At 33.8% G+C, this 288,358-nt stretch overlaps 1 long non-coding RNA gene across 4 annotated transcripts; it reads left to right on the top strand.

The window, feature by feature from the left end:
• Positions 1–94,248: 94,248 nt before the first annotated feature.
• On the top strand, positions 94,249–215,669 carry LOC105718388 (uncharacterized). Of its 4 annotated transcripts, XR_010341360.1 has the most exons (10): positions 94,249–94,358; positions 167,344–167,486; positions 181,153–181,291; positions 196,897–197,454; positions 201,045–201,158; positions 201,978–202,496; positions 204,367–204,559; positions 209,690–209,852; positions 210,978–211,112; positions 213,823–215,669. It is a non-coding gene; the product is annotated as an uncharacterized LOC105718388 (long non-coding RNA). The 4 variants fall into 4 exon arrangements; XR_010341362.1 differs by lacking the exon at positions 181,153–181,291; XR_010341361.1 differs by lacking the exon at positions 201,045–201,158.
• Positions 215,670–288,358: the final 72,689 nt, after the last annotated feature.

The following is a 288,358-nucleotide window of genomic DNA, read 5'->3' as shown; positions in this document are numbered from 1 at the left end:
AATATTATTTTAAATTGAATTCTACTAGCAAAACCATTTGTTTAAGTAATATGATTTAAAAGAAAACTTTCTTATTTCCAGGTCACCATTTTATCTTTTTATAGGAGTTTCATATCATATTAATATAACTTTGAGGCTTTAACTAAGTGATTTTAGTATAATATAATACTTGTGTAAAAAGATAAAATACTTCACAAAGACCCTTTTTCCTCTATTCTTATTGATCATAAATATATTTATAAACTATACCATAACTAGAAGGGAAGAATTTTGCCTTTCTGGCATATTATTAAAATTATCATTACCATTTAGAAAATGGAGTTGTACATATCTCTTAAAAGATTTTTGCAGCACTTCAAGTCAATAAAAATAATATTTGAACATTTGTGTCAATGTAATGCATTGGACAAAACACTATTATCCTTTGATAATAGCACTGAAGTGCTAAACATACAGTGTTAATAACTGTGTAATTATTAAAAGACTAAAAAGGAAAAGAAAATTTATTTAAAAAAAACCCCTTGCTCTTGAAAAGTAATTTTGATTAAATGTTAGGTATCACAATTTGTTTTGACAACACACAAAAGTCTACCAACAGTCAACACACATTTCAGGAGAAATATGTAGATAATTATAATGACTTTCCTAATAATTAGCCCTGAAGTCCAGAGTGTCATTCTTTGTCATGGGTTCTAATTGTAAATGAAAAGTGATGGAAGGTGAAATTATTCAATAAGATGACTTAAAAAGTTTCTTAATGATAATTAATCGATTGGTGACCTTAATTACAGCGTTTGCGATTTTGTCATGTATCTTTATAATTCAGTCAAAATCATGTGGATGATCTGTTTCTGTGGTCAGAATATTTATTCAGGAAACACCAAAAAGATTACTATGTAAAGATACACTTCTAAGTGTAAATGTGAAAAAGAAAATGATTGACTGTCTTAAGGAAGCTTAAAATCTATTTTAAGCTTCCTTAAAATAGTGGAGAACATACAACAATACACATTATTCCTAACAGAAATAATGTAGCAAGTGGCATACAAATGATAGACATTTTAGAATTATTGATATGAGTAGATAGTTACATCCTGCTGAGGAAAAAGGGACATTTAGGGGTAGCATATGCTTGTGATTATTAAAAATGTGAAGATGTGAATAAATTAAAGAAAGGTAAATCTAAGTGAAAGTAATAGAACCAAGAAGACCTGAGTCCTTTCTAGAAATTGTCTTTGTAGATGGATGCATTATAATAAGAGAAAGACAAGAACAATACTTTGCTGTGAAGACTGGTAGATCTTGAATGTTGGGATTATCTCTCACAATATTGTTTAATAGACAATGTAAGAAAATAAGGAGGAAGAAAAGTTGTGGCTTTATATTTAATTTAAACAATTAGTTTTTTGTCATTATCCTCATATAATTAGCGTCTCTGTGAATTATACACAACAACTAATTATTTAGTGTTTACTTGCAGGATGACTTCTGCCTACAGCTTTTAAAATCTGCCGTTAGCCAACAATTGAGTAATGTTTCCAAGCATAATCATTTGTGGGTAATATTTGAAAGATGTTGTTAGACAATTTACAAAGAGCCATGGAGAATTTCTACTTACTGTTTTTTAAACCTTCATGTTTTTAAATGCAATTTTAATAGTAGCTACATTTTAGCCTTTACCAGAGATTTTTCAGCCAATGGAGAGAGCCAGAAGCAACTTTGAATTACATTTTTTCTATTCCTTTTTACACTTGGTAATTTTAATAAATACTTTTGAACTTTAAAATACTTTTCAAAATCATGTCTAGGTTCTTATATTTCTAATACACTTTTATTCTGAAATATATATAATTTCTTTTGAGCTTCTGATGAATCTCACATTTTGCATAGATAATGCTTTAGGAAAGATACTTCCTTTTTTGCTTTAGGTTTAATCAACTTAAGATTATGACACGTAACTTGAATTTTGAAGTTGTATGAGACCTCATATAAAATGTAGCAAAGCTATAATTCTGAGAAATATTGGTTGAGAATATATTCCTACAATTGAACAGATAAGAGATCAAGTAGGATTGCATATAGGAACGATTCTACATATTTTCTGTTGATGTTTACTTTATCAACCCTCTTACCTTTCATACACCTATGTTATATCTCAAACAACATAACATCACAAGGGCCTTTTATTTGTCAGTGACACCCTACCTGCTTTTAATGCTTTCTCTTCCTAAACATTTTTTTTTTTTGAGACAGAATCTTGTTCTGTCACCCACACTGGAGTGCAGTGGCATGATTTCAGCTCACTGCAACCTCCACCTGGTTCAAGCAATTCTCCTGTCTCAGCCTCCCAAGTAGCTGGGACTACAGGTGCATGCCACCACACACGGCTAATTTTTGTATTTTTAGTAGAGACGCGGTTTCACCATATTGGTCAGGCTGGTCTCAAACTCCTGGCCTCAGGTTATCTGCCTGCCTTGGCCTTCCAAAGTGCTAGGATAACAGGCATGACCTGGCTGCATTAATTTTATTTATTTATTTATTTATACTATTATTATTTTTATAAATTATACTTTAGGTTCTGGGATACATGTGCAGAACATGCAGGTTTGTTACATAGGTATACGTGTGCCATGGTGGTTTACTGCCTCCATCAACCCGTCGTCTACATTAGGTATTTCTCCTAATGCTATCCTTCCCCTAGCCAACCACCTCCCATTAGGCCCTGGTGTGTGATGTTCCCCACCCTGTCTCCATGTGTTCTCATTTTTCTACTCCTACTTATGAGTGAGAACATGCAGTGTTTGGTTTTCTGTTCCTGTGTTAGTTTACTGAGAATGATGGTTTCCAGCTTTATCTATGTCCCTTCAAAGGACATGAACTCATCCCCTTTTATGGCTGCATAGTATTCCATGGTGTATATGTGCCACATTTTCTTTATCTAGTCTATCATTGATGAGCATTGTGTTCATTCCTAGTCATTGCTATTGTGAAAAGTGCCACAATAAACATACGTGTGCATGTGTCTTTATAGTAGAATGATTTATAATCCTTTGGGTATATACCCAGTAATGGGATTGCTGGGTCAAAAGGTATTTCTGGTTCTAGATCCTTCAGGAATCGCAACACTGTCTTCCACAATGGTTGAACTAATTTACCACTCCCACCAACAGTGTAAAAGCATTCCTATTCCTCCACATTCTTTCCAGCATCTGTAATTTCCAGACTTTTTAATGATTGCTATTCTAACTGGTGTAAAATGGTATCTCATTGTGGTTTTGATTTGCACTTCTCTAATGACCAGTGATGATGAGCTTTGTTTCATATGTTTGTTAGCTAAATAAGTGTCTTCTTTTGAGAAGTGTCTGTTCCTATCCTTCACCCCCTTTTTGATGGGGTTGTTTTTTTCTTGAAAATTTATTTAAGTTCTTTATAGATTCTGGATATTAGCCCTATTTCAGATGTATGAATTGCAAAAATTTTTTCCGGTTCTTTAGGTTCCCTGTTCACTCTGATGATAAGTTGTTTTGCTGTGCAGAAGCTCTTTAGTCTACTTAGATCCCATTTGTCAATTTTGGCTTTTCTTGCCATGGCTTTTGGTGTTTTAGTCATGAAGTCTTTGCCCATGCCTATGTCCTGAATGATATTGCCTAGGTTTTCTTCTAGGGTTTTTATGGTTTTAGAATTTACATTTAAGTCTTTAATCCATCTTGAGTTAATTTTTGTATAAGGTGTAGGGAAAGGGTCCAGTTTCAGTTTTCTACATATGGCTAGCCAATTTTCCTAACACCATTTGTTAAATAGGGAATCATTTCCCCAGGCTTCATCTCTTAATAGCATCGCTATTCTTATCTCTGTTTAAAAAATTAGCATAGTTGCTTTACTCTGTAAAGCTTTCAGGTATGAAATTTGAGTTTACAGGGGGAAATGAGGATATAAATTTAGCATGGAGAGAAAGAGCAGGAACATTGTTCCATATTTTGGGGAACAACTAGAGTTGCCAAGATGTATAGAACTGAAATCTAGGAAACAATTTTTCTTCATATTCTAGCCACTCAGCAATTACCTGAAGCACAAAATATTCAGATCCAGAGGGTCTTCATTGCATGTCATTCATATATGAATGGCCCACTTGCTGTGGATGTTTGGTTTTTCAAGACTTTTAAATTGTTGGAAAATAAATTCTACTGCTATTTTTACAAACAGTTATTTGATTCATGAAAAAGAAGAGCCCACCTTGATATAGCTTAAATATTCACCTGCTACTAGTGTAAGGTTTTGAGAGGACGTACTATCTCTAAATGTTGATTTATAACTCTCTAAACCTGGGAATTAGTGATTTTTTAAAAAGACAATACAATTAGAAGTATAACCATTAGTTATCACACATATATATGACATTATAGGCAAATTTTTACTTGTTTGTGGCAATTGAAATTTATTATTGATCAAAATGAAGTCCCAGCTATTATCAAGGAGATTACATTCTACTAGAATATATTAAATTCAAGATAGATTAATATGAATGCTATTCAATCACTTAGTGCTGGTCTGCTTGTTTCTTGAGCTAAAATGATTGTACAACTCTATCTAGAAAAATGCATTTTCTATTTTCATGGATTTTCCTTATGCACAGCACTTCCAGTGAATATTGTTCTGATAATTGCTTCCATTAAACCAATTTAGAAACCATATATTTTATGCACGAATAAGAAAGGAACCAAATAAGATTCAAACACATACTGTGCTAAATTATTTAGCTACATAGGGAAATTAGGAGAATTGAGAAATGTTATTTTCTTTTTGGATGTTATTGTCAATTGCATGACTGTGCTAACAAAGTGACAGTAGGAAAGAGATCTAGCTTCACATCTTGAGCAACAGCAACACAGTAGTCCTTTATTGAACAAAACGGTAGGAGCAACATTGTACTATAAATATTTTCTGAAACCAAAATTCAGTTTTTTTCTCTGAAAGATATTTGCAGCTTTTTTTGCAAGCTGATTTATACCATCAGAGAGAAAATGAAGTTCAAACTTTGTAATATAATAGGGCTAACATAGGACACTGGTTGAATTGCTTAAGTCTTTACAGATTTGGGATTAAAGTCAAGCTTAGTAAGTTGGTAGTTATTTCTTTTTCTGTTATTCCTTTGCTTTGGTGGTAATTTCTCTCCTTTATTTTTAAAGGGTGAGTACAGTGTGAGAGAGAATCTTGCTAATCTTTAAAGAAACTTAGAGAACAAAGGAGAGAATATCTCAATGGTATTTGAGTCATTGTGTTCTGTTCAGTCATATACGATGTATACAGTTATCTTTGTCTTTCCTGTGGTTGACTCCTTCCTTAGATTCTATGAACCAATACATTCTTTTTCTTCACTTAACTTCATTTGAATTTGTTTTTTTTTAACTTGTGACCAAAAATATTAAGGAATAGAAAGACCTTTACAATTTATGTTAAAGACAAGTGAATATTTACTGATAAAATATTTAATTCAAGAAAGTTTCATCATAAACTTAAAAAAATACTGTTTTTTTTTAAGTAAAAAAGGTCATGTAACATGAGACCTACACTCTTAAGAGATTTTGAAGAGTAAAATATTATTGTTATCTATAGGCAATATGTTATACATCAGATATCTAGTATTTAACTTGCATAACTGAAATTTCATACAATACCCACTCTCTGTTTCACCTTGCCTTATCCCCTGGCAACTATTATTCTATTCTTTGCTTCTGTTTGTTTTACTTTTTTAGATACTTCATTTAAATAGAACCATGTAGTATTCATCCTCGTATGACTGACTTATTTCACTTAGCATAATGTTCTCAAAGTTCATCCATGCCGTTTCATAATGACCTTCAAAAAGAAAAACAAAAAATCCATCCTAATAAACATTTAGTTTATAAAAGAATTTGGATGTACTAGGAAGTGTGGTTTAAGGAGGACATAATTAGCTACAGTTTCACCAATTGATGCAATAATCCATCTGAGAGATATGCAGCAACAGATAATTGCAGTGGCAGTGGTAATAGAGAGGAGGGGGCAGATCTAGAAATATTTAAGTGATAAAGTTCACAGAGAATTATGAAAAATTGACTGTGATGAGGCAGGGAGTAAACATGACAGAGAAGAATGAGATGCTTTTCATTGTCCAGTGTTTGGTATGTGTTAAAGGAAAGTATTATGCCTTAAGTCTCATATTGGAGATGATGACAGCCATTTTGGAGACAGATAACTATTATTATTTTTTTAGGGTGTTATGAGCTTTCCAGCTAGCAATGTCTAGTAGATGGGCTACTCAGTTTAGAAAGACAAAGCCTTGGGATTTAAATTTTGGATCAATTATCATATATATGGTAGTGGAAGGATTTGAAGTGTGTGGATTCCTCCTGAAATTGATGGCAGAAGCAGCCCATCTAGAGTGGCTGCCATGAAGATGCTGGCTGCAGCCGGGGAGGTACAGCAGGGGCTGTATACTCCATAAGCCAGCAGGAGCCAGGCAAAGATGGAAGCCCTGCCCACTTCCATGTTGGTAGGGAGAAAGCCCCACCCTCTCAGGTGCAGCTACAGCCACCCAGGTGTGGCTATGGAGCCAGACATCCCTGTACTCTTGGGGGCCTGGGAAGCCCCCTCCTCCCACAGACTCAAAAGTGCTTCCTTCTGCTGCCTGGCCTCTCCTCACTCCTGGCACCCACTTCAATTTCAGAGCAAAGTTGAGGCCACGCCCAGGTGTTTATGTGACCCTGCCAGTTGTGTGTGCATTTGGAGCAGCAGTGACATTCCAGACCGCTGCTGCCTCGGCCCCCTCAGTACTTTCAGCACCAACAAGCACAGGAGGAAGTCTGAGGGTGGCAGAGGGAAGCTCAGCATGGGCCTGCAGGCACCCCTTAAAATGAACAGTCTTGGCACCATGGGCACCATAGGCACCATAGATGGCAGCAGGAGGCAGACAAGCTCCTGAGCAGAAAGGGGTGGGTTCCTAGTGAAGCCCTAACTTCAAGCCAGAGATGGCCTGAAGCCTGAGGCTGGCTGCCAGTTCCTCAGACCTGAGTGAGAACTTATGGTGCTTTTTCCGGGCCCACCCATGGCTGCACAAGGACCAATCCACATGCACATCCTCCTATCTGAAGCCTATAAAAACCCTGGACCCAGGTGGATGATGGGATGTCTTTTCTGTGGATAGGAGCTGATGTCCACTTCAGTTGGGTAGCACCTGACAGTAACATAGATGGTAAGATATGTGTGGTAATAATGATGTAACAGAACCCTCTCTGCTGAGGGCTGCACAGACGATGGGATGAGCTGCCTGCAGAAAGGAGCTACCCACTCCAGATTTTCCTCTCTGCTGAGAGCTGCACTCATTGGGATTACCTGCATGCAGAAAGAAAGACCAACTTTGGGTCTCCTGGGAGCTTTTTTGTCGCTCAATAAACCACCGCTTCACTTTGCTCATCCTCCAGTTTTCCACATACCTCATTCTTCCTGGACATGGGACAAAACTTGGTACCTGCTGAATGGCAGGACTAAAAGAGCTGTAACAGAAATGGTGCTGAAACATGCCCCTCCCTTGCCACATTGTGGGCGATAAGAAGGAGAAACAAGAGAAAGAGAGAAGGATAGAAGAGATGGAGCCCTTTGAGGAGTCCAGACCTAGGAGATCTCCAACCAGGCAGTGACACCCTCTTTGGGATTCTGCAGTTCCCAGTGTCCTCAAGCTTCCAGGCACCGTGACCTTCCCTGGTGCCAGCAGTGGAAGCCACTGGCAGTATGCCTGGTCCAGCTGTAGCTTTGCAGAGAGCCAGTGCCCATGCAGGTCCCTGGATCTGCCCTCCCTGATGCAGCCGGTGTACCTGGCTGTGTGCAGTGGCTGGACACTGTGTTCACTTGTTCATGCACTCCTCTCCACTCTGCACCTGGCACACCTTTGGCAGTTGTGGAATCCAGGCTGGTAGTGCAAGGTGAGCACAGCTTGCCAGGCTGAGTGGACAGAATGAGCCCAGTGGGCCTGAACAAAACTTGGGCAAAGGCACCACCAGCCACAAACGTTTCAGGCTGGCAAAGCAACACCCCAAGGATCTCATGACAAAATGCTACAGAATATGAAATGTAGGGGAGAATAAGAACAGAATTTTGAGTAACAGCTACGTTAAAAAACCAAGCGTAATGTTCTTCAGGTTCATCCAGGGGAATAAACCAGACACAGAAAGACAAATACTATATGGTTTAATTTATACATGGAATCTAAAATAGTCAAATACAGAGAAGCAGAGAGTAGAATGGTGGTTGCCAGAGGTTGCTAGAAATGGGGAGATGATAGTCAAAGGGTATAAACCTTCAGGTATAAATTGAGTGAGCATTTGGAATTTAATGCACAGCATAGTGACTATAGCTAACGTGTATACTTACAATTTGCTAAAATGATAGGTCTTACACTATGTTTTCTTGCCACTAATGGTAATAATAGGGTTGTGAGGAAACTGGGAGGTGATAGATATGTTAATGGCTTGATGGTGGTGATGGTTTCATAGGCTTATCCCCAAACACATTGAGTTGCACATTTTAAATATCTACAGCTTTTTACATGTTAATAATACCTCAATAAAATATATTTTTTAAAGCAAGTAAAATAAATAAATAAATAGATAAAAGCAGATTGGTCAGAGAGGTAGAAAAATGAGACTTGGTGGTATTTTGGAAAGCAAACACTAGTTTCCCACAGAAATAAACAATTAACTGTAAAGGGCCATAGATACAAAAGTGATACCCACATTATTTTTTGAAAAATGCTAAAGAAATGTGCACCGTCATGGTAATAAGATAGGAAGCATCAGTGCACAGTACTGGACTGGAAAACACAAGAGTTCATTTTTTTGTCCTTGCCTTGTCTTTAACTAGTTGTATGATATCTACTAAACTTCTAATCATCTCTGAAGTGTCGTTGGTAAGAAAAGAAAGATGACCTAGGTAACTTAAAAGATTTATTACAACTTTAAATTCCCATAGTTCTATTTTTTTTCCAAAATTTACTATGCTAGAGAATAGCAAAATTTACTTGAATATTGTATCTTTATATAATATATGCCAATGTTTAGCCTCTTACTAATTTATCCAACAATTTTCTTTGCTTATTATAAACTAACTCGGTTCCAGATACTGAGGATATAGCCAGGAACAAAATAAACTTTTTGGGTTTATTTGACATAAAAGCTGGTAGAAGATAACAGTAAGCTAATAATCACACAAAATACTAAAATAAAAATCATTTAATGAAATGTAATTATAAGCATGTGATATGCAAAGACATAACAGGAAACAATCTATAATAGGTTGAAGAGTAAAGTGACATTTGATCAAATACCAGAACATGAGTAAGAATATACCAAGTGAAAAGGCTGGGAAGAGAGAAGGTCCTAGGTAGTAAGATATGTGTGGCAATAATGGTGTGACAGAAGCAGTGTGATCAAAAAGGACATGGTTTGAAAAGCCTGGGGACATTCCAGGACAAGAACATGTTGAAGTCTGTCAGTTGTATTTAAAATTACAAACATAATCTTTAGTTTATTAAAAACAACAACAACAAAAAATTTGTAGGCTTTTACATCCAAGAATAATGTGATTCCATTTGTATTTTTTGAAACTACTCTGGTTACTTTAAAAAGGAAGGTCTGAGGAAAAGGAGAGTAGATGTTTAAAGAGGTTTTGTTAGGTTAGTGAAGTAAAAGAGACAGGAAATGAAGGCAGTTTAGGCTAAAGTGATAGCAGTGACAATGAGGAAAAGAGGGACTGCCTGAGATACAAGCAGAATAAAAAAAGTAGCAGGACTTAGTAGTGATAGATTAGGTGTGAACAGAGTGTGAGACTGAGGTGTAAATAATGATGCCCAGATTTCTACTCATGAAAAATGAAAATGTCATTTACTTGGATTGAAAGTGTTGGGGAGAGGATTGCATTCAGAGGAGTAGATCATAAATTCACTTTTAAATGCTGTAAATTTGAATTGTTAATTGCCACTTGTCAATTTTTCTTGCTTGTCTATTTTTCCCAAATATGTTGTTTTTGCAGTTAGCATTGTTGCACTTTATTTTTTTCATTTATTTAATATTCCAAACTTTGGAAAATTAACTTTATACAACCACTAAGTTAATATGCATTCTCTTTAACTAAATCAACTTACTCTTAATTTCACAGATCAAAAAGATATACATTTAAATAGTCTTCACAAATAAAAATCCAAACAGCATAGATGGAAATTCTATATGATGATCATAGTGATAAGTATTTTGGATTTATGCGAATTTATAACAGACTTCAAGAGTTTTAATTAACATAGTGAGAATATTAATGAAAAATACTGTGAAATACTGCATATATGCCTAAATTATGACAAAAGTCAAATAATGACAGTTTTACCACCAACTATTATCTAAAAATCGTTTCATATAACTCCATTTAAACAGTTAAATTAATTTTTAAAAGGCATTCTTCCAGTTCATACAATTTATTAGTAAGTAAAACCTTATATATAAATCTTAGTATATTTTGGATTTACCTTCACAAACAAAAGTAGCTTCGTATTTTTATCTATCTGATTATCAGTTTAAGTTTTCATTTTGTTGTTTTTCTTTCTAGACTATCAAAATTTGTAAGTCAAATTTGGACAGAATTTGTTTAGAGTTTTTGCCTTATTTTCTCCATCAGGCAAAAAAGCTGTTTACTCATATAATACTGCAAGTTGCTGCTTTGTTGTGTACATCAGATACTTCATGTACAAGCCTTAGGGTTTGTTTTGATTTCAACACTTGGTCTCTTGGTTGAAAGTCAAATAAAAATAAAATTAGATTTTTTTTATTGTTGTCAAGGTTTCTCATTCTTTTTTATCCCAACCTCTTTTCTACCTCATCTATGTGTGAATTTGTATTAGTTGAGTGCCAGAAGCTAAATTTCAAAAGGAAATAAAAATTTAATTGTTTTATTCTATCTGTTTCAACTATCTTGAATCTCTACTACCTGTTGCTAGTTGAAGTAAAATGCTATCATTTTTTCTGTTCTTTTTCTCACCTCTGTAGCTCACATGAGTACTGAAAAAGAAATAAACACCAACTAAAGAGAACAGTTAATACAAATTCTGAAACTCATGGTGTGCCCTGCTTTATTCAAAAAAATTGCTAATGCGTGATACTGCTACACTGAAACAGTAAGAGTGAACATACATAGGGAACACAAAGCACTGAAGTGAAAGGGCAGAAGAGGGAAGAAATAATTTTCAAATAAAGAATGCCAAAGCAAATGAGTATGTTGCCTGATTTATTTTGTTGAACTTAGCATGGTGAAATAAATTAAAGTGATGCCAGTTAGAAATTGATAATATGTAGGAAAACATAGCATTCTGAAAATATGCCATTAAATATCTGCATAAGCCACAAACTCCTGTTATTTTTCATTGTCAAACAACTCGTTGTATTTTATTGATGACCTAATTTTGTGGACAAGTAATAATAGGTACTATTAAGTCTAGAAAATAGTAAACATTTAGACCTCCATTTTTCTCAATAATTTATTTGGTAAATAAGACTTTGCTTTTATTTTTCCAGCAAACAGAATGTCACAGAATATCTCTAGTATATTAGCCTTCATGGAACAAAACAAAATATCTTTAAAATTTGACAACAATTGACTCTTTTTTGTTAAATGGTTAGGAGGGGATTGAGATAGTTTAGAGCTAATATGCTGTGAAAATATTTTTACTATAGAATATCTGGTTTCCTTCTACCAACATTCTATATTCACTTCTCTCCAAGTTACAGAAAGGAGGCTGGAGGCTGTTTTAATATTATGAGGGTATGGCACCAGCACAACAAGGTGATCCTCAGTGAGTGACTTCTTATAAAATTCCCTCTTTTTGAGTGTAGGTGGTTCTGTAACTTACTTATAGCCAATAGAATGTAGAAAAAAATGATTGGATTCCATGGTCTTGATTTTGTTACACTAAATGGCAAAGATAATGCTGTTAGGTACAAAACACATTAGAGATACTCTCCTGCTAGCCTTGAAAATGCAAACTGCCATCTTTTAAACTTCCTAGGAAGAGAGCCACATGGCAGGGAAGTATAACTGCAGGAGGTATCTAGGCCCTCAGGGTGGCCTCCAGACAGCAGTTAGTAAGAAAGCAGACCCTCTGTCATACAGCCATGAGGAAATAAATTCTGTTAATGGAGTGAACTTGGAAGTGGATTTTTCTCCAGTATAACATTCAAAGAAGACCACAATCTGACCAACCCCTTGATTTTAGACTTGAAGACATTGAGTGGAAAACATACCTAAAGATAGTTAAATTCATAGAAGCAAAGAACAGAATTGTGGCTGCCAGGGGCTGAAGGGTAAGGGAAATGGGGAGTTGCTAATTGGTGGGGTATAAAATTTCATTAATGAAAGATGAGTAAGTTCTAGAGATCTGCTGTCCAGCATAATGCTCATAGATAACAATGCTGCAATTTATTCTTAAAAATCTATTAAAGGAGTAGATCTCATGGTAAGAGTTCTTAAGATGATTAAAAAAGGACTTACCTACAGCTTGACTAAAATTCTTAACACAGAAAATGTCAGATAATAAATATGTGTTGTTTTAACCTGCTAAATCTGTAATAATGTGTTATATAACAATAAAACATGAATTCACAAATTCCAAGAACATATAAAAACATAGTTCTTGTAAATAATCATATGCTTTTAAAATTCTTTATATAATGGAGAGTTTTTCTGTATCTTACATAGACAGCTACAAATCCTTCTTTTAGTGTAAATTAACATTGATTAATAAAGTCTTTGGTTTGCGTTTCCCACAAAGATCTCATTAAGCAGATTAGTGAGTTCCTTTCGATGGCCTTTTCACAGCATTGATTTTCAGTTCTCTTCAAGGTCGTGTGTGTGTATTTCTTTTCTTCAGAAATTGTGATATTGTTTATTTAGATGTTACTGTGATATTTGGCTAACTGACCTAAGAATAATGGAATCCTGCCATAGAATACATGCATTACTATTCACAAAGTGTGAGTGGAAGCAAAGATTATGCTTTGCTATTAACTTCAGCTTTGGTTGAAGAACTGTACACTAAGAATCCTGATAAGTGGGCTGTGATATTTTAAGTATGGAGTTTCATTTTCAAATAAAGCTATGCATCATATTTCATAAATAACTCTTCATAATACATATGGTGATTGTGACCAACAATTTTTCAAAGGTTGGATTTTAAAATTCTTTTGGCATATACCTTGCTGAGTGGTTTAAATGGAAGCACAGCAAGAGTAGGAGTGGGTACTTCTTTCACTTAGTCTTCCTTTATGTTTTGTTAATGAGTAACCACCTCTAACTCTTACGGGGAGAATTATCTATCTCTCCAACTTGCTGTAGAGCTGTGCATCAAAATTTACTATTCACTAGTAAAACATAAGGCTATAAAAAGTTATGCTCTCTTATGAAAAGAAAGAAACAATTGGTTTCATTTCTTTTTAAGAGTTAAATTTTCACTTCATTTGGAAACCACTAAAATATTAAGGGCCAATAAATTAAGGAAATATTTTTAAATTCCTTTACATATTGGGCATTCTACTACCTGAAAACATTGATAAACCAAATAGTTATTTAAGTATTTAGAAAAAGACATGTTAATTTGGTGGAAACTATAAAATTCAAATTACTATTGAGTTTGACTTACACTGTTAGACATTTGCTAGGCAGATGAGGAAGGGACATGAAAATGGCAAATTGACAATGAATTGAGCACATGTAATCAGCTGGTCGAGTAAATTGGCAGCAAACAGGGTGAAACATATAGGTTGGGGCTAGATTTTAGAAGCATTTAAAGGCTACACATCCTAATGTCTGTTAATGAGTATCTATTGGATGGATGAAACATAGATTTAACGTGCTGGAGCTAGTTCAAGTCAACTTGCACTGAATCCAAAGAAATGATTGGGTACATACCTTCCTAACTCCAAGTTCTGTGATATCACATCAGTAGCTCGAATAGTAAAAGTATTACCTCATGGAAATTAGCAAGGTCTATAAAACACGGACCTTTTATTTCTCAAGGAGCCAGTTCTTAAACACCTATCAGCACATCATTGCCTACACACACACACACATAGACACACACACACACACACTCTCTCTCTCTCATTCATTCACTCAAGAAATCAGTAATTGTTTATTGCACATCTGTATGTAAGGCACTATCCAACAGTAATGTGTAGATAAAAAAGAAAATGTCTTCTCTCTAGTGAAGTAATAATCGAATATTTAACTAAAATAATGTTTAGGTATTGAAAATGAGATGAGAAAATAGAACTAAGTAATAGGTTAACTAGAGCAACAAGGTGTTGGCAAGGGATAGCTGCTGTAAACAGGCTGAAAGGGAAGTCCTCTTTAATGAAGTGACATTTTAACCGAGGCCTAAATATTAAGAAGGTATCAGGATGTAAAAATTTGGGGATAATGCATTTCAAGCAGAAGAAATAGGAAGTGTAAAGATTCTAGCAGACAATAATATTTTTTTTTCTAGGAGGCTAATGCGGATAATAAGCAGTGAATAATGGTGAGAAAAATAGAAATTGAAGACTGAGACCTGAAAGGTAAGAGGTCATCACTTCAAATCTGGTCTTATAGGTCAAATATCCATGCAAAAATGCTTAAATTAGATGTATGTTGATACATCCATTCATTAATTTATTTGGCATCCATTAGACACTAGCTACCATGCTAGACTGATTAAGCTAAGAAAAAACTATTGATGTATAGTCTGTCATCAGGAATCCATATTCTTTTTGAGAGGGCATGACAAAGGATCAGGTCACTTGCCTGTCTTGGCTTCAAGTACCCTTCTTCACATTTCCCCACCTAATCCCCAACCACCATGGCTAATTTAGAATGTTCATTTAATTATTCTAGTTAAGTGTTCAAATTCTATAATAGGTTCTAGTAAAATAAATTCATTTTTTGACCAGTTGTACTTAAATTTGACTTAAATTTAACCCTAAGAAGTCTGAGAGTCAATATATGCTTGGGCTGAGGACTAGCAAATCAAACTTAAAAAACACACTTTATTAATAAATTAGGTTTTACTGAAGTCCATGTGTAGAACTGTAACAAGGCAATTTTGTTTTATAGTTTATTTCCCAAGGCAAAGTCAAAATTCTGGCTTCTGTTATTCAATTATGAAAAGTGATCTATGCTAAAGGAGAAGAAATAAGTGAAAAATCGAGAAACTATGTCCAATTCACTAAGTGTGGCCAATAAAATGTTCTTAAATCTAGCCAATCCAGAGAAATGTCTCCTTCTTACATACGAAGGAAAGGCAATGGAGCAAACCCTTAGTACTACCAAGAGTCAAACAAAACAAGTCATTAAAAGGGCTGCTATAGAGATGTATACAGGTATCAAGTGAAAATAAATCTATGAGTAAAGCGAAGCATAGGAAGAAGAGAAAGAAAAGTGTTCCAAAAGTAGTTGTGTATTTATATATGACAGTATACTTGCATCAATTTGCTTTTGGCTAACTGAATATTAGAAGAAGAAAAAAAGTAATTTTTAGTATTCAAAACCAAAGTTTAGCCATTTCAGAATATGATGATTAATAGAGTTGTAGTGGCTGATCTTGGAATGAATGAGATAGAGGAATTTTTCAGATTCTTGCCAAGCTGTTACTTGCAAATAATGGCTAAGCCCCTTTTTGGTATGCAATTATTTAGTAACTTTGCATGTTTCCTTCCCTGATTATAAATTTATTATTATAACAGCGTCAGTTGAGAGGCTAAAAAGTAAATAGTCAAAACAGGCTGTAGCTCTAGGATTCCAACTATCATTTTATTGATCACAGCTCTACTCTGCAGGGCTGATAAGTGTGTTTGTAGCAGCTTCTAATTCTCTGATAACCTGTTTTGAACCAGTATGCTAGTTATGGATGGCAGTAGTTGCTGCCATCATACCGGCACCAGCAGGGAGGTGCGGCTGGGGCTGCACACTCGGCGGAGCGGGTGGGAGCTCTGCCCCTTCTGAGTTGGGACAGGATCTCCCCGTGCCCAAACCGCAGCTACAGACCCAGGCCTCCTGCTCTATGGAGCCACTCTTGGGCAGGCTACAGCTTCCCAAAGTGCAGCTGTGGATATCATCCTCCCTGTGCTCTTGGGGTAGGGCTGGGAGCAGCAGGCAGGATCTGCCTTCCTGGGTGTGGCCACAGTCCTAAGCACTGCAGCCACCCTTCTATGGGCAGGTCCCAGGCGTCTCTGCAGCCTGCACCCTCAGGGGCCCCAGGAAGGAGCCCCCTGTTGTACCCTAGTCCTTGCAGGCTAAGGGGTGTCTGGTCCCACTGCCTGGCCTCTCTCCACTCTGGGTACCTGCTCTGATCTTGGATCAGGGTTGGGGATGAGCCCTGGGGCCATGAATGGCAGCAGGAGGCAGAGTCCTGGGCAGAAAGGAGTGGGTCCCCATTGAAGGCCCCACCTTCAGGCCAGTCCCTCCCACTGCAGTGGTGACTCATGGTGCCTCTTCTAGGCTGCCCCTGGTCACCCATGGACCAATCAGCATGCACTTCCTCCCCTCTGAGGTCCATAAAAGCCCTGGGCTCAGCCAGTACAGTGCAGAAGAGAAGAGGGCAGAGATACAATGGGATGACCAGCTGCAGAGAGGAATACCCTCTCTGCTGAGAGATACAGAGCTGACCTTCCCTCAGAGTGGAGCTACCCTCTCTGCTGAGAGCTTCAGAGACCTGCAGAAACTAGCTACTCTCTTTACTGAGAGCTTCAAAGATCTGCAGAGATGTCTGAATGACCTGCCTGCAGAAAGGAACCACTGTCTTCAGGGCCTCCTCTCTGCTGACAGCTGAACACTCCACAAGATGACTTTCCCACACAGTGGATCTACCCACTGTAAGTCTCCTCTGAGCTGTTCTAACACTAAATACATCTCTTTTCTTCTTCACCCTTCACTTGTCTGACTAACTTATTCTTCCTGGACACAGGACAAGAACTCAGGCAAAGGCACTGTGGCCACAGGGGTTATCCGCCAGAAAAAGCATTTCCCCCAGAGATCCCCTAACTTTACTATAACTATCTGGAGGAATTGCATGCCTAGGTCAAAAGGCAGATGCAAAAATAAGCAAAATATAGTGTCTTTTTTTTTTTGGCTTGAATAGAAACTCCATGTGGGCAACCATTTTGTTGCTGTTTTCCTCTAGGATGTTCTGTAATAAGGGACAGAAAGGTATTAAATAACTAACATCAGGAAAAAAGAGGCCTAATGTTTTTATGGAAAACAAAATGCTAAAACACATTATAAATGTGTTTATAAATTATATGATGTATATAATAAAGGCAGAATATAAAATTTCGAAGGTGAATATGATATCATTTTAAGATCAATGATCAACTTATGAATGGATTTAAAGCACATCAAGACTAAATTGTCATCTTTAAAATTGGGAGTATTAGAAGGAAGAGCAAAAAGTCCCTATAATTTTTGTAATGAAAGCAAGCACATTACCAATTCTTATTCAAAATGTTTTTATTCAATGAAACAGAGAATATATGTATGCATATTTGTGTATGTACATCTATCTATTTCAAATGATATTAATGTTGTTGTTATTCAGGGTTCCCTGAAAAAAAGGAAAAAACTTCTGCTTATAACAATCAAAAGGAGATAGTTCTTTTTAATTACACTGATTACTAATTACTAAACTAATTATTTTATTAACTAAAATGTATTTAATTACACTGTACATATTTACATATCCAAATAACATTATGTAGCCTTTTCTAGCCCTACCTGAGGGAACTTAAATTTCAAATATTTCTTATATCTTGACCCAAATTGTGTCATATAACTATTATTATTTCCAATTGAAAGATAAGTTAATTGAGGCTTACATATATTACATGACTTGTCCAAGGTCATAAATTTAACTGGAAAATTTAAAAGTCAAATCCACCTGGTCTGTTGTAAGCTGAATATTGTTTTATTCTTGTATTATTTGCTTGCATTTTCTTCCTGGTTCTGCCACTTACCTTGGGAAATGTAGTTAACTGTGCCTTATTTACTCATCTCAGAATTGTACCATATAAATTATTCTGAAGCATAAATGAAGAGACTAGATAGATAATAACATAAAATACATGTTACACTTATTTCTGTGTGCAAAGCACATTGTTCTAGACTAATTTCAGCACACAATATATATTCAATAAATGATAGTTATCATCATTATTACCAACCACCTGCATTACATTTTATTGCTTCAGACTTAAAGTTGTAATACAATAAATAGTATGTTCCAGACGAACTTATCTAATTTGTTTAAAACATTCAATTTTAAAGTTTAATTTATATATAAATAATTTTCTATGTTGACAAAATTTTATTAGCATAATTACACAAAAATAAATGTAACGTGTATATTGAAGGGCAGAATTTTACCTAAATTTTGTTACACAGTTAAGAAAACATGGCAGAACAAATGTTATTTTATTATAAATTAATTATAACAATCTATAAATGTTTGATAAAAATGTGACAGAAAAACATCTATCACAAAATGTCTTTATCTTATATTTTTAACTTTAAAAAGTCACCTATTTTGCTTTAAATAAAGTAAACATAATGTGTACTTTATCATTAAAAAAATCTTGTAGCAACCTTGAAGATGGGTTACCATGTTTTCAAAGAAGAAAATGTATTCTATTAATTTCTAATGTAGCTAAATCTTTTAACATTGCTATATTGCTGATTTTAAAAGTTAGTTTACATTTTCATATATATTTGGAATTCTTCAAAATAATCTGTTAAGAAAGGAATATATAGCTCAGTCACCATATCATGCACAGAAAACTAACTAAAGATGATTCTAAATGATTTGAATTATAACATATCATCAATATGTGTTTTAGTAATAAACAAAGTGCTATGAATTTTTGATTATCCTAGTACCTTCTTAAAAAAATGAAACAAAAACTGACCTTTAAAATTTGGTGATTACTGCATTAGAAAATCTAGGATCACACACTTAGATTGTATCCAAATGTGTATAATTTTCCTTTCCAATTTTTAGAAAGCCTCTATAAAAATAGATGCATGTTATATTGTTGTAATAATTGTTCACTAAACAAAGCTTCCAATTATTATCAAAGTGAACCTCTTAATATATTAAATTATATTCTCTCTGCTCGTTAATAGGCCACCTTTATATACATAATGCTACAATTTATTTTCTATATAAATTAATTAAAGGTTAACTTTTACCCTAAATATAAATGCATGTGTATATACACATACATAAATATTTATATAAAGATGTATTTGTATATAAATATATGTATGCATATATACATGCATTTCAATATACATACATGTATATATTTAAATAATAAAATGATAAAATTATATATAAATCTGATAGAAGATTTCAATGTAATAAAAATGTTTTCTTTTATATTTGATTTGTTATGTAAATTCTAAATATGTCTAACTGTCATCAGAATCTACTTCTATTTCATAGGGTGCCATTGTCAAGAACGGAATTCTATTCAAATTGTTGTATAGACTATTGAATTATTGGGTGGTGATCTTGTGCATGCTTGTGTGTGTGTACACATGTGCATGTCTGTGTCTACTTTAGGTGAAATAGTCCTTCAATGGCTCATTCTTTTTCAACATCAATACTGAGAACCAAATTTATACTAACCACTTTACTAGGTTATTTTAATTAATAAATGAATGAGAGAAAATAATTGCCACCAGTTACCTCAACATAAACTTAAATAGTTGAAATATAAAAATCTAAAGGTCATTAGATCATACTATACATAAAGTCCTATGGAGTTGCAGCTGGGCATTGTGAAGGAGAAAAACTGATTTCTTGGAAGTAATTATGGAGAAAAAAATATGCCTCAAAATGCATAGCTCAGAACTCTAAAATTTAAATAAACCTAAAACAAAACCTTCTCATAATTTATGACTGGATTCACAAAAAGTAAGGAAAATCCTCAAAAAGCCCAACCAAATAAACATTAATTATAAAACACATGCTGTCTTAAATGTTCTGAAAATTCATGCCTTCTCAACCTGCAAATCTAATGGCATATTGGGTAATTAGAAGCAAACTTAGGAATGTGCCAGGATAATCAGAAGAGAGACACCTGCATAAACGCATGTACATCAAAGGACTACACACTCAGTGAACAAGCAATCTATAAAGATCAACTCAACAATAATGGACAGTAAGGAAATCTCTTTGCTCAGATGTTTGCTCTGAATAAAGAAGGAAAATGTCTCCATTGAGAAACATAACCATCCCTCACATGGACTCATGGCCTGAATCCTTGCATGGCACAAAATCTTTTCAAGAAGAGATTTTGATTAAAGTAGCTCTAGGTTGTTAGTATTCCTAAGCAACTTGTAAAATAAATTCAATTTCTCTGTAGAAAAAGAAAAATAGAACTCAACTCAAGACTTAAAATCTTCCATTAACAATGTTCCAATGCACACAAAAATCACAAATTACAATCCTTCAATATTAGTCCTGTAAAGGCTTCAGATATTGGAAATAAAGAAAAAAATTAAGATGTGAATTTTAATATACTAATATAAACCTGTAAAAATACTTATACAAATATATGATATATTTTAACTGAGTATGTATACATGAATATAAAGTTGAAAATGTGAGGAAAAGTCAAGGGATTATCCAAAGCTGTCAAACATATTTTAACAAGCACTAAGTAGATTTTTGAGAATTAAAAAAAATGCATATTTATAATTGAATGGCAAAAGTTCAACAGATGAGTTAGGCAGTAAATATAACATGTCCAAAAAGAACTGGCAATCTACGTGATAAATTTAAACATCTGAAGAATTTTGTACAATGAATCACATAGAGATTAAGCAATGAAATTGGTGGTGGGTAGAATTTTAAGGGCTAGTGTACATCTATTTATAATGCCATAATTAGAAAAAAGGAAAGATAAGCATTTGAAAGAAGAAAATTTCTTGGCTGGAGGCTTGAAGCATAGAAAGGGATAAATAATTGTTGGATATGCCAGGATAATAGGCTTGGAAGAAGAAACATCTTCTAGGTCAGGGAGCAAAGGAAACTGAAACTCCAGGGCCTGCTGCACAAAGCTTAAAGAAAGCAAATTGGTTTGTTCTAGGATAAATTTTCTTCAGAGAAGCGGAAGCATCTTTCTGATAGCTGCTGGTGAAAGAAGGAAACAGTGGACACATAAAATGGTGACCAATAGACTATTGAAATCTTGGGTGGTGATCTTGTGCATGCCTGTATGTGCACATGTGCATGTCTGTGTCTGCTTTAGGTGAAATAGTCCTTCCACATTGCTCCATTAATTTCAATAACAATTTTTTAAAAAGTCGTTTAATACTCTATGTGAGCATAGAACCCTAAACATATAAATAATAGATCCTTGAAATCTAGATTAAACTACAAGATTCTTATTTTGAAATTACTCCTAGTAACTTACAAAATCTAGCTGTCTCTTGCATTTTGACATTAATTAAGGGAAGTAAGACATCAGATTTTGGTTTATGAATTTTTGTATCAGGGTAATTATTACAAAACCCTTTTCCATAACCTTAGAAAATCTCTAGTGCCATTCTCAGTCATCATAGTAATGATTACAAATGAGGGCATAATTTCTTGAAATTTAAAAAAAAAAAGAAAAAAACGATTCTGAGCCAAATAAATTGGTGAAGTTCAGAGGAAAACCTAGACATAATGGGGGAATTACTGGACAACGGGGCAGCATTTTGAAATTTATCTGTTATATTTTAATTACTCTGCTACACTTTGAGTAAAATATTCACTCCAGTGCTAAACCAGAAGGAAAAAATGTATTTGTAATCAGAAAGCAAAAACTGACCTGACATGAATGTTGATATTCCTGGAAATATCATATCAAATTTAAATAAAATATTAGAAAAATTATGAAATCTGCATTATAAATATTGAGGGGGTACAGTGTTTTTATTAGTATATTTAACGTGGACAGTAATATGTGAGATTGCTAGAATAAATATGTCTAAGCAATTCCCTTGTAAAGTAGTATGCTGGAAAATGTTATTTATTTTTGCCTAAGGGGCATCCAATTTCTCAAGAAGTTAGGTTATTTCCTTGAAGGGGGTTGGGAGGTTCCTAACAGATATCCTTTGGCTTCTACTGTGCTTTACTCACTGAGTTGAAATTGCCTTTAGCAATTACTTTAGAATATGGGCTATGGACCAAGTAAATGAAAATCACCCAGGATGGTTTTTAAAAATGCATACCCCTGTGCCCTATTCCAGGCTCAAGGATGTAAATTCTTAATAATATTTCCACATGAAAGTTTGAGAAATTGGACCATGCTGTGTGGCTGCTCTTCAGTAAGATTTAGAAAAGCTAATAAATGTTATTTTCATTATAAACTATAGACATTTATAGGAAGTGAAGTACTGAGACTGGAGAAGAGAATTTAAATGTTGTTTAGAAAGTCTATCTAGTTTCAAGCAAGGGGCACAATTACAATCATTTAAAAGTTGCCTTCAGGCAGAATGTCATAAGAGAAAGAGCTGCTGGCTCCTGACAACTCTAACCCTTAGAGATGGAATGGAAATGAGAGGGATGGTGATAGAGCCAACTAACAGCTAGAAAACACATGCACAGCCAACAACAATAACTAAAACTTGGAAAATGCTCAGGAAGACATAATATGGCAAGACCTTGATGTGTGTGGGGTAAATGACAGTCTAGTGAGGCAAAAGACCAGGAACCATAAATGTATAGCAGGTAGCATGATGGCTTTCTAGCTGTGTTCTTGTCTTTCACTCACATTGTCCTACGGGCATTATCATCCACTCACTGCCAACAGTGTAAGAGAAATATAAGCTTCTGACCCTGAAGACACTGCAACATTACACAGAGATGAGACGTCCCTGGGTTGAGAAGAATTTTGACAAGTAGAGTTCAACTTACCCATTTCTACCGCTGTAGGATAGGCTAGCTCAACATTAGAAGGTAATTCTTGGAAAAGGGCAGTGAGTGCCTGGGTGAAGTACAGGGTGGTTTCCTGGGGTCAAAGAGGAGTAACTCATCTAACAACATCAAAGTTTATCTGACCTAACGGCTTCACCATACTTAACTAATCTGATTGATCAAAAGTCTCTTCAGTCACCAAAGCCAGGAAAAAAAAAAGCCATTATGAGGCAAAAGGATTGCTTGAGCCCAGAAATTCGAGGCTGCAGTGAGCAGTGTTCATGCCAGTGCACTCCAGTGGCATGAACACTGCTCAAAAAAAATAAATGTGAACATTGGATATGAGAAAAACTTCAGCTGAGTTAAATTTAAAGGAGTTTAATTGAGCAATAAACAATCAGTGAATTGGGCAGCCTCTTGAGCCCAAGTATTCTCAGAGACTCCAGCTTTACCACATGGTTGAAGATTTATAGACAGAAAAGGGAAAGTGATATACAGAAAACAGAAGTGAGGTGCAGAAACAGCTGGATTGGTTACTGCTCGACATTTGCCTTATTTGAACGCAGTTCTAACATCTGGCTACATTTGACTGGCTAGAACTTAGTGATTGGCACAAGTGTATGCTATGAGCTGTTTACACCTCCACTTGTTATAGTTCATGATGTACAGAGAAACCTTTAGGGCAAACTTAAAATATGTAAGGAGGCAGCTTTAAGCTAAATTTGATTTAACAGCTATAAAAAATATGAAAGTTGAAATATGGAATTCAATGTTTGAATTAAACAATAAACTGGTAAAACAGGGTAAATTAGAAGATTAAAAGATTAGCAAATGTCCTGTTTTAAAAGCCACCAGAGACTGATAATCTTATGCGAAACATAAAGAAAAAGTAAGAGCCTGCTGGGCGCGGTGGTTTACGCCTGTAATCCCAGCACTCTGAGAGGTCGAGGGGGACGGATAACCGGAGGTCAGGAATTCGACACCAGCCTGTCCAACATAGTGAAACCCTAACTCTACTAAAAATATAAAAATTAGCTGGGTGTGGTGGCGCGTGCCTGTAATCCCAGCTACTCGGGAGGCTGAGGCAGGAGAATCGCTTAAACCTGAGAGGCGGAGGTTGCAGTGAGCCGAGATCGTGCCACTGCACTCTTCACTCCAGCTGGGGCAACAGAGTGAAACTCTGTCTCAAAACAAACAAAAATAAAGAAATAAATAGTAAGATCTGTGGAGTGTAGAGGCAGTGTACAGTACCTATGTAATACAGTTATAAGTGGAGAGGAATAAATCAAGTGGAAAATAGAAGCCTTGGATGAATAATGACTGGATGACAAGTAGAATATGTAAATTATCAGATCGATCTGTCACAGAGAGTCAAGAAGAGATAAATATGTGAAAAACAACAAGCAAATTCCCACAACTAAGTGTGACAAAAAGAAATCTGAGAACATTAGAAACAAAGACAAAATGTGAAATACAGATGAGAAGAGCAGATCAAACACAAATGAACAAATTTCAGATTGAAGACAGACTTAACAGAGATGCCATACCATTGGAAACAAAGGACACATTTTCAAAATGTTCAAAAATATTTTTAAAATCTTTTAAACTTAAGTAAAATAGTATCTGGAACACAAACTTTGTAAAATTGACCTCACAAAAACTCTCTTTAATTGCCTTCTTGAATTCTGCCAAGAAAAGCTTTTTAATCTAAAAGAAATCGATAAAATATGGAAAGTAAAGTGAGTAAATAATCTACTGAAATATACTATCTGACATACATGTTAAATTGATTTAATAGAAATGTCTTTCTATTCTTTACCCCTTCTTGAAGTAATGGTCTTTTCAATGTGACTTCATAGATTCACCTAATATGCTTTTTTTTACCTCTCCTGGACTAGCCCCTGACCTGCTCTAACCAGCAGAATGCTGCAGAAGCAGCAGTGTGCTCTTTCGGAGCCTCGGTTCATCATGAACTTCTGCTTGCTTTCTTAAATCTTGATGCCAGCCTGCTGCATGATAAAAGCCATGTAGTTTAGCCTTGAAGAACCCACCCACTGGTTGTGACCTGAACTTTTTTGTTTTTTTTATATCCTATTATTTTTCACAAATGGATGGCTCCAATTTCCTTGAACAGTCCATGACAGGATGGTCTGCCGTAGTGTATTCTCAACCCTTCTTCCAGTTGTAGACACTTGGAACTGAAAAGAAAACCTAAGGGTCAAGCTCCTGTCTAAACTTTTAGATGGTTCTCTTAATTCAGGCAATCTGTCAGTCTGTCTGAGACAGATCCCTGTGTTTCTCAGGTCAGACCTTGGTTACTATTTGTTCAGAACTCTTTAGTTCCAGTCAATCCATTCTATTCTTTATTTGGAAGCATGGACAGAGGCTTTCACTCACACACAAACACACACACACACACACACGCACACGCACTCACACACGCTTTGGTTTATCTTTCTCTAATATAATCTACATTAAATTTATTGAGTGCTTTTCAACAATGTTTGCGGTGAAAAAAGTCACAGAACAACAGAAAACACAAAATGATGGTCTTTTTAATGTGCTATAGGGAAATAATAGGAAATTAGTATGAAATGTCTGTATTTCTCATAATTTGGTATTATGAATATTTATGTTTAGGAATAGAAAGGTAGTACAAGTTTCCTTAGGCAGTAAAATTAAAAATACCGTCATCTTAAAAAACCAAACTCCAGGAGGAACAAAAATGATACCAGCTTGCTAGTTGTCACTTTCTTTTTCTTTTTTCTTTTTTTTTTTTTTTATTGCATTTTAGGTTTGGGGGTACATGTGAAAAACATGCAAAGTTGTTGCATAGGTGCATTCATGGCAGTGTGATTTGCTGCCTCCCTCCCCCTCACCCATATCTGGCATTTCTCCCCATGCTATCCCTCCCCAACTGCCCCCCCGCTGTCCCCCCCACTCCCCCGCAACAGACCCCCGTGTATAGTGCTCCCCTCCCTGTGTCCATGTGTTCTCCTTGTTCAACACCCTCCTATGAGTGAGAACATGTGGTGTTTGGTTTTGTGTTCTTGTGTCAGTTTGCTGAGAATGATGGTTTCCAGGTTCATCCATGTCCCTACAAAGGACGCGAACTCCTCATTTTTAATGGCTGCATAATATTCCATGGTGTATATGTGCCACATTTTTCCTGTCCAGTCTATCGTCGATGGGCATTTGGGTTGGTTCCAGGTCTTTGCTATTGTAAACTGTGCTGCAATGAACATTCGTGTGCATGTGTCCTTATAGTAGAACGATTTATAATCCTTTGGATATATACCCAGTAATGGGATTGCTGGGTCAAATGGAATTTCTATTTCTAGGTCCTTGAGGAATCGCCACACTGTTTTTCTTTATTTTTTCTTTTCTTTTTTTTTTTTTTGAGGCTGAGTCTTGCTCTGTTGCCAGGCTGGAGTGCAGTGGCAGGATCTCGACTCACTGCAATCTCCATTTCCCAGGTTCAAGCGATTCTCATGCCTCAGCCTCCAGAGTAGCTGATACTACACTCGCGCACCACCACACTTAGCTAATTTTTGTATTTTTAGTAGAGACGGGTTTCACCATGTTGTCCAGGATGGTCTTGATCTCTTGACCTTGTGATCTGACCGCCTCGGCCTCCCAAAGTGCTGGGATTACAGGTATGAGCTTACATGCCCGGCCTAGTTGCCACTTTTTAATAATCAATTGACTGTTTCCTTTTCATTAAAAACTAATTTATTCATTCATAAACACCAACATAATAGGGTTACCACTAAGTCAAAGCTACCATAAATCAATCCCAGAAGGTAGAATTTTTTGATAGACTTCGCATGAGTGAAAAGCAAGTTATATACTTCCTTAGGGTTCAACTTGTGAGTAATCATAGGACATCAAGGGAAATCACTTTGCAGTAGGCTGGTAGGGGTTTGTTCTTTGGATAGCATTTTCCAAATCACATTAAACAAGCCTAATGCACTCTGATGGGCCTTTTGTTACTGTCTTACTGTGTGTAATTGCCTTTAAAGCAAACAGAATAAAATCCCGGAAAATCACTGTTATTCATATATTTACGAAAAAAAAATCTATGCAGCTCTAAGTAAGTGGAAGTTACTGGTATAGCAAATCTGACATGTTAAGGTATGACAGCTCTGAGAATTTCCATAGGAAAGAATCATTTTAAATTAATATAGATTGTAAATCTTTGTACTGCTTGTATTTTTTTTGTTTTTAGGCCTGAGCACTTTAAGTATTTAAGTCTAAATTGATTTGTTAGTCCTGAGTGTTGCTGGCAGAAAATGCAATGAAAATTGCCAATATTTAAACATGAATTCTCACAGGAACAGATAATATATTTCTTTACATTATAGGCAGAAGAAAGAAAAAAAGTAGGTAAAATGAAGCTCTTTTGAATAAAATATTGTTAACATAAAAACAGAGTACTTAATTTACAATGGAACCATACCATGATATAAACAATAAAAATAATATTTCTAGATGCAAAGTTTACATAGCAAAGTCTTTCAATTATCTTTTATAATTATTTATCTATAAAATTAATTAATTTAGATATATTTTAAGTATTAAGAAGATGAGTTGTATAATTAACATGTAGGTGTTGTGATTTTTGATGTTTCAATTTTGAGCAAAGAGGATCGAAAAGTTTAGCTATCTCTCCATACCATAGTAACTAAACTGTATGTGGTCTTTAGAGATTTAAAATACTTATAAAAATAATTCAAAATTTTACCAAAAAATATAATCTTAAACTTTTAATTATAGCTTTTCAAGGAAAAAATTCCTAAATCAGTGATTAATTCATTAAGAATAGAAGGAAAAATGTAGCATGAAAATTTTAATTGATAAAGAGAGTGTGAATGTGTTCATTTTTGTGGGACTGAATGCATACTATTCTAGGAGAAAACTCCAAAAGGAGAGAAATAGCAAAACATGCATATGATGATGGTAGCAAGATAAATTATGCATCTAGTGTGGCTTATCTTATTTTTATGCAGATATAGGTTTTGCGCACATACATGCACACACAGACACAGACATTTTATGTTTCCTTTACAGAAGCTAACAACATTTTATTAATATTGGTTAATAAAGCCATCATATCTCAAATATTTGAAAAAATAAAGGTGCTCTAATTCAGAGACAAATCTCTAAGTCAGTATTACCTCTTGAGAATATTCAAGACCAAATCAATGAATCCTAAATCCCCTGATTTCCCTTTGTGCTGTGCACATATATAAGTAATAAATAGAAAACTAAAAACCCTTTTAGGTGTGTTCATAATTGTATAGGGAATTTTATAGTTGTAAACAGCTTGTGTTAATAGAAACAGCATTTTTAAGAGATAAACCAAAAAAAACGCATGCTGTTTCCAAGAGTAATCATATTGGAAGCTAATGCGTTACATCACACATTTGGGCCATTGATATTATATTTAATTTATATTATATTTAATTCAACTTTATAATACCCTGTGAGTCCTGATAAAGTTTATTTATTTATTTTTTGAGATGGAGTTTCGCTCTTGTTGCCCAGGCTGGAGTGCAATGGCGCAATTTCAGCTCATTGCAACCTCCAACTCCCAGGTTCAAGCAATTCTCCTGCCTTAGCCTCACAAGTAGCTGGGATCACAGGCGCCCATCACCACACCCAGCTAATTTTTTGTATTTTTAGTAGAGATTGGGTTTCTTCATGTTGGCCGGGCTGCTCTCAAACTCCTGACCTCAGGTGATCTTCCCAGCTCAGCCCCCAAAGTACTGGGATTACAAGCATGAGCCACCACACCCGGCTGATAAACTTTGATAAATTATTATGCATCTGACTCAATAAGGCAGTATCTAAATGCTACTGAAAAATAAGGATGAATAAAATAATATTGTTGCATACTACACCCATGACAGTGAAATAATTCATGGACTCTTTTTTAACCAACCTCTATTAACTAAGGTAAGAGTTGAAGATGACTATTTTTTTTGTCCCCTCTAAGCACTGAAACCTGATGTGGGATTTAATCTTCCACACATTTAGAGAGAAGTCAGCTAAATTTCAGATAATTTCCCTCATTTGTTTATTGTAATCAATTCATCATTGATGGTAAAACAACCAAGCAAATATGGTTGTTTTTTATTTTATTAATGTAACTGTGCAGTGCAGGTTCATAATAAGATTGAAATTATATCTAATTTGGATTTCCATTCCAGTACATTTTAGGCCTATCCCATGGAGAAGTCACATTTTGTGGGCCCTTCCTGATCAGGAACTATGGGACAGGGGTTTTCAAAAAGATCAAGTCACTGCTCTGAGAATGTTTAACCTAAATATTAATAATATGATGAAATGTATTACAGTAGTATATCCAGCTCAACTTTTGTTTCAAATTATTTATTTTTATTAAATAAGGAGCAACTGTTAATGTAATTTTGATCCAGTAGTCTCATCTGATTGCTGATGAAGTCCTTGAGAAAAACAATGTCACCATCAAATAAAAGTTATCATGTCTGGTTAATTTTATTAGATTATTCTTTCTTTAAGAGACATTATACCCTTAAAGTTATTTTAAGTATATTAAAATGTTAAAAGTACACAGAAAACCAAATACAGTAAGCCTGTATCAGTGATTAGAAACTCATTTTAAAATATGTACGTAGAATATTATAAATATCTTGAATTCATTCAGTGGAAATTTACACAAGCATTTAATCTATTAAAACTTTACAATATAATGATGTTTTTCTATGACAATGCCTTCCAAACAAATGACAAATGAAAACTTTAATTTTTTTGACATTATAGTTAATGCACGTTTTTCATTTACTTTTAAAAGAAGTTTAAGGAAAATTTTCATTTTGTGTGTATTTGTATGTGTGTGTGTGACCACATGTGCATGTGGCATATATATATTTCTTGCTATGCTAATTATATATTTTGTTTGTGAAAATTTATGTATATTTTTTCAAAATTTCTTCAAAATTAATGACTTTTGTTTGGGGAGTATAAGCAAAAGATTCTAAAATATTTCAAACACTAAAAAGCAACATGCCTTTTGCTTCTGAGAGGTAGAACTTAACATGAGGGGTACAGGATTCACGTTCAAGTCATAAGAAAATGTGTCTCTTCTGTCCTGTTCAGAGTCGCCTACATTTACTTCTTGCTGCAGTTGCCTAAATCTCCCTGCTTCTATCTTTTTGCCTAATGTTTTATTCTCAACTCGGTATCCAGCGTAATTCTTTAAATGTTTAAATCAGTCACCCTTAATTCCCCAGATCTCGCTCAACTTTTTCTGAGTATTTGACCTTCATAACTTTAAAATTATTTACTAAATCTTGATACTGGATTAAATCTCTGATTCATATGAGTCTGATTTGACAATGTGATCTTATATGTTAAGTGAGCTTTGTTTTAAACTATTGCAACTTCATAAACGTGTCAAAACGGAAGTTTGAGTACTATCATTCTTGGATGATTTTATTAAGAATTTCCAACTGATATTGAAAATAGTGGAAGTAGATTGGGAGATAATATTTAGGACCTATAATGTCTTTTAAAGACAAAAGCTGATGTATAATGTGATTCTTGAAAGGATTAAATATTTCAAAATCCCAATCGATCATGGATAGATTTTTATCAAGGAGAAAGCCCTTATACCCCTGTTGATAGACATGTGTGCATCTTCAACATGAACTCTTTTACAGAAAACGTCTAAAAATCTAATTATCCTATGTATGTGTAACAATATTTGTACATTTTGATAATTATATGTTGAATTTAGATGGGTAAATTTTGCTTTTTTTTAGCTGCAATTTTAAATTATGCCTGCACCACAAATAGTTTCTGTCATATTTCCGTTCCAAAGGTTTCATAGTTTAGAAAGAAGACTGCTTTTAATATGAAATTCTACTCCATCATATGTTCTAGCTGTAGTAACAAAAATATAATTTTATCTTCAATATTGAACATTTATAACAGTCTCACCAATTTCAGATGTTTCAATTATTACAGAATGAATTTCTATAAGCTTTACTCTCATCCCATGAGTTATAGGAGACAATGAAATTCTTATTGGGATTCTCTAATTTTCTATTTGAACCATCCAACAAAATCCCTTTAAAACTGCCATCTTTTAACTCTTTGTTAATGAAGAAAGAATGTCAGTAGTTCATATCTTGTGGCAAACAGTCTGAATGCAACACAAAACTTGGATTAAAAATGAACTAAATTAGAACTATTATTTAATCTAAGTGAAAAGCCGTGTTTCATTCATTAACATAGCAGCCTCATTGCTAATGCCACATATTAAATAGTTATCTATAGTTCCAATCTTTTTAAAATAATGATAGAAGATGTTGTTTTTTCTTCAGTTGAGTTGTGTTTTCTGATTTGTGCTTTTTTTAAATGTGGTAAAATATATGTCTTCTGATTTCTTATGGTAGTAATATAACTATAGTTCCTATGGTGGGTGTTAAATGTCTACAAACATTTTGTCTAACTCACACAGGAATCACAAGTGTCTTAAAAATAGAAAATCACTAAACATGGTATTGTTGTTGAGTCAGGTCTCACTCTGTTGCCCAGGCTGGAGTGCAATGGAGTGATGACATCTCACTGTAGCATTGACCTCCTGGGCTCAAATGATCCTCCTGCCTCGGCCTCCTGAGTAGATGGGATTACAGGTGTCTCACTATGTTGCTTATTCTGGCCTCAAACTCCTAGGCTCGAGTAATTCACCCACCTCAGCATCCCAAAGTGCTACAGTCATGAGACACTGCATCCAGTGAACATGCTTTATTTTCTGAGCTCATTTCTGTTAGATGATTTATTGCAAAACTTAAAGGCATTATCTAATAATAACATGGATAGTTGCAGATTTATACCAAAATATGACTGCAAAACCAATAAGACAGATTTCAGACAACTTTCTACATGCCATGTAGCTTGAATAATCAGCCTCGATTTCCTGCATATATTTCACATATGCCTAACTTCCCATATTTCCGACTGGCTCCACCAATTTGATGGCCTATTGTCGCCTATAAAACTGTCTAGTATTTCTAGTGACCCAACTGACAGCAGCATCAAATACTTCTCTCATCACCATCCAAACTCAAAGTAAATTAGCTTTTCACAATTGTTCATATCTGAGGCATATCCCATTTTATCATCCAGCCCTATACATGCTCTCCTGGAAAATATAAATATGTCAGAGAAGAGTTACAAATGAAATTTTAAAAGATGTAATCATATTTTTAATTAACATAAACTGAAAGTTCAAAGTTGACATCTACCTAATCTATTGTTGCACATAATAGTCTGTTTAAAAAAATGAAAGGAAAAAAAATCCAAGACAAAATCTAAACCAGGGTAAGTGTGGATCTCAACTTGACTAAACACTGGGACAGCAGGATTGAGTAAGCAAATATGAATAAATGGTCATGAAGACTGCATTCTCACTTTTCTCTAATGCAAGAAAGAATTCCCAAAGTTCATGAGTGGAGAGCATAAGAAGTTACCATACTTGTGGCTCTGTATGCCTGAAAGGCATGGAAAACTTTTCATGCCTCCTGACAAGTGCTAGTATTTCCAAGCCTTCCTTCAAGTTAGGTTGGGACCATGTGAATATTCTGGCCAAAGGGCAAAGAGTACGTGTGTTACTTATTGTCTGAAGTATTGAAGTTGAACTATGCCTACTCCTTTGCTCTCTTCTACCTCAAATGACTTTTTGAGGCCACAAAATATAAACAACCCGAACTTCTGTTGTAACATGAAGAGTAACTTGTATCATGTCCAGCGTATCATAAGAATTTAAGTAAAAATATTTTGGGTAAAATTCTGAGATTTTGATTTTTTTAATCACCATACCCTCTTCTAGACTAGCATCTCCTGACAAATATGCTTCTTCCAACATTCCCATTGTCTGATCACTCACATTTTTAGGTTGTGTTTAAATATTCTCTCTTGGGGGAGATCTTCCTTGATCATTCTACCATGCTATTTAAAATACTGCTTACTGATGACACTTTTATCTTCTTTAAATTTCTTAACAATATGTTTCACAATCCTGACTTGGATTACATAAGTGATGTGTGTACTTGTTTATTACATGAAGAGTCTGATGGAACCTAAGCTCTTTGAGGACTTTCTATGGTCTTATAACAAAATAGAATTGCATACTTAGTAACAAAAATAGAATCCCCTGTAACAAAAATAGAATTTCATACTTAGTCGATGTTGGCAGCACACTTTTAGTAACTTCTAAATACATGAAGAAATTCTCATTCTTTGGGAGGATGGAAGTTAGCCTTCCAGGGAACATTTTTGTCATCTCAGAGACCTTCTTACCTAAAGTTGTGGCTGCCATCAAAATCAGAAAATATGAAGAAGACTTAAATTGGCATCAGAGTTGGGCATGACATGGGCATTGGATGAAGGCACATGAAGCCTGAATGGCAAAAAGACACAACCAATCTAGGGGTATAGAGGTGGGCACCAAGAGACAAGCAAGGAAATTAAACAGGTGAAGAAGTAATGAGGAAACGCCTAGAAATCCGTCTGAAGAAATTTTATTTTTCATAGATATTTTTGTCATTGCTGTTGCTATTGCTCCTGCTATCTTATGGGGCAATTAGAAGAGTGATTTTTACTCAGATTTTAATATGTCTACTAGTAATAATGCTAGTACAGATATTACTGTATTAGATATCTAATAACACAAGATTAGAAATTTATACAGAAAAGCCATGATAAAATTTTAAAACATTGCCAAGTTGAGACAATATGATTTTCTGTGCATTTTTTATTTTGCTAAATGAAAGATTTTCTGTGAACTAGATTTAGCATTTATTTTGAGCACTGTGACAGGTTTACATTTTAGAGGGGGTAAAAAAGTTGTTCAAAGTCACCAATATCAAACAATCAGGTATTAAAGCATGAAAACAAAAATGATTAAGGGAAGCCTTGGTAAATACTTAAGTTATTATAGATAAAATTACAGGCTGGCTTTCCTTTTACAACCTGCAAACTAAACGTAATTGGTTAACAAATCTAGAAGATCATCCTTATTTAAAATATTAAAAATAAAACAATGTAAAATATTAAACATTTAATATAATTATATTTTATAGTCACGTAGACTTTTACCCTCACAGAAATCTTTCTTATCTTTTAGTCAAATCAAAATTTAAATGGGATTTAAATTTTATAATAAATAAATTATAAATACTTTCAATTGGTTTACTTGGTAGCTTAAAGGAGCAAAAACATTATCTCAATTTCATTTTACTGTTGATTTCCTGTTAATAATTACATTTTACTGTTTTGATTTCCTGTTGATAATTATAAGATCAAATTGAAACTTCTCACATTAATTCTTCAAAGGCATCCCAAAGAGTGTGCTGACAATTCTCAATCATGAAATTTTACAATGCTATGATATAATAAAAGTTTTTCTTAATTGCATTTTACTGTTAAAAGACATTTGGGCATTCTGTAAGCTTTTAAAAGGCAGCATTCTGCTTCTTTATTGATATAAATTGACACATCATTTTTTCTCAGAACGTTGTATTTCCCAAAATAACAAGATAATAGACTAGGTAATTATTATCCAGCATGCTGGAATGCATATGTGTAACTGTACCAACAACCATAGGCATTTTAATCAAGAAAGAATAAATTAAAACTGCTACATTATTACCTTCTTTTTATAATAGAGATTGAAAACTACTTCAATTAACAGATTAAATTTGTTAAAGAAATTTTGTATGTTTGGCAGTATACAGTTATATTATCTGCTTATATTCAAGCTAAAATATTAAAAATGTCATAAAATTTGTAAAATAGAAATATTTCTATATATTTTAAGTTTTCTTTTTCCTGTCAAATGTTATACATTTTCTTACAAGAATTTTAAATCAGAAATATTACGGCTCAAATAAGATAATCAGACGCACAATTCCTGAGCCAAAGACAATTCACACATACATTCTCTGAATCTAATTTTGATCCTTTCGAGATGCTTGTAGCATATGTACTTGTTCTTAAACACACTTATAAATTATTGTATCTGCATAATTTTGTAAATATCTTTGCATTTTTATTAAAATAATGCAAAATGTCTACCTAAATATTTCTGGGACTATGAACACTCAGAAACATTGTTTCTTGCAGACACGTTTATTCCTCACATATTTCATAAAGCAGTTTTGAAATTAGAAACTAGAACAATGAATTTGTAAGCTAAGGCTTAATTTGTGCTTCAACATAGAGAAAAAAAAAATGGGCAAAGGGAAGCAGTGAAGTTCTTACGTTTTACTAGGAAAATAACCAACGAAATTTGCCTCTTTTTAATTTGGTTCCATAGTACAGGAAAATTGCAAGTCCCCCCCACAATTTTTTTGTTCCATTTTCATAACAATTATGGTAAACCTACTAGGAAAAAATGTACCCTCCCCACGTAAGCTGAAAATACCTGAAAGTCTTTTTAACTGGAAGCATTTATGAACACTTGGGTAATGTTTCAGAACTCATCTTTCACTAGGCTAACCAATGTTTTTGTTGCATAATTAATACGTTTGTCCAAAAGTGATGCCAGATGTGCAATCTGGATTTCCTGGAAAGTTCCCTGAAAATGGAACTTTCTCTTTCTTCCAGCAGGAGGAAGTTGCAATTGAACTCAGCTTCCCAGAGCCCAGAGTGGCTTTCTCACTCCCTTAAGAGGTAGCTGCTATTTAGCAAAGGTTCCAGTTCTCTAGATATTACAAACACTAAATTATTCCAATAATACATATCTAAACCAGACTGCAAGGCTAACAACAACAAAAAAATATTTCCTAGGTTTTCTTTTATGATTTTTATATTATGAGTTCTTAACATCTTTAATCCATTTTGAGTTAATTTTTGTGTATTGTGATAGATAGGGGTCCAGTTTCATTCTTCTGTATATGGACAGCCAGTTATCCCAGTACCACTTATTGAATAAGGAATCTTCTCCTCATTGCTTATTTTTGTTGGCTTTGTTGAAAATCAGATGATTGCAGATGTGTGGCTTTATTTCTGGGTGTTTTTATTCTGTTCCATTGGTCTGTGTGTCTGTTTTCTACCAGTAGCATGATGTTTTGGTTATTGCATCCTTGTAGCACAGTCTCAAGTTGGGTAATGTGATGCCTTCAGCTTTGTTCTTTTTGCTTAGAATTGTTTTGGCTATTCCGGCTTTTTGTTATTATTATTCTGTATGAATTTCAGAATAGTGTTCTTTACTTCTCTGAAAAATGACTTGGTAGTTTGATAGGAGTAGCATTGAATCTGTAAGTTGCTTGGGGCAGTGTGGCACATGTACCCCTTGATTCTGAAATAAAAGTTGACAGAAGAAGTTAAAAAAAAAAAAAACCAAACTGCATGGTCCTCAAATAGTTCTCCTAGCAACAAGATATATTTACATTTCAACATAAATGGGAGAAACATATGGTAATTGTATTTCTCATTTTTTCAGGAACCTCCATAATGTTTTTCACAATGGCTGTACTAACCTATATTTGCACCAACAGTGCACTAGCATTCTCTTTTTCCCACATCCTTTCCAAACTTGTTAACATTTGTCATTTTGATAATAGCCATGCTAACATGGGCAAGGCAGTGTCTCAGTGTGGTTTTAATTTGCATTTTTTGATAATTAGTAACTTTGAACATTTTTTTATATACCTGTTGGCCATTTGTATGTTTTATTTTAAGAAATATCTTTTTAGATGATTTGTCTATTTTCTTCACCAGGTTATTTGTTTCTTGCTGTTGAGTTATTTGAGCTTCTTATATATTTTGGCTCTTAACCCCTTATCAGATGTATGGCTGCCAAATACATTCTGTCATTCTATGGGTTTTCTCTTCATTCTGTTGATTGTTTTCTTCTCTGGACAGAACCTTTTCAGTGTGATGCAATTCCATTTGTTTATTTTGCTTTTGTTGCCAGTGCTTTGGGCTAATATCTAAAAAGTCAATACCCAGACCACTTTCAAAGAGCTTTCCCCCAATGTTTTCCTCTCATAGTTTTACATTTTTGGGTCTTGCCCTTGTCTTTAATTCATTCCACTTCTGGGTATATATTCAAAAGAAATAAAATCAGTGTGTTGAAGAGATACTTGCACTTCCATGTTTATTACAACATTATTGACAATAACCAAGATACGAAATCAGGCCAGGTGCAATGGCTTACACCTATAATCCCAGTATGTTGGGAGGCCGAGGCAAGCAGATTGTCTGAGGTCAGGAGTTCAAGAACAGCCTGGCCAACACAGTGAAACCCCATCTCTACCAAAAATACAAAAATTAGCCAGGAATGGTGGTGCATGCCTGTAATCTCAGCTACTGGGGAGACAGCATGAGAATCACTTGAACCCCGGAGTGGAGATTCCAGTGAGCTGAGATCATGCCATTGAACTCCAGCCTAGGCAATAGAGCGAGACTCAGTCTCAAAAAAAAAAAAAAAAAAAAAGATATGAAATCAACCTAACTGTCCATCAACAAAGAAAATGTGGTATATGTATACACAATGGAACACTATCCAGCTTTTAAAAATAAGGAAATCCTGTCATTTGTGACAACATGGATGAACCTGTAGAACAATGTGTTAAGTGAAATACATGAGGCACAGAAAGACAAATACTGCATTGCCTCACTCATGTGGAATCTAAAAATGTTGAACTCACAGAGGCTGAGAACAGACTAGTTGGGAACAAAGTTGGGGAGATATTGATTAAAAGATTCAAAACCTGATAGAAGAAATAAGTTCAAGAGGTCTATTGTAAGCACCGTGACTATAATAAATAACAGTGTGCTGTATGTTTGAAAATTGCTAAGAGAATAGATTCTAAGTGTTTCACTATAGAAAACATAAGTATGTGAGGTAACAGATATGTTAATTAGCTTGATGTAGCCATTACATAGTGTCTACATATATCAAAACACCGTTTTATACACTATCCTTATGTAAAATTTTAATTTGTCAATTAACAAGTAAATAAATTAAAAAATGGAAGAAACAGCATTACAGTCTCTTCTGTGGAGTATGAGCCAATTGAATGTTTGGCCACAGCACATGTCCTGCAAGCTGATGAAAGGACTAGGGCATCTGTGTCCTCTCTTCATTATCTGTGGCTTGTAAAGTCTTAAAGTCTACAAGAATATTTATTAAACTATATCGTTAACATTTGGATTTTGCACCAAGTTATATGCCATTTTGTTGAATGCATGACTATTTAAAGAAATGTATAAAAATATTTTTAAAAGCCTGTAAGTTTTTACAAAGATTAGTAATTTGTAATTAAAAAAAAAAAAAAGATTTTCACCACAATTTCACCAACATTTGCTGTTTTTTTTTCTTTTTACTTTTTTTTTTTTTTTATTTTACTAACACATTTTATTTAACCCAATATATTCAAAATATTATCATGTTTAACATGGGCCTTAGCCACATCCATTCTGTCTTGTGTGAGATGGTACCTCATTGTGGTTTGGATTTGCATTTCTCTAATGATAGTGATGTTGAGCTTTTTCTTTATATGATTGTTGGCCATAGTTAGGTCTTCTTTGGAAAATCATCTGTTCATGTCCTTTGCCCACATTTTAAAGAGGCTGTTTGTTTTTTTCTTGTAAATTTGTTTATGTTCCTTATAGATGCCGGATAATAGACCTTTGTCAGATGCAGAGCTGCAAAAATTTTTGCCTATTATATAAGTTGTCTGCTTACTCTGTTGATAGTTTAATGGTGAGGGAACAATATTCATGCCATATTTAGTTAATAAAAATATAATTAAAGTTTTAAAAACCAAAAACTAAAAGTTTTCATGCCAACCATTTAATAATCTGTAAAAATAAAATTCCTCTAATTCTAAATATGCTTGACCTTTTATTATTGTATAAAAGATAAAGTGCTTATCAGATTTTATTTGGTATAAAGTTAAATAATCTAACGATTGCAGATAATAAAAAGTCATTTGTCTTAATATGTTTCATTTATTTTTTCTTTTGTAACTTTCTAATTTATTTACTATAATCCATTTTTGTTTTGCATATCATTTTTTAAATGGTAGATTTGTGGCTTTTACCTTTTCTTTTTTGAAGTAAAGTTTTGTTTTGAATAAAATCATATGCAAAATCAGAATATATAAGGCATAAACACAGTTTGAAATTTATTTTATAGAAATAATTCCCAATTTTAGACTGTATATGTATCTTGATCTATAATTTCTAAATAGACTGTCTGTAATATCATTATTTTTCCTTATTGGTTCTTATCTTTATAGAAAAGCATTGTTACCATATTTCAAATAAATTACCAATGTTTTTGAATTGTGATAAACTTCTTTTATGCTAACACTAACGTTTAACCTTCCTCATGTCTTTTGGGGCAATGAGAACCATATATTGTGTATTTGGTTAAGAGTGTAATCTCTTTGGCCAGAACACGGGTGTTTAGATAATAGATAAAATACTGGTTATCATCTAGTCAAGATACTAAGTCAATTGTCTCTCAGTATCCTAACTGATAGGATGGGAATAACTATTCTACTCACCTCATGGATTTGTAATAAGTGTTCTACTTATATGACCACTAAGAAAGATGCTTGGGGTTCAAAAAATGTTCTTCAAGCATCACTATTACTAGGTCAAGTATGCAATAGAATATCCAAATTACAACACTTCTGAGATGAAAGTGTGCTCCATTAATATATGTAAAGCAAGACTTTCCCAGGAAAACTGGCAAATATGATCCACTTAGCTATTATAAATGAGCAGTGTCTACATGAGTGTGTCTAAAATGCCTCACAAAAATAGAAATAAAATATTAACCAATCACAGAGCTATGAAGTGAAAAAATGGTGAAGCATATGAATTCGTGATAAATTTTGATAATATTAGTCTTAGGGAAATCCTAAAAATAAAAGTAACATTAAGTAATTGAAAATGAAGGTCTGGTGGAGTTGAACATATTACAATGAAAAAAGAAAACCTACAAAAAGTCAGAAAATATACAAGGATGTATCCTTCAAAAAGAATGGCTTTTGTCAAAGTTGAAAATAGTTCTTAAATAATTGTTACAAAAAATATTATTTTTGGTGATCATACTCTGAGAATAAAATGGAAAGGATTGGATGTCATATTTTATTGTCATATACTTCTCTCAAGAGTTATGTCAAACTTTATTCAGTCTAGGAATTGGTATATATTGATAACTAGAACAAAAATTTTATTGAGTGAATGAAAAAATAAAGTTTATTGCATTCATTTTTATTTTGTAGCTGAATTCTCAATATATTTTTAACATTGAACATGAAATCCTGATTTCAATTTTATATAATCTACTTTAATTTTTCATTTTTTCATACCAAATACCCTCGACATTGGACAACCTGGCCCTTCCTCAATAAGGTGACTATGGAGATTAAACGGGGAGGCCCATCCATCAGCAGTGAGAAGAGTGCTTGGTGCATGCCAGGAGCTTCATGCAATTTAAATTTATTTATATCACTCCTGTGCCAAACACTGAGTCTATAAAACTGGATGAAATATAGATACTGACCTCTGAATGCTTACTCTGTTATTAGAGATCCTGATATTCTAAATACATAATGCAAACTGACTTAATACATGATAGTAGATATTAGCCCAAAATTCTTGTTAGGGATGTGGTTAGAGACAACTTGCAGAATGATTTCAAGCCATTTAAATCAATGAAGTGTAGTTACCAGATAGCCTGTGAAACCTTCGCAACTCCCAGTACATAAAGACTCTATCCAAATCTGCACTGAGACCTGATCAAACTCTACTATGGCTTTTAGTAGATTAAGGAGTCATCTCTAGAATGACCCTAGCACCCCTTAATATGCCTTACTGGAGAATTGACTATTCCAGCCACTGAACCAGCTCTTAAAGCAGTTATTTTAGAAAACTTTCAATTATAAACACTTTCTCTGCCTTTTGAGATGCAAATCTACCACACACACAAAAAAACTGTTCTCCAGGAGTTGGAGGCTATCTCTTTGAAATGCAAGTGTTCTGGAAGGTACCTCTCCCTCTTGTTTCCAATCCCCATGGGAATATAAGGACCTAAATTCCATGGGCACCTTTCTCTAATTTGTATCATTGCCTCCTGTCATAAAGATAGAAATTTGTTTCTCCTGCGATAACAACGAATTAACAAGCTCAGATGGCCTAGTCATAGGGACTAATTTCCCTTCACACAAGTTAGTGCCTTTCCCTTAAAACACCCCGGACTTTAAAAAGTCTCCGGCCTTTTGTTTCATGAAGGGAAGTTCAATTCAGGCTGGACCCTCTTCCCCACTGAAATAGTTATTGAATCAAATCTATCCTTTCACTTTAAATAGTTTCCAGCCTTATTTGACCCTGAAGTTTTAAACAGAATTTCAGAATACTTCAGGCATATTCCCTAATTTTATTTGATTCACCTTAAGAGAAAGTATCCTTCTTTTTTACTTATTAACCTTAAACAACAGAACAGAAATATCTTCTGAGTATTATTAGATCATGTGAGCTTTTGTGTTTAAGTCACCTAATGTTTCTGCTCACTGTTTTGTTGACACTGATTATTTAGTTCCTATGTATTTCTTAGAAAAGTATTGTCACCAAAGTGGAAACAGCTGTACTTTTTGTCACTCCAAACTTGATGGTTTAAAAAGCAATCTGAGCAGAATCAGAGGCGTGTGTGCTGAAGGAAAGTGTGGGTGAGCTGAAACCTTGTGCCTGTCCTTGGTCTTCGTGTCCTTAGATTCAGTCTTTTTCCTCCTTACTCTTCCCTGTATCTCAGGGTAGCTTGTCCCTCACTCAGCTGCTCTAGTTACTTTCAATAAAGACATTTGGTGCATTATTAGAGAAGTAATTTAGGAAAAAGCCAGGATTTTTTTCCTTACAACCCTCTGCTGTGGTCTGGCTTTCAAAAGAGCCCTCCTGGTTCCATTTTCCCTAGGGGACCCAGGTGCTGGCCTCCAGGAGTAGTGGGTCTCCCTTTGTTATCTGCACTTACTAATCTCGTATGGTCTCACCATATCCAGCATCGCTTGTCAGCTTTTCCATGACATGTGTAAGCAATTCTATGCCTTACATTTTATCCCTTATAAAAATGTAAAGCTATGTCTGTTTTCCTGGTTAAACCCTGACAGATACAAACCTCCTGAAGAAAAAATCAAGGTAATGATGTAAGCAAGCAGTAGGAGATGGTTAGAAGTGCTTTAAACTTTAAAATAAGTCAATTCTTGTAAAATAGAGACTTGTGTCTTATACTTTCCCTACAATGATGATAGGTTGTCCTTTATGTGTAATTTTAATAAAATAAACACATTTAATTTAGGAGAGAATAATGTAGAGTGAGTCTGTTTCTGGGATCGTGGTTTAGCCTATCATAGATACTGTGTCATCTTAAACACACTATGATATACTAAAAATAACCATAACAATATGCAGTTTTTAGGTCCACATTTGAGATTTTAGAAATTCAAAAACAGCAACAATAATAACAGCAATAAAGCTGTATATAGCCTAAACTATCATTCTCCCACCTACATCAGTTCCTAATTCAGCTTCTAACTAGTTGAAACCAATTGTTTTTAATTTTTCCCTCAGCAAAAGCACATTTATACAACCATTATTCATTCATAAATATGTAATAGTGACCAAAAGCAGTGTGGAAGAGTTACTTATCAATTAATAAACAAAACACTACAATTATTTCAGTCCTATAAATGATCAAGCATAAAACATTTTATTTTATAAGAAATTATTATCTTTATTTGTCTTGTTTTATAATTTGCCAGTCTTATATAATAGTATCTTTAAAAAATCAAAACGACAATTAAAAAAACTACATTTCTTACCAAAATATCGTTGTCTATAATATGTAAATTAGTATTTATTGAAGTTTGGCCTGAGAATTACCATATAAAGCAGAATCACTTAAGTGTCTGATAAAATTACAGATACCCAGTGCTGATCCTATCACTAACATATCAAAGTATCTCAAAGTGGGCCTTAGAATGTATGTTTTTAGTTCGAGAGATTCTACATTAACATACAATAAAATCTGAGAAGCACTGATTTAGAAAATTGAAGTCAACTTGTCCAGTTCAAGTTATATCCAATTTTATATAATAAGCTATAAAATGTTCTGAAAATATCAATATGCTTATATCAATAGAGGTTTAATATTACAATAGTGAGTAGTAAAGAACTTGCAAATGTAACAAGCACTTTGCACTGAAATGTAAAAACCCATCAATGTGCTACCTGCCGCTAAAATTCAGATAAGAAATGTAAAAGATAAAAAACAAAGTAGAAATGCAGGACACAAGACGGGCACAGAAACATCTATCTTCAAAATGAAGCACAGTATATCAGTGTACACTTAGTAATCTAAAATGGGCAGTAATCAGAGAGAAGATTCTAACCTAAGTGATTACATTAGCAGAGGCAGTTGTAAAATATACTGCTGGTTTTATTTAGTACTACATAAGGACTCCACAAAATGAGTTTCAACAGAAATAGCTCCTGCTTTATGTCAGCTTTCAGATTTAGACTATTTCTGATAACTTGACCCATTCAACTGATGTTGAAAGTTTAGTTTGACCATTTAGTTCAATATGAGGTAAAGCAAAATTTTAAATAAATTGTAAATTAGGCACACTGCGGTTTGAAACTCAAACTAAGGTTCACCCTATTTGCTGATGGTTTTAAAAATGAAGATTACCATTACAACCTTCTCATGAACACTTTATCTTTGTCTGTTGCACCCACCTTTCAATTGTTGTACTAAACTCCAGTAATAAGGAACTAATTGCAAGTTCTGAAATGAAGACTACCCTTTCAAGTTTCCATTCATTTCCCTTGGCATTTTATTTTTTTTGGTCGTGAGGGGGTGAGTAGTGAAATTATTTTCTCCCCTCTACCTGGAGTACTCAAAACTGCTACCTTCTCCAAGATGGATATACTAAGACACAGACCACAAGTAACGTTGTTGTATTTTATCATTTTCCTTGGGGTACTCAGATTACCTTTGGATAAAAGGAATATATAAAATGCGATTTAGCACACTATAATGTATTTTTTTTTACTCCACTTGTTAAAAGGTAACTCTATTTTGCTTCTGTTTCATGGTACTCACTAGACCTTGAAATCTGAAGATGTCTTCATATTAAAAAAACTATAATGGAGGAGAATTCCAATTTGATCATGCTGCCCAAAGTAATATTTCATGATACACAAAGATATTCTCTATACTGTAATAAGTAAATAATTTGATTTCTTATTTAATGAAGAAAGGATACATGCATTTCATTAAATGAAGAATGTAAAGGATATCATAGAATTTGCATGTCATGCCAAGTTTTATTGCTTTTTTGTAAGATTTCCTGGTAAAAGAGAAATTAAAATAGTGTTTAATATATTTAAATGAAATAGACTTGCTAAACATAACAGAGACTAATAGTTATGTATCAGTTTGAGTGACGTATGTAATATGTGAGCTAAGTTGACTTGGTTAAACCCATATAGATAATAAAGCTAATTTTATTATGAAAGCATAGCAAAAGGCATACTGCTGTTGACTTGTTGAGAGAGAGACAGATAAATTATGTGTCAATATTTTAAAATACATCAAAACTGGTAATCAGATTGAATTGAATTTGCTGATGAAGCACCATTATTATTATTACTATTATTATTGTTTGTCCTAGAGCATGGTCCAAATGCAATAAGTATGGGAAACTAGACAGAGAATTTTAGCCTGGAGGCAAATAATTTTATAATCCATGAGACTTTATAGTATATTAACTTTATTTAGAAGTTTTTGGTTGACTTCTAATTATAAAATGTACCTATATAATCCATTTTACTCTTAATGCTCTCAAGCACTATTTAGCTACAATATTGAAATAAACCAATTTTTAAAAGCAAGAATATACCATTAAGTATAATGTGCAAATTTGTAAGAAAATGATTTTGCCAATATTTACATTTAATAAGATATATAATTACACACACACACACAATATATATGTATGTGTATATATATGTGTGTGTATATATATCTCCACACTATTAATCTTAAGAATTATTTTAAATAATAATGTATATATAGGTTATGATCACTGACTTCCCAAAACATCTACCATGTATAAATGAACCATACTTCACTGATTTTAACTACACCAGTCAAATGTTCTCTTATAATAGATACCTTTTGTTTGCAAGAACAGGACATTCTTAGAGTGTAAATGATTATTCAACCCATTTGTGCTGATTTCTAAGTGCCTAATGTCACTCAGACATAGTGAGCTAAACTGAAGAATGTCAAAACATGTTGGGATCATATGAACAGTTCTGTCTAAGTAGTATTTTAAATCACTTACTTTTTCTTATTCTTGCAGAGAACCTGTCAAATATATATTCTATAAGAAATTAAGAAACTTAAAGTATATTAAAAGGTATCAAATTCAAGTTTTATCAATGTGACTTTTAATACTTAAATTGTACTTCAGTGAATATGAAGTGAAGCAATTTTTTCTTTTTTTTTTTTTTGAGACGGAGTTTCGCTCTTGTTACCCAGGCTGGAGTGCAATAGCGCGATCTCGGCTCACCGCAACCTCCGCCTCCTGGGTTCAAGCAATTCTTCTGCCTCAGCCTCCCGAGTAGCTGGGACTACAGGCACGCGCCACCATGCCCAGCTAATTTTTGTATTTTTAGTAGAGACAGGGTTTCACCATGTTGACCAGGATGGTCTCGATCTCTTGACCTTGTGATCCACCCACCTTGGCCTCCCAAAGTGCTGAGATTATAGGCGTGAGCCACCGCGAATGCTCTTTTCTATAGCTTTTTTTCTAAAAGTCAAGGACTTTTATTATTTGAGTTTATTTAAGCAATTTTACTAAAAAGTGAGTAGGAAACCTTACATCTTTAAAAATAGCAAAAAAAAAAAAACAAAAAAAAAAACAAAAAAACAAATTCTTACTCAAACCCAGTAAAATTGATGTTAGTTTTTACATGTTACACTTAGATTAAAAATTTCATTTTATTGCTTTTCTTTTGTACACTGAACTTAATATTCCATATTTCTACGGTGTCTAAACTATTTTAACTAATGCATAATGTGATGTTTACAGAGTTACTGAATATTTTTGTTCTATATTTTAAACTTGAATATCCCAGTAGTTAAATGGGAAAGGATATTATCAGAGAATGTACGTAAAACATAACTTTTATGTTTATTTAATGGCTTGGGCTGTACTTGATAGATATTAACCAGTGAATGATTATAATTTTTATTCCTAGTGTGACTTTTTCCTTTTTGTCACATTTTCCTACCATGAGTGTGGTAAACATTTGAAACATAACCCATAAAGTTTTTAAACATCTTAAGTATGAACAGTCCCATTTTAATCACTGAAATTGAAATTGAAGATCTAAATTTAAAATATTAACCTGTAATTTGTTTCAGTGACTTCACCACCACAACCAGCAGTTTAGCTCCCTGAAGAATGAGCAAGACCAGCAGAGGTTTAGTGAATTGAGGTCTGTTTCCATTCCATTGCTCCAACTTCCTCTCTTGTGTACTATGGGCTCCAGTGTTTGCTTTATCCTACTCTTCCCTCTCCTCCTTTACTCAAATCTGATGAAAGGAAATATGCTAAGGCCCTTTTTCTTATGTTATTTAGTGTTTCATATTAGCTTTTGAGTGCCTGTTCTCATCCCAAAGTTATTCTTGCACATTCTTTAGTGGACTTCTCTAGGCATCTTAAATAATTTCCTGTGATTCTGTTTCAAGAAGCTTTATATGGAAGAAAACAGTTATGATTGCATAAATTTAAATATTACCCTCATTAAAAAACAAGTTATCATTAACTATGATTGTTAGTTTACCACTGGGGATAGAGAATTTTACCCCTCTTGTATGACGTTACCCAGCTTCATGTTCTGACTGAATGCACAGACTTTCTTCTGTTTCTTAGATAAGTGAAGATTGATTTATCTGAACTGTGTATATAGTTTGCATTGCAGTCAGTTTTTAACTACTGCTAACATTTTTTCACACTGTGGATGTACCCATTTATTACAGAAATGGAATTGAGAAAAATTACCTGTTCCCTTTATGGCTAAGTCTTTCTCGCAAAGTGCAGAAGACATAAACGTTATGATGACTCATTGGTCTTCTAAGCACCTATAATTTGAAAGGGCTAAATCTAGACATATGATTGTACTAAAACTTAGATATTAAAATGTTGCCAAAAATATAGAAGAATATATCAAACTTGTAGATTGGTGGTAACACTGGGTCTATGTAAAAAGGTCTATGTCCACTCCACACTCTTACAGAAGAAGTCAACGATTAGTCTTTTAAATGGAGTAAGTTATTCACATAGTATCTGTCCTTACATTCGGAAATTATGTACCATGCATCCTCAAAGTCCAATCCCAATTCATGGACACTTTAACCAATAAAAATCCAATGATAAGAGACAAGGGGTATTATCTAATTTCAATTAAGAGTTTCCATTTGTACTATAGACAGTAATGCTAAATGCAGTAATAGGTAATCTAGTAAATCTCATAGGCTTATTACAATAAGAATAAATACAGCACCATGGAATAACAAAATAGGAAATAGAAAAAATTTATTTCTTAACAGATGTGACGGTACAATCCAAGGGTTTGATGGGTTGCATTTTATGCTGTGATGTAGGATTCCTTATTTCTCTCATTTTTCATCTCTGTGATGTGAGGGGGCCTTGGAGTTCTCTGCTTCTATTTAGGTCATAGTAAAAGATGAGTTGGAAAAGGTGTGTCTCACTACTATGGCTCTGAAGGAAGATTAGTAAAAATACATTTTTTATTCCATTGATAATAACTAATCATATGGCTCCTCCTAAATGCTAAATGTTCTGGAATATATAGTCCTTGGATGGACATCTGCTTCCTAAGCATCAAATCTGCACTACAGAAGGAAGCATGATTCTGCGAATATTTTGGCGCTCTGTCCACAATCCCTAATAAACATGTACTTAGCATTATATAAAACATACAAATAAAAATGTGCGTTAAAAAAAAGCTCAAATATATTTTAATTTTTCAGTTTTTGACCTAAACCGGTGAGAAATTAGTTTTTTCATGAGGAATTTGAATAATCTTTTACATATGAATAAATATATATAAATACGTTTTGCCCAGCAGATTTTCTTGTCAGATGTTCATAAAATATGTCTTTTAATAGATTTCTAAAGCAAGGTTTTTAGGTTATGTTTTCAGATGGAAATTCAAAGAGTAATATGTGACATTTATAATATTTTATGTACTATATATAGAGAGAGTGTGTGTGTGTATACACACACTCTCTATTTTTTTATGTACTATATATAGAGTACACACACACACACTCTATGTATTTCATAAAATGCAAAATGTATTATTGCTAATAATAATTAGTGTAATGAAATGTATTATTACTAATAATAATTATTAGTAATAAAATGTATTATTACTAATCTTCCTTCAGAGCCATAGTAGTAAGATACACCTTTTCCAACTCATCTTTTGCTATGATGCACAGATGACTCCAGGCAAATACTCTCAAGAAAGGACATCAAATGCTAGCTTTCTATATGCTGGGGTGTACTATTCACCTGGCAGGAAGCTACAGTGCAGGAAGCTGCACTGGAGATTATAGACCCCATACTGAAGGACTTTGTGACCTTGAACTGCCCTTTGACTCATATAAAAAGGTATATATACATATACACACATATACATATAAAGCTGCATACATACACACACACATATATATATACACACACATCTACACACATAATACTCAATAATTTTTGTTATTTCAACATGAAAACAATCTTTGCTCGAATTTCTTTACTAAACAATTCAGCCATTATATTGCTGGAATATTGGTCCTCTTTGAAATACACATTGAAGGGATAATGGTCCTCTCTGAAACATACTTTCTTCTCTCCCATACCCCATACCCCTATCCATTTCAATGTCAGAATACGCTATTGCATGTAGCGAATCTAACTAAATCTAAGCCTCATAAGACCAGTAGGCTAGTTCTTTCCTCTATGGTGCCATCTGTCAGAAAAGTGGAGGCAGTCTCTGCCTAGAGACCTACTGGCTTCTGGCATTGCTACCTGTCTCTCCACTTGAAGCTATAAATAGCAATTTCCTGTCCTGCATGCCCTGTGGTGCTGCCATATGTTGTTACACTCAGAGAAGGCCAAAATAACTGCAGTCCAGCTATTGTTTATCAACACCCAACTGGCAGAGATGAAATCGAACCAGCAGTTACTGTGCAACAACACAATAGATTTTCAGGACACCTCATTTGTCTATGCAGTTTTTTTTTTGCTACAGATGCCATTTATTTTTGTAAACTACTTTTGGAGTTGAATAGTATAACACCACTGCTAGTTGCCTATTAAATATCTACTCTCTCTTTCTGTCTAGTTAATTAAACTACAAAATTTTACAGGTACTCAGCTTTGAATGACTCTATTTCCAGCTCAGAGGTAAATTCTCATTAGTTGACATCCATCCTAGCCATTCATTCCCTTTGCCTATGATTGATTTAGCAATTGTTAAGTGACACATTTCTGATCAATTAGGTAAAAGAGAAAGTCTTCTGGGGGCTTCTAGAAAAGTTTCTGGACTTATCTAAAGGGACACACACAGGGAAGATATAGTCCCTTTTCCAACAATTTGTGGAGGCTATGGTCTCCACAAATGATGCTCAAAGTTGTGGCAGAATTGTAGTACTTACTGTGAGAGGAACTGGCCTCAAGTCAAAGCTGAGAATGGCAGTACTGAAAGATTCTGGATTCATGACAAAATAGTTTAGCCATTAAATTAATCATCCTTCCTCTGAACTTTTTGAGGAAGATAATAATGCATTTTCCATTATTATCTTCCTTAAGAAGGAAAAGGAGGAGGTATCTACTAAAAGGAGAAGGTAATGAAGTTTCTGTTGTGTTTGTGGAATTTTTTTTATGTTATTGTTGGTTTATCTCCCTCTCCTTTTCGTGATTGCCTAATTGGGAGATGAAACTATTGCTCTTGCTACCTAGGCATTCTGAGGTCTGAAAGCCTTCTTTTATGAGAGTTAGAAGGTAGTACAAATTCTTATTTTAAATATTTGAAACTCTACCGACAGTCTAACACCACAGTTCATTGACTAGAGCAGGGATCAGGCTTGTTATATATTCCCAACCTTCTTATATGAAAGTTAAGTGGAAAGAAACATCAATATCTGAAAATATTGAAAATATCTCAGGAGGCTATTCTTTATAAAATGATCAAGGATTTCAATTTCTTTACCCTCTGGGAACATTTAGAATTCTGACAATAATCAGAATCAATACATATCCGCTTATATCTCATCATCCTAACAAGAGTGAAACTTAAGCTATTGCCATTGATTATTAATATTTATTGGTTCCTTGAATGGAACAGATAACTCAATTTGTTTGGAAGTCTCAGATTAGGTGAAGGCCAAAGTTCACCTTAATTTGCACTTGCAAATGAGTATAATTGAGTGGATACAGATTCTGTTTTCCATAATGTCAATAATCCCCTGTCAATAATCTTCACTCTGTCAATCCCCTCTCCACCAAAAAAGAAGCTTCTGTAGCTATTGCTCTATTTTTGCAATTATTTATTGTGGCAAATAAATCTTAAATTTATTTGTATCAGAAGTATTTTAGGGTGTGTTGGTGGTGGGTGGAGGGGTGTATGTATTAGGTTTTTTTTTAACTATTTTTTATGAAATGTAACCATTTTTAAACTTATATAACCCCTTCTATTAATTTTTATCTGAAACATATCTGAAAGCTCAGGTCTTCCTTTAAATCGTGATAGCTTCATTCTGTTATTGCTTTTATCAGCATTTAAAATCTTCAGCTGCTTTCTATCATTTGTATACTTCCTTTTATGTATAGATAGGATTTCCTGGATATGTTCTTCACTTACACAAGTTTATCTTCCAGTACTTTTTTTTTTTTTGAGTCCTAGGCAAGTGTGTTCTACTTTAGTTGTTCACTTTTCTGTACTAATCAGTCTACTGTTTACTGCTTCAATCAAGGACTTGCATTTACCAATCATGTTTTTCATTTACATGTAATTATGCTTTATCTGAAATGGATTTTCTCTGTAACTACTTTCTCTAATTTTATGAATACAGCATCTTCCTATATCTTTTAGGGAATATAAAAGAGACATTTTCTATGATTCCTTCCTGAGAAAGAAAGAGGATGAAGGAGAGCAAGAGAACAAGAGACTGGGTTCTCTGAAATTTAAATGTTTACCTGAGATCCATAGTAATCTTTCATAGCTTAAATACGTCTTGTGCAATTTTGCTGTTTGCTCATTTGCAAAGTAATTCATTTTCTTGTTCTTAGAGGAAGCTAAAATGTGCTGGCTTTTACTTAACAATCTATTTGACAAATACTGATATGATACATGCTGGGTGCCTGGAACTCTTCTAGTCTGTGGACATATGGCAGTGAAAAAAATCAGCAAAGATCTTAACTCTTGAAGCTGACATGATAAAACAGCACTATCTATTAGAACTTCCTTTAGTAACAGACATAGTCTGTATTGTTCAATATGGTACCTGCTAACCACATGTGTAGACTGAGGCAGAAGAGTCTTAAATTTCCATTTAATATAGCTAGTGTGACTGAATATTATATTTAAAGTTTTATTTAATTTACATTTCAATAGCCACATGGAGCTGGTGTCAACATACAAGACTACTCAGGTTTACACTGTGAAAAACAGATGATAAATAAGTAAAGGAAAAAGATATTTTCTGTGTTTTTTTTTTTTTTTTTGAGACGAAGTCTCACTCTGTCGCCCAGGCTGGAGTGCAGTGGAATGATCTTGGCTCACTACAACCTCCGCCTCCCAGGTTCAGGCAATTCTCCTGCCTCAGGCTCCTGAGTAGCTGGGATTACAGGCATGTGCCACCACACCCAGCTAATTTTTGTATTTTTAGTAGAGAGGAGGTTTCACCATGTTGGTCAGGCTGGTCTCGAACTCCTGACCTCATGATCCACCCTCCTTGGCCTCCCAAAGTGCTGGGATTATAGGTGTGAGCCACTGCGCCAGGCCAATATTTTCTTATAGGAAGGAGTTCTGAGAGTAAACTGAGGTAATGAAAGGAGATAGACAATGATAGGTAGAAGACACTGTCTTTAGATTGTGTCATAAGAAAAATCTCTCTGCAGAGCTAAGAAGTGAATTAACACCTGAATGATCCAGAGTTACCTGTTCACAAATTTACTATAGAAATATTCAAGCGGAGCAGAAGCAAGAGCAGAAGCCCTAAGGTAGAAACATGGGGGACTGAAGAGTAGTGAGGTGGAAGGAGAATAAAGTTTGAAGCAGCAGCTAGTACATACAGAGCCTGGTAGACACTTCGTTTTATACCATGTACCATTCTTCATGCAGATCAATTTGATGAGTTTCTAAAAGGGAACAGACATCTCAGAGTCAGAAGTAGGAAGAAAATGGTGAGGTTTCTAACAATTCACTTGTGAAAGAGTCTTTTGAAGTTCACAAATGATAGGTGTTTGTATGAGCTCTCAGAGATGAAGGTAAGATTAAAAATATTTAGAAATTTGACAAATTTATTCAGAGAACCTGTGAATCTGTAGTCAATCAATGTTCTCATCATATTATTGTAGAAGATAATCTTGGATTTTTTTTGCATTAGTTTTCTTATCTTCTTTTAAAACATTAATGCAAAGATATCAAATAGAAGAGGTTGAAAATACAATGTATTGTTTATGAATATATATTAATAATAAAATTTCAAAAAAGAGAGGGACAAATTATTTATTTAATCTAACATCCTTATTTTTATAGATAAATAAAAGGTTCATTGGTTGATAACTTACAGATTTTAATGCTAAATGCTAAAAGTGGGACTTAAATCTGGATTTAGTCACTCTCTGGTCACTTCACTTTTTCCTGAAACAATAATGCAACAACACCTTCCCTGTGTTATCACTTAACCTTAAAAGATACTTTCCATAAAGAAGCATAAATAGATGGGTGTTTAATACAAAAATACTACTGATTTAATTAGAAATAGATTGTTTTTTATATTAAAAGTAAAGTTAAAATACAGTGGAACATTTTCCTGGTATTTTATTATAGTTTAAAACCTAGTCTTTAGAGTTAACCCAGTCTATGATTACTATATTGAGCTTTAAATAGTTGTATATCTATATCATGTGTGTATATATATATATACACATATGTATATATGTTTATATACATACATCAGTATGTGTATGTGTAAGTATGTATGTGTATGAGTTTATAAATGATTGTATATGTATATGTATTTGTGTGTGTGTACAATAAGTTTCTTCCAAAATTTATAAACCATGGCTGCAGGAAAAGTAGCCTGACACTTGGCTTTCGTTGCAACCACATTCAAGGGTATGCTTATCATAAACACACTCCACCATACAACAGTACGCCTTATCTTGAACAAGTTTGCTACATAATTATACAAGTATTTGAAAAATTCTGTATTTCCTTGTCTAAGACAGCCATTAAGGTCTCTGATACTTGTGTAGAGTTACTGCTCTCGCCTAGCATCTGCGGAAAACACAACTACTATTGGGTGTAAGCTATTCCAAGTGAGGCCCCTACGGCTAAAGCTTCACCAGCTGCATAACTCTTGTGCTGTTTACTTTTTCTAGTCATCACAGTCATGTTCCCAATGTCTTGAAAGACAGTTTGGTCACTTCCTTGATTCTGGTTTCATCATCTTTTTCAGCACACTTTTATTCCTCAGACTATTGAAGACAATATTTTTCAAAGTTCATCAATATAAGAATCATGGAATTCCATGCTAGCATTGTAGGCAATGGTTGCACCTAAGTCTTGTTAAAAGTTTGTATAATTTGTCTTAATATCTGGTAACAAGAATAATAACATGCATGATAAAAGGGGTAATTTGGGGATTAGAAAGAATATGGGTGTGTTGGTGAAGAACTAAGAGGCAGGAACAATATCATTGATAGATTCTATTATGGTCTTATGTTGACTCCCTCTGAACATGGTTAGTGTACCAGGCTAGCACTTGCTCATGTGAAGTGCTTTCATAATTTTTCAAAAAGATTCCCAACTACAGTACGCCTGAGACTCTGTTTTTCATCTGGCTGCCTACCTCAAACAATTTCCACCTTGGGTTCTACAATAATAATTTCCAGCTTATTTTTGCTGATGTCACCTCTCCCACTTAGGTGGGATACCTTTAAAGCAACTCAGTCTGGTTCTTAACTTCAGGACCTTCTTCTATTCTACAGAGTGAAGCAACACACTCTTAGCTCAGCTCTTATTCCACTACTGAGGGCACTTCAGCCATGTTCCTTCCTGACGATTTTTTAGACAAGAATTGGATTAGAAAGCTGTGTCACTCAAATTCCCTGGACTCTGTATCAAGGTCTTTCTGGGGTGCTTGAAAAACTAAGTGCCATACTACTGAATGGCCTTTTTACAAACGACAATGACAACAACAAAAGAAAACCTAGCACTTTGTATGTTCAGCCCTGGCTGAGTCTCTGTTATTTAGGAGCAAGGTATTCTTCTAAGAATCACACACAAAAAAAGTTTATTTAATAGAAAAGCTGTTTGATAGTGTTATGCAAGTCTTATGTCCTTATTGATTTTTTGTCCACTTGCACCAATTGTGAAGTTAGGGATGTTGACATCTTTGAATATTACTGAATTTGCCTACTGGAGAAAGGTTTTGCTCCTTGGATTTTGAAACTCTAGTATTCAGTGCAAAGGACTACTCAGGATTATTGTTTCTGCTATATTAAAATTTTCCTTTATAAATAAGAAATGAGCTCTTAACCTTGGGTAATATTATTTGATCTAATAGCTTGTGTCTCATAATAATGTACCCCAAATATCTATCTTCATCAAAATAAACATTTTATCTTGGAATAATTTTATATTTACAAAAACATTACACAATATTCCTCTATACTCTTCATTTAGCATCTCCTAATGTTAAGATCTTATATTACCTTGGTACATTTCTCAAACCTAAGAGATAATATTGGTTCATTACTACTAATGAAGCACCAAACACTTTTGAGTTTCGCTAGTTTCACAAGTAATGCCTCTTTTGTGTTCCAGGAGTCAGTCCAGGATACCACATTGCATTTACTCATCTTGTCTCTTTGGTCTCCTTTGATCTGTGACAATTTCTTCATCTTTCTGTTTTCCATAATCTTTATTGTTCTGAAGACAGTTTGGTGAGTTATTTTGTAAAATATCCTTTCTTTTTAGTATCTTTAGTGATCTCTTTATTTTTAGACAGTGGTTATAGGTTTTGGGGAAGAAGATCACGGAGGTAAAACACTCTTTTCATCATATCAAGTTAGAAATACAAAAACATCAACATGATATTCCCAGTGATGTCAGCCTTTATCATTTAGTTAAGGTAGTGTTAAGGTAGGTCTGCCTAGTCTCTTAACTCTAAAGTTATTATTTTTCTCTTCCCATAATCCATTATTTGGAAATGAATTATTAGGTCCAGTCTACACTCAAGGTGGGGGTGCAGGTAAGGTGTTCTTAAATCCATCTCTTGAAGAGAAGAATATCTACATATTTTATTTGGAACTCTCTAAGGAAAACTGGTTTCATTCTCTCTCTTTATTCATGTAGTCACTCCTTTATTTACATTACAATGAACTAATGTGTATTTGCTTTATAGTTTGTTTTACATTCGATACTACGTTGTTTATTCTTTTGCTCACTTAATTCTTTTACCCGTGTTTATAAGAGAAAATGCAAGTAATTGATTTCATGACTTTCTTCTCTTTTAATATAAGCAGTTGATGTTGCATTTATTATTTTATCTTTTTAAGTAATGCTTTAGTTGTGTTTCACAAATGTTGATTTTTTAAAATATTAATCTAATTATCTCTAATTTCTCTTGTGATTTATTCTTGATCCATGCATCATTTAAAAGTGCAACTTTTAAATATTTGGAGAACTTTCCAAATAAATACTCATTATTGATTTATAATTTAATTCCATTGTGATCAGAAATAATACTTCTTATACTTTCATCCTTTAAATATATTGAGGCTTCTTTTATGGCCAAGAATATGGCCCATCTTAGTGAAAAATCCGCATACACTTGAAAAGAATGTCAAGTCGGGGACAGGACAAGTATCCTAAATGTCAATCAAGTAAAGTTGGTCTTCACTATCAAGTCTTTCACTGCCTTAGTGATTATTTTTTCTATTTGTTCTAATAAGTCTGTTTTTTTGCTGTAAAAGGCTTGCATATTTATAACATAAAACAATATGAAGTGAAAAAAGTAATGTGCAAAGAAAGATACATAGATATTTGCTTTTAAAAAGGCAAAATAGTAATATATGTGTGTGTGTGTGATGGTTTTTAAAAAATTCTGTCGGGTTTTGCTTCATACACTTTGAGCTGTTATTTTATTTTATTTTATGGTCAGTGTTTGTTCTAGGTTTTAGAATACACATATACAGTTTTTCACAGTCTATGCACAACTTCATGTATAGGTAGTATAAGAAACACAGTAATGTACTTACATTGTCCCCTCCTGATATTTTGCAAGAGTGTTTGTGCATTTTCATTTTGGGTATATAACAAAGCCAATACTGTATTATTATATACTCAATTATCTTTATTTCTAATATTCCAGTTATACATATGCTTTACTGCTTAATATCCCACTGGTCGTGGAGGTTATGTTAATTTGGATTTAGTCTTTTTTCTCATCATGCCTTATTTTTTGTAAAATCTGTTGCTGTATCTCTGAGGTTACTGATCTTTTTTTCTTCATTGTCTAAATTTCTTTTAATACAACATAATGTATTTTTCAAATTTCAGCTATTATTTTTTCATCTTTAAGGCTTCCATTTTGTCTTCTGAATATCATCTATCTCTCTCTCCTTATCATGTATACATTTTCCTTTGTATCTTTGAATATATTAATGATATTTATTATATATGTTTTAAAATCTTGTCTAATCATCTCCCTATCCTCACTATTTTCTGGTTATTTCTATTGATAGCTACTATTTTTACTCCTCGTTATGGATTATAGATCTCTATTTCTTTGCATATTGACAATTTTTTAATTGGATGCCAGGTATTGAAATTTTACATTGTTAGCTGCAGAAATTTGTTGTATCCCTTTTAAAAGCACTGTGTTTTGTCCCAGTACATGGTTTAACTACCTGCAGATGTGTTTGATTTTTTTCAAGGCTCTCCTTTAAGTTTTGTTTGTTCATTTTTGTTTCTAATAGTGGCTATAGAGAAGCCTTTATTCTGGGTGTAATTAAACCCCTTTTTGAAGGCATATTGTTGAGGACTCTACCCAGTGCCCCATTTAATTCAAGATCTTTACACTGTAGGAAAACAAATTGTTCCCAAACTTGTCTGATCTCTGGGAACTGTTCACTGTACTGCTTCCTGGTTGTTCTTTGCTCATTTGTGAAGGTTTCCTCCGTCATATGTGCCCATCAGCACCAAGAGAGCATCTTTAGCAAACCCCATGAAGGATTTCAGGAGCTCCTGCAGTGAAGCACTATTCTTTTTGTTATTTTACCCTGAAAATTGTCAGTATTCCTAAATTCTGGTCTCTTTCACTTCAATACAGGTAAGATTGCAGGGCTGTGTTTCCATTCTTCCTACCAGTGCTGTGGCCTGGAAACGACTTCTAGGTAGTTAGGTGAGCAACGATAGTGTCTATTTTATATCCCTTCCTCAGGAATCACATTTGCGTGGTGCCTTTGTGTAAAATTGAAAAATTGTAGTTTTATATACTTTATTTAGCTTGCTAGTTGTTTACAGTAAGGGGCTAATTCCTGTAGCAATTAGTCATAAAAACAGAAGTTATATGCAGTTCATCATCTAATATAGTTTATTTAGAAGTAAAGAACAAAAATGTTAATTATAAATTCATCTAATAAGCCAAATCACCCAGACAACACAAAACTAAACATTGTAAAAATATTTGAATAGAATTAAATATTGTGTCATATTGTACCAAAGTGTTTCATCACTTTTATTTATATTAAAGATTTTAATTAACGCCTTTTCATTATAATTTGCTTAAAGCAAGCTAACCATAATAAATGAATAGCAGAACCCATTGACACAGTTTTTTTTTCATTATTTCAGTTTGCTTATTTTCTCACAAAATTATTTTTATGCATCGAAACATGAGAATTACAACGGTATGCATTTCTAGAAAATGTTCTAATACTATTATATTTTTATTTATTTCTGGACGCCATAATATTTTAGAAATGGGAGATTTTTAAAAATCATCCACTGATGTTGAAAAATATATTTGTGATTGTGCATGTTATATGTTTTTTAACATGTCTAAGGTTTTAATAAGAAGTTTTGGTCAGGGATGGTGGCTCATGCTTGTAATCCCAGCACTTTGTAAGGCCAGGTCAGGAGGATTGCTTGAGACCAGGTATTTGAGACCAGCCTGAGCAACGTAGTGAGATCTTTTCTCTACAAAAAAATAAATGGTTGAGCGAAGTGGTACGAATCTGTAGTCCTAGCTACTTGAGGTTTGAAGTGGGAGAATCACTTAAGACCAGAAAGCTGAGGCTGCAGTGAGTCTTAATCATACCACTGCACTACACTCTCGTTTAGGCAACAGAGCAGACTCTGTCTCAAATAAATAAATAGATATAATAAAATAATAATAAGGGAAGTTTTGTTTTCCACAGGTTTTTAACAGATTTTGAAACTCCTTTTGTCCTAAACAATTATTTTGCCCTTAAGAATATAACTCAAATGTAGTTATTTTTTAAAAAAAATCATTAATAGAGTCTCCATTTATACTTTCTTTAAAGTAATATTTTTTTAAATTTTTAAAAATTTAAAAAATATCCAATGTCATGGAGATATTGCAAGATTTAATGTAGTCTATTGCATCCTGGCAGATATAAAAGCTTGTGTCCCCTTGTTTTTAAGAAAGACATATATTGCCAAGCCATGAGGCATTTCAACATGATCTCTAAAAATTTCTGGGCAAGAAGTTTGCAATAAAAGATTTTCTTAAAACATATTCTCCATAGTACAACACTGTTGTATCAGAGTAAAGAGCAAAGTTAATTTGGAATTTATTCTAACCATTGTTGTCTTTACCCTCAAAATGAGGGAAATAGGATCTTCTTACATCTCAGATTTTAATGGAAATGTCCTTGTGACATCCTGCCCAGAACATTAAATATGACAAGTTACAAAGGTGAAATTTATAACATCTACCAATACACTGTGCTCCAGGAAGGAATACCATCTCTGATCCTTAAACAAGGATGACTATTTCCACCACTGTGTTTCCAAAATTTCATTTCTATGATTAGTTTTCTCATTCTCACTATGTTTTACCTTCCTAGTAGTAATGAAGATGCAATGTATTACAGTGGTGATTTCCAGATAATTTACTTTCCTGAGATTCAAGATAAAAATAAACTGTACCTTATTATCCTCCCTCCTAGCAGCAGGGTAAAGAAATATATCCACAATGCCATAGTGTGTAGTAATGAAACACTGTATTATTTCAAAAGTGGTTTTCAAAGTTTTGCAAGGGAAATATATGTAATAAAATTATAGTCTGTGAAGACACAAAAAAAAGCATATACAAAACCATCTCAGTCACAATCCTTTGTGTGGTCTCTGTATTTTTATGGAATAGGTATATATGCCTGTCATAGTGGTTTTCTTTGGAGCTTCACCAAGCAACATATAAGCGAAGCACTCAAAATCTGTTTCTTCATTCACTGTCAAGTAGGATAAAGGGCTGAAGTTTGAAATACACTTATAGACATATAAGTCTGGATCAAAACCTGACAAATATTATGAAAATTAATAATGGAAGATTTTTAAAAATCTATTTAACCAGTAATTTTGGTCAATATTATTATAGCTCGGAAGTAGAAAACCCTAGGTGTTTAGGACTCAGATTATCCAAAACTTGTCCTATAAACACACATTTGAAAGGACACATATGGGAGAGGATATCTGGGATAAATTATCACTCTGCTTCTTGTATGGCTCTATATCAACTTTGAAGTAAAACTCATAATCCCGGTTTCCTGAGCTCACTTGTGTGAGTTCACAGTACTGTATTGCCTGAGCAAGAAAATTCTGAGTAAAAGTAAGCTGAGATACTCTTTGGTCTACTTCTTTTGGAAGCCAGTATATGTAAGTAATATAATTTTTTCTGTTGTATATAAAGTAAAAATTGAAGAAACAAAATAAAATTGTGACAACTCTGAAACCGGGCACCTAGGATATAGTATCATTAATTTTATTTGCTTTTTAGCTTGCTCATTGCAAAATAGATGTTCTTATGGAAAAAGAAATACTCTCTGCAAAGTCAGTTGATGAAAATGAATTACTGTATTTCACAGATGTTTTCACTTTAAAATGGAATATTATGATGGTTCTAAAACTTTTTACCACCATTACTGTAATTTGCATGCCATTACTGATGATGTTTATATTCCGAAAGTTGAAATGTTTTTGAGCTCATCATAACCTAGTACTAATGATTCTCAGTACATCTGTGGAAAACCAACATCTAGGCAGTTTTCTCCAGCTCAGTCATCTTTGATGAGTTTGTACTGTCTACCAAAATATTCAGCTAGGATTTTGTACGTACTTAAAGATTCTGCTTTATGTATAAACAATCTGAAACTTAAACGGAAGGTAACAAATCAAAATTATGTGGCAACGTATGAATAAACTTGTATTCTGGCATTTGTTTTAATAAAAGCATTTTAGTGAACTTATGCTATATTTTCAGGATAGCCGATCATTTTAATGCTGGATTCAAGAGGAAACTGATGTTTTGTGTGCAAACAATGAAGTAAATTACTCTTAATTCAGACTCTGAGGTTTAGAAAAGATAAAAATGCTGCAGGTGCCAATAAAAGAAGACTCTAAAGGAAATAATTTCAAATGCAAAATATTTCAGAAAAGACATCATCAGTAAAATTGATGTATAAATTAAAAAGCGAAAAACCGAAGGTAACAAACAATTAACAGATGTATTTTTCATGTAAATTACCATAAAGTGGAAAACTGAGGACTCAGTGCATGGTTTCATTATCCATTACCTTAAAAGTAAGGATAATTTTCAAATGCCTCTGAACTGTTCTGAGTACAACTACATTTTTCAATTTCCTATTTTCCACATGATCATGATAATACCTTACCATTAACCACACACATAATGATAATGCTAAAATTATCCAAGTAATATATCCGATTATGGTGCATTTCCTGTATAAACAAAGTTTCAATTGCATAAACCTTCTACACCAGTACCATGAGTGTCTGTTTATTTAGCTGCTAGCAAAATACAATTTCTAGTTTAAACACGTTATATAGGAATTAACTTTTTGTAAAAGAAGTTCAAAGGAAGTCAGAAAAAAGCGAGTGTGTCAGCTTCCCAGTAAAGTGAGGAATCCAACTTCACATCGATGTGCTTTATTCCCAGTATATTGTTTCCATTGTTACCTATTTTATTACTTTATTTCATTGTAGTTAGAACACTATATTACTTTCTCAACAAATGTTTAAATGTACAATGAATTATTGTTGACTATAGATACAATGTTTACAGCATATATCTAGAATTTACTTATCTTGCCCAACTGAAACTTTGTGCCCATTAATTAACACGTCCCCGCAGCCCCTGAAGACCATAATTTCACAATTTGAGTCTCTGAGTTTGAGTATTTTAGATATCTCATATAAGTAGAATTATGCAATTTTTTTTTTCTGTGACTGACCTATTTCTCTTAGTATAATATTCTCAAGGTTAATCTGTTATCACACACCTTTTCTCTTAAAAGGCTGCATAGTATTCCATTGTGTGGTTTCAGGGGGGTGTGTATGACATTTTATCCATTCATCTGTGGGTGTATATTTACATTGATACCACAGCTTGGCTATTATAAATAGTGTTGCAATGACCATAGGAATACTATTATTTCTTTGAGGTCCTGATTTCAATTCTTTTGAACTAATTCCCAAAAGTGGGATTGCTGGATAATATGTAGTTCTATTCTTAATGCTCAGAGAAATCTCCATGTTGGCTGTAACATTTTGCATTTCCACCAAGAGTGTGCGAGGGTGTCAGTTTTTCCACATCCTTGCCTACACTTATCATCTTGTTTTTAATAACTATCCTGACAGGTATGACCTGATAGTTCACTGTGGTATTAATTTACATTTTACCTCATGATTAGTGATGTTGAACATTTTCATTTATCTGTAAGTCATTTGTATATCTTCTTTGGACAAATGTCTATTGAAGTCATTAAACTGTTTTTTAATCAGGTTATTTGTTGTTTGTTTGCTATTCAATTGTAAGAGTTTCTTATATATTCTGAAGATTAACTCCTTGTCAAATAAGTGGTTTGCAAATATTTTCTCCCAATCTGTAGTTTCTTTTGTCACTCTGTTTCTTTTGCTGTGCAGAACTTTTTTGTTTCATATAGTTTCACTTGTTCATTTTTGGTTTTGTTGCTTGTGCTTTTGGTGTCATAGACATAAAATCATTGTCAATGCAAATGTCATGAAGGTTTTCCTCTATATTTTCTTCTAGTCGTTTTACAGGTGCAAGTTTTGTGTTTAAGTTTAATCCAACTTGAATTAAGATTTGCATATGCTATAAGATACAGGTCTAATTTCATTGTTTTACATGGAGATATGCAGTTTTGCCATAACCATTTGTTGAAGAAATGATCATTTTTCCGTTGTGTATTCCATTGGTCCTGTTAAAAATCATTGGTCATATATGCATGGATTTATTTCTGTGTTTTCTATTTTGTTTCATTGGTCTATATATTTGTTCTTTGCCAGTCCCATATTGTTTTTATTATTATAGCTTTGTTATATATTTTAAAATAAGGAAGTGTTATGCCTTCACCTTTATTATTTCTCAATATTTATTTGATTATTCATGCTTTCTTGTGATTCTATCTGATTTAGAATTTTTTTTCTATTTCTGTAAAAGTGCCATTGTGATTTTAATAGATGTTGCATTGCATCTGTAGATTACTTTGGCATACGTGGACATTTTAACAATATCTAGTATTTCAATCTATGAACCTGGGATGTCTTTCCAATTCTTGGTGGTTTTTCTTGTTTAGTTTCTTTCATCAGTGTTTTTAGGTTTTAGTACAAAAATATTTCACCTCCTTAATAAGTTTATTCCTATTTTATTATTTTTGCTAAACTATAAAGGCATTTTTAAAAAATTATTTTTCAAATAGTTTGTTATTAGTGTATAGAAATTCAGCTAATTATTTATGTTGATTTTGTATCCTGTGACTTTGCTGAATTTGTTGAATGTTTTGATGTATTTTTTCTTTATGATGTCTTTAGAGTAGTGTAAGCATATATGTATATGTGTGTGTGTGTGTATATATATATATATATATATTCATGCTTTCTACATTCAGGTTTTATTCATGTTTTCTACATTTCTACATTCAGGGGCTTCCTACATTCAAGTTTTTGTCTTTCTGATTTGGAAGCCTTTTATTTCTTTTTCTTGCCTGATTGCTCTGTCTATGATTTCCAGTACTATGATTGAATAGAAGTGACAAGAGTCACTTGGTCTCATTTCTGATATTAGAGAAAAAACTTTCAGCCTTTTAACTATTTAATATAATGTTAGCTCTAGAATTTTCATATATGCCCTTTTTAATGTTGAAGTACATGCCTTACATAACTAATGTGTTGAGAATTTTTATCATGAATGAATGTTTAATATTGTCAAACTCTTTATCTATTGAGATAATCATATGACTTTTAGTCTTCATTCTGGTAATGTGATATATTTCTTTAGGTTTACATATTCTTGTATCCCAGGGATAAATCCCTCTTAATTATAGTTATAATATTTTGATGTGCTGTTGGATTCATTTTGCTAGTATTTTGTTGATGATTTTTATATCTGCAGTCATCAAGGATATTTTCTTGCAGTTTAATTTTCTTGTGGGTTTGTCTGGCCTTAAATTAGTAAAATGCTTGCCTCATTTAATGAATTTGAAAGTGTTCTCCTCCAACTTTTTTGTATGAGTTTGAGAAAGACTAGTGTTAGCTCTTCTTTAAATATTTGGTAGAATTCACTAGTGAAACCATCTGGTCTTGGGCTTTTCTCTGTTAGGAGGTTTGTCATTAACAACTCAATCTTCTTACTAGTTATACATCTGTTCAGACTTTCTATTTCTTCATACTTTAGTTTTGTCATACATTTCTAGGAATTTATTCATTTTTTTCTAGGTTAATAAGTTGGTAGGTGAATACTTGTATGTAGTAAAATATTACTATGATCCTTTTTTATTTCTGTGGCATCAATTGTAATATTTCTTATTTCATTTCTGATTTTATTTATTTTTCACAAGAGTAGGTGTCTTTGTCTCATTCCTCATTTCTTTTTTTGTTCTTAGTCTAGCTAAAAGTTTGTCAACTTTATGTGTTTGCAAAAAGCAAACTATTATGCTAATTTTTTTTCAGTTGCTTTCTATTTTCTATTTTGTTGACTTCTAATATTTCTTATTTCCTTCTTCCTGCTAACTTGGGCTTAGACGTTTTGTTTAGCTCCTTGCAAATCTAACTTGATTGTTCATTGGCAATCTTTCATCTTTTTTAATGTAGGCATTTATTGCTACTAACTTTCCTTTTTTTGCTGAAGCCTATAATTTTACTGTATGTTTTCATTTTCATTTGTCTCAATGTAATTAATTTCAAATTTCTTTTTTGATTATTTTTTCTTTTTTTGACACAATGGCTGTTTACAGGGTCCTTATTCTTTGTTAAGGTTACCTCATGCTTGAAGAAGATGTGAGTGCCACATTAAACCTACCTGCATTGTAGAAAATAGAAAAAGAAAGAGCATGTGCCTTCTACTCTTTAACAAGATTTTCTAAAGTTCAACATAACGTTTTCTCTTATGTTTAAAGAGTTATAATGTAATCTCATCATTGTACCCAGTTGCAAAGTATTTGGAGAATGTGCAAGAATTAAAAATGGAATTCCGATACTAAATTTTAATGGAAGACTCAATATGGGGATTGCAACTAATAGTCTCTGCCACAGACCAAATTTTATTTTTATTTTTCCGGGTCAAAATTTGGGGACTAGAATGTTTTATCTCAACTCTTTCCAGTCACATCATAGAATCAAAATGTAGAGTTTTATGACAAAAATATAGTATTGACTTTAGACTTTGTAAAGTACCAAAGATACTTTACTGAATGATACAATTCCCTTCAGATATGAGAAATCTAAAAAACAGAGACATGGAAGAGCTTAATCACATGAAATTCAGTATTTTCTAGTTTAAATATGCTACTTTCTAAGTTAACAGAGTCAGTTACTCTAAAACTACTACGTGGACTTTCTGTTGTATTCAAACCTGACTTCTTTAACCAGTTGTTCATAATATCACTTCATCTTATTCACAATGTTTTTTTTTCTTTTTTAATGCTTGTCATTTTTAAAAAAAATAAATAAATAGCTCTCCTCTTGCTTATCATTATTTACAATTTTCAGGTTGAGCACACGTGTCACTTTAAAGCCTTCTAGGAGAATATTAAACAGTAGTAGTTAACAACAACTCTTGGAAATCAGGCACTCTGGGTTCAAATTCTACTTCTCTCCCATTATAGTTATATTTCATCAAAACTTCAAGCTTCATTTTCTGCATCTATAAATTGCAGTAATCATAGTGCCTACTATTTAAGGTGATTCCACATTTTAACCAAAATAATGGTTAACAGTACTTGGTACTGTTAAGATTTCTATTGTGATTTCTTTTTAATTTGGTCTTAAGTTTGCTATCTTGAGAGCTCTAGCTCTGCTCTGCTCAGAAATTCTTAGATGTATATTACGTGAATACAGTGTACTTTTAACGGGATACTTCCTTATCTTGGAAAATGTCCTAATACCTAAGTGTCCAACCTGTGACTGACCTGGTATGCTTCTCACAGGAATCCAGTAGATAGCCTTGTGACTCTTGCCAGAACTATGTCTAGATATTCCTACTAAGATATCCACTCATTAAGAAAAAGCGTTCACCAAAAAGATTAAGTTCAGGTGTGTGCATATCAGGTGAGACATAATCAAATGCATAAAACAGAAAAAATTTATTACTTATAGGTCCAGAGAGCTTAGAGGTGCCCATGGGAAGCCAGTGGAACATCTGGAGGTGTCAGTGAGCCATCGGTGCTAGCTAACTGGTAAGGGCATCATAATTAATTATCCATCCCACCTCTGGTTGCCAGTGAATACTAGTGGGAGGTAGAGAAGGAGTCACAACTGAAAATTTGGAAACATAAGGTGAGGACTTGTCTTTATCAATATTTATGTATAATTGCTCTCTAAAATACTTTAAATAAATTCATGTTACCTGAGACCACCAATAGAGTCAGTGTAGGAAGTCTGGCATAGTTGGTGTGCAGTGTGTGAAATCTGGCAGGTGGACAATTCAATCAGATGAGAACCTGGGGTATTATGACAATTATGAGAGAACCTGCAGTAAGATGGCAGTTAGGGTACAACATTACTAATTTAAACAATTGATGTTTTAATAGGTCACATTGTCATTTAATAAGCTTGGCCATCTGAGGGAAGTAAGATAGATTGATGGTCCACAGTGTGCCTTGTTCTAGTGCACACTATTGGACTGTTTGTGCTCTAAAGTGGGGCCACTGATCAAAATCAACAACTTTGGGGGCTCCAACAGAAATTAGAATAGATTTTGTCAGTCCAGCAATGATGGATGTGACTGTGACACGGTGTGTGGGAAGACAGTAGGAGGCCCGTGAAGAGTCACTCATAGTAAAGTGATACCCGATAGCTCCAGTGGTGACTAGTAGGGGCTTAGGTAATTACCACCTTAATGGAGGCTGGCAACTGTAGTGAGTCCCATTTGTATTTTCCCACCAGCAGTGCTATGGATTTAAATTTGTTCCAGCTGAAGTGGCCATGAGCCAAGGCATCAATCCTTATAACGAGAAAAGAAAGAGCCAGTGAAGCCACCATCACTAACGGAATTAATGAAAGCATTGCTGACAGATGCAAAAATTAAGATTTGTTTCCCTTAAATAACCTTTCTGGCCATGCCCTGCAAATTGTATGCGACATCTTTTGGATGTAAGTCAAGATTTCCTAGGGTAACAAGAGACCTAGACACCAAGTGTCCAGCAGGACTAAGAACCTTTGGGAGTTACCCATATTTCAATAAACCACCTTGTAAAAGGGTGATTGTCCTGAGTGGCAGGACAAGGCCCAGGGAGGAGCCAAACCCCTAAGGCAGGAAGTCGGGGATCATCAATCCTGAGGGTTGGGGAAGAGGGTTGGCTCCCCTTACTGTTTGGGAAGATTATCCCCTTGGGATCCCTCAATGGACATTTAGGGAGGACACCCCCAAGCTATAGTTGTGTTAAGTACCCTTTTTATCCTTCATAATTTAAAGTCAGGTCAGCTTGTGATTAAAAATGACAATATAGTGGCCATTCAGAGGGTCTTTGTGAGAGCATTTCTAGATGAGGAGGTTTTGGTGCCATATTGTTCTGTATGGGGGGCCTCCCTCAGTATTCAATAATTTGGAATCAGGGTGAGAGCTCCCCTCAGGATGTGCCAATAAAGCTCTACCGGCTAATGCTTCTGGTTGGTGTGTATAGTACCTATCAAATTTAACAATAAGGTCTTATAGTTAGGAGGAGCATATTGATAAAGAAAGATCTATGAGAATATATGCTTTAGCATCTACTATATGCATGAAATGTTTTATTTTGAAATTTATATACATATATAGTACATGATTTCTGATATCAGTGAGCTCATAATATATAAAGTTAATGATAAACACATATACTATATAAGGAACTGTGAAAGTGATAATAGAGTTATAAAAATTGCTATGAAATATTGAAGAAAATAGTTTATTACACCTTAGAGAACAGTTCAGAAAAAGTTTATTGATATTTTATCTATTAGTATAATTGTGCTGTTCTTCATAATCAATAGTGTGTCTTTATTTTTCACTTTTTTCCATAGAGTTGGATTTATATTGTGTAAACTACAATGACCATAAAAGTAATTAACCCATTTAGTGACTAAATACATGATTCTGATTTCACTCATCACAGTATTGCTCTACACACTGAAGCCTGCATTGTTTCATTATTTTCCCTTGAGCTCATACTGCTGTTAAGCTTTTCATGCTTTCTCTTAAAGTCTCACCCAGTAATTTTGTAGGACTATACTGAATCTGCAGGGTCTTTATTTTATTTAACCCGAATATGCAAAACGATCCCTCCTTTGACTCTTTTTTTTTGTTTGTTTTTCTGTTTGTTTTCTTATATTAAAGATCCTATGGAATTTAGAAAAATCAAAGGATGAAGCTGTCATCAGTTCATACATAAAGTAGAGATTGTAAGAATGTCAGAGTGGGTGTTAGGAAATTAATTTTGCATTTTTATGTGCTTAGCAAATCACTTGTCTCACACTAGACTCATGTGTTTGTTTATTATGGATAAAATAATGGAGAAAATCCTATCTCTTATAATGGCAGTGTGCACTTTTTAACATATATTGAATGAAAGTCAATAGAGATGGTCTACAACTCAGGGCTACAACTTGAGGTAAGAATATTAACAGATATTTTGATGCTTAAAGTTGACAGGTCCTACTAAAATAGAAAGATGTTATTTCACTAAAACACCTTCTTAAATTAATAAAATTTTTTATGTAAAGATATTAATAAATGTTAGCGAATGCAGACAGGAAATAAAAGTTCCTTAATATTTATGGATTGTATTTTCATGAAATGTATGTGCAGTCAATGTCACAGCATTCATTTGTCATTATTTGAACTTTTTCATTAAAAAAGGCATCAATATATGCACTTTCTGTATTATTATATAAGAGTAATAAGATATATTTATTATTATTATTTATTAATATATTTCTATATTATTATAACGACAGTTATAAGAACTTCCAGGTACTGTTATATCAATGTTTTTTGGTAATTGGATTAATTACACAGAGACTGGTCTCAGTTGCTTATTACCTACTTTCATACAAGTTTATATTATTTGTTCTTAAGCTGAGTAAATTTCAAAAGTCATACACAACATTTGCTGCAAGTATTTGAAAAATACAATAACAACAGTTGAAATAATGGTCATGCTATAATTTTGTATTATGAAAGGGAAGTATATCTAATTGTAACATATTTTCCTCCAAACTATATGTGCCTCAACTGTCAATCAGATGGATTCCTTACCACTGAATCTAATGAAATATATAAAGCTTTTTTTATTTTAAAAAAGCATTTGATTGACAGGAAAGTTTGTCATACATAAATCTGATACTAGAGTTGAGTATAACAAGAGTTTTGACTGACAGGTTAACAACTGAACTATCCACCTTTATTTTGTGTTGCTCTATAACATTTCCAAAATTGAATGAAGGATTCCAGGATTCTAATCTCTACAGAAGATATAGAGTTTTTTTTTTCTTTTTTTTTTTAAGCAGGGATTTTTATTTTTATTTTTTTAAGGAAGTCAATAGATTAAAGAATAGATTAATGGTAAGGCTAAGATGGAACTACTTGTATTGTAAAAGTCTTGGATAATTTTTCATTGTTTGACATGCTTTAATGTCAGAATAACAGAAAAAGAGAAGGCTCTCTTAAGACAACAAAAATAACTGCCAGATTAATAAGAAAAATAGTTACAATAGTACATAGATTGCTTAATAATTTACTTTTTTGATTTATTAGGTAGTCAACTCATTTTAGTTACAGTTCAGATTTTAGTTATAAGAAAACAGTGAAAGTTTACAAGGAAAATATATAGCAACTGCAAATATACTTTTTCTGATATTGTAAATTCAGTTTTATTGCAGGTGTTTTCATTTTAGATTTAGCTTTATTACATATAGAATGAGACTATGTTTTATTTTATATTCAACTATGTTCCAAAACAAGAATAAATGTTATATATTATATATGAAAGTAAACTGTATAATAATCACATACTGTTTGTGTAAAACAACTTTCAAATGTATTAATTACATTTTAACCAACAATTGTGTTTTTGCTTGGGATAACCGAATTGACTGATTTAAATTACTTATAATCATGAATAATCCATTTATGGCAAAACAACAACAAAGGAAAATGATGCCAGATGAGATACCAAAGATAAAATTACTTTTAAAAGTCCTAGCATAATCTTTGAAGTTGTATTTTAATTAAAAAATATTGTTTTGTTTTTCTTCATATAGCATTCATATTTTCTATTGTTGTAATAGTGGAATTTATTGGAAAAGGATTGGAGAGTCTCAGACCCACTGTGTCACTGAAAATTAAATTCATCTTCGAGTAGTGGTAAGGTAAGTAACAGTGGTTTACAGAAACTAATCAAGCTGAGCTCTGCCTCTGTGAAACTACAATCATTGGTCTACCTAGAAACTCTTCAAGTGTTTAAATAAGTTATAAACTACTAATAATGGCTCAAATTTTGCTTTACCCTGGACTCAACATGCTCACTTCCAACAACCATATGCTCCTCAACCATCCCCATTCTTTTACACTGACGGACACACTTTTATAACTGTTTACATTAAAATTTGGTACTCACAACTAGCAAAGACAGCCTTCACTTAAGTGTAATCCTACAATATAAGCTATATCTATATAGATAAATATCTATATAGATATAGCTACTCACTTTAATTTAGGATTTTATCTGGAATTATAGGATTAAAATATTTTAATAGGAAGGAGCAAGATGAAAACACGTGTGAGTAATCATATTCCAACACCCAAGGGAACATTGTAGATCAACATGAACTTCTAGGGAATACTGACCAGGGAAGAGAGAGGTTGAGGTATTCATTCCCTACACTCCTTGTCTGTCTCACCTCAAGCATGACAGTGGTCAGGTTTGTGGTTAGAGTTGTTTTGCGGATGCCTTCCTTCCAGCTTCCAAGGTTGCTCCAGTCTCCTTTAACACTGTCCCTTCCCTCTGTCCCTTCAGGTTGGGTATTGGTGTCAGCATTCCTCTGCTGCTAATCCCTGGAGAGTTTGCCAGCCTTGTTGTTCTCTTTAGCTGTGCTTACACCACTGTAAATAAACCCTTCATTAAACTCTTCTCAGTTAAACCCCTGAAGCCTGCCATCTACGTCTTCTTTAAACCAGTTTTCACAGTTTTTGACATATGCATTTTCTTAAGTATTTATAATGCCATGATTTCTCATGTGTATTTCACTTCTCTCTTTGTAACAATTTTTCAAACAGCAATTATTTTCCTGTGTGCAGTGAAATAATTGGATATGTATTTTTTTAAAAGGAACACTAGAAATGACAAAGACTAAACAATGTCTTCTGGGAGTGATAAGAAAAAAAAAATCATACACTATCCTTCTAAGAAGAATGCTGCCATTGTCAAATGAATTATTCAGAAAAATATATTTAGTATGATTCAGCAGTTTTCACATGATATAAAGCCTCTCTAATTCCAGAAAAAGAATAAAGGTGGATTTTGGTGTTTGCATATATGGGAGAAGCATGAATATATAAGTGGGTGCAGAAATATCTTCACTAACAATTTAATGAACTATTACAAATTTTATTTTATTTATTTATATTTTTTACAATAGCTACATTTTTTATTATTTTTTATTCACCTTCTTGCTATAGCTACACATTTTTTTAATTAATTAATTAATTAATTTTTTTATTGCATTTTAGGTTTTGGGGTACATGTGAAGAACATGCAAGATTGTTGCATAGGTGCATACGTGGCAGTGTGATTTGCTGCCTTCCTCCCCTTCACCTATATGTGGCATTTCTCCCCATGCTATCTCTCCCCAACTCCCCACCCCCTGCTGTCCCTCCCCTATTTCCCCCCAACAGACCCCAGTGTGTAGAGCTCCCCTCCCTGTGTCCATGTGTTCTCATTGTTCAACATCCGCCTATGAGTGAGAACATGTGGTGTTTGATTATGTGTTCTTGTGTCAGTTTGCTGAGAATGATGGTTTCCAGGTTCATCCATGTCCCTACAAAGGATGCAAACTCATCGTTTTTGATGGCTGCATAATATTCCATGGTGTATATGTGCCACATTTTCCTTGTCCAAATTTTAAATTCTTCAAAATCTCAGATTACTTGATTCTTAGAGGAAAAATGAAAGTTTGATACAGTGCAAAAGCATTAATGATGAATTGAGTACTTTAATTATTGAAGTTCTTTGAGACCCATAATGAAGCATATGATTGAATTTTAAACTGATTTATGAGAAATTATAAAATAAAATTGTTTTTAATTTTCCATATATCATTTACTTTCAAAATATCTGTTATATAAGGATGTCTAAATTTCCAATAAGACTTCATAATATATTTAAAAGTTTTTTAATCATTAAGAGATCCCCATGTTTTAAGAGAATTTTACATTACTAACTAGAGAATTACAATTTTAGAATACATGCATACGAATTATTGTAGCCAATTTTTTGAAGTTTATATATTATATTCTTTAATTTAATAAATTTTAAATGGTGTTTAATTAATTTTAAAAACTTTTCTTTTGTTTCCATATATAGTTATGATGGCAGTGGTGGCCTGTCTGAAGCTGCCGCTGCTATGACGCAGGCTGCAGTGGGAGGTGCGGCCAGGGCTGCATGTTCCACAGAGCCAGCAGGAGCTGGGAAAGGCGCAGCTACAGTCCTCCAACCACGACTGCAAACCGGGGCATCTCTGCACTCTCTCGGGTAACCGGTAACCCTCCCCTGCCCCCACAGGCTAGGAAGTGCCTGATCCTGCTGTCTGGCCTCTCCCTGCTCCTGGCACCCACTCCTATTTCAGAGCAAAACTGTAGCCAAGACCATGTGCTGTCACAACCCAGACAGGTGTGCGTGTGCTTGCCCCCCTCCATACTTTGGGCAGTGACTAGTAAGAGAGGGAGGTTGAAGGTAGGGTAAGGGCGGCATGGCGCAGGCCTGCAGGCACCCCTCAGCAGGAACAGCCTGGGAGTTATGCGCACCACGGATGAGAGGTTAATGGCAGTAGGAGGCAGACAGGCTTTTGGGTGGAAAGTGGCGTGTCCCCAGTGAAACCCCACCTTCAGACCAGGGAAACCTGATGCCTGTGGTCCAGGCTGCCAGTGCCCGGGACCAGAGTGAGAACTTATGGTGCTTTTTCCAGGTCCACCCATGGCTGCCCATTGACCAATCAGCACGCACTTCCTCACCTCTGAAGTGCACAGAAACCCGGGACTCAGCCAGACTTGGTGAGACTACAAGGTGACCTGCCTGTGGTGAGGAGCTACTCACTGTGGGTGTCCTCTCTGCTGAGAGCTGAGCAGATGTCCTGACTACTTGCCTGTGGAGATAAGCTCCCCACTGTGGGTGTCCTTTCTGCTGAGAGCTGAGCAGACAATGGGACGACCTGCCTGCAGAGAGGAGCTACACACTGTGGTCTCCTTTCTGCTGACAGCTGGACTCTCATTGGGACGCCCTGACTGTGGAGAGGAGCTACCCACTACAAGTGTCCTATGAGCTGTTCTGTCACTCAGTAAAGCACCTCTTTGCCTTTCTCACCCTCCAGTTGTCCACATACCTCATTCTTCCAGATGTGGGACAAGAACTCAGGACTTCTGTATGGCAGAGCTAAAAGAACTGTAACAAAAACAGCTGAAACATGCCCCTTGCTCTCCATGTTGTGGGTGACAAGAGAGAAGAGCTGTGGCTCTTTGGGGAGCCCAGACCTAGGAGCTCCTCTAGCCAGGCGGTGACATTCCTTTGGTGCTCTGTGTTTCCTGGCATCTCCTACATTCTGGCACCACAGTATTCTTTGTGCCAGCTTTGGAAGCTGCTTGCAGTATGCCTGGTCCAGCCACAGCCTCTCTGGGAGCTGGTGCCTATGCTGGCACCTGGAGCTTCCCACCCCACTGCAGCCAGTGATTGGACCTCATGGTTGCTTGCTCAAAAACCCCTTGCCACTCCATGCCTGGCTCACCCTTGGCAGGTATGAGATCCAGGCCAGTAGTGCAAGCCAAGTGCAACCTGCCAGGCCAAGTGGGAGGAATAAGCTCAGAAGGCCCGGGAAAAATTTGGTTAAAGACACCACCAGCCACAGAGATTTACGGCTGGAAAAGCATCATCCCAAGAATCCTGTGACAGTTACACACATACATTTTTCTTTAAAATAAACTATTTCACATCATATGTAGAAATATATTTGGGACTAATTTTGTTTATTGGCTTCCCAATTTTTCCACATAGATATTCTTAATAAGTAGGTTTTGTGTCAATGGGAAATGCATCTTAGGACTACTAGGAACATAAAAAAGGGAGATATTGATGCATTGATGCTAGTCATTAAATAATTATTGTTACATTGACATTTAAAAATTCTTCTATATAATTTCAATTTTAAGAAATAGAATTCTATAGTGAACACGAATTTGTTGTCATTAGGTTTAATAAACTAAATACTCAAAGTGATATAATAAGAATTTTAAGAAATGGACTGCTCATATCTATTAGGAGCTTACACTTTAGGAATGTTGATTTTAGAGAACAGTTTGAGTTTAGTAGTTTCACACATTTTTCTCTGATAAGTCCTTTGGAGTGGAATACAGCAGAGAGCTCGTCTAGCTTAAAAGACACAGAAATCAATGGTTGGATATCAGAATCATTTCTGGGAAAGATTGCTTCCAGCCATTTTTGTCTTTTATCCGTAGTCTCTAATGCTACACTATAGTTTCTTGATTCTATTATTTTCTGCATCCAGGTAGGCATCAGAATCATCTAAAGTACTGCTTCTCAAAATGCTACAGACACAGGAAACACCTGTGGCTCTTGTTAAGATGTAGATTCTGACTCAGTATGTCCAGAATGTGGGTGAGAATTTTGAATTTCTGAAAAATTCCCAAGTGAGACTGATGCTGCCAGTCTACCTACAGACTATATTTTGAGTAGCAAAGACTTAGGGCATCTATTTAAAAAGTCTGTTGGACTCCCTAATTAGAATTCTGATTCAGAACATCCATAGGTAGGCTAGGAAATTTTTATTTTTAAGACAAGCACTCCTGTTTTTCTATTTCTACCAGTCTGCTTTCTATTTAAAAATTAAGGCCTCAGATTCTCTAAATAAAAATTAAAGGTATACCTTATATTTGTTATTTGAATTTCCAATCACTTACTCAAAGGTCTAATCATAGAAATGCCTCTGATAGACCAGAAAAATATCACAAGAAGCACAACTTGCACTCTTACCTACATAGAAGAGATAAGAGATTCCAGGAATCAGACAGCATACATTTTAATACTGGAAATCTCACACAGAGTTGGATGCAATTTTAATACCCATGCCTTTAGATATAGCAAAACATCAAGGTTACTTTAAGGAATATATAAATAAAATAAATGCTGACTAGTTTTTCAAAGCTGCTAAAAAACACTACTTTTAAAATTTTTCCATGCATATATAAAATATTGATTCCTCAATTACTAATAAAAATGTGATATACGTATGGAAAAAAGCACACCATATAACTGATAATGTTTCACATTCAAGTGTTATCCACCTGCCTTTTATTCTAATAACACATAAAAATAGAAGTTCCTGGGGGGAAAATGAAGAAAGGACACTTCTATGTATTTTTCTAAAATAGCAAAAATTGAATGCTACTATTGTAGTTGGTAGGAGTGTGTGCTTTAATGCATAGCTCTGGCATCATTCATTCAATACAACGTCATTTATACAATGAATGTCAATGAATGATACCCATCTACCATAGCATTTTCAGTAACTACGTTGTGTCAAACACTGTTTTAGGTATTAGTAATTCAGAGGCAAATAAAACAAAAAATAATTGGCAAATATGGATCTTATATTCTACTGAGAGGGGTCAAAAATGAACTTAAAAAGTAATCAATATTATGTTAATTTTACATAGTAAAAGTTTTATGAAAAAAATAAAATCTGTGAATGTAAATAGAAAAATACAATAATTGTTTTTTTGTTTTGCCTTTACTCTTTGGAGGTTTGAGGGGGCAATTATTGAGCAGATAGAAGAATGACATGAGGGAGAGGAGCACATAAGAATCCAGAGGATTCATCCCAAACAGATGGAACAGCAAAAGTGGAAGCACTGCATCAGGAATATCACTAGCGGACCTGAAATCAAAAAAGAAAAGCAAGTGTGCATGTGTGTGAGTAAGGGGTGTTGGTTCATGAGGCCCTGGATAAATGGATTATGTAAGGTCTTCAGGCCATAAGAAATTGTTTTTAACTCTAAGTAAACCATTGGGAATTTTTGAACAGGATTTTTAAAGGACCAATGACTTCCTGTGTGGAAGATGAAATAAAGGGGAAGAAAAGTGAAAGCAAGAAAGCATGTTTGAAGGCTAATATAAAAAGTAAAGAAAAATGCAGGAGAAAGATAAGATCTTGTAATAGGGTGGCAGTCTGAAGATAGTCCTTGAGAAATATTCACTAAGGTGTTTTGAAAAGTGTGTGATTTAATTCTTACTGTGAGAGATGAGAAATGACTACCCATCAGTAATTTTTCATAAATTATTACCTGGACAAACTCTTTAATAACTATCTCTTGCATGAGCATGTCATTTTATTGACTAAAAACATAGACTACGAATGACAGAAGTTATACAGCCTTGTTAAAGCACCTTTAAGGAAAACTTAGTTATTTCATTTTCAGAAAATCATAAAAGAAAAGTGGAATTTTTGAATTAAGTTTTTATTTGATAATGTTTCTAATATAATTACTATTGACTTTTATTTTACAACTTATGTAGGTAGAAAACATTTTTCCCCTAAACTTAGAGAATATATGTAAGGGAATTTTAACTGGTTATTTAATTACAGTAAGATGAGTCAAGTCAGATTAGTGAGATAAATATCACAATATCAATGAATATTTCAGACTCAATTTTTTGACAAATATAGTTAACAAATTTAAGTAGACACAAATACTATTCTGTACCATAGACATTTTTACAAATGTAATTCATGTAACATACACTTTTAAGTATCAGGTTGACACAGATTAAATATCACCAAAAAAAAAAAAAACTTTGTCTTTTTTATTAAACAGCCTTAGAGCAAAATTCAGTGTCAATGTTGATGATATGTATAACACCCAAAACAAGGAGTTCTGTGGCCCATTCCACAGTCCCAACACTTCAAATAAACAAACACAAATTGAACCTGTTCATCATTGAGAACTATTCCACCTTCCAAAATTTTTAATCTAACTTGGCATGTCAGGCATTCTTTTAAGTGTACATCACCCACTATAAATCTTTAATTATAATCTCTATATTAATATTTTCCAAATCCAGATATCCATCTTGCCTTTCTCCTCATCAATATATACATTTTGAGTTTATTAGGTGTGGCACCGATAGTCTAAAACACAACTGACCACATTTCTTTATCAAAAATTATTCTCAATTTGTTTCCTTTTTTTTTTTTTTTAATTGCACTTTAGGTTCTGCGGTACATGTGCAGAACATGAAGGATTGTTGCATAGATACATACATGGCAAGGTGGTTTGCTGCCTCCATCCCCTCGTCACCTACATCTGGCATCTCTCCCCATGTTATCCCTCCCCAACTCCCTACCCCCTACTGTCCCTCCCCTAGTTTCCCCCAACAGACCCCAGCGTGTGATGCTCCCCTACCTGTGTTCATGTGTTCTCATTGTTCAACACCCACCTATGAGTGAGACCATGTGATGTTTGATTTTCTGTTCTTGTGTCACTTTGCTGAGAATGATGGTTTCCAGGTTCATCCATGTCCATACAAAGGATATAAACTCATCGTTTTTCATGGCTGCATAGTATTCCATGGTGTATATGTGCCACATTTTCCTTGTCCAGTCTATCATCAATGGGCATTTGGGTTGGTTCCAGGTCTTTGTTATTGTAAACAGTGCTGCAATGAACATACGTGTGCATGTGTCTTTATAATAGAATGATTTGTAATCCTTTGGATATATACCCAGTAATGGGATTGCTGGGTCAAATGGAATTTCTATTTCTAGATCCTTGAGGAATTGCCACACTGTCTTCCACAATGGTTGAACTAATTTACACTCCCACTAACAGTGTAAAAGTATTCCTATTTCTCCACATCCTCTCCAGCATCTGTTGTCTCCAGATTTTTTAATGATCACCATTCTAACTGGCGTGAGGTGGTATCTCAGTGTGGTTTTGATTTGCATTTCTCTAATGACCAGCGATGATTAGCATTTTTTCATATGTTTGTTGGCCTCATATATGTCTTCTTCTGAAAAGTGTCTGTTCATGTCCTTTGCCCACTTTTGATGGGTTTCTTCTTTTCTTGTAAATTCATTTTAGTTCTTTGTAGATCCTGGATATTAGCCCTTTGTCAGATGGGTAGACTGCAAAATTTTTTCCCATTCTGTTAGTTTCTGGTTGACTCTAACGACTGTTTCTTTTGCTGTGCAGAAGCTCTGGAGTTTAATTAGATCCCATTTGTCTATTTTAGCTTTTGTTGCCAATGCTTTTCGTGTTTTAGTCATGAAGTCCTTGCCTATGCCTATGTCCTGAATGCTTTTTGCCTAGGTTTTCTTCTAGGGTTTTTATGGTGTTAGGTCTTATGTTTAAGTCTGGAGTTAATTTTATTGTAAGGTATCAGGAAGGGGTCCAGTTTCTGCTTTCTGTGCATGGCTAGCCAGTTTTCCCAACACCATTTATTAAACAGGGAATCCTTTCCCCGTTGCTTGTTTTTGTCAGATTTGTCAAAGATCAGATGGTTGTAGATGTGTGGCATTGCCTCCGAGGCCTCTGTTCTGTTCCATTGTTCTATATCTCCATTTTGATACCAGTACCATGCTGTTTTGATTACCATAGCTTTGTAGTATCGTTTGAAGTCAGGTAGCATGATGCCTCCAGCTTTGTTCTTTTTGCTTAAAATTGACTTGGTTATGTGGGCTCTCTTTTGGTTCCATATGAAGTTTAAGGTGGTTTTTTCCAGTTCTTTGAAGAGGGTCATAGGTGGCTTGATGTGGAAATTATTGAATCTATGAATTACTTTGGGCAGTATGGCCATTTTCACAATATTGATTCTTCCTAACCATAAGCATGGAATGTTTTTCCATCTGTTTGTGTCATCTCTTATTTCCTTGAGCAGTGGTTTCTTGTTCTCCTTGAAGAGGTCCTTTACATCCTTTGTTAGTTGTATTCCTAGGTATTTTATTCTCTTTGTAGCAATTTTCAATGGCACTTCGTTCTTGATTTGACTCTCTTTAAGTCTGTTATTGGTGTGTAGGAATGCTTGTGATTTCTGCAGATTAATTTTGTATCCTGAGACTGCTGAAGTTGCTTATCAGTTACAGGAGATTTTGGACTGAGACGATGGGGTCTTCTAAATATACAAATATGTTGCCTGAAAATAGGGACAATTTAACTTCCTCCTTTCCTAATTGAATGCTCTTTATTTCTTTTTCTTGCCTGATTACTCTGGCTAGAACTTCCAATACTATATTGAACAGAAGCGGTAAGAGAGGGCATCCTTGTCTAGTGCCAGATTTCAAAGGGAATGCATCAAGTTTCTGCCCATTCAGTATGATATTCGCAGTGGGTTTGGCATAAATAGCTTTTATTATTTTGAGATATGTTCTGTCGACATCTAGTTTATTGAGAGTTTTTAGCATAAAGGGCTGTTGAATTTTGTTAAAGGCCTTCTCTGCATCTATTGAGATATTAATGTGGTTTTTGTTCTTGGTTCTGTTTATGCAGTGTGAATTACGTTTATAGACTTGCATATGCTGAAACAGCCTTGCATCCCAGGGATGAGGCCTACTTGATCATGATGGATAAGCTTTCTGATGTGCTGTTGCAATTGGTTTGCTAGTATTTTATTGAAGATTTTTGCATCTATGTTCATCATGGAGATTGGTCTGAAGTTTTCTTTTCTTGTTGAATCTCTGCCGGTTTTTTTTTTTTTTTTTTTTTTTTTTAATCAGGATGATGTTGGTCTCATAAAATGATTTGGGAAGGATTTCTTCTTTATGGATTGTTTGGAATAGTTTCAGAAAGAATGGTACTAGCTCCTCTTTGTATGTCTGGTAGAATTCGGCTGTGAACCCCTCTGGACCTGGGCTTTTTTTTCCATTGGTAGGCTCTTAATTGCTGCCTCAACTTCAGCCCTTGTTATTGGTCTATTCAGAGTTTTGACTTCTTCCTGGTTTAGGCTTGAAGGATGAAAGTGTCCAGGAATTTATACATTTATTCCAGGTTTACTGGTTTATGTGCATAGAGTTGTTTGTAGTAATCTCTGATGGTAATTTGTATTTCTGTAGAATCAGTGGTGATATTCCCTTTATTGTTTTTTATTGCTTCTATTTGATTCTTCTCTCTTTTATTTTTTATTAATCTGGCTCATGGTCTGTCTATTTTGTTGATCTTTTCTAAAAACCACCTCCTGGATTTATTGATTTTTTGAAGGTTTTTTTGTGTCTCTGTCTCCTTCAATTCTGCTCTGATCTTAGTTATTTCTTGTCTTCTGCTAGCTTTTGAGTTTTTTTAATCTTGTTTCTCTAGCTCTTTCAATTTTGATGATAGGATGTTGATTTTAGATCTTTCCTTGCTTCTCATGTGGGCATTTATTGCTATATATTTTCCTCTAGACACTGCTTTAAATGTGTCCCAGATATTCTGGTTCATTGAGTCTTTGTTCTTATTGGTTTTAAAGAACATCTTTATTTCTGCCTTCATTTCATTGTTTATCCACTCAACATTCAAGAGCCAATTGTTCAGTCTCCATGAAGCTGTGTGGTTCTGAGTTAATTTCTGAATCCTAAGTTCTAATTTGATTGCACTGTGGTCTGAGAGACTGCTGTGATTTCCATTCTTTACCTTTGCTGTGGAGTGATTTACTTCCAATTATGTGGTCAGTTTTAGAGTAGGTATGATGTGGTGCTAAGAAGAATGTATATTTTGTGGATTTGAGGTGGAGAATTCTGTAAATGTCTATTAGGTCCACTTGGTCCAAATCTGAGTTCAAGTCCTGGATATCCTTGTTAATTTTCTGTCTTGTTGATCTGTCTAATATTAACAGTGGAGTGTTACTGTCTTCCACTATTATTGTGTGGGAGTCTAAGTCTCTGTGTAGGTCATTAAGAACTTGCTTTATATATCTTGGTTCTCCAGTATTGGGTGTGTATATATATGGGATCGTTAGCTCTTCTTGTTGCATTGATCCTTTTACCATTATATAATACCCTTCTTTGTCTATGTTTTTAAAGTATGCTGTATGTTCAGTCACAATTTTAAGAAACTTTAAAAAATATATTTAATTTTCAATCTGCCTTTCATATTGTTCTCCAACCTGTATTAGCACTGATATGGACTAGATTTTTACCCTCTATGTATTTTTCTAGTTCAAGATCTCCTCATCCCTAATCTAGACATTTATAAACATTTTCTAACTTTTCATCCTATTGTAGCCCCTTTTCTCTATACATCATCTCACACATTGTTAACCTGCTTATTTTCCCAAACACACATGGATCCCAGCTTTTTTTTTTTTTTTTTTGTCACTTCCTCATAAAAAAGACAGAAAGAGATCCAAGATGGCCAATTAGGAGCAGCTGAGGATTGGAGCTCCCAGTGAAAGCGTGGAGGGTGAGTGGACGCCGCATTTCCAGATGGATTTTTATTGCCCACAGACCAGGAGATTCCCAGGCTGAGGAGCCCCATGGGTCACCAGCGTGGCTGTTTCAGCCAGAGCTGGTGGTTTGGCCAGTGCCTGGCACGGCAGTTCTCCATGGGTCCGGGCACCATTTTAGCTGGCGATTGGAGCTCGGGGAAGACAGAATCACCCATTCAACTGATAGAAAAGGGGACTGAAACAGGGAGCCAGGCCAGGAGATTCCCGGACAAAAAAGTGCCACGATTGTCAGTGCGGCTGTTTCAGCCGGCACAGTGGGTTGCCACATGGGAAATCACATAGATCCCGGCACCTTTTCAACATGCGACTGGGACACCTGGGAGAAAAAAAGAGGCTCTGAGGCAGCGAGCCAAGTGATCAGGTTTGGCTGGTCCCACCCCCACAAAAAAACAGCAATCTGAAATGCTCTGGATTGAGAGTTTCACAGCAAGCACAGCTGAACCCAGGATGGTCCACCTCTGTGGGGGAGGGGTGTCTGCCATTACCTAGGCAGTTTACAATAGCAAAGACCTGAAACCAACCCAAATGCCCATCGATGATAGACTGGACAGGGAAAATATGGCACATATACACCATGGAATACTATACAGCCATCCAAAATGATGAGTTTCTGTCCTTCATAGGGACATGGATGAACCTGGAAACCATGATTCTCAGCAAATTGACACAAGAGCAGAAAATAAAACACCATATGTTCTCACTCATAGGTTGGTGTTGAACAATGAGAACGCATGGACACAGGGAGGGGAGCATCACCCACTGGGGTCTGTTGGGGGAAATAGGGGAGAGACAGCAGGGGGTGGGGAGTTGGGGAGAGATAGCATGGGGATAAATGCAAGATATAGGTGATGGGGAGGAAGTCAGCACATCACACTGCCATGTGTGTACCTATGCAACAATTTTGCATGTTCTTCACATGTACCCCAAAACCTAAAATGCAATAAAAAAAATTGAGAGAAAAAAAAGACAATGAATGCTACCCTTTGTTATTAGAATGCATTACAATTACTTATGAGATACAAAGCAGTCATTTACCTTTGCCCTTCACTAGTGAGCTACAATCTTAATTCTTTCAGAATATTTTAGCATTTTATTTAATTTATAATCTTTATTTATAATCTTCACTTAGATTGTTGATCCCTATCCCTGCAGCACTGTACACCATCTAACTCTATAACCTTGAATTAGACACACACATGAATATGCACACACATGCATACATGCAATATTTCTTTTTGAATGGAGTGCATGGAATAGTGTCTGTAGAAGTCTCAATTAGACTATTACATCCACCTGCTTATTTAACAAATCCAAAAACTTTTAATACAAGCTTATTAAGAGAGATGACATAGTAAAATTTAGGTATTGTGAAGGAAAAAATAAATGTTGATTTGTAGACATAGGGTCCCTACTCTACAGCTTGTGGTCACATGGTATGATAATTTACAGTCAGGCGTCTGTGCTCTGTAGATGACTGTGGCCTTGCCCTAATTGAAAATATAGTGCTACAGGTTCCTTCTGGAGCAATATCAAAACCTATAGCTGCCTAGAAAGACTGCCGTTGTGGTGAACCCTTAGAGATGGCAAGGTGAGCTCAGAGAGATTAGAGGTATTGAGCTCAGGGAAAGGGAAGCATCCTAAAAAATACATGTTATGAAAAGGTTAGTGACATTTGTCTGTGACTAGAACTCATACCTTTTCTAGAGCCCCAGTCCTTTTTCTAGTTATCCTGAACAGAGCATCACTATTCATGTATATAGTATTTCATACTTTCATTTAGTTACACCAAAATCCTTGTTAGTCAAGTAAATCAGTTGATCATTGTTTTAAATATATTATCATATTTAGGGATACATATTTTGATCAACATATTCTTTTATGTAGATTAAGATAATTTATAAACCCAAACACATCCAAATCCTAAACATGGACAGTTTTCAGATCTGCATCCTTAGGAGAAATCATATCAATGGGCTGCAGTACCAGAAAATAAATTTATTTCACTGACATTATGTTTTTATTTTTTAATGGCTCAAATGAATAAACAAAACTAAGAAACTTTACAGATATGTTCATTGCTGTGGTCTTGACACAGTATAGATTAAATCACAATTGATATATGTTTGAATTATTTGATTATGTAGCAGTGAATCTTGAGATAGGGAAAGGAATACTTCAACTGTCAAAAAAAATTCTATGTCTTATGAAATGAAGGTGTCAAAGTAAAATTTGATCAGTACAGCTTATATTTATTATTCAATTACATAAAAATAAGTGCTTACCTATCTCGAAGAGTAGGAGAAAAGAGAACATACAAAGTTCGTGTGTGAGTTAACATTTTAAATCTCTGCAACATGTTTTTAGTTTTTCTTTCTTAATCTCTTCTCTCATTGGAGCAGGACTGTATACAAACTGCTAGGAGAAACACGTAGAGTAAACAGGTGGACACAGACAAAAAGAGCCGAAGAGGAGAGATGGAGGGGAAAAGAGTACCCTGGGGGAGATCCATGTTGTACTGTTATTGAAAAGGAAAAATAAAATTATTATAAAAAGTAAAAATGCATATTGTTTTATTTTTACTTATAGTAGTACTTTATTTGAAACCACATTTCCAGTTTGACATGTGGAACTTACCATTATGATTTTTCATTTCAGCTACACTATCCAGTGCCAAAAACCACATGTAGGGATTTAAATTTAACTACATAATTTACATTAAATAAAATTAAAAATTTAGTTTCTTCATCATACTAACATTTTAGGTGTTTATAGGTATATATGACTGGTGGCTACAATACCGGACAGTAATGGGCAGCACTTGTAAAGACTATCTTAGATACCACAGAATTTGTTAATGCACATTGAATTGTTGCATTTAAAATAAGTTCTTGGCAGGGCGTGGTGGCTCACACCTGTAACCCCAACACTTTGGAAGGCAAAGGCAGGTGGATCACAAGGTCAGGAGACTGAAACCATCCTGGCTAACACGGTGGAACCCTGTCACTACTAAAACACACACATACACACACACACACACACACAAAATTAGCCAGGTGTTGTGGCACGTTCCTATAGTTCCAGCTACTCAGGTGGCTGAGGCAGGAGAATTGCTTGAACTCGAGAGACAGAGGTTGTAGTGAGCCAAGATCATGCTACTGCACTCCAGCCTGGGTGACAGAGGGAGACCCAGTGTCAAAATAATAATAGTAATAATAATAATAAATAGGTCTTTATATTTTTTTCTTGACAAGACTTGAAAAACATTTTTAATTGTAGCAGAAAAAGAAGGAAATTTAATTTATTCAGTTAAAAAGAAAAAACTTTGCTCTAATATTTAGGTCTTCATACGCATTTGGTTACTGTAGCTCACAGTAGTAAGTTAAAGGAGTACTCTCTTGCTCACAATTGAGCAAGTTATAAAAAAAAGCTCAAAGACAATAAACAAGAAGATTTTGATAAGCACAAATATTCTCCACTAATTAAAAATTTTTAATGTGTTTATGATTTAGAAATATCTGAAAACCTTCCATAATTTAAAAATTATTAAGCAGCATTTGAATGTCATAAAACATTTGTAAATTTACCTCCCTTTCCATCTTTCAAATGCTATAGGACTGGGACAATTAAAAGACTTTGCTGATTGAATAAATTAAAACACTATTATGATCAATAACCTTCATTAATATCACAAATCACTGTCACATTCTCATTAATTTTAGTAAGTGCATTTAAAAAATAATTATCATTTGTATTTATTCCTTGCCTACTACGTGGATGATCTTATTTAGACCTAATTACAACCCTATGTTCGTTAACTTCATGTTCTGATGGAGAAATCAAGTCTCAGAGCATTTAGTTAACTTGCTGAAGATGGCATTTTTAGTAGTGCAGCTAGGTTTTAAAATCTGGGAGATCATCTCCAAAGGGTCTATTTGAAACTTGCTATGATAATACTAATGTTTCATTTATTCAACAAAGACGTTCTAGCCTCTTTTATGTGTATGTGAGTGTGTATGTATGCGAATGTGTATATCTATGTGTGCACTGTCCTTTTCTTCTTTAAAGATATAGCAGAAAATCAAACACACACAGATACACACAAATAAATACACATACCACACACACATTTTAAAATCTAAATTAAAGCTTTACATTATATATTTTAATTTATAAGGATCATGTAGATATGAATTATGAAATTTAAAATTTTTCTAAAAGCACATATTTAAAAGCACTTAGAGCCTGATATGTTTGAGTCCCAGCAATCAAATGGCTTAAGAAGAAATAACATTTTTTTTTATACACAGTTTTCTTTTAAAAGTAAAATCTGATCAAGTCATAAAAAGGCAGATGAAAAGCAAATGCCATAGATTATCTTTCATAATAATAAATGTAACTTTGAACAAATATTTAATGGCAATTAATTATAAATATCTAATTTCACAACATGTCAGCTTTGCTAAAATTCTCATTCAAAAGGGAATTCCTGACTTAAATCTGGTAGCCTTGTATCTAATATTTAGTATGCATGTGACATATTTGTGAAGACTTGACTACCTGAATAATGTATTTAATCAAGAAACTTAAATGCAATGTGTTTTTCAATGTCTGCTGATTAGGTAAAACATTAGCTAAAATTTAAAACTTAGAGCTAATATTATGTATAACGTTTATTTAGAGTTTAGATTTAAGTCTTAAAATAAAAATTAAATATACAAACTTCAATATGATGTCTGTTTTAATTCCTGATGCATTCTTCCAACTTCATAAAAACAGTGAACAGTAAACAAGAGGTATCTTCAAATTAATAAAAATAATATGTAAATTTTTGTCATAATTCTTTGATGAATAAAATCCCTTCTTGGAATGCCTTTCTCTTTTTCTTTTTCTCCTGAACTATGAAAGAACCTCTGATAAATATAAAACTTTTATACAGTTTACATTTGTTTGTTTAAATGTTTATTCTATACATTTTCCAGTACACTATTGTTGAAGAAGAAAGAGATCACACATGTAACATGTCCCATATGGTAATTAATTTTGTCAACTTGATTGGATTTAAGGATTCAAAGTATTGTTTCTGGGTGTGTCTGTGAGGGTGTTGCCAAAGGAGATTAACATTTGAGTCAGTGGATTGGGAGAGGCAGATCCACCTTCAATGTGGGTGGACACCATCTACTCAGCTGCGATCATGGCTAGAATAAAGCAGGCAGAAGAAGTTGGAAGGACCAAACTTGATGCGTCTTCTGGACTTCATCTTTCTCCCATGCTGGATGCTTCCTGCCCTCAAACATTGGACTGAAAGTTCAGCTTTTGGACTCTTGGACTTAAACCAGTGGTTTGTCAGGGGCTCCCAAGCCTTTGTCCACAGACTGAAGTCTGCACTGTCAGCTTTCCTACTTTTGAGGTTTGGGGACTACTGGCTTCCTTACTCTTTAACTCGCAGAAGGACTATTATGGGACTTCACTTTGTAATCGTGTGAGTCACTTCTCCTTAATAAATTCTCTATTATATATATCTTTATCCTGTTAGTTCTGTCCTTCTAGAGAACCCTCAATAATACACCCTGTCAGTTAGATTATTTGAATTCCAGTTTATTCTTCTCCCATTCCTAGAACATTCTCCTCCTCCAAGCTGTGCCAAGGATAGGGAACAGAAAACATTGTTGAAATAGTTTAAAATACATCACAATGTGCAGTGATGCTCCTGCTTACTGATATAATTGCCATGGCTATTGTCAAGGTACTTACGTGCATTTCCCTCCAAGAAAAACTTCCCTCGAAGACAAATAATTCATTCTGAATGCTTTATTCATCCTTGAGAAAAGAAAAGTTACTTTTCAGTGCATACTTTAGAAAATCTGGCACAAGTTACTCCCCTAAAATAACTCCTTTGGTAGAGATCAGTCTTTCTTAATCTTGACTGTAGGGTTGCAGCTTTCTAGTTTGAGACACTGTACTGTATTTCTTCAAAGAGATTTAGTATGAACCTCAGACAAACAAATGTGAGTTCCAAGTAGCTTCTACTTATCATCAATTTCCCTAATTAATTATTTCTATCAATACTTGCTGTATGCCTATTTTGTTCCAGGCACTGTGCCTCAAATGTTAAATATAATGGTAAACCAAATCTAATGAAACTTAAGCCAATGGAACATCATAAACAATAATCAAATAAAGAGACAATTGTCAGGGCACTTCTCTTTTAGGAGGGTTGTATGGGGTCCTCCTTTATGAAAATTTTGGAGCATCTGCAAATTTCTGATCAATCCTCCCAGCATTGTATAGGAGACAGAGAATACAAAATCCTTACTGACATCATAGATGTCATCTGGAATGTGGAATGCTTCCTCCCATCACTGTTCGTACTATAGTGCCATCAATGTATTTAAAAATCTATCTAAATCGTTCAGGATGTTAATCTCTTGTGAAGTAGTTATGGATTAAGTATAGATTTTGGTTTGTCAGCTAACTAGAAAAGTACACATAGTAGCAAGTTCCATCAATTCTTTTCATGACTTAGTGAATTAGGACTGGAAATCACCTATGGAATCCTCTGCAGATATAGCCATTGTGCAAATATATTTTTCTTAGAGTACACAAGTAACTATTGGAATCTTCTGGAAATGGCTAGTAAAATCATATCTTGCCATGCACATGATATTAAGATATCTACTTTCTGAATTCAAAGGCAAAAATTCTTAGTCATTACTATCTAAAGTGTCAGCACATTCAAGTGATTATATGTTCTATGAAGTAACCAATACATAGATTTTAATATTTTATAGCTACCATATACAATCATAGACAAGCCATCTCAATAGTCTGTGCCTTCATTTTCTCATATATAAAGTGGAGATAGCACTTTGTAAAATAACATAATCGATGTAAAATATCAAAAGCACTGCCTGGGACATAACACATACATATAAAATTATGTTGTTTAATTGATATTAACTATATATTAATTGATATATAACAAAAACTATGTATACTAATTCTAGGATTTGGCTGTTATGAATTGGTTTTGTGTATGATAAATAAATTGAAATTTATTTTTATATAAACGTACCTTTTAAAATCTCATAAAATCACCTATATATGTCAGATATTTAACAAGCCACTTATAAATATGCTTTTTAAAATATTGACTGTATTATTACAAATACGTATCAGGAAGATAACACACAAATCATTGCCTTTCACAATTTCTCACAGCTGCCAATTATAGCAAATTACTATCGTAAATTTTGGGTTCTATTATACTTCTTTTTGTTTCCCTTGCCTAAAGTTTCTTAATATAATGCCTTCAACTTCTTAAAAAATTAGCAGCACCCTAGATTACCTTAGAGTCATTATGAAAAACAGCATGGACTACAGTGACATGTCTTCAGCATCTACACAGTCCCCTCACACAAGTTTTCTTAATATTTATCACATGGCCACCATTTTCTGTCATATAATAGACATTAGCTATGTAAAGATAAATATATCTCTCTCTTGCTGTACTCATCATCCACCAGGCAGATACATATGAAAAAGCATCTTTGATAAATAGAGGTAAGTCAGTATTAGCAAAGGGTACAGAATGCAACATAAGTTCAAGGATTGAGCCAAGTCCCTTCATAACGAAATAACATTAGAGATGTGATCCAAAGGGGACAAGATGAAGGGAGAATATTTCAGAAAGAGATATCAGCCCAGTAAAAGTAAAACTATAGAGGATGTGGTGGTGCATTCCTGTGGTTCCAGCTACTAAGAAGGCTGGGCAATACGATTATTTGAGACCAGGAATTCAGGACTTTATTGCATAATCTTCTTGCCTGTGCATAGACACTGCACTCCAACTTGGGCAACACAGAAAAATCTTGTATCTAAAAAAACCCAAAAACTGAAAAACAACATCAAATATGTAAAAATGTGTATTGTAATTGGGGGAGCAGTGAACAATTCGTTTTGGCTCAGTGTAGAGCACCTGGCAGAAGGCACAGGCAATGAGATTGCAGGGAAAGTTGCAGTCAAATGTGAATGAATCAATAAGGAAAGGGAAATATTTGCAAAAAAAAAAAAAAAAAATCTACGAGAACTGATAGACCATAGCGGAGCTAGCATGAGGTAAGAATGGATGTATGAAAATTACAAAGAAAAAAAATTACACATGGATAAACTAATGGTAGACACTGATATAAAAAAAATTAATGAATTAATTAGAGATTGGAGAATGATTTTTACTAGATTTGGAAACAGATTCAAATTTGGAGAAGGAAAAAAAGAAGGATAAGCATAGGACAAATTAAAGTTTTCACAGATTAAAGTAATTTGGTATGGAAATTTTAATTCTACAAGTCTCACATAATAGGCAAAACCTGCTAGTCACACCTCAGATAATGCACAGTAACAGTATTTAACTAATTAAATAGTGTTACTACGTCTGAAAATAGGCCACATCTGAATTTATGTGGCCTATTTTCATTTTGCAGCAGAAAACGGCTTTCAGATATCCTAGTTCATTCTGACTAAAATAATAAATATTTTAGGTCAATAGTCTCTTAAATTCTGGTACAATTAGTGCAGCCAATGTCAGAACACCTTTCATCTTCTTTATTCAAGCATTTTTGTCTCCCCTGTATGTTAGTTCTGTTTATATTTTTATGGGGTTTATATATTTGTATCTCCAAGATACTGGGAAACATAGGAAGAATGGATTAACATACAGACATGTAGATTTTAGGGAGGTTTAAACACATAGTATTCTGTTTGCACAATCAAAACTTAAAAATTGGATTCACGGCCGGGCGCGGTGGCTCACGCCTGTAATCCCAGTACTTTGGGAGGCCGAGGTGGGTGGATCACGAGGTCAAGAGATCGAGACCATCCTGGTCAACATGGTGAAACCCCATCTCTACTAAAGATACAAAAGCGTGGTGGCGCGTGCCTGTAATCCCAGCTACTCAGGAGGCTGAGTCAGGAGAATTGCCTGAACCCAGGAGGCGGAGGTTGCGGTGAGCCGAGATCGCGCCATTGCAGTCCAGCCTGGGTAATGAGAGCGAAACGCCGTCTCAAAAAAAAAAAATTGGATGCACATGAAAGTTTTTTTCTAGAGAAAACTTGAGGTGAACATTGTTACCAGTCACCAAGCCAGAGTGGTGCAGGAGCCACTTAAGTGGGCTTATTGGGGCCAGTTACGTGAAATTCTTCCCATTTCCCTGTTTATTAACTTCATGTTGGTAGCTTGAAATTAGCCATGATGAGGCTATTTACATTAAGAAAATTTTAGCAAATGTTACATGCAAAATTTCTCTCCCGTCTACCCCTAGAACTGGCAGTTAAACATTTACTAGCTTCATATAACTATTCTTCTTGGCCATTTCTCCATTTTTCTTCCTCCAGGACCCAAGAGCAATAAGCGTATTTGTGGTATTTGTACTCAGAAAACTCCCAGTGTTAAGTGGGTGTAAGATTTCTCAATTCATTAGTAATTTCCAAATCCCTGGAATGTTCTCTTATCAATCCAGTGTTCTCTTTCATCAGAAAATGATTAGCAAAAGGGAAGAAGACAATTTTTTCTTCAACACGTCCATCACAGAATGGGTCTCTTCATGAAAGCTTCACGGTAAAAGCTAGAACACCAGTTCTGACTCTGCCAAACCATGTTCAACTTAACTATTTAGAAGTCCTGCCCCACAATTGCCTTAATTGTACTGTCTATGAGGAAAAAATAAATCCATGTCTTCTGTTTTGGCCTTAAATGTAATTTGTGTTTGATCTGATGATGACAAACGTCATGGAAATTTAATATTATGTATACAAAATGTATTGTATTTTTTAATCTGTCATACCTAACAGTTACGACTTAAAATTTCATAAAAACACAGTAATAAAATCACCAACATGTACAGCGCTTTAAGCATGCAAAATTGTTTTCTATTTTATTTTTTCAATGGCACTTAATGAGTAGTGTATGTCAACTAGGTGTTAGGTGCTATGTTGTATAACCAGTGACACTAAGGACATCAATGTTCAGTGAAGAAGATGAAATTTAACTCTTCAAAGTTTAGTAATAAAAAAAGCGATTGAAAGAAAAAATAATTGAGAAGTTGAATGGATTAAAATAGCTATTTGGAAAGTAAAGAATTGCAGATAGAATATGAATTATGATTCATAGGGAAGCATGAGAAAAGGAGTTTTAAATTATGTATATGTGAGAGACAATGCAGACAGGTGGTGGTTAAAACTAATGGGAGAATACAGTGAATTGGGGAATAGGGTTGTCAACAGACAGAGGTCAAAGTTTAATGCAGCAAATATAGGTCTTAATATGAAACATAAAAGCAATATAAATTAATAAGTGGCAGTGGAATCATGAAAGGAGTTGTTAGTAGAAATATTTCTTCCCCACTCCTGATGTTGTCTTCCATGTGGAAGGCCTCTTCTTGTCCCTCTACTCTTTTGGGCCCAGGAGTGCCAGAGTTTAACTGATTGGTAAATTGAAAAATAATATTTAAGCTTACCTCCCCACATTCATAAGCCTGCCTTTAACTTCCCTCTGGTCCTCCTGGATGAAGCCACTTCCCTGGGGTCTGGGCAAGTTTAGAACTTTCTCTGTTTTAGATTGATAAGTTTGTCAAATTCTTGGGTTTGGGTATCAGGCATATTTAATTAGATTCTCCAACATTGTCTTTATTGGTATATTGATATTTTGTTATCCAATTGGCTTTATGTTTTTGTCTTATTTTGTAATTTCTTGAGAATTTGAGAAGGGAAGAAGGGTGTCTTTGTAAGAACAGTTAACAGACTCTCACATGAGTATGTAAGGAAGAATAGTCTGGTAAATTGGTAAACTGAGCCAAATAGGGAATGAGGGGGTAAAAATGCAGCTAAACAGCTAATTAAAAAGGGATTTCAGTGTTCAGTGATATGTGAAATTGAACATGTTGTGACTTAAAGAATAAATAGAAAAAGTATATTTCCAAGAAAACAGAAAGAGAAATTCCAATGTGTAAAAAAGAAAGAATATGTAGAATTTTAGATAATCTAATCAAAGATATGGCTTAGTGCACTTGAAGAGCAGCAGTTCATTAGAGAACAGTTTTGCCTTAAAGTTTTTTTTCTTTTGTACATATGTCTTCACTTTATTTTAAAAAATGTTCTTGGTTGAGGCTTATGATTTTTAATCATGCATTAAAATTTATCATGTCCAACTATAATGAAATGTTTTCAAAACAAGTTAATCAACATTTGCATTTCCACTATTAGCTTACTCCTTAATTGTGGTTCTAATCAAAACTGAATGTACTTTACCAATGAAGAAAATTTACAGTCTGTACATATACTGAAAGATTCAGAGAAGTCTGCTAATTAGGTTAAAAAACTTTTCCCAAGTTTACATTTGTATCACAGAAAGACATACAGGTGACGAAAGCAGGATAGAAAATCTAATAAAACTGTAGTTTCTCCCTTATTTATTCTTTAGTGGACAAATGCCTGGACAAATTTGTAGCTTGAGTTTCTTTTCATGAAATGTGTTGCAGTAGGCCAATCATATTTCACTTGGGAAGTCTAGAATTGCAGCTTCGAAACAGGTGTGGAGGTTTCTAAGTCAAGAGAGAAGAATGCTATACTTCACAGTGGCTCACACTGGTAGTAATTTTATGAAATGAGGTTTTTAATGATTTAGCCATGAAGAGGTGAATTTCCAAATCAAGTTGTTTCCCTCTAGTATTACCTTCAATAATTGGTTAAGTCATTCAGATAGTCTTTACTATGTCAACAGAATCATTAAGATCATTAAAAAACAGTAACAATAACAATATTAAAAATGATATGATTTAATTATAGACTACTACTTGTTAGATATTTTTTCTAAAAAATATTGCTGATTTTCACCATATCTACTTTGAATCTCTTAAACAATAGATATACATTGTGTGTTTGTGTGAGTATGCAGTAAGGGTTGGAAGTTATTCTCTTCCAGTTAAATAATAATAAAAATATTTGAATTTGATGAAGCTGCTATTAGCATAACTGGATGAAAACATAGATATAGTTATGTTAAGACACTTATGTATAACTCTCTTTTTCACTCTATTACACTTTTTAACAAATTCAGAAGTAATAGAGGTGTTTAGCTTTCCTAAGAAGTATTCTATAGCTTTTAAGTTTATAAAAACTGTCTATGGCTGTGCCACCCTGAATGTGCCCAAACTTATCTATGTTTATAAAACTTACATGGTTGCAGTGGTCAGCTAATAATATGAGTAAATAAATGAACTCTGTGAAGATTATGCAGGGCCAAGATGAAATAGGAGAGATTGAATTGCAAATTAACAAACAGAAAGAAAAACTCAAGTTGCAAAAAGATAGTCACAGAGACAGCTGTAACACCTTCTGGCTACAGTCTATTTTCGTCTTTCTCATCCTGGTGTTATCAAGAGAAAAACAGTCTTAGATGCAGCATAAAAATTTCAGAGACAGAAGAGATTTTCCTTTGAGGGCAGGTAAGCCAATTAATATTCTGCTTTGTAACAGATTGTATATCCCAGTCAAAATGGAAATCAATGACTTGTAATGTTTTATGTTGTTTATTTTTTGTAAATATAAAAACATGTTATCATTACCCAAAAGTCCCATAGATGTGAGAAAAAAATCAAAATGTACAGGAGTAAAATTAAAAGAGTGTAAATAAAAAACTGACACTGGATAACATTGATTAGAGGTACAGACTGTGGAGCCAGATTAAAGATTAAATCATGGCTCTGAACTACTGGGCTGAATAACCTTAACCAAGTTACTTCTCAGTTCCTCCATTTCGTTATTTAGAAAATAGGAATAATCACAGTACGTACTTTATAGTAAGGGATAGAGTGAGGGAAAATGAAGATTAAGTGAGCTCCCAATAATACCATCATTCTTTATGACCATGTTTACACTATGTAAAACCTACTTAAAACTTGAATAAAGAAAATTTTCAAGCATATTTAATTACTTAATTCTTCATAATGCCTGAAAACCTCATAAAATCTAATTCACATCAATCATTGGAGTGAATTACAAACCATCTTCTGTTTTTTAAATAGAGATATATAAATATCCTCAATGGTGTTAAGGCTTGAAAAAACTAACATTTGTTTCCATAATTCAAGATAATTTGTAAAAATCAAATAATTCAATAATAGCCAATCTAGGATATTTTCTGAAAATATTACAAAGGCTTTTCAAATTATAAGACTATTCTTATACATTCACAGTTATATCATGTTTATGTGTATTACAGTACAATTCATACATTAATCTAATACTGAGATCTGCAGTACAGAACTTTGTCAGAACTTAAAATCTAGTTACAGTATTAAATTGATAGAACACTAATGAAACTGAAGTGCTGTTGGGATCAGTTCAAAATGATTTCATTTTCCCAGTCACTTCACTGTTTTTGTTTCTTGAGATTTTCATTTGGACTCATAGCACAGAAGATTCTTCGCCTTTTTATAGTTGCACAATAGCAATAAAATGTTGCAATGACCAAACATAGAAATTAAAATAATTAAGTTTTACTAGAACTTGGAACAATTATAGACACTAAGAAAGGAAATAAATCATAAGGTCATCATTTTTATGAATATGTATAGGACTGTATATATGAATGATATATAATTAATATATATATTCAGGCTTGTCATGTATTTTATTATAGAAGATTGGGTCATTCAGATTACAGTAGATAATGCAGAGCACCTGGCTTTAGTTTGCAGATTAAGCAACTCAAAAAATACTAGCAAAATTTCGAAATCAGATGGAGAAATGAAGATTCTCAATTATCTTCATGATTCAAAATGCAGACAAGGTTTATTTTAAAGTACATTAAAAATAAGAAATGTTTCTGTGCTGTATAAGCACAAAAATGAGAATATTTTCTTTAATTTGTATTTTATTGTTCAATGGCATGTTTGGCAAATACAAAACTGGTGTTTACAAACAGAGTTGTGAGATAGGCATATACACAGCAGACAAAAGAAGCTAATTTTCAGATAAAAGGCACTTACGTAAGGATTAGCAAAGCATGTGCTCTTATGTCTTTCTTGTTGAAACACATGGATTATATCACATATCAATACATACTCTAAAGTTAAAATATACATCAACAAATCTTACATGAAATATTTATAAAAGAACTGTGACTTTGCATGCACTGTACAGAGAGTGTAAGGCTCAAGAAGAGAGCAGATTGATATTATAAACTTCTGTTTATAATACTGGCAGAAACACTCTGAAATACCTGTTACAAATGAAAAAAAAAGCCATCTCTTTGATTATTCAGAGAACGCATGTGAAAGAGTAAATTGATGTAATTTTTGCTAGAATTTAAAAAATAAATTGTGAGAAAATGCCTGCTCTTTTCTATTATTCTTTAACTGTGTCTTCAGTAGCAGTTTGTTCTATCGTTTGGGCAATTTGCGTATGTTTTATTTTTCCTCATCTCCTGCTTGTGGTGCACTATTTCTCTTTGATTGAGGAGTTGCTATGACAGAAGATAATGGAGCTTATGGCACTCAGTGGGGAGCCTGTCACTGCTGACTCTGGCTGCTGCTTTTGTATTTCTTTGCATGTACTCCTCTGATTTTTTCAGGCACAGTGAGAAACAATTATAAAAGCCATGAGCCATTATAAAATATTATACCACCAAATGGTTATTTTTAAGAGCCTTTCAATCTTTTGGGTCTCTGTTTATCCATAGAAGTGGTAAATTGTATCATTATTTTTCATTCAAGCTGCAGCATAGGGATGAGAGATTGTTTTCTGCCTTTGGGGAGGCAATCTTATACTTCATACAGTTTATATTACTTTTAGTTTTACCTCTCATCTCATCAATCAAAAACCTTATGCATCTTGTATCTTCTATGCAAAGTATTCATTTTCGGACCTTGCTGAGGTGGTCTCTTGGGAAATCCCATGTCAGGACCAAGACATTTTTTTTAGGATGATCTGGTAGACATAACTAGTGTTCACCAATATCCAGTTCACATTCCCTTTCTGTGCAAGGAAGACAATACTTTTTAGCTCACTTCTATATAAGAATGGTTCAGAAAACTAGTCTGGTCAATGAAATATGAGGTACATGATATTTATCACTTCTGGAATGTGGAAAATATCGTTGATGAATCCCCATGCTTTTCCTCCTGGCATGACAACCAAGGAGACCTGATGTCCTAATGATGCGTTACAGAATTTGCTATTTTCATAAGTCTGTATCTTCCAGACATATATACCATTGTTTAGACATATAGGACATGTGGTGTATTTTGTTTCATAAGCCATAGAAATTTTAGCATAATCTTTTCTAATACAAACTAGCATTATATATGGTTATTGCAAGATTAAAACATGCTGTCACACCCATCTCTGTATAGCAAATTCCTAGAGAAAACCAAGGAGAGAGGGGACTAAAGAAATACAGAGAAAGCCAGACATGGTGGCTTACGCGTACAATCCCAGCATTTTGGGAGGCCGAGGTGGGCGGATCACTAAGTCAAGAAATTGAGACCATCCTGGCCAACATGGTGAAACCCTGTCTCTACTAAAAAAATGCAAAAATTAGCTGGGTGTGGTGGCTTGCCCCTGTAGTCCCAGCTAGTCGAGAGGCTGAGGCAGGAGAATCACTTGAACCTGGGAGGAGGAGATTGCCATGAGCCAAGATTGTGCCACTGCATTCCAGCCTGGCAACAGAGGAAGACTCCATCTCAAAAAAAAAAAAAAAAAAAAAAAGAGAGAGAGAGAAATATGACAGATTAAGAGGCAATGGGATGACTTGGAAAGAGAATAAGCTTGAATTCTAACCCTATTAACTTAATACTGTGTGCCATTCAGCAAGTTATTTAATAATTTTGACTCTCATTTTCTTTAGCTTTAAAATAAAGAAAAATATTATCTTGATAAACTTGGAATGAATTTCAGGACAATATAAACATACTGAAAAGCCAAATGATACATGCATATGTATGTATGTATATATAGCTAATTTTATGTATAGATATAATACACATATACACATCTCTCCATCTACCTGTGTGTATGTGCATGTATAAATGATTTATCTTTTCTACCATTTACTTACACTCAGCTCTGTGAGCCTTAATTTTGTCATTCATAAAATGGAGAATTTGACAAAAATATCTGATATATAGATTGTTGTAGCAAGTAAATGATATATTGAATGCAATACAAATTGCAAAGACTATAAGATATTGGAAACTGAAATAATATTAGCTGTTATTATTATTATAGTCCCATAATTATGTTAAAATATATCGGCTAATTGGTAAAGGAATAATAAATAAAAACTTTTATCCTTTCACAACGGTAAAAAGTTGTTTCTCCCCCTCCTCCAAATGGCTTAAGATGTCTTTTAACACAAGTCGGAGTACCTTCACTTTTGCTCTTTATTTTAATGTTCTCTTTAAGGTCAGTCAGCATATTGTTGAAAACAATTTGAGTTCACATTATCTTGTTAAACTCTTCAATACACTTTAGCTCTCTGAAGAAACACAGCTAGTCTAAGGATTGTTTGTAAACTGGTTGTCTTGCTACTAGCCCAAACTCAGCCCTCCAGTTTGTGCAAAAAGTAAAGTGAGTGTGAAGTAAAGTGAGTGCCAGGATAGCAACTACAAATTCAAACGTAAAATCACATGATGTGATTTTTGAGAATTAAGACCATACATTATTAATCTTTTTCCCTTAGCATATAACATCACTCACACATCATGATAAATAAAAAAATATTATAAATAACTTTGTAAATACAATATATCACTTAAGATACATTTTCAGGATTTATAGGTTCTTTTAAAGTGTTCCTCACTTTTCTCCTTTAGATATTTTTTCATTCCACAAAAGTAAAGTTTAATAATTTCTATTAAGTGTTCTTGAGTTATTCTTTGCATGACCAATGTTAAATAAAGCCAGTAGACAAGTGGGCACGTTACCAAAATAAAACATAACATTTAGGGCCTGTTTTAAAAAATGCAATTGATTTCCACTCTTTAATCCACTGTCTTCAAACTCATGTTTCATTTACCAATTTCCATACTGAGGCCCTTTCAAGAAAAATATATTAATACTCTATACAATAGAAATAAGCATAAGGAAAGCAAAAAGTAAACATAATATTTTATCATATGTTTCCTATGAACTGAAATATTTTAGGTAAGGAAACATCTAACAATTATTTTGGAATTAAAAATCAAATGGGAAAAAAATTAAACCTTCTAGACTCTTTGACTTAACTCAGTGGCAGGTAACAACTCTGAGAATCAATCATGTAGCAAAACATATACTGTATAATCAGTGATTTAAAATTATGGTCATCCAGTATCTGAATTCTCTAAGAAATGTTAGCCAAAATGATTTTGCATCAAAGTGTCAAATTCATAACAACTTCCCACAAAAAGGCATATTTATTGGCCTTATTTTGATAGTTAGCAAAAATTGATTGACCTTATCTAAGTGAACTTTTTTCTCTTAATGTAACTCTATATTTGAGAAACTAAAGTAAATATTAAATCTGACAACTGCTTATAGTAGAAAGACTTTATTCATATTATTAAGAGAACTCTTTTTTATAGTTTCAAATAAATTAAGAAAGTAACTTGTTGAGTCAGGTGATATAATACTCATAGCTTACAAAAATGCAACTGAATTTGTGACAAATTAAGGTACTTCTAGATTTGTATTATTTGTCAAAGTTCGCCTTGGATCCTGGATTTATCACGATATTAATTTGATAGAAAAAGACTGTTTTCTCAGGTGGATTTTTAAAAATTACTTAACAGATATATAGCTAGATCAATATAATAAATCCCATTTGTTTTTAAATTACTTGGACTGTGTCAAGTGCATTAACCATAAACTCATTACATTTGAAAACTAAAAATGCAAAGGTATTATTTAAATCCCAAAGCATTTTCTTGTTTGATTTAATATTACTTTTATAAAATGTAATACGTGTACCCCTTTAAGTCATGATATTTTCATTCCATAACTTTTCTATTAAAGTGTGTGTGTGTGTGTGTGTGTGTATTGTGTTGCTTTTCTTTTTTTTTTTTTTTTTTTGGTAGGGGGGAATGTTCCTCGTCAGGAGGTAGCATAATGTAGTGGTTAAACAAGTTTATTTCAGAATTTCACAGATTTGAATTTAATACTAGCTCAATAATTTAGTATTTACTGATTTTGTTTGATTTGTTTGGACTCTAAATGACTCAATATCTTCGCCTACAAAATAGGACTTGTGAAAGTCATTGTTCAAATGGTGTTCATAAAAATTAAATCAGGTTATGAACCAAAATATTTAGCTCATTTTCTAGCACTTGGGAACAATAAGTTATAGGTAGCACTGTGATCACAGCTCTATTTCTGAATCCACTATATTAAATGCATACTATTTTTCATGTGGATGATTGTGTCATCTAAATGCTTATCCTATGTGATGTTTTGATTTTCTGAAGTCTTCTATAATCATTCAGAAAAATTCTATAACTTTGTAATTTTGAAATTTTGAATGACATTATTTTCTGGACTCCAGTAAAATCATCTGTATATTTTATATATTTTATCACTACATTGTTTTTCTTGATTCATTTGGTCAATGTAAATTTTGAATATTATAATAAAATTCAATAATTATTTAAGTTAATCTATTGATATAATTCCAATATTTATTCTTACATCAAGATATGCTATTTTTACCTCAATCTGTTTTTTAAGTGAGTTTCATATAATGTGAACTGTTGGGGTTTCCTACTGTGGTGCTTAATACTGAGTGTCAACTTGATTGAATTGAAAGATACAAAGTATGGATCCTGGGTGTGTCTGTGAGAGTGTTGCTGAAGGAGATTAATATTTGAGTCAGTGGACTGGGAAAGGCAGACCCACCCTTAATCTGGGTAGGCACCATCTAATCAGCTGCCAGTGAGGCTAGAATTATAAGCAGGCAGAAAAATGTGAAAGAGAGACTGGCCTTGCCTCCCAGACTACATTTTTCTCCCATGCTAGATGCTTCCTGCCCTTGAAATTCAGACTCCAAGTTCCTCAGTTTTGGAACTCAAACTGGCTCTCCTTGCTCCTCAGCCTACAGACGGCCTCTTGTGGGACTTTGTGATCATGTGAGTTAATACTTAATAAACTTCCCTATACATATACCATATATAGATATATGGGAGTTATACATTATTATTAAGTGCATATGTAGATATATACTTAATAAACTCCCATATATATATATTTCATTTATACATATAATATCTATATATTCCATTAGTTCTGTCCCTCTAGAGAATCCTAATACATCTACCAACTTATGACTAGGTTCCCACCACTCATCTCTATTCAAACACTCCCTTATAAATCTGCTCTATTGAACTCTTATCAATTCACTGACTCCTTCTACTAATAACATAACCAGTTGCTTAATTTTTTGAAATTTGTTTTTATTGCATATTTTAAAGGTGAACAGCATATTTTAATATACATATACATGGTGAAATATTTACTGTAGTAAAATAAATTAACATATTCATCACCTTCCCTAGATACTCTTTTGTGTGTGGTAAAAGCACCTAAAATTTACTCTCAGCAAATGTTCAGTATACAATGCAATATTTTTAACTAAAGTCCTGAAGTACTTCAGATCTCTAGAGTTATTCATTCTACCTAACTACAAATTTCTGCCCTTTGACTTATGTCTCTCCATTGTTTTTCTCCTTTCCTGTCCCTGGTAACCACTGCTCCAGTCTGTTTTATATTTATTTGAATTTTTTAAGATTTCACATATAAATGAGACCATGCAATATTTTTTACTGTGTCTGGCTTGTTCCACTTAGCATAATGTCCTCTAGTTTCATCCATGTTGTCACAAATGGCAGTGTCTTTTTTTTATTATATGTCTGAATAATATGACAAAATTTCTTTATTAATTCATCCATCAGTGGACACTTAGTTTGTTTCCACATCTTGGCTATTGTGAATAATGCTGCAATGAACATGAGAATGAAGATATCTCTCTGAGGAGCTGATTTCATTGTAACTTTTTCTTTGTTTACTTTGTATTACTATTTTACCCATGCTTTTTGAAACAAATTGTTTACAGTTATTACAGCTTCTTTCTCATCTCCATTAAGTTCTTAGAATCTTATAATCTAGTTTTCCTATCTAATAAATAAGATTTCTCTTACTAATAGGAAAACTTATTTGCTTAAATTAATAGATAAAATTATTTGTATTTATTATGTACAACATGACATTTTGAAGTATATATACATTGTACAGTAATTAAAACTAGCTAACAAATGCATTACCTCACATAATTATTTGTTTAATAAGAACCCTTATCTACTATCTTTGCATTACAGTATATGTTCACTAACTACAGTCACCACGCTGTACAATAAAATCGTTTCACTTTATTTCTCCTAACTGTGACTACATATCCTTTGACCAATATCTTCCCATTCTCTTCCTTTCCCTAACCATCCAAGACTTGTCATTTGTGAAAACATGAATGACCTTGTAAAACATGTTATATGTAATAAACCAGGCACAGAAAAACAAATACCACATAATTTCATTCATGTTTAGAATCTAAAAACCTTGATCTCATAAAAGCAATTTTTAGACTCTCTATTGGTTTTGGAAGTTCTCACTCTATTCTTCAATGGCTTTCCTTCCCTAGTGTTATGAAAATACTTACAGCAATTCCTGTTCATGTTTTCTCCTAAATATCATTCAGTACATCGTATTTCTTCCCCCCACCACTGTAGGCTGATTGAATTGTTCAAAAGATAAAAAGGTATAACCTAGGGAAATGTTTAACAGAGTCTTTAGAAAAAAAAAAAAAGACAACCAATATATGTTAATTTCTATTCTTTAGCTTTCTAAAATTTTCATACTGGCATTCTTGTGACAGTTCCTCAAGGCTCTTTTCCCCCATCCAGTTTATCATTACTTTCTCCTTAAGGCTGATTTTCAGAAAGAGACATAAACTTGTATGTCATCTCTAATTTCAGTTTTCTTCACCTGTTCCTCAATGATATGACACTGACATAAAAATCAGGCATACAAGAATTTCTGCTTAATAAGCAGAATTATGCATCCACATCAAGATTTTCTTATCCTAATTCCTGAACATGTTACTTTACATGAAAAAAGACATTGCATATATGATTACACTAGGGAATTGAAATGAAGAGATTAAACCAGATTGTTCATTGGGAACAATCTAATTACACAGGATTTTAAAATGGAAGATCTTTTTTGGTGTGGTCAGAAAATGTGACTTCAGAATAATGGCCAGAGATGTGCAACTTTGCTGGCTTTGAGGATGAACAATTATTTACTCCTCTGGATTGCAAGCAGTTGATAGAAGAAAAAAAAAAAAAAGGAAAAGATTTTCCTCTAGAGCCTCCAGAAAATATTGTAGCCAGCTCATCCCTTGATTTTCATCCAGTAAGGGCTGTATTACATTTCTAACCTACAGAACTCTATGATAACATATTTATATTGTTTTAAGCCACTGCATTTCTGGCCATTTTTACATCAGTCACAAAAAAAAAAAAAAAATAGAGTTCGTTATGTGGATTTTGTTTTCTTTTTTTATTTATGTTGTTTTTCATTTAATTCTACCCATAAATAAGTTATGAATTTTACAAGCCAAATATTTTTGTATGACTAATAGAATATGTTTAGTTTTCTATAATTGGATTAAGTTTCTATCTTTAACTCTCATTTTTCAAACTTTTGGCAGTAAACCTGATCCAGCCATTTTCAGGTAAATGCAGTCAAATGATCTTCCTTGTATTTACATTTTATTTATTTATTATTTTAAAAATTATATAATGACAAACTATAGTTTTATATATTTTTGAGTAAAAAGTTGTTAGGAATTTTGAACATAATATGAAATTATTAAATTAAGCTAATAGGCATATTAATCACCTCAAGGAGAGATGTAAAATCAGTCTGTCAAAGAGATGTATGCCCTCCTATATTCATTTACATTTCAAATATGCTTATTAGTTGTTTGTGCTTTGTCTCTTCTATAAATTGCCATTATATCATTACCTTCTTGCTCTTCCATTTGTTTCCCATTGATGCTATTCATTTGTAGGAGATTTAACTATTACCAAAATAGTAATTATTTGCTGTTCTTAGTATAAAAGTCAATTTCATTTAACCATCTTGCTCTTTGCATTTCTGTAAAGCATACAAAATTGTGATTAAGGAACATTTTAATTTTGGCAGGCTTTGCCTACACTCTAACGTGCCTTCAATCTCTTATGAACAGCTGAATTACATCTACCACATTAACAAGGTTTGCTTTTCTTAAGCCTAATTTTGACAGTAGTACTTTTTATAATAATTGAACATTTTCAATATTAGATGAACTGGTGACATATTAATGTTAACAATAAAGAATTCCAGTAAGTCTGGAATTCTGATATTTTGAGAAGGCTCAATAAAAGTGAATCACTGAAAATTCTTTATAATGATTAGCAGTTTATGAGTCCATTTTTAAAAATTGAGAAAAAAACACCTGCAAATACATAAGAAGCTTACACTCAAAAAAAATCTAAAATATCACTATCTTTTAAGCAAACTTACTAGAAATAAAATAGAATGTTTAGTATTATGCTGTGCAAAAGACCATCCAGAACTCCTTCATAGAACCCATATTCAAAGAAGAAAGCATTACCTTAAAGGCAATGACTGTGTTTCTGTTTGTTTGTTTGTGTTTTGAGATGGTGTCTTGCTCTGTCACCCAGACTGGAGTGCAGTGACATGATCTCAGCTCACTGCAAACTTCATCTACCGGGTTCAATCAATTCTCCTGTCTCATCCTCCCTAAAAGGTGAGATTACAGGTGCATGCAACCATGCCTGGCTAATTTTTGTATTTTTAGTAGAGATGGGGTTTCACCATGTTGGCCAGGGTGGTCTTGAACTCCTGATGTCATGATCCACCCACCTCAGCCTCCCAAAGTGCTGGGATTATAGGCATGAGCAACTGTGCCTGGATGTGTGTTTTATATTTTAATTTAAAAGAACAAGTTTGTTATTTGAGTGTAATCATATTAATTTATCTTAGCTTATTTTTAAAATTTTTAAAACTTATATAATGTTGTCATAACAGTGTTCAGAATATAAGTAGTTGAAAGAATTCTACAAGAAAATACTACAAATGATGAAAGAAATTGTATTGATGAAACTGAAAAGGACACAAACAGACATCACATGATCATGGATTAGAATAAATAATATTGTTAAAATGACCATACTACTCAAAACTCTACAGATTCAATGCAATCCCTACCAAAATACCAATATCATTTTTCACAGAAATAGAAAAATCAATGGAAAAAACAGAGACTGAATAACAAAAGCAATCCTAAGAAAAAAGAACAAAGCTGGAAGCTTCATATTAACTGACTTCAAAATATATTAAAAGGCTATAGTAATCAAAACAGAATGGTACTTTTACAAAAAGCAGACACATAAACAAATCAAACAATGTAGGGAACCAAGAAATAAATTCACATCTTTACAGCCAACAGATTTTTAACAAGGATGCCAGGAACATACATTATTGAAAAGACATTCTCTTTTATAGCGTGCTGGAAAAATTGGAGATCCATATGCAGAAGAATGAAACTGGATGTCTGTCTCTCCCCACGTACAAAAATAAACTCAAGATGAATTAAAGACTTAAATGTAAGACTTAAAACTAGAAAATTACCAGCAGAAAATATGGGGGAATGATTCCAGGAAATTGGTCTAAGCAAAAATTTTTTGGCTAAATCCTCAAAAGCACAAATATCAAAACCACAAATAGATACATGAGATTATATTAACTGAAAAGCTTCTGCAAAGCAAAGGAAACAATCAACAAAGTGAAGAGATAAATAGTTAAATTGGAAAAAATATTTGCAAACTATTCATCAAACAAGAAATGAATATCTAGAATATAGGAGAAATTCAAAAAACTCAGTAATAATAATAGAATCCCATTAAAAATGTGAACAAAGGACCTGAGTAGACATTTCTCAAAAGAAGACATATGATATGTCAACAATTAAATGAAGAAGTGCCCAACATTAATAATCATAAGGGAAATGTAAATCAAAACTAAATGAGATATCTTCATACTCCATTTAGTATGTCTAGTACTAAAAAGAAAAAAAAATGGCCTAGTTTGGTGGCTTACACCTGTAATCCCAGCATTTTGGGAGATAGAGGTGGATGGATCAATTGAGGTCAGTAGTTTTAGACCAGCCTGGCCAACATGGTAAAACCCCATCTCTACCAAAAATACAAAAAGTAGCTAGGTGTAGTAGTGTGTGCCTATAATCCCAGCTACTCAGGAAGTCAAGGCAAGAGAATTGCTTGAACCTGGGAGGCAGAGATTTCAGTGAGCCAAGATTGCGCCAATGCACTCCAACCTCAGCAAAAAGAGTGAGACTCCATTTCACACACACACACACACACACAGAGACAGACAATAAATACAGGGAGATACAGCAAGAAGACTGAATAGAAGCCTCCATTGAGGTTCTCCTCATGAAAACACAAAAGTTAGCAACTATATACACCAAAAAGCATCTTCCTAAGCACCAAAAATCAGAAGAGCAATCACAGTACCTGGGTGTAACTTTATATTGCTGAAAAAGGCACTGAAGAGAGTAAGAAAAACTGTCTTGAATTGCTGATATCATTCATCTCCATCCCATGGCAGTGTACCTGCCTCTTGGAAAGAAAATCTGCACACTTGGGGGAGTGAGAGCACAGCAATTGTGAGCCATTGCATTGAAACTCAGGGTTGCCAACACTTAGCAGAACTCAGCCAATTCCAACAAAGGGAGCATTTAGACATGTCCTAGTCATAAGGGCATCACTTGTCCCACTGGTTTGAACTTGAATTTCAGCAAGCCTCACAGCTGTGGGCTTAAGTGCTCTGAGGTTCTAAATAAACTTGAAAGGCAGTCTAAGCCACAAGAAAGGCAATTCCTAGGCATTTACTGGTGCTGTGCTGAGCTCAAAGCCGGTGGACTTGAGGCGGGGCACACAACCTAGTGAGACACCAGCCAGGGTAGCCAGGGAAGTGCTTGTACCACCCCTCACCTAACCCCAAGCCGCATAGCTCACAAATCCAAAATAGACTCTTTCCTTCTGATTGAAGAGTAAAAAGAACTTTGTCTTGCAACTTGAATGTCAGCTCAGCCACAGTAGAATAGGGCACTAGGCAGGGTCATCAGCCCCTATTCCAGGCTCTAGCTCCCAGATGACATTCTAGACACACCCTGAACCAAAGAGGAACCTACTAGCTAGAAGGGAAGAACCCAGTACTGACAGGAACACCTGCTTACTAAAGATCCCTTGGGCCCTGAATAATCAGCAGTGGTAAACAGGTATTACATGGCATGTGCCTTGGGTGCAACTTTGAGATGTTCTGGCTTCAGGTGTGATCCAGCACAGCTGTGGAGGCTATGAGGAGAGACTCCTGCTTGAGAAAAGCAGAGAGAAAAGTAAAGGGGACTTTGTCTTGCAGCTTATGTACCGGCTTAGCCACAGTGGGGAAAACAACAAGTAGGTTCTTGGGGTACCCAATTCCAGGCCTTGGATCTTGGATAAGATTTCTGGACCTACTCTGGGCCATAGGGGAGACCACTACCCTGAAGAGTGAGTCCTGGGTTTGAAAGCATTCACCATAAGCTGGCTGAAGAGCCTTTGGGTCTTCAGTGAACATCAGCAGTACCCTGGCAGTACACCCTATGAGCTCATGGTAGTGGTGTACATGGGGTGAAACTCCTCTGCCTGAGGAAAGGAGAGGAAAATCGAGATGGACTTTTGCTTGTGGTTTCAGTGTCAGCTCAGCCACAGTAGAATAGAGCACCAAGTGGATTACTAAGTTTTCCCACTCCAGGAACAACATCCCTGGAGCCACCTGGGGTCTGAGGAAACTCACCACCCAGAAGGGAAGGAAACAAGACTGGTTGAGTTTACTATCTGCTGATTGTAGGTCCGTAGGGCCTTGGTCTGACTCAGCACAGATCAGCTGGTGGTGGACACAGGGGTGCTTGTGGCCTCCACCTAGTTCCAGGAAGCTCAGCACAGAGAAAAAGAGAGAAACTCCATTTGTTTGGGAGAAAGTAAGGGAAGAGAACAAAAGTCTCTTCCTAGTAATCCAGATAATTCTTTGGGATAGCATTCAAAAAACAGCAGTTGTTCCTGAGGATTTGGAGAAAGGGGAATTTTTATACACTGTTAAGAGAAATGTAATGAGTACAGCCACTATGGAAAACGGTTTATAGAATTTTCCAGAAACTAAAATATAACTACTATGAGATCTAGCAATCTTGATACTGGGTATTCATCCAAAAAAAAAATAAATCAGTATATTAAGGGGATACCTGCACCCTCATATTTATTGAAACAGTATTCACAATAGCAGAGATATGGAATCAACCAATGTATCCAAAATTTGATAAAGAAAATGATGTGTGTGTGTGAGAGAGAGAGATAGTATTTTACACACAATAAAATACTATCAGGCCATAAAAAAGAATAAAATCATGTCATTTGCAGCAACATAGATGAAGCTGGAGGTCATTATGTTAAGTGAAATAATCCTGGTAAAGAAAGACAAATTTTACATGTTCTCACTCATATGTGGGAGCTCAAAGTTGATCTCATGGAGGTACAGATAGATACCAGATCTATCATCTAGTAGACTGATAGATACCAGAGGCTAAAAGAGTATTTGAGTGGGTGTGAGGGATTAAAAAAAAGGTAAATTAAGGGGTACAAATATGCAGTTAGATAAAAAGAATAGGTTACACTTACTTGATTAGTACATAGTCTATACATGTAACAATATATCACATGTTCTTCATTAAAATGTACAAACATTAGTATCAATAAAAAAGTATATGTCACAGGTACAGGAAGAGGCAAATAGCAAAACTGACTGAAGAATCTGAATACAGACCTATAAGAAAATATAGTGTATAACGGAATTAGACTTACAGAGCAGTAAGGAAATTATTTAGCTATGTGTGGAAAGAAAGTATTTCCTATCTCAAATCTATCATGAAACCTAAAATGGTGTTTGCTTTGTACTCTGATCCCTTTCAAATAATATCTTCATCTCCAAGATAGGTAACTATCATTTCCAAATAGCTCTTAAATGAAAGAAAGCTGCAAGACAAAGTGAGGTTGGAGAGAGAAGATAAAAGTCTGTTAGTGGTAATCTTAAATTATTTGTACACTAGCTATACTCAATCACTGAAGTTCCTTTTAAAAATTGCAATATGAGTCTATACACATTCTTATCACAATATCTTTCTATAATACTATCCCCCCTTGTAAATGCTATGTATAATCCTGGTCGTAATTCAAGATTCCATTGTGCATCACTTTCTGTGAAGTCTTTCATAACACAGTCAAGCAATTATACATTAATTTATGCCCAATTACAATGTGTCACACTGTTCAATGAATGACCACTTACTCCTCTGTACATTTCCTTGAAAATAAACACTTGCCCCTTCATCCCTATCATCTAGCATAAATGTAATATTTGAAAGGCATGACAAGATTCTGAAAAACAAAAGTTAAGCTCTCAGAAACACACACACACAAAATGAAGGATTTGTCTAAGAACAAATCTGTCAAGGACAATGCTAATGTTAAGCAATAGACTTAATTCTATTCACTCTGTAAATGTATAAAATTGTAAATTCTTAACCAAAACTGAAAGAAAAAGGCTACAAATAATGTGATTCAATATATCTACTCCCCTAAATGTATTTGATATGACACTTGTGATAGTAGTTGGTTTATAACAGACACTCCAAATGTGTTTGTCAAAGAAAATATAAGGAGGGACTTCCACAATGGCAGTGCAAGGACTGCTGTAGGCCCTCTTCCCAGTGAAACAACCATAATTACAATAACTGATTAAAATTGTATATATTTTAGAACACAACCATCTAGTGTCTCAATAAATTGGCATAAGGTCATACAGCAAACAGAGAAACATTTATCAAGCAAATCTACTAAATCTCAGCATGAAGAGTCACAAGCATTTGTCTCACAAGTTATTCTCTACCCTCCTCTCTAACTCAGTATGATAAGCTTTGCTGCAGAAAAGTGTGACCAAAAAGAGAGTAACTTATTCCCCTAGATTCCAGGCTGCAGCGACATTTTCTCCCTGGAGGGCAGATTATAAGAGTTATCATCCACCTCAGCTTCATGTTGCAGAAGCTCTATTTCAGGCAATCTTGACCAAGAAAACTGCTTCTCCCTCTACTTAGCCCCCACTTTTGGGGCTGATTGTCCACATGACCTGCGTCAAGACAAGAATACTGGACCTTGATAGCCTCCTGTCTTTGCTCTTTCATAAGGCACAAGTTCCATGCCAGAAAGGCAAGCTAAAATCGGAGACCTACCTACCCAGAATACCACTAGTAGAGAAATCATGTTCAGAGAAAAGTGGGATGTTGCCTTGGCCCTAGCTGCAGAGCAGTGGCACAGAGTTTCTTCTAAGGAAGAAAGACAGGTCATAAGAAGAAAAAGTTCTGTAGATCTCACTGAGAAGTGACTTTCTTTGGAAAAATTCAAGCCTAAGAGTACCGAACAAAAGAATGAAGATCTTTACAAGTAGGTAATTAGGTGAAGATTGCTAGCTCCATAACAGCATTGATTAAAATGGCAGACAAACAAGAAGTTTAAGACAATGATCCAGAGAACCACACAGCTAATAAAAGCCATTCTGAGGTCAGAGCAAGCACCAAACACTGGCCTTGAATGTGACCCTTGTGTAGCTCCCCGGGTTTAATTAAATCAGACTATAATGCAATTTATGGTCTAGGACATTGTTGAATACAATGTTAACCAACAATTAGTGACATCTAGAAGCTTGAAGTAATACCAATTGAGGCAGACCAGCCAGAATGTATGGCCCCCACACACACATACACACACACATATACATACCAACCAGAATGTAACATACACACATATATACATGTATATATACACATATACATATATATACACATGTATATATATGTGTGTATATATACATGTATATGTATGTATATATATGTATGTATGTACATCTTTGGTCAGGGGTCAGGATGAGGGAAAACCAGGGACACAGTGTATTTGTTCAAAGTTTCACCCTCTAGGCATTGTCTACTGTGTATCTATATTTATATTTCAGCTTTAGTAATACATATTAATTTTAAATAAAACATATTTCAGCATAGGATTTTTTTCTATTGGATTAATGATTACCTCATTCTTTTAAATATCCAAGTTCTAATTCACATAAAAATTTCTAGAAATGTCTTCTATGTAGTATAATTTTCATTTAAATTTATTTATTTGGGTCTTCTTACTATAAATATTTGAAGAGCAAAATTATAATTAATTAATGCCTTTTAAAATAATATTCAATTTGCAATTTAGTGCCTCTAAATATAAGATGATATGCAATTCTATGTGTGTGTGAGGGGATGTTTTAATTGTATATAAATGGTTTTGAGATGTTTTCTTTACTTCTATACCATGTTCTGGTTTCTTGAACTCAATTTCTTATTAATTCTTTTCTTTTACATCTTGATAATTCTAATTGGGATTTTTTAATTGTATGAAATATTTTGAGTCAACTGAGTTTTAAAGGGAGCCATTTGCTTTACCTCAGCTTGGAATCTCTTCCTTATGTATATGAATTTTTACTATATTCAGAGCTTAAAAAGAAAATTTCTCCAATTTACTGAGTAAACATTATTGTTTAAATAAGATTGCTTCATGGTACATCTTTGTGCTATATTCTGCTGCTCTGAGATTAGACATTGTCCTGGATTCTAGCTGAAAAATTACTCAGTTCATTCTCAGAGGTTTCCTTCTTGTGCTTCTTTTGAACTATATCTCTTCTTTCCTCATAGTTCCCATATCGTCTTATGTTGTATATATCATCATCTACTATACCATATTTCTACTATACAGAGTTTCATTAGTATGCATCAGGTACCATGCTCTATTTCATTTCATTTTTTGATTCTATAACTTATGTAAAGTCTCAAGAGCCCAATGAGGAAGGTACTTTAATACCATATTTATAGTTTGGGATATTGGACTACAGAAATTACTAATCTTGTTCAAGATGGCATGGCTCTTAGGTAGTAGAGCTGGTATTCTAATGTAGGTCTATCTGATTATAGCTATTTACCACCGCATGGCTTATGGCAGGGTAGTAGAATTTGTTCTATCTATCTATCTATATCTATATCTATATCTATATCTATATCTATATCTATATCTATCTATCTATCTATCTACCTATCTACCTATCTATCTCTATCTAAATATCTATTTTTCTATCTATCTATCTACAATGTGTATATATAAAAAGAACATTGTGTATGTGTGTGGGTGTGTATCTGTGTGTGTGTATTTTTTCTTTTCATGAGCTATTGGTGACTATAGGGTTAAATGCATGGGTTCAACTGATCATCTGGGAATCTGAAATTTTCCTCCTTCTCAATGGGAAACAGCTTATCTATAATTTAGTGGAGAAGTTTGTAAACGAATATTAGCATACCATTTGCCACTATTTCTGAATGTAAATTTTTGTTCAAATTTAATTAAATTCATACTTCAATTTTAGATTAGACACCTATATACATTATTTTGAACAGTTCACAAAGAAATTTGCTGTGCAGGAAGAATGAATAAATAAATGAATCAATGAATACAAGTAGGGTCAAATTAGGCCTGGTAACATTATGCAGAAATGAGGATGACTCATATAAGGTTACTGGGTTAATTTTAATAGTTTCACATAACACAGCCTTAAACTTATGGTAAAAATTTATTGATGTTGTTGCTACATTAAAGAATGAGAGATCATTCTTTGTATAATTTAGTCAGCATTTAAATAGATCTCTAATGGCAAATCTCAACATCTTCTAGTTTGGAGAGAATAAAAAGGGCTATTGTGCCAAACTGCATATGAAAGAGTGTAGAAAATTTTTTTAAATGTTTGATTGTTTTAATCTTTAATCTTTTAGCCACTTTTGTCTGAAGGACAATTATTTTGGCTAATGTTCAAATTAATTCATTTTAATGTAAGATTCTATTTCAGTAAGTACAGTGAATTTCTAAGTTAGAGACTGTTAAAATATTTGTTTTTTAAATGTTTACATTTCTTTTAAGTAACCACTTAAATCAGTCCCTTCATAATACCATAAGCTGCATATTATTATAGATACGTTTAAATCACATTTCCAACTTTGTAACCATATAAGCATATGTTCCACATAATGACAGTCATCAAGTTAATATAGATGTATAATTCATTTTGGAAGTTAGCCACATTCCTGCCTGCTCTGAACACAGAAACCTGTCATACAAATATATCATTCTATTTAGATTGATGATAAGAATGCTTAGACTTCTTTGCCAAATCTTAGAAAACAAGAACAATAACTAAAATAAACAACAAATAGTGTTGTACCCCTATATGGATCTATGATTAAAATTCACTTCCATATCTGGTTCTAATTGTTAATGTTCATTTTTATTTATTTATTTATATATTTATCTTTAATCTCAGCTTCAATATATAAATAAAAGAGATATTTAGTTATGTTTCCTGAAGTAAATCTGATATAACTCTTTTTATTATTATTTTTATTTAATTGTGTTAAGAACACTTAACATGAGATTGACCCTCCTAACAGATTTTTAAATATACATTTACTCTTCTTAACTACAAGTCTAATATTGTACATCAGGTCTCTAGAGCTTACACATCTTGTAAACCTGCAACTTTATACTCATTGATTAGCAATTCTAAATCTTCCAAATGACATCTAAAATTACCACACAATCACATACTAGAAATTCTTTGAGAAGGAAACTGACATAATCAATGTTTAACAGATTTTTCTTACATAATTGCATGTCACTTTGCAGAAGCCAGTTTAATAATTGCATTTTGGATGTTAGAAAATGTGTACATCGGGTGGTAAAATCCTTAGAACAAATACAAGATAGGACACAATATTCTATCTAAAGAAGTCGATTACCTTAGCAATTCTCTTATGGTTTGATTTGATTTATTTCTATTCTTTATTTTCATTCAATTTCTATGGTTTTGGGGAAAGATTTATAGCTTTTGGCAGAAAAAAATCAGTGACAATTACTTAGAAGAGTCTTAATCTCATGAAAGAAATAAATGCTGTCAGTCAAGAAGTTGTAACCTTTACCTTGTTTTGACCTTTACATTTTCAAGGTGAGCCTATTATTTGGAAGGGAGTAACACAAAACTCCACAGGATGCTCTATGATCAATACAATCAACAGACCTTCACACTGTATGTTTAAAGGTATTAAGAAGATAAACAAACACATCAGAATTTTACCAGTTGGAATAATCCTGTATTGGATGTTTGCCTCATTTGGGGATTTACAATTGATCTCTTCTCTATCCTGAACTTCACAGAATTATTCTCAATGACTCTACAAAAGAAAAGGAGAGTTGTTACTTAAATGTTAAAAATTTTTTTGGTTTAAAATTGAAGACAACTTGCATATTTATACATTATATAAAGTGAAACATGGGTAGGCAAAATTATTATTTTTAAATTAAATTTTTAGCTATGTTTGTCCCTATATTAATACATTAAATAAATTTTGAGTACCTTCTATGTGACTGTTCTATTATGTGAGGACAGCATGATGAACAAAATATACATGCTGTCTTCCCTTTTAGAGCTTATACACTAGTGCAGAAATGAATGTTGAACATTTTGAGAGAACATTAAAATATGTAATTGAAATTGTGATAATAATCAGAAAGAAGAGAGATACAAGAAAACTTATTTGAGTAAGTTTAATTTTGTTGTCTTAGAAGATGAAAATAAATTAAAGCTTGGGAGTATGTGACCTGAGTGAGACAATGAATTTAGTCGTGGGAGCAAGAGAGAAGAGATGTTACAGAAAATGTAACACAAAAAGGTCAGTATCACTGAGATGTGAAGGAGTATGCCACATCAGGAACTGAGAAAAAACATCATCATTAATTATCAGAGAAATGCAAAATCAAAACCACAATGAGATACCATCTCATATCAGTCAGATGGCTACTGTTAAAAGGTTAAAAAGTAACTGATGCTGGTAAGGTTGTGGAGAAAAGGAAACACCTATACACGTTGTTGGTGGGAATGTAAATTAGTTCAGCCACCATGGACAGCAGTTTGCTGATCTCTCAAATAACTTAGTACAGAGCTACCATTTCACCTAGCAATTTTATTACTAGGTATATACCCAAAGGAGAAAGAAGTCATTCTACCAAAAAGTGTACAATGAACAAAATATAATTTTGTTCTTTTTTATGGTTATGTAGTATTCCATGGGGTATGTGTACCACATTTTTTATCCAATCCACTGTTGACAGGCACCTAGGTTGATTCCACGACTTCCTATTATGAATAACATCAGTGTTATTCCATGACTTCCTATTATGAATAACATCAGGGTATTCCATGACTTCCTATTATGAATAACATCAGGGTATTCCATGACTTCCTATTATGAATAACATCAGGGTATTCCATGACTTCCTATTATGAATAACATCAGGGTATTCCATGACTTCCTATTATGAATAACATCAGGGTATTCCATGACTTCCTATTATGAATAACATCAGGGTATTCCATGACTTCCTATTATGAATAACATCAGGGTATTCCATGACTTCCTATTATGAATAACATCAGTGTTATTCCATGACTTCCTACTATGAATAACATCAGGGTATTCCATGACTTCCTACTATGAATAACATCAGTTATTATTCCTATTATGAATAACACTGATGTTATTCATAATAGGAAGTCGTGAAATCAACCTAGGTGCCTGTCAACAGTGGATTGGATAAAAGATGTGGTATACATACACCATGGAATACTACATAACCATAAAAAAAAAACAAAATTATGTTCTTTGCAGCAACATGGATGCAGCTGGAGGCCATTATCCTAGGCAAATTACTGCAGAAACAGAATACCAAATGCTGCATGTTGTCATTTGTCAGTGGGAACCAAACCTTGAGCACACGTGGACATAAAGATGGGAACAATAGATACTGGGGGATTACTAGATGGGGGAGGGATGGAGAAGGGAATGGACTGAAAAACTACCTATTTGGTACTATGCTTGCTACCTGGGTGATTGGATCATCTGTACTCCAAAGCTCAGCATCATGCAATATACTCATGTAACAAACCTGCATCTGTACTCCCTGAATCTAAGATAAAAAATGAAAATAAAAAACCGGGAGAAAAAATTGCAAAACATTTAGGGCAGATAATGAAGCCTGTAATACTGCCAGGCTTTACTCTTGAATGGCATTTACCCTGAGAAGGCTCAGTCATCAGTATCTGTGTAAAACCTCTCTCTGTCTCACTTGCAAGTTTTCATTTCTACTAGATAAAGTTTGGTTTTCCTTTTCAAAATTGCAAATAAACAAGGGAGTTATATTTTGGAACTTTCTGGAAACACTGTTTATCCACAGAATTTGACAGTAATCCAGCTTGCCTGAATTTAGTTAGCTTTCCTTCCATCTGGTCCTTCTGTCCTTTCAACATGCATCAATTGGTCTTTGAGCATTCCCTTGCATTCTGGCCAATGACATTATGGACTTGTATTTTCACCGCCTTAGATCTACAACTAAATGTTGTTTTTCAAAGATCCCTGGTTCCTTTTATTGGAAAACTGTATTTAGTAACTAAGATTTTGATGTTGGATATGGCATTGCTTCTAGGTCTTTCCAGTGGACATAGCTAGTGATTATATTTTGAAATTATGAATCATACTGTTTTCTATACTTAAATTTTCAATAAAAATTTTTCTAATTTATTCGATTTTATAATTGATTATGTTTGTTTTTGCTCATACTGATTTCCTATTTCTAATAACATCAACATATTTACTTATTTAACCTTAAATATATATGAGATTTTAAAATCTCATCTTCAAAATTATTTCAAAAACAAAACTACTGAGTAAACTTTACAATTTTTTTTTCTTTCTGTACTAAGATATAATTTGCTAAAATTTACACAAATTAGCTCACTTTTCAAGCTTACGATAGGCCTGGATATCCATTACTATGAGTTTAATTATATGACACCACTGCCTCCAAAATATGGTTCAAATTTCACCTCTAGATCATCAAATCACAACATAAGTAACAAATGTGCCTTATAATCAGTGACCAATCATGTCACTTATTTCAGTCTGCTGGTGATTGTCCACTTCATGGTATTCAGCTCATGCATGCAAATGAAAGCATACAGTTATATTGCCTCCTTATCTCTCAGTGATACACTTATGTGAGATTTTGAAAAGTGAAAATTCAAAAGGTAGAATTGACCTGTAGTGATAAAAGCACAATAAAAGTGGCAATGCTGAAAGTGAAATTGAAATTCAACAGAAGTAGAAGAAATAGCTAATTGGGGGATATTGACTTTGCCACCATTTGGGGGACTCTAAATATGATGGCAGAGGAACTTAGTGAAGGCAAACTTATCTATGTAAAATGAGAATATGGTTGTCAACTAGGTAAGTAGGTTGAAGGTATTATTTATGTCTTCTCTAGTCTTCCTCACCTTTTGTCTACCCGTTCTAGAATTTTTTTAGCTAAGAGCTAAGAAAGTTAAAACCTTCAAATATTTTAAATTTGTTTACTCGTGCTTTTCAGATCGGTCTTTCTTTTTGTTGTTGTTTCATTTATCTTGAAAGTCTGAACTAAGTACATGTACGTTAGCTTTATGAACATTATTGTTTGGATGATATATCTTTTTTTCTCATATATCTCTGCTACATTTGTCTTCACAGGAAATATGTATTTCCTCTAGACACAATTTAGTTAGATATTTTTTCTTACATTTTATCACACAATATCTACCTTTTAATTGGCATGTTTTAGCCATGTTTATTTAACCTAATTATTAATTTAGTTGGGATATTTCTAACATCACATTTGTTTTCTATTTTACACATTTGGTGCTTCTTTTGTTGGTTTGTTTTCTGTTTATTGGTTATCTTTAGAAATTTCACTTAATCTCCATTTTTAAATTAGCTAAAACTCTAATTTGTGAGCATGCACATGTGTGTATTGCTGTTCTAAAGTTTACAATATATATTTTTAATATGTCACATCTACTTTAATATTAAACCACTTTATGTATAAAAAACAGACATTCACATTTTCTTTTATACTTTTTGATACTTTTTTGTAATATATTTTACTTTTACCTATGCTTTAAGCCCCAATACTATATATATATATTTATATATATACATATGTATATATTTTGAACATCCATTGTTTTCTGAAAGCATTAACAGTGAAGAAACTTTTATCTCTGTCAAATTATTTATTAATTATGGCACTCTCAATTCCTTTAAGAAATCATAGTTTGCTTGTGGCATAATTTATCTTTAATTTGAATAACTTCCTATGCCATTTATTATTGAAAATATCTGCTGGCAATGATTTTCTCATCTTTGTTTTTTCTTAAATATTTTTATTATAATTTAGTTTTGCAAAGATATTTGTAATAAATAAAGAATCCTTGGTTATTTTTTCCTTTCTATCATTTAAAGATATTTGTCAACTCTTGTGCCTTGCTTTCTCACATATCTAGTTTTTTTTTTGTTTTTGTTTTTGTTTTTTTTACATGCTGACATTGCATATTATGTTTATAGAGTATGTAGATCTTATTGTCTGCCTTTTAGGAATTTGAAATTTGTTTTGGCAAAAAAGTTTAATTACTTCCAGATTTACTTGATTACCTGAGGCTTGCTTTATTTTTTTATTAGGGTGAGTCTAATATATACCAATGCTAGTTTATACTTCATTCTAAGATTGACCTTCCCGGACACTCAAATGATCACTCACTGGTTATTAAGGTCTCTGGTTGAATGGAATTTGGACATCTCTAGGCCCTGTGATTGTTTCAAGAATTCTTCAATCTATAGTTTCCTGGTAGTTACTGTTTACTCATTTATACAATTTCAGCTAAAATATGTACATGTTAACATTTAGAAAAGCGTTAAGAGAGCATGTATGTAGATATCTAAAGATTTCTTTTGTATTGTTGTTTATTTTTTGTGTAATTCACTTGTTTTCAGTACTCTGCCTCATAAATTTCAGCAGCTTTTTCCTCTGTCTTCTTAACCCAGAGTGATATCCATTGTGTTCCCACCTTTTTTTCATGATCCAAAATCTTTCTCCTGACCAAAAACCAGAAAAAATTACTAGAATTACCTAATTTGTTTTTCTTCTCTCAGGGACCACAGTTTCTCACTGCTTATTGTTTCAATGTCTAAAAACATTTGTATATACATTGTCCATAGTTCTAAATTTTTAAGGCAGTATGTCAAGTTCTGTGCCATTAACTCCTTGAGAGCCAGAAATGATACAGTTTGTTTGCTGGCTTTTAAGTTGTTTTAGTAGCAGTGTTGCTATAGTAATGACAGATTAAATCCTAGCAGAATGCAGACGTCTAATCAATTTTATTCTTCAGTTTAGTTTTGCTTAAGCTTCCTGTTTTTAAAAATGTCTTTAATACATAACACATGCCTATAAATAAAGACACTTAAAAACTACATTATGATTAAAACCACCAAAGCTGTTAGTGACTAATATGCCAAGGGGATAAATAATCAATAGCCACCAATTTACTCTAATTAATTATTTATAATTATATAATTTTTTTTTCTAAATATAAAATTGAAGCAGGACCATAACCACATGCATCTACTTAGGCTCTTCTATCTGCAATTTGAGAAATCTGGACTAAATGGCCTTCAAAGAATTTATGTATTTATATATATTTAATATACAATTAATATGCATATATAACATAAATAAAATACATATAACTATGTCATAAATATATATAAATAAAATTTGAGACATGTATGATACTTTCAAGTTATTCTTCTCCCATCTATAACAACTGTGCCTCACACTTCCTTTATATACAAACAATTTAGGTAAAATTATTTTCTTGGTAGGAAAATGAAGTGTCAATACAAGTCTTCAGCTTTGCTTTCAACAAGTTTGCATCTCATAAACTCATCCAAACTAAAAATGTGAATGCTTCCTTCATGAGCAACATTAGATCAATGATGTATAAAGTAAAAATATCAAAAAGATATTGAAAAGATATTCAAGAATAGAAACTTGAAGAAAATATTGCACAGGTCCTTCTTTTTAAACTAATTTCTCATACAGAGTTACTATATCTGTGGCTGAAAATGTGCTTGCTTGTAGTCACACTCTTAATAAATCTATCATAAATATTTACTCAAATAAATGCTACAAAACATTGAAATTGCTAAATTCAACTATTTAAAAATCTTCTCAATATACTTTTGACATGAATTAAATTTTAATAATGAGTGCCAAAATGAAGCTCTAGGAGGAAATGCAAAGTCTGTCTACACTTCTACAAGTAATCATCCTCCAAGGCTTATATTCACTGTATCCCAACATACAAAAATGACAAAATAAGGAGGTATAAAAGGAATTTCTTTGGCGATTTCATAGATCATTTTCCCATGCTTCTTTTCTCTTCAAAGAAGTATTTTTCAATAATTCCAAGCTGTGTGTACAAAGTTATGTCCTTGGTACCTGTTAAGTACAGTGTGCCACAACTATGCTTTTTGCTAGAAATACACCAATTAATAATGTTAAGATGCTTCCAGTCTGGCAAAAAAAAAAAAAAAAAATCCCACACTTTCAGTGTGTTCTTATTATTATCTGGCTGTTTATTGGCACCAATAGTGCTTATACTTTCGTATTCACTCTATGTGCTTCATAGTGTTTTTCTGGAATCCCATTTAGTAAAAATGCCCATTCTTCCAAAGTATTAACAACAATCTCAGCCAGCAATTGGGAGAGCATTGAGTTTTTTCAGCAACATAACATTAAGGTGTAAAGACTCATAGCCTAGATTTAAAGTATTAGTACTTTGAAGAATATTTTAATTTATTTTTAATACAAAAGAATGAATCACTAGGAAAAGAATATTCAAAATGCAAACTGCTCTGGAGAATTGTGGACATACATTATTCTACCCAGAGAATTTTAAACAGAAGAAGAAGGTTTGGGGGACAGGTAATATGTCAATTTATTCCTAAAAGAAACTTCCAAACAATTTGGTAGCAATTATTACAAATTAACTCCAAAGCCAAGTTTTAATAAATGATCTAATCTACTTTTGGCATTTGAAATCTGGGGCTTATATTCATACATGCATGTACCCTTAGTGATTAGAGACAATTGGTATTACAAGTACCCTGTGGCACAACCTCTCAAAGAGAAGGCTACAATAGAAGACCAAGGATTAGCAGAATTTATATTCAGTGAACAAATATGTAATAGCAAATTGGCACTAAAGAGTCAAACAATGGGTGCTGGTTAACAAGAGGCACTTACTGTCTGAAATTAACTTAGGAAGCATCTATCACATTGTTTAAGTATAAGAAAGTAGCTTGCCATTCTGTAGGTTGCCTGTTCACTCTGATAATAGTCTCTTTTGCTGTGCAGAGGCTCTTTAGTTTATTAGATCCTATTTGTCAATTTTGGCTTTTGTTCATTGCTTTTGCTGTTTTAGTCATGAAGTCTTTGCCCATGCCTATGCCCTGAATGGTATTGCTTAGGTTTTCTTCTAGGGTTTTTTGGTTTTAGGTTTTATGTTTAAGTCTTTAATCCATCTTGAGTTAAATTTTGTATAAGTTGTAAGGAAGGGGTTGAAAAAAAGTAGTTTCCTACATAGACAATATAGAACCAACATTTCATTAATCAGTTCATCCATTGTTTTCTCATTCCCTCACAGTCTCATTTGTTGCTTTTATGACAGTGATAGATGCTTATATGGACTTCAAAAATCATACCATTTTTCTTTCTACTACTGAATTTTCCATGTTGATTCAGTTCATCAATAATAAAATCTTACAACTCAAAGACAGATTTAAAAAATGTGAGTTTCAATGCATATTATTTCTGCAAAGAACAGTTGTTTATCATGCATCATCATTTTTGCTGCTGCAATACTAAAAATAATTTTAAACTCATATTTATGTCTATGATTATAATGCTTATTTCTTGAACTTTTACATTACAGCCTTTCAATTATTACATTTTTTTTTTTGCATGCTGACTTTACCACTGTTAAGTATTTATGTATTGATTTCAAGTAGATGATCTGGATTATTTTGAGTTCCTAAAGTGTGCATATATTTCTCTGACTTTTCTTTAAAAAAATCACATTATGACTGAGTATACATTCTTGACCCTCTATAATCTTCAAAAATAGCATGAAGGATATTCAACTAGTTTAGGGCATTTAGTATTGTTTGAGCAAGTATATAAGAAATCTAACTTTATTGTTTGAGCAAGTATATAAGAAATCTAACTTTCTTTCTGCAGCTGGCAAACTTATTTTTGGCCAGCTGCAGAACAAAACTTTTTTATTTTCAGGAAAATCTATAATGTTTGCTGTTCACAGCATTGTTATTTGGCCTATATTATTTCTTCTTTGATTAGGAGGGATTTAGCCCCATCCATATTTTCATCAAAAACAGGTTGTGTGGTAGTCCTTGATCTTGTCCATCAATTCCTTTTTTTCCCAAAGGATAACTGACGAAGATCACATACATTCCAAGTTACTGAGTCATCTCATGTGGTCCTCTTCAACTGTGGTAGAACCTTTTATTTCTCCCACTATTCTCACTATTTTAACTGATAAAGTAGAGTAATTTTCATTTTTCATCATTTAAACCTGCCATCAACCTTGATGTCTATGTTTATTGCATAGAATATTTTATAAATGAAGCCAATAAATCACTTTTCCCATCCACATCCGCTCACTAGCATTCTCCCAATTCTTATCTCATTTGTTCTATGGTGGAGAATGAAAAAAAAAAGCATGTATTGTGGGAGAAAGTGAGCTGAGAGATAACTTAGTGTATTAATATTCTCTGCTGCATAAATTTATTCCAAAACATAGTGGCTTAAACAATAAAAAGTTTCATTATCTCATGCAATTTACATGGCTCAGAAATTTGGAAGTTAGTTAGTTTGCTAGTTCTTGCTCAGGACTTCTCGTGGTTTTATAGCCAAGATGTTAGTCAGATATGTTGTCATTTTAAGGCTTAATGGGGCTGGAAGATTCAGCTACAGGATTGTTCGCTCACATGACTGGCAAGTCTGTACTTCCTGTGGGAAAGAGGCCATGGTCCCTTGACATATGGATTATCCCATAGTTCCATAGATCTGCTGAGGTGTCCAAATCATAGTCTTGGTGTCTACAGGAGTCAGTGCTCCAAGAGAGAGCAAGATAAAAGTAGTAGTAAAATGTATATTATGTTTTCAACTTGGAAGTCACACACTATAATGTTTACGATGTATTACTATAAGTTACATAGGGGAGGCCTATATTCAGTGAGAAGGAAACTGACTATACATGAATGTGACTATCAGGCTAAGGGAATCATTTGAGGCTTTTAAAAATATACACAGATTTAGGAGGTGAGGGTGCAATTTTGTTACATGGACACATTGTATAGTGGCGAAGTCTGGACTTTTAATATACCCATCACCTAAATAGTGAATACTGTACCCAATAGGTAATTATTCGACCCTCACCCCCACTTTCACCCTTCCACCTTTGGGAGTCTTCAATGTCTTTTATGTCCTTCTTATGTTCATGTGTTCCCATTGTTAAGCTCCCACTTCTAAGCAGAAATTTGACCTTCTGTTTCTGAGTTATTTCATTTAGAAAAATGGCCTCCAGCTCTATCTATGTTGCTGCAAAAGACATGATTTAATTCTCTTTTATGGTTACATAGTATTCCATGGTGTATTTGTGTTTATGTTTCACTTTTTTTTAACTCCAATCATTTGTTGATTAACAAAGATTGATCCTATGACTTTGCTATTGTGAATAGTACTGTGATAAATATATGAGTACAGGTATCTTTTCATATGATTTCCTTCCCTTTGGGTAGATATTCAGTAATGGGATTGTTGAATCAAACACTAGTTGTCTTTTCAGTTCTTTGAGAAATCTCAATACCATTTTCCATAGAGGTTGTGTTAAGTTCCATCTCACCAACAGTGTATGAGTGTTCCTTTTCCTCAGCATCTTTGCAAACATTGACTTTTTAATAATAAACATTCTGAGTGGTGTGAGATGGTATCTTATTGTGGTTCAAATTTTCATGTCTTTGATGATTAGTAACGTGTAGCATTTTTTTTATGTTTATTGGTCATTTATATGTTTTCTATTGAGAAATGTTTGTTCATGTACTGTATTCACTTTTTAATAAGATTGTTACTGTTTTAGTTGTTTGAGTTACATTCGTTCTTGTTTAGTTGTTTGAGTTCCTTGTAGATTCTGAATATTAGCCCTTGCTGGATGCACATAGTGGCAGAAAATATTATCCTAATATTATCTATGTACTTTGTTGATTATTTATTTTGCTATGCAGGTTTTTAGTTTAATTATGTGCTATTTACATATTTTTGGTTTTCTTGACTTTGCTATTGAGGACTTAGTCAAATATTTTTTGTGCAGGCCAACACCCAGAAATTTTTTTTTCTTCTTCTTCTTTTTTTTTTTTTTCTGGGTTTTTATAAAAGTTTCAGGTCTAAATTTAAGTCTTCAGTCCATCTTGAGTTAATTTTTATATATGGTTAGAGATATTGATCCATTTGAAGGCTGGCACCACACCTAGCACCGCCAAAACAGTAGAAATTTTACTCTCTAGTTTTACCTTTAGTGTGGGCCTTGCACTGCTAAGACTCAGAGCAAAGAGTGCCTAAAGGTTAAATTACCTTTCGACTGACAAGCCTTTTAATTTTAGCTTTGTATCTGTTCCAGTGCTTATGACTTCTCTGTTCATGGGCTTATTGAGTATTTGGGCCTGGCTTCTTAAATGGGTTCTGTTTAGTGAATATTTGGTTTTGACTGGGATATTGCAAATCCTAGATGTCAATGTTATAAGTTTTCAAACTGATGCATTTATATATGTGTATTCACAGAGAAATTGGCTCAGTGATTATTAGTCATATGCTTTTATTTTCCTAATAAAAGTAAGCTTAATTTTGCTAACTTTTTTTCTTTACTTATATATACAAAAATTAATTAATGTTAAGAATTTTAATGTCATTCAGACTGAAGATAGTGTTTCCAAACCTGACACAAAAAGGAAAACTGATCATTATGTATGTTTACTCACAATATTATTTTTATTTTAATTTTTATACATTTTTTCCATTAATTGTTTTTAAAAAATGTGCATTATAAAAGAATCTCCCATAAAAGAATGTAAACTCCAGTCAAAGGGGCAAAAAATATATAATAAAACAAAGACTATGCTAGTTGTCAAAGTATGGAAAGTTTGAGATGATATAGTTTTTAGATAAAACATTTTTTAAAGTATTAATAAAATGTTTTTTGTAATTTATTAAATTGACTTATTTTTTAATATTATAGTAAAAAGTAGATTTAAAAGGTGTGCTACAAGTCATATTCATGAGTATTTTAAGTAGAGGACTATACTTACATTTTTACTTACTGACTTGATAATAGAAATTTTTAGCACTTTATGAATTATTGAACTATTTCATTTCCAGGATTGAAATGCTATTTTTCTTTCTTGGTACAATGTTAAAGCTTTAAACTCTTGTCAATGATGTGATGTTTCATCTGCAATGATCTACACTAGAAAAATAAAAATGTAGTGACTGACAAAGAAAGCAGGTAAGAAAAATGTTTTTTTTTTACTGATTTATGGATGTCCTACATTCATACATAATCTTGCTTAAATCCATGTAACTTTCTGGAAGAGTCTCGAAAAAATGCTAATTTTGTTCAGATATTTAACTGTAAAACCTACTTTCTATGTTTTAACCCCCATAGAAACATTAACTGAACTAGTACATATATTTAGTAAGTGATATAACTAGCATTAAGAAAAATCAAAAAGAAAATATAAATAATTAGAATTAATGATAAAAGTACCAGTAGCTATTAGTTTGGTGCAAAAGTAAATGGTTTTTGCCATTACTTTTAATGGCAAAAAGATCAATTACTTTGTCACCAACTGGATACATCGCTATTTTGACTACAATGTGATCCTCTTTATATGATTCATTTGCTACAATTCAATTCCAGAAAATATGTACATTTTCTATTTTTTAAAGTCTAACTATATTCCTCAGAAAGCTTTGAATCTATCTGTTCATCTATATATTCATTCAAATATATTTGTACTTTCTTCTCATTCTGTTCTTCTGCCCTAATGAAATTACCTTATATTTTTAAAATAGAAAATAATTGTTTTGTAATATAAGATCGCATACTTGTTTTAAATAAGAAATATTGTATTGTAAACCCAACTTGTAAACTCAATCATTTTGGAAATATCATGGTGGTACCTCCAAATGGACAATTATTTAAAGATACTTGTATGGTTTTTAATATATTTCAGCCATTAATCTTTCTCTAAATATTAAGCTGTACTATTACTCGAGAAAGACTGCCAACAGAACTGGCGGCTGAATAATCCATATATTATAAAACTGTGTCTCTTTGTTTTAATAGTGTTAAGTTGTCTTAAGACATTCATTTTTTAACGGTATTTATAAACCAAGTTACTCAAATACATGTTATCTTACATTTCTATGTATAGTAGATGTGTCACTAGTGTTAATGATAATCACTAATATAATGCCAAGTTTTCATAAAATATAAAGTTTTCATGAATATTGGTGCATTTATGAAATCCTCGAAAGTTTTAATTTTGAAATCTGCTCTTTTGGCTTAGGGACTCCAGGCTTTAGATGCTAATTTCTATTGGTCTTGTACTATTTACATAGATTTTGCATATCATAATTAATATATGGAAAGAGAAAGAAGTATTGGCTCATATGCAACTTATACAATATTGATAATATAATCTTTCCTATAGCATGTGTTCTTTAAGAAATTTTGATATATAAGGATTGAGGTATAAAAGCATAAGGCAACTACTGGCAATAAATAATGCTGAAAAACTGCTGAAAAATATGATCAAACACATGTATTTTATGTTCTCACCTTCCCAGTTCCTGTTGGCTGCATTTCAGCAGGGATGGTGAAAAGAAAAAAGTCATATACATTAACGATTAGTTTTTCAGGAAATTCTAGTGGCAGTTTGGCAATGAATTTTTTTACATGTTAGAGAGAGAGAAGGCTTGAATTTCCCCTGGATAAAAATTGCCAAAGGAAATCAGACAAGTTGCTGTCGAAAGTTTGAGTCAACAAAGGCTGCCTGTAGGGACAAGGGCCTGGGAGAAAAAGGCTGAAGGTATACTACCTGGGATGTGACTGATAAGAGGCTAGGCAGTGGAACTCCAATTTGAACTGAACATAACAATGGTTCTCACAGCCAAAATTTCCCAAAAAGTCTTGGCATCTTTTTGACATGTTACTATGTATCAAGGAACTAGATCACAGACCGAGTTCAAAGTCAGCGGTAAGAAGAAAACAAAACAAAAAAGACAAATAAAAAAATTATCCAATGCCTAAAAGTACCAACTCTTTCAGATTTGCATTTTGCATAATAAATAGTAGTAACCATACAACCAAAGAAGTATTCTACTATGAAGACTGAGTAATAGATACGCTATTTTTCTTTAACAAGAAGTTCTTCCTGATATCCTTTTTATCAGACTGTCAATTTCTCCAGGAAGTTTTTCTACTGTTGAGTACCATAAGCTCCGATAATGAGCCATACCAACTTGTTAACAAGAAAGAAAACACACTGAAAATGAGTGTGTTTACAGTATATCACCAATTTTCATATGTTTTAATTTTTTTTGTTAAAAGAAAAATTTCAGCCAAATTAAAGTTAAGAGTTTAATTGATCAATGAATGATTCATGAATAGGACATCCCCCAGAATCACAGCAGATTCAGAGACTCTAGGGATGCATCATGATCAGAACAAATTTATAGACAGAAAAAGTAAAATGACATGCAGAAATTGTAAGTAACCAAAACTTAAGTCATTGATGCCACTATCACAACTGTAAATGTACTTATTTGGTCTTGAAACCCACTGGGAAATACTAGAGCAGTGATTTTTTGCAAATGTAGGAACAAGGACTTGAATAGCGGGTACCTCCTTATGTTGGAGCATCCTGTTTACAGGAGAAAACCTAAACCTGATCTGTTCTAGGCAGAGTTAGCATGACCAACTTCATTTTAGTTTGGTTTGTTCTGTTGGGGCCCAGTGCATGAACTTAGTCCAAAACAATGGCTTCTCATAATTTTGTTTAAAAAAAGAATCCCCCTTTATGGTCAGATTCTCACCGAGGTGAAAGTGTGACCACAACTTAGGGCCTTAGCATCATTCTCAGTTACCATCATTTTGGGTTTCCAGTCTCAGCACTTCATTCATTGGTTACAGTGTCCTCATAGTTGTACATTTCTTTCAACTTTTGTCATTCCAGTTAAAGACAAACCATTTGATATTCTACAGGGGGCTGGATGCAAACATTTAAAACCTTTGAGAGAATACAGTGCACCATGGAAACTATTATTATTACTATCTGGAGGATAATACCACGAGTTTGGAGTATGCGCCTTACTCAGGATCCCCATAAACTAAATCACCTAAAATCAAAAAGATGAAAGAATTAGTTAGATAGGGAGTCTACTTGCTTAACTGGGTGATCTTTTTGTTAATCTCCTACAGCTGTCTCTGTTTAATGTTCATTTGAAGTAGTTCTCCATAGGCCACAAGTGCCAGCAGCTGCACAGCTAATTTTCTGTTCAGCCAACTCTATTATTTAGCGTAACTTTCACAAAAGAATTTAAAGTCTGTTGTGTGGCCATAGCCTTTACAGTAGAATCTGCTACAGAGCCTATTATGAGGAATACATTTCTGATCATTGCCTCTATTATTTCAAACCATAGAAAAAGGACCTGACAAATGATGCCCTTCTGCAAGAGTGAAGGCCTTCTGGCAATATTTTCTTTAACCCATGATATGGGTAAGAGTAGTGAATCAATGTTCTGTTTCTGACTGATTATGGAGAAAAGTATATGCCATTAAAGTTCTCACCTGCATTGGGCCTTCATAGGGATGGGGGCAGAAAAATTCTGGCCAGAAATATGCAAGTCCCCAACAAAACCCTACCCTAAAGTCAAAAAACCTAAAACCGTGCCCCAAAGTAAGAAAATGTTGCCTTTTCCTAAACTACCCATAGCCTGCCCCACCTCACATCCTATAAAGACCCCAGACAGACTCAGCTAGCAGAGAGGAGAAGCAGCTAGATGTTAGGGACTAAGGCTGGACATCAGAGAGAAACAGCTTGACTTCTGAGGGACAGCCTGATGGTGTAACCTCCAGAGAAGAATCTGAAGGGGAAGATTCTTCAAGGGAAGATTACTTGCTTACCCCATACCCTTTTCAAGTCCCTTTCCTACTGAAAGCCACTTTCATCAGCAATAAATTCCCTTGCATTTACCATTCTTCAGTTTGTTCATGTGACCTCATTGTTCCTGGACATCAGACAAGAATCCAGGGGCCACAAGTGGGGATACAAAGGCTCTCACACTAGCCTTTTGCCCTCACTGGCAGAAGGCAGCTGCCTCAAGCATAAAAGTAGAGGACTCACTGAGCTATTAACACTTAAGCTATCTGGGGACAGCAGAGCTAAAAGAGCACTGTAAGGTGCCTTCTGGGGGTTAAAGAGTCACAGGTACCCCCACTAGATGATGCCACAGGGCCCACACGGAGTTTGCGCCTGCCAGCACCTAAAAGCACTTGCTGTGGCTCCTGCCCCCACTTACCTGCATGCTCCCTCCAGTGAAGGGTGGAACACAGTGGGTCCCAGTGAATGGAGTTTGTTCCTGCAGGCACGGAAGCTGCCAACTGGTTCCAGTGCTGTGCACTCCAGTCCCACCTCATTTGCTCTCACATTTCCTCCTGCAAAGAATTGAGAGTGGCAGACTGAGTAAAGGAGGCAAGGAGGCACCCCTGTCATAAGTCTCAGGAAGGGATAAGAGAAAGTCTGCTTCAGTTACAGATTGGTGTTTGCCTTATTTAAACACAGTTTGAACACTCAGTAGTGTATGAGTGGTTGACGTATGGCTGCTTGGACTGGCCAACACTCAGCTGTTGTTACAGGTGCATATTCCTAAGTTAGGTTCTCAATCATGTCTACCTATTAAGTTAGGATATAGTTCATTCACAAGGACGAAAATATAGAACTATGAAATCTTTGTAAGGCCATATTTAGTTTTTATTAACACTTTAAATATGCCTTAGGATCATCATTAAATGAGAGATATCTTGGTGGTTGGAGTTCTGAGCTCTAACCTACTTAGATTAGGAACAGCTTCTTTAATAGCTAATTAAATGTTTAATGTTTATGTATATTTTTTAAAAGAAAGATTTCAAGGCTAAATACATTAGAAAATTACTTGAAATAAATTAAAACTATGAACAAAATAGGTTTACTCACATGAATAAAATAAATATTAAAAAGAATGTCAAGGATCAGTGATTATAAGTAAAAAACTGTGTAAAATGTATTTAAAAAATAAGCAAGTACTAATAACTGATAAGTTAACTGTTTTGCCCAAATAAATTATTTTATTAAAATAGTTTATTCTTCATTTCTAAGAGATGTGATTTGTAACTTAACAAAGAAGTGCCAATAAGTATCAGAGATTACACATCAAAACCAATTTACTATAATTAGAAAAAAACAATTTGATACAATTTCCTTATGTTTCTGGGATTTCTATATTTTGTTTAATGCATTTTTTGAAGTTTTAATTGCATGTGAATTGGCTCACTTTAGTGAATGATTTTTTATTCATTCATTCTAGTTTTCTCTGTTCCTCTCCAATTTCTTTTCTTAATTATATTCCGTGAAATGAAACTCAACTAGATTTTGTATGCTTTGAGGCAGAGCCAATGATGCCAAATATAATTTCAACCTTATTGTCTATTCCTAATGTATAATTTAAACAATTAACCTTTTACGTTGTTGTGAAAATCTGCTACCAGGATAAATTAGTATGTCTGTAGAAAATTGCTTTACTTTTCTGATTCTTCTCTCCCTAAAGTGTTCACCTAATATAATTAAAATACAAATTTTTTCTTATTGGAGCAAAAACAAATGCAAAAACTTAATATTATGATTTACATATTTATCAATTATCAATATAACAGAATAAATTATATTAATCATTCAATTTACATTTCCAAAGTTTCCTTTGTAAGAGACATGTTGTAAAGGAATACATGCTTTGATTTGATTTAAATATTACATTTTTAATGAAAATTTTAAATAAATATTTTAGTCATTTTAAGATAGTAGCCAATCAGAGAAAACAAGCCATGTAAAAATTCACGTTAATTAATCATAGTAGAACACAGAGTGAAATGACTTCCCTGCATTTAGTATATTTTGAATTTGTAGTAAGAAAAAACTCAAGAGGAAAATAAGTTGGGTTTAGCATAGCTCAAAATTATCTCAATATTTATGTACAATAGATGTTTCTTTGGGCAAAGCAGTTATTTTGGGTCCATTATTATTTGCATTTCAATAGATTGTATTTTAATATCCAGAGCAAGTTATACTTAAAAGGAAGTAGTTATTTCATTTTTCTATTGTCATTACAAATACTATCTTTAGTGAAAAAAAGAGATAAAGAGATCTAGACAAATGGTCATAAATTGGGTCAGAGAAAAAGGTTATCTTAAGGTCAGGGAGTCAATCTGCTGTGGTTTCCCAGAGAGGGCTGAAACTCTTCAAGTGATGCCAAGATAACTCTGGACAAGCTGAATCCACAAAAGTACAGGATAAGAAAATGGTGATAAGACTTCAGTAAAAATTTTACATTAAATCTTGCCTCAAAATCTAGACATGTACTGTTTTGTGGAATTAGGAGTATGAATAGAAAAAGGCAAATTAAAGTTTGTCAAATTTTGCTATTTATGTAAAACATTTTTTAAAAATGCTATAATTCAATTAATTGCTTATTTTAGTATTAAAATACAGAGAGATTTGTATAAAATGCTGAGTACAAATACATATTATATTTTAATTTTCATGTTAAGAATTTATGCAGAAATTTTGGAGAAATATTTAAAGTTGATTCTCTTATTAGATGTCAGAGGTTATAAGATAAATGAAAATTGGTATTAAAATCAAGAGTTTTTAATTTCATTTTCATTCGCTTTTACATGTTCAAAACTTTCTCCAGAGAAATATGTGTCATAAATGTGCAACTTGCTCTTCTTCTTATTCTCATATCAATGGATTTGCATAATGCCAGCATTTCCTTTATTAAAATTGTTTTAATGCTTATGAAAGATAGCAAAGTACTCAAGGCAGTAAGGAACTGAGCCTTCTTATTGTGCATAATGCAGATAGAGCTGAGATATTAAAAATATTTTACTTATATTTGAAAATATTTAAAAATATATTTTGATTTTGAAAAATAGGACATGTTTGGATAGAACCAAAGTTATAATCTCCAGCAGATTTTATAAAGATATTGGATATATACAAAATTATTAATGCTGTCTGTCAAAATGTGTGATCCTGTTAAAACTGCACACATACTTTCTGTCTGTGTATTGGAAGGGGCCGGGGGAAGAAAATGAATGAGTCAGTGGGCCAGGGAAAGAAGAGACAGTTAGACAATATTTAAACTTTTAATGGATTGAGTGTTTGGTACAAATAGGGTTAAGATAAGTGTGTTATTTCATATATAATGCATTCAGTAAGAAATAAATAAGAAAATCTATATTTTAAATATAAATATCCATTTTAAAAGTCAAGTCAAGAAATTGTTATGATGTACTTATTAATCAACTAAACAAATGAAATACTTTTAAAAATCACATCCTTATTCAACAAAGTTGGAGTATGATGAAAAACAGCAAAATTTCACTTTGAAAGGAAACAAAAGAGGGGAGAGTAATACTGAAACTCACCGTATGCAACTAACGGGAAAACTAGGGTGACAAAAAATGATAATTATTTTACAGTCATTACTGAAAACAAACAAATAAAAAGCATACTATATGCCAGACTACAAACAAGCTATTGACATAGCACTCCTGCCGTATAGAGGAATCTGCTGGAATTCATTTTTCTGTTGACAATTGCAAGCAATATAATAGTTTGTGTAATTGGGTAATTCCAGGTTTTGTGAGCCTTGCTTGCTGTAAAATGATGGGCAGGTGGCTAATGGTTGTTAAAATTATTTCCACACACAATAAAATGTATGGGTTTAAAATTGAGGTTGTAAGGAGAAAAGCCATTCTTGTTAAATTCTGGTTTTAGATATTTAACACAGATTTAACAATTTTTTTTTTTCTTTTGAGACTGTCACTTTGTCACCCAGGCTGGAGTGCAGTGGCACAATCTTGGCTCACTGAAACCTGTGCCTCCAGGGTTCAGGTGATTCTCCTGCTTTAGCCTCCTGAGGAGCTGGGACTACAGGCACATGCTACCCCTCCTTCCTAATTTTTTAATATTTTTAGTAGAGTCGGGTTTTCATTGTGTTAGCCAAGATGGTCTAGATCTCCTAACCTCGTGATCCACCCACCTCAGCCTCCCAAAGTGCTGGGATTACAGGTATGAGCCACCACGCCATGCCAACAAGTTTTTACAGGAGTACCAAAATCATTATATCTTATAAAATGTCCTATTTTGCAAGAGATTTTTGACAATTATTTTCCACAAAAGTTATGGAAAAAAGTAGTGGGAGGTATCTTTATGAGGTAGAGGAGCAATTTAGATTTCCTATCATGAGATATCATATTTATTAATTAATGTGTTAATTCATACAAAAATACCAAATAGTGTAAGAGCAGATTGAGAGTTCTAATGCTCAAGGTTAAAAAGTATATAACTATATGCCAAAGAGCAAAAGTTCTGACCAAACAACATGAACTAAATGTTTTCTGAACAATATTCCTTTTCTGAAAATGACACTAAGATTCTTAATAAGATTACAGAATATTTTGAGGCAGAAAACATGAAATAATTAATGATCTGCATGGTTTTGTTAAATAAAACTTTGCAGAAGCCTAATAAAATACCATTTGTTAAAATATTGACATTAGCAGTAGTATAGTGCAATTGATTGTAAATGGCCTTCTTTTTTTATCAATCAATTTGTATTTGAAAACTTAGGATATAGCTTTACAATTGATTTGCCATCTTATTGGTGGTAATATATTTAAGTTTATGACATTTCCATAAACAAAATATTAGTCATTTTTCTTCCACATTCAAGAACAGTGAAGAATAATGTATGTTATAAAAAAATTCCCAATCCATGTTTTGAATGTAGTTTCCTTATTACTATCTTAATTCAATCATCAGTATATATACGCATACATATGTTTATATGTATGCATATATATGTGTACATATATAAACATGTATACAAATGTGTATATATACACATATGTATATTATTTTATATACATATATAATTAAATGCACATAACATTTTGAAACATATAATTTTTATACAACTGTCAAGTATCTAATTCTCATTGTCAAGAACTTAAGGGAAATGTTTCAAAGAAGGTAAATATTCAGTGGTCTATTTGGACAATTTGTTCAGGCTCTAGCTTTGCAATTTTGGAAACTTGTTTTTACCAACCATAAAGCGTTCTCTTCGAACAGTCTCAAACCATATAAATCAAAAAAGATCATACTATGAATTAAGATGTCTAATTATTTTTATATTATAATATCATATGTAATAAAGTAGGTTGAATACTCTGGTTTAAATAATCTTCTGTAGAAGAAAAAGTCCACCAGAGTCATTGTTCTAATATGAAGGCTGCTAAAATTTTACTTTTGGGTGTGTCTGTGAGAGTGTTTCCAGAAGAGATTAGTATTTGAATTAGCAGAGTGAGAAAAGATCTCTCTCACCAATATAGGTGAACATCATCTAATTACTTGAAGGTCTGAATAGAAGAGAAAAGTGGAGGAAGGGTGAATTTGCTCCCTGCTTGATTTAGGATATCCATTTTTTCCTACCCTCAGACACTGATGCTCCTTGTTCCCAGGGCCTTTGGACTTAGAATGAAACTTAGACCATTGGCTTTGCTGGTTGTCAGGCCTCTGAATTTGAGTAGGAATTACAGACATTCCCAAGCTTTGCTTCTAGCTTGCAGAGGGCACACTATGGGGCTTCTTGGTCTCTAAAATTACATTATTATAGATAGATAGATACATAGATAGATAGATAGATAGATAGATAGATAGATAGATAGATAGATACATATAATTGTAGAAACATAAAGAAAAAATGTGTGATTCAGCACTCTCTTTTTCTAATCTCCTTTCAAGATCGTAATTGCACCAATGTCAGAAATTTGAACAAACGCTTCCTATTCTTTCCCCTCTCTCTTCATATGTGTGCTCATGTGTACAAATGCACAAATATATGTGTGCATATACATATATATACACACACATACAAGTATATCATACACAAACACAAAACAAGGCCTTTATGCAATGATAGTCATCAAATACTAATGAATATTTCTAAATAAAGAGGTATTTTTAAAAATGTAATATTTTGGGCTTTTATCATGCCTGATGTTTTTCAATAAGAAAATAATGTACTTATTTTTAATTAAAAGAAGAAAGTTATGATTTTTCTAAATTAAAGAACAAAGCCTATATCAGATGGACTGCCTGGTAGAGAGTAGCAGCAGTGTGTCATATATTAAAACACTAAGGATGAAGATAGAATAGGAAGAAGTAGCAGTAATCTCAGAAGTCTGGAGGGGCGATGCTCTATCATCTATCTACCTATCTATCTATCTATCTATCTATCATCTATCTCAGAACACAAACATAAATGAAGCAAACATTGACTGAACTGAAGGGAGAAATAGCAATACAATAGTAGCAGGCTATTTAAATCCTCCACTTTTAATATTAAGCATATCAACATGATAGAAAATCAATAAACAGTGGACCTGAACAGTAGATCAACCACAGTGTAATGAAACTGGGAACCAGTTGCAGAAGGAAACAGGGAAATTCACAAACATGTGAAATTTAAATTATTTTTTTGTTGACCAATAGGTCAAAGGAAAATTTAAAAGGGAAATTAGAAAGCATCTTGAAATGTAAAAGTAAAATGAATATACAAGGCAGCAAAACTTATGGGATGCATCAAAAGCAGTGGTAAGCAGTACTAAGAGTGAAGCTTATGGCAAGAAAACTTGTAAGTAAAAGGGAAAGATCTCAAGTAAACAATCTGACAATACACATTAAGAAACTAGAAAAAGAACAAATTAAGCCCAAAGTTAGCAGGAAGCAGGATATAAGCAAAATTACAGCAAAAATTAATGAAATAGAGATTAGGGAAATAATAGAAAAAAATCAATGAAATAAGCTTTGAAATAATCAATGAAATAAGTTTTGAAAAGGTAAACAAAGTTGACAAACAATAGACTCAATAGACTATTTTTTCTTTGCTTTTTTTATTTCCTTCCTTCCTTCCTTTTTTTTTTTTTTTTTTTTTGACAGATTCTTGCTCCATTGCCCAAGCTGGAGTGCAGTGGCACAATCTCAGCTCACCGCAACCTCCGCTTCCTGGATTCAAGTGATTCTCCTGTCTCAGTCTCCAGAGTAGCTGGTATTATAGGCGTATACCACCACACCCAGCTAATTTTTATATTTTTAGTAGAGACGGGGTTTCACCATGTTGGCCAGGCTGGGTGGATCCACCCACCTTGGCCTCCCAAAGTGCTGGGATTACAGGTGTGAGCCATCGTGCCAGGTGTAGACTATTAAAAAAAGTACATTCAAAGAAATAATTCAGAAATGATAGCAGTGGTAATTCAGAAATGAAAGCAGTAGCATCATTATAACTGATGCTATAGAAATAAAAAAGATCATAATAGATTATTATGAATAATTATTCACCAATAAACTGAATAACTGTGAAGAAATGAATAAATTCGTAGAAACCTACAAGCTAACACAACAACATAAAGAACAAGAAAGTCTGAACACATCTATAACTAGAAAGAAGATTGAAACAAGACCAAAAACCTCCCAAGGAAAAGCCCAGAACCAGATGACTTTACTGGTAAATTTACCAAAAACTTTGAAACTAATTTATATCAATCCTTCTTAAAGTAATCTAATGTTAACAAGAATGATAACTTTTTGAACTCTTTTTATAAAGTCAGCATTATTGTGATACCAAAACCAGATAAAGATACTGAAATAAAGAAAAGAAAAGAAACCTACAGGCCAATATCTCTGAAAAATATATGCAAAAATCTTCAACAAAATAGTAATAAATTAAAAAAAGAATAATACACCATGACAATGTGGGATTTATCCATGGAATGCAAGAATGTTTCAACATATGCAAAGCAATTTATGTAATACCCCACATTAACAGAGTCAAGAAAAAAAATCACATGAAATTCCCAACAGATGCATTTTAATTTCAACACTCTTCCGTGCTAAAACTCCTGACTTAGTAGGTGTAGAATAAGTGTTCCTCAAAACTATAGAGCTCATTTTTGAGAAGTTCACAACTATCATCATAGTCAATACCAAAACTGAAATTTTTTCCTCTAAGATCAGAAACAAGAGGAGGATACCCATGATCTCCACATTATTATTATTATTACTAATAGTAGTAGTATTTTGAGACAGGGTCTCATCCTGTCACCCAAGCTGATGTGCAGGGCACAATCACAGCTCACTGCAGCCTTGACCTCCTGGCCTCAGGCAATCTTCCAATATAAGCCTGCAGAATAGCAGGGACTATAGGCATGTGCCACAATGCCCAGCTAATGTTTAAAATTGTTTGTAAAGATAAGGTTTCACTATGTTGCTCAGGCTGGTCTCAAACTCTTGGGCTCAAGCAATCCTCCTGCATCAGCCTCCCAAAGTGCTGGGATTACAGGCATGAGCCACCACACTCAGCCACTATCTCCATTTCTATTCAATGTTGTACTAAAAGGAACAACAGGATTTGAATTTGACAAAGAGAAGTAAATTTATGTCTGTTTGCAGATGAAATAATCTTCTATGTTGATAACCCTTAAGACTAATAAAAAATTGTTAGAACTAATAAAGAAATACAGCAAAATGCCAGATTTAAAAAGTAACATGCAAAAATTAGTACCATTTCTCCACACAAATATTTGAAAAAAATTAAGAAAAAAAACTCACTTAAAATAGCATGAAAAGAATAAAATAGTGTAAAAAAGTTCATTTTTCTCCACATCCTCACTAACATTTGATATACATTTTTTTCTTTTTGATAATAGCCATTCTAACCAAGGTAAGATAAGATCTCATTTTGTCTTTTTGATTTGCATTTTCTCGATGATTAGAGATGCTGAGCATTTTTTCATATAATTGTTATCCACTTGTATGTCTTTTAAGAACTCTCTATTCAGATCCTTTGCCCGTATTTTAATTATTTATTTATTTATTTTTGCTGTGGAGTTAAGTTCCTCATATATTCTGGACATTAGCCCTTTGTTGGATGAATGATTTTCAAATATGTTGTCATATTTAAGCAGTTATCTCTTCATTCTGTTGATTATTTCCTTTGCTGTACAGAAGCTTTTCGGCTTAACAAAAATCCCATTTGTCTATTTTTGCATTTGTTGCCTGTACCTTCAGAGTCTTACTCATAAGTAAAATCTTTGCCCAGATCAATGTCCTGAAGCATTTCTCCCGTTTTTTTCCACAGTAGTTTTATAGTTTCAGCTTTTATATTTAAGTCTTTAATCCATTTTGAGTTTATTTGCATACTGTTGGAGGGAATGCAAATGGAGCAGCCTTTATGAAAAAGAGCATGGTGATTTATCTAAAAATTAAACACAGAACTACTTTATCACAAAAACTGAAACCAGAATCTCAAAAGATATCAGCATTACTATGTTTATTGTAGCACTATTTACAATAGCCAAGATGTGGCAAAATAATTGAAATGTCTAGTGACTTTTAAGTCCAATGGATTTAAAAATGTGTTGTATACATATATTGGGTCAGTGGCTGGGTGTAGGAAAAGAAAACTGGGAAATTGCTAATCAACAGGCACAAAGTTTCAATTATGGAAGATTTAGAAGCTCTAGAGATCTGCTATACAACATTGTACCTACTTTTTAAAAAAATACTGTGTTGTATGCCTAATTTGCAAAAAGTGCAGATCTCACATTGTGTTCTCAGCACAATAAAATAAAATTTTCAAAAATCCCTAAAAAGTACAAAATGCTTTCACTTGTAAGTGTAAAAAAGAATGTCACAAAGACTAGAGCAGAGTGCATCATACACAAATTACAGGAGACAACAAAGAGAAAATGGGGCAGACTGTAAATATATATAACAATGTAAATACTGGAAGTAATAACCTTATTTAAATTAAAGTACTAAGTAATTTTTTTAAATTTCAGCTAGCTACATTACCTCCTAGTTAGAATGGTGATGGATCATGGGACACATTGCACCGACACTAATGTGCAGTGCATGAAAGCTCCAGGCAGGTTTAGTTTACTGGTAAGGGAGGAAGAGCTAGAGTTGGAGTGAAAGTTACAGCGAGAATGAGTGAAAAAGAACAAAATATGCAAATGTCTTAAGAAAATTGCTGAAGTTGAAAACAAAAATATGTTACTAGCATGTCCATGGGGGAATCAGTTGCTTAAAAAGGAATGAGAACCTGAGTAAGACCATATTCCCTATTTGTAAAATCATAGTTCTTAACCTATAAAACTGAATGTCAGAAGAAGTAGAAACACCTCAAACAGTTTTGAAATAAGAGGCCTGAGACCAAGAATTTTGTTTGTCATCAAGATGTCAATATAGATAAAGACAAACAAAAGATTATTTTAATGCAGTGTTTTAGAAAACATGTACAATTTTTGAGAAAATACCTCAAGAAAGTACCTCAATTTAATAAAAATTAAATCAAAGCAAGAGGAAACCGATTAGATTTTTCTAATAGATTATATTTTAAATGAAAATCAAGATTTGCTTTTGTAAGCAGGCAAAAGTTCAATTAACATAAAACTGATTAAATTATTCATCAAATAGAATATTTATGAAAATCATTTATGACATACTGGCAGTAAGCACTTTTTAAAATTTTAGGCTAGCTGAATAAACTCTAATTTATTAAAAACTGTGATTTAATATAGGAGATATTATAGGAGAAATTATACTAATTTCAACTTGATAAAAAATAGAATTCTCCTAGAAAGGTAATTCAACATTACATGAAAGGTACATATACTACTACAGCAAGAAATGTAGGACTTTTTTATACATACAAATAATCAGTGTTACTAGACTTATTTATATATTATAGAAATTAATCTGCATAAACTGCTTTTATCAATAAAAACCACTGTATCTAACTAATAAACAAAATTTTTCAAACATTTGCCTATTACTTTCAAACACTGTATTCATGTGAGCTCATTTAAAGATAAAATGGTATAACATAAAAATCTTTTGTATTATTCTTCAGACATCACCAGGTTCTAAAATACTGTGTGCATTATTTTTTTCTGGATCTGATAATCCTAACTTCTCTCAACTGTTTGCCAATTTTCTATTTATGAAGTTGGCTTCTTTTCATCTTAACATGTTGAGACAGTGTACACCAAATTAGTTTGCAACACCTGGCCTAGAATATAGCTCATGAGAAATCCCGTCCCCAAATTACAATAATTTACAGTTTTATCTCATAGCCATGGTATAAAAATAAAGCCACCTGAGAGTGTTTTCACAAAAGTAGATATACTAACTAAGAAAAAGTTTATTTATTACCTAAATACATGTGATTCTCCAGTGAGCTGTGCCATTTCTGTTTGTAAGTCCAAGTCAGCAAAAAGATATGAAATGTAAATTGTTGCCAAGAGCCCTTGAGTTCTAGATCTGCTTTCTGTAAACTAATTTTTAAAGTAATAACTAAAATAACATCACTGTTCTAAACAAATCAGCTGGCATAATTATCTAATAAAGTTTGAGTACTTAACTCATTTTATATTGGTATTGCTTTCTACTTTTAAATTTAAAGTTTAAATATTAACATCTGAAACAAGTTGCTTTTAGTTCCATCTTTTTTCCAATACTAGTTATATAGTTACTCATCAAAAAGAAGATAATTTGACCTTTTAAAATGGTATTTATTCTGAAACTCATTGTATCTTGTGCAAGAATCTTAGATATACTAATTATGCTGTAAGCAAAAAGGAATTTGGTAATAGAATCTAGTAACACTTAAAGAAAACAATAAATACCTACACCTCTGGAAGGAATGCTCTGACACCTTAGCAAAAGAGAGGCATGGGTTTTCTTGTTCTCTAAAAAGATTTAACACTATCCATTCCCAACCCCACACAATTTCTGAATCTTAGCTCAGTTTTTCACGTGAAATGATATGATTTTAACAGTCTAAAATATGGTTGTTTCGTCTAAGATCAAGCATCTACCTAACTTATTTTGCTGTGACCCATGAAGCAAGATCAAGTCATTCATATCTACCTACTAGTGAGATCACATTGTCATATGAGGCAGTTCTATAATATTCAGTTGACATATCCTAGACATTGAAATTAAAATAAAAAGAATTTATTTTAATGGGAGCGCTATTATATTTGAAACGCTTACCTTAGAGATCATTTTGCTTGATTGTGTATCTTTTTTTTTTTTTTTTTTTTTTTTTGAGACGGAGTTTCGCTCTCGTTACCCAGGCTGGAGTGCAATGGCGCGATCTCGGCTCACCGCAACCTCCGCCTCCTGGGTTCAGGCAATTCTCCTGCCTCAGCCTCCTGAGTAGCTGGGATTACAGGCACGCGCTACCATGCCCAGCTAATTTTTTTGTATTAGTAGAGACGGGGTTTCACAATGTTGACCAGGATGGTCTCGATGTCTTGACCTCATGATCCACCCGCCTCGGCCTCCCAAAGTGCTGGGATTACAGGCTTGAGCCACCGCGCCCGGCCTGATTGTGTATCTTCTAACGATCAAGGCAAACAAAAATTAGTAAAACTGTGTTGTCTTATAACATTTCAATATTACCTTAAAATACAATGTTTCATTGTGCTTCAAGAATTTACATAATAACAAAACATAGATGAAGTGAAATTTTATGCTGATTGAATCCCTTTTTTATCCAACTTTATCTTTCTGCAATTCAAATCTGTCGGATAGTAAGTGTGAGGAGTATGAAGTCATTCTAATTCCATGTATAAATTAATGACACCCATATTTTTAATTCTAGCACTTTTTTCCCTATAATATCTAATTGCCTACTCAATATAACTAGCTACCTTTTAATAATGGTGCAATTTAATATGCCCAAAATCAAAATCTTATTTCACCTACAGAACATAATCCTCTCATAGTCTTCTCCACTCAACTATCACACTCCCCACACAATGTCTTAGTGAGTCATGCAGGCTCTTTTCCTCTGAAATATGTCAAATATGTGACTAGCCTCCTTCACTGCTAGCATTCTATCCAGGCAGCCATCATATTTTACTTCACTCTTTCAATTATAACTGATCTAAATGCTTCCATTTTTGTACATCCCTAGTTGCTTCAAAATACAACAATCAGAATGATCCCTTTAAATACAGACTAGATCATGTCACCTTAGCGCTACTCAATAGCCAATAGGATTTTCATTTTGTTGGATATAACTTTGAATTTGTCTTACAGGATTTCTGTGATCTGTGCCCTGCTACTTTTTTTTTCTTCCCCACCCTCTGACAGTGTGTGTTGTTCCCCTCTACGTTTTCATGTGTTCTAATCATTTAGCTTCCACTTAGAAGTGAGAATGTGCAGTGTATGATTTTCCGTTCCTACCCTAGTTTGCTAAGTATGATGGGCTTCAGCTTCATCCATGTCCCTGCAATGGACATAATACTGTTTCTTTCTTTTTTTGTTTTTATTATACTTTAAATTCTGGGATACACATGCAGAACATGCAGGTATACATATGTCATTGTGGTTTGCTGCACCCATCAACCCATCATCTAAAATTAGATATTTCTCATAATGCTATCCATCTCCTAGCCCCCCACCACATAAAAGGCCATGGTATGTGATGTTACCCTCCTTGTGTCCATGTGTTCTCATTGTTCAACTCCCACTTATGAGTGAGAACATATAGTGTTTGATTTTCTGTTCCTGTGCTGGTTTGCTGAAAATGATGGGTTCCAGCTTCATTCAAGTCCTTGTAAAAGACATGAACTCATCCTTTTTTTATGGCTGCATAGTATTCCATGGTGTATATGTGCCACATTTTCTTTATCCAGTCTATCATTGATGTGCATTTGGGTTGGTTCCAAGTTTTTGCTATTGTGAACAGTGCTGTAATAAGCATACCTATGCATGTGTCTTTATAGTAGAATGATTTAAAATCCTTTGAGTATATACCCAGTAATGAGATTACTGAGTCAAATGGAATTTCTAGTTCTAAATCCTTGAGGAATCACCACAACGTCTTCCACAATCATTGAACTAATTTACACTCCCACAAACAGTGTAAAAGTGTTCCTATTTCTCCACATTTTCTCCAGCATCTGTTGTTTCCTGACTTTTTAATGATTGCCATTCTAACTGGTGTGAAATAATATCTCATTGTAGTTTTGATTTGCATTTTCCTAATGACCTGGAATGACGAATTTTATTCATGTTTGTTGGATGCATAAATGTCTTCTTTTGAGAAGTGTCTGTTCATATCCTTTGCCCACGTTTTGATGGGATTGTTTATGTCTTGTAAATCTGTTAAAGTTCTTTGTAGATTCTGGATATTAGCCCTTTGTCAGATGCATAGATTGCAAAAATTTTCTATCATTCTTTAGGTTACCTGTTCACTCTGATGACAGTTTCTTTGCTATGCAGAAACTCTTTAGTTTAATTATATCCCATTTCTCAATTTTGGCTTATGTTGCCATTGCTTTTGGTGTTTCAGTCATGAAGTCTTTGCCCATCCCTATGTCCTGAATAGTATTGCCTAGATTTTCTTCTAGGGTTTCTATGGTTTTAGGTCTTAGGTTTAAGTCTTTAATCCATCTAGAGTTAATTTTTGTATAAGGTGTAAAGAAGGGGTCCAGTTTCACTTTTCTGCCGATGGCTAGTCAGTTTTCCCAACACTGTTTATTCAATAGGGAATCTTTTCCCCATTGCTTGTTTTTGTCAGGTTTGTCAAAGATCAGATGATTGTAGATGTGTGGTGTTATTTTTGAGGCCTCTGTTCTGTTTTATTGGTCTATATCTGTTTTGGTACCAGTACAATGCTGTTTTGGTTACTGTGACCTTGCAGGATAGTTTGAAGTCAATTAGCATGATGCCTCCAGCTTTGCTCTTTTTGCTTTGAACTGTCTTGGCTATACAGGCTCATTTTTGGTTCCATATGAAATTTGCAGTAGGTTTTTTCTAATTCTGAAAGAAGCACTAAATATGGACAGGAAAAACTGGTACCAGCCACTACAAAAACATGCCAAATTGTAAAGAACACTGATACTGTGAAGAAACTGCATCAACTGATGGGCAAAATAACCAGTTAGCATCATAATGATAGAATCAATGTCACATATAACAATATTAACCTTAAATGTAACTGGGCTTAATTCCTCAATTAAAATACACAGACTGGCAAATTAGATAAAGTGTCAAGATCCACTGATGTGTTGTAATCAAGAGACGCATCTCACATGCAAAGACACACATAGGCTTAAAGTAAATATTGACTAAGCAAATGGAAAGCAAAAAGAAGCAGGAGCTGCAATCCTAGTCTCTAATGAAACAGACTTTAAACCAACAAAGATCAAAAAGGACAAAGAAGGGCATTACATAATGGTAATGGGATCAACACAATAAGAAGAGCTATCCTAAATATATATGCACTCAATACAGGACCACCCAGATTTGTTAAGGAAGTTCTTATAGGCCTACAAAGAGACTTAGACTCCCAAACAATAATGGTGGGAGACATTAGCACTCCACTGTCAATATTAGATCAATAAGAGAGAAAATTGACAAGCATATTCAGGACTTGAACTCAGATCTGGACCAAATGGACCTAATAGACCTCTACAAAACTCTCACCCCAAATCAACAGAATATACGTTCTTCTCGGCACCACATTACATTATTCTAAAGTTGACCACATAATTGGAAGTAAAACACTCCTCAGCAAATACAAAAGAACAGAAATCATAACAAACAGTCCCTCAGACCACAGTGCAATCAAATTAGAATTCAGGATTAAGAAACTCACTCAAAACCATACAACTACATGGAAACTGAACAACCTGCTCCTGAATGACTCTTGGGTAAATAATGAAATTAAGGCAGAAATAAATAAGTTCTTTGAAACCAATGAGAAGAATGAAGACACAATGTAACAGAATCTCTGGGACAAAATTAAAGCAGTTTTTAGAGGGAAATTTATAGCACTAAATGCCCACAGGAGAAAGTGGGAAAGATCTAAAATCAACATCCTAACATCACAATTAAAGAACTAGAGAAGCAAGAGCAAACAAATTCAAAGGCTAGCAGAAGAAATAACTAATATCAGAGCAGAACTGAAGCAGATAGAGACAAAAAGAAAAACCTTCAACAAAATCAATGAATCCAGGAACTGTTTTTTGAAAAGATTAACAAAATAGACCACTAGCAAACTAATAAAGAAGAAAAAAGAGAAGAATCTAATAGGTACCATAAAAATGATAAATGGAATATCACCAGTGATTCCACAGAAATAAATACTGCCATCAGATAATACTATAAGCACCTCTATGCAAATAAACTAGAAAATCTAGAAGAAATTGATAAATTCCTGGACACATACACCCTCCCAAGATTAAACCAGTAACAAGTTGAATCCCTGAATAGACCAATACCAAGTTCTGAAATTGAGGCAGTAAATATCAGCCTACCAAGCAAAAAAAGCCCAGGACCAGATGGATTCTCAGCTGAATTCTATCAGAGGTACAAAGAAGAGCTGGTACCATTCCTTCTGATACTATTCCAAACAATGGAAAAAGAGGAATTCCTCCCTAACTCATTTTATGAGGCTAGCATCATCCTGATACCAAAACCTAGCAGAGACACAACTAAAAAATAAAATTTCAGGCCAATGTCCATGATGAACATTGATGCGAAAATCCTCAATAAAATACAGGCAAACCAAATCCAACAGCACATCAAAAAGCTTATCTGCCATGATCAAGTCGGCTACATCCCTAGGATGCAAGGGTGGTTCAACATATATAAATCAATAAACATAATCCATTACATAAAGAGAACTGATGACAAAAACCATGATTATCTCATTACATGCAGAAAAGTCCTTCAATAAAATTCAACACCCCTTCATGCCAAAAACTCTCAATAAACTAGGTATTGATGGAACATATCTCAAAATAATAAGAGCTATTTATGACAAACCCACTGCCAATATCATACTAAATGGGCAAAAGATAGAAGCATTCCCTTTGAAAACCAGCACAAAACAAGGAGGCCCTCCCTCACAATTCCTATTCAGCATAGAATTGGAAGTTCTGGCAAAGGCAACTTCTGTCCCTCAACTCCTGGCACTCTTTATTCTTGCTCTCAGAGCCACTGATGCATCCCCTTACTACTCTTTGAACACATGAAGCAAATGTTTTCTTCCATCCTCAGGCCATTGTAGTTGCTATTTTCTCCAAGTTATTTAGTCCTTTGCCTTTATTTATTGTCGTCTATAAAATACTTCCTCATACCTTCCATCATTCTCAGCATGTATGACCTTCCTTTATTTTATGGCATAGCACTCACCATCACTTGAAATAGTATGTAACTTGACATTATATATGCATGTATATATGTAAATATGTATACATATGTAAATATGTATACATATATACATGTATATATGTAAATATGTATACATATATACATGTATATATGTAAATATGTATACATATATACATGTATATATGTAAATATGTATACATATATACATGTATATATGTAAATATGTATACATATATACATGTATATATGTAAATATGTATACATATATACATGTATATATGTAAATATGTATACATATATACATGTATATATGTAAATATGTATACATATATACATGTATATATGTATATATGTATACATATATACATGTATATATGTAAATATGTATACATATATACATGTATATATGTAAATATGTATACATATATACATGTGTATATATATATGTATACATACAGTCAGCCCTCCATATTCTGTGTTCTGCATCCATGGATTCAACCAAACATGGATTGAAATATTTTGAAAAAAATTTCACAATGTTTCAAAGACAAAAGGTTCAATCCGCTGTGCTCTGAAGACTGTGTTGAATTCATGTGAATGAAATTTTCTGTAGGCATTGTATTAGATATTGTAAGTAATCTAGAGAAGATTTAAATAAATGAGAGTATATGCATAGGTTATATGCAAATACTTTGCCATTTTATATCAGAGACTTGACCATCTCTGAATTTTGGTATCTGTAGAGGTCCTGGAAGTAATTTCCACAAATACTGAGGAACACTGTGTGTGTATATATAGATATATACATATACACACACGTGTATATATCTATTTCTCTCTCTATATATAAAATCCCCTTATTAAGCCATAAAATATCATCCATTTCTCTGAAATTATTTTCTTAGAACTCCAAAATTTAGATCCCTAATTTCTCCATTGAATTGCAGATTTATAACACTAACTTCCTATCTTTTATCTCCAGGTATACATATAAACACTAAAAGGTTATATATATATTATAGATCTATCTAATATGTGCTATATGAGACTAAGACATAAGGCCCTATAGGAGAAAGACCTCTTTCTTGTACCTTATTTATCCTAAGTGCCTGAAAAAATAACAGATACCACATACTGTTTGTGTAATAAATGTTTCCCTGAATCTCTCTTATTAGCAATAAAACGTGCCATATATTATCCAACTTAAAAATAATATATCTCTAATCTGATATTCTCTCTAACTACTGCCTCATTTCTGAATTGTATATTTCATTGTCTGTTTTTACTAATAATCCACACTCTTTTTAACATATTTAATCACGTTTTGAGCATGGACCCCCATGTAGCCAAATAGAATAGTCAATAGACCTCATCATACTAAGTCTAAAAGTATTACTTGACATGATTGATTACATTCACCTTTTTCACTTTGTCTTTGAGGCAGAACTATCTCTTGGTTTGCTGTCTACCCCAAGGGCCAGTTCTTCTCAGTCTCTATTGCTGGTTGCTTATTATCTTCCTGATATCTAAATAATGAAGTAAGCTATTGTTTATTTTTTACCCTTTTTTATCTCTCTCTATACATGCCCTCTTGTTAAGCTATATAATTTCATCCATTACTCAGAAATTATTTTGTTGAGTCAAAAATTTAAATCTCTAATTTCTCCTTTGAGCTGCAGATTTGTAAACCTAACTACCTACATTTCGTCTCTACTTATAAATCTAAATGTTAAAAGGTTGTCACACTTCAGGTTTAATTATTAACTGTTTTCATTCCCAGACAGGACATTAAAAAAGGGTTTTTATTCTCAATAAAAAGTATTATTTTTTTTCTATTTCTCTGCCCATAACTTTAGAGTTATCATTAGCATCTTAAATATACAATATACACCAGACAGACTTAATTTCTCACCTCCACCACGGATACCACCATATCCAAGCCAACTTAATCTTGAGTCTGGACTAGATCGGGAGCATGCTATTTGATCTTCCTGCTTCCTCTCTTGCCTTCTCCTAGTTAAATCTTGATACATCCCTGGAATAGTTGTTTTAAAAGATCAATAAGATCATACGGCATGTATGCTTTCAAACATGTAAATAACTATGACCTAACTTCCTACCAGTCCTGTACACTCAATATATTCTTGCTTCACTGGGCTTCTTGTCCATTCTTAAGCATGGAATGCATGCTTCCTGCCCAGGATATAACTTTTTCTCTTTCTGTTCCCCCATCCTGGACTGGTCATCTCCTACGCATCATGTGACAAGCTCACTCACTTCTTTTGTGCATCTTCTATAGAAGTATATCCTCATCAAACTATTTAATAAGCATTTTGACTTTTTCTTTTTTTGTAGCACATATAATTTTATATTCATTAATTTCCTTTCCATTTCTGTAAGTAGAATACCAACTTCAGGACAAAGCAAGTTTGCCTTTGCACACAGTAAATAGTAATTATTTGTTAAATGAGTAAAGGAATATAAGAATTAATGACTCAAAAGATACAATCTTAACCAAAAATTAAGCACAAATGGTTAAATTCCTTATCATAGATATTCCAGAAAACAGCACATTTATGTTCAATATGTGATGTATGTATTGCTTCACAAGAGTAAGTACTGATGCCTTGACATTAAATAATTCACATAGGTATAACTGATGACTTCCAGAGGTAATTCTAGTATAGTGTCAATGATAATAAGTGAAAGAGAAAATATTATTAGCATATAAGCAAATATATGTTATCTCAACAAAGATACTTCATTTTAAAGTATTTTATTCTCAAGTTCCTAATTATAAACTATTTTTTACCTATCACTTCTGATCTTATTTAAAGATAAATTACAACAGCTACCTGAACAGGTCACATTTTATTCAAGAAGATGTAAATAATAGGGAAAAATATAGTAACCCAGAGAAATATTTATCTGTATATTAGAAAATTTCTTTTTTATAAAACATATACTGGAATGAGGCATTTAAAAGATAGCAAAAAAAAAAAAATCATTGTGGCTTATTGCATTGCAGAGAACATAAGGAGCAAAACACTGCATTAGTCTTTAAATCAGAAAATAGTGACTAGTTCAAACTGAGTCATTAATTAGTTTTGTGACCTGTTGCAAATCATTTAACCTTTCTGGATCTCAGTTTTCTTTTCTGTAATATGAAAATGTTGGATTCAATTATCTCTAAAATCCACTCCATGTCTGAGATTCTATAAGAATTTGGGAGAAAAAGGTCTCTAGGAATGCAAAGTCATAAATGCTATCCCTGTCTATTAAAGGGGAAATATAAATGTATCAAATGGATTCTGTTAACTGTGGACCTTAGTAAAACTAAAAATCTGAATAAATTGATTTGAAAAGTCTGAACAAATTGATTAGACATACTGACTAAAAGCCAACTAGGCTATATGAGTATCAGTGTAATTTAAAGTTCTGTGATGCAGTAATGATTAATAATAGAAAAAGAAAATATAAATTTAACTTCTAATAAATGATATTTTAATGAAATAGTTAAGAAGTGATACTCTGAACTAAAACCTCCTTGGACAGAAAACACATGGATGATACTCCTATGATGTCCCTTCCTCCATAATGTAAAAAGTAATATTGAATAATATTGAAAGCATAAATCGAGAATTTCTTTTTTTGTATTGCCTTCCCACTCCAATGTAAAACCTTACTATTTCATTTTTAAAATTTTCTTTAATTTTCATTTATTTCATAAATAGAGATGAGGTCTCTGTATGTTGCCCAGGCTGGTCTTGAACTCCTGGGCTCAAACAGTCCTCCTGCTTTGGCCTCCCAAAGTGCTGAGATTATAGGCATCAACCATCATGCCCAGCAAATCCTACTATTTCTTTTTTCTTTCTTCTTTTAGTACTTTTTTTTTTTTTTTTTTTTGAGATGGAGTTTCACTCTTGTTACCCAGTCTGGAGTGCAATGGCGCGATCTCGGCTCACCGCAACCTCCGCCTCCTGGGTTCAGGCAATTCTCCTGCCTCAGCCTCCTGAGTAGCTGGGATTACAGACACGCGCCACTGTGCCCAGCTAATTTTTCGTATTTTTAGTAGAGACGGGGTTTCACCATGTTGACCAGGATGGTCTGGATCTCTTGACCTCGTGATCCTCCCGCCTCGACCTCCCAAAGTGCTGGGATTACAGGCGTGAGCCACCGCGCCCGGCCAGCACTTTATTTTTTAATTATTATTATACTTTAAGTTCTGGGGTACATGTGCAGAACATGTAAGTTTGCTACATAGGTATACATGTGCATGGTGGTTTGCTGCATTTATCCCCACATTATCTACATTTGGTATTTCTCCTAATGTTATCCCTTCCCAATCCCCCAACCCCCTACTGTCTCTCCCCTAGCATCCCCTCCACCCCACAGGCCCTCATGTGCGATGTTCCCCTCCTTGTGTCCATGTGTTCTCATTGTTCAACACCCACTTATGAGTGACATGTGTTGTTCCGTTTTCTGTCCTTTTTGTGTTGTTTGGTTTTCTGTTCTTGTGACAGAAGAAACCTTACTATTTCAAAATCTCCACTTTTTCTCACCACATCACTTCCCTAAGAGAATATACACCTTATTCATTTTGCTGTCACTCAATTTTTTTTACATTAAGCTTCTAAAATGAAATTTAATGATAAAAATAAATAAATCAGAATTTTAAGTTTAAAAGTTAGTACTAAAAATGTTATTACCAAAAAGAAAAGTAAATAAGGGCATTTCAGTCCTGCAGATTATTTTCTAGAACTTCACTGTTCATTATGGTAGCCACTACTCACGTGTGACTATTGAGCTCCTCAAACGTGAACAGTCCAGTGTAAACTGTAAGTATTAAATGTTCATTGGATTTCAAGACACAGTACTCTCCCTACTAAAAAAAAAAATCTTTAATATTTTATACTGAGTACATATCAAAATTATGTTGAATACACTGGGTTACAATAAAATGTATTATGAGTTAATTTCATGTACTTTTTTAATGTGGTTAATAATAAATTTAAAGTGATATGATTCACATTATATTTCTATTGGAATTATTGAGAGGATGGTTAAATAGTATGTTTTTGTTGCAGTAATTTGAATAGTTGGAGATGTATTAAAGGTCATCAAAATACTTAGAATTTTGTTTTCAACTAAAATATTTATTAATGTCTTCTTATAGCACTGAATACATAAGTTGACACAAAGTTTTAAAAGACTATTGGTATATACTTCCTGATACAAACAAATCCCAAGCCTATTATTTTCACAATACAGAATAAATTAAGATAATTTATAATTGTAAATTTTCAAAGAATAATTGTTACTTATACCTCCACGTAGGCTTCTGCAACCCATAGAATTTCAATAAGTTATGGTGCTATAAAATGGGATACTATAACATTTAGGAAAAATAGAATATCTATATGAAATAATTAAAACCAATAAAAAGAGGTAATTTATAATAAATATATTTTATTTTATATATAAATTATACTGTTGGTACTGAGGATAAAATATTTAATTTTGTCAATTCCATTTACTTACAGTTTGGCAAATATCCTTTAAAGTTATCATACATGTGAATTTTTACTAATTTTCTTTCAGACTTTATTTTATAAAAATGCTTTAATTAAATATGTATTAGTAACTATCAATTCTATTTCTTCATAAAACTTAATAAACTTTGAAAAATCTTTATCAAAAATGAAGACTAATATTTATGAGAATAATTTTGAAGAGAAGTGTGACAATAAAAATTACTTTCAACAACAAGTTTATATAAAAAATTTTCCCCTGAAGAAAATACATATTCAATCACAATCAAATGGATGTTTTAAAAGTGGAGCAATTTGAGTTTCAGATATTAACATAGATTCTTCTTGTTTTTCACCAGGTTTACTTCAAGATTAACATAAGTTTATAGAGTTGCACTAAGAGGAATCATTTTTGAAAAAATAAATTTAAATAAGTATCACCACTCTGGAAAGTTCTTTGGTTTTGCTTTATTCCTAATCATATTCTTGAAAGTTATCTTTCATCTATGAATTTATATAGGTCGTTACTCTGGAGTTCAATTATTTGCTCCATAATACCTATAACTCCCCCATCAGTAAAATGGTGCTAATAATCTTATCTACTATTTTGTTGAGTTGATGTGAGAGTTAAATAGGAGAATGCATGCAAAATACTCAGCATAATGTCCAGCACATAAGAAGCACAGAATAAATTTTAGCTTTCACTTTTCCAGCTTATCTGTATTTTTAATCACAGTATGAAACACAAGGAAGTCTTTCTAATTTTATGAAGGCCTTGATAGGCTAATTTTATTTTTAGAAAATATCTCATTTCCTCTTTTATGCATATCTATGAAGAAACTTTTCTAAATCATTCATATATGCAGGATTTGAATGCTAAGGTAAAGCGTATAAAAGAGCTGGGTTAATTTAGCATCTCATTCTCATATAACTACTGAAAAGAAAAAATCTTCAGAGTATAGAATAATGGATTATGGATAGATGAATAAATCTGAGTATTTAGAAAGGGAATAAATCTGAATCTCCTTGACATACTGTCTTCACTGTTTGCTGAATGAAAGATGGCTCTCTCATTTACTTGGAAGCCCTAATTTTCAAACTTTCAGAATACTTGTATTTTCCTGGAGAAACTGGCTCCTGAGCAACATATGATGAGGATACTTTCACCACTTAGAAAACCCAAACACTATTTTTCATATCAATTTGTTCACAGATGTAGCTGAGATGAAAAGTTTTTTTACTTTCAAGAAATACTTTATTTTACCTAAGAATTATTTGTTATCCACTGGGGTGATATGCAGTATACATTATAATGTATAATTTGGTTTCTCAGGCTTATTTTTTTTCATTAAACTTTACCTATATTCTGTAGAACTGAGTTTTCAATTAAGTACTTTTCCATTTTACTTATTTGTGCCTGTTTTGTATTTGTCCACTCATTTGTTCACATTTTTTTTCTCTTAACAAACAGAGATAGCATTCATGCCTTTGAGTTTCCAGAGACTTTTTTTCAAATAATAGAATTTCAGATACGGCATGATTTTTAACGACAATTGAATTAAGTATTTTTATATTATAGATGAAAAACTGAAGTCCAGAGACGTAAAATATTTATTGATGTCACAAAGCAAGTAGTTATTAAGTTGGACTGTTGCCTTTTTTTCTGGCCTACATCCTAAGCATACAGATGTGCCAGTTTTGCCTGGCACATATATTTTCTAGGCTTTGCTCTCCTCCTCCTCATCATCATTATTGCCTCACATTAGGCCTAATTTTTTTTTTTTTTTTTTTTTTTTTTTTTTTTTTTTAAGATTCAGTCTCACTCTGTTGCCCAGGCTGGAGAGCAGTAGCAAGATCTTGGCTCACTGCAACCTCCACCTCCCAGGTTCGAGGGATTCTCCCTTTTCAACCTCTCGAGTAGCAGGGACTACAGGTGTGCACCACCACACCTGCCTAATTTTTGTATTTTTAGAAGAGATGGGGTTTCACCATGTTTGCCAGGCTGGTCTTGAACTCCTGACCTCAAGTGATCCACTCGCCTCGGCCTCCCAAAGTGCTGGGATTACAGGCGCGGACCACTGTGCCTGGCCCAGACCTAATCTTCTCATGAGAAGCCAAAAGCAATTTTATCTTAACAAATGGTTCCACCCCCAGTTGTAGTGCCTCATGGCTATAAAAAGTATTGAGGCTATAACCCGTCTCTTCCTCTTCATCATTCTAAATTATAATATTAGATTAAACAGGAGCTTTTATGAAGCATAACCAACACCAAAAACAATATATGTAACTTTATATGTTTAGTTACACATTTTAAAATCCTCTAAGGAATACTCTATAATAAACAAAAGCCAAAGACAAATGATATAATTTTTAAAAATGCATTGTATTTAGTATATGATTGATGTCTTTAATTTACAAAGAATTCAGTGAAAGAACAAAATAAGAGGTGGTAAGAAAAAATGAGAAAAAATGTAGACCGGGTGTTAAAAACATGGAGATATGAATTAACAATCCTTTTGCCATTTCCTTGTCATACAATGTTTATCTGGTTGTGTTCAGTTCATCTATATAAAACCTTATAAGGTGTGTGTTATTCTGCCCAATTTATATTTGATGACAATGAGGTTCTGAATTTGAGTGATTTGTCCAAAGTCATCATGTTCTGGAGAGTTCATGTGTATATAATTGTCTTGGCTAGGACATTTTTATATAGACATTGTTCTATATGATCACTTCTAACATAGGACATCATTATGTTATAAGTGGTCAGTAAGCCTGAGATATTGTAGAGATATCACTGATACTTGTTATGACACTAATTCTCAAAGTTCATTGTCCAAAAGCTTTTGTTGGAGAGCAGGGTAGAACTGGGTAGAGGGAGCTTACTTCTGGAACTTATACCTATCTTCTTCTACCCTCTTGTTTCCAGATTGTACGACGTAAAATTTTGTTGCTGTTCTTAACCAGAAGCCACAGAAAGACTGCTAATGTCAACGTATAGATGATAGCTGTAAAAGAGATATTAGAGAGATGACAGAGATAGATAATAGATGATAGGTAGATAGAAAGTTATAGAGACAGATTTTTTAATAGAAAACATCTTATACATTTGATGGGGTAATTCTCTTAGCTGGGGTATTATTGAAAAGTTTAATGATAACTTCTTATTCCCATGGATCAAAATGCCTCTTCCAATTTTGAGAAGCCAGTCCCTGTGTTTTGGGAATTTCTAGCACTCAGAAATTTAATGATCAGTTAAAATTTGGCCCTTACTGAATCATTATCTATTATGTATTTTTCTCACAGTGATTCACGATACTGTTTCCAGGTCAAAAAAAAAGTAAATAAGTAAATACATTAAAATTGGTCAAGATGATTTTGCAGTCAATACATTTGTAAACTATTTTTTGTTTTATCATATTTAATTTTGATACTGCCATAAATTTTACCAGCTGACACTAAATGAATTTCCAATTTTAAAAAGTTTTAATTATTTTGTATTGACTCTCATAGACATTATTAATCCATATAAATACATAATTTTGCCTAGTTCATGATTAAATGTAATTTCCTTTCTCATGGGCACAAAAGGCATTGTAATTGTCTATTTTAGTTTGGAATCTGGCAACAAATATCAATACTAACATCTTATTTCAGAGGCTTTATTGTCTATCATTTATATGCTGAATGCAATTGTATCATTAGTTTAGATTATGGGACCTAGGGGAGGGATAGCATTAGGAGAAACACCTAATGTAGATGACAGGGTGATGGATGCAGCCAACCACCATGGCAAGTGTATATCTATGTAACAAAACTGCATATTCTGCACATGTACCCTGGAACTTAAAGTACAATTTAAAAAAATAAATAAAATAACTTGAGTGAGGAAAAGTAAGAATAAAACTATGAAGACAAAAAGCTTAAAAAATGTTTACAAGTTATTTTTGTCACCAAAATAACTTAATACAATTTTATCTAAATTTTATGGATGTAATCCTCTCAGTGACATTTCTTATTCAATCATGTATTATAATATTTTATTTCTTTATTTTCAAAAACTCATTTCTCATTATGTGGTATTTTTTAAAGGAGGTGGATGATGATTTATGTCTGAAATAATTTGTATAAAAAGAATATCAGAAATAATTTGAAGACTTTTCTGTAAAAGTCATATAAATTATCTTATGAAAATTTTTTAAATTAGCACTAATTTAGACATTTTTTATAAAGCTACAAACTTTGAATGATGTTTTAAAATTATGTATTTTTAATATAAAGTTTACAATAATGTGAGTTTTGAAAAGTAATCTAATATTAACTTATCATACCTATCAGAGATCTGTAACTTACCTAAAATTCCTACTAACAATCCAAAAGGAATACACAAATCACTGTCACACAATTTATCACAAATTCAAATTATTTCCTCCACATAAGCTATTTTAAAATTAAACACATGATGAAGTAGCGGTTTTATTTAATCTTATTCAATTTCAATACTAGATGGACCAGCCACTAACTTAGTATTACCAATGTCTCAGGCATGCAGAGGAAGATTTTCTCTTTGTGTTCTGGTTGACTACTTCCCACCTCTTTGCACACCTGGGGTATTATAAACTTGTAAATGCAAAATTACATCGCATTCTGTCTTCTGTAACTTCTCCCCAATCAAAGCAGATACAATAGAATGAAAGTAACCATCTCCCATGGTAACATCCTTCCAACAGTTTATCAGCTCACTATGGTGTCGTCATACTATCCAATAATTTCAATGCAAAAATATCTTTACAAATGTGTCCTGAAGATTCTTCACACCATGAAAATCATTAGCAAGGATAATTAACTGAGGCTGTGGTGATGAATAGAGCTGCATTACTGATCAGTGTAATAAAGAACAGAAGCCACTAATTACAGATAGAGAGCCTCGAAGCTACTGAAAAAATGTAATTTAACACGGCTGCCTGGATTCCACACAGCCAAATATAAGTTTGTAATTAAAATAATAAGGTCTTCAAATAGATAAAGTTTTGGGACCAATCCAGGTATAAGAAAATGTGCCCATCTGTATAGAGTGGCTTGGATCTAGTAAGGAATGTGGCTTAGAAAAAACATTTTAAAAGTTAAAACTGTCTAAACATTCTGTTAGGTATTGTTATTACAGCCCTAGCCTTCTATCACATTATCTGGTAATTTCTTTGAATTCTTAAAAAGTTAAAAAGGATTTAGAAGAACATACAGTATAAAAATAGCATAACTATAACAAAGATATAGGTTCAAAGAGTCACATAGAATGGTTTGTTTCTTAGATACAAGAAAGACATTATTTCAACTGCAGAGAAAGTAGTAAGCTATGAAGCTGTGTTTTCAAAAATACTTGACTGTAAGAATTGTATGAAGTCCTTGTTGCAATCCAGATTGCCGGAGAGTACCTGGGGAACTATAATATAATCTCAAAGAGGAGGGCCTGGGATGTTGATTTCAATGATAGCTCTTTGGCAGACAAGTCTGGGTGCAGTAGAAAGAAATGGGATTTGGGGCTTTAATACTGTTTCTTTTAATGTTGAATCTGCCATTTTATAGCCATATATCCAATTGAGAGCTATTCTTTCTGAGTTTCAGTTTCCTTATTTTTAGAATATGAAAATATATCAAATACATCAGGTATGATACATATGTTTCAAATGCATATACATTTTCTATTAATGTGTTTGTACACAGTAGACAAGCAGCAAATATCCGTTCCCTCCCACTTTCTTCTTTGTGGTATTTGACAGAATATTTTACCTTTATAGTTTTTTTTTAATTCAGTAAATATATAGTTTCACTAAGAGTGATTCATGCAACAAGAGTCACATTGAAGAAAATTAAGCTATGAGAATATTATCTGCTTCACAACTTAAAGCACCCCACAGTTTATATGAATATATCATGCACTTAATCCCACTGCAAAGAAGAGGGAATAAGAAGACAGACTTTCATTGGTATGTCAGCCTGCAGTGTTTTACAGCACCAGATGCACAAATTGCCTAGACAACCTGCCTTCTTCTATTACGGTATTGGAATGTGGTCACTGGTATATTCTCCATTAATAAGTCAAGAGAATTTTAGCATAAAGTAGGGGTTTCATAAATTTATACAAAATGCATTTGGCAAAATTCTACAGGAGCTTGAAATTTCCCAGAATATGTCAGAAAAGACATATTATTAGGAAATTTTAATCCTTTGAGAGTTTTTCTACAAATTTGAAATATCCTGTATTTAGAAATAGCTTCTCAATGTTATTACATTCATAAAACCCAAGAGAATGTCTTGGATTCTAATACTATAATTTAGAGTCTGACTCAAAGAGATAATAAAAAATCCTTATCACCAGTTATTGTGTATGATTATCTTCTAATAGCATTAAGATGATAACTGATATAATAGCCTCCCCAAAATTCATTTGTAAGAATTATTCTGTAAAGAAGTTTAGTTTTTAGGAAAAAGAAATGATAATATTATTTTCAAAAAGTCTAGTTTTCAATCTTGACTTTTAATCATGTGTCTATTCACCTAAATATTTATTACTGGCACACATATGCTTCTGGGCTAGGCCAAATGGGGAATATTAAAATTACACACAGAAAAGATCATAATCAGTTCTACAAGTAAACATATATATTTTAGTTATATGGCTAAAACTTTGACTATGAAATATATAACAATCTACATAAATTTGGAGGAGGACCCAATTAAACACAGCATGGCTGGCCAGTGAAGTACTATAATGCTTTACAACAAATGTAATGGAATAGCCAATTAAAGGTTAACAATGTCAATAAAATATTTCAGAGACTTAGATTTGTATTTATGTAAGTTCTTCATGTACATACTCATGGGTCAAATTAAGCCTTCTCCAAAATGAAATTAAACAAAAAGTAAATAAATAATATATTGTGACTCTTCAGTTATTTAATCAATATTTCACAATATTAACATCAAATTGTTTTCTTATTTATCTTTTGGCAATAAAGATTTCATATGAAGTTGCTTTTCAGTGTTCAGCATACCATTTGTCTCTTATCAAATTGGCTAGTTTTAAATCTATTAGACCTCTTCCATTCTGAAGAGGAATGCACAATATTCACCCATAGATTTCTTCACAAATATTAGAAACTGTCTTGGAATATAGAAGACAGAGACAAATGTAGTAGCCAAGGAATAGCCTTAACCTTTGTAGCAAAACAAAAACAAAAACAAAAAAAATAGATTTGCAAACAGAATATCCTCTTCCTATTTGCTAAGAGTTATTCATTACCCATAAACATTGCTATTTTATCTCTCTCCTAGGCTCAATGACTAATACAGATCCAAGTTTCAAAAATGGAAAGAATAGTAAAATAAAAGGGTGGAGGTTGTGAGTAATAACAGGAAACTGAGATAAAATAATTGACATGGACATAAAACAAAACTTTGAGCTTTCCAGAAGTCTGAAAAGGAAAGTTTTGGGTTCTAATATTATCAAAAAGATCATAAGAATAAGTAAGAGGAGCTTTAGGTCTTTTCTAAAAGTGCCACTTTATAGCTACCTATCTTATTATTATCTCATAGATAATTTATATGTCTGTTGAAGGAGAGCATATTACAGAGATATGTCAATATATCATTGCCCTTCCAAAGCTAAGAAAAGTTTTGTTTTGTTTTTTTGTTAATCCAAATGTGAAAACCTAGTGGCTAGTACATAGTAAATATTCAAAAAATGTCATCCTCTTCTCAATGCCTCAATTTTCTTCACTTGTTCTTATTTTATATCTGAAACTAATCAAACTATTATTTGGAGATTCTATGAGGCTCTCTATAAGTACTGAAATGGCATTTGATAGAAATGCATTCCAGAAATGGTTCTACGTTAACACCAGTAGTATAACTGCTTATGCCCCTTGACACCAAGATGAAACACCTCTCAGAGAATCGTTGATTACCATATCCAATTAGTTTGAATACTTTAATTGAATTTTTGGCAGTTTACTATTTGAAATTTCAAGTTGAATCTATACAGCAAGAAATTTAAAAGCAATTGTAGAAACATTGATTAGCATAGCTTGAGAAGAATGTGTAAGTACTGAGATTAAGACACTCATTAAATAGTAGGAAGATTAAGAAGTAGACAAAGCTAAACAAGAGTCTAGAGTCAGGAATTGAATAGTTCCCATCACTACCACACACCCTCTATCTGTAATAGAAAAATATATTTAATCCAATCAGTATTATACCAAGCAGCAGTCACTAATTATAAAGAAAGCATTGTGAGTTTTGGTTACATACAAAACCCAAAACATCCTTTTTTATATACCTACCTAATTATTTTATGCATTTTACATTTAAAATGACTATAATATTTAAAAAAACACTTGAGCAATAGAAGAAGGTAAATCATGAAAAGGGAAATAAGAAAATAAAAGTTAAGATTACCTCATAGAAATACCTACCATAAAGTCCTGAGTAGTTGCAGAGATGTACTAAAATGTTGTCTCTAGACTTCCTAATGGTCAAAGCAATCAGAATGAAATTTAGAAACACAGTATCTAAAACATTAGGGAAGTGAGGAGGGATAGGAGCCAGTTGTTTAAAAGATACATACTTTCTGCTGATACTGAGGCTTGAGAGGAATTTCTCCTTGGGGGATACTGTAAAGAGGAAGCTATTCCATACATTGATTGATGTTCTCAATAACATCTACACAAAAGGAAAGCTAGTGAGGTTCTTACGATTTTTTTTTTTTTAATGTCCAGAAGGTAAAGAGGTGGTAAAATGCTCAACTGAAATTTAGAAAAAACAACTCTGTAAGGGCCAAGACATTGCCATTCAAGTATATAGCTCTCTGGTGGTTTCAAATCTAGATTTATTCCTTTGGGATTTAAGAGGAAATCATATTTTCCTGTGTACAGAGGGCACTCATCATGATGGGTAGAATGTTCTTATTTTATTTCTTTTAAAGTCACAATATTAAAAAATAAGAAAAGGTAATTCCTGAAATTAAACTCCAGTCGAAGCAATGCCATACTTCTGTAAAGAATGTCAAACAGCATGATGGTTTAATGATCAGTTCCCTGGAAAGGGAATCACCATGGGAAATTTCTGTTTTGATTTTTCTCTTCCTGAGGCCAGAGCTGTAGTAACATTTTTATCTGGCCTTATTCTCTATCAAGGTTCACTTTGAAAACTTCAAAGGCCATGTTTGGAAAATGAAAATAGCTCTCATTTTTATTCATTTTCATTTCAGCTGGGCATGTAAAAATGGCAGTCCTTTTAATCCCAGGAAAATAATGCTTTTAGACAAACCATGTAGGTGTTCTTTTTTCCAGGAATAAATTAAAATGAATGTATGAGGAACTATTATAGATAATGCATTGGCACAGTAGGCCACTAAAAACAGAAAAGGTAGAAATCATAATAGCTCTATATCAATTTAAACTTCATATATCTAACACATGACACATTTAATGGAAGCCTTGAGGGCAACAATGAAATTAAATCATATACACAAAGATGAAGGATCTAATTTTTCCTTTTAATAAGTTATTTTACATACTATTAGTGACCGTAAAGTAGCAATAGATTGATGTAGGGTACTGATATTTTATATAAAATACATTCCTATTTCATGTTCACATGTTAGTCTTGATCTTTTTCTTGTACCATCAAGGAACTACTGTTCTAAGGAAAAAAGGAGCACCACATGAGGACCACAGAACTCCTGAAAGAGGTTTCCCTGGCAACGCAACTTTTCCATTCCTCTGGTTGCAGTGTTTTCATACAGTAGCCTATCATCTCACTCAAAAGCAGGGCAATGGAGAGAAAGACTATCAAGTTTTATCTTTAAACTAGAGAGTAACCTACTTACTGGTCCTGCAATTAATTTCAGGTGACCTAGCATATCCCCTAGTACACCTTGCTTTATGATTACTTTCATGGCTATAAAATTTTCTGGAGAAAGAGAATTTCTTCAAATAAATTTTTAATATAGAATTATCAGATTTGCATGAACCACCTGGCATAAAATTTTTAGTTAGTTAATAGGTAATTTTTACAAGTTTGTATAATCTTATATAAAGAACAAAATCTCCAGGATGGTATTCATACTGTACCATGGCACAACTTACTAGATGTCATGAACATCTAAATAAAATTTTTATACATGAAGCAAATATTCGTAAGTATAAGAATAATTTTCTTTGGTTTCCATAGATGTTAACTTAGTCTCCAAAATTTACTTAAAAATTTTCCTGAATGCTTTTTAATTGAATGCATTTTTAATTAACATATAATTGAAGACTAACGTAATTTCTCTAACTCCTAAGACAATTTCAAAATCATATTGAAGCTCTAGATTTTACAGTTAGCCTGAACAGTATACAATATAAACATAGTATGCATTTTATAAATATAAAATAATACAGTATTTAAAATAGAAGGAGAACCAGGCAGAGGTTCATAATGCTTTATTCAAAATTCTAAATTACTATCTTTGAAATCCAAAATGTAATTTTTTAATGATAAATCTGATTTGAGTTGAGTAGGATGCCATCTATAGTCTTTATAATCATATTTAATTTGAATATTCATATATTCCACTGTCAAAATATGTGGTCACTCACATGTTTCAAGGAATATATAACATATGAAACATTACTCTCCTGAAATACTAAAACCTCTGATTTTTGTTTCCACGGTTCAGTAGACATAAATAGGCATGTCACTACTGACAGACAGATACATCAATAGAAAATTTCCATATTGGAATAGACTAATTGATTTTAACATACTGAATAAAATGATAATTCATGAATTCAAACTAATATACAAAGAAACAGGTAAAGAAAAAGTGCTCTTCCTTATGACAGGAAGATAGCTATGTTTATATCCACAAAGCTATAGAAATTACATGATTTTTGCACATTGATTTTGTATCCTGAGGCTTTGCTGAAGTTGCTTATCAGTTACAGGAGATTTTAGCCTGAGACAATGGGGTCCTCTAAATATACAATCATGTCATCTGCAAGTAGAGACAATTTGACTTCCTCCTTTCCTAATTGAATACCCTTTATTTCTTTTTCTTGCCTGATTGCTCCAGCTAGAACTTCCAATACTATATTGAATAAGAGTGGTGAGAGAGGGCATCCTTGTCTAGTGCCAGATTTCAAAAGGAATGCTTCCAGTAGGGGTTTGTCTTGAATAGGTTTTATTATTTTGAGATACATTCCATCAATACCTAGTTTATTGAGAGTTTTTAACATAATACACCAATAGCAGACTTAAAGAGAGTGAAATCAAGAACAAACTGCCATTCACAAATGCTACAAAGAGAATAAAATACCTAGGAATACAACTAACAAAGGATGTAAAGGACCTCTTTAAGGAGAACTACAAACCATTGCTCAATGAAATAAGAGGGGACACAAACAGATGGAGAAACATTCCATTCTCATGGTTAGGAAGAATCAATATTGTGAAAATGGCCATACTGCCCAAAGTGATTTATAGATTCAACACTATCCCCATCAAGCTACCAATGACCTTCTTCACAGAACTGGAAAAAACCACCTTAAACTTCATATGGAACCAAAAGCGAGCCCACATAGCCAAGTCAATTATAAGCAAAAAGAACAAAGCTGGAGGCATCACACTACCTGACTTCAAACTATACCACAAGTCTACAGTAATCAAAACAGCATGGTACTGGTAACAAAACAGAGATATAGACCAATGGAACAGAACAGAGGCCTCAGAAGCAACGACACATATCTACAACCATCTGATCTTTGAAAAATCTGACAAAAAAAGCAATGGGGAAAGGATTCCCTGCTTAATAAATAGTGTTGGGGAAACTGGCTAGCCATGTGCAGAAAGCAGAAACTGGACCCCTTCCTGACACCTTACACTAAAAATAACTCCAGATGGATTACAGACTTAAACATAAGACCTAACACCATAAAAACTCTAGAAGAAAATCTAGGCAAAACCATTCAGGACATAGGCATTAAACAAGGACTTCATGACTAAAACACCAAAAGCATTGGCAACAAAAGACAAAAAAGACAAACGGGACCTAATCAAACTCCACAGCTTCTGCACAGCAAAAGAAACAATCATTAGAGTGAATTGGCAACCAACAGAATGGGAAAAACTTTGCAATCTACCCATCTGACAAAGGGCTAATATCCAGAATCTACAAAGAACTAAAACAGATTTACAAGAAAAAACAAGCCCATTCAAAAGTGGGGAAAGGATATGAACAGACACTTTTCAAAAGAAGACATCAATGAGGCCAACAAACATATGAAAAAATGCTCATCGTCAATGGTCATTAGAGAAATGCAAATCAAAACTACATTGAGATACCATCTCACGCCAGTTAGAATGGCGATCATTAAAAAATCTGGAGACAACAGATGCTGGAGAGAATGTGGAGAAATAGGAACACTTTTACACTGTTGGTGGGAGTGTAAATTAGTTCAACCATTGTGGAAGACAGTGTGGCGATTCCTCAAGGACCTAGAAATAGAAATTCCATATACCCAGCAATCCCATTACTGGATATATATTCAAAAGATTATAAATCATTCTACTATAAGGACACATGCACATGAATGTTCATTGCAGCACTGTTTACAATAGCAAAGACCTGGAACCAACCCAAATGCCCATCAATGATAGACTGGACAGGGAAAATGTGGCACATATACACCATGGAATACTATGCTGCCATAAAAAACGATGAGTTCATGTTCTTTGTAGGGACAAGGATGAACCTGGAAACCATCATTCTCAGCAAACTGACACAAGAATAGAAAATCAAACACTGTATGTTCTCACTCATAGATGGATTTTGAACAATGAGAACACATGGACACAGGGTGGGGAGCATCACACACTGAGGTCTGTTGGGGTGAACTAAGGGAGGGACAGTGGGAGGTGGGGAGGTAGGGAGGGATAACATGGAGAGAAATGCTAGATATAGGTTATTGGGAGGAAGGCAGCAAACCACATTGCCATGTATGTTCCTATGCAACAATCCTGCATGTTCTTCACATGTATCTCAAAACCTAAAATGCAATTATATATATATATGAAATACAGACATGAATAGATACAAGTGGAATCAGAAAATTCTCAATGGTTGCTAATAATAATTGTTGGTAAATATTTGATGAGTATCAAGCTTTTCTAGCAGTTTCAAAATACATCCCTATTTTTTCTTATAAATCCAAAAGTTAAAAGTCATAACTTTCAAATAGAGAAACCTATAGACACCACCTTAAAAACATGATATTTAGCATCACTAGTACTGAGAAAAATCAGTATTATATTCCTCTTGATTTCATTTACTGAAAACAAAAGAAAAAAATCACTTCCAGAGCATTCTCACTAGAAATATATAAAATAAATATCATGAAAAAAATCATATAAATCCAGATTGAGGGACCATCTACAAAAACTGACCTTAAATTCTCAAAAATAATTTCAAAATAAGGAAAGAGAAAGAAAAATTGAGCCATGTCAGGTTACAGAGACATGTGACAAATAAATGTCATTCCAGTTCATATAATTTTGATGAAGATAAATGAAGCATTCACCTTCTTAAAGAGAAAAAATAACAGACATTATTTAATAAGGGAAGTTACAAAGTATTCCTTCTGTGGTCAATAATCATTGGAAACAGTAGAGGAAAAGAAGAGAGAATGTGACTACAATAGAAGAAAATTAGAACAATCAAAAGAAAAAATATTGAAACGTGTGGCCAAGGAATTAAAAGTCATCTAAAAATATTTAGTCCTAGATACCCAAGAAACAACTAATTTATTGTTTTATGATATAAATATAATCAGTTTCAGCCTATATAAAAATATTTGAAATAGGTACTTACATTTTGAAAATTTAAAGGACTTAGCAATCAAAATGTTTAAAGTGTACAAACATAAATACCTTTGGAGTGCTTAAGCAAAAAGTGCATGTTTTATGATAAGCAGCCTCTTCAAAATCTTGATGATGACACGGTCAATGTGTATGTGTCTCAAATATATTTTCCTGATAAGAGATTTTTGTTATGTAGAATTTTTCAATGTGATTGTCATGATAGTTTTAAACAAGGAGAGTAGAAGAATGCATTAGGAATTTTCCTCTGCAACAAAATTATTTGTTATTTTTCAACTAAGAATTAAGCAAACTAGAAAAAGATGACATTTCTCTGATAAATACAAACTAATTAAGCCTAACTTATCAAGTAAAAGTTAGAGCTGCCTAATATACTTTTTAAACTTTTCACTTTGAAAAAAGCGTGGATTCAACCTGCATACTCTTCACCTAATTTTCTCCAATGACTACATTTTTTATAACTATAGTACAATATCAAAACCAGGGACTTAATATTTGTACACTGCATGGGTGTATGCTTGTAGGTCCTTACAGCAATTACTTAAAGTTCAGTGATATTAATATTGAAGGTTTCATACTCTTAAGATTTACTAAATATAGCTCCAAATCTGTTTAAATAGTGATTAATATTCACTAAGTATAGGCATAAATTTTTAACAAAAATGCCATATTTTATTGCTTACTTAATTTTAATTATCTATACATTAAATGTATATACACCAAATATATTTATATCTATATATTAAACACACATACACTAAATATATTTAGATGTTTCAGATGCAGTTGTGACAAGAGACAATAATCCTTGCTTACAAATATTTGTGTGTGTGTGTGTGAAAATAAAAATAATGTATACAAAATGGGTCAGTTATTATTAAATCCTATGAGGGACAAATAAAGTGAGGAAGGAGGAAGTGAAGTGGTTAAGGATTGGTGCAATGTTACATAAGTGAGCAAGGAAAGCTTTACATAGAAAATAACTCTGTAAAGACCTGAAAGAACTGAGAGAATTAACAGTTTTTTATTGTTTGTTCATTTGTTTGTTTTTAAATACTCCAGTCAGACTTATAAAGGAGGCTGCTGGCAGGAATTCACTCTCTTTTCGCTGTTCTGCCTTCCACTGCATGAGGACACAGCAAGAAAGCCCTCATCAGACACCAATTGCCAACACCTAGATCTTGGAATTCCCAGTCTCCAAAACTGTGAGAAATACGTTTCTATTTTTCTATAAATGAAAAAAAAAAAATCCATACACGAAAAAAAAATCAAGTTTGAGGGTCCTGCAGTGAGGGCATCCCAGCTTTGTTTGAGAAGCAGCAAGCATGCCTGTGTGACTGTGATGAAAGAATAAAGGAGAAATTCACACAGAAGAATGTAATGTAGGCCTTTTCACTTTAAGCAAGAAATTTGGCTTCAACTCTAAATGTGATAGGAAGAAAATAGAAGGTTCCAAACTGAGAAGTTACATAATATGATATGTTTTAACATAATCACCTTTGTTACCATATGGCAAATAAAATGAAAGTGCATCAAGGGCAGAAATAGGAAGGCAAGTTATGAGGTTATTTCAATAATCCAGAGGAGCTAGGATGGTGACAAAGCAGTATGGTAGCAATCGGTGGGGTGACAATGTGGAATCCTGGGTATATATTAAAGGTTCAGTAAAAAAGGATTTATAGATGAAACAGATACAGGTAGTGAGAAAGAGTCAAGTTAAAGATTATTTCAGTATTTTTGATCTGAACAACCTAGAAGTGTTGTGGTAAATCCTACCCCATCAATATACATCAGCAATAACTGAGTGGGGATATAAAAGAGGCGATGGTTTGAGGGAGAATCAGAATCTCAGGTTGGAAATATTAAGTTGGATATGCCTATTTAACAACCAAATGAAAAATACTATTTGTAAATTTTCAATATTTATTTGGCAAGAGATTAAAGAATTAATATATACTATTGTTAGTACTTTCTCTTTTTCATGAAACTTATTTTGGTATAAAATCAGTCTGACTGAGAACTAGCCAAATATATGAGCCTTTAGCTCTTCCATATTCCTTATATTTTTTGACATTAATAATATGAACATCCATCAAACAAGAACTTGAGACTGTAACTCTTTTCTCTACCACATCTTCATATTAAACTAGTCATTTAAAAATGATTATTTTCATTTATTGCTAAATACTTTCCATTACATTCAAACTTATTCAGATATCTTTAAATTTTGTAATTTATTTGCTAGATCAATTCCTTAGCTTCTAAACTGGTTTTCTGTACTACGATCCTATTTTCTTCTTAAGAACTTATCATCTACATCCCCCAATGTCTTATTTTTTCAAAACAAAAGTGCCCTCATGCCCTTCTGGGCAGAAATTGCTTCAATGGCTTTCTTTGCTATAGACAAAATTCAAACTTATTATGACAGACTATAATTTGGGGGAAAACTTCACCTAAAAACAGTTTTTGAAAGACTAAAATTCAAGTGCTTGAAATTTTATTATTCTATGATATTTCTATTTAAACATGCCAAGGAGCTAAGACATTATATATTACACTACCACTACTACTACTACAAATAATAATAATAACAACAACAATTACAGTTACCTATCTCAGTTTTGGCAGAGGATACCTTTTTTGTAAAGAATATAATTTGATTGTAGACATTAAAATAGTTTCTAGACAGGAACTAGGATGATGGTAACATTGCCTTTTGATCTGAGTGCTGTCTATATAGGTCAGTTCTATTTGAAAAAAAGTCATTAAGTATAAAATTATAATTTTTAATATTTTGAAATGTATATTATAACAACATATTTTTTAACCGAGAATTTAAGATTTAAAAAGTACAGTAAGGGAAGGAGAAGGAAAATGTGTGTTTTTATGTGTTTGTTTTAATAAATAATGCCACTGAGGATCTAAGTTTTCAATGTCTGATTATTAAACCAGCATTACTTTCATTATTTTAACACCTTTCATGGGGTTCTTATATTGGTACTCAAATATGTAATATTAATCCTAATATAGCTATTTATTTTCTAATAAGAGCATCAACCTTCCAAAAATTTTATTCTCCATATTTATGACTGAATTTATGATTCTGACTTTTTTTTTCAAATCATGTTCATCAACATATAAAGGTACGGAATTTATCCATATTTACTGATGTCTTTCTTCAGCCCCTCTGTCAACTCACTTGTCTTATTGATAGCACTAAGTGAGTGCTGGCACTAGTTTTGTACCTCAGGATGTTTACTCTGGTTAATTTAGCTCTTGATCTTCTAATGTCTTACGTCTGGCAATAAAGTCCCAGTTGGAGTTTTCAACCAACAGCAGTTTGCATTAAGTTAGTTAATCTCTGTTTTGCAATCTTACTACCTTCCCTTCTGATTGCATGAAGATAATTGCTCCTAGGGATACCTGAACCTGAAATGAACTGAAAATATTTTATAGCTTTTCAACTTGCCAGGCAGTAGAAGAAAATTTCATACCAATCCCAGTGCTACAAACAGCTGTTACTATAAGGTGATATTGCTATGGAATCCTAAAATAGAATAAGGCAAATACCATCCCTGTGAGGGTTCTACTATATTTTGTAGATCTCCAGCTGGAAACGTAATTGTAATTTAAACTGAGCATACAGAAACAGCTTTCCTGCTTCTATTCAGCATACTTTTACTGAATTGGATAATTTAATCAATAAGTTACAACACTCTCTAGTGTGAAGCTACGTAAAATTCTAGGAGCAGAGAAAACTTGATCTTTGATTCCTATTATCTTTATCTTCCTGCATTATATTCTTCCAGAACTTTAGCTTAATACCTTCCCTCATCACAGTAAAGTCTTTAAACACTTATAATCTACTTTTTGTTTCTTGTGTCCATATCTTACAGCCAAAGGCCACCAGGAACACACCCGAGTTCATTCTTGTTTGCAGCAAGAAATAGCTCACACAATGGGGAAAGGTGATGTTATCTCAGTAAGAGGGTATTAAGAGAACCTATTGTATCATTTGGGATTTAGTTATTTGGGGAATAAATTAAGGAAGCAAGACTTCCCTGGATTGTCTGTTACAGGAAATGGAAGCAATTTTATGATTGGGTATGTCACCAAATCTTATCTATATGGATGATATACTACAGTGAGGCTAATGTAATTGAGGATAAGGTAACTGCTAAAGATACAAGGGTCACTTGTGTCTGGTATTGGAGTGTATCTGGTACGTTGTGACTTGGACAACATTCCTATTTTGTTTATGCTCAGATAAAATTAAGGATTGTTTTTGTTTTTGTCATTGTCCATCATGGTCACTGAGTGGTCTTATTTTATTTTAGGGTTCTGTGAAATAGTTTATGTTCAACAGGAGATTGAAAGACCTAGCTGAGAGGCCCAGTCCAGGTCCTGAACCTCAGGGCCTCCATTTTACCTTCTCACTTGTATATATTAACAAATATTAATAAAATGTTGCACAGTAAAGTATAAAATATAAAAAGGAAATAGTATGAAACTAAGATAATTCCTCATAGAGGTATTGACAGATTGATTATTTATTAAAGAAATACTTGCAAAACAACAACATCAGTCTTTAATTGTAGAATTTTTTTTCACATCAAATTCTGGGAGGAAAGTATCAATCAAGTCAGTGGGCAATGTCAGGTAGAGATTTTAATATACCTCTAAAAACTTAGCAAATACAAGGTCAGTCTTTTTTGCTCTCTTTCTATTTGAACTTGTAATTTTCCATGTGTTTTGTTTCTAAGTTAGAGCATTTCTAAATTAAAGAACTAAAGATCCATGTTTAAAATATTCTAAGATCAAAACATAATTGTCAATATTACTATGCTAGAATCAAAAATATCTATATTTTATGTTGAATATATAATACTTCTATACAAGAAGGCTTTATATCTTATGTGATTGGGATAATTATTTGATTAGCCAACTGAAAAACTAGGTTAAATAAACCATAAAACAGCAAACAATGTAGACATTCATTAAAAGTTGCTTTGGCCGGGCGCGGTGGCTCAAGCCTGTAATCCCAGCACTTTGGGAGGCCGAGGCGGGTGGATCACGAGGTCAAGAGATCGAGACCATCCTGGTCAACATGGTGAAACCCCGTCTCTACTAAAAATACAAAAAATTAGCTGGGCATGGTGGCGTGTGCCTGTAATCCCAGCTACTCAGGAGGCTGAGGCAGGAGAATTGCCTGAACCCAGGAGGCGGAGATTGCGGTGAGCCGAGATCGCGCCATTGCGCTCCAGCCTGGGTATCAAGAGCGAAACTCCGTCTCAAAAAAAAAAAAAAAAAAAAAAAAGTTGCTTTATAACTTAAAATATATACAGACGTTTTATGATGTAAAGATAACATCTTTACTTTGAGACTTTATCGGCTGATTTGTGTTCCATCTTTTTTACATAAAACTCATCTTAAGGCTTTAACTACAGTATCTTGCCTCACTTCCATTAAGTGAAGTGAGAAGTCCAGAAGGTGTAGAGCAGAAGATAGAGATGGATACTAGCCATGGTAGTCCAGCTGGTACATTTTCAAAGTGAAATGGAAAACTTTATATTGCTTATGTAAATATATATTAACAGAGCTTCTATATACTCAATATATGAAGACACAGTCTACCATATTAGACTGTTACATACTATCTACAAAGGATTATAATTATTTTTAAGTATTTTAAAAGTCTTATGCCATATTTCTTAGTGTGCATTCATTAGATATGAGATTTTATTCATTTACTTCCTTTCCTTATTTAGGATACTACTTCAAAGTAGTTTGGAAAATTATGAATAAAAATAAATTCTTAACAGTAGATCTATTTAATTTGCTAAAATGTGGTTATAACTAGTTTTAAAAATATATATGCCCAGAGAAATTAAATGTTATATTCATGCACTACATAAAAGCTTTTCAGTCTGTGATGGACTGCGTATATGGCAGTGGTCCCATAAGATTATAACAGTGTATTTTTACTGTACCTTTTCTATGTTTAGATATGTTTATATATATCAATACTTACCATTGCATTACAGCTGCCTACAGTTGTACAAGTTTGTAGCCCAGAAGCAATAGACTATATCATATAGCTTCGTTGTACTGTAGGCTGTACCATCTAGGTTTCTGTATATACACTCTGTAATGTTTGCACAACAACAAAATTGCCTAACAAACCATTTCTCAGATTGCATATACCAATTGTTAAGTGACACATGACTGTATATTCATAACTTTATCTAAATACCAATGATATGACAACTAACTTCCTTGTTAGCTATGCTGTCAGTCAAAACAGATATGATTGTTCTCTACTGGCATTTGACAGAAACAACTGGGATTAGAAGATAGAGAGATGGGTTCAGGCCTCCAAGTCAATCTGTGCAGCTTTCAATTCCAACCAATCAGGGACACCTGCATGTTGTAATCATTCTCCTCTGTTACATGTGCTGGCAGAAGCTAGAGATCCATTTTTCAAACTAGAGCAAAAAGAGCTAAATATAAATGTGAAAATTCTCTTTATAGAACAAATTTTAATTTTCCTTTAAGGAAAAAAATTAAGAGGAAAGGCTAAAGCTGTGTTTTGTTCATATTTTTAATTATTTCACTGAAATGTTTATTACTGTTAAACACACCAATGAAGGATCAATGTGGTAGCTCCATTATCTTCCCTGGTTCATAATAAGAATTCAAACTGCAGTCCCATATGCAGAATGAGGTTTAAACTGCTGTATCAGTGCCTGCTACACCAGTCTCCTTTTGAGTTACTTGTTAGAGTTGTGTGAACCTTTCATCTTATGAAACTTGCCAACTTTAGGAATATTTTATGAGTTACTAGCTTTGCAAGTTTGCAGAATACATTCAAACATCACTTTTACAGGCAGCAGAACTACAAATGTTTCTCCAAAGATTAAAAAAAAAGTATATAAAAAGGAAACTATGAGAAGAAAACTAGCAGCATTTCCTTGTTGTTTCTTAGCAAATCCTCTGGTTTTCTGTAACTTGAAGTCTGGCACTGAGTTAGGGGTCAGTAGAGCATCCTCCTGAGTTTATCATTCTCAATCAAACTTTTCTCAAGAATAGCAAAGACAATATAAATAATAAGCATCCTCTAGTTTTTTCAGGTATTAAACAGCCACTCTCAGGTGAAAATAAGATATTATTTAATAATTTAGTATTTTTATTAATCCTTTTCCACCTAACTACCCTCATTTGATCTTTTAATAAGTTCTCATTTATTAGTATGTAATATTCATTCAATGCAATAAATGATGTAATATCCCAAAGTGTTACATTTATAAACTTTCAGAGAACATGATTAAAGTATACTTTCCTTTTCCAAATGTCCGCAATAGTAATAATGCCTGTGGAACCCCAGAGGAAATGAGAACAGCCATTGAGGCTGTTAAAAGGTGTTTTGTTATTGAAACATTAATAAGAAAAGGATGGTATTAGATCTTGAATTGAACTCTTCCGAAAATTTGACCTGTGTGACTATCTCAGTGACTAAAAATGATTTTGAGAGCACACCTAAACAAGGAAAAGAAAACTAATATTTATAGAACATCAAGGACACTTCAGGGTCTCAGAGTAGTTGATATTTTTATTGCTACCTTGTATGTGTTCTTCCTTCACCTACTATTTAAGGTCAGTTTATGGGGTCTTAATAGAAATTTGGCCCCAAATTCTTCCAGAGGAAGGCATGACCCCAACCAAACAGCACATTAAAAGGTGCATTTCTAGAGCCTGTCTATTTGGAATAAATCTCAGATGTTGTGGAAATATATAGAGAAGATCTTTTGAACTAAGCACCAAGCACTGGCCATGAAAGGTCATGGTACAACTGACTGCAACAGAGTAGTAAATCAAGTTGCCAGCAGAAGCAACACCATCCGGTACTTCCCAATCCCACACACTAGAAAAAGTCAGCTCTTTTAACTGATCTTTGCCAGAGCACATTTCATTTTATCAGCATGTTGTTCCTAAAATTGAGGCGTTGATTGCTTTTCCTAGAAGATAGAAGGAGAAATACATTTTTGTTGCTCAACTTTCAGATGTAACAACTGGTTAAACTGAGAAACTATTCACTGCACTGTATCTCATGTACTACTAAATGAGACCATGACTTAAACTGGAAATACAAAAAACACAAATTTAAACATGTATTTACAGTTTAAGTCAACTTATTTAACTTATATTAATATAAGTGTTAATGATATTATTTATTTTAAAAATGATAAATCTGGGAAAACCTCAGCCAAACAGAATTCCAGAACAAGAAATATAAACCATGACTGTCTTGGGAAAGCCAAGACAAACAAATGACCTATCCATGAAGAATTATAACACTGATAGTTTGGTGGTGAGGATGAGTAAGGTACATATAATAACCTGTGACCTTTGGCTAATATGTAACAAAAACATGACTTTATTATTTGATTGGTAAACATCCTTCTACGGACTCGTGCACCAAGCACTATGATACATTTTAAGAATAAGAAGATAATCTGGATAAAATTCTTTATGCTGAAAATACATTTATGATGGAAGAAGATATGTTTGTGGATGGTTATAATACAAATATTACAAACAAGGTATAAGCAGAATATAATGGGCACTCAGAATATTGAGTAGTTTGCTCTGCTTGTGTATATAGGAGTGGAGGAAATCAGAAAAGTGTTTTAAAAAGTAAAAGTTAAGCATCAAACCAATTAAATAAGAGATATCTGACAAGTAACTAGAAAAGGAGGAGCTTATTCACGAGTAAGACAATAGAAAACATAGAAGCATAAGGCCTGTCTTATCTGTTTTGTGCTGCTATAACAGAATATCAGAGACTAGATAATGAACCCAATCCTGTCATAACAATATTAATTCATTATGAAGATGGAGCTCTCATGCCTAATCACCTCTTAACAGTCTTATCTCTTAACACTGTTACAATGGGAATTAAATTTTGACATAAATTTTGGAGGTGACATTCAAACTGTATTATTTTGTCCTGCCTCTCCAAAACTCATGTCCTTTTCAAATACAATATACTTTCATTCCATTGCAATAGCCCCAAAAGTCTTAATTCATTCTAGCATTAACTGAAAACTTCAAAAGTCCAGAGTATCATCTAAATCAGATATAGATGAACTCAAAGCACAGTACATCCTGAGGCAACTCTCCCTTCAGCTATGGGTCTGTAAAATTAAACAAGCTATTTACTTCAAAAATACAATGTACAGAGACACGGGATAGATATTCTCATTCCAACAAGAGCCATAGGAAAAAAAAAATCCTGACTCAGTCCAAAATCCAAATCCAACAGAGAAAACAACAGCAAATATTAAAGTACCAGAATAATCTTCCTAGACTTAATGTTCTGCTTTCCAGGTGTTGGGGCAGGGGTGGGGTGGGTTGGGCCCCCAAGCCTTCAGACAGCCCCATTCCTTTGCTGAGCTTAGCTAATGCAGCAGCTGTCATGGATAGGAGTTTCAGCCTATAGTTCTCCCAAGCTGGAGTTGCATACTGGTAGCTCTACAGTTATGGGGTCTCAGAGGCAGGCCTGCCTCCATAGCTCCATTAGGCATTACTCTCCTGTGAACTCTGTGGCACCTCTACCCCTCCAATAAGTTTCTACTGGGCCCCAATGCTGTCCACAACATCCTTTGAAATCTAGGTAGAGAAAGCCATGCCTCCATAGCTCTTGCATACTGTAAGTCTGCAAAATTATCACTATGTGGATGCTTCCAAGACCTATTAATTGTACTTACTCGAGTGGCAGCCTGAACTGCACCTTGGCTGGTTCAAGCCAAGGTTGGAGTAGCAGAGGAGCACTGTGCCAGGAGGCAGGGAGCAGAGAAGTGGTGTATCAGTGAAGGCTGAGATCTCACAAGCACCTCTCTAGAAACCTTACCCTACAGGCCTTAGCTTACCTTGAAGATCCTAAAATAACTTTCAGGTCATTCTTTCATTGTCTTAATGAATTAAATATGTCCTCATATTATTCATACTATACTCTAGCAACTGATTACTTGGCTACACTCTTAGTATTTTCTCCCAAACATGCTTTCTCATTCTTTACATGGTCAGGCTGAGAAATTTCTAAATCTTTCCATTACACTTCCCTTTTAATTATAAATTTCATCTTTAGCATTTCTCTTGCATTTTACTGTAATTGTCTAAAAGAAGCCACACCTGCACCCTGAATACTTTGCTGCTTAGATTTTTCTTTTGCCAGATATACTAGCTCATGGCTTTCAAATTCTGTTTTCCATAAAACCCTAGGGTATGGGCACAATTTAGCCAAATTCCTTGCCACTTCATAATCAGATGAATTTCACTATAGTTTCCAATAAGCTATTTTTCTTTTCCATCTGATACCTCATCAGAATGACTCTTCCTGCCCATATATCTACCAACATTCTAATCATGACCACTTAAGTAATCTCTAAGAAGTTTAAGACTTTCTCTACATCTTTCTTCTTCTGAGCTATCGCCAAAATCTCCTCAATGTTTTGTTTCTGCAATCCCGTCTTTTGCTGGTCTGCTACTGCAAATTCTTCCAGCCTTCACCTATCATTCAGTTCCAAAGTTGCTTGCACATCTTCAAGTATTTGTTAGAGCAGCAACCTTACTTCTCAGTACAAATTTCCTTCGTAGTCAGTTTTGTATTGCTATAACAGAATACCTGAGACTGAGTTATTTTTAACGAACAGAAATATATTGGCTTATGGTTATAGGAGATGAGAAATCCAAGATCAAGGGGCTGGTATCTGCCCAGGGCCTTCTTGTTGCATCATTTGTGGCAGAAGGTGAGGTGGTGAGAGAGAGAGAGAAAATAAGGACCAAACTGGCCCTTTTAAACTAATTCACCACCACAAAAAGAAACCCACCCCCATAATAATGGCATTAATCCATTTATGACAGTGGAGCCCTTATGACCTAACAACCTCTTAATGGTCCCAACTCTTAATTTTGTTAAAATGGCAAATAAATTTCAACATAATGTTTGGAGGAGATATTCATACAATAGCAAGGCCTAAGAACATGGTGTATAGCTCGTCCTCAAATTACCATGTTTCAACTTACAGTTTTTTACTTGACAGTGTGTTATTGGGATGTAACCCTTATTGTAAGTCCCTAAGCTTCTTATGAGTTACAATGGGGTCACAATTTCTACTAAATGCCTACTGTTTTTTCATGATCCTAAAGCCAGTAAATTATAAGTCAAATCATTGTAAGTCTAGGACTGTCTGCTGCGTTGCCAGCATTAAATGCACTTTTGACTTACGGTATTTTCAACTTATGATGGGTTTATCAGGATGTAACCACATTACAAGTTGAGAAGCACTTGTATTTGATACTGAGGAAACCATTTAGTTCACAGAAATTATCAAAAAAACTTGTTCGTAGATTATATTTTAGAGAGAGTTTTAATGAGGTTATTTGGCTTTACTACAATAATATTATGGCTCATTTTCATTTACCACTTGACAGTTAAAGAAATAATTTATATATGCCACTTTATACATTAGTATAATATTCCTTAAAAGTGATATAAAATGGCTTAATAGCTTTAGATTAACTTTCTTATAAAAATATTAGAACCTTCTAAGAATTATTTTCGCCAGTGTGAAATAACTAACATTCATGTTGAGAAAATTTGGCAAATATACTTATTGGCTCTTTATCAAAATCTATTATTTGGTAGTCCTTCAGCAAATGTATTGGTGCTTTAAGGTTTCTGATATATCAACAAATTTTAAAACGTTAGTTTTTATATGTGAATTTAAGATACATTATTTTCAACACAAAACTTTTTATTTAAATTATGTGAGGTGTTATATTTTAGTAAAAATGAGAAAAATACTATAATAGGAATAAAACTCTCTAAGGAATTAAAGTGCATTTTATTTCCTTCATTTACTCTACAGCGATTTCTACTTTTAGTGTTCATTTTTAAAATATAGAAACAACCTCACCACAGAAATTTTATAAGTTGAACCCAATGATAAACAACTTTCACTGATTCCCACCTGTATACTCAAAGAGCCAAGAGAGTACTTTTGTTTAATTAAATCAAATTAAATTCCAAAATAAATGTAGAAGCACTTACCTTCAAAATAATGGAATTGTGTACTTCTCTCTAAACGCTTTGATTGTCAAGCTTTTCTCATTAGTTAGATAAGCATTTACATTATCTCATTAAAACATTTCTTCTTTACTTAATAAAAATTGCTCAATTCTGAGATGGATAGTTTTGTCTAAGTACAATATATTCTATTGTCCTATGATGTCCTACTTTTTAATCTCTTAGTTTATCATGCACTCTGTTTTGATGCTAATGCCTGGTATTGATGCTTGATATTTTCCTTATCTGGATTATTTAGTACATAATGAATTATATCACATTTTTCCCACCCTCTCAAAGAAATTAAATAGAAAGAGAAAAGTTAACAATATTTATGACTTACGTAAATATGGAATACAATGTGGAAATTTGATAACATCCTACTTATTTAGGTACATTAATTTCCTAGGCATATGTAATGAAGTATCAAAAATTCAGTGCTTAAAACAACAAAAAGTGGTTGTCTTAGTCTGGAAGCTAGAAGTCTGAGATCTAGGTAGCCAGCAGGGTTGAGTCCAAGTGCTATGTGAGAGAATCTGCTCCCCACTTTTTTCCTAGCGTCTAGTAGTTTTCAGGTACTCTTTCATGTTCCTGGACTTATATGTATATATACCATTTTGATTGCTGCCTTTACTTTCACATAGTAGGGTGTCTATGCGTGTCTGTCTTTATGCTGAAATGTTCCATTTTTATAAGGATTCAAAGTACATAAGATTAGGATCCATCATAATGAACTCATTTCAGCTTGATCATCTGCAAAGCGCTTGTTTCCAAACAAGAAAAGCCACATTCACAGGGGTTGGGGGACCTCAATATGTTTTTATTGTTAAATCTATAAGAGTGGCTAACTTTTTAAATGCTTTTCTTTAAGTAGACTGTGTAAATGTTTAACTATGTGTGACAACACCTAGGTTTAAAGAATTCATCCTTCATCCTTCTTGAAAAAATCATGTTCTACGGCTTTGGAAATATACCTTCCAGCCCTGCTGTATCTAATGTACATCAGAAATAAAGATGAGGTATTCAAGGAATAAAAGGTTGAAATGATAATTTATAAAACAGCCTTCAAGAAAAGCAGGAATATTGACAAAAAAATTGAAATGAAATAAAAAAGTAAAAGGTCTCTAGAGAAAGTGGTGGAAATGAAAACACCATAAAGAAAATCTAATTTATAATTGAAGATTTTTAAAAAGTCAAATTATGTCATTGATTTTTAATGCCCACCAATGACAGATTGGATAAAGAAAATGTGGTTCCATACATGCTATGAAATATTATGCAGTCATAAAAATGAGGTGATGTCTTTTGTAGGAATATAGATGGAGCTGGAGGCTATTATCCTTAACAAACTAACACAGGGACAATATACCAAATACCACCTGTTCTCATTTACAAGTGTGAGCTCAATGATAAGAACTTATGAAAACAGGGAAACAACAGACACTGGGGTCTGCTTGAGAGTTGAGGATGGGAGGAGGGAGAGGAGTAGAAAAGATAACAATTGGGTAATGGGCTTAATACCTGGGTGATGAAATAATATTTACAACAAATTCTTGTGACATGTGTTTATTTATGTAAAAAATTCTCATATGTACTCCCAAACCTAAAATAAAAGTTAAAACCAAAAAAAACAGTCCATGAGATCTTAAGTCCTGGTTGTGTCTTCTGAGGGGTCATAGAAGCAATGACAATCAAATAGCAATGACATAATTAGAGCCAGATCAGGGCTCTAAGTATGATCTGTCTTAGAGCCAAATCAGGGCTTCTAAATATGATCTCTCTAGGGCTTAGGAGTCTTTGAGAAATGCTTGATTTCAGGCTGGGGCAGGAAAATTACAAGTAGTACCTGAAAAATATTATTGTTTCTGAATGTAAAAACTTATTAAATACTAAAAAATAGTGAGACACAAGAAGGACATAGAAATCAACATGAAGGAGCTCAATGGCAAACATGGTGCAATTCACCCTCAAATTAAATAAGGGTGGTAAAGTACTATAACCTCTTGAATTAATTATCCTTTCATACCATTTTGAATAAATTATGTTTGAAATATATTTCACATAATATATAATTTATATATTCAAATATATTTTCTGTGTGCCTGTGAGAGAGAGTGTGTGTGTGTGTTGTGTGTGTGTGTGTGTGTGTGTGTGTGTGTTTAAAGCCCTTTCTTATAGAGGGCCAAGAAATAAATACAGAAAAAAAAATAATCATTGGCAATATCAGTATCAAAAGTAATGCAAGCAAAACTCATAATGCATACTGAAAGTAGTATGTGAAATTTTGAAGATTCAAAACTATTTACATTGTCTCAATGTAACTTCTCAAAAGACAACGGAAAACCCAGACAGAAGCAACTTTAAAATGTGCTTATGTTAACATAAACAGTAATGAGACATCTTGATATGGTATGCTAACTGACATGAAGCATTGAAAATAACACATCACTTCTGTGGTGTTCCCAACAAATATTCACTATCTGAATTTGGAAACATCAGACAACTCAAATTGAGGTGCATTTTATTCACAGTTTTTGAACTGTTCTCCCAAAGCAAAAGGTAATATCCGAAAGTAAGAGACTAAAGAGACATAAAAACTAAATGCAATGCATGATCCAAAATTTTCTTTCTATAAATTGCATTATTGGGACAATTGCCAAAACTTGAAAAATGCCTTTAGATTAGACAATAATACCACAAAAATGTTAATTTCCTGATTTTATTAAGTGTGTTATACTCAATAGCATATTACAGAGGAAGAAGGCATAACATCAGGAACTTTCAAACAAGAGAGAGAGGAATAAAAGAGAGAGATGGGCATTGGCAAGATGGCTGAAAAGGAACAGCTCTGGAGTGCAGTTCCCAGAGAGAGCAACACAGAGGGTGAGTAATCACCACATTTCCAAATGAGATTTTACTTCCCACAGACCAGAAGATTCCCAGGCCGAAAAGCACCACGAGTTTATAGCACAGCTATTTCAGTTGGCACCCTGAATTTCCACATAAAAACTCACACAAATCTGTGTGGCCATTTACACTGGTGCCTGGACTGCCAGGGAGACAGAGCCACCCATTCGACAGAAAAAAAGGGGGCTGAAAGCACAGAACCAGGTGATTTGGCTTAGCTGATCCCCACCCCCACAATGAGTAGCAATCTAAACTCTCTGGATTGAGAGTTTTGCAGCAAGTGCATCTGGACCCAGGACAGTCCAGCTCTGTGGAGGGAAGGGCATCCATTATTACTGAGGCAGTCCACCACTACTGAGCCATTACTGAGGAAGTCCACCATTACTCAGGTAGCCTGCCATTACAGAGGCAGTTCTAACTGTACCTCAGTAAACAAAACCACAAGGAAGTTTACACAGCAGCTAGGCAGAGCCCACAACAGCTCAGCAATGCCTCTGCTGGCAGACTGTGATTAGACTATCTCCTTGCTGGGCAGGGCATCTCTGAAAAAAAGCAGCAGCATATCAGGAACTAATAAATAAAGCCCCACAATCCCAGGACAGAGCACCTGGAAAAAGAGTCAATTATGAATTCCAGTGCAGCAGACTTTAATGTACATCTCAGCTGCTCTGAACAGAACAACAGAGCTCCCATCACAGCACTTAAGTTCTAATAAGGAACAGATTGTCTCCTTAAGCAGCTCCCCCACCCCTGTATATACAAAGAGACACCTCATAAAGGAGAGCTGAGGCTGACATCTGGTGGATACCCTTCTGGGACAAACATAACAGAAGAAGAAACTGGCAGCAACCCTTACTGTTCTGCAGCCACCATCGGTGATCCCCAGGCAAGCAGGGTCTGGAGTGGACCTCCAGCAGTCCTGCAGCAGAGGGGCCTGTTAGAAGGAAAAAAAAGAAAAGAAAAAACACAGAAAGAAATAGTTTCAGCATCAACAAAAAGTATATCCACTCAGAGACCCCATCCAAAATAACCAACTACAAAGACCACAGGTAGATAACTCCACAAAGATGGGAAGAAACTAGTGCAAAAAGGATGAAAATACCAAAATCCAGAAGGCCTCTCCTCCTCTGAGGGATCACAACTCCTCACCAGCAAGGGAATAAAGCTGGATAGAGAATGAATCTGTTGAATTGACAGAAACAGGCTTCAGAAGGTGGGTAATAACAAACTTCTCTGAACTAAAAGAACATGTGCTAACCCAATGCAAAGAAACTAAGAACCTTGAAAAAAGGTTAGATGAAATGCTGACTAGAATAAACAGCTTAGAGAATATAAACGACTTGATGGAGTTGAAAAACACAACACAAGAACTTCATGAAGTATACACAAGTTTGAATAGCCGAATCAGCCAAGCAGAAGAAAGGATATAAGAAATTAAAGATCAACTCAATGAAATAAAAGAAGGCAAGATTAGAGAAAAAAGAGTGAAAAGAAATGAACAAAGCCTCCAAGAAATATGGGATTATGTGAAAAGACCTAGTCTACCTTTGATAGTTGTTCCTGAGTGTGACAGAGAGAATGAACCCAAGCTGGAAAACACTACTCAGGATATTATCCAGGAGAACTTCCCCAATCTAGCAAGGCAGACCAACATTCAGGTCCAGGAAACACAGAGAACACCACAAAGATATTCCTCAAGAAGAGCAACTCCAAGGCACATAATCATCAGATTCACCAGGGTTGAAATGAAGGAAAAAATGCTAAGGGCAGCTGGAGAGAAAGGTCGGGTTACCCACAAAGGGAAGCCCATCAGATTCACAGAGGATCTCTCAGCAGAAACCCTACAAGCCAGAAGAGAATGGGGGCCAATATTCAACATCCTTAAAGAAAAGAAATTTGAACATAGAATTTCATATTCAGTGAAACTAAGCTTCATAAGCAAAGGATAAATAAAATCATTTATGGACAAGCAATTGCTGAGATATTTCATCACCACCAGGCCTGCCCTACAAGAGCTCCTGAAAGAAGCACTAAACATGGAAAGGAACAACCAATACCAGCCACTCCAAAAACTTACCAAATTATAAAGACCATCAACACAATGAAGAAACTGTGTCAACTAACAGACAAAAAAAAAAAAAAAAAAAAAAAAAAAAAGCTAGCATCAAAATGGCAGGATCAAATTCACTCATAACAATATTAACCTGAAATGTATATGGCCTAAATGCCCCAATCAAAAGACACAGACTGGCAAATTGGATAAAAAGTCAAAACGCATCTGTGTGCTGTATTCAGGAAACTCATCTCAGGGGCCAGGACACACATAGGCTCAAAATAAAGGGATGGAGGAAGATTTACCAAGCAAATTGGAGAGCAAAAAAAAAGCAGGAGTTGCAATCCTAGTCTCTGATAAAATGGACTTTAAACCAACAGAGATCAAAAGAGACGAAGAAGGGCATTACATAATGGTAAAAGGATCAATGCAACAAGAAGAGATAACGATCCTAAATACATATATGCCCCCAATATAGGAGCACCCAGTTGCATAAAGCAAGTTCTTGATGACCTACAGACTTAGATTCCCACAATAATGGTGGGAGACTCTAACACTCTGCTCTCAATATTAGACAGATCAATGAGACAGAAAATTAACAAGCATACCCAGGAATTGAACTCAGATCTGGACCAAGTGGACCTAATAGACATTTACAGAACTCTCCACCCTAAATCCACAAAATATACATTCTTTTCAGCACCACATTGCACTTACTCTAAAATTGACCACGTAATTGGAAGTAAAACACTCCTCAGCAAATGCAAAATGACAGAAATCATAACAAACAGTCTCTCAGACCACAGTGCAATCAAATTAGAACTCAGGATTAAGAAACTAACTCACAACTGCACAATTTCATGGAAATTGAACTGGCTCCTGAATGTTGACTGGATAAACAATGAAATGAAGGCAGAAATAAAGACATTCTTTGAAACCAACAAGAACAAAGACCCAATGCACCAGAATCTCTGGGACACATTTAAAGCAGTGTCTAGAGCAAAATTTAAACCAATAAATGCCCACATGAGTAGTGAGGAAAAATCTAAAGTCAACACCCTATCAACAAAATTGAAAAGAGCAGGAGGAGCAAGATAAAAAAAAATAACTCAAAAGCTAGCAGAAGACAAGAAATAACTAAGATCAGAGCAGAACTGAAGGAGATAGAGACACAAAAACCCTTCAAAAAAACAATAAATACAGAACCTGGTTTTTTGAAAAGATCAACAAAATAGACTGCTGGCCAGATTAATAAAAAAGAAAAGAGAGAAGACTAAAATAGATACAATAAAAAATGATAAAGGGGATATCACCACCAATTCCACAGAAATACACATTACCATCAGAGATTACTACAAACAACTCTATGCACACAAACCAGTAAACCTGAAAGAAACAGAAAAATTCCTGGACACTTGCACCCTCCTAAGTCTAAACCAGGATGATGTTGAAACCCTCAATAGACCAATAACAAGGTGTGAAGTTGAGGCAGCAATTAATAGCCTACCAACCAAAAAAAATCCAGGTCCAGATGGATTCACAGCCTAATTCCACCAGACATACAAAGAGGAGCTGGTACCATTTCTTCTGAAACTATTCCAAACAATACAAAAAGAGGGAATCCACCCTAACTCATTTTATGAGACCAACATCATCCTGCTACCAAAATTTGGCAGAGACAAAACTGAAAAAGAAAACTTCAGGCCAATCTCCATGATGAACATCGATGCAAAAATCTTCAATGAAATGCTGGCAAACCAATTGCAACAGCACATCAAAAAGCTTATCCATCATGATCAAGTAGGCTTCATACCAGGGATAAGAGGCTGATTCAACATATGCAAGTCTATAAACATAATCCACCACATAAACAGAATCAAAGACAAAAACCACATGATCACCTCAATAGATGCAGAGAAGGCATTTGACAAAATTCAACAGCCCTTTATGCTAAAAGCTCTTGATAAACTAGGTATTGATGTAATGTATCTTAAAATAATAAAAACTATTTATGACAAAGCCACAGCCAAAAACTGGAAGCATTCCCTTTGAAATCTTGCACTAGACAAGGATGCCTCTCTAACCACTCCTATTCAATATAATATTGGAAGATCTAGCCAGAGCAATCAGGCAAGAAAAAGAAATAAAGGAGGAAAGTCAACTAGGAAAGGAGGAAGTCAAATTGTCTCTATTTGCAGATGACATGATTACATATTTAGAAGACCCCATCATCTCAGACCCAAATCTCCTGAAACTGATAAGCAACTTCAGCAAAGTCTCAGCATACAAAATCAATGCGAAGAAATTGATTTTGAAAGAAAGACAAGCATTCCTATACACCAATAACAGACAAACAGAGAGCCAAGTCAAGAGTGAACTCGCATTTACAATTGCCACAAAGAGAATGAAATACCTAGGGATACAACTAACAAAGGATGTGAAGGACCTCTTCAAGGAGAATTATAAACCACTGCTCAAGGAAATAAGAGAGGACACAAAGAGATGGAAAAACTTCCTATGCTCATGGTTAGGAAGAATCAATGTCATGAGCTATCATTGATCTTCTTCACAGAACTGGGAAAAAACCTTTAACTTTATATGAAAACAATTGAGAGTCCCCATAGCCAAAACAATTCTGAGTAAAAAGAACAAAGCTGGAGGCATTATACTACCTGATTTCAAACTATACTACAAGGCTACAGTAATCAAAACAGTATGGTACTGGTACCAAAACAGAGATATAGACCAATGGAACAGAACAGAGACCTGGGAAGTAATGTCACACATCTACAACCATCTGATCTTTGCCAAACCTGACAAAAACAAACAATGGGAAAAGGATTCTCTGTTTAATAAATGGTTTTGAGAAAACTGGCTATCCATGAGCAGAAAGCTGAAACTGGATCCCTTCCTTACACCTTATACTAAAATTAACTCCAGATGGAGCAAAGATTTAAACATAAGAACTAACACCATAAAAACTCTAGAAGAAAATCTAGGCAATACCATTCAGGACACAGGCATAGGCAAGGACTTCATGACTATATCACCAAAAGCAATGGTAACAAAAGCCAAAATAGAAATAGAACCTAATTAAACTCAAGAGTTTCTGCACAGAAGAAGAAACAATCACTAGAGTGAACTGGCAACCAACAGAATGGGAAAACATTTTTGCAAACTACCTATCTGACGAAGGGCTAATATCCAGAATCTACAAAAAACTAAAGTAGATTTACAAGAAGAAAATAAACAAATCCATTCAAAAGCAGGCAAAGAATACGAACAGACACTTTTCAGAAGAAGACATTTATGAGACAAAAAAACATATGAAAAGATGCTCATCTTCACAGATTATTACAGAAATGCAAATCAAAACCACTTTGAGATATCACCTCATGCCAGTTAGAGTGGCAATTGTTAAAATATCTGGAGACAACAGATGCTGGAGAGGATGTGGAGAAATAGGAACACTTTTACACTGTTGGTGGGAGTGTAAATTAATTCAATCATTGTGGAAGACAGTGTGGCAATTCCTCAAGGATCTAGAAATAGAAATACCATTTGACCCAGCAATCCCAGTACTGCGTATATACCTAATGGATTATAAATTGTTCTATTATAAAGAAACATGCACAGATATGTTCATTGTGACACTGTTTACAATACCATAGACTTGGAACCAGCCCAAATGCCCATCAATGATAGACTGAACAAAAAAAAATGCGGTACATATACACCATGGAATACTATGCACATAACAAAGGATGAGTTCATGTCCTTTGTAGGGATGTGGATTAATCTGGAAACCATCATTCTCAGCAAACTGACACAAGAACAGAAAACCAAACACTGCATGTTTTCACTCATAGGCAGCTGATGAACAATGAGAACACATGGGTACAGGGAGGGGAACATCACACACGGGAGTAGGCAGGGGGCAGGGGGCAGGAGAGGGGAGGGACAGAAGGGGGCAAAGAGGTTGGGGAGGGATAACACTGGGAGAAATGCCTGTGTAGGCAACAGGGGGTTGGAGACAGCTAAGCACCATGGCATGTGTGTACCTATGCAACAATCCTGTAGGATGTGCACACATACCCTAAAGCTTAAAGTGCAATAAAAAAAAAAATTTCCACAATGTAAACTGACTTCTTTGTCCACCTTGATAAAGGTTTCTCGTCACATTTTCTGCTACATAGTTACATAGTAAATTACCTACTTACATATATACTTAGAGAAAAGTAAAAATTTAATTATATAAATGTATTTTATAATAAAGCATGATAATTTAAAAATTTTTAATATATACTTAGAAATACACTTTGGAATTCATGGATCTTATGAATATCTGAACAGAATTTAAATTTGTCAATATAAAATATTTTAGTGAATATAATTTTGAAAAGTAGAGAGTACAAAGTTAACTATTATGATTCCTCATTTGAAATCATTTTTTGTTGTTCATTTTGTACAATTTTGACTTTTTAAAATTTCAACTTTTAGATTCAACAGTTACATGTGCAGGTTTATTACACGGGAATCTTTTGTAATGCTGAGTTTTGGAATACAAATGATTCTGTCACCAAGATAGTAAGCATAATACCCAAAAGTTTGTTTTTCAACCCTTGGTCCCCACTTTCCTCCCCTAATAGTCCCCATTGTCTATTGTGGTCATTTTTATGCTCTTGAGTACACAATGTTTGGCCCCAACTTATAAGTGAAAATCTGATTGTATTTGTTTTCTTGTCCTGTATTCTCTTAAGATAATGGCCTGCAGCCACCTCTATGTTGCTGCAAAGTCCATGATTTCAATTTTTACAGCTGCATAGTATTCCATTGTATATATGTACCATATTTTCATTATCCAACACACTGTTGATGAGCACCTAGGTTGCTTCCATGTCTTTGTTATTGTGAATAGTGCTATGATTGATAGATATACAAATGCATGTGTCTTTTGGTAGAACCATTTATCTTCTTTTGGATATACATCCAGTAACACAATTGCTGGGTCAAATGGTAGCTCTGTTTTAAGTTCTTTGAGAAATATCCAAACTGCTTTCCACAGTGGCTGACCTAATTTACTTCCTACCAACAATATATAAGCATTCCCTTCTCTCTGGAGCTTTACCAGCATCTGTTGTTTATTGACTTTTTACTAATAACCATTCTGACTGATGGTACCTCATTGTGGTTTCGATTTGTGTTTCTCTGATGATTGGTGATGTTGAGTGTTTTTTCATATTATTGTTGGCCACTTGTATGTCTTATTTCCAGAGTACTATTCCTATCAAATCACCACTGTCATTTTTCACAAAATTATAAAAAAACTATTATAAAATTCATATGCAACCAAAAAAGATCCCAAATTGCCGAAGTAATTCTAAGCAAAAAGAACAAAGCTGGAGGTATCACATTAACTGACATTAAACTATACTTTAAAGATACGGTAATCAAAACAGCATGGTTCTGGTACAAAAACATACACACAGACTAATGGAACACAATAGAGAATCTGGATAGAAAGTCACACACCTAAAAATATATGATCTTCTATGAAGTTGACCAAAATAAGCAGTGGGGAAAGACTCTTTATTCAGTAAATGGTGCTGGGATAGCTGGCTAGCCATAGGCAGAAGAGTAAAACTGAACTCATACTTTTCACTAAATACCCAAATTAACTCAAGATGAATTAAACATTTAAAAGTAAGACTTCAGACAATAAGAATCCTAGAAGGAAACTTAGTAATCATCATTCTGGAAATCAGCCTTGGGAAAGAATTTATGACTAAGTCCTCAAAAGCAATTGCAAGGAAAATAAAAATTGACAAGTGAGACATAATTAAGTGAAAGAGCTTTTGCACAGCAAAAGAAACTACCAACAGAAGAAACAGACAACTTACAGAATTAAAGAAAATATGTGCAAACTATACAACCAGCAAAGGTCTAGTATCCAGAATCTATAAAAAATTTAAACAATAAAACAAGCAAAAAAAAAATGACCTCATTTAAAAGTAGACAGAGACATCAGCGGGCAATTTTGACTTTTACTTGGACTATCCACTTACTGTTATGTACAGGTTGAGTATCCCTAATCAAAAATTCTGAAATCCAAAATATTCCAAAATCCAAAGTTTTTTGGAGCACCAACATGACATAATGCTCCAATGAGCATTTGGATTTATTTCAAGTTTTCAGATTATAGATGCTCAAATGATAAATATATAATGCAAATACTCTAAAATTTAAAAAAATCAAAATCTAAATTACTCATTTTAGATAAGAGATATGCAACTTGTAATTGTGTATCCCTTATCTAAAGTACACATTAAACATGTACTTAATTTTATCACTTTTAATAATTGTTTCCTAATGTTCCTTCTGTTCTTGTGCATTTATTTGCCTTTCTCATTTGTCTTTTGAAATAGTCAAATATTTGTAGTCTATTTGTCTTTTTTACCAGTCTTTAATTTACACAGTATGTTCATAATTTTTACAGAGTGTACTATCTCTTTCATGCTCAAATTTTACTGATACTAGGAGTTGCCAGACTTTCCAAATGAAATTCTGAGATTCCATTTTTAACATATTTGTGGAGTTAATAATTAATTGTAAAGAGAGATGAGAACTGGTCATCTATGATGTAAGATAGCATCATAGTTGATTACAGAGATAGTGACTTGTGAGGATAATTTTGAGAGTTCTTGAAAGTAAAAGGTCAAAATATAGATCTTAAAGGCACAATTCACACTGGTGTAAAATCAGAAAGCCTCTATATCAGCTTTGATAGAATCTCTTTTCTATGGTTGAAAGGGAGAAAATTCAGAATCAAGCCTACCTAGATCCTGATTCTAAAGGTTGAGTAGTGGCACACTAAATAACTCTATATTATAGCTAGATTTATTATATTAAGTTATGAAAAGACCTGGGGAAGAGGTCAAAGCCTGAGACATGGGGTGAGTATATTTGGGCAAACTGAAGCAAGATATATAATTGAGCCATAAATCCTCCTGGAGGCTTTTTGCTGGCAGTATCAGCCTCCCTTCCCAATAAAAAGGTTAGTCAGTCTTTCTCTGCAGAAAGTCTTTTAATAACTACCATTTGCCTCTCAGTGAGACACCATTTTCCTTAGGATTCCCCTCTCCGATTTCCACTACCATTCTCCTGAATTCTATTGGAAGAGAGAGATCTCGAAATAGTGGCTCTAAGACAACTCTACTTGAGAACAGGTTAGCTTAGACAAGAACGGGTTGCCAGTTGGTATTAACAGCAATACGAAGAGCATATGTGTGGATTTCAAAAGTTATAGAACAAGAAAAACTGAAATATTAACTTGGTTCGGCTAAATTTATTAATATGAATGTCAGAATTCATGTTTGAACATGTCGTTTTGATAATAGTGTTAACGGAAGCCCTGACTCACACATGACATGATGACATACGTCAATGAGGTTTTGATCTCTAAATTTTTTTAGCATGTTGCTGAAGCAATCCGAAGACTAGGGAGTTGGGAATAATGGAATTTATTATTATGTATAATCTAATCAGATAATTCCCAACTACAATCATGTGGCACATAACATTTCAGTCAAGGATGGATTACATATATGACAGTGGCCACAGAAGATTATAATACCCTATTTTTACTGTACCTCTTCTGTATTTAGGTATACAAATGCTTATCATTCTGCTACAATTGCCTACAGTACAATAAAATGCTATACAGATTTATAACCTAGAAGAAAGGGGTTATACCAAATAGTTTTGTGTAAGTACACTCTATGATGTTTACACAACAATCAAATCACTTTACACTGTATTTCTCAGAAAGCGTTCTGTCATTTAGCCATGCATCACTACATATTCTTCTCAAAGCCCATAAAGATGCATTATGAAAAGACAGAACACTGTATTCTTCCAAAGCTCTTCAGTAGGCTGGAGATGATAATGGCAGGGGGATGTTGCAATAGAATTGGGTTTTCTGGTTTCAATAAGAAAGATGGAATTTCTCTTTAGGCCCCAGAGCAAAATAAAATGTGGAAACTTTTGTTCAAAAACCAGGGAAAAAAATGCCTTTACATGTACTAAAATATAAAGTATTTTCTTACACAGTATCTCTCTCAACTTGTCATGGGGTTTTTATTTGCCAAGTAATTAATGTCATTCTAGATTTTAAAATAAAGTAAGATAAAGTATTAGCATGCAAATTTTAATGCTGGTCTTCATATTTTTCAATGCTAAATTTAAATACAAATAGAAGATGTTGAACTCATGTACAGAATCACAAAATTTAGAGTAAATTTTTAAAATCTTGTATGTGAATGTGTATTGTGTTATGACCACAGGAGTAGCATAAAACTAATTGTTTTAATTTCACTTCCTGACAGGTGCACAGTCTAGCAGCACTCCCTACCTTTGACTTACTGATGAGTAGAAAAAGTCTGAAAGAAAAAGAAAATATGGTTGTCTTATTGTTCTCCTTCTGTATCAATATTTTCAGCATGAACAGTTGGTTAATACAGAATAGTAACTTGAGTGAAAAAGAACGATAGGATTTCTCAGTTATTTTTTTTCTTATACAGCCACTGTTTTTTTTTACCTCTGCATTTGAAGCAAGTCCTCTTTCAAAGGAGATCATAGTGGGTTGTTAATTAGCCCACTTTGTCCATTGCAGCCATAGTAGACTTACTTGGTACTGACTTTAAGTCTCATTAAACTCTCATGCAGAGTTCTGTGCTTACTGACATTGCAAAAACTACGTGAAGATGGGTCAGTGATGCGCATGCCTATTAGGCAAAACTTCCCTTCACAAGCATACTCTATTGTTTTATCAGATGTAACACACAAAACACAAGTGCTATGATAAAATTGTTAACATTTCAAGATGGCAATAGCAGAACCTTAGTTACATGATGCTTCTGAACTCAGGGCCTTGTCTTACTGTACAGGTCACATGTCCACAAAGCTATTCCTTTTTTCCAAGCCTTTTCAAGTGATGTTTGGTTACTACAGTATCTGTGTACTAATGTGTAGGAAATGCCTAATGTTTCAGAAGATATTAGATACTGTATATATACTAAATGAAGCTATTTTATCCTTCTTATATTTTGAATCTAGAAATCTAAAGTTGATAAAAATAAGAATTGTGGCCTGGTTCTATCTCACAGTTTACTGTCGTACTGTGTAACCTTTTCCAGGTTATTTTCCCAGCCTCCAAATTTATAGTAGTCATAAATATTATTAACTGAGAATCTTCACTTCAATTTCTTGATCTGTGTGGTGGAGACTATTTTGGTACAAATAGCCAATTAAAAACACTTGTGAATATAGCTCTATTCACAATAGCAAAGACATAGAACCAACCCAAATGTCCATCACTGATAGACTGGGTAAAGAAAATGTGGTATATATACACCATGAAATACTATGCAGCCATAAAGAGGAATGAGATCATGTCCTTTGCAGGAACATAAATGAAATCAGAAGCCATCATCCTCAGAAAACTAACACAGGAACAAAAAACCAAATAGCACATATTCTCACTCATAAGTGGGAGTTGAACAGTGAGAACACACGGAGGGGAACAACACACACTGGGGCCTGTAGTGGGGGACTGTGCAAGGGGAGAGAGAGTATCAGGACAAATAGCTAATGTCTGTGGTGCCTACAGAGCTTAAAACCTAGGTGATGAGTTGATAGGTGCAACAAACCACGATGACAGACATATACCTATGTAACAAACTTCCACGTTCTGCACATGTATCTCAAAACTTAAAGCAAAATACACACACACACCCCAACCATTAGAGCTGCTGTATTGCCCTTCCTCCAAGGTAGTAAACCAAAAACACTATTATATTCCTCAGAGAACTATAGGAATTGGAGCATAAAATATGTAAAGATGAAGATTGGTGGTTCTTAAAATATTCTTTCTTAAACTCATTTGTTTGACCACTGTCAAAGCCAGACTGACCATGGCTTGGTGTAAATTTTTTCAGGTAAGATACCAATTGCTGCTGCACTTCTATGCATGATACTGTTGTTAGAGCAGAATGATATGGTACCTAACACCTGACTTGCATTATTAATCCAACATATACTTTCAATCAAAACAAACAAAAGCAGAAGTAGTTTGTTTTTGCATAGACATGCAATTTCTGCATATATGTAATGGTTTAAGCTTCTCACAGAGCAAGGCAATTCTGATTTCTTTCATAGTATGTTCTAGAGAGAATTTATTGTCTTGATATCATACAGTGAATCAGAGAAAAAATGATTCTTTCTCACTAAACTTGATTTGATTATTTTCTAATAAATCTTGAGGTTACCAACAGAAGATAACAAATCTAAGTCCAGAGCAGAGGCAAACTTTCCCTGGATGGGTCTAAAAGACATTTGGTGGCAAGTAGATTACATTGGATCTCTTCCAACGTGATTGAGATGAAGCAATTTATTGTCCGAGAAAAAGGTACATTTTAAAGATATAAATTTTCTTCTTCCACAGTTCTTCTGCTAGTATCGTTTATTGACCTAGAAAATAAATCATTCCTTTAGTAGCCCACAGTGTCTATTATTCTCATATTATGTCTATGTGTGCTCAGTGTTTAGCTCCCACTTAACATTGAGATATATGGGAGCTAAATATTGAGCACACATGGACATAATATGCTAAACACAAGCTAAACTCAAAGTATTTGGTTTTCTGTTCCTGTGTTAATTCACTAAAGATTATGACCTCTATCTCCATCCATGCTGCTGCAAAGTGTGTGTAGGGGGTGGGGAGGGTGGGAAGGTGGGGAAGAATGGGTTAAAAAACTACCTATCAGGTACTAGGCTTACTACCTGAGTGACAAGATCCATACTCCACACCTCAGAATCATGTAATAGTCCCGTGTAACAAACTTACACATATACTACTCCTTGTTTCTAAAATAAAAGTTAAAATAAAAACAAAGTTAAAAATAAATATCTAAAAAAACTAAGTCACCAGAAAGGGATTCACTTATTAATATGTAATTTATACAATATTTTCTCTAATTAAGACCTTCATATCACAGCAATAGCAATAGGTATGTGCCTAGAAAATTCAGTAATCTTATAAAATACACAATCAACCCCAAGTAGCTGGAGTGATAATACAATAAGCTAGCCTGATAAAACATGGTGCCATGTGGGGAGAAAAAAAGTACTTGAAATGGAATAGTTTGTGTGCAGGATGCAATATAAATCTCAAAGAAGTGGCCAGTATATGAGTGTCATCTTTTCCATAGCCAAAATCTCTAGGTTCATAAAAGTGCTGTAGTTATACCAAGTATTATATTTAAATAATTTTAATTCTCTGCTTCTGCTAATTTTAGTGCTCCTAGTGCTCAAAGGAGAAATGCTTAACTTAGTAAATGAAGGAATGGTTATATTAAATTAGAATATGTTATACCCTACCCTGGCCATTTTATGTTTCTCATGCCATTGAACCCTTAGGAAGAAAAGATGATTACTTTACTGGCCAAGATAATTGAACCTAACTGTTGCTATACAACAACTCAAGGCATTTTGTATAAGGAATTGAGGATGATTCACTGGGGCATCATTTAGTACTTCATTTTCTAATAGTCCTGATCACCAGGGTGCCGTATCAATTCATTAAAATGAAAATTGCCAAGAATTCAGATCACATAAAAATGAAAGTTTTCTTTGAGTCTCCAAAGTCCATCGTATTATTCTCATCCCTTTGCATCCTCACAGCTTAGCTCCCACTTATGAATGAGAGATAGGATGTTTGGATTTCCATTTCTGAGTTTCTTCACTTAGAATAATGGTCTCCAATTCCATTCAGATTGCTGCAAATGCCATTGTTTTGTTCCTTTTTATGGCTGAGTAGTATTCCACAGTATATGTATATTTCACAATTTATTTATCCATTTGTGGATTGATGGACATTTGGACTGGTTCCTTCTTTTTGCAGTTGTGAATGTGCTGCTGTAAACATGTATTTGCAGCATATTTTTCGTATAATGATTTATTTTCCTCCAGGTACATACCCAGTAATGGGATTATGGGATCAAATGGTAGTTCTACTTTTAGTTCTTTAAGAAGTCTTCACATTCTTTTCTACAGTGACTGTACTAGTTTACATTTTCTGCAGCAGTGCAAAAGTGTTCCCTTTTCAACACATGCATGCCAAGATCTATTTTTTTTTTTGATTTTTTGATTATGACCATGCTTGCAGGAGTCAGGTGGTATCACATTATAGTTTTTATTTGTATTTCCCTGATCATTAGTAAGGTTGAGCATTTTTTCATATGTTTGTTGGCCATTTTTGGATCTTTTTAGAGAGTTGTCTATTCATGTCCATAGCCCACTTTTGGATAGGATTGTTTATTTATTCTTGCTGTTTTTTTGAGTTCCTTGTAGATTCAGGATATTAGTCCTTTGTTGGATGTATCGATTGTGAAGATTTTCTCCCACTCTGTGGTTTGTCTGTTTACTCTGCTGATTATTTCTTTTGCTGTGCAGAAGCTTTTTAGTTTAATTAAGTTCCATCTATTTATCTTTGTTTTGTTGCATTTACTTTGGGTACTTGGTTATGAAGTCTTTGACTAAGCTAATATGTAGAACGGTTTTTCTGATGCCATCTTCTAGAATTTGTAGGGTTTCAGGTCTTAGATTTAAGTCCTTATTCCATCTTGAGTTTATTTTTGTGTAAGGTGAGAAATGAGGATCCAGTTTCATTCTCCTAAATGTGGCTTGCCAATTATTCCAGAAACATTTGATGAATAGGGTATCATTTCCCCACTTTATGTTTTTGATTTATTTGCTTTGTTGAAGATCAGTTGGCTCTAAGTATTTGGCTTTATTTCTGGGTTCCCTATGCTGTTCCATTGGTCTATATGCCTATTTTTACAACAGTACCATGCTGTTTTGATGACTATGGCCTTATAGTATAGTTTGAAGTCAGGTAATGTGATACCTCTATATTTGATCTTTTTGCTTAGACTTGCTTTGGCTTTGTGGGCTCTTTTTTAGTCCCATATGAATTTTAGGATTTTTTTTCTAGTTCTATAAACAATGATGGCAGTAATTTGATAGGAATTGCATTGAATTTGCAGATTGCTTTTGCAGTATAGTTATTTTGGCAATATTGATTCTATCCATCCATGAGCATGAGATGTATTTCCATTTGTTTGTGTCATCTATTATTTCTTTCACCAGTGTTTTGTACTTTTCTTTGTAGAGGTCTTTCATTTCCTTGGTTAGGTATATTCCTAAGTATTTTATTTTTGAGCTATTATAAAAGGGGTTGAATTGGTGATTTGATTCTGAGCTTGGTTTCTGGTGGTTTATAGCAGTGTACATTAATTTTGTGTCCTTAAACTTTGCTGAATTCATTTAACTGTTTTAGGAGCTTTTTGGAGGAGTCTTTGGGGTTTTCTGGGTATACGATCATATTATCAGCAAACAGAGACAGTTTGACTTCCTCTTTACTGATTTGAATGCCTTTTGTTTCATTGTCTTGTTGGATTGCTCTGGCTAGGACCAAGAAATGAAGAGATAAGATCCAAGTAAGCTGAATTAGATACAAAATGGGAGATATTACAACCAATAACACAGAAATACAAAATCTTTCAAGGCGACTATTCACGTGTATAAACTAGAAAACCTGGAGGAGATGGATCAATTCTTGGAAATATACGACCCCTTAGATTAAACCAGGAAGAAATAGAGACTCTGAACAGACCAATAACAAGCAGTGAAATTGAAATGGTAATAAGAAACATTGCCAACAACAAAAAAAAGTCCAGGACCAGATGGATTCACAGCTGAATTCTATCAGACATTCAGGGAAGAATTCGTACAGATCCTATTGATGCTATTCCACAAAATAGAGAAAGAAGGAATCCTTCCTAAATCATCTATGAAGACAATATCACTCTAATACCGAAATCAGAAAAGCACAAGGCAATAAAAGGAAACTACAGACCAATATACCTGATGAATAGAAATGCAAAATTTCTTAACAAAATATTAGCTAACTGAATCCAACAGCATATCAAAAAGATAATCTACCATGATCAAGTGTGTTTCATACCAGGTAAGCAGAGATGGTTTAACATATGCAAAGTCAATAAATGTGATACACCACATAAACAGAATTTAAAACGCAAATCACATGATCATCTCAATAGAGGCAGAAAAAGCATTTGACAGAATTCAGCAGCATCCCTTTATGATTAAAACCCTCAGTAAAATTAGCATAGAAGGACATACCTCAATGTAACAGAAGCCATCTGTGACAAATGCACAGACAATATAATACTGAATGGGGAAAATTCAAAAGCATTCCCCTTGAGAACTGGAACAATAGAAGGATGGCCACTCTCACACTTCTATTCAACATAGTACTGGTGACTAAACGTTTTATATGCAAAAGAGAATAATGGATGATGAGAAACAAAAAGTATAGAGAGTTCTGGATATTCTCATTTGCCTTTCCAAATATACTTGCCACCCTCCTCTATGCTTTTTGACCCTTGTGACCCTATCAACTGGGTTACTCTAATGCCTGGCTTATAAAAGAAGTTGCCTAATGGGAATCACTTATAGGAATTTATTCCACATCGCCTCTCAGAGACATCATTATGAGGATCTGCTGCATCCTTCTACCAAAGGCCTCTTACCCAGAGGTAAAACCATTACCCATTGGTGCCTGGAGTCACTTCCTCCCCTTGTCCTCTCATGCATAAAGGTGGCAAGTTTTCTGCTCTTGCTGGCACTTGACCACATCTTTGTAAATAGCCCCTTAATTAAATCATCATCAACCTTTTGAGCAGTTTTATGCTAAAATCATAACTGATATGGAATTTCATCAAATTCAAGGGTGGATGCATAGTGCAGAATCATTATTTAGGGGCATTATTTTGCTTTTTTATTTATTTTTAATTTTTATTTATTTATTTATTTATTTTGAGATGGAGTTTCTCTCTTGTTACCCAGGCTGGAATGCAATGGCACAATCTGGGCTCACCACAACCTCCACTTCCTGAGTTCAAGGGATTCTCCTGCCTCAGCTTTCCGAGTAGCTGGGATTACAGGCATGCACCACCATGCCTAGCTATTTTTTTCTTTTCTTTTCTTTTCTTTTTTTTTTTTGTATTTTTAGTAGAGACAGGGTTTCTCCATGTTGGTCAGGCTGGTCTTGAACTCCTGACTTCAGGTGATCCGCCCACCTCGGCCTCCCAAAGTGCTAAGATTACAGGTATGAGCCACTGAGTCCCAACTATTTTGCTTATTTAAAGAGCAATAATGTGACAAAAAGTTGGGTAACATAATAAAGTTACTTGGAATGTATTTAAATTTCAAAATCACACTTTTATTAATAAACAATGATATTTCTAGCAGAATTTCAAAACAAAAATTACAAAATATATTATTTTTTGTCACATGTAAAATTATAATTAAGGTTATTTCCTACGTTTAATTTTTAAAACTAATTTAATAGATTAAAAATCATGAAACCACTTTTATAATGTAGAGAATATTTTAACAAACTTTATTTCTGTTTTATAAGTAAAATATTTTTAGCCTTTTTCTTACTCTGAAAGATATTATGTCTGCTTGTTTTATTTCTTTCTTTTTTTTTTGAGACGGAGTTTCGCTCCTGTTACCCAGGCTGGAGTGCAATGGCGCGATCTCGGCTCACCGCAACCTCCGCCTCCTGGGTTCAGGCAATTCTCCTGCCTCAGCCTCCTGAGTAGTTGGGATTACAGGCATGCGCCACCATGCCCAGCTAATTTTTTGTATTTTTAGTAGAGACGGGGTCTCACCATGTTGACCAGGATGTTCTCGATCTCTTGACCTCGTGATCCACCCGCCTCGGCCTCCCAAAGTGCTGGGATTACAGGCGTGAGCCACTGCGCCCGGCTTGTTTTATTTCTTAGACTTCGTTTCTGACTTTAAAAAAGATATAACAAATGACCATTTTTTAAAAAATGCATGTTAAACGTATAAATTATCCAATGATTTTCAAAGCATCTGTTTTTTTAAATTATTATTTACAATCTGAATTCAACTTTAACAAAGTGTTTTGAATGTGAAGACTAAGCCTCATACCCTATTGCTTCTTCTTGTTGAGGAAAAGATAAGAATTGAGTCGTTACCTTTATATTAATGTATATTGAAAATTCCTTAGTAGGCAGTTCTAGAGTGATCACACATTCTACTTTAGCTGGCACAGACACAGGTCACACACTGTTCCAATGTAATTATTAATAGTGCATTTTCAAATGATCAGTTTAGATGATAAATTATGTGATTGCTTAAAGCAATCCAATAGGCAGCAATTTCTACTTGCCTTTGTTCTTCATTATATATTTTTTCTGGTTATTCTTTAAACTTTTGTATTAAAGGGCTTACTTTTTATATTACCTGTTAGCTTATCAATGCTTTCTTTGAAACCTATTTAACGTTTAGAGGAAAATCAAATAAAAGTTCTTACAATCCCCAATGACTCACTGTTTAACTCTGACTTTCAAGAGAATTAGACCTTACAATTCTCTGTTCATGAATGCCAGAGGAATTTGTACGGAGCATTAGTTGGGAAAAGCTTAATGGTAAACACATCCTGAAAGGTAATATAGAGAGGAAACAAAAGGTCATTATTTATTTACAGGTCTAAAAACAATGTGTTCAAAAAAATCTAATTCATATCCATGAGGTCCAGAACAGTATTGATCTGCAATATTTTTAAAGAATAATATTTAGCAAAATAAATGCATGTGGATAATTTTTTAATGCAAAAAAAAGATTCAAATAAAATTACGACTTTAGCATTTAAGGAAAACAAAAAGATCAGCAAAAAGGGAAATTAAGCAATATGTCTTTACCATATCTTCCTTTACATACATATTCCCAAGCACTGTCTAGTACCAATCAAAGTCTGAAATGTATGTTTTCATTCAATTAATGTATCTTTTCATTTTGATCATACATATCAAATAATCTGCATATAACATACATATTATATCACTGTATTCAACACACTGGTTATATTCTTTAAATTATTTTCTTATCCTCATATATATATTTTATTATCATTATTATTTTGAAACAGAGTCTCACTCTGTCACCCAGGCTGGAGTGCAGTGGCATGACCTTGGCCCACTACAACGTCTGCTTCCTGGGTTCAGGCAATTCTCTTATCTCAGCCTCCCAAGTGGCTCAGACTACAGGTGTTCACCACCACGTGTGGCTAATTTTTGTATTTTTTGTAGAGACAGGGTTTCAACATGTTGGCCAGGTTGGTCTCGAACTCCTGACCTCAGGTGATCCACCTGCCTTTGCCTCCCAAAATGCTGGGATTATGGGTGTGAGCAACCACTCCTGATCTCACTTATATTTAATAAGTGTTTAGCAAGTATCTAGTATAAGACTAACTCTAATTTAACAAAGCATTCCAGAAATAAATATTAAGTTGATAAAGTTAAAATAAAACATATACACTCAACACGCTGCTGACTTATATAAATTCATTCGCTTTTACATTTAGTAACCATAGGGCCAAAGAATATATAAACTCCAGTTGATGACATGAAATGAATGTTCCAATTTTTCCTTATGTAAGACAAATAAGAAGGAATAATGAAAACTTTCAACTCTCATTAACTCAATTCCTTTTTACAACAGAGGGAAACTTTTTTCCAACGCAAAATTCACTGTTTATGAGCATCTGACCTATCTCTAGCAGTTTCTTACTCCCTACTCTCGATATTCCTGTAGTCAGGGATGAATCAGCAAAAGGTATGAATTTAGTGTTTCGTGCATTTCCTATTCTACTGCATTTAACATGAGGCATGCTTTGTGCTTAATTCCATTTTTAGTAATGATAAAATTAATCAGTGCATTCATTAGAGGCCAGTATTACTTTTGTGATTTACACATATAGTTTCAACATCTATTAATGATCATTGAACACGCCTATTATTTAATTACACTTATAAAAAATTACTTTCTAATTCTAACATCTCTTCTGTAGTTATTGACTAGAATTATTCTGCAAATAACTTTCTTTTTCAACTATGTGATTATACTGGAATGTCATCAAGAAAAGAAAGACATGATATATACTTTATTTTTTCCCTTTACTTATCAATTTACTGAAATCTGTAAGTATGGTAACATTGCCAGAAAAAAATAAGAAAGGAGATGATTTCAGTGTGTCGGTTTAGGTTAGCCTGGGGTTCTAGTCCTTTAAAAATGGAGAAACAAAATCTATACTAATCAGAGTACATTGCTGATCCCAATCAGATTTGAAAATGTTTCTTTGCTCCCTCAACAGTTTAAGAGCACACAGTTAACAGAATTATTAACTTTTGTCACTGAAGACCTGAGAAGTCTGATTATGGTATTTGTCAATAAAAATATATATCATTTAGCAGAAGTGAAACAAATCAAAATAGTTGCAATTAAAAGAGAGGCTTTCTCACCTATTTTGTCTAGTCAAAATAAATCCTTTTCCTTTATATTTAGACTAATGTTGCCAAATATTTAATTAATATTTTTCTAAGGTTAACATTAAATCAAAAATAACTGCTTTTTTTTTTCTTTTCTTTTCTTTAGAGACAGGGTCTGGCTCCATCACCCACTACAGCCTGGACCTCCTGGGCTCAAAGGATCCTCCCACCTCAGTCTCTCAACTAGCTGGGAAAACAGGCACACAGCACCACGACTGACTAGTTTTTAGTGTTTTAGAGATGTGATCTCAGTATGTTGCTAACGATTTCGCTTTAACAGAAAATAGAGAAGTAGGAGAAAGGTAGTCTTATACTTTTACTACTGGATTGCAAATTTTAGAGGAGAACCTTATTAATTTTCTTCTTTGATGCATTAACAGCATCTGCGTGGTGTCAGTAATTGCTCAATAAATACTTGCTAAACGAATGACTCTATCAAATTTTCCTTAAAGTGATCTGATAGTGAAGACAACCATGAGATTTTATTTACACACGAAAAAGACATTTCACTATAATGAACCCAAATCAAAATTGATTGGATGTTTTCTTCCTTAGCCCCGCATTTCTACTCCTGTTACTTAATTGTGAAGAAATCTATGAGAGACATATTCTTCTGTATTTTAAGGTATGCCTAATACCTGGATATTCAGGAACACAATAATTTAATGAATCTTAATTTCTCTTTCATTGGTTTGTGTTGTACTTAAAAATGTTATATTTAAATCAGTGGGTCCTTCTCTTTGAACATAGGAGAAGCTAATACAATTTATTCATATTCAATTTTAAATCACATTTGATATTTCATAATGTATGTTTGCAGTTTGCTATCATTTGACATTTGTAGAAAATTTCTAGACTTAAAAGTATATATATCGATCGGGTAAGGTAGCTCATACCTGTAATTCCGGTATTTTGAGAGGCCAAGGCAGGCAGATCACAAGGTCAGGAGTTTGAAACCAAACTGGCCAACATAGTGAAACCCCGTCTCTACTAAAAATACAAAAAATTAGCTGGGGGTGGTGGTGGCTGCCTGTTATCCCAGCTACTTGGGAGGCTGAGGAAGGAGAAACTCCTGAACCTAGGAGGCAGAGGTTGCAGTGAGCTGAAATAGTGCCACTGCACTCCAGCCCAGGAGACAATGCAAGACCCCCTCTCAAAAAAAAAAAAGTATATATATCTAATATTAATATCCTCTAACCACTGATTCTCAATTTCACATTTCTAAAGTAGTTAACTATCTTTAAATCTTTATCTAGGAAATTGATTATATCTAGAAAGTATAGGTTTATGCTGCATTAAGATGGCATACTTATTATCTTATATAGTCCAAGTTTCATTGGTACTGCTTTTATTAGTAGTAAAGGGCTTTTGTTTGTTTTGTTTTGTATAAGCCAAAGACAAACTCTTATCTCCTGAGAAATATTCCAATGAACTGAAAAGAAAAAAAGAAGACGAAAGAAGCCCCTTGGCAAACTTGACTCTCCTATTTACTGAGGGTTTATTACTGCCATTAAAAATTTTATAAGCACAATTTTATGTTTTAAAATTTTGGAAAAATATGAAAAAATATGTTTCTTACTGATGCATTCGAAAATTCTTTGATTGTTTAATTTACAAAATGTTCCTAACATTTCCACAGGCAAATTACCAAGAAGGTATTCAGTAGCAGAGATTTTATTAAATTCAGTTCCATATATTGGCATTGAGATTACCAGATTTGTATTTTAAAAGAACATTTTAAGTACTGAAATCAGAATAATTGTATTTTAAAAGGTCACTAAGAGTTTTAATAATAACAATACCTATTATTGTTCACTTATGTTCCAAGTGCTCTATAAATACTCCATATGCAGTTTCTGTCAATCTTCAAAGCAATTATATTAAATAGCAGTTATTTTTATCCCTATTTCATAGATCTGATGTCTGAGGTAGAGTGAAATCAAATGACTTTCTCAAGATGCTAAGATGGGAAGTGATAAAATACGTCTTTTCATTTCTGTAAGGTTTTTGGATTTTTCAGCAGTGGTTTTTGTCTACTTAAAATACTCTTGAGAAGTTTACTTTAATTCAATATTAAGATTTAAAACATTAAAAGTTATGACAGAATTGTTTAAGCCTTAAGTTCACCAGACAGATTTTATTATCCTGTTTATACATTTAGCAATAACATTTAGTATTAACAATCACTTTTTGTTGGCTTTGAGTAGTGTTTGATCCCATTTACAAACTTAATTAATTAATCATCATCAAATATTTTAACTGCATTTAAAAATTTAATATATTTGATTTATGTTATAAGTACTTTAACTGCCTGACTTAGCAAATAATACTTTTCTGAATTAAAATATTTATTAATGTTTAATAAATTAAACATATAAAAATAGATAAATTAAAATTTTCTTAAATGCTCTAATAGTACATAACATTTATGGAATTTCAATTTGATATTTGCTTCTTTTTACAAACTACTAATATTATGATTTTTTTCAAACTAGACTCTAGACTTAATTCTAAACTTTCCTGAATTGAAAGACATTTAGTCACAAAGAAAAGGTTTCTGGCCTCATTGCTTGAGATTACTGAAGACTAGATATTTTTGGTCTTGTGTGAAACTGGAACCTGCAAACATCCAGATGAACTTCTCCTACCATCAATCAAGAAAGACATTATACCTTCCCAAGTAATTTTGTGAGTGTATTTTTCAGTATGCTTGAAGTTAATACAGATAAAGAATGTTGACTGGGATGCTTACCAGATTTGTATATGTGACATTGGTGTTCACATAAAATCCTATTTATAGAGTTTCTTGTAAATTAGTTCACAACACAGATGAGAGATTCATGGATTTCAACTCCTAAGAATCCGGATTTATGTATTATCTCATTCTTTTCTACTTTTAGAGTCTGCCACTCCTACCAAATTTGATCATTAAATTGGAATTTGCCTTTTCTGGTTGAGATATATATGTATATATATATATAATATTTCTTTTTTCCTTCAACCTCCTTTCATGTTTATTACACACAACAACTCTTACAGATACTGAAAACATAAATGAGTTTGAATTTTGGCTAGCTTACATGACTTCTTCAAATGGTGGCCCAGTTTACAAAGATACTGCAATTGGCATTTTTGCAGAAGGCATAAATTTCCATTGATTATTAGACAATTTAAAATTTCCACTGACTGGCAGAATACTTTTTGATGTGAAAAGATGATTTCCTGTATTTAAGGCTGCGTCTATCTCTAGGCATTACTTTTTAGTCTGTTTGAAGGTCGTATGTATTCTCTTCAAAACTTGCAAAGATACATCTTAGTAGAATTCTCCATATTGAACTGATTTAACACTCTATATATGCTTTGCAAATGTACTATGATAGTTTTCTAACTGCAAGAACTTTTGTAGACCTGAGTTTAAAATTTCTTAAGATAAATGATTGAAGCTTAGAATAAGAAGGAAGAGCCAGAGGAAAGAACAAAGTTGAAGAAATGCACATTTTGCAATAGCATCATCTATATGTCATATGCTAAGCTAGATTACTGATAAATTTATCTCACGGCAATGCTTCATGGAAGGTGTTACATTATGAATAATATAGATAAATAAATAAAGCTAGATTTGAAATTCAGATTTGTCTCCAAATAAAGTACTTCTCACAGGAGCCTATCAACTAGAGAACTGTTTGAAAATAACCTATAGTCCCCACATTTTTGTATAGAGAGAAGGTTCAACTTAGCTTTGGATAGTAAAGTGCTTTTAAGTGAGGAACACACCCTGGTGTTCCTTACTTTTTACTTTCTATCACACTAACCCTTTTATATATTCAAAAAATTGGTTTTTGTATTAAATTTAAGAAAAGTTCACAAATTAGGATTTCACACCCTGATATTAGGTTTTGCCATTACATTTTGCCATTGAATATAATGGAAAAGCTACAATTACTACTGCATCAACCAAATAAATAATTTAGCATGTAAAAAAATTGTAATATATATACATGAGGGAATGCTATCCAGAAAAAAATGAATGAAATCCTGTCATTTGTGACAACATGGATGAACCTGGAGGACTTCATGTTAAGTAAAAAAACCAGACACAGAAAGACAAATATCACACAATCTCATTCATATGTAGAATCTTAAAAAAATAAATAAATAAAAGTTGATATCAGAGAAACTAAGAGTACAAAAGTGGTTGCCAGGGACTGAGGAAAAGATTGGGGGAGGAGGGCCTGGTAAATGGGTAAAAAGTTCTAACTAGATAATAAGACTAAATTCTGGTGTTCTGTTATATCGTAGAGCATAAACTATTGTATATTACAAAATAGCTACAAAAGAGGCATTTAAATGCTCTTAACACAAATAAATGACAAAGTGCATGAGGTTTTGGATACTCTACCCTGATCAGATCATTATACAACTTGATTACTGTTGTTTTGATGTGTCCAAAACACCATTAAATATGTACAATTACAACATGCCAATTAAATAAATATATAAATAAATAAAAATGTAAAAGAATCTCTCCTTCAGTGTGTCATCTTATGAAACAAGACAGCCTTTTATTAAGAAAACTGTAGTTTCCTCCATAATATGAAATAAATTATGTCTAAAATTAATTTAATGTACAGGCAAACATATGTACTAAAGCAAATATCCTGTCTTGTATTAATGTCCCATGGAACTGAGGAGGAGTAAACATGACTTTAACAGAGTCTTTTACACTAAATAAACTCTACTATGAGATTATTGATTGAAAAGTATATATGAGGAAAAGTTATTCTGAGTATGATGTTTTGATGTTTGAAGGGTTTTCTCTAAAACATGTGGAGTAGGAATGTTATCATTTGATTGTTTTGGAAACAGTAAGGATGGCCTAGCTAAGTATGCCAAAAAGTTGGAAGTACAATTAAACAAAATTAAATGCATTAAAATTAGTATATTTTAAAGAAATGAACATAATGGTCATCTATGGTTTAGTCAGGTTGTTATTTAGAATTATGAACAATTTGAATTTTTGAATGTATGCTTAATAGAATTATGGTCATTCATATAATATTCTTAAAAATTATAAATCCTATAGTTTTGGAAACTCAGAAAAGAGGGTAAAGTTTTATAAAACATTTAAGGCTGTAGTAATTCCTCTTCCACATCTGGCATTGAATAAATATTAACTTATTATCATCATCCACTAAAAATACCTGACAAGGAGCACTACGGTATGCTATCTCATAGTATACTGGTAAATTTTTATTAGTATAACACTAAAAGCAAGTCTTCAGAAAACACTTTCTTAAGTGTGCAAGATATTTGTCTTTGACAATTTTGTTTTTGCTTGATTAGAGTCTGCAACTATAACACCTTAGACCATCTTCTTGGGATTAACTTTTTTTTTAAGAAAGGAAATTTAAGGTTTTTATGTAGTTATGAAAAATATATTGCTGCTCTTTGTATTCCAAAGCTCCAATTAATGACAGTAATATTACTGATGTACACTGAAGAAAGCATGTGGGATTGAGTATCTAAATTCTTTATATCCCTTATAAAATTTTATTACTTATGAGTACTGAAAAGTTACTGGAAAACCATTTAGCATTGCTGAGCTGTCACTTGATTATCCTGAACTTAGTAATATTGTAAAAGGAGCATAAAATTCCAAGATGGAAAAAAAAAGAGGTTAAAAAAAGAGCAATAGTAAAAACTACAGTGAAGGATATTAATTGTGTTGAATGGTGTGAGTTTCTGACAGATAATAAACAAGTGATAGATGTGATCTCTAAAATTGCATGTGTATCATGAACTGAACCCTCAGTTTAATACAGGGTCATTGGATTTTACAGTCTCATAAGCTTCCCGGACTTTGCCTGGCACATCAACACAATTGCTTAATGTGCAATAAATTCTACAGCTAGCCATCTGCTTACCCTTTTGACCTTTCAGATTTTATAAAAACCCAAGCCCATAATTTCTCACTTTATGAACCACCAGATTTTTGGAATATGTTACAGTTTAGGGTTACTTTGTCTTTTTTATGCAACCAAAGAGACTTAATATATTGGACAAAATTTGGCAGCAACATGCCTTTTCCATTGAAATGGTTATGAAAGCAATCACTAGAGTTAATAAGATTTAGACTATTTCTACCTATTGTGTAGTTGGATATGCTTATTTAAACAAATGTGTGCTAGTGATGGGGATTCTTAAGTGAAACAGTATGCAAACTGCAGGAAATAACTTCTAAAAAAGGTAAGAAACCAGGAAAATGATTCCAAAATATTTATACATTGGTAATATATAACTTAGAATTTACATAAATATTATATTATTTTTGCATTTTTGGTTTAGTGCATAAATAATTTCCTTAATCATGTGGTAGAGAATTTCTCATTAGAGACATAACAATATATTATGCACTTGAAGAAAAGTTTAAAGAATATCTTTAGTTTTATGATGATAAACTTAAAGGGCCAGAAGGATGAAACTCATACATGTTCCCATAGCCAGTGGCAGAGCTCGGGAAGACCCCGGAGCTTCTAATCCCTTCTTCAAAATTCCTACTATCTCCTGAGCATAGACCAACTCTTAACTTTGAGAAGCTGATGGGGAGAAGGCAGACAAATATCTAATCAACGGAAATCTAACTGCCAAAATCTCTTTAACCTCTAGTGATTTCTCCAAGAATTCTTTTTCATCAAGACACTTATGATTGCAATGTATTTTGATAAAAGAATTGGAGGTGTGGAAGCATCCAAATATAGTAAAACCTTGCTCCTTCCAGACACAGCAACTGCCCAGTTTTCTTCTCTTTTCTCTGTCATCTTCTTTTTCCACAAAAACCATGGTACTTCTCCTTTTTATCTTAAACCATGGAGTTCTGTAATCTACTGGTCCCTCTGAGGTATAAATTTTTCTTTAAATAAGGTTATTAGGAATTTTTTCTAGACAAAGATTATATTTGGTTTCAGGAAAATAACAGTAAAGTGGTTAGAAGTGAGCCATAGCTTGGGTTCAAACCCTAGTTTTACCACTTACTGGTTGTGTGATCAAAGGATATTTCACTCTATGGTAGCTTGACCTTTGTAAAATAATGATGATGATAATAGTTTATAAGCTCATAGAGAATATATGAATACCATAAATTATTAGTATGTAATTAAACTAAGTTAAATTAATACAATTCTATATACTCTGTATGTATAGAATAGATTTTTAATATATATTCTATATGTATACAATATAGAATATATAGAATTTTAATAATTCTATATATTTAGTCTCATTTAATTATATATGTTCTGTATATAGAATATATATTCAAATGAGATATAGACTCTATATTTTATATATGTGCAGTCTCATTTCTTTCAACCACATAAAAGTTGATATTTTTATTGAAGCAATTGAATTATTTTATTTTTATTAAATAATTTTAATTTGAAAATGGTTCTTATTACAAAGCTGATGATATTTTTTCCTACTAAAAGAATGCCAGATAAATAAAAGGGATTACACTTACTGAATGGCTACTATATGTTTTGCAAGATGTATTATATTATTTCACTTAATGTTCACAACTGTTAAAAATGTGATATTTTAAGTACTGATGCATTGTCACCAGTGAATTATGTGTGTGTGTGTGTGTGTGTGTGTGTGTGTGTGTGTGTGAAGTCAAACATAACATCTGTATGTTATTTTATTTCTGGTTTTGAAAATAAAATATAGAGACTAAAGGTAATAATAAGAATTGAAAATTGGTCCAGGTCAATCATGAAGGGCTAGGAAAAGATAACCTTTCTTTTTCTTTTTTTTTTTTTATAGTCCGACACAGTGCACACCCACCTCATCTTACCCCATGCTCCTACACAGGTCCAGACCTCCCCAAGCCAAGGAATGGGCATGACACTTCTTAGGCCTCTGCTCAAGCAAAGTCTGTAAAGGTTTAGAAGAGTGTGAGGTATTCCTGTCCTACAGGATTACCTTGGTGAGTGGAAACCACTCACTACCTCCTGTCCTGGGTATGAATTCTACCATGCAACTCTACACCTTCCTCTGTCCCTCTCCAGGGAGAAAAGTGGCCTCTTCTCAGCAGATGAAAGATAACCTTTCAATTGAAAGAAAACCGTTCAGTTCCTCGCCCACTACTTTATGATATATCTTTATTTTTGTTTGAAAGCTATTCACTGGGATTAGCAAAGACATAATTGTGACTGAGCTAATTCAGAAACTGAGAATTACTAGATGTGGTATACTTCTTTCCTTCCTTTTTCTTTCCCCATTTTACTTCCTCCCTTTTTACTTTAATCAACATTTATTTTCTCAAGGAAATCTTTGAACAAATTTTGGAAAAATGAGATATAAAATTATTTTTGCTTTCTCAAGCAATTCTATTCTGCCACTCATTTCGTTTATTTCAAAAATTTAAAAGGAAATGTGTAAACATGTAGCTAAGCAAAAAATTGAGTAACATCCACGGAACTTTACATGTTTTATTAATCTAATATATTTCTCATAAAGCTATAAGATGTGACTCCTATTCTGGATTTATATATGTATTGGTATATTTATTTATCCTTTACATGATGTCTTCCTTAAAAAGCTATCTGTCAATTGTAGTTGATTCTGGCCCCTAAAGTATTAAAACGTTTCATAAAGGCAAAGCAAGTCCAAAGATTTAAAATACATTTTTACAGCAAGGGGAGGTAACATTTAATTGAAGTATTGGAACAAATGAAGAAGAATATTTTATATTTAAACAACTGGAGAAATGAATTAAGTTATTGCTCATTAGCATTCTTCAAGTAACATTTGCCTTACACACACAAATACATAAAAACACACACAAATACATAAACACACACACACACATAAGCATACATACACACATGGAATACATGTAGACCTAGCACTGCTTTCTTCTTTTGTTAAAATCATGGTTCTAAGAATAAAGAACTTGGTATATTAACTGGGCAATGGGCTCTGAGAAATACTGTGCGTTATATCACTGTTTTCATTTTTTAGTATTTTTTCTGTGTGATTAGTGAAAAACTTTCACTATTTTATTTCAATAGAGGACCAAAAGAAGTACAAAATTAATTATTCTTGACAGGACTTCAGTGACCAGCAAATGCATCTACTCTATACTTGCCAGATGTCAAGCTGGAACTCAGAGAATACACCATCTTTTGAGAAGAAGGAGCCCTGTGCTGTGATAGAATATCCAGAGAAATTCAGAGAACCTCAGGTAACATCACTGAAAATAGCCTTACTTCATCCTTATATAAATGAACATGTTCTACTGCAGATTACTTAAATATTTGACGATTACAGCAAAATCACGGAGAGAAGGCACTGCAATGATCTCTAACCAGGCATAAAATAATTCATTTTCCATCAAGCTATGCAAGACAGGAAAGTAAAAGGAGAGGAATACACATTCTTCTTCTTATTATTATTATTATTATTATTGGCATATCAAGTGAGGAATAAAACATGAAATACATCTATTTGCAAATAATCCAAATTTATAAATGCCATCTCCTAACTGCAATATTGAAGCCTAAACATCATCCTTTAACAAGTCCTTATATAAATAAGCATTACAAGATGTCACCAGATGGCAAAACAGTAATATTTATAAATAATTCTCTTTTAAAAGGCAAACCTGTCCAAATGTTTGAACTCAATACTACAATTAATTAGAATATTGTGCACTAATATTTGTGTTGACATTCTATGTCTTCTTAAACCAGGCTTGAACAATATTTGTTTCTGCCCTTTGTAATACCAGAAATATTTTGGGCAGTTGATGTCTATTAGTTTTATTAATTCATCCATTTTTCATTCAATTTTCTATATTACCTATTAGAGGGGAAGTTATTGTCTATGCATAGGAAAGCTATGTTAAATAGAAAAACCTTCTCCTTCTCAGAAGCAACATCTGCTAACCCATCCAGTTAATATTCAAAAGATGTTATTTGTAATTATTGCTGACAGGACAGTGTAGTACAAATAAAATGAGTTTAGAATCAGAAATAACCAGATTTAAATTTAGGGTGATAGGGGCAGAATTCGACCTCTCTGCCTCTTTGGAATTGTAAATGGTGGTTTAGACATTATTCAAAGAAAAGTTCTAGCATATTGTGAACTCTCAGTACATGGTCAATAAAAGAAAGGTGAAAAAGAAAACATAAATTGCACAGTTCAACTACTAAATTCAAACTATATCACTAAAACTATATTGTCTATTAATGTCAGATCAGGTGCATTAATTATATTTGTGTATAGAAGACAACATTATACTATCAACACAAGGAAAATCAAACACTGTTTCTAACAACTTAACTGTAATTACTCATAGATTTTTTCTTTCTATCATTTTGAAGAGCCTCATCAAATATATTCCTAAATCCATAATAATGATAGTGTAGGTGTTCCTCTCAACCTTCACATTTAAACAATAATATAATAAACAAAGGGAAGAAAAGCAAATATTATATATGGAACAACGTGCTATGTGATTTTAATATGTTATCTCACATTGATACACCCACAAAGTCACTGAGTCTTTATTTTTAAATCAAGAAAGTAAATTACCAAAAATAAATTAATTTATAAAAATTTACTCTTACTATTTCAAATATTGTTGCCTGACTACTTTTTCTCCTGTCCTACTGTAATAACCTACCCTGGGCTAGCATCACTGACTCCATCTTAGCTGTAAACTCTAGCCTAGCTTCCCCCTCCCTATCACAGCCCCTCTGAGTGCATAACTAGGTTATGCTGCACTTAGAAGCATTGAAGCATACTGTTCCTAACACTTGTAACCATTGTAACCACATCCTACTTGGCATACCCCCCTTGCTATTGTAAGAAAAATTTTTTTTTCTCTTTGATCATTGTGTCGCAGGAGTCTGATCACCCCCCTTCTTGGTGATTGTATGGAAAACACCTATGCCCACAGCCCCTTCCTCTAACCTGCTAAGCTTCTGTAAAATTCCTCTTCAGCCAGGTACCACGTCCCCTACTTAAATCAAGTTATAAAAGATAATCAAGCCCCTTCCTTGGGGCCGAGAGAACTTTGAGCATTAGCTGTCTCTCGGTCACCATCTAGTAAAAGGACTCTTAATTTGGAACTCGGTGTGTGGCGCATTCCTTCTCACTTGCTCAGTTACTACACTATCATATTCCTCCTTCCTCACTACATTTTTTTAACACATGAAATGAGTATCGTTGAACATACCTGTCTTCCCCATTAGAATATTCTTTCCCCAGAACTTCCTAAGGTTTACAATCTCATTTCTTCTATCATTTAAGTCTGAGCAATGGCTTCTCCATGAACAGGGTTCTTTCTGTTTCCTATCCAAATTAGCCTTTTATCCCAACTTCCTCTCATTCCATATTATTTAGATTTTTTCTCCATAACACTTGTCATTACATGAAATTATAATATGTTTGTTTTCTTGTTGCTCTCAGTCTTTCTAAAATGCAAATTGAACAAGAGTAGAATCATGTTGGATTTGTTGAAATATCCTCAGTGCCTAAAATAGGATGAAACATATTGAAGTTCAAAGTTCATATTAAATATTTGTTGAATAATTTTTTTAAATGATACATCAATGCTTAAAAGGAAATAATAATACCAAGAAATAGGGAGGATAATTATTAGAAAGATAAAGAAAAGAAAGTCAAACAATAAAAACATAGGAAATAAAAGACTCTAGGAGCTCAGCAGATGTCCCTAGACTCCCATACCCTGCTGTTTCCATGGGACCACAAGATGGCTTTTTTTCTTCCAATGAGAGATTGATTTTAACTTCCTCTTATAAAGAAGCTGATTGGCTGAACCTTACATCAGGTAACTATGATTAGATCAAACTACTCTGGCTGTGGTGGCAGAGTAACATAATATAAGCATTATCACTAAAGGCATATATATTTTTTGTCATTCTTAGGGAAGACAGAAAGCTGTGAGCTCAGCCAATAACCAAAAGGAAGACTACCACAAATGTAAGAAATAAATGGACTCTTGAAATGCCTCTACTTATAGTACTTCTTGATTCTAATTATTATTTTCTTTGTTCTAGAAGATTTGGAGCCCAGTCATTTATTCCTTAGTCACGATTCAGTTAAATTATTTTATTTAAGGATTTAAAGGGAATTGAATACTGTTGAAAGAGAGCTAAGCATATATTTTATTACTTTTTGATACTTAGAGAGAAGAGAAAAACAGCTTTAGAAAATAGAGGGCAGTGTAAGAAATTCAACATCAAATAATGTTCTTCATAAGACAGAAGAGGTATATGAAGGTTATGTTTCTGTGGGTTTTTTCACCTTTTTTGAATGTTATTTAACTGAAATAGTTCACATACTCTTTCTTTAACTTCTGTTTTAAATTCAGGAAAGCAAGAGCAGCTTTGTTACATAGGTAAACTTGTGTCATGGGGGGTGGTTGTACAGATTATTTCATCACCCAGGTATTAAGCCTACTACCAATGGTTATTTTTCCTGATCCTCTCCCATCTCCCACCCTCCACTCTCTGAAAGGTCCCAGTATGTGCTGTTCCCTTATATGTGTCTATATGTTCTCATCATTTAGCTCCTACTTATAAGTGATAATTGCAGTATTTGGTTTTCTGTTTCTGTGTTAATTTGCTAAGGATAATGGCCTCCAATTCTATCTGTGTCTCAACAATGGACATGTTCTCATTGTTTTCTATGGCTGCGTAGTGTTCCATGGTGTATATATACCTCATTTTCTTTATTCAGTCTATCACTGATATCATTTAGGTTGATTCCATGTCCTTGCTACTATGAATAATGCTGCAATGAACATACGTGTGCATGTGTCTTTATGATAGAATGATTTATTTTTTCTTTGTGTATATTCCCAGTAATGGTACTGCTGGGTTGAATGGTATTTCTGTCTTTAGGTCTTTGAAGAATCGCCACACTGTCTTCCACAAACATAGTATTGACATCAATGTTTAAGAGAATTTTCTCTAGCATTGATCATTTAACAGACAAGAGAAAAAAAAATACTTTGACTTTTTATCATAGCTCAATCGGTTCAGTTTTACTGTTTTGTTCAACTTCTACTTTTATTAAAAACTTATTTACAATATAAATAATTATTGAAACACTGATGAAAATTTTAAAGGACAGGGCACAGTTTTATCAAGTTGAATCAGATAATGGCAAGAAATTGAACTTAGACAAAAATGGATTGGAATATTTGTCATATCTTGGGATTTGGGCCTGGAGAATCCCAGTCCCATAACCAGGTATTATTTAACTCTGATTCGTGAAATACTTAAGTGTAAAATGAAGTGATTATTCTTTCATAGAATTATTTAAAGAATTGTATGAGATAATTTATTGAAAACCACATATTTATCAAATACTGTTTAATTATAAACAAATTCGACTGTTATATATATATATATAACTAAGTATCTTGTAACCACTATAGTCGATATGGAAGCTTTTCATGAACTGATATACTATTAGATGGTCAACACAAGAATTGAATACATTTTATGCTCTTGTTTGTTTGAAAAGTCAAAAGATATATAAGATACATATGCACACACAAATACACATTCACATACTTATATATAAAACAAGTGCAAAATTAAAATTAGCCCTGGGAAAGATACATAAGAAACTGATATTGCTAGTTACCTCTGTAAAGAATTGAGTGAATTTGTCAAATGTGAGAAAAAGAATTTGCTTTGTGTCTTTTTAGATTATGAGCTATGGGAACGTATTACCAATACAAAGATGAATAAATGATGTTGAAAACTAAACAAAATGCCTGTTTCCCTTTTCTTCTTAACTCTTTAAAAGGTCCTAAATAAAGGAAATTTAATGTACAAGTTTAAAAGTCTCAGCAGTTAAGATGGATTATTTAACAAATATGTGTTGAATAAAGCCAACCACTTTAGATTATAAAAATATTCTTTTATCTCTCCTATTTAGTTCCTGTTGATTTTAGTTTAGGATTAAAGCATCACGTTGATCATTGCTGAAAACCATACTTAACTGAAAATTGTCTGTTTCACCTTTAACATACATTAGCCTACCTAATAAATAAAAATATGAGAAAAAAATACATGTACTATATAAAATGTGTTTATCATATAAATATTATAAATACATGCTTTGTTCTTCATGTATAATTTTTAAGCTATTTTTATTTTATCATTAGCCTAAATATTCATTCAGTTCTCAATGTTTTTCTAACAGTTTATGAAATGAGGAAAAACAAATATTAAGCATATTCTAGTTTATTCTCTAGCAACTGCCCACTGTTCTGTGCGTGTCAAACTTCTTATGCAGGTAGTAGTCACTTTGCTTTGGAAATGCAGAATTGCCAAGTACTCAAGTCAATCTTTGAATGTTAAAGAACATACTCTATTCTTTAGAATATTACTTCCTATGCAAAAGAATTCAAAAACAATTATTCAAAATGAAAACACGGGGAAGACATTTTACAATAACTTATTTACTCATTTTATTGTATGAAGCACAATCATATGTGTTAGTTACAAAATAGCAATGCCTCAGATCTGAGTGGTGCTTTATACTTTCACATGTAACATTTGATTTGATTTCTGCATCTTTACCTGGAATATGGATCTCTAACAATGCCAATAGTGATTCAGTTTTTCCCTTTGCTGAACGTGGCTTAAGATCAAAATAAAATCTGATATGAACAAAACATGTAATTAATCAGAACATGGAATTTGAAACAGATTTTCCCCCCTCATTGACGATCAAATCTGCCACAGAATTCATGGCATATTGCCCAAAGGGTAGTGTTGGAAATGCTATGCAGACTTAAAAATTGTGTCTATGTTTTGCTGGCACTTATGTTCAAGTGTAGTTGTCTTATCACATTTTAAAAACCGGCAAAATTCCATTATAACAGATGGACAGAAGCAGAAAGTGCCAATTCTCAGTGTGGTAGAATCATTTACAAAAGGCTTGAGTAGAAGGCCAAGAGAACAAAAATGTTCTGAAATTCATCTATTCTGCTATTAAATATAAGGCATTACTTCTCAGTTAAGTTTTTTCACACTTACAGTAATGAGTTAATCATACTTTTAACATTATGGCAGCTACAGTCAACAACAATTAAAATATTGCATTGATTTGAAGAATCCAGGAGTGGAATAAGATGCTTCAGAATACAGAGTGTTACAAAAGATACTAGAAACAAACTGAAAGAGATGCTAAGGAAAGGATAAAACCATGAAGGAGACTGGTAGATATCCTGGCCTTTAGAGGCTTCTTCAATCCTGATATTCAAAGAGTCTATATTATTTTTTTCCTCCTGTGCAATTTTATAGTGCAGTGTAGAGTAAAATGATATCTACATGGATATCTTAAATGATTTGGTATTCTAAAGGTACAAACGGTGATTTCAATTTGATTAGTCTTTTATTCAAAAGATTTTCGTATTAGAGATAGGTAGACCTGTGGGGAGGAATTTTTTAAGTGGGTAATTAATGCATAAGAAATAAGAGTCACACATTAAGTTTGGTTAATTCAATGAGGTAGTAGCATTTTTGACTAAACTGTAAACAAATTTGATTAAGAATAATAAATCTCATCCTTAGCATCCCAGATATATTACTTTTCTATTTCTATTACTAAAGTTATAAATTACCACAAACAGTGGCTTAAAACAACAGAAATTCATTATTTTACAGTTCTGCGGGTTAGAAGTTGCACATAGATCTCACTAACCTAAAATCAACACATACTCAAGAGATGCATTCTGTCTTGGAGGTTCTAAAGAAGAATCTGTTTTCTTGCTTTTTCTATCTTCTAGAGCCTACCTGCATTCATAGTGTCCTTCCTCTATCTTCAATGCCATCAATTTTGCATCTTTCTGATTTTTCTCATACAATCACAGTTTTCCTTGACTCTCCTCTTCTGCTTCCCTCTTCCATTTTTAAATACCTGGTGATTATATTGGGCCCTCCTAATGTAGAAAAATCTCCTTAATTAATATCAGCTTATTTACAATCTTAATTCCATCTTCACCATAAAATGTATCACATTTACATGTTCCAAGGATTAGGATGTTAACATCTTTTTATGGGGCATGAAGAGAAACACTACTGTCCCTATAACAATATGCCCTCTAGACTCCAAAGATTCACATACATGTCACATGCATAATATATTCATCTTCACCAAAGTCTCCAAAACATCTTTACTCACTAGAGTATAAACTCAAAGTCCAAACTCTAGTCTTTATTTTCATCAGTTAAAAAGTCCTAAATTTCATCATCTAAATCATCTAAATTAGGTTTGGGTGAGGCTTTGGATGTAAATCATCCTAAATCTTTTTTACTTATAAACCTGGAAAACAAGGAAAAAAAAAAAAAAAAAACTATCTGCTCCAAAAATAAAATGGTGAGAAAATAATAGGATAGATATTTCCTATTAGGACTTGAGAAAATGGAAGAAAAAAAAAGAAAGAAAGAAAGAAAGAAATCGCTAGTCCCAAGCATTATCAAAATCTAGCCAGGCAAACTCCATTTGGTTTCAAGGCCTGGGATGACATATTGCTGCTCTGCCCTTGGGGATCCATGACTCCACTCTGTGGGCCATTTTTACATTTTTCCTGAAAGGTAGCCCATGTTTGCAGCTGAGTACTATTACCAGACTTTCCTGCCTTTACCCTTTTGGGAGTGTGACAACCTTTTTCATTTTATATTCTTTCAGTCCACTGAGGTCCATAATGACAGCATTTCTGCTGGTATAAAATTCTCAAGACTTTTGTGGCTCTCCTGTATGTCAGGGGAATTTACTCTATCAGACAAGACAGATCTTTATTAGATAACCCCATAGCTACTTGTGACTTCAGCTGAGATGATTTAGAGGATCTATGAATCACACAATCTCTTCATGTTGTCTTTTCTATGACTAAATATTCTGAATTTTTGATCTTTCTAAGGAATTAAGACCCAGTGCCTAGGGGTTGTATTGAGAACTAGTCACTTAGGCATTCCGTGCTTAGCATGTACCAAAATTCCAGATTCCCAGAAGGAAAGCAAGTGTTGAGAAGAAACCATATTGTCTGCATGGTTTAGGGACAGCGAGCCACTCTTTATCAGTTGGGGTGGTGAGAGTTCTCCTGAAATCCAAATTTCCAGATGCCAACCAAGGGCCAATCTTGGAATCAGGCCTTTCAAAAGACAGCAGTCAGGCCAGATATGTTCCTGTCTTCCTCACACTTTCTAAACTAGGGCAGTTGCCTGGCCTGAATCTTACAAGGAATGTCTGTGCTGTGATGAGTCCTAAATGGGATCCTTTAGTCCTGTGGGGCTGATTACAGCCCAATATCCTACATGGGATCTTCTGGGTCCAACTACAGGCAGTTACAGGGCTTTGTCTGGCAGGCCTCATGAGGGTAGGTTGTCCTCTCACACCAGACTTTGTGAACAATCAATGCATTCCATTTTTCTGGGGAGTCGAAGTCATATACTCAATTGTGAACCCCTTTTCCTCAAGTAAACCATGCTCATAGGCATATCTGCATTCCAAAACAGGTGCCTTTGTTCAGAACCCTCCCTATCAGGAGGAGCCTTGGCTGAGGAAATTCCTGAACACTGTTGATATTTCACTATTGGAGGCTTTCACTGAGGCACTTTTCTCAACTTTGACACAATACAGTTTCTCTCCTAACTTTGCCTTCTTTTCCCACATCCAAGCCCAGCATTTCAAAAATAGGCAAGAACCCCCTTTTTCCGGGCTCTTTGATAGTGAGGTGATTCTCCTTGTCTGTTCTGTATTCACTTAACTCTCGAGTGTTGTTTCATGGGAAAAATTGAGTATTAGCAAGCTAGTGCCTATACATTGCTCTTATTTTCAGCCTAACATTATGTAAATAAAGATATGATTGCTACTTTCAGTTTGACTTGGGTGTTCTAATTGACCATCTCAACTATTGATTGCTGAATAGGTTGTATCATCATATCCTGAGCATTTATTTTCTAAGAGTAAATCCAGATTTTGTCTTTTGTCATCAGGGAAGGCTGAGAATTTACCAAAGTATCAAGTTTTACTCCCTTTTTGTTTAACAGTATTTCTGTTTATCTATATGTTTCCTCCATCATTTCATTATGAGCAGTAAGAAGAAACCAGGCTCTACCTTTCATACTTTGCTTGAAATCTTTTCAGCTAAAAGTCCATTTTCCTCACATACAAGTCATAACTTGCATTTAACTGTGACAAATAATTCTACTTTGGGAAGCTGAAGCAGGCAGATCAGAGGTCAGGAGATAGAGACCATCCTGGCTAATACAACAAAATTTTGTCTCAACTAAAAACACAAAAAAAAGAAAAAGTCAGACATGGTGGCGCACACCTGTAATCCCAGCTACTCAGGAGGCTGAGGCAGGAGAATCGCTTGAACCTGGGAGGCACAGGTTGCAGTGAGCCTGGATTGTGCCAGTGTACTCCAGCCTCAGAGACAGAGGGAGACTCCATCTCAGAGAAATAAAAAAATCTACTAAGCTTTCTATCAGTACATAACAATGATCCCTTTAACTCAAATTTTCATGAACACATTCTGCATTTTCTTCTAAACTTTCGCCAGCAGTTCCCTTAATGTCCAAAATTCTACAGTCAGTTAATTACTATTTGGGCATTATCTAAAGCAGTGTATATTTGCTCTGCCATGACACTCATTTTCTTCTAAATCTTCCCTAGCAGAGTTTTTAATATCCATTTTACTACTAGAAATGTGCTCAAAGCAGTTTAGTCCTTTTCTATCATGCTCCTCAAAATTCTTCCAGCTTCTTTACACTGTCCAATTCTAATGCCACTTCTATATTTTTAGGTGTTTGTTATAGTGGCATTCCACTTTGGGGTACCAAGATCTGCAGTAGTTTTCTATAGCTGTTGTAGAAAATTGCCACAAACTTCGTGGCTTAGAACAACATAAATTTAATATTTCATAGTTCCATAGATTAGAAGTCTGATGTGGTTCTCCTGGAACAAATTCAAAGTATCAGAAAAACTGCATTCCCTTTTGAATGTTCCTTGTCTTGTCCATTTTCTAGAGTCTACCTGCATCCTGCATTCACTTTAAGCCTCTTTCTCCATCTTGAAAGCCAGAAAATATTGAATTTCTGTGACCATGGCCAAATCTCCTTTTTTCTCTTTTTCTTCCTCCTACTTAACAGTTTAAGGAAATCTGTGATTATATTGGGATCCTATAAATAGTCTACAATAATCTCCCTATTTTATGATTAGTTGATTAGTAACCTTTATTTCATTTGCAACCTTAATTCCCCCTTTTCATTTGAAATAATGCTTGTCCCAGAGTAAAGAAATGTTAAAATGTAAGACACCTTCAGATTCAATCTTGATTATTGTTCTAATTACATTTGGAGGGTGAAAGATTCCTTTTAATGTCTTCCCAGGGCAAAATTTTCTGTAAAACTTAAAGTGCCGATATTAAAATACTTTTACTATTTCTTTCTGGATGTATCATACATTATTTACAGACACTGAAGCATTTTATGAAAAGTATTGTGAACATTAATATGTTAATATATTTGTTGTCATTCCTCTGAGATTAGTGAAGAAAGAATCATGTACAGAGAAGGTAAATGATGTCCCAGATCCCAGAGTGACACTGCAGTGTAAAAAGTTCTTAGCTCAAGACTTTGTCTATTACCAGACCTCCATTCCTTGCTTTATTAAAAAGTGTAATTAATTACATAACCAAAATTATAATGAGGCACACAAAAATATTTAATAGTTATGAAATGAGTTCAGGAATTGTAAGGAAAGTAATTGGTTTTCTTCAAACTTACTTTCAAGCATCATAGAACTAAAATATAATAACAGAGACTGAACTTTGTTTGAACTCTGCAGACTAACATTTTTTATCATTGTTAATATGTTTCACTTACATTAACAGGTCTCTATGAGTTCCCTCTTGTGGTTAATCTAAAATATAAAAAAGCCCATTTTCTTCATTTACCTCTGATGGCACTGCATTAGGGAGATAAGGCACAATAACTGCCAGAGGTGTAAGTGATTTGTATTTCAAATTCTTGTCTGGAGTAGTTTCTTAAATCTGTTGATGATTAAAATACATATTTTATACCACTGTTATAGGAAGGAATATGTTTTCAGCAATTATTTTTTCTAGTTATTTCCAAACATATCAGAATAATTGCTAACTAAATTGTAACTCAAATGTTGTCCCAGGAAGTAGTAAAATGTTTTCCATGTATATACAAATATAGAATTATATAAGGCATTTTTTGTCTCAATAGGAAAATACTGTTACAACCCTTTTGTCTTCCATGAATATTTTGGGGATATAGATTAGATAGCCTGTTTGTTATGCTTTAGACTTGTGCTCTTGTGTGTCCTTATCCTACAAACAGTTTTTTATGTACCTTACATATTGGACAATAGTTATTTAGGTGTATGTATAGTTTATCACTCTAATAAATTATAATTAGCTTGAAAAACTAAGATGCATGTCTGATTTAACTGTAGATATCATCCAACTCTTGGTCCACTGCCCTGAAATGTAGTCGTTAATTAATGTAGAATGAAATTATACATTCTCATAAACATGAAATTTTGTTGACTACACAGTATACATAGTTATTTAAATAATTATGAATAATACAAACATGTAATTGTAATAAAAACAATATTGTCTATATTTATAAAATAATTTTATAAAATATTTTTGTTTATATTTTGTGCACATTTAAATCTGATGGTTTGGTATATGTAATTATAGAAGTCTATGTTATGAACTTCATAATAAGTCAGTAATCTGTTAAATCATCCACAATGGACTAAATACTAGTCTTTTTTATTATAAAAACTGACTATGGGTCATGACATATAAGATTTACAAATACCTAGGATGTTAACAAAGACTTTGTTGATTACATATTAGCTTAGATTATTGAGTATTTAAATAAATAGGTTTAAACACCAGATTCTTCTTACAACTATATTATGTTCTATATAAATAATAGGTAGACAGCAACATGGTGAAACCCCGTCTCTACTAAAAATAAAAAAATTAGCCAGGTATGGTGGTGTATTCCTGTAATCTCACCTACTCAGGAGGCTGAAGCAGGAGAATCACTTGAACCCAAGAGGCAGAGGTTGCAGTGAGCTGAGATCACGCCACTGCACTCCAGCCTGGGCAATAAGAGTGAGACTCTGTCTCAAAAGAAAAATAATAATAATAATAATAATAATTAGAAAATCATGTATTGAGGAATTTTCACATGTTGAATTAGCTTCACATAATTTGAAGAGGATAAGATATAACATAAGTGCACATACACTCACACACCATATAATTCCTGTAATCATAAAAAGGACTAGAAAATAGTGCATATTTATATACTATATATAAGAGGAAGCCTTCCTCAAAATAAACAATCAAATGAAGGTCAAACCACTGTGCTTTCTTCTCTACCAAAAGGCATATATCTATAAGATGACCTTTGGTTAAGCAGGACACTTTAAGGAGATTGTAGATAGGCCTGGAGACTAAACTTCTTTATACACAAAGTAATAACGTTTTAGGATTTTGGATTCTAGCAGCTATAGTAAAAAAAGAAAAGGGTGGTCTTTAGAATGTACTGCCCATGTTCTATATTGTATAAAACCCTTGTATTTTTCCATATATAGTAGCCTTGTGTCGGTAATACTTTGGGGTAGTTAAGGAATGGGGATGGCATTCAGCCTACAGAAAAATAGTTGAAAAAAAATCTTAAGAATCAAGGGAGCATGCTGAATTTTGAACAATTTTCCTTAAAAAGAAAAGAAGCATGTGACTACAAAAGGCTGAGGACCAAAAGACACTCAGGAAACCGTCTTGTGGGTTTTCCTTTATTAATCTTATTTAAAGTCTTTTATAAGCCTAAGGAAAATCAATACAACTAACTTATTTTCAAGCTCTTCTACTTTTTTTTTTTTTGCCTTGCTAGCCAATGTTTTACTCTGCAATAATTACCCATTCTTTCTTTATTCTCTACCAAAATATGTGTTTCTCTTATTATAAAGAATGTGTTGCAATTTGGGAGACCAGCATAGGCGGATTGCTTGAACTCAGGAGTTTTAGACCAGCCTGGGCAACATGCCAAAAACCCTCTGTACCAAAAATGCAAAACAAAAATTAGCCAGGCATGGTGGTGTGTGTCTGTGGTCTCAACTACTCTGGAGGCTGAAGTGGGAGGATCACTTGAGCCCAGAAAGCATAAGTTGCAGTGAGCTGAGATTGTGCCACTGCACTCTAGCATGGGCGACAGTGGAACCATTTCTCAGATAAATAAATAAATAGTATGTGTTAATAATTTTTAAATATTTTATTGAATATGTAAACAATAAACACATTGTGGTACATAGTAATTTTTCTTTTTCATGCTTGTTTCTGTGCATTCTTCTACAATTTTATTGGACATTAATCAAGTTGTGCTGATTTTGAAAATATCTTTTTCTGTTTTATCCAATATACAGTTATTTTTAATGATAGTTGAATTAATGCTATCTCCAGGCTTAATGGTTGACATGGTTTGGCTGTGTCTCCACTTAAATCTCATCTTGAATTGTAGTTCCCATAATCCCCATGCATGGTGGAAGGGGCCCAGTGGGAGGTAATTGAATTATAGGGGTGGTTTCCCCCATGCTGTCCTCATGATAGTAAGTTCTTACAAGATCTGATGGTTTCATGAGGGGCTTCCCCCTTTGCTCAGTTCTCACTCTTCTCTCTACTGCCACCATGTGACGAAGGGCATGTTTGCTTCACCTTTCACCATGATAAGTTTCTGAGGCCTCCCCAGTGATGCAGAACTGTGAGTCAATTCAACTTCTTTCCTTTATAAATTACCCAGTCTCAGGTATGTCTTTATTAGCAGGGTGATAACAGACTAATACATTGGTATTATAAATATCATAGACAATTTTGAAAACTAAATTGAGTCTTAGAAAATCATATCCCAAAGTAAGCTGAAAGCATTTCAATAACAAGTTTGATGAAGATAAAAGATAAAAATATTTTTTTTTTCATTTGTATGAGAAAATGTGACTTAATAAAAGCCAAAACAATTAATGGAAATATTTTAATTAAATCCATGGTCATTTTATGATTTTTGTATAAAATCCATTGTAGCAATCTAATAATCTTTGTTGGTCACACAGCCAATTTATCTTCACAAAATTCAATAATGTCTAAAAACCTTCTCAGGAATTCTCCTTAAGGAATTCAGATGATTATGTGTATTTTAAAACTTATCCTGCACTAAATTTAAAAATTTAAAAATTTAAATATACTACAAATCAGAAAAATGAAAAAATACTTTAGTATTGTTTTCTATAGCTCAGAAGACAATAAAGTAAATGAAATTCTCAGAGGCTAAAAATGCTTAGAAATCACAAATTTATAGAGGTTAGGAGGGACTGAAAGTCAATAGTTGCCATTGGGGATACCTGATCTTTAATAATGACCTACAATTTCAGTTTTACCTAGACCAGATAGAAAATTGTGTCATATATTGGTAGATGCCTATGAATTCTATTTTTCTTCTTGGGACAAACAAATAATACATATCTCAGCTTGCACTGCAATTAAGTTGGTAAAAGAAAAGTTAAAAGATGATGATAAAGACAAAAGGTTTATCTGCTAATTGAATTTTCAGAGGGAGACTTCAGAAAAAATTAAGATACAGACAAGATGAGAAAGGATATTTCCAGAACTTATATGAAATATGAATTACAAATTATGCAGAGCCAAATTAATCTTGACAGAGTAAGTTTTTAAAAATATGTGCCTAGATACATTTTAAAGGACCAGAAAGAATAAAACTGATTACATAAAAGAAACATCAAAGAGATTTTTACCTCCTCAATAGCTACAATGAAAGCTGGAAGACTATGAAATAATACAATCAGAATGTCATAAAAATTATCTAAAACTCTGAAAATGTAGGCTCATGAAAATAGATTTCAAATGTTAGATAGGATTAAAATATTTTCAGAAACAAAAGACTGAGACTATTTAAAATTATTTTTGCTAAAAATGTTATGTTTTATACTTAAGGAAAGAGAAACAGAAAAGAAAGTATAAGATGTGAGAAGAAAACATGAACAAAGAAAATAATATAAATATGCTAGAATCTAAAACAAATTCTATAAGGTAACTAAAATAATGTAGATTTAGTAAATTAAGTAAGATAGTAGCATATAGCTTGACAAATTCATTATACTCATTGAGATGAGGAAAGACAGCTGGATTTAGAGCATACTAAGTTACACCTGACCTTTGAACAACTCACAGGTTAGGGAAGCTCAACTCCTACAATGTCAAAAATCCATGACTAACTTTTGGCTCCACAAAAACTTAACTATTAATAGCCTACTGTTGATCAGAGCATTGCTGATTACATAAACAGTCAATTAACAGACATTTCGTATGTCATATGAATGTCATACTGTATTCTTATGATAAAGTAAGCTAGAGAAAAGAATATGTCATTAAGAAAATCATAAGAAAAAAACATTTATTTATTAATTAGAAATGGTTCATCATAAAGGTTTTCAACCTTACCATCTTTGTATAGTCTGAGGAGGAGGATAAGGAAGAGAAAGGTTGCTCTTATTTTCTTAGGGTGGCAGAGGTAGAAGTAAATACATGTATAAGTGGACCAGTGAAGTTTAAACCTATGTTGTTCAAGGTCAACTGAAATTATAATATTTAAAACAGTTATAAAGATATTTGATTTTAAGAAATTTATTTAGGTATAAATGTTAAGTGAAATGAAAAATGAAAAACACATTCTCAATTATAGCACAGGAAAACAATCGAGTGAGAAAATAATGTGCTCAATCAATAAGCCTAGAAAATTAAGACTAATAACACAAAATTAAATGTATAAACATATCCAAATATTTCAACAGTGAATATTAAAATATAAATCTCTTAAGTGAAAGACACACATTTTCAAACTGACAAAAATTCAGTTGTAAGCTACTTATAAGATAATCCTCTAAAAGACAAATATTCCATTTTATCGTAACTAATCCAGATGTTTTACTCTAAAACCAATATCAAAAAACCAGTGTACCATTGTATAAAAACAACAGAGAAAATATTTTAAACATACATTTGTAGTACCATAAAAATATGTGGTACTTAAAAATAATTTTGTAGAAAAGTGTTAAAGAAATCTAAAATAAATAGCTAGACACTCTAAATCCAGTATGTATAAATGAGAAGATTCATATTATGTATGTCCCCAATTAATCTCTACATTCTATCAATTTCAATTTTATTAATTTTATTTTTTCATAGAACTTCTCATTCAAATTTTAAAATTCATATGGAAAATCAAACTTCCAAGAGTAACCAATGTACTTTTGGTGAAAATATATAAACATCAAAAATTACAAACTAGATTGAGGGCCTAGGCTGGGTGACTTTAATATGGGCTTTGCAAGATAGGACAGGATCAGGCTCAGTTGGTTAAAATATAATGGCTTCGAATGGTGGGCAAAGCAAAGTGAGGGTTTGTAGTGAGTCTCCATGATTAACCTTTTAGTCTTTACAATTTAACTCTCTAGTTACTTTCCAGTCTTCTCTTCTAAGAGGAGGTATTTCCTAGTGTAAGCAGCTGAGTTATTTTTGTGTGGCCCTGGTAGGGTTTAGCACAAAACAAGTCAGATGTATCATTACAGTATTTTTTAGCATAAAGGCAGAAATGTATGTTTCTTTTGAATATTGATTCACAAGTACAGATCATTTTAATTTTAATTCTCATATGCTAATAAAGCAACTGTATATATTAAATAAATGATATGATTATTTATTAATTATAATAAGTAATAAAATATATCAATACATTCTATAACACTATATTATAATACATAATATAATGATCATATTTAATAGTTAATAATTATAACATGTAATATATAGTATAATATGCATGTACACATATTATATACATCTATATATGTATGTGTACATATATTATTAAAATTACAAAAATGCCCTCCAAAGTAATAGAAAATTTGTTTAAATTATCCCATTGTTTTCTGAATGCAGTTATTTTTGTAAAGTTTTTTCAAAATAATAGTTGCTTTAATGTTAATAAACATTTATCCTACCAACATTGAAATTAGTCTTTTATTAGCAGAATAAATCTATGCTTAGTATGTCCTTAGTACAAATGTCTGTCACTTGAATGACCTGTTCCAAACAGACATGTTTATTGATCAATTGCTGTGTTTGTGTTTTCATCGCCAAGGTTTACTGACTGATAGAATGGACTTCCAAATGAATGCCGAACTCCTGCCACATTTTTTTCTTAATTTTTTTCCCTAAAACCCAACATTAATAACTCCAAGGTAAAACTTGAGATGAAAATTATACCAACTAATTTCTAGACATATACAGAAGAAAATTAAAATTCTATGTACTGTCTGAAAATGTTTTATTCTTTTTGCTATTTCTACTAATTACTAATCAGGTAAAAAAATCAAAAGTACAGTCTAATATTTTAGCCACAAGGAGATTATATCTAATAATTGAACTATTTGTATAATTTTTGCAAATTTATATATTACCAACAGATAAAAATATCAGCTAAAGATTGCAACAGGGCAAAACTTTTGGGAAATGCATTCCTATATTTCAAATGAATCAATTATTATGAAATATACCTTGTGAGAAGCCCAGAAGTATTATTTTTATACCCTTTCCTCAGAAATGTTAAGTAGTATTTTTTTTCAAAGGCTACAGGAACAGTTGAGGAAATAAGCTGTCATTACTGACTGCAAACTGGTGGAACAGACTATAAGGACACCTCCAAGCCTCTTGACAGTATAGGGTACCTTTTCAAGGAGACATTATTTTCATGAACAGTGGTGGTCATCACCTTTGCAGAAAGGGGAATAATCACACTATGCCTTGGGGTTGATTCTTAGACAAGCTTGGAAACTGCATTCACCTGCTAATGAAGGCTCCAAGAATTTAGTCTTATTTTGCTTTCCTGAACCTTGGCTTCCTTACTCCCATTTCCTTTTCATTACTTTATCCTATTTTATCGTATTTATGCCTATTTATGTTTTCTTTTGTTTAGCAAGGTCCTGGATATTTGACAAGACTGGGCCTCCACTTTTGAAAGAAGTTTGACATGTCTCACATGCTTTATAATTCAAATCTGTTTCAAAGCAACCTCATTGAAACTCTAGATTATTGTGTAATAAAATATGTCAGATAGGTTAAAATCCACTCAATGATAACAAAGAACTTTGCTTGTACTCTTGTGTCTGGACATACTCAGTGTCATTTTTGGGGGTACTTCTTCTTCAAGATTAAAAAAAAAAATTCCAGTACTTGATATAAAGAAAAAGGAGTAACAGAGAAAAATAATTCCATCTAGAATATTTATTTAGAAGAGGCTTAAATTACAAATTTAATTTAAAAATTAGCTGTAATTAACAAATTACGGCTGATTTTTCTGAGCAGCACTTATTTGAAAAGCATGCACGTTTTATCATTATTTTAATTTTAATGAGTCCACTGAAGTGTGATCTCACTCTGTTTCTCTATTTTATGATCTAGGTCATTCTATACAGTATGAAGCACAATTTTCTAAATCAATTTACATTGCCAAGAATTTGAAGACGTTAGTTTATAGGAAGCAAAATGTATTTGATGATTTTTTTAGAGTATACTATCTTCTGATATTGTTACTTTTATTTGATATTCTGTGTCATGGACTTTCAATCTGTATATTTTATAGAGGGTGGTTCATGCTGAAATTTCCTAACTTTCCAGTAAACCATGATTTCACATGCAAAAATTAAATTAATATGAATTTATTTATAATTATTAAACCATAAATAACGTTACCACTACTTCTTGGAAACAGGCCTGAATTAAAGAGGTCTTTTAATGTGTTTCTTCTCCATAACATTAACCTGTTTTAAAGCAATATGCTGACAATGTTGCCGGAATAATGAAGGCATCTACATTTGTGTTCAAGCCATAAAAATTCCTATGTGTATCTTTGGACTAGCCAAAATGATTCATTCCTGATATTTAAAATACTAAATATAAATTATTTATATGCTAATAAAGTATTTCTATATGATATATAATCTCTTTCATGACAATTTGTATTATATTTAAGATAAATGATTTAAAGAGAAATATGTGAAAACACTTTATCCATATAATTCACAGAAAATCAATTCTGTTTAGTGGTTCCCTGCTTGGTTAAAGTTAGAATTTATACTTAATTCTATGGGTGTTGCTAAATTTTGGTATCTACTTCTTTTTTTCTGTTTGTTTTTGAGTCGGAGTCTCACTTTGTTGCCCAGGCTGGAGTGCAGTGGCGCAATCTCAGCTCACTGCCACCACTGCCTCCTGGGTTCAAGCAATTCTCCTGCCTCAGCCTCCCGATAAGCTGGAATTACAGGTGCCCGCCACTGCGCCCGGCTACTTTTTGTATTTTTAATAGAGATGGTGTTTCACCGTGTTGACCAGTCTGGTCTTGAACTCCTGAACTCAAGTGATCCACCTGCCTTGGTCTCCCAAAGTGTTGGGATTACAGGCGTGAACCACCGCGCCCAGCTGGGTGTCTACTTCTTAAAAGACAATCAGTTGTACATTATCCTCCCATTAATTTTGACTTGAGATATTTTAAAGCAGCGTAAAACAAAGTTTAATAACCATTTCAAAAATAATTTCAATTTCAAAGATAGAATGACAAATATATTTGAATAATGTATTAAAGAGAACATACTTTTGAAGTAGAAACTATTTCTCATCACTGTGCATCTGGAGAAAAATTCTCAGCCATACTATTGGGCAATGTCATACCATTACCACGATTAACACGGGGCTCTTAAGCAACCAGGCATGCTATTGTACTTCCCCTATTTATTCATTTATTCATATGGATAGATTACTTTTTGCACTTTTTCCTTTTTTTTCAAACCTCTAATACACTGAATTCACAGTTTTTCAAGCAATATATGGATTTCTACTTTATTGAGAAAACTGAAGCTATAAAGGCAGTTTCTTTTGCACTCTATGCAATAGAACTATGAAGTTCTATTGTACTCTGTTATTTGGTACAATATTGCAGAGTAGTGGTGAAAACGGGCATCATTGGCTTGTATGTAAACTCAGGGAAAAATAATTTAGTCCTTCACCATTAAGTGTGTTATTGTTCCTGGAATTTTCATAGATGCCCTTTACTAGTTGAGGATGATTCCCACCATTCCTACTATACTGACAATTCTAATCATTAATAGGTGGTAAATGTTTTTAAGTACTTTAAAATGCTTTCTCTGCATTTACTGAAAAAATAACATGGCCCCTCATCTATCCTGTCAGTACGGTGAATTGTTTTGGTTTATTTTTAAATATTAACTCAACCATTTACCACTGGGAAAAAAACCCTTTCAGTCATGACATATACTTTTATGTATTATTGAATATATTTGCTATTATTACAAGGATTGTATTGTCTATATTCATAAGAGACATTGGTTTAGAATTCTTATTTTTTTGCAGTGACTGCTAGATTTTTTAATGGTTGTACTAGCTTTATAATACAAGTTAGGCAATTATGTGACTTTGTATCCTAAAATATTTTGTATAAATTGAAGCTATCTTTTTTTCTCATATTTGATAGAATTTGCCAAATCATTTGAAGCTGTTTTTTTCTTTTTGTGGAGGGGGGAATTTGATAAAGAATTAACATTTTTTTATTAGATATAGGCTGTCTCCTATTTCTTCCTGTGTTGATTTTGATAAATTTGATTTTTAGGGAAATTTATCCATTTTATTTAAGTGGTTGAATTTATTGCTATTAATTTATTTCATTAAAAATTTACTAGATTGTGCTCTAAATATTGGTTGCATTATTCATACTTCATAGAATTTACTGTTTTCTTTATATTCTCATATATTGTCAATTTCTGTGAAACGTGCAGCTGAGATAATATTAACTTATCTAATATTTCTTTTTAAATACTAGCATACCTTTAAGATCTGTGATCTTCTTATAATGCTGTTTAGATCTTTTTAATTAATATTTTCTTGCTTTTTACTCCCTATTTTCTTGGACTGCTAGTGGCATGTTAATGTCTTCTCTACAAGTAGATATCATTCTACTTCTCCTTGCTTCTCATATATACAGGTTTTGGCCATTACTTTTTTTTTTTTTTTTTTTTTTTTTTTTGAGACGGAGTTTCGCTCTTGTTACCCAGGCTGGAGTGCAATGGCGCGATATCGGCTCACTGCAACCTCCGCCTCCTGGGTTCAGGCAATTCTCCTGCCTCAGCCTCCTGAGTAGCTGGGATTACAGGCATGTGCCACCACGCCCAGCTAATTTTTTTGTATTAGTAGAGACAGGGTTTCACCATGTTGACCAGGATGGTCTGGATCTCTTGACCTCGTGATCCACCCGCCTCGGCCTCCCAAAGTGCTGGGATTACAGGCGTGAGCCACCGCGCCCGGCCTTGGCCATTACTCTTAATGGCCAAAATCACATTTATTTTGGTACCAATCCAAAAATTTTGGTTTATAAAATTGATTTAGTTTTTGCTATATTGTGTAGTTAGTCCTAAGTGTTACATGTTTTCTCTGAACCTGGTTTTAAGTATTTAAAGTTCTTTATTGCCACCATTAATATTTTGGGACTGAATTCTGCAATTATTTATTATTTAAGATAGTGTCTCACTCTGTCACCCAGACTGGAGTACAGTGGCAAAATCTCGGCTCACTGAAACCTCTGCCTGCCAGGCTCAACTGATTATCCTGCCTCAGCCTCTGGAATAGATGGGATTACAGGCATGTGCCACCACCCCAGGCTAATTTTTGTATTTTTAGTAGAGAAGGGGTTTCACTGTGTTGGCCAGGCTAGTCTAGAACTCCTGATCTCAAATAATCCATCCACCTTGGCCTCTCAAAATGCTAGGATTACAGGCATGAGCCACCGCACCTGGCCAAATTCTGCCTTCTTTAGAAAAAGAATAGTAAAGCGTTCTTACTTGTATTATTTATCTTTGATGGTATATATTTTTTATCCCTTTTATTTTAGTATTTCAGACTCACTTTGCTTTAGATATGCATGTTGAATACCTTATGGAAATGAATTTTGCTTTGTGAGCCAATTTGTGGTGTTTTATTTAGCAATCTCATCCACATTGATTTACATATGTTTGATTTTAATTCTGTCATGACATTTTTTGTTATGATTTTGATCCTTCTGTTATAGTCATTGTTTTCCTTCACATGGTTTGTTATCTTTGTGTAGTGGTTTTATTGTTCTAGAAGTTAGAAAATTTGTATTTTGTTTTACTTTTCACTTTCCCCTCTCTTCTTCTTCCACATATTTAGTTATATTATTTATACCTTGTCAATGTGTATATCAATTACGAATTATCACCTTTGTCTTCATTTTTAAACTTTGATATATAATTAAATATATAAATAAATATATATGTTTATGTAAAAATATATAGATAAATGCTTGTGAATGCATTTATATAATATAAAAATAATTATATTTTAGTAAAAATTAAATTTTTAAACATTTTGCTAACATTCCCAGGGTCATCAATTGGTTTGAGGAAGTTCATTTTCTAGTAAATTTCTCAGGAGGATTCAGAGTGCAGTTCTCTTTATATTTTTGCAAGATTAAAAGCTTTCTATAGACCTGTTTCTTAGAGGACAGTGAAGATAGATATAAAGTCCTTGGCTCACACATTATTTTAGTTCCTTTTTGAATAAAGAAGTCTGAAAAACTTCTTTTGTTTTTTTTCTTAGTAACCATGGTACTTTAGCCTGAAAGCCCTAAACACTATTTCATCTTTATTTTCTGGCAATTTTTATAGAATCCATCTTGCAGTTAATGTGTCTAGGTCAATATTCACAGATGCACAAACTTTTTAAATATATAAATTCAAGAATACTCTGATTTCTAGTGTGTGTTCTTAAATTATAGTTTACATAATATCCTGTTCAATTGTTTTATTTTGTTTTTAATGGAGTTCAAAGATATGCATAAATGTGTGTGCATGTGTTTGTGTATGTGTGTGTTAACTGTGTGTGTGTGTGTTTAAGAGAGAGAGAGAGAGAGAGAGAGAGAGAGAGAGAGGACCATGAGAATAAAATATCAGAAAAAAAAGAAAGAAAAAAACAAGCCAAGAAAAAATATTAGATAAAAGACTTTTAAAGTCAACTTGATCATAATTGAAAATGATTGCCTGGGATGTCTAGTTCATATTGCTCACTTTGGAGTGCTGTGTTTGCTTGTATTTGTTTTTAATAGGAGTGGGTGGATTTGTATTAACTGTTTTCTTTTTCCACCCAACCAATACTTCCACAACTCCAATGCAACACAGCAGGATTCATTCTAATCTTCTACCTTTCCTTAGTTGTAACTTCTTTTTCTTATCATGAAAACCTGCTTATTACTTACAGTATATTTTCTGAGTTATCCAACCCCAGTATACACATTACGCCATGTATAAGAAACATCAAATGGTGTTGTTTCTAACCAGTGGCATTTCTTTTCATGTATAAGAAACATCAAATGGTGTTGTTTCTAACCAGTGGCATTTTCAAGAGGCAGAAAAAGAAGCACATAAGGCAAAGCCTTGAAAAGCAAGGCAGAGGGAGGTGAAAGTTCAGCTCAGAAAATTAGTCTGTGTCCTAGATTCAACTGTGAACAATAAGCTGGGTAAATAAATATGTGAAAGGGGCTTTGCTTTGCTTGCTCAGCGTTGGAGCTGTCATGAATGAAAGCATGAATAATTAGAATGTGATATATTTGCATTCAAATATCATCTAGGTTTATTTTGATTCATTCTCTTCTGGAAAGAGGAGACCCAAAGTGTTTTTGTTCCATTCCTAGGAGTAGGATTTTGCATTCACCTCCTTCAAACACATCTATGGCAGAGTTTCCTAGTATGTTTTTTAGAGAACACAGTATATTTGAAGATATTCTATATAAAGAAGTAAATGTAATTAAGAAAACATTTAACTTCTATTCAGTTAATTGATACGGTTTGGCTGGGTCCCCACCCAAATCTCATATTGAATTGTAGTTTCTATGATCCCCAGGTACATGAGAGGGGCCCAGTTGGAGGTAAATTAATCATGGGGCTGGTTACCTTCATGCTGGTCTCATGATTTCAGTGAGACCTTTCTCATAAGATCTGATGGATTATAAGGGGCTTCCCCCTTCACTCAGAGCTTATTCTGTCTCCTGCTCCCCTGTGAAGAGGTGCCTTCTGCCATGACTGTAAATTTACTGAGTTCTCTCCAGCCATGCTGAACTGTGAGTCAATTAAACTCCTTTCCTTTATAAATTACCCAGTCTCAGGTATGCCTTCATTAGCAGCATGAGAACAGACTAATATGGTGAATTAGTACCACAGAGAGTAGAGTAATGCTATAAAGATACCTGAAAATGTGGAAGCAACTTTAAAATTGGGTAACAGGTAGAGGTTGGAACAGTTTAGAGGGCTCAGAAGAAGCCAGGAAAATGTGGGAAAATTTGAAACTTACTTCCTAGAGACTTGTTGAATGGCTTTGACCAAAATACTGATAGTGATATAGACAATAAAGACCAAGCTTACGTGGTCTCAGATGGAGAAGAGGAACTTGTTAGAACTGGAGTAAAGATTACTCTTGCTATGCAAACTGGTGGCATTTTGCCCTTGCCCCAGAGAGCTGTAGAACGTTGAACTTGAGAGAGATGATTTATGGTATCTGTGGAAGAAATTTCTAAGTGATGAAACATTGAAGAGGAAGCAGAGAATAAAAGATTTGGAAAATTTGCAGCCTGACAATTTAATAGAAAAGAATTTCTCCATTTTCTGAGTAGAAATTCAAGCCAGCTGTAGAAATTTGCATACACAATGAGGAGTCAAATGTTAATAGCCAAGACTATAAGGAAAATGTCTCCTAAACATGTCAGAGGTCTTCACAGCAGCCACTCCCATCACAAACCAGGAGGCCTAGGAGAAAAAATGCTTCAGGCCCAGGGCCTTTCCACTTTGTGCAGCCTTCAGACCTGGTGCCTGCATCCCAGCCATGGCTAAATGGGGCTAAGGTATGGCTCAGGTTGTGGCTTCAGAGGGTGAAGCCCTAAGCCTTGGCGACTTCCACATGGTGTTCAGCCTGTGGTGCACAGAAGCCAAGAATTGAGGTTTGGGAACTTACATCTAGATTTTAGAGGATGTATAGAAATGCCTGGATGTCCAGGCAAAAGTGTGCTGTGGGAGAAGTGCCCTCATGGAGAACCTCTGCTAAAGCAGTGTGGAAAGGAAACTTGGGGTTGGAGCCCAAACACTGAGTCCCCACTGGGACACTGTCTAGTGGTGGTGTTAGAAGAGGGCCATTGTCCTCCAGACCCCTGAACAGTAGATCTACCAAGGGATTGTGCTGTGCACCTGCAAAAGCCACAGACACTCAATGCCAGACCATGAAGGCAGTCAGGAGGGGGGTTGTACCCACAAAGCCACAGGGGTAAAACTGCCCAAGATTGTGGGGGCCTACCTCTTGCATCAGCGTGCCCTGGATGTGAGACATAGAGTCAAAGGAGATCATTTTGAAGCCTTAAGATTTGACTGCCTTGTTGGATTTTGGATTTGCATGGGGCCTTAACCCCTTCGTTTGGCCAATTTCTCCCATTTAGATCATGTGTATACACCCAATGCTTGTACCCCCATTGTATCTAGGAAGTAATTAACTTGCTTTTGATTTTATAGGCTCATAGGTGAAAGGGACTTGTCTCAGATGAGACTTTGGACTTGCCCTTTTGAATAATACTGGAACAAGTTAAGACTTCGGGGGCTGTTGAGAAGGCAACATTATTGATATGTAGGGACATGAGATTTGGGAGAGGCCAGAGGCAGAATTACATGGTTTGTCTCTGTCCCCATCCAAATCTCATCTTGTATTGTAGTTCCCATATTCCCCACGTGTCATGGGAAGGCCCTGGTGAGAGGTAATTTAATCATGAGTCAGTTGACTCAATGCTGCTGTTCTTGTGATGAGTAAGTTGTCATGAGATCTGATAATTTTATAACAGACTTTCCCCTTTGGTCTACTGTCATTCTTTCCCAGATGTCCTGTGAAGAGGTGCCATCTGCCATGATTGTAAGTTTACTGAGGCCTCACCAGCCATGCTGAACTGTGTGTTAATTAAACCGCTTTCTTTTATAAAATATCTACCCTTGGGTATGTCTTTATGAGCAGTATGAAAACAAACTGATACAACTATATGTTTCTAGAATTTATTTGATCATTGTTTTACTTTATGTGATTCTTATTAAATGTTTCAGGTCAATTCCATGGAGCACATTTTGGGAAACATTACCCTGAGCCAACAAGAAGCTGCAGGTTTATTATAACTCTTTTTCAAGGGATGAGAAATAACAATGTGTTGTAAGGAGAATAATATTATTAGCAGCAGGTTTGAGTAAACATTATTGTGAGTGAGTTTGGCATGCATGGGATATGAATTGGCTAGCAATGTTTTCCTTCTTTCATGAAGAAGCATAGACCCAGAATTACGAGAAGCTAGTCTCTCTCAACTAACGACCACTTTTTTAAGAGGGGCATTCTCCTAAATAAACTGGGCATAGAATTTCCAAAGATGATATTTATCAGGAATATTATAAGTTCTGAATCTCTTCAATGAATCAGTTACCAAAGTAACTTCATTAAACAGCTTACTTATAGAGTACAAAGATTTGAAATATATTAGATTGTTTTTCTTCTATCAGAATTTTAAAGCCAAAATAAATGGTAGAATTGTGAAATCTGAAAATCTTCCTTCTAGTTAAAACAAAACTCATATATATATATATATATATATATATATATATATATATATTTGAGACAGAGTCTTTTTCTGTCACCCAGGTTGGAGTGCAGTGGTGCAGTCTTAGCTCACTGCAACCTTCACCTCCTGGGTTCAAGTAATTCTCCTGCCTCAGGCTCCGGAGTAGCTGGGACTACAGTCATGTGCCACCATGCCCAACCAATTTTTGTATTTTTAGTAGATACCAGGTTTTGCCATGTTGGCCAGGATTGTTTCGAACTTCAAACCTCAAATGATCCTCCTGCTTTGGCCTCTCAAAGTGCTGGAACTACAGGCATGAGCCACTGTACCCAGCCTAAAAGATACAATTTTTTAAATATATGAAAGAGATTACCAAAGAAAATTCAGATTTGGTCATTCAACCCTTGTTCCCCACTGCTCTACAGATTTCAGAGTCTTAATCTGGACTCCAAAATGCTTTAGTAAGTTTTAATTTTCAGTTTATGCATTCGTGAATTGTATATAGAAGCAGCGCTCATCAAAGTTGTCTTATAGGTGAGTTATAAATGACATTCTGTGATGACACTAAAATATAGGCTAATAGATATAAATTTATTCCTATTTAAATGTGAATGAGGTTTGGAAGCAATTATACTTGCTCAATTGGTTTCATAAAAAGCAGTAGTCATATTTATATAACAGAGGAGGCTTAATAATTGTCCACAAAAGCAAATATTTGAGCAATGGAGCAATACAGAGAAAGCCATATACCATTGCATCACATATCTTGAATAACTTAAAAATTTCAGTTTAAACTCCTGTTTGGGAACTATTGTTTAAAAACTTATATAGCACAATTTAAAAATTTGGTGTAAACATCAGTAAGAATCAATGAATTGTAGTTGTTTCTTGCTTGCTTTCAATGAGTCCATATAATTAAATAAGTGAAGAGGAAAAGGATTAATATAAATATATAACAACTGCTAGAATATTATTATCAGAGACTTTCTCCATCTATGTAAAAACACAATCTTAAGATTATATGTGTGTATGTATGAGTATGTATATATACAGATTTTAGGTTTGTAGGGAGAAAGAACTGGAGTTTCAATCCTTTCTCTTCTATTCTAGACGCATGCAATTGGTGAATGCACTGATACTTAACAGCACAATTTCCAATATTAGTAAGAAAGAATGATAACCGTTATCTCAAAGTGTTGCAGAATATCTTCCTGACACATGTATTTTTGTTCAGGAAGCAGTGGACAGTGGCTTCCAAAAGCCAAACATAAGCATTTTTCTATCTCCTGTTCAGTGACATTTTATCGGTAACTTTAAAGTAGCCATCATAGGAGAGTATTCACAGCACAGAAATCAACAATATATATCACCACTACCATGTCCAGTAAGCAATTTTAATAGTACATAACTGAATGGCACATTATATGTACACAATAAATAGCAGTTCTTAAACTATTATTCATCTATTTAAATAGTTGTTATAGCTGAACTTACTTAAAATTATGAGTTTAAATATCTAAGAGACTTTGTATATAGGTAACCCTAATTTAAAGTTTGTGAATCAGTAATGTGTATCAATGACATTAATGATGATAACAGAAATTTTGAAATCCTGAATTTCTAAATCAATATTCAGTGGCTCTCTTACTGTATAGACACATTTAGTTAGAATTAGACAATTTTTCCAGAAATTTGTCATTCACATGATTTATTCCATTGCTGCTCTCATTCCAAATGATTTGCCTTATTTATTTAGGTTTTCTTTTGAAATTCAGAAAGCTGTCTGTGATTTCATCTTAATATGCATATTTTCTTAGGAGTAGTCAACTTCTTTCAGGGTCTATGATTTTATATTACTCTGAAAATAAAATTCTCTGAATTCTTAAAACACAACACAAAATGTGTTTTAATGTAACATTATAGTGATTTATTCTGGGCAAAAACACAAACTGAATCAATTTCCGTGGTTGTCATTGTCAGGGCAATACCCTAGCTTCCCATTAAGTTCAATCCTATAATGGTGGTAACATTTTTTTTTTAGCTCTGCTTTGTATCATGCTGTGAATTTCAATAGAAAAACTAGTTCCAAATTTTCTTAATGGATTTTTTGCCTACAGTATGTGCATTTAGTTATGAGTAGATAACTCCATGTGCCAGCTTTCAGAAAACATTAAAATATTGTAGATTGTTGTTATTTCAGTAAAGAATTGTTCTTGAAGGTAGTATCAGGAATACAGTGGAAGAAAACAGAAGAAAAAATAAATAAAATGTATAGGACTGTGCAAAGTAAGGTCTATTCTCATGAAAGGAAAATGCATACCTTTCAGTGGTGACTTTTCTCTGTTGTAAAAAAGTAAGTTGCTATTATCCATGTGTGATTTAATCACAAAATGCATTTCTTATGTATTCCCTTTCCTTTGGGCCCTTTTATTGACTTTTGTTATTTTTCTATATTATCAACAATGGGAAAATCAGTTCTTAGTTTTAAATGAAAAGTCTGCAATACCATTGCTAATTTATTTCTCCAGCTACGTAAACTTTTGGCTCTGCAACAAAAGATGTCACTGCAAATAATCTATTTACTAATCTATTTAAATTTATTTATTTCCAACCTATATTGCAAGTAGCTTGTGGCAACATAAAAAACACCTTGTATTTCCTACCCCCCAAAAAAAGTATTTATAAAGCACTTTGGAAAGGTTTTTTAAATTACCTATTGATATTCAAGCACTTTTGACCTCCTGTTCATAAAGATTTTAAATAGGAGAGAACTTTGGCATGTGTTAATAATGCTGAAATAAATATCAGTGGGAGTTAGACATTTTAACCCTTTCATTTACTTTTAGTTTCTTAATCTAATTAATCGTCAAACAAAGGAGTCATTTTATATTTAAGTATTTGATCTTGAAAAATCTTTTTTGAAATACTATTTTTATATATTGGTTAAAGGCAGCACCACATTACAATTTCTGAGTGGAAGGAAACTACGTTCACCTTTGCTTCTTAGAGGCATAATTTATCACATGTCACAGGGAATGGGAATCCCAGGGGAACGTAGTTGTATTGCTAAACTGAGAAGACAAAGGTAGGACTGAGTCAACTGGAGTTTCTGGATAGATTACCGTAAAGGAAGTGTCACAGTGTTCATAAAGATGCTGTCAACTGGTTTCCAGTTATCCTTAAGTAAGTGGACATTCAGCAAAGTAAAAAGTTGATGGCCTTATCAATGGAACTACTACAGATATCATCATCATTGTTAACAAAACATTCATGTGTACAAAAGTATTTAAACAAATTAAGAACAACTATTCAATTTTAAAAAGCACAGACTTTAGAAACACAAAAATTAAGAATTGGTATCTCTGATATATTGGATAGTCATGCATTGGTCAGTCTCTCCAAAATATATTTACAAAAAATGTGTAAGATATTCTTACACTATAACTCAGATTGATGAAATTATAGTTATACTCACATTTGAAGTACAAGGAAATGTAATGGGAGAAAGACTAAACTTATGTATTCAAAATTGGTTAAATAATGAAATATAGGGAGATGGTTCAAATAAAAGGGCAAATATTTATTTTATTATTATTATTATTATTATTATTATTTGAGATGGAGTCTCTCTTTGTTGCCCAGGCTGGAGTACAGTGGCATGATCTTGGCTCACTACAACCTCTGCCTCCCGGGTTCAAGATATTCTTCTGCCTCAGCCTCCTGAGTAGCTGGGACTACAGGCATGCACCATCATGTCCAGATTTTTTTTTTTTGTGTGTGTGTGTTTTTACTAGAGACAAGGTTTCATCATATTGGCCACGCTGGTCTCAAACTCCTGACCTCATGATCCACCCATCTTGGCCTCCCAAAGTGCTGGGATTACAGGTGTGAGCCACCGCACCAGAAGGGCAAGTATTTATCAAAGATAATCAGATGATTATTGATCCAAGCTGTCCATGTGATATAAGATTGAAAGGAGACTGCAGTGATCCAGAAAGATAATACAGAGAAAAAGATGATTTCCTAATTTTCTGTCTTTGTTCTATTTAAACTGATAAGCAACTTCAGCAAAGTCTCAGGATACAAAATCAATGTGCAGAAATCACAAGCATTCCTATACACCAATAGCAGTTTCTTATTAATTTAAACATACAACTTCCAGATGACCTGGATATTTAACTTTTAGGTATATACCCTGGATAACTGAAGACCTATGTCTATACACAAAGACTTTTAGTTAAGTAGTCTGGTAACTTATAAACACCAATTCTGAAAGCATGCTACATATTGTTTTTATTATGAGTGTTTTGTATATAACTATGTTTTTAACAATAGATTGTGAGTAGATGTGTTGTCTCTTTTATACTATTGTGGTTAAGGAGCCACTCACTGTGCATTGCTCATCATTTCTTTCTTCTTTCACTCCTTCTTCTTGAAAGCTTCAAATTATACCTCCAAGACAGGAAAAGACTGACTTCCTATTTCACCTTATATAGAGCTGTATTGAATTGTGTTGTGGGTAAGAAATGAATTCATTTTAATTAAGCCTTTGAGATGGAATTTTTATCTGTTAGAGCATCTAGTGTTACCTTAACCAACATTGATAATTGTTTTCATCTGTAATCCAGCTGACTTTTATAAACCATGCAAACAGAAAATGTTGCCTAATGCAGAACAAAATTCCCAGATTATTTGCCAGAAGCATACTATATATACTTTGTTATCCAAAAACATACATTTTATTTCTAAATTAAGTATTATTAATAATAGTTCTTAGTCTGCTTTCTCACAAATTCTGAGTTAGAAAGTGCTTATTTTCCCCATTATCCAAGCAATGATTTTCAAAATTAGATTAGGCAAGGTGTGACAATAATCACTGAATTAAGAGAGAAATCAAGTAAGCCATATGATTGCTCCAGCTTACTTCCTTGGGAGAGTAAAGGTGGGAAAACCCAAGTGAAGCTTGGAAAACTCACAAAGTTAGCAAGATGGATTTGAGAGTTTATAAAGGATAAATTGGCCAGAATGTGTAGAGTATTGGGAGAAGAGATCGTCATAGAGAGAAAGATCCAGAAATCTCCAGATGGTCTCTCTTGAGTCTTTACCTGAGTATTCATCAGTGCAAGTTTATAAGAAAACTACCCAAGTCTAAAGAAAAAAGAATCCCACAAGAGTTTATGGGACAGAAAAGCCAAAACATATTATCTGATGTTAAAAGGGAAATTCTTTACTGATAAAAGGGGCAATTTTTATGATCACATAACAATTCTAAATGTTTATACACCAAATTGAAGAGATTTACAACACGTGAACAGAAATTGATACAACAGGAAGGAGAAATCGAGAAATCTACAACTTTAGTCAGAGGTTTCAATACTCCTTTCTATCACCAAGCACACTGATTTTTTAAAAGCATTTCATGGCCTAAGAAAATGAGTATCACCTGTTAGTAAAAAGTGCACATGTCAACATAATATCTAAGAAGATCTAATAATGGGCCAGGTGAGGTGGTTTATACATGTAATCCCAGCACTTTGAGAGGCCAAGGAAGGTAGATCACTTGAATCCTGGAGTTTGAAACCAGCCAGGGCAACACAATGAGACCCTGTTTATATAAAAAATACAAAAATTAACTGGGTTTGGTGGTGCACACCTTTAGTCCCAGCTACTCAGGAGGCTGATATTGGAAGGTCACTCGAGCCCTGGAGGTAAAGAATGCATGAGCCTTGATTGCACTACCACGCTCCAGCCTCAGCAATGAAGCAAAATACTATCTCAAAAACAAACACCCCAAAAATCTACTGATGTTATTATAAAATTATCTATATTTGTTTTTTTTGAAATTTGGTAGATGTATATTAAAATATAGATGTATAATTGTAGTCCATTTTTAGCAAATTCCATCAAATACATTCCAAATCATTAGTCTTCCTACTTAACCAATTGAGAAATAAGCACCAAGCCACATGAAGCTAACATAGCCCTTTTATTGTTGATAAAATAATAAAATAAAAGGGCTAAGGTGAGAGTAGATCTTGGTGAGAAAGCCAAGTCAGTCTGCTAACAGAGCTGCCTGGAACAGCATGCCAGGCTAGGGCAGATGCCCATCTACCAAAGTACAGACCTATTTATTCCTGGGAGAACAGAGCCAAATGTGCTTTTCTGTGAATAGACAGAATTTAAGAAGCATAAGGACAGAGCCAGACCAAGTGTGCTTGTCCTTCCCTTGCCAAATTTACAAACCAAATAAGCCACAGCACCTTTCCTAAAATGGATTTAAGAAAAGATGTAGACAGAGGCTGAGAGTGTTTTACTAATAGCCTTCTTCTGTACGAAAGAAAACAACAGGTCAGAAGTATTGCCTGTTTAAACAGAATTTTCAAAACTGTCTACATTAAAATATCACTCAAAATTCAGGTACTTTTTATTATTAAAATATTTTGAGATACAGTACTATTATTCAATTCAGCTGAATAATAATCAGATTGCTATATTTTGTTTATGCTAGAAAATATTCTCAAATATTTTCTGAACATATGCAGTTCAAATAACATGTTAGAAACATCATTTAAGAGATACAGATGTTAATCACAGATATTTTGCTTTTCCATAAAATATTCTAAAGAAGGCACACACATTAAGTCAGAGAAACATATTTGAAATAAGTACCTATGGGGTTTTTCTTAACAGTCTTTCTGTAAATAGAACATGCTCTGGAAAATAATAGCTTTGGTATACTAATCGGTAAATTGAATATGGCATTCTGACAAGATTTTGTCTGGCATGTAATGTGCACAATACTCCAGAAAGATCCCCCAGACACACAGGAAATATAGCAAATCAAATTCTCTTTTAACTAAATGTGTCAGCAAATGGTGGAGCATCAATAAGTAACCTCTCTTGAAATCTGAGGTGACTCTTCAGAAAATGAAAAGGAGACAAGAGGGAGACCTTTGTCAAGACAAAAGCATCTTAGCATGAACATATTATGAAAAATTGAACTAAAGACAAAACACGGATTTAGAAGATTAACATTGCATCCAGAAGAATTGCCTTTTGCATACTATCAGTTATCAGCATTTGGCCTCTCATTAGCTTTTCTGCTTTTCACAATGGAGCAGTGGCTGTTCTTTGAAACACTCAACCCGCCAAACAGGGAAATTTTCAGACATGATATTTAACTATGTCAAGGGTCAAACTAAGCAGACAAAAACCGATGTCTGTTTTGTTTAAAATAATTGGAATAGAAAAATTTAGAGATGGAAATGAACCAAGTGTTCAAAACTGATAAGACTAAATGGGAAGCACAATAAAAATCATGGAGAAAAAAGAAGGTAAACGAGCTCTTTTAATATGTAAGGCATAAAAAAGACTGCCTTAGAATTACTTAAGGATAAAGTTGAGCAGATTATAGGATGTCAAACCTGATATACAGGAAACTTAATCGTGGACTTCATTATTTAATTGAGAAAAATAAAGAATCTTAAAATTAACTGTTCTTTTTGTCATAAGATTATGTATAGTGTGTGTAAGTATGTGCATATGTACACATACATTCATCTTAGCACAGCCAAATTCTATGCTATTCTTGGATAATTACATTTTATAAATCCTTGATATTACTTGGAAGAACAGAAATTCTTAATATTTTCTGATACTTTTAATAAAATAATAGATTTTTAAATTCACTGCAATACCAAAGGTTTTGTTAATGTAATTCCTTTCAAAATTATCTATTTAAAAAATCATATTAAAAAATGTAAAATTTGGTCTCCTTTAAAAGTATATTAATGTATATACTTTATTTCCCTCAAGAGATCAACTGCAATTAGATAACTTAGTCCTATCCAGTGTCACCTTTGACTGCACAGTGTAGGCTCACCCACAAGTGTTCAGTCATTTATTTAGCCTTTGCAGGTAACTTTAGGCATAATGTTATATTTTGGAGCCAGATAAAAAGTGGCTGACTTAACATTTATTTGATTTAATTGTTTACAATTCAGGCATTATGAGATCTTGGAAAACAGCATAGTTTAGATGGCAATAGGGATCATCTATCAAAGCTTTGATTATAGCTTGAAGTAGCCATCTCCATGCCTTAGTTAGGTCCTGGGCAGAGGAAACACAAATGGTTCCACAATGCATATATTCTCGGACCTATAGAGATGTACAATAAATATAACTTTTATTCACTTGAACATAAAATCAGTTTTCCACTTTAGCCTTTATACTTCAATCATTGGCACAAAATGTTCTATATCAAATATTACTAACATTTAATACTTGTTATATAGACTGAACTGTGTCTCCCCCTCATAAAATTTGTATGTTGAACCCCTGACCTTTATTTTGACTGCATTTGGTGACAGTCTCTTTGAATAAGTGATTAAAGTTAATGAGGTCAGAAGGCATAGATCCTGACCAATATGGTCAGTGTCCTTATAAAGGGGAAGAGGCACCAGGGATGCACATGAACACAAAAAAGGCCATGAGGACATGATAAGAAGAGGGTGATATCCCTTTTATCATTTTTTTATTGTGTCTATTTGATTCTTCTCTCTTTTCTTCTTTATTAATCTGGCTAGTCGTCTATATATTTTGTTAATCTTTTCAGAAAACTAGCTCCTGGATTCATTTATTTTTTTGAAGGCTTTTTAGCATCTCTATCTTCTTCAGTTCTGCTCTGATCTTAGTTATTTCTTGTCTTCTGCTAGCTTTTGAATTTGTTTGCTCTTGCTTCTCTAATTGTTTTCTTTCTTTTTTGTTGAGACAGAGTCTCGCTCTGTCACCTAAGCTGGAGTGCAGTGGTGTGACCTCAGATCACTGCAACCTCCAAGTCCTGTGTTCAAGTGATTCTCCTGTCTCAGCCTTCTGAGTAGCTGGAACTACAGGTGCATGCCACAACATCCAGCTAACTTTTGTATTTTTAGTAGAGACAGGGTTTCACCGTGTTGGCCAGGATGGTCTCAATCTCTTGACCTCCTGATTCACCCACCTCGGAATCCCCAAGTGCTGAGATTATGGGCATGAGCCACCACACCTGGCCTTCTATAGTTCTTTTAATTGTGATGTTAGGGTGTCAATTTTAGATCTTTCCCACTTTGTCCTATGGGCATTTAGTGCTATAAATTTCCCTCTCAACACTGCTTTAGCTGTGTCCCAGAGATTCTGGTATGCTGTATCTTTTTTCTCATCAGTTTCAAAGAACTTATTTATTTCTGCCTTAATTTCATTATTTACCCAATAGTCATTTAGTAGCAGGTTATTCAGTTTCCATGTAGTTGTGCGGTTTTGAGTGAATTTCTAATCCTGAGTTCTAATTTGATTGCACTGTGGTCTAAGAGACTGTTATGATTTCAGTTGTTTTGCATTTGCTGAGGAGTGTTTTACTTCCAATTAGGTGGTCAATTTTAGAATAAGTGTGATGTGGTCATGAGAAAAATGTATATTCTGTTGATTTGGGGTGGAGAGTTCTGTAGACGTGTATTAGATCTGCCTGGTCCAGAGTGGAGTTCAAGTCATGAATATCTTAGTTAATTTTCTGTCTCATTGATCTGTCTAATATTGACAGTGGGGTGGTAAATTCTCCCACTATTATTGCATGGGAGTCTAAGTCTCTTTGTAGGCCTCTAAGAACTTGCTTTATGAATCTTGTTGGTCCTGTATTGAGTGAATATGTATTTATGGTAGTTAGCTCTTCTTGTTGTGTAGAGCCCTTTACCATTATGTAATGCCCTTCTTTGTCCCTTTTGATCTTTGTTGGTTTAAAGTCTGTTTTATTAGATATGTAAAATGCCAAGCATCAATACCAGGCATTAGAATCAAAATAAAGTGCATGATAAACTGAGAGATTTAAAAGTAGGAAATTTGGGGTTATACACAAAGGAAATATAAAAAAATGTAATGATGTCAACTGCTAGATGAGTGTTTTATTGAAATCTTTATATACTTTAAATATTCTGTGAAGCCTTGCTGTCTAAATATTGTGAGAGAGTAGCTAGCATTCTCTAAAATGTAATAGAAATGGGAAAAATAAAATTAAGTCAAAGCTAGTAATTTTTCACATGTGGCCATAGAGTGAGCCCATCCAATTTGTAGTTAGTAACTTAGGTTTTGATACTGAAGCCTTAATAGTCAAAGTGATGATCTACAACCTGACAAATGAGTCCTGCAAAGTGTTTCCATACCCCGGAATGTCATAGAGATGGGAAAAATGGTTCAATTTCCAAAATTAGGAGCAACTTGAAAATCTGGAAAGCTTGGTATCAGAAGAAATTTAACAAGGCTCAATTATGTGACAGCAATGAGGGAGCATAAATTCAAGGGCTTCTATTATTAAGACAACGGAGCAACAATTAGTAATACCACCAGGGAGCCTATGTAAGCCCAGGATATATGTTGATCCTCTGGGAACACATGTACTTCTATAACCCCATTTTTCTCTAGCCCTTGCCAGTTGCTGCATTCTAATATGTTTATAATACATATATACTGCAAAGATCACCAGCTAATGTCCATATGTGCATAGTACAAGACTTCAACTCACTGAGAAAAATTATCGTTTTCCTCAGCCTGCATTTTTGCATTACACGTACTTGTCAGGATAGTCATCTTCTTTTTTGCACATAACTCCTCATATTTGTTGTTTGTTACTGACAAAACTTCATAAAAACATTGCTTCCCAACTGCCTCTGTTGCTGCTGTTTCTTCTTAGTGTTCTCATCCCTGCAAAGTCTCTGCATCTAAGCTGGTACTGAAATTCTTCTTTATACCCCTTGTGTCACAATTTTTCACCACTTATTTTCTACTTCTTCAAATTTAAGAGTAATACTTGTTCTCTGTTCACTTTTTACTGTCCAGCATGAAATCAGCTCAATGACTAACTTTAACCATTTATTTTTTAATTTGGGCATCTCAGATGTCCAGAAACTGGTAGAAACAGTACCCCAAATTTCTATGTATTCCTTACTCATATTCTTCCCTCCACTCTCTTTCAATCTCTCCCATCCCAACTCTCTCTGTGTGTGTGTGTGTGTGTGTGTGTGTGTGTGTCTGTCTCTCTGTCTCTTTTTTTATTGTACTTTAGGTTCTGGGGTACATGTGCAGATCATGCAGGATTGTTGCATAGATACATACATGGCAAGGTGGTTTGCTGTATCCATCCCCCTGTCACCTATATCTGGCATTTCTCCCCATGTTATCCCTCTCCAACCTCCTCACCACCCACTGGCCCTCCCCTAGCCCCTGACAAAAGACCACAGTGTGAGATGCTCCCCTCCCTGTGTCCAAGGGTTCTCATTGCTCAACACCCACCTATGAATGAGAACATGTGGTGTTTGATTTTCTGTCCTTGTGTCAGTTTGCTGAGAATGATGGTTTCCAGATTCATCCATGTCCCTACAAAGGACACGAACTCATTGTTTTTTATGGCTGCATAGTATTAAATGGTGTGTATGTGCCACATTTTCTTTATCCAGTCTATCATTGATGGGCATTTGGGTTGGTTCCAGGTCTCTCCTATTGTAAACACTGCCGCAATGAACATATGTGTGCATGTGTCTTTATAATAGAACAATTTATAATCCTTTGGATATATACCCAGTAATGGCATTGCTGGGTCAAATGGAATTTCCATTTCTAGGTACTTGAGGAAGTACCACACTGTCTTCCACAATGGTTGAACTAATTTACACTCCCACCAACAGTGTAAAAGTGTTCCTATTTCTCCACATCTGCTCCAGCATCTGTTGTCTCCAGATTTTTTAATGAACATCATTCTAATTGGTGTGAGATGGTATCTCAATGTGGTTTTGTTTTGCATTTCCCTAATGACCAGTGATGATGAGCATTTTTTCATATGTTTGTTGGCCTTATATATGTCTTCTTTTGAAAAGTGTCTGTTCATATCCTTTGCCCACTTTTGAATGAGTTTTTGTTTTTTGTTCTTGTAAATCTGTTTTTGTTCTTTGTAGATTCTGTATATTAGCCCTTTGTCAGATGGGTAGATTGCAAAAATTTTTTTCCCATTCTGTTGGTTGCTAGTTTACTCCAGTGATTGTTTATTGCTGTACAGAAGCTCTGGAGTTTAATTAGATCTCATTTGTCGATTTTGGCTTTCGTTGCCATTGCTTTTGGTGTTTTAGTCATGAAGTCTTTGCCTATGCCTATGTTCTGAATGGTTTTGCCAAGGTTTTCTTCTAGGGTTTTTATGATGTTAGGTCTTATGTTTAAGTCTTTAATCCATCTGGAGCTAAATTTAGTGTAAGGTGTCAGGAAGGGGTCCAGTTTCTGTTTTCTGGACATGACTAGCCAGTTTTCCCAACACCATTTATTAAATAGGGAATCCTTTCCCCACTGCTTGTTTTTGTCAGTCTTCTCAAAGATCAGATGACTGTAGATGTGTGGCATTACTTCCAAGGTCTCTGTTCTGTTCCATTGGTCTATATCTCTGTTTCAATACCAGTACCATGCCATTTTGATTACTGTAGCCTTGTAGTATAATTTGAAGTCAGGTAGTTTGATGTCTCAGGCTTTATTCTTTTGCTTAGGATTTTCTTGGCTATGCACCTCTCTTTTGGTTCTGTATGAAGTTTAAGGTAGTTTTTTCCAGTTCTGTGGAAAGGGACATTAGTAGCTTGATGGGGATAGCATTGAATCTATGAATTACTTTGGACAGTGTGGCCATTTTCATATTCATTCTTTCTAATCATGAGCATGGAATGTTTCTCCATCTGTTTGTGCCCTCTTATTTCCTTGAGCAGTGGTTTGTAGTTCTCCTTGAAGAGGTCCTTTACATCCTTTGTTGGTTGTATTCCTAGGCATTTTGTTTTCTTTGTAGCAATTGTGAAAGGGAATTTGCTCTTGATTTGGCTCTCTGTCTGTTATTGGTGTATAGGAATGCTTGTGATTTCTGCACATTGATTTTGTATCCTGAGACTCTGCTGAAGTTGTTTATCAGTTTAAGGAGATTTTGGGCTGAGACGACGGGGTCTTGTAAATATACAATCATGTTGTCTGCAAATAGAGACAATTTGACTTCCTCCTTTCCTAATTGAATACCCTTTATTTCTTTTTCTTGCCTGATTGCTCTGGCTAGAACTTCCAATAGTATATTGAAAAGGAGTGGTGAGAGAGGGCATCCTTGTCTAGTGCCAGATTTCAAAGGGAATGCTTCCAGTTTTTGCCCATTCAGTATGACATTGGCTGTAGGTTTGTCATAAATAGCTTTTATTATTTTGAGATATGTTCCTTCAATACCTAGTTTATTGAGAGTTTTTAGCATAAAGAGCTGTTGAATTTTGTTGAATGCCTTCTCTTCATCTATTGAGATAATCCTGTGGTTTTTGTCTTTGGTTCCATTTATGTGGTGGATTACATTAATAGACTTATATATGTTGAACTAGCCTTGCATCCCTGGGATCAGGCCTACTTGATCATGATAGATAAGCTTTTTGATGTGTTGTTGCAATCGGTTTGCCAGTATTTTATTGAGGATTTTTGCATCTATGTTCATCATGGTTATTGGCCTGATGTTTCTTTTTTTGTTGAGTCTCTGCCAGGTTTTGGTATCAGGATGATGTTGGTCTCATAAAATGATTTGGGAAGGATTCCGTCTTTTTTGATTGTTTGGAATAGTTTCAGAAGGAATGGTACCAGCTCTTCTTCGTACATCTGGTAGAATTCAACTGTCTAGACTTGGACTTTATTTGGTTAGTAGGCTATTAATTACTGCCTCAACTTCAGCCTTTGTTACTGGTCTGTATAAGGTTTCAATTTCTTCCTGGTTTAGGCTTGGGAGGGTGCAAGTGTCCAGGAATTTATCCATTTCTTCCATGTTTACTCGTTTATGTATATAGAGTTGTTTGTAGTAATCTCTGATGGTAGTTGATATTTCTGTGGAATCTCTGGTGATATCCCCTTTATCATTTTTTATTGCATCTATTTGATTCTTCTCCCTTTTCTTTTTTATTAATCTGGCTAGTGGTCTGTCTGTTTTCTTGATCTTTTCAAAAAAACATCTCCTGGATTTATTGCTTTTTTGAAGGGTTTTTTTGTGTGTCTCTATCTCCTTCAGTTTGGCTCTGATCTTAGTTATTTCTTGTCTTCTGCTAGCTTTTGAGTTTTTTTAATCTTGCTCCTCTAGCTCTTCCAATTGTGACACCTTTCTGACACCTTACACTAAAATTAACTCCAAATGGATTAAAGACTTAAACATAAGACCTAGCACCATAAAAACACTAGAAGAAAACCTAGGCAAAACCATTCAGGACATAGTCATAGGCAAGGACTTCATGACTAATAACACCAAAAGCACAGGCAACAAAAGCCAAAATAGACAAATGAGACCTAGTTAAACTCCAAATCTTCTGTACAGCAAAAGAAACAATCATTAGAGTCAACTAGCAACCAACAGAATGGGAAAAAATTTTTGCAATCTACCCATCTGACAAAGGGCTAATATCCAGAATCTACAAAGAACTAAAACAGATTTACAAGAAAACAAACAAATAAACCTATTCAAAAGTGGATGAAGGATAGAACAGACAGTTTTCAAAAGAAGACATATATAAGGCCAACAAACATATGAAAAAATGCTCATCAACACTGGTTATTAGAGAAATGCAAATCAAAGCCACATTGAGATACCATCTCACATCAGTTAGAATGGCGATCATTAAAAAATCTGGAGACAACAGATGCTGGAGCAGATGTGGAGAAATAGGAACACTTTTACACTGTTGGTGGGAGTGTAAATTAGTTCAACCATTATGGAAGACAGTGTGGCGCTTCCTCAAGGACCTAGCAATAGAAATTCCATTTGACCCAGAAATCCCATTACTGGGTATATACCCAAAGGATTATAAATTGTTCTATTATAAAGACACATGCACATGTATGTACATTGTGACACCCAAATGCCCATCAATGATAAACTGGACAAGGAAAATGTGACACATATACGCCATTTAATACTATGCAGCCATAAAAAACAATGAGTTCGTGTCCTTTCTAGGGACATGGATGAATCTGGAAACTCTCATTCTCAGCAAACTGACACAAGAACAGAAAATCAAACACCGCATGTTCTCGCTCATAGGTGGGTGTTAAAAATGTGAACACATGGACACATGGAGGGGAGCATCACACACTGGAGTCTCTTGGGTGGGGCAGGGGAGGGCCAGTGGGTGGCGGGGAGTTTGGGGAGGGATAACATGGGGAGAAATGCCAGATATAGGTGATAGGGGGTGGAGGGAGCAAACCACATTGTCATGTATGTACCTATGCAACAATCCTGCATGATCTGCACATGTACTCCAATTATGTTTCTGAATGCAAGAGTGAAATACCTACATCTAGTCATCCTTTCTGAATTAGCATAGAATGTTCTATCAATTTAATATTGTATTACTTTGAAAGGTCTTTGAAGAAGTAAGCCTATGATATAGAGAAGGATGTTATGAGATAGACAGAGCATGGAAGTTGAACAGAAATCTAGAACTCCTATTCTGTCACTGCTGGCCTCTCCAGGATAGTTCTGTGTCTATAAAAAGGAAAGGATTTATATGGCACAGCAGTTACAATGTCCCACTTTGAAATTAAGACACTTGCCCTGAGTATGTACTGTACAAGGGAAAAGAGAGTGACAAATAAAAAAAATAGCACAAGAATGCTGTGGCATGAAAGAAGGTAAGTTAAAATAACGCTTCCTTTGACACAGTCCTACTACAACTAGTTCCTTATGCTACACCCATATATAGTTCAAAACATTCTGGAACATGTCTCCCAAAAACAATGCTTTATTTTTGAATGATTAACAAAATCTTAAATTCAAGCATTTCTCTTAATCCTTAATTGGCTTTACTTTAGTTATCATATAACTCAATATATGTTATAACTTATATATATGTATACACACACACACACATATATATTTGAATATATGTTGATATATTGTATTTTTAAAAACCTTGACATACGCTCTGAGGTGGGGGCGGGTGGTGCAGAGGGAATGAAATCTAGCATGACACCAAAACGGGTAGTTTCATATTCAAAACTATTCAGCTTAATGTATCATTTTTGTCAGGAAGAGTTGATGGCTTAGAAAATACATTTTTTAAAAATCCTCTTTTCTATTCTCTAACACCTTTTCCCTGTCTGTAACCTGAAGTACCTGATTGTTCCTTAGCGAATCCGACAAACTTATTAGGTAAATATGTAATTATAAATCGTGTACAAAGCATAAAATTTTCTAACTTCGGGGCCGGGCGCGGTGGCTCAAGCCTGTAATCCCAGCACTTTGGGAGGCCAAGGCGGGTGGATCATGAGGTCAAGAGATCGAGACCATCCTGGTCAACATGGTGAAACCCCGTCTCTACTAATACAAAAAATTAGCTGGGCATGGTGGCGCGTGCCTGTAATCCCAGCTACTCAGGAGGCTGAGGCAGGAGAATTGCCTGAACCCAGGAGGCGGAGGTTGCGGTGAGCCGAGATCGCACCATTGCACTCCAGCCTGGGTAACAAGAGTGAAACTCCGTCCCAAAAAAAAAAAAAAAAAAAAAAATTTCTAACTTCTCCTAATTGATTTTTTTTTTAATGTCAAAGCTGAGGCACTAGCAGTTCTGTAGAGTTTTCAGATTTAAGTACTAAGAGTCTTGACATTTTCAGGCTCACAGCAGCTGTTTTATTCATCCATCCTGATAATTATAGGATGTATAAAAATGTGTATATATTCCTTGCTAGGTCAAAAGATAACTATCTCTTGTTTTATATATTATTGTTAATAATGATAACTTTATCTGATATATTCTTCTATTAAATAACTGTTGATTTAATAGAAGAATATATAACTATATAAAGACTCATTTATATTTATGAAATAACTTCTATTTTATAGCTTGGATATTAGGTTGGTTTTAAAACTAGTTGAAAAAATACAAAGCAATTGCTTTATTGTAATGTCTTATTGTACATCATCTATGCTGTCAGAACTGAGAAAGTCATAATCGATGCAAAAGTGGTATCTTGTGAGGAATTTTGGGGCTAAGACCGACTGTAAGGAAACCTGAAGCAGAAATTTTTGTCCTATTTTCCAGATTTTACTAAAAAAAATGATAGATAATATAATAAGGCCCAAGAACTACTGCCTTTGCAGTCTGATAATGCTAATAGGAGACATAATCTTGTGTTTAATAAAAGAGGAAGGTTTCCTGTTCTCCTCTGGGAAAAGAAATAGGCAGGCTTGCAATGCTGGGTAAGTTTCAGTTTGTGATCTCAATGTGATTTCTGATTTTAAACAATACATATGCTCTGAGATATTGAAATTAAAAAAAATATTTAGTCACTGGTTCTTCCTAACCATGAGTATGGAATGTTTTCCATCTGTTTGTGTCCTCTCTTATTTCCTTGAGCAGTGGTTTGTAGTTCTCCTTGAAGAGGTCCTTCATATCCCTTGTTAGTTGTATTCCTAGGTATTTTATTCTCTTTGTGCCAATTGTGAATGGGAATTCACTCATGATTTGGCTCTCTGTTTGTCTGTTATTAATACATAGGTATGCTTGTGATTTTTGCACATTGATTTTGTATCCTGAGACTTTGCTGAAGCTGTTTATGAGCTTAAGGAGATTTTGGGCTGAGTCAATGGGGTCCTCTAAATATACAATTATGTTGTCTGCAAATACAGACAATTTGACTTCCTCTTTTTCTAACTGAATACCCTTTAGTTTTTGTTTGTTTGTTTGTTTGTTTGTTTGTTTTACCTGATTGCCCTGGCTAGGATTTCCAATCTATGTTGAATAGCAGTGGTGAGGGAGGGCATCCTTGTGTTGTGCCAGTTTTCAAAGGGAATGCCGCCAGCTTTTGCCCATTCAGTATGATATTGGCTGTGGGTTTGTCATATACAGCTTTTATTATTTTGAGACACATTCCATCAATATCTAGTTTATTGAGAGTCTTTAGCATAAAGGGCTGCTGAATTTTGTCAAAGGACTTCTCTTTATCTATTGAGATAATCATGTGGTTTTTTTTGTCTTTGGTTTTGTTTACGTGATGGATTACATTTATAGATTTGTGTATGTTGAACCAGCTTTGCATCCCCAGGATGAAGCCGACTTGACTGCCATTGATAAGCTTTTTGATGTGTTGTTGGATTCGGTTTGCCAGTATTTTATTGAGGATTTTTGCATCAATGTTCATCATGGATATTGGCCTGAAATTTTCCTTTTAAGTGTGTCTCTGCCAGGTTTTGGTATCAGGGTGATGTTGGTCTCATAAAATGAGTTAAGGAGGATTCCCTCTTTTTGTATTGTTTGGAACAATTTCAGAAACTAAATGGTACCAGCTCCTCTTTGTTCCTCTGGTAGAATTCGGCTGTGAACCCGTCTAGTCCTGGATTTTTTTTTTTTTTTTATTAATTGCTGCCTCTAGTTCAGACCTTGTTATTGGTCTATTCAGGGATTCAACTTCTTCCTGGTTTAGTCTTGGGAGGGTGTAAGTGTCCAGAAATTTACCCATTTCTTCTAGCTTTACTGGTTTATTTGCATAGAGGTGTTTATAGCATTCTCTGATGGTATTTTGTATTTCCATGGGATGGGTGGTGATATTCCCTTTATCTTTTTCTATTGCATCTATTTGATCCTTTTTTCTTTTCTTCCTTTTTTCTCTGGCTAGTGGTCTATCTATTTTATTGATCTTTTCAAAAAACCAGCTTCTGGCTTTGATTTTTCTGAAATTTTTTTCTTTTGGACCTCTATCTCCCTCAGTTCTGCTCTGATCTTAATTATGTCTTGTCTTCTGCTAGCTTTTGAATTTGTTTTATCTTGCTCCTCTAGTTCTTTTAATTGTGATGTTAGGGTGTCAATTTTAGATCCTTCCTCTTTTCTCTGGGCTAGGGGAGGGATAGCAGGGGGTGGGGGGATTGGAGCAGGATAACATTAGGAAAAATACCTAATGTAAATGACGGGGGGGATGGATGCAGCAAGCCACCATGGCACGTGTATACATATGTAACAAACCTGCACGTTCTACACATGTACCCCAGAACTTAAAGTACAATAAAAATACATAAATAAATAAATAAATTGTCCAAAAACATGAAAAATAAAAATAAATTTAGTCACTGGAAACAAAATATGAAGTGAAAGTCAACAAATAATCAATATAAGATGTAAAAATATTTGACATAAAACCATGAAAAATAAATGTAAACTCAGGTTAATAAAGAAGATCTTTCAACAAATAAATTTGAGGAGATAAGGGCTAGATGTTTGGAGTATCACATTGATTAAAACAAACTCTACAAGTTAGGATCTTATTGCCTCAGGGAAACAGACATATAAAAATATAATTTCAACATAACGTATAAAATGCAACAGTACAGTTAACATAAGGATTATAGGAATAACAAAAGGAAGACCCAAACATTTCAGAGAGACAAGAGATGAGGAAGGAGCAGATTCTTAGTGGACAAGTGGAACTGATTGATATTAACAAAGGAAAAGAAGAAAATTCAAAAAGAATCATTGTCACCAAGGTCAGAGGCATCAAAGAATATAATATATGGAATTATTTGATACTGAAGAATTATAAATGTAAAAGATGGAAATAGTAATAAGGCTTGGAATATGGTTAAGTTTTCAGTCTTGAATGTTGTGCTATTGAATCTATAGATTTCTTTGGGGAGTGTAGCCGTCTTACTGATATTTGTTCTAATATCAGTGATGGACATTTGGGTTGGTTTCAAGTCCTTGCTATTAAATCTTCAAATTCATAAACATGTGCTGTCTTACCATGTATTTATGTCTTAAGTTTCTTTTAGCAATGCTTTGTAGTTTTCTGTGTCTTTCACCTATTTGTTTAAATTTATTTCTTTTTTTTAATATACTTTAAGTTTTGGGATACATGTGCAGAATGTTCAGGCTTGTTCCATTGGTATACATGTGCCATGGCGGTTTGCTGCACCCATCAACCCCTCATCTAAGTTTTAAGTCCAGCATGCATTAGGTGTTTGTCCTAATGCTCTCCCTCCCCTTGCCCCCTACTCCATGACAGTCTCTAGTGTGTGATGCTCTCCTCTGTGTCCATGTGTTCTCAATGTTCAGCTCTCACTTCTGAGTGAGAATATGCGTTATTTGCTTTCCTGTTCTTGTGTCAGTTTTCTGAGGATGATGGTTTCCAGCTTCATCCATCTCCCTGCAAAGGACATGATCTCATCCTTTTTATGCCTGCATAGTATTCCTTGGTATATATGTGCCACATTTTCTTTATCCAGTCTATCATTGATGGGCATTTGGGTTGGTTCCAAGTCTTTGCTATTGTAAATAATGCTGCAATAAACATATATGTGCCTGTGTCTTTATAATAGAATCATTTATAATCCTCTGGGTATACACCCATGGTACTGGTACCAAAACAGATACATAGACCCATACAACAGAACAGAGGTCTCAGAAAAACACCACATATCTACAACCATCTGATCCTCAACAGACCTGAAGAAAACAATGGGGAAAGGATTCCCTATTTAATAAATGGTGCTGGGAAAGCTAGTTAGCCATATGCAGAAAGCTAAAACTGGACCCCTTCCTTAAATCTTATACAAAATTTAACTCAAGATAGATTAAAGACTTAAATGTAAAACTTAAAAACATAAAACCCTAGAAGAAAACCTAGGCAACGCCATTCAGGACATAGGCATGGGCAAAGACTTCATGACTAAAACACCAGAAGCAATTGCAACAAAAGACAAAATTGGCAAATGGAATCTTATTAAACTAAAGAGCTTCTGCACAGCAAAAGAAACTATCATCAGAGTGAACAGGCAACCTACAGAATGAGAGAAATATTTAGCAATCTTTCCATATGACAAAGGTATACTATCCAGAATCTATAAGGAACTTAAAAAGATTTACAAAAAAAAGCCATCAGAAAGCAGGCAGAGGATATGAATAGACATATCTCAAAAGAAGACATTCATCTGGGCAAGAAACATATGAAAGAAAGCTCATCATCACTGGTCATTAGAGAAATGCAAATCAAATCCACAATGAGATATCATCACATGCCAGTTAGAATGGCAATCATTAAAAAGTCAGAAAACAACAGATGCTGGAGAGGATGTGGAGAAATAAGAACACTTTTACACTGTTTGTGGGAGTCTAAATTAGTTCAATCATTGCGGAAGACAGTGTGGTATTTCCTCAAGGATATAGAACCAGAAATATCATTTGACCCAACTATCGCATTACTGGGTATATATCCAAAGGATTGAATTTATTTATAAGCATTAATTCTTCTGTATGTTTTTGCATGTAAGTCATGTTTTCCTAATTTCCTTTTTGGATTGTTCATTGTCAGGGCACTGAAACACCACTAATGTTTGTACAAGAGGAGCTTTTTGATATGTATACACAAAGGTCACACCCATTGGTAATACAAAGCTGGGAATGTGAAAAATAATGTAGAGATACACTTGATCTTTTATTTGAGCATTGGTGTAGCTGATGCTCTTACAATGTTATGTTGGAGTTATCAAAAGTCTTAGTTAAGAGGTGATGAATTCAGTTTTAAGTCTAGTGAGATTTAAGTAATTGTGTATATTCAAGGCATATCCAGGGTTTAGTTTTATATACCCTAAAGATGTAAATTATAAGCTTCTATCTTATAGTTAGTATTTAAAATTCTAAAAGGTAGTTTTAATCTACAAGAAGAGCTTTTAAGACAATGATTATTGACCTTGTGAGATACACGTAAAATTTTATATTTTTGATCATCTCTCTTGAAATATGTTTATGAAAAGTATTTTACAAATGATTTTGAGATTCTTTGAATCATGCTTCAAATGTTAATGATCCCTGATAAAGAAACCCTTTTCAAAGTAAGTAGAGAAGGAGATAGAGGGGAGTGTACCTGAGAAAAGCAAAACGTCAGGGAGGATCCACAGTGAAAACAATACAAAGTGAATTTCTGAGACCAGAAACTCACAAAGAGAGAAAAACTAAACAAGACATAATAGAAAATTTTAATGAGAATAAAATCTTTGCAAAATGTTTAGAGAGGGGGAAAAATGAAGTACACATAAATGTTAGCAATTTAAAAGCATTAGTTACCTTTTGTTTAGAATATTAAATAAGCATTAAAGACGGGAGCCAGCTTTCAAATGGATAAGGGTAGATTGACAGTTGAAAATTTAGACTTGGACACATATGCATACCTTTTGAGAAGTTCATATGAGGGAAAGGGGAATCAGGCTACAGCTAGGGAGTCGTGAAATCAAGGGATAGAAAAACTTTAGCATGTACCGTACATTGATTGAAAGAGAAAAGTAAGAACAAAATCTGAAATTTGAATATTTGGCAGTATTGTACAACAGTCATTTATATAACACATGGCAGAGAAGATTATTTAAAAACATAATATTCAATGAGCATTTATATGTATAAATGCAAATTCAAAATAATGACACAGAATTGGAAGATAACATCTGTTTACATTAGTTCACAAAGATGTTTTCTTTATCCATCCCTAGTGTCTTACAGACTTTTCACAGTGGAAACCCAAAAGGGTAAGCATGAACTTTATAAACATAGACAACAAATTAAGTGAAAACCAGAACAAAATAGGAATCCACCAGCAGAGAAAAAAACATATGAAAACGATTAAGAAATGATAAAACGAACAAATAAAATTTTCCAGAACTTAATCCCCTTCATTCATCCCCTCATGGGAGATTTGGTCATCAGTGAATATAACATCTAAGTTAGCATTAAATGTATGTGTAACTCGTGTATGTTGTGCACTATATTTTTATGTTTACTCCTCTTTCTCAATATTGGGATATTTTCCTCAGTCCTAATGGAGAAAGAAGATAATGATAGAAATTTCTGAGTAAGCAAAAATTTCTAAAATTCAAAGCACAGGTGCAGAGACTGACTTGAACAGCTGCAGGAAGTCTAGTCAAAAACAATTTGATGATGAGTAATTGGGTCAAAGATAATTTGGTAAATACGACTAACTGGTAGAAATTATTTCCAGTCATTGGATTTTCATAGGTTGTTAGTTTTAAAATTTCCACTTTTTAGCAAGTTTCTATATTTAAAGTAATTTATAAATGTTATAATAATCCTTTGATTATTGAAGATAAATTATGTTTATTTTATTTTCTAATTTAGTCTCAGCAATATATTAATGTTATGAGATACTTCAAATGAAAATAAGTTAAAAACAACCAAATGTCCAAAATTTTACTCATTAGGATACTATAAAATAAAAAAGTTTTAAATTATGACCTAATAAATTTTAATGACATTTTACATGACACAAAGGCATTTAGAATAAAATGAAGAAACCTCAGTTAAATAACAGTATTTTAGGTAATTAAAAGTATTTTTATCCATTTTCACTAAAAAAAAAAATAAATTGCATTTATACAGGCAAAGCTTTATAATTCTTTTAAAGAGAATTACAGAATAGGCCTAGGATATTCTTCAATCCCAACTTTAAAATTTAAAATGTCATGTAAAATTTATAAACAAGTAAAACATGGTTGGAGAAAATAATATTGGTCAAAATGGAGTTAAAATACTCAAAGACTCATCTGGTTTCTACCAGAATCCTGACTATGATTCTGACACATTTGAAAACCTTTAGGCAACTAGTAGACAGAATTATCAAGATTGCCCAAATACTGAATTAAGAATTTCTGGCAAATGCAAAATGAATTAAAAACTAGGTTCTCTTCTAGATTTAGCTCCTTCAGAACCTATTGCCACACATATTCCTCAGATTTTTGCTCATCTAAATTAACATCTTCATGCAATTCTTAGTGCGGAAATCTTCGGCTTCAAATTGAAAGCAATGCCCTGCCTCTGAAACTGTCTTGCCTTACAATTGTGGTTTTCCACAAAGCAAGAAGAGTTTGAATTAGCAAGCAAAATACATTCAGGAGAAAAAATATGCACCTACGACAATCCAGCCAGAAGGATATACAGATTTATTAAGTTTGACACCCTGTGCAACAGCTGAACTATTAATCCTTGGACTGTCTACATTTCTAGGTAATGAAAGATGGAACTTTTCCTTTCTCCCCATTCTGAGGGATGAGACCCAAGACAAGGAGTGGAGAAGTTGTGCTTTAAATGTCTCATAAAGTGAGGTCTACTATACATCCTAGAAGATAACTTATTTTTCTCTCTCTCTTGTCCTTGCTCTTGCTCTTGCTCTCACTCTTACTCTTTCTTTCTCTCTCTTGCTGTCTCTCAAATTAGATATTATAATATTTATTACCTTAAAGATTCTTGGATGGGTTACTTATTTATTTTAGCTAAAGTAAAGCTAACAAGGCATTTGTTGAGTGGAGCAAGATGCACAGAGCCTTAAGCTTTCTATCATGTGGCTGGGCAGGAGGGAATGGAGTTAGGATGGGTAATTCCTAGTGCTTACTACCATTTTAATCCTTGAATGTTTGTCTTTGCCACCAATAAGAGTATTCTTGCTTACTGTATTTTAGGATTTTATAAAGAAGAATGCCTAATTTTGTTGGACTTTCCAGATGAGTAAAATACAAATGATATTCAAAAGTTAAATATAAGTCACAAAAATTATCTTAGAAGTTATCCTACTACTTATGTTATCAGTGTTGATATGGACTGTGTACTAAGGCAGATCTTGTATATAATCATACGGCCTAAGAGGTATAAGCACTAGCTATTTTATTATTGCTGGTATTGTTTGGTAATATGCAAGACATTAATAATCTTGTATACAGTGGATTGAGGGAATCACAGATTTTCTAGAAAATAGATTGAGGAAAGAGTAGCTGATGAAGGAATAAAGACAATTATTACATGAAACTTTTTTCCAAAAAATGATTTTAAAAGGTAGAAGAAAAAACAATCATTAATTGTCATAAATCTTGGAGGGTTTTTTGTTGTTATTCTTGTTTTTGTTTTTCTTTATTTAAAGACATTAACTTAAATGAGTGAGCGTAGAAGAGAGGGTGGAAAACCAATAAACCAATGGAACAATGAAATGACTTCATTGTGTATTTTTCAGAAGGAAATTTTATACAAGATAAATAATTAACCTTAGAAATGAGCAGAGATGACTTTGTTATTACACTAGAAAAGAGGAAAAGAAAGTATGGTTGCACTTGAGTTAAGTTCATAAGTTTAAGGAAAAATGAAGAATTTTCAACAGCTTCACCTTCTGTGTGAAGCAGTAGTAATAGTAGTTGTTGATATTGTTTGTATAGACTCTCAAACAGTAATTACTGGGCCAAAATGAACACACATTTCTAATACACTTTAGACATATGGGCTAAGTGATTTTCAGGGGTAAAGTACTAATTCACATCCTTTAGTAGTGTATCAATGGATATAGCTATTCTTTTATCTCCAGGACTCGGCAGGATTCAGCAATCGTCAATGTATTCAGTACGAGTTACTTGTGTGTGAATGTTTTATGTAATAGTGTAGAATGTATATGCATTTTTGCTCTCATTGAGTGTTACTAGTTAGGGAAAATAGATGATATACTGGACACATAATAAGCAATACCTCTTCTATCTACCTATCTATCTATCTATCTATCAATCATCTATCTATCTACCTGGTTATACTGAAGCAATGGTCCCCAGGGATCAGTTTTATGGAAGACAATTTTTCCATGATCTGGTGGGGGCACAAGGGATGGTTTCAGGGTGATTCAAGCACATGACATTTATTGTACAGTTTATTTCTGTTATTATTACATTATAACATAAAATGAAATAAATATACAACTTACCATAATGTAGAATCAGTGGGAGCCCTGAACTTGATTTTCTTCAATTAAACAGCTTCATTTGGGAGTGATGGGAGACAGTGACAGATCATCAGGCATTAGATTCTCATAAGGAATATACAACTTAGATCCCTTGCATGCATAGTTCATAACAGGATCTGGGCTCCTATGAGAATCTAATGGCACCAGGGATCTGACAGGAGCCAAAGGTCAGGCGGTAATGTGAGTCATGGGGAGCAGTTGTAAATGCAGATGAAGCTTGCTTACTTGCCAGCTATATCTATGTATATTACTAGGTAGATGTAAATAGACATAAATCCAGATTCTATTGACAGCAACAAAGAAAACAATGTAGGATGGGGTTACACACACACACACACACACATACACACACACATACATACTTGGGAATCAATTGAGGATAGAAACAATAAAGGGTAGAATTAAAGGATTTGGCAACTGAAAGAGAAAATGTGGTGGAGAAATATTTAGGAGGTAGAAATTGTAACTATTGCTTCACTTAAACATGTAATTTATTTGTACCTATTATCTTTGAACAATCTTCCAAAGCAGCTGCCCAGATACTGAGTTGCTATAGGGAATGAAATACTTATCCTAGAGATATGCGTGGTCACTACTATTTAACTCTCAAGTGAGTCTGCCTCATTTACAGCATCAAATCTGTGTCTTCTGTGATTCTAGTTTCAGCTCTCCTAAATGAGACTAGGGACCAATAGCTAGAGCTCAGAAATCCTTTTCTAGTTAAACATGACTATTTAAAAATTATGCATAGCCTTGAAACTAAATGATGGATTTAAACTTTCTAAAGGAGTTCCATTTTAATAGTCTATAGAGAAATTTGAAATTATCTTTACTCAGGTACCTTTGTGGTTTGAGTTCTAAATCTCTAAATAATTAAAATTCAAATTATCTAAAAGTATATTTTTGGGATTTTTTTTGAGGCTGCAGATTTTACCTTGAGCTATACCTCCTTTATATTTTCATTTATTTATATTTTTATTTGAATTAGTCTTCATGAAGCCATGGCCATTAGTAAATATTCCTTAAAAATTTAAACAACTCACAAGCTTAAAGAAATTGCGCTGGGCGCGGTGGCGCATGCCTGTAATCCCAGCACTTTGGGAGGCCAAGGCGGGTGGATCACGAGGTCAAGAGATCGAGATCATCCTGGTCAACATGGTGAAATCCCGTCTGTACTAAAAATACAAAAAAATTAGCTGGGTATGGTGGCGTGTGCCTGTAATCCCAGCTACTCAGGAGGCTGAGGCAGGAGAATTGCCTGAACCCAGGAGGCGGAGGTTGCGGTGAGCCGAGATCGCACCATTGCACTCCAGCCTGGGTAACAAGAGCAAAACTCCGTCTCAAAAAAAAAAAAAAAGAAAAAGAAATTGCATAGTTGTTTACAAAATTGGTGAACTTTGTAATATTTGTTGTTTTTTCTCCTTTTGATTTTACATGATCAGAATACAGTTTTAAAACAATTGCTATTTTAGCATTTATAAGTTAAAAATGCCCCAAATGTCAAGTCTCTCAGAAAGAGCACTAATGAACTTCTCCATGAACATATATTTAAATACCCAAAGATAGCTCAGAAATTCAGATATTGATATCTATCAACCCCACAGCTGTTTAAAATTAAAATAATGGTGATGATAATAACAGCAAAAATATAAGAAATAAATTTATATTTCTTACATGAAATATATTATTTCATGTTATTTCCTAACATGAGAGATTTATACTCTCCTCAGTTTCTGGCTGCTCTCTGCTACTATGGGTACAGACAGGAATTACTTTTTAGCAACTTCTGAGACGGAATGGTTTCAGTTGTAGTCTTTTAATTAAATTACTTTTCCTTCTTTCTGAAGATCCCTTTATTGGAACTGAAGAACATATCTCTTTTATCAAATAAATGCATATCATTCTTTTACAATATATTACTGTCCCCAAACTTCAGTTATTTTTTGACTTTTTTTTTTCTTTTTTCAGAGACAGGGCCTTGCTCTTTCACCAAGGCTGAAGAACAGTGGTGCCATCACAGCTCACTGCAGCCTCCAACTCCTGGGCTTAGGCAATCCTCCTGCCTCAATCTCCTGAATAGCTGAGACCAAAGGCATGCACCACCACACTTGCCTGTTTTTTAATTTTTTTGTTGTTGCTGAAATGGGGTCTCACTATATTGCAGAGGCCAGCCTCAAACTCCTGGGTTCAAGTGATCCTCCTGCCTCAGACACCGGAAGTGCTGGGATTACAGGCATGAGCCAGTACACCTGGCCTCATTTTCTAAAAACAGCTTAGTAAACATGTTAGAGAAGGAAAGTTCTAAGAGTCTTGCTCTCAATAAAGATGTCATTTTATCTTCCTATAATTGTCCAAGCTGTGCTGAAATAGGGAAATAGAGGCTGAACTCTTCCTTTCTTCCTTTTTTTTAATTTTGTTTTTGAGACGGAGTCTTGATCTGTCACCCAGGCTGGCATACAAGGCATGATCTCGCAACCTCCACCTCCCAAGTTTAAGCGATTCTCCTGAGTAGCTAGGATTACAGGCATGCACCACTATACCTGGCTAATTTTTGTATTTTTAGTAGAGACGGGGTTTCACCATGTGGGCCAGGCTGGTCTCGAACTCCTGACCTCGTGATCCAGTTTTTTTGTACTTTCCAATTTATTTTCCATAAAGTCAATTTGATGATGAACTGGTTATCTTTTATTGGACTATTTTTAAAAATAATATGCCTTTTGGACTAATTAAGTTACAATATATTTAATCATAAAAAAATCTGTATACTGAAAGATGACTATTGTTAGACTGTTATAATCAACAGTTGAGGTCAAATTTTGCTTACTGATTGTATGACCAAAGTCCTCCAAGATTATTTTACATGTTGTTAAGTGAACATATGCTAACAAAGATAATAGTGAATTAACATAAATTGAAAGCCTTGAAATTGAATGATTAGATAAAAGTAGTGTTCATTGCTTTAGATATAAAATAAAGAAATAAAGGTTTCTTTTATTGTAAAGAAAACATAACAGTCAAATTTCTTTTGTACACTCTTTAGGTTCCAAAGCATCATTAAGATCACTGATAAGACTTTTCCTGTGGTTAATTTCACAGATAGCACAGGAACATCCAGTGGCTGGAGTAAAAATAGTTGAAAAAATATGTTTTCCTTTTGAATGGAGGAGTAATGTGGTTCATTTTCTAAATAGTTTCATATATTCAAATAAAAATATGGGACTTGTGGCAAATTACTATTATTACAAATCTTGCTTATATTGAAATTGGGTGTCATTAAGCTCCTGGGACTGTTTTAGGTCCATTTTCTGGAAAGGAGAGTAACAGATAAATAATGAGGAAGGATCTAAGAAGCAAAACGAATAATATTTTTGCTACATTTCCTCACCTAGATTGTCTATGCTTTTAATATAGTCTGCATTTTATACCATTCCGTACCAATCATGTGAGTTTTGTTCTCACATTATTTGAAAATATTTGTGATTTTCATCTCCAACCATTAGCCAATATCCTGGTTAAATAAAAGGTGATTATAATTCTAATGATTAGGGGTAACTTAGAAAGCTGAAAAGAGATTTGAATAAAAAGTTTCAGAAGAAATAAATTTCATAAAAGTCATAGTACCATAATATAAGTTATGCACAAAGTTTCAGTTTTTATTGCAAAGCAACGTTCCTGTTCTCTTTCTGTTATATTTGTAACACCTTTCAAATCTTCTGGAATACATCATATTGTTAGAAGTTTTTCACAAACTCCTCTCTAAAAGCTCATAAATATATATGAATTTCTTAAAATATATTTTTTTAAATCTGGAATTCATCAGGTTTACATGATGAGTTAATACAGGGCTCTGAAATAGAATTTCACAATTCTCCATAGCTATCTTCTGCACACCAAACACTTAGGAGACTAATTACTGTGAGTTTTAGAAAAAAATTTACTGTTTTATACCCAACATGGAAGAGTTATGTTATAGCTGTGTGAATAAGCCTATTGAAACTGAAGTTAAAATACCTTCAGTATTTCAGAAAAGGAATGCCCAATTAGATTGATGTAGATTTATGAATAAAGATTATTATTCTGCAATATAGAAATAATTCAAGTAAAATGAGTACCTTTTTTTTCTACTGAAACCATGAATTCTGAGAGCTAGTTCTATGAAATAATTAATTTTTTTTAAATGTACAGAAGGAAAAAAGGCAGATATTCAGTACATTACATGGAACTGAAGAAAACTAATTGAATATAGAGGTATTAAGGTAACATGAAAGGAATAAATGAGGTAATAGCTGACTTAAATTACAGGCAGTATTTTTAAATTTAAATTTAAAATGTTTGTCTGACTTTGGGAGGCCGAGGCGGGTGGATCACGAGGTCAAGAGATCGAGACCATCCTGGTCAACATGGTGAAACCCCGTCTCTACTAGTACAAAAAATTAGCTGGGTGTGGTGGCGCACGCCTGTAATCCCAGCTACTCAGGAGGCTGAGGCAGGAGAATTGCCTGAACCCAGGAGGCGGAGGTTGCGGTGAGCCGAGATCGCGCCATTGCACTCCAGCCTGGGTAACAAGAGCGAAACTCCGTCTCAAAAAAAAAAAAAAAAAAAAAAAAAAAATGCTTGTCTGTAGAATTTCCTTGATGAATAAATATTTGTACATTTCATTCTTTTAAATGAGTGTCTTTAATTATTTAATTGTATTTTATTTACAATCAAAACTTTAAAAACATCTATCAAAACAAAATCCTGTCTTACCACTTTCATTTTTTTCCAACCAAAAGGAACAACAACAAGGAAAAGCTAGCTATGGAAAAAAAGAAAATTGGATATGTTTTCCTCTTGAGTCCACATCCTTATGAAACAATAAGCAAAAGTATATTTTTCAGCAGGTTTCATTTTGTAAAAACGCTTTTTTTTGGTATATAGACAAAAAGCAATATCAAATAGCAAATGGAAGTTTTGGGAGATGGAATCATCACTTTTCCTTTTTTTAGTAAATTTTGGCATTTCTAACATATAAGATCACTGTTTACTAAAACTTAATGAGCTAAAAACCGATTTTAGAAAAGGGTACAAAATTTCAGTTATGAAGGACAGATATGTTCTGAAGATCTATGTGTACAGCATAGTTAATACTACTGTACTGTATACCTGAAACTAAAGTAAATGGTAACTATGTGAGGTAATAGATATGTTAATCAGCTTTAATTTGAAAGTCATTTCACAGTGTAAACATATATCAAAGCATCACATTGTACACATGTTATTGAGGTCAATTATACCTCAAAAAAGTATAAATAGAAAGTAAAAATGATGAAAATAAATTTTATAAAAAAATTGATTATCATGGAATGGAAGCCAGAGCTGTGCTACATAGGTTTCCAAGAGCTGTTAGGAGATTATCTCATAATAATTGTTAATGTATGCTTTTTTAATAATCAAATCTATGCTTTTTTAATAATCAAATCATTTTAATCATTATTAAACAAAGTAATAAATAGATCATTTATAGGTTAATATATCATTTGGAAATCTTCTAAGTAGCTTGTTCTTTATGGAATATTTCTAAGATGTTTAAAGTCATATGACCTAATATTTTAAAATGCATGCAATTCATCTTATATGATTTAAAATATATATACTATGTAACATAATAAAAGTAGTATGCATGATTTCATGGTTTACTTTTGACTAATACTGGAAATAATTACTATATTATTTATTGTGAGTTGATATGAATATACATACACAGAGGTTTGCAAATTTGATTTTTTTTTTCCTTTTAACATTTTCCTGCTTTTTAAAAATCATGCCTGGAGCATGATGATATTTATTTTTCTCCTGGGTTTTTGAGGAGAATCTTCAACCAGTTATTCTGAAGATTAATTTTTTTTAGGATTTTCAGCATTACCATCAATATTCTCTCTATTTGTACTAGTTACAAATAGGCATGTGTTTCCTCAAATCTATATTTTCTGTGAGATGTGTCTGAATAGATGTGACTCACAAAGAATTATTCCCTTGGTAAGAAACAGCAGGTTGTGTAGATGGAGAAGTGAGTTGCTTGTATGGTAGCTCTTGAGTGGCAGCCTAGAAGGACCATCTTCTCAGAGATTCTCCCCATCCAGCTGCTATGATTATAGTTTGCAACAAGCCATGTGAAAACTAAGGTTTTGAACGCCCTGCTCTTTGCCCCTACTCTCATTGAGAGGAGATGGTTAGGACTATAGCACAAAATCTAAGAAATGAAGCCTCAGAAATTAGTACCTTAGCATCTACCTCCAAAGGGCTCGTGCTTCAGAGGAACGTTCTTAACACAGAAAGAACTCTTAACGCAGAAGGTAGGCGAGTGACAGCCAAGACAAGGAAGATACATTAGAAAAGGAAATGGGAAAAATGATCAATGAAGAAAATAAACAAAACTATGAAGAACTGTAAATAAATGACATGAAAGTGGAAAATATTTAACAGAATAAAACTATAACTACATGAAGGATAAGAGAGATAAAGACATGAAGTATAATGAAATGCATAAATTAGAACTAAGCATAGATGGCATTTATGTAAAATATAAAAATCATGCAGTAGAAATAAAAATGGGTGATCATTATTCATGTATTTTGTAAAACTTTAGTAAAATTCCTTGTTTTTCAATTATTCTGAGATAGATATGAATCGAAGAAAATATTTTCAGTGAAACATGCCATTGTTTTTATACTGATAATTTAGAGGATACTTTGTTTCCTTTAATTTTGAGAATCATAATTTAAAAATTAAAAAATTAAAAAATCATTCTACTATAACGACACATGCACAAGCATGTTTATTGCAGCAGTATTCACAATAGCAAAGACTTGGAACCAACCCAAGTGCCCATCAATATTAGACTGTAGAAGGAAAATGTGGCACATATACAGCATTGAATACCATGCAGCCATAAAAAAGAATGAGTTCATGTCCTTTGCAGGGACATGAATAAAGCTGGAAACCATCATTCTCAGCAAACTAACACAGAAACAGAAAACCAAACATCACATGTTCTCACTCATAAGTGGGAGCTGAACAGTGAGAATATATAGACATGGGGAGGAGAACATCACACATGGGGCCTGTCTGGGGAAGGGGGGAAGAAGAAGGATAACATTAGGAAAAACACCTAATATATATGACAAATCGATAGGTGCAGCAAACCACCATGGCATATGCATACCTAGGTAACAAACCAGAACATTCTGCACATGTATCCTAGAACTTAAAGTATAATTTAAAAAAAAGAAAATTAACAAACATTGAATTTAAACAACACTTTAGACAAAGTGTCCCTAACAGACATACAAAGAATATTTATTCTAACAGCTACAGAAGACACATTTTCCTCAGCACATGGGACATTCTCTAGGAGAATTAGAAAAAAATCTGCATATTTATAACCAGTCGATTTTTAACAAAGACACCAACAAGATACATTAAGAAAAGAACACCCTCTTCAATAAGTGATGCTAGCAAAATTGGATATTCATATATGAGAAAGAATGAAAATGGACTCTCATTTCTCAAAATATAAGAAAATCAACTCAATATGAATTATAATTTCAGAGGCACCAAAATTATAAAACCACAAGAAGAGAAATAGATGAAACAATTTAGAACACTGATCTAGACAAATAATGCATGGCTAAGACCTTAAAAATATACCTACTCCCCAAAAATAGATAAATGATACTATATCAAACTAAAAAGTCTCTGCACAGCAAAGGAAACAATCACAGAATAAAGAAACAACTGGTTAAATGGAAGAAAATATTTGCAAACTATTCATCCAGCAAAAGACTATCATCCTGAACATACAAGGAACTCAAACTTAATAGCAAAAAAGAAAACAAATAATCTCATTACAAAGCAGGTAAAGGACATGGATAGAAATTTTTCAAAAGAAGACATCCAAATGGCCCACAAGTACATGAAGAAAATGGTCAGCATCACCAGTCATCAGAGAAATGCAAATCATAACCACAAGATAGCATCTTATCCCAGTTAGAATGGCAATTATCAAAAAGAAAAAAAAATAGTAAGAATATGGAGAAAAGGGAACTCTTACACATTATTGATGGCAAAGTAAATTAGTGCAACCACTATGAAAAATAGTGTGGAAATTTCTTTTAAAAATAAATTAAAAATAGATCTACCATATGATTCAGTGATATTGGATAAATACCATTACAGGGTATTTATCCAAATGAAAAAAAAAATCAGTATATCAAATAGATACCTACATTCCCATTTTTATTGAAGCCCTATTCATAATAGCAAAGATATAGATCAGCTTAAGTGTTCAGCAATGAATGAATGGATAAGGAAAATTTGCTATGTATACACATTGGAATACTTTTAAATACAATAAAATCATGTCATTTACAGTGTTTATGACACTAGAGGTCACTATGTTAACTGAAATAAGCCAAGCAGAAAAAGAAAACTATCACATGTTCCCTCTCATATGTGGAAGCTAAAAAAAAAAGTGGATCTCATGAAGATAGAGAGTAGATTGTTGGTCACCAGAGGGTGAATAGGTATCTAACAAGGGTAAAATAGAAAAAATAAAACCTAGTGTTTGATAGATCAATAGGATGAGTACAATTAACAATAATGTGTTGGCTGTTTCAAAATAGCTAGAAGAGAAGACTTGAAATGTCTTCAGCACATAGGAATAATAAATTTTCAAGTTGATGGATACTTCAAATACCCTGACATAATCATTACATATTTCCTACATGTAACAAAGTATCATGAGATATTTAAAATGAATAATACTTATATGTGACTAAAGCATATATTTGTGAATTGCTGATTAATATGCTTCCTATAATAAACTTCCTAATAGTCTTTTACACATAAATGTTTCTGAATTTTAAAAAATATTGATAAAGCTCACTGAACAAGGATGCTTAAAATGAATTGGTCTTTTTAAATTTGTGTCAAATGGCACAGAAGGACAATTAAGCTAACTAATAGCACTTTCATACTTTAAAAGGTCAGTCTTTATAAGGAGGATAACAATATCTCAAAACTCACAATATCATTATTATTTTACACAAATTTTATGTTTGATTTATTTTGAGAGAACATTTACTTCCTCCTGAAATAAAATGTACCATTTAACCATTAAGAAAAATTTAGGAAATGTGTATAAAAAAAAAAGAAAGAAAGAAAGAAAAAGAAAGAAAAACTCAAAATCTCAAACTCATTCTTATTTTCCAATCAGAGATGTGATACTCACTGCCAACATGTAGCCTGGACGCTTACTGGCAAAGAACATGGATGTTTAAGTCAGAGCTGGTTTCATATTTCAACATAGCTATTTGCTAGCAATATAACATTAAGCTTATTATTTAATCTCAGTAAGCCATAGGTTTATGATCTACAAAAATTTCATTACCTCAATCATACAACTGTATTGACTAAGAAGGAATTTCTGAAATATCACAAGGTACATTTTACATATAGTAGTGCTCAATAAAATTTCCCATGAGAAACATTTAACACATAACAATGAGAAGAATTACAGAATATAATACTATATATACAGTAAAATCATTATTTGAAACATGATCTTATGAAACATGACCTTATAATCTATAGAAAATATAAAATATTTAAAACATGATTTTTGTGTCATTATTGAGAAATTCAATATTCTAATAATTCATTGCACATCCCAAAATATTCATTATTTCATTCTTTTTATTTTATTGCCTTGCAGTCCCTGATTATAGCATTTTTTCATTTTTTTTTTGAAAGAAAGAAAGAAAGAAAAAAATGAAGAAGAGGAAGAAAAAGGAAGAGAAAGAGAGAGAGAGAATGGGAGTATTGCTTTCTTGCCCAGGCTAGAATGCAGTTTAGTAATGGGTATTGAAAACCTCTTTTATACCAATAATTATACTTGATGTAGACAGGAAGGAATAAGGGAAGAAAATAACAAACAAGCAGCCAACCAATATTTCATTTAAACCTATGAAATGCTATGCGATTACTGAGGAGTGATTTACTTCCAATTATGTAGTCACTTTTGGAATAGGTGTGAGGTGGTAATGTATGTTTTGTGTATTTGAAGTGGAGAGTTCTGTAAATGTTTATTAAGTTTACTTATTCCGGGTCTGAGTTCAAGTCCTGAATGTCCTTGTTAATTTTCTGTCTCGTTGATCTATAAAATTGTTAGCTCTTCTTGTTACATTGATCCTTTTGCCATTATGTAATGGCCTTCTTTGCCTCTTTTACTCTTTGTTGCTTTGAAGTCTACTTTATCAGAGGCGAGAATTGCATCTCCTGCTTTTTGTTTATTTGTTTATTTTTACTCTCTGATTGGTTGATAAATCTTCCTCCTTCTCTTTGTTTTGAGTCTTTCTGTATCGTTGCATGTGAGATGGGTCTGGATGCATCATACTGATGGGTTTTGGCTTTTTATCCAATTAGAATATATATATAGGTTTAATACTGGCATTTGATGCTAGTTGGCTGTTTTGCCCATTAGTTAGTGTAAATTTTTCATTGTGTTAATGCTCTTTGCTTATTGATATGTTTTTGGAAAGGCTGATATTGGTTGTTCCTTTATATGTATAGTGCTTCTTTTAGAAGCTCTTGTAAAGTAGGCCTGGTGGTGGTGAAGTCTCTAAGTACTTGTTTGTTCGCAAAAGATTTAATTTTTCCTTTGATTATAAAGCTTAGTTTGGCTGGATAGGAAATTCTGGGTTGAAAGTTCTTTTCTTTAAGGATGTTAAATATTGGTCCCCACTCTTTTCTGGCTTGTAGGTTTTCTGCTGAGAGATCTGCTGTAAGTCTGATAGGTTTCCCTTTATGGGTAACCTGACCTTTCTCTCTGGCTGCCCTTAGTATTTTCTCCTTCATTTCAACCCTAATAAATCTGACAATTATGTGCCTTGGGGTTGGTCTTCTTGAAGAATATCTTTGTGGTGTTCTCTGTATTACCTGGAGTTGAATATTACCCTGCCTTGCTAGGTTGGGAAAATTTTCCTGAATGATACCCTGAAGAGTATTTTCCAACTTGGATTCATTCTCTTCGTCACATTCAGGTACACCTATCAAACATAAATTAGGTCTTTTTACATAGTCTCATATTTCCTGGAGACTTTGCTCATTCCTTTTCATCCTTTTTTCTCCATTCTTGTCTTCTCGTTTCATTTCACTGAGCTGGTCCTCGACTTCTGATATCCTTTCTTCTGCTTGATCAATTCGACTGTTTAAACTTGTGCATGCTTCGCGAAGTTCTCGTGTTGTGTTTTTCAGCTCCATCAATTCACTTATATTCTTCTCTAAATTGTCCATTCTCGTTAACATTTCGTCAAACCTTTTTTCAAGGTTCTTAGTTTCTTTGCATTGGGTTAGAACAAGTTCTTTTAATTCACAGAAGTTTCTTATCACCCATGTTTTGAAACCTGCTTCTGTTATTGTAACACACTCGTAATCTATTAAGCCTTGTTCCGTTACTGATGAGGAATTGCAATCCCCTGTAGAGGGAGAAGCATTCTGATTTTGAGTATTCTCTGCCTTTTTACACTGGTTTCTTCTCTTCATTATATATTTATCCGTCTGCCGTCTTTGTAATTACCGACTTTCTAACTAGGTCTCTGAGCTGACGTCCAACTTGTTGATTCCCAGCGCCAAAATCTGAGCAATCCACTGCGCTGGCCAAAATAGTGGTGTTAAGATTGATGGTGCTTTTCTGCCCGGGAATCTCCGGACTCTGCACCTAGAACTGCCGCGCTAAGGCGCCAGCAAAACTGCCACGCCGGCCACAAGAGTCGCTCTGGCGACCCGTGGGGCTCCTCTGGTGGGAATCTCCTAGTCCGTGAGCAACAAATATTCGTCTGAAAGTGTGGCGTCCTCTCGTTCTCTGCGCTTTCACTGGGAATTACGAGCCCGAGCTGCTAGTGATCAGCCATCGTGGATCCTCATTCTTTCATTCTATCAATGTCAAATGAGTGACCATGTGTACTGAGCTTGTTGCTAGGTGAACAATATATGTGACAAGGACAAAGTTCCTGCCTTCATGATGCTTACCGCCTAGTGGAGAAGTTATACAACACAAAGAAACAAACACGTACTTACAAAATATGACATACCGTATGAAAATAAATGAAACACTAAGTGAATTGGTCTCTCTCTCTCTCTTTCTCCCCCAAACCATCTTTTTCCCTTTCCTTCACCTATCAGTATATATCTATCACAATATATATCTATCAATATTGTGGCAGAAGCTAGGAAAAGGCTTTTTTTTTTTTTGAGACAAAGTCTCACTTTGTCACCCAGGCTGGAGTGCAGTGGCCCGATCTTGGTTCACTTAAACCTCCACTCCCTGGGTTCAAGCAATTCTCTTGTCTCAGCCTCCCCAGGCATGTGCTACCATGCCTGGCTAATTTTTGTATTTTTAGTAGAGGCATGGTTTTGCCATGTTGGCCAGGCTGGTCTCAAACTCTGGACCTCAAGTGATCTGCCCACCTCAGCCTCCCAAAGTTCTGGGATTACAGGTGTGAGCCACCATGCCCAGCCTGAAAAGGCATTTTTAATGGCCCACATTCTTAACTGATACTGAATTCTCAAAAAGCCAACCATGCCAATGACCAAAGAAAGAACATTCCTGGCAGAAGAAATGATATGTGGAAATGTCCTATTCTAAGAAAGAGTGTGGTGTGTTTTAGGAACACAGGAAGACTTACACACATGTCTGAAACATGCTAAAAGTTCAGTATGCAGAGCTCACTGAGGCCATATTGTTGTAACAGAAATCTTGAACAAAGGTTATGAGGAAAACTTGATTTGAGTTGTTCCCCTCTATCCTTTGACTTTATCCAGTTAGAGTAATTTATTTTCTTTGCTGAAATTCCAATAGCTCTACTCTGCTAATTCTGAGGTAAAAAGCAGTCTTCCAATTTTGTTAGAAACAACCAATGTCTCATTTCAATAACTGGACATCATACAAGATGTTATTCAAAATACAAAATTTGAATCAATGTTATTTTTTTCCCTTTTCCTTGCCCAGGCTGCATCAGATTGGAAGCCCACGCCTACTGCAGGCTGTTTTCCAACTAGAAAATGATACGATGGGGTAATCCTGCTCTATATCTCTATCTTGCCAGCAGCATGCATACTCTTCAATAAAAGGTTCTTTGCAGGAATGCTTATCCTCTGAACTGGAGCATCTTCAGTGCCTGCTGTCTCTCTGACCTCAAAGTCTAGGCCTTTCAATTAGATGACCCAAGGCTACCCCACTGTGATTCCTTCTCCCAAGTGGTCTACACTTTATTATGTAACAACACTACCTACCTCCTGACCCTGCAGTCTCTACGATAATGTACAGGTGCTTCTGCACCCTTCTGGCTGCCAAAGCAGTCAGCCCTTTGCTTGCTTTCTAGATGTCTAAAGGCAAGATTCAGACATAATGCTACAATCTGTCAAACACAAGAAATAAACTGTGCTTTCTCCCCAGGCCTCAGACAAAACAAACATGATTATCTTTCTTTTGTATGTCAGTAAGGTGAGCAACACCATTCTCCCCTGAATGACCCCACTGAAATTCCTGGGTATTGTCCTTGATACTCTATTTTTCTTTATCCTTCATCATACCTTTAAGTTCAGCCTGTCGCAAACATTCATTGACACTATTGATGTCTAGTACATGTCAACCTCTTTCTTCCCCTGAATGTACACAAAAGCCTCCTAACTTGTTTGTTTCTGTCAGTTTAGTTTTCCTGTCATTTAGAACTGTTTCTTCTCTTTGCTACTTGAGTTATTTTTCTAAATGCAAATCTATTGTCATTTCTCTGTATAAAAATTTTAATGGCTCTTTACTCCATAACTAGAGATTGAGATCTCAGTATTTCTGTTGCTACATTTCCTGTCCTAAATAACCCATCTCTCATATTCCCTCTCGCCAATTATGTGGCTCACTCCTTCTCACACTTGAATCTTGATTTAGACTACAGATCTCTGTCTGGCCCCTTGCTATACTCTCAAAGCTCCCCTTTACTTCAGTCTAATTCTCTTATCGTGCACTTAAGCCATTATTTTATATTTGCTTTCTTTTTATAAGTTAATAATCCTTAATAAGTCATCACTTCTTTGACAGCAAGAATCATGTCTTATTTTCATCATGGTATCAAGAGTATACAATACAACTCCTGGCAAACTATTAGTGTTTAATTGATATTTGTGGAATTAATTAATGAGTAGGTGAATAAGTGTAACGGTGGGTAACTCAGTATCCAGATGAAAAACACTGTCTCAAGAGCGTTTTCTTTGCCAAGACTACAGTTCCCAATTCCCAGCCTTTAACATTCTCAGCTTTAATTTGAGGAAAAATGACTCTGATGGACCAGTTTTTCTCCATTACGTAGTTTCCACTTAATACAGAATTAATTAATTTCAATTAAGAAGGATCATGTGAATATTGACACATTATCAGACACCTAGTTGACTAAAAGTCATCAAAGGTACCCAAATCATAGTCAGAGTTCTGGTAGTGAGAAGGTTTAAAAAGAATTATTATTTACTAAGAAGAGGGTCAGAAAAAGGCAAACCACAGGAGATGGTGCTATCCTCTTACATGAAGCTTAAATTATACATAAGGGAGGAAGATACTATAAGGATATGTTTTTGAGCTCTATGCAGAAAAATTACATATGGATACAGGAGGGAATTTTATGGGGTGAGAAGTAATAGTCTAAATAAATGGTGAAGGAATCCTTCTCTGAAAAAGAAGTAAATTCTGTGTACATTTGAAGGAAATGCCTCACTGGCAGGGGTATTAAGCAAGCAAAGCCTCTGAGGTGCCAGTATGTTTAGTATGTTTAAGAAATTGCAAAGACAAGTGTGACAGGGATAAAGTAAATGAAGGAGGGAGTTAATTAATACAATCCAGAAAGTCCAAACTGTTTATATTAACTGGCTTTGTTTGAATTCCAATCTCAAATGAATTCGTCAAAGAAATCTGATTTGTCCAACCTCAGTTATATGACAACTACAGGATAATCCAATCTATTGAAGAAGGATGAGTCATAATAAATGTTGCGGGCAGTGTCTTACATTTTTTTGAAGGAAAATTTGTATTGTTTTAATTATTTTTATGTACAGCAAACTCAACAGTATACATTTAACCCAGTTTAAAGAAAGAACAAATTTAAGAGAAGTGTGCTGGGGGGAGGGAAGTCTTGATGGTTGTAGAAATCATACCAAGGTTGTCTTCTGTGTGGATGTAAAAGGACAGCTCTTTAGAGAAAAATCCCTCAGACTCTGGACAGGGGCTTAGACCTAGATTATGTGACATTGTATAGAGGAGCCTAAGTATAAGGAAAATCTCATAGATTTACATAATAATAAGACTGGAAAGGAAGTTAGAAATGTTCAGATTCAGTCATTATAAAAAATGAAGTAAGAAGACTTCAGAGGCTAAGTGACGTTCTTTTTTAAGGTTGGTATACACAGCTAATTAGTGGCAGCCAACAGACCAGAATACGTATCTTTTGATTTCCTATTCAATTTGGCATAGAAAATAATGTGACTGAGTTCTGAGAAAGCGCAACTTTTCTGGAGAGTCCTTAAGAACACTTCCAAACACAATTAATTAAAATAGAGCTAGTGGCAATGTTAAGATAAATCAGAAAATAGCATTGAAAACAGAATAAATTTAATGTACATCAAAGTACATCATTATGGGAATGACTCTCGAACCAAACCCTGAAGGAGAATAGCGTGGCCTCAAATCATTTCAGAGCCTCGGGCATAAAACTTCCATGAAAAATGCTGTTTGTCTGAATTCTTGTAGTGAAATACAGGCATTCATTAAAGTAAAATGTCATAAGGAAAAAGAGAAACCCAGCAAAAATTTTTGTGCAAAATTTTCTCACTGTGGTAATGCAGCTAAAAAAAAAAAATAGAAAAAGCTGTGAGTTTAAGCTCTGGAGTCTGAATTATCTTTATCTGAATCTTTGCTGGGACATGTCTTAGCTATATACAATAAGACAAGCTTTCAATCTCTTTGAATTGCAGTCTCCTCATTCATTTAAACAAAACAATACAAAACAAAAATCTATATTCCACTTAATATTTCCAGTACATTTTGAACATTACATAAGCCATACAAATATCTTGCATATTTATTGATATATATTAGATTTATGTAAACTCTTGGTTTTCATAATAATCTATGACATTTTTCAACACAGGGACTTTCTAGAGAGGTACTTTTGAGTTATTGATCTAAAGTATTTTTCTTCTATTTTTTTCATTATTGTTTCCTAACCATTAAAAGTAATGGCAAAAACCGTGATTATGTTTGCACTAACCTCTTAATAAAATATTTCAAATATTGTTACTGAGAGTGAAATGTAGTGAAAACGTTTGTTGTTTCTATTCATGAACCTTACTAGACTTCTGAGGCACCCAGAAGACTAACACTATAATAAAGGCTATAGCAAGTAATTGACAAAGAAAGGTTAAATTGCAGAAGCAGAAATTTCTCAGCTCTAGAGAGATGGTTCAAAGAGTTAATAAACTAATTAAAAAGGAGAAAAGAGAAACTGCTGATGGTTCTTGATGTTTTTAAGTAAAGTAGTAAGAAGCACAGTTGTCATGGAGGTAACAGAATAGCCAGAATGTTTTTCTACAAGTGAATTAAGACACACAATGGAAAATGCCTTAAGAAATTAAATGCATTGAAAATACATCTGAATTACTGAGAATTTTAAGAACATTAGATCTCCTATTTTCTTCTATGTAATTTGTAAATTGTCTATTTTAATTCCTCTATTTTACAAATGAAGATAACGAAACTTAAAAGTAGCAGGGACTATTTCCAACTCCATTCAATAAAAGCCAGGTATTCATTTTATAAAAAGTGCTCACTGTAGTTTTCATGGGGCAAATTGTGGCAGTTTAAGTCACCATGCAGTGCCCTAATGAAATATTCCTGCTTAACTCTAATGGATTTAGGGAGTGAATTTCTTGTTAGTGATGGCAATCATCCATCAGGTTATGGTCCTGGTCATAGCTATATCATACAGTCTTATTTATTTATACCGTACTTTTTACTTTTATGTTTGCCTTTCTGTTGAGAAGATGTCAAAGAACACACACGTATATAAACTTACAGTATAAACATTAAGGCTTTTTAAATTGGCTGCCTCTTACCACTTTTTGGAAAGGAGGTTGCAAATTTAAGGGAACACTTCATAATCTCATTTATTGGCAGAAGTTGGCATACATCAGTGGAGAGAAAGAACATCAGGAGTTTACCCTGGAACTCTGTGGGTGCCTTAGGAGACTGAGCAATGTTTTTATTTTTTCATAATGTTGTATGTAATGGATTCAACTACTGTAATCACTATTCTGTGCCAATCTAAAAGTAGCCTAATAAAAAGTGTTCATTAAACTGAAAAGTGTTTTCCTTGATATTTCCTTAAACTATGTCACCAGATCTATATTGTCAGCAGCAATTCAAAAACTTATAAAGCTGTTTGTTTGTATTCAATTATCACGTTAATATTTTCTTGTCTTTATCTTTCCAAAACCTTACTTAATGTTTCTGCTTCATCTGCTAATTTATTAGCATCTCATCTTATGGTAATAGTAATAGTTTTTCCTATCAAACCCATATTTTTCAGATATTTCATTCTATTCCTGAACTTGAAACATCTTTCCGACCCTTTTTCTACTTGATGAAATTTTCTTACTCATCCCTAAATGCTCAGCTATAATAGAGTTCCTTCAAGAAGACTTCCTTGCACACTCACATTGGGTGATATACCTCCTCTCTGTTCCCATCATGCTCCTATCTTGTCAGTATTGTGCCCTTTCGTGAACCATCTACTCCACTCTCAGATATTTTATTATTCCAGGGCACTAACAGTGTCACATTCCTCTTTCTACTTCTAGGAACCCTACAGTGCTTATTATGAGAAGGTGCTTAATAAATACTCATTAAACAAAAGGGAAAAAATACAGTACAAATCTCCCATACATACAAACATGAGCATATTCTAGGAACACTTACTTGAGACATCAGTTTTTTTTTTGGTTGTTTTTGTTACAGGCTTCACTCAGATACAGTGTGCTTTTTAAGGAAACAGGCAAATTTTAATTCTGCATCAGAGAATAGCTGCCATCTTTTGGGAGAAGTCAGAAGAATCTCTCTCCCTTTCGCTCTCTCTCCTATAAACTGAGAGCATTATTGTTAATGACATTTTGTGTATGTGAAAGGAAACTTGAGGAGAAACAGTTCTTCTTGATATTGAATAAATTAATTGTGAAACCTGTTTTGCTTCCTTTTTCTCCAAGTGGATAAAAATATTCATGATTCTAAAGCTGTAAAAGGCTATTCTAAAACTATCTGCAGACAAGGTTGTCATGGAAACCACCATTTTTTTGAATAGTACAATAAATAGTCATCTAAAGAAATACTGAACACAGTGCACCTTGGTCTAGTAATTAAAGTTGGTCCAGAATTGAAACATCTATGACATGTTTTGCTTTCAGGTATGCCATCAGAGGATATTTATTACCATATTGGGATATTTTTGTAAACAGGTGAGATACAAAATGTTTACTTGCAGCAATAACTTGAAGTATGGAATGAGAAGGACACATACTCCTGCTTCATAAATTCCTGAGTCTCCCCAGCCACCTCACATATACATACACAGCATGGGCAAACAGGTAAGAATGAAGACATGAGACAGCAAATTGCAAGATTCACAAGAGACCTAGGAAAGTAGAAGACAAAAGAATTTAGGAATACATGCAAGTCAGAGCTAGTTCTAAATTCTCTTTTTCCCACATACCCCAGCTTCCTGTAGGGAGACTGGATACCAAAGTACACAACAAGAGCTTGGAGAAATGAAATTAGAATTTGAAGAACAGTATGAAAAAAAAAAAAAGAATAAAAATATCATACTTCCCCTGTCTTCTCCCTAGGTTTTCTGGGTGTAGAAGGTTGTCAAAGAGGTAGGGGATAATTTCTGAATATCGATACTAATCTTGATTTTCAGCTGAAGTTTGCCACCTGCAAAACCTACAAAAGTGCTTTATGTTTCAGGGGTTGACAGAGGACAGCCTTGAGTAGTGGGAAAGCTCAAGGAGATGAGATCAAGATTTTTCATTGAGAAGATCTGATTTACCCAAGCAAGGTCTAAAGAAGGCTGGCCATGGACTCAAGTAACCACCCAGTGGTGTAAACAGAGTGTTACATTTGCTAGAGGTGAGGATTAGGAGAGAAAGTCCTTTTATTTATACCCACCCTTGCATCCAAGCAAAATAGGTGCATGATGATACCTCACAAAATAGTCAACATTTGTCGATGCCCCTGGCGAAAAGGAGAGAGATGGATTTCAAAGAGAAGGCTTTGAACAGAATAGGGACCATATTTAAAACCCAAGTCAAAATGATTCTAGATTGATTGATCCAATGTATTTATTAGTGACAAGAAGATTGTGTTTTTTATTCTTGAGCTGAATGAGAAGTTGTAATACATTTTATATTTCTGAGCAAAAAAAGTTTTTCTACTTATACACATTACATTATTGTCTATATACATATCAATTTTTATACATATATAGTATAAAGAGCAAAAGGTATTAGTTCAGCTTAGGGTCCCAGAGAGATTGTACAAGATAAAAATAAAATGGGTCATCTAATTCAAACTATTCTGAATTAAGACCATTTTGCTTTCTTTAATAATCTATTTATTCTTCCCATTGTGAATGAGTTTTCTTAATCCCTTCTTAATGCAGTCAGGAGGAGAGTGAAACAGAGGATAAGAACATCAGCATTCCCTGAGAAGTTGATTTTTTTTTCTCACCTAGAATGAGAAAGCCAAAGCTTGCTGTGAAAAATAACCTTACCTTAAATATCTAACATTTTTAATGCAAGAAACTTTCGCTTTATTATTGTCTTATGGAACCTGGTTTTAATAATTAGTGTAAAAACAAAACAAACTGCATAGAAAGACTTGAACTCTATTTAGCACAAGGGCAGCAGGTGAGAGAGAGAAAAAAAAGTAGAGAGAAAAAACAGATATGATCATTTGTAAGCAAGTGGGGACTAGAATCAGGTAATTTTTATACAGCTCTATATTCGTACTTCATTGTCTTTGCTAAAAGAAGTTGTTGTTCCCCTATTTAGCATATCAGTCAGGTTTCTTTGAAGGGTTACCCAAGAGTCCTTATATATTTGGTTAAGAGGAAAGCAAAGCTAAGAATGTTATTCAATTTCACAATGGAAATCAATACTACCTAACATTTTACAATGATCCAAGACAAAATATAGAAGTCAGAAAGGACAAACAGAGCTATTTTAAATAATGCTAATTCTCAGAAATTCCTGAAAGAAATATATGCTCCCAAAGTTTATTTAGCTGTGCTAGGTGTTTAACTGGAAACACAAGAAAATTTTATTTTCTCTAGAAATCCTTGAGATATGTTTGAAGCTTCACTAGTTTTTTTTTTTTCAAGTTCAGGAATAAAATGCCACAAAACAATTGCCAGTTACTGTCAACTAATATGATTGTATACATAGTTAAAAATTTAAAAAGTATTTTCTATTAGCTTCTAAACATTTCAAGAAGTTTTCATTTTTATGTTTATTTTCTAATTAATGTATCAAACTAGATAAATAGTAGGGGGTATGTAGGGTATGTGTGTGTGGGTATGTGTGTGTGCATGAAGTACAGGGAGAAAGAGAGGAGAGAGAAAACTAAAACGTGGATCATTATTATTATCTTAGAGAACATAGAAATTTTTCTCATAAAAAAAAAAAAAGTTCTTGTTATTAGAAGATTTCCCTAGGCATTCCACTGATTCCATTTATGCTTCTAAAATACTGCTTAAAGCTCCGTTTATTACAAATAACATTCTTCCTATTTTTAGACTGTTACCATTCCTGATATTCATGATCTATTTTGGGGAAAAGATCAACTAATTAGGGACATCACCTGATTGTATCATCAAGAGGTCTCTAGGGAAAGGTAGAAACCAATAGACAACCTGAGGGAACTCTCCCATAGACATGGGACTGGTCTGAATAACTGCTCAGCATAGAAGCAGACACTCGAGCAGAAATCCATCTAGCACAAGTTTCCACATCCAGTAAGGGACTAGGTCATAGCAGCACATCAGAGACAGTGAATTAGGTAGAAAACCTCCAAAGATGTTCTTAACCTGCTCCACAAATGATTTAAAATCAATAGGAAGCTGAAACAGAGCTTCCTGACAAAGTGAAATTCATAATCATCTGTTGAAGCAAATATTTTAACAAAACCTTTATTCTTCACAAGATTTTTGGCCTTAATTTAGTAAAACTTTTAGAAACTATATTGAGGTTAAACAAAAAAAGTCATTGCTATTGCTATCAGTACAATTATGATTATTGATTAGTGCTTTTTATGCTGCTGCTGCTGCTGCAAGAAAAAGAGAAGATTGGCTTGTACTCTTGCTATTACTGCAAACTAATAATAAAATCCTGATCTTAGTGGTTTAAAACAACAGTATGTTATTTCTTATGACACTGTGGATTGAGGAGGCTCAGCAGGGCAGTTCTTACTTTTCATCAATTGTGTACTGAGATGCATGGCCCTCAAATCCTTTCCCTATCTTCTTTACTTATAAATCTATACAGATTCTTCCTTAAAGTAAAAATTGAATATTCATTACAATTTGAACATTACCTAGAAAAACGCATTTGTTATTTATGGTATTTCCTCTCCCTAAAATATCCTCCTCATGTCTCAGTTACTCAGAATAGTAATTTACACAAAGCAGGTCTTAATTACTGTGTGTTACATTAGATTGAGCACCTTGCTTAGATTATTAGCACACTTAAGCATTTGATTATCACTGTTACATAAAAGCATCTGCACTCATATTCTTATGATTTAGATTAGATTAGATAATCCTGAAGCTAAGGATTTGTAACATATTTGAAGCTTTCTGAGTGGTAGGATTCTTATTTTAGAAGACAAAAAATGGTATTTGAAATGATAACTAATAATAGCTAACATTTATTTGTCTTAATATTATCAAGTATAATATTAAATATATTTATATAATACTAACAAATTATATTATTATATAATATATTAGTAATATCCAATATATATATTATTAATATATTTCTTATGTTATTAAGAAATATTACATACATAGCTATAATTTTACTCTTAATATTAGTTTAAATATATATACACACACACATAGAGAGAACTCTAATTGTCAATTCCCTTTCTTTTAATACCATGGTACAGAAAACGGAAATAAACCAATTTTAGGTTTTTAAGTTGCCAACAGTATTACAATAATTATTACATTGTCGGAAATAATTAGTTCAGTATTCAGAAGGAAGGTCATCCAAGTGACAGCAAAATATTATAAAGAGACTCATTAGTTCGATTCTGTTCTTCATAGCTAGTGATAATAAGTAATTTAAAAGAAGCTAAATTTACTTCCTTATTGCTATAAAATGGATCTATTTCCACAAAATTTTCAGAAAAATAAACATTTTCCTGAAGTTTAATATTCACAACTGAAGAATAAATCCTTACAGTAGGTATTTTGAATGCAGTTATACACGTAAGTATGTGCATATGTATAGGGGAGGGTATGTGTATTCTGATGGATCACATTAATAAAACAAATCAGGAAAAATGATAAGCAGACCCGAGGGAGAAAGTTTCTCAGCTAGGGAAGGTTAGCTCGCTAAATGTCTGTCAAGAGGTCTCTCCAATTGGCATTATTTTCATGAATTTGTCTCACTGCAGTGTCTAGCAATCAATTTTGCAAGCTCAGAGACTTGAATTTTTTAGTTTCTCAAAGTTGACAGGTATTGATATCATTGATTCAAAATGACAAACATTATAAGAAATAGTTTAGTAAAAAGCATGTCTATTTCTTAATTTATAAAATTACATAACTGTCCAGTGAATCAGACCAGCGTGCTGTCTTTTCATTACATTTTCTTCAAGGAGATAAGCTACATAGGAACACACACAATCAGAAGTTTATAGGGAGAACATGAAGTCGGAATGAGAATAATTAATTTTTTGTAGGGAGAGCATGAAGCAGAAATGGGAAGAATCAATTTTAAGATGTATGGGCTTGATGTCATGAGATTAAAGAAGATAATGAGTCAGACTTCCAATATATGTGGATTATTCTTGACTTTAAAAATGTTACAGGTTTCCTTCAGTGCCACTTTGCCAGCCAGAAAGCTCTGTGGCCACCTCCGCCTGGGTCTCACTCAGGCCCTCTGGGCTCTCTCCACCCACTTAATCTGGCAAGCGTGTGCCCCAGCCTGGATCCGCACGCACCACGGCTCTGCACTCAGCCCAGGGCTACACCAGGCAGGTGTGAGCAGCTTCCACACGGGTGCCGCCATCTAGATGAGGGGAATGTAGTGAGGCCAAAAACCTGAGAGATGACAACAATCACCGGGCCCCAGGGGGTGTTAACAAATTTTGCTCAAAGAGTCTCGAGGTCTGAGCTCCCAAGAAATGTCGTCGCTTTCCACTCCCGTAGCTCGACAAGTGAAAGCTGTGAATTGTCAGCTCGGTTTTCAGGCCTTAAACTGTTTTGGGTTTGGAGATTGGGTTTCACCGGAATCCTGTCCCTGTCTGCCTAGGAATATGTCTCCTGTCACTAACGCAACGAGACAGACTTGATCGTGGCTAGGGCACACATTTGCCTGGACAGGGCATGAGTGGGAACTGGATTGAAATAGTTGATCTTTGTCTGCCACGCCCCCAACAATTCTTATTGACATCTGCCTTGACCATTTCTCCTGCAATTAAGTAGTTGTATCTCTTCACAAACCACTGGCCTCAGCTACTGGGGTCAGCAGTGAGCACTTAACTCCAAACAACTGATCTCCAGGCCGATGCCACATCTAATGACCACTGTGGGTTCTGGTTCAAAATGATGTGTTCGTCAAACAGTTTTCTCTCTTAGAATTTTAAATGGGAGTAAGAATAGTGGCAGTATGCTGAAATTGAAACACTACATTTGTTCAAGGTAATCAGAAACGGTAAAAAGTAGAGGTTGTGTTGCCCAGTGCAGCAAAGAGAAGAAGTCAGTTTACAAAGAAAAGCAATGTGAAAGAGACATCCTCCTGATTAAGTCTTTCTTTCTTTTTTTTTTTTTAATTTCCCTAAGGCTATTTAAGAGACTTTCTATGTTTTACAATTTGTATCCAAGTCAAAGAAATACTGTTAAAATGTCCCCTAAGAATTTTATTTTTCTATTTATTGCTTATGAATGCACATTTCTGATCCACACATTACCTATATATATTAACAACAAGTTTTCTTCCACCTTAGTTATGCTTTCCTTTTCAACAAAACAATTTTATTGCTTTATCACAGATTTATATTATGAGATAACTTAAAGGACAACTGAATTTCTCTTATTTCCATGTTCTTCAGTGACTGTATCTCACAGTCTCCTCTCAATTTGCCTATAGTATATATTTAGTTACCAATGTTTCAATATTTATTTGTTCATTTGTAACTTAGCACTTATTGTAAATAAGTACAGTTTGATACAATACTTAACTTTAAACCAGAGATGCATTTAAACAATCTATATTTTAAAAATAATCATATCTACTTTCTTTTTTTTTAAAGAAAGAGTCTTTGTTGCCCAGGCTGGAGTGCAGTGGTGTAATCTGGGCTCACTGCAACCTCCACCTACCCGGTTCGAGTGATTCTCCTGCCTTAGCCTCACAAGTAGCTGGAATTACA

This window comes from Aotus nancymaae, unplaced genomic scaffold, assembly GCF_030222135.1.
Source record: "Aotus nancymaae isolate 86718 unplaced genomic scaffold, 86718_ANA_hifiasm-v0.15.2.pri h1tg000008l, whole genome shotgun sequence".
NCBI classification, from domain to species: Eukaryota; Metazoa; Chordata; class Mammalia; order Primates; family Aotidae; genus Aotus; species Aotus nancymaae.
The sequence above is the reverse complement of the archived record's forward strand: the minus strand, read 5'-3'. Positions and strand labels throughout refer to the sequence as shown.